Source organism: Corvus hawaiiensis, chromosome 2, assembly GCF_020740725.1.
Source record: "Corvus hawaiiensis isolate bCorHaw1 chromosome 2, bCorHaw1.pri.cur, whole genome shotgun sequence".
In the NCBI taxonomy this organism is placed as follows: Eukaryota; Metazoa; Chordata; class Aves; order Passeriformes; family Corvidae; genus Corvus; species Corvus hawaiiensis.
Window position 1 is genome coordinate 82,149,072 of NC_063214.1, and position 288,358 is coordinate 82,437,429.

General features: G+C 41.5%; 2 protein-coding genes and 1 long non-coding RNA gene across 13 annotated transcripts; 2 read left to right on the forward strand and 1 right to left on the reverse strand.

Annotated features, from left to right (window-relative positions):
* Positions 1-9,114: 9,114 nt before the first annotated feature.
* On the forward strand, positions 9,115-116,246 carry MBNL2 (muscleblind like splicing regulator 2). 11 transcript variants are annotated; one of them, XM_048295804.1, is made up of 10 exons: positions 25,672-25,896; positions 46,932-47,764; positions 82,161-82,325; positions 85,345-85,545; positions 86,727-86,990; positions 92,623-92,676; positions 93,355-93,508; positions 96,727-96,762; positions 98,168-98,262; positions 113,296-113,409. In XM_048295804.1, exons 2-10 carry the CDS (start codon positions 47,591-47,593, stop codon positions 113,308-113,310), a joined length of 1,158 nt encoding a protein of 385 aa, XP_048151761.1. In that variant the 5' UTR covers positions 25,672-25,896; positions 46,932-47,590; the 3' UTR covers positions 113,311-113,409. The 11 variants fall into 11 exon arrangements, with proteins under 11 accessions (XP_048151770.1, XP_048151760.1, XP_048151761.1 ...); XM_048295803.1 differs by lacking the exons at positions 25,672-25,896; positions 98,168-98,262 and adding an exon at positions 9,168-9,248 and having other exon boundaries at positions 113,296-116,246; XM_048295802.1 differs by lacking the exon at positions 98,168-98,262 and having other exon boundaries at positions 113,296-116,246.
* A 5,793-nt stretch (positions 116,247-122,039) lies between these two features.
* On the reverse strand, positions 122,040-124,410 carry LOC125322182. The gene is made up of 2 exons (XR_007201879.1): positions 123,838-124,410; positions 122,040-123,743 (listed from the first exon to the last, which is right to left on the reverse strand). It is a non-coding gene; the product is annotated as an uncharacterized LOC125322182 (long non-coding RNA).
* Positions 124,411-133,005: 8,595 nt separating this feature from the next.
* On the forward strand, positions 133,006-164,057 carry RAP2A (RAP2A, member of RAS oncogene family). The gene is made up of 2 exons (XM_048295814.1): positions 133,006-133,348; positions 160,015-164,057. Exons 1-2 carry the CDS (start codon positions 133,035-133,037, stop codon positions 160,250-160,252), a joined length of 552 nt encoding a protein of 183 aa, XP_048151771.1. The 5' UTR covers positions 133,006-133,034; the 3' UTR covers positions 160,253-164,057.
* Positions 164,058-288,358: the final 124,301 nt, after the last annotated feature.

Here is a 288,358-nt window from a genome sequence, read left to right on the forward strand (position 1 = left end):
TGAAAGCATGTATCACTTTCCTGTCTGCTGCTTCACTTTGTATTGCTCTATTGATTTGGAAATAAAAACTCTTCTGGTATTGCTCAAATAGGTTGCTTAGTTCCAGTTCCATGTTCTGCCAGGGTCACCCAACATGATTGTCTCATCTGCAGCTCCTAACTGTTTGCTACAAGCCTTTTCTCTCTGATTGCAGATAGATTTCTAATACCCAATTCAGATGGTAATTGGAACTGGGGCACTCAGAATCACCTGGCTGTGAGTCTGCTTCATTGCAGTTGAGAAAACTCTGCTTTATTTTATTTTATTTTATTTTAGTAGATTAAAACATTTAAATGGGTTAGCTGCCTCTTGTTTTCAACAGTCATTTTTCATGTCAGAATTTACATTACTTACTTCATTAAGTCAGGTCATGAGGTTATGCAGGGCAGAAAATTAGAAGACCTAGAGCCCAACTGGAACTTAATCTGGTTACTGCCATAAAAGATAATAAAAAATGTTTCTATAAATGCATTAGCAACAAAAGGAGGGCTAAGGAGAATCTCCATTCTTTTTTGGATGCGAAGGGAAACACAGTGACTAAGGATGAGGAAAAGCCTGAGGTATTTAATGCCTTCTTTGCCTCAGTCTTTAGTAGTAAAACCAGTTGTTCTCTGGGCACCTAGCCCTCTGAGCTGGAAGATGTGGAACATAATGAAGCCCCCATAATCCAAGGGAAAATGGTCAGTTTCTCCTTGACCAACCTGATCTCATTTCTATGACAATGTGATCAATCTAGTGGATGAGGGAAAGGCTGTGGATGTTGTTTGCTGTACTCTAGTAAAGATTTGACACTGCTTCCCACAGCATTCTCCTGGAAAAAGCAGCTGCTCATGGCTTGGACAGGTGCAGTGATTGTCTCTCTGTACTCGGCACTGGTGAGGCCACACCTCCAATTCTGTGTTTAGTTCTGGGCCTCTCACTACAAGAAAGACACTGAGGAGCTGGAGTTTGTCCAGAGAAGGGCGATGAAGCTGCAGAAGGGTCTGGAGCACAAGTCCTATGAGGAGCAGCTGAGGGAGCTGGGGTTGTTTAGGTGGAGAAAAGGAGGTTCAGGGAGACCTTATCACTCTCTACAACCGCCTGAAAGGAGGGTGTAGCCAGGTCGGGATCAGTCTCTTCTCCCAGGCAGCCAGAGACAGGACAAGACAAAATGGCCTCATGGCATGCCAGGCGAGGTTTAGATTGAATATTAAGAAAAATCTCTTCATGGAAAGTGTTGTCAAGCATTGGAACTGTCTGCCCATGGGAATGGTTGAGTCACCATCCCTGAAGGTATTTAAAAGACTGTGGATGTGACGCTTAGGTACATGTTTAGTGGTGGACTCGGAAGTGTTGGGTTAACAGGTGGACTTGAGGATCTTAAAGGTCTCTTTGAAACCTAAATGATTCTATGATTATGTTGGTTTTGTACCTTTTTGCTTCCAGAAACTCTCACCTGTTTTTTCACATCATAACTGAGGCTCAGGTAGCTAGGAGGCCACCTATGCTTGTCAATGCATTGCATGTAGAAGGAAATTAATTATTTAAACTTTATTCATCTGCAGCAGTAATGTATAGGTATAAAATTCTGACATAACTCCTGTGAAGTTGTGCCAGTAGCTCTAGGGATCTGTTAAGTATTCATGAGCATATCCCTTTAAGAGTCATTTGCACATTTTTAAAAATTTCTATAGTTTATAAGGCACTGGATATCTGGATTCTTCTCTAGTTCAAATGATAAACTATAACAATATTTGCGTATTTTTCCTGGATAATTTTAAAATCAAAGTTCTTAGACAGCTATCACTCTTAGACATTTAATAGGAGAAATGCTGAAAATGTATACTAAATTGCAGAATAAATGTCTATTCCAGAAAAAAAGAAACCAAACCTACAAAAAAACCCAGAAAACAAATGTGTGTTCTTAAATTAATCTCTATGGAGCAAATCATTTAAACATACCAAGGCTCCACTGGAACTTCAAGACATACTTAAGTGGTCTGAGAAACAGCGATAAACTTAAACAAATCCTTAAAGTTAAGTGCTTTGTTGAAATAGAATTCAGTGTTACAATTCCCACCCTGTAAATTATTAAATAGATGTAGGTGAAACAGTAAAGTATGAACTTTAGCAACCTTTCTAATGTGTCTAAGAAAACTTCTCTGGCAAGGACTAACAATATTTAAAAATATGTGAGCTGTCATTTTACAGTTACATGGTTTGGTTACATTTAGGTATAAAAATGGTATTTTAAAAAGGCTTGTATTGAAATAGATACAATGAAGTTTTGTATAAAAATAAAAAGAATGTTATTTTAAAAATACAACTTCTTCAGCAGAGAACCTGCAGCATTAACTTCTGACCTGTTTTATATAATGTCATGGCCGTAGGACTAAGTCTGATCTCTTGATGCTATGAGTTTAGGTGAATGTGGCCTGGGTGTAAGTCCTATTTTAATGCACACCTGGTTGGATTATTGCTGTTTTCTCTGCTGGCCTTAAAAAGCTATAGGGTAAAACACACCTGAATATGTTCTCCTGTATATGAGTTGTCAAAACATTTGAATCTTACCAAATGACAATGTTTTATGCCAAAGCTCATGATCTACCTATAAAGCATCAAGATGGAAAATAAATACCATTGGCTAATTCAAACCAGGAAATATTTGCTGGATAGTTGACATGAGGAAAAAAAAAAAAGTGATGAACTTCAAGGAGAAGGATTCTTTTCTTTTTAAAGCTTCTTAATGCAGTATGCCTCCTCCCAAAGGGAATGACTCATTATAAGACCTTCTCTTGACAAAGAATAGTTAATTGTCACTCTAAAAATTACCCTGTTGTTTATGTATTTCTCATTAGAATCTGATTACACTCCATTTGCCTAAACAGGCAATGGTAGCGCCAATATTCATCTGTGAAACTCCAAAAGAGCTAATTACCCAAAGCTTAGACTAATTGTCAGCATAAAGGACAGAGAACACAGCTTTGAAGTAGAAAGCATTAAGAGAAACTGCTAGTCGTTCAAAGATAGCCAGTTGGATATGTAGATCGACATGATTTCATTATCATGTAAAGCTTTTACTGGGCAGAAAGCCACCCTGGTTAAAAAAATTAAATGAGGAAATGAGAAAGTACGAAATCAATTTGTAAAGACTCAGGTGGGGAAACAAAGTAATTAATGACAGGGATTAAAAGTAGCAAGAAAAGAAAAAGTTACTTGCTGGAGTAGTAGCAGGCAACCGGATTATATGCAGTAAAAGGGCACTTTGCATAAATATTAGGAGAAAAGCAAGGAAGAATCTTACCCCAAGTATACATGAAGTATGGTAGGTAAACAGTATAACAGATTTCTGGTATTTGGAACAAAGGAATTATGCATCCATGTGAGAAAGATGGAGAAAAAAATCACCTGCAAGAAAGCAAGCAGGCCAGGTTCTGCTCAAATCAGACTTCAGGGCTAACAGAGTTAGACAAGTACCTGTCTTCAGCTGCTAATAAGGCATTTTCCTAGGTTATGGGTAATTCCAGAAGACTATTGTTAAAGTTGCATCAGTTTTGAAAAGCTTGAAAGGACCTGTTGAATAACTAATGATGTTATTCTTAACCATAGCAAAGAGATTGCTAATTTTGGATTTTATTAGCAAAATTAGAGGTTAAAATGTAATTAAGATCTGTCAACACAGCATCCAAGAAGGTAGTTACTATAGCTCTTTTGCTGGGGAGTGTGTGTCTGGGTTTCCTCCTTTACTTTGAAAACTGCGTGACTCCAAGTGCAACGGACAACTGTGTTCACAAGACAGCCATTGATTCTTTCAAAGCTTCCCAGCCAATGCAGCAATAACGCTTTGATTTAAAAGAGCTTCCATTATATGAAATTAATATTACATGGATTAAAAACTGACTCACTGTTTGATCTCTAGATGTTATTGTTAATGAAAAGACATAAACAAAAGAAGTTATTTTAATGATTTTTTTTTCCCCAGAAACTTATTTTTGTGCTTAATACTTTTATCAATGATCTAAACATAAAATATTATGGCAAAGTTTGCAGATGGTATTGATACTGTACTGCTTTTGCCAGTGGGTCTGAATCATCTCATTGAGAGCCACAATCCAACAAAAAACTCGAATTAAAAAGGCCAAATACAATGAATTACGCATGGCACCTGGCAACATTAGCTGCATGTATAGAGTAGGAAACTCGGGATCAGAAAATTCCACGACATTATGTATATAGAAGTAAGCTGCACAGGGCAAGAGTACAGGCTCAGCTCTGGCAGTTTGCTTTGGTCCATACTGTTTAAGGACCACCTGCCACATGGGATCATTGCATGACACACTCTCAGACAATACTGAGCATGCAAACCTCACAGCACCATGTTCAAAGATCAGGGAATAACTGTGTGCACTAGACAGAACAAATGTGGCCAGCTTTAAGGGGTGTAGAAGAAAGCCATGTATATGCAACACAAAGTGTCACTTGACCACAGGGTCAAGTGAGAAGAGTCAGGGTCAGAGAAGAGTCATATGTAGTATGGAGATGTCCCTCTATGGTCCTGCTGGAGGACATGAGCACTGTATTGCCCTGAGCATGTTCATTACATTTACAGCTCTTCATTAAGACAATGAATGTATTAAAATCTTTTATGTCTGGGCTTCAGCTGGTTGGCTATCACAGTATGGAAAGACTTCTTTCTGATGCACAATAGCCCAATTGTACTTTGTGGGTAGAGGGTTACTCTGACACACTAGAAATGAGCTGGAATATTGGTGGGAAGCACTCATTTTCTGAAATCATATGGAGAATCTTTCTTCTCAGATGCTTGTCTGCTACAGCTTTTTCACACAGTGAATGAATTCAGAGAGAGAATTCAACAAATCTATAAATGGGAAATAATTTGTTTCCAAGTCAGGGGTATCCTGTCTTCCTTTGAAGCACAGGGCATCAGTTTTCTCTTAGGATCATCTGGCAATAAGGCACCACTACAGACTAAAGAAGAAGTCAGCCCCTACCAGGCCTTTGGTCAACTTCAGTTTCTCCGTTTCTTTGAGCATAGCATGCACAGCTCAGTCTGCTGTGGGATAAGACAGCTTCTGCTGTGATTGCTGAAGATGAGAACAATGTCATTGGGCTGGCTCTCTGTGGCTGGGCCTTGAGAAAATTTAATAGCACATGGCACATGGTATCTGTAATCTATTGATTCAATATGGCCTTGAGTACTGAAATAATGGAAGTCTGCAAAGCTTCCTAATAAATGTATTGTGAATGTATTTGAAGTGTTATTTCCCAAGAGCATTCTGAACAGATGGGGCAAATGCTGCAATTGTCATATGAACAAATTTAATGTTGCATACATGAAAAAAAGACATTGCAAAACTTGTGCAGAAGCAGCAGCTTGCAGACTTTGTTTCCTTGGATGATGGCATTGCACAAACTTTGGGTGAATTGTTTATGGAAATCTTATGCTCCAGCATTTAATAATAAAATATTTGTGCAATTAACTTGCATGACTTCATGATTTCTCCTTACTATGAAAAAAAAATTAGAGAAAAGAAAGAGTTATGGCCCTGGCTATGAATCCTAATGGCCTCTGTATGTACATGTATAGGTGCCCACACACAGGAAAACTTGATACACAGGTGAATTTTTCTATTCTTTAAAAAAATGAGATAAGCTTGAACTGGCTTGACGGCCTTTGAAACAGCAAATTAATCTTAACTTGTGAAGACAGGCATAATGTCAGTGAGACTGTGCCAGCTTTCCCTCCCCGCAGTACATGAATATATAGATACAAAAAAGGGTAATTTGTAAAGTTTCTTTTTAGTTGTAGCCTTGAAAATAAAGGGGCAAAGAGAATTCATATCTGAATTTAGGAGTTTGCGGTGATCTGAAACAGAATGTTGGATTTTCTTGGTAGCCATTATTATCCAAATATAAGCACAGTTTATGCCGGTATGGGCTCAAGTTATTTTGCTCCATGCATCCTTCCCTTGCAGGAAATTCCCTAAACCGATTTTAGGCGAGAGAGAAAGGCGCTGCACGGCATAGAGATTGGGTATGCCGGGTTTCTAGTGCCACATAAAAGTCTAACGAATTCCTGGAATCCCAGTGTTTGAAATTCACGTGCGGAGACACATGAGGGCACCACTGGGCGGGGATGGCTGCTGGTGGAAAATGGACGTGTGCTGGCCCTTTCTGCGGACTAGCTCGTAAGACTCCAGGCAGGGGACATGGCTAGTGGGTGGCTTCAGGGCAAGCGCCTGACATACAGGTGGTGCAGCAGGGAAGGCGAAAATGGAGACTAGAAACATAGAGCTCGTGTTCTGTTAAAGGATTTGACAGATCAGCTGTTGAGTTTCAGCAAAATTGAGCAACATTTCTGAATATAATTTTATAAAATACAAATAGTTCTATTCAAACATCGTGTTTAAATAGTAAAACCCCCTTTAGTCCTTGTGGTACTTTTGTAGTAAAAACTAATAATACAAATAAGACAAAAAAAAATCCCTGCAAATATTAAAGAGTTAATGGTATTTAACTTTGTCTTGCCTTCTCACAAGTTTTCTAGGCTGCACCTTCCCAAGTAGGATAATATTGACTAAGCCTCATTAAACTGATTGAGAAATTATTTTTAAAGAAAAATGCAAAATTAATGATCCATGCTCTAAGATCAATAAGCCACTTCAGAATGTACATTGATAAACTATTGCTACTAAAAAATACTCTCAATTTGGTATGCAAAATGACCACGATGAGGGCAAGTGCTGGCTAGGCACTTAGGAAGGCATGAAATTCATACAGAGAATAGCTGGTGAAGAAAGGGTGCTCTTGGCACTGACCCACTACTCAGTGAGTCAGCAGGAAATTGCCATTGCAACAAAAACAAATCACAATGAGGGATTTATTGGCAAAAATTCTATATGTAAGTCACCATTAATTATTCTACTTTCTTCATTACTGCTGAGGCTTGGCTGGTCTACAGTGTGCTGTTGTGGATGTTATATTCAAATGACTGGAGGAGAGCAACAAGAATGATACAAGTTTGAGAAAATGTGGCAATTTGAATCAAAAAGTACAGTCTGAAGGGAAAATATAACTCATTACAGCTTTAGATGTATATGTAAAAGATTGTCATAAATAGGATAACATCAGTCATCCTCCATAGTCAAAAGAGGAAGACAAAATTTAATCAGGTTACTTTGCAGAAAGACTGCTCAAAGCCAGTCAAAGGGCACAGCAAATTGCCTGAATAGGTACCTCATGGGTGGTTTTTAAAAGCAAGGTAAAAACCCACGTTGGATTTGGCCCGGAATATATTTAATCCTGCTTCTGGGAGTAGATGCTTAATAGAAGGCCTCAGGAGATCCTGCATTTTATGGTATCAGCTGTGCACTAAACTCTTATTGATGGAACACCCTGTTGAGGCTTTTTGCATATTTAACAACTTCTTTAGTTCTGCTTTCTCTCATTTAATGAAGATTTTTTAAAAAGTGCCAGAGAAAAAGAAATGTTACAATCTCATTTATTTTTTCTTCACAAAACTGCCATTCACCAAGATCAAAATCATACAAAAAGAGGGAAGGAATGGACAGAGATGTTGCTGTTGCTGCTTCTGGTCACCTAGGGGCTACCATAATCAGCATAGGTTTATGCTGGAGCAGCAGATTTTTATATTTTATTTTCCACCCTTTTCAAAGCCATTGTCTCTTACAAACTGGGTGAGGGTGCTTACCGTACCTGGTGGCATCCTCAGCTAGGCTCTGGCTGGGCTTTGTGTTTACTCCATTTATTCTATTTCCCTTTCAAGTAGAACAATATTACCATAGTTTTGTTCATTGGGTATACTCAAACACATTTAAACAAGAGGTCGCCTTGAATGCACTAGTTAGAACTGGTTTCCAATTAGCCTTAAAACATTAATTTGTCACTCTGCTCATTACTAAAAAAAGGATTTTTCTTCTTGTCTCTTTTTTCAGGAAGTGGCTAAGTGGAAGGGGTCACTTTCTTTCTCAAAATGTAACACATTTCTCAGTAGCAGTTCAGTTACTGATCCTTGTGAAAGACCTCAGGGACAGTCTAAAGGAATGTAGTTGAAATTGAAGTGAAGTTGAAATTGAAATTGAAGTAGCTGAAATTGAAATCAGAAACTGCGTTCTGATTTATTTCCTGCTCCGCCACTTTTACATGGGGATGCTGCAGCGGTTAAGATCCATTGAGGATGGGGCAGTTGTGGCCTCACCCCTGGATGTTGCCTGGCTTTCTGGAGAGCCTGTTCAGGGACCTGAGCTGCTTGGAAATGAATTGTGGGGTTTGTCAGATGAGGCTTCAGCTCTCTCAGCCCACAGAGCAGGGGTTCGCTGGGATCGTGGGGGGCCAGGGGTCGCTGGGGACGCACGGCTGGAGTCGGCAGTGCTCCAACAGCTCCGCCGAATCGCACTTTCAGCTTCACCTGGCAAAAGAGCATAAGCACAGTTTGATGGGCTGGAGGCAAAACCGGAAACATGGCAGCTGCCCCTCTTTCTGGATGGGGAACATTCCATGTTTTTTAGGGAAACGTGCCAAGCCTTGTTCCAGGGACAGCGACCTGTGGGAGAACGGGGGCAGAGGGGTACCGGGGGCCTGCGCTGGCAGCTGCTGGCGAGGGGAAGAGAGCCCATTTTGCCTGTGAACGACACTTCAAACGAACAGAAACTGCTCACGAATTCGGGTCAAAATGAGGGAAGAATGAACCCTGAGAGCCAAGCCACGCGTTTGTTTCCTCCAGAAAATCGTCCACGGTACCGGTAACACGCCATAGCTCCAGCAGCCAAAAGGAAGCCGAGCAACACGACGCAAACCCAGGATTTTGGCCGCTCTGCAGCACCGCCCGCCCGCCGCTGCCCCCGTTGTTTCGCGGAGGAAACGCTCGGGCCCGTCCCCGAGGCGGGCCGGGCTCGGGGCAAAACACTGCGGGCCGGCCCGCACCCCGCGGGAGCCCCGGCCCCCGCGCTGCCGCTGCCCCTTCCCCGGCCCCGGCGGCGGCCGGACGGCGCGGGCTGCGGCGGGCGGGCCCGGCCCCGGGGCGGTGCGAGCGGCGCTCGGCCCCGGTAGGGAGGGGCCGGACCGCCCCTACGCGAGGAGCCGCCGCCGTCGCGGTCGCGGCGGGAGAGGTGACAAGCCGCTGCTGCGCGGAGCCACCTCCGCCCGGCTGGGAGAAGCGGGTGTCCCCCCGCTCCGCGCTCCGCTCCGAGGTAAGGCAGCCGCCCGCGCCGCCGCCAGTTCCCCCCGCGCCGCCGCCAGCCCACCCCCGCTCCGGAGTGGTTGCGGGGCCACAGCGCGGGGACAGCCCGTGTCCTCTCGCCGCGGGGCCGGGCCGCGCGGGGACGCGGCCGGTGCGCGGCGGCGGCGGGACTTCGGCTTGCCCGGCGCCCCGGGGAGGAGTCGCGGCAGCGGTGCCGCCGGCCCCGGGGGAGCCTGGCGGCCGCGGCGGCCCGCGGCGCCTCCCTGCGCGGGGAGCTGCCGCTGCTGCCCGTCCCGCCGCACCTGGACCCCCGGTCCCTCTTGCTGCCGCCGCCAAGGGCGCGGGAAGGCGCCCCGAGCCCCGCGCCGGTTCGGGTGCCCGCTGCCCCCGCTGCTCGCCTCCCCTTCTCTTCCCTGGGGGAGCCGCCGCGGCGTGGGACGGGGCGGGAGGCGGCGGGCGCTGCTGCCGGGCCGTCGCGTCTGGTTCAGCGGTGATTTATGGTTTTGTTAACTCAGCATTTGGCACGGCGTGCGAGCGGGGAGAGCGGCGAGCGGGAGTCATAACTTTGTGTTACTTCTGGAAGGGAAAGGGCCCCGTGGGGCCGTGGCCGCCCCAGCGGCTTCCTCCAAATCCTCCCTCCCCGCTCCATGCCCGCCTGCTTCATCCCTGCGCCGGGGGCTCGCTGCAGCCAGCGGGGAATAGCGCTGGGCAGGTTCGTGGGGGGGACACGATACGGGACTGCCACCCGTGAAGGTGAGCGTGACAGAGGGGGAAAAACTGTCTGAAATTAAATGTTTTTCTTACTGCTGGTTTTGCGTGGAAACCCTATATATTTATTCCATGTACGTACATATGTATTTGTCTACACATACACAGAATATGCACGCGTATTTTTTGAACTATGAGAACATTGCCTATAGGCTTCTGTTTCCAGATGTTTTGTTTTCTGTTTCTTTTGGGCATATTTACATTTCTGCTGGGAGCGAAACAGACAGCAGTAATGTGGCTGAATATGTATTTGAACAGTAGCAGGGAACAACTTGTGTGCCTTTAATTCAGCTGCAGAGGATATCCATGTGGGATTAATGTACTTAAGTGATCGTGTCACACTGACGTATCTTGTTCAGACTTGTAGATTTTTAAAGCAGTGTGGACTTGTAGGTAGTAGCGGAAGTGTAATTAATTTTAAACATGTGACTTGGCCTAGTGCTTTTGATTTTAACGTGGTATTCGTACCTTGGTAAGTATACATAGATTTAGCCATCTGTCCTCTATTTTCCCTTCGTGTGTGTACATACCACACTGTGCAAATGAAAAAGGTACCTGCGGTAAGCTTTAGGGCTAAATACATGTTTCAACTCTTCTGGGAAATGCTCTAAAGTTACTTTCAAGGACTAGTGGAAAGCGTCTTTCATACAGTTTCTGAGTATGTTTAAAGTAAAAAAAAAAATAGTTGCTCCAGCATCAATTATGTCAATTTGTAGCTTGTATTTGGCACTAATACTATTTGCATTCATCGAGTACAGTTGATACTGCTGCTGGAAGGGATGTAATTTTTCCCACTGTGGACAAGGCCCTTTTGTGCAGTGTCAACCTCATGCTTTTAGAGGATCCGTGAACCCCTGGATAGAGCCAGCTCTGTGGTTTCTCTCTCCAGTGGTAAGGTGGTGGTGGGGTGCCAGCTCCAGTGTTGCTCATTTGAGATCATAGGCACAGAAGTTCTGCCACAGGCTGGAGCTCCCAGTTGGGGCACACCAGTCTTTGGCGCTTGCCATAGTTGCAGGCACATGCTATGGCTCATCTACATGTCAGTGAAATTCGGAACAGCAGTGGGCCACCCTGGTGATTTGTACAGCGTAAGGGTCTGTCTGTCTGTCCGTGCAAGGTAGCCTGCAGGATGGTGCCTGTTTTCCTGCAGCTGAAGAAATGGGCTGTTTTGTTGTGGTATCCCTGCTGTCACCACAGGAGTGGTACCTATCTGCATTGTGCAGATAGGTGGGTGGATGACACAGCATGTGTCACTTCAACATACTTTCCCCTCTGAAACTTATCTCCTCTATTATTTATGGCCCTCTGAAGAAATGGCCTGGGTTTAGTCAACAGCAAACCTGCGAAAATCTCTCGTCTTTGGAATTCGTATGTTTGGGATTGTGGTGCTGAAATCTTCATCTGAGCATCATTTTCTTAAATTTGGCTTTTATAGAATAACAGTTGTCATAAGAAGATTAAAAATAAAGTCTACTTGCTGCTAACACTTGGTGGGTGAAATTTTCATCTCTGATACTCCAGATGCTCTGCAGTTTCTCTGCTGGTTGCAGAGTCTCTAGAATTGTACTGTGCAGTACTAAACAGACTGCTTTTTCTCCTAACCTAGGGATTCTTAAACTGTGGTATACCGACCATAGCAAAAGTAGTACATGAATTCTGCCACCAGTGGCATGTGACTGCCGTTTGGGAAACCTTCTTAGTCTTGCTTTTCCTTGGGTTAAAAGCTTGGTTACAGGACACTGGAAAAAGTTCTGTTAACTTTTTGTCCTGATTTATAGCAGGAAGAAAGAAAAAGTGTATTAAATTGGTATTCCCATTGCTGCCTCATGGTGTTAGATTTTTTGCATCCTCTGGGTAGCTCTTGGAATCTCAGCAACACTACATGATTATTTTACTCCTTATGCTGCCAAGTAGAATTATATAGCCTAATTTATTTAGATTTGGCATGTTCTCGCTGAAACTCATCCCATGCTAGGTGAATGAACAGTTTGTTTGTTTATATTGCCTTCACTCCTCCCTCCCCTTTTAATAGGCCCTCACAGGTCTTACTGTAGTTCTACTCAAAGGTTTCTGAATTTGGTTGAATTTGGCAATAAAAATAGAAATAAAGAACTATGAACCACATTAAACTTGTTATCAAAGAAGGTATTTTCATGCTGTCAGTTACCAGGGTAGAAATCTCGCCTCTCATGGCTCCAGCCAGTCCTACAATCACATTTACTGCTCTTCTATAAATTTTTTTCTGACAGTTTATTGTTAGCTGTCTGTGGCTGAAGTACTCAGGACAGATGGGAACACGCTCCCTTCATCTTTGAAGAATTACAAAGTCACCTAATTGGCTTCCCAATCACACTGTATCTTTCTTCATAGCCCTCTATCATAACTCAGACTCTTCCAGTCTACTTATTATTCCTTTCCAGATGTCTTTTAACAGTCGAATCTTTGCTGGATCACTTTTCCCCTGATGAATTATTATTTATTTTCTCAGAGGCATCTAAGAAATAAAATGACTGATGGATTATTTTTTTCCCCTCCCATTACCTTTCTTCAATATTCTCCCACGTTCATTTGCAAGTAGAGCTACTTAGAAAGTGTTCATTAAAATGTCATTGAAGTGAAAGTCAAGACAGAGTGTTAATAAAAAATGCTTTTCAGTTTCAAGTTGCTTGTTTCTCGTGAATAAACCTTTAAAAACAAAAACAATCTCTTTCTTTTCTACTGCTGATACTTTCTTTCCCTGTGCATTTTGCTGTCTTGATCACCGTGGTTGGATTATTTGTGGTAAATGTGTTTGACACAATCTACTGGCTTAAGGCTTTAGAGAAACACAGTATCAAAACACTCAACTAACTTCGGAATAAAAATATATGGTTCAATCAACTACAGGTATGAAGAAAGAGTAGACCTCTTCAAAAATCTTAAAGTGCTGAAGAACTCAACAGTTTATCTTGCCTTGCAGCTGCATGCCAACATGTTGAGCTCACATTGGGTGACTGATGGCAGTGATGACTGTCAGGGGCTGTTCCTCTGCGGAGGCCAAAGTAGCCCTGTTGCTGCCCAGGGCCGGGGCCGTAAGATACAGGGAGCTGTAAGATAGTGGGTAGATGTTTGAGCACTGTGAGGATGCAGCCTGGAAGATGGGAGGATGATGGTATGACACTGTGTTACCAGGGAAGGACATAACACATTCTGGAGTAATCAAATTTCGTAGATTGGAAGGCTTCATGGGCTGTCCAGAGTGCACTGGGGACACAGATGACTCTTTGCCTAGAGAGAGCTGAGGCAGCAATGCTGTTATTGAGTAGCATTTCAGTATGAAAGTATAATGTCAGTGTAAAGGCCAGAAATACTTCTGACCTATGATGAGCTGGGATCATGTATCTTAAAGCAACAAACCTAGGGTCTGTCTGTGGCTGCAAACTCTTGACAGTGCTTTTCTCTGCTCTCCACTGAATTCCAGGTTTACTTTTAATTTCAGCTATTCCTCCTTCTTTGGATGGTGCTGCAGTTGTTTTTGCTGAAGATTAAACAGGTCTGTTGTGTCTTCACAATGGGAAAATTTGAGACTGTTGCTGGCTAATTGACCTAGTGGTTTGACACTGAAGTTAGAAAGTAGTGTATAGGCAATTGAGTTTTGTAGGTCTCTGTAGGGGAAGGAACAAGTAATGTGGAAGCAGCTTTCCACTGCTGCCTTTCTCCATTGCCCCTAGTTTATCCTGGAAGGACCCAGACTATTCATAATATTTTTGTGGGCCCTTTTGAGGTATCCTCCCTGGTGAGACAAATATTTCATTCCTGATGGTATCAAAAAGGAGGTCTGTGAGGTTGGGTATATATCAGCCCATACTTCCTCTAAAAAGAGAAAATTTGAAGTATGGGAAGATCTGTGTCCTTTCTTTAGGATGTCCTTTCATTTGATGTCTCTGGTCTGTAGCGTTAGGGTTATTGAAGTGAGCCAATAATTGGCTTTGTTGCTTATCTTTTTCTGGAATGGAAGGTTTGGTACTAACCAGTGGTTGCTCAGGACAATATATCCACAATGAGTTTCTTCAGCAATGGTAGGACTGCTACTTTTTCAAGGAGGAAGAAGACTTCCAAGTATTTTGTTAATGATTTCAGGCTGGAAGGAGTATGGTTGAATTCACAGGTCTCAGACTCTGTTTTAAGATTAAGTAATGTCTAAATGGGCTTGGCTTGAGCTGTGTAAGCTGGCTGTTGGTGGATATGTGCGAGGTGCAGTTTTGTTTACTGAGAGCGCTTTCCAAGTGTGTGCAAGGTTTTCACAAAGTGGAGTATTTCCTTGCTGTGCAGCATGTCTGTATGGTTGTCATAGGCCTTGAGAATGGAAAGCCTTAGCATAGGCTTTGATGCATTAGTTATTTCAGCATTTATTTGCTATTCTCCATTTGGGAATTTCTGTCCTGTGTGTATGGTGAGATACTGATAATGTCAGGGTGATTTTTGGGTATGTTACTGGAGCAGTGTTTGTCAGGAGTTGACTGTGGTTTTGATCATTGTTGATGTGTGGGTCCCTGAGCCCTCAGGCCCTTGCCCTGCTGCTGTTGATGAGCTCTGCAAGATTTTGGAGTTTCTCAGTCCTTACTCTGCTGAGGCTTTCTCTGGTTCCTGGGAAGCTGGCCATGCTTTTACTTGCCTGAATGAGGCGAGTGGTAACTGCAGTAGTGTTGTGATATCCATAATGTTCAACTTCTCTGTCAAGTGTTAGGTCAAAAATATGGTCAGCTTTGCAGGCTGGACCAGGCGTGATCTGTGAAGGTGCCAAGAGGACTATGAGGAAACTGGCTTTTCTTAAAAAACACAAGGTGATAAGGTTTGGGGATTTTATCACGTTCAACCTTGTCAAAGTGTCTGCTGAAATTCTCAAGATTCATAATTCTAGGGCATTTTGCTACCTTCCATTGCAAGATATTAATGGTAGCCTTCCTAAAGCTGTTTGTTTATTGTAGTCTTTGAGTAAATAAATGTTAGCTTTGGCTTTTCAGGTTAATGAAATCTAATAAAGGTGCGTTAATATAAGCACCTTAGATTTCACATTTGCAGAACAGGTGAGCACAGTGCTTCTGTCTGCTTGTCTTGGATCATGAGGAGCAGGGAAAAAAGATGTGGGTTTTATATCTCATCTAGAGAGCTTTGGGTGATGCAATGTATATCATGTATTTCACTCTCGGGATTGTGTATTGCCTGTTGGCAGTTAGAGGTAGGTCTTACATTACTCAGTTCATTCACTTAATTTCATAATGCTTTGTGCTCTTTGCTTCCTGTTTGTGGTGGAGTGTATGTCTCCTGCTACTTGCAGCTACCAGAAAGTATCTGATTTGTCTGGTTCTTTCCCTCTAATTCCGTGGAAAACCTGGTCCAGTTTATACTATGGCAGATGAAGTGTGCCACGTCATTCGGACTGCTGGGTCCCACAGGAGAGGCACGTGATTCGTCTTGGAGGCACAAGCTGTTGAATCCGGGAATGGTTAGACCTGGATATGCCTCCTGTGGGAGCCGTGGTGAGTGTGGACAGGAAGGATGAGGGCAGGGTAATGTTGAGGCACATTCCATCAGAAGATGGTGTTGGTGGTTTCAGGCAGTCTTTTTTTATTTTTTTTTAAATAACCTGTCCTTGCTGTTGTGAATTAGAGGAAGGGAGAAAAAAATCTGTCCACTTCCTGAGCTGTAAAGAGGCCACTTGAGTAATGGTGTGGCAATAACTGGAGGCCAGAGCTGGGTGGATCTCAATACTCCTCCCTCACGAAGCTGCAGAGGAGTTTGGTCATCTGAATTGTGGCAATGGCCCTGGGGCTGACAGGAGGATTACTACAGCACTGTTCTTGCTTTCTAGAAAGCTTACCTCATTCTTCTTTACAAATTTCAGAGATAGTTGACGTGTTTTTTCTTACGTGGTATGAGCACTTCCAAACCTGCTAGAGCTCATCCCTGCTGCTGCTGAGTCCCTGGTGGAGTCTGCTGCTGGAAACAAACTGGGATGGGGGAATGTGTCATTAGTACAGAACTGTGCAGAGGCTTCTAGGATTGAGATAATGAATTTTCTAAACAGGAGGAATAATTGAAACTGCTGTAGTTCCACTTTGCTTACTCCAGCAAGATTTTGTCAGTGGGTTCTTAGTTATTTGTTGATTTCTGCATAATAGACTGAAAAAAGGAGCAGAATGAATGGGATATCCATAAAGGTTAGATTTTTTGGCTTGCTTTTTTTTTTTTTTTTTTTTTTTAGCTGCCAGCACTCTTGAAGTTACATTGTCTCAAAAAGAAGTCTTTGGAGATGGCCGTAATTGGAAAAAGCTGTATAAAATTTGGGGGTTTTTAAAGGACCTATAAGGAACTCCTATAGAAAATAAGCACTGGTAACTTCATTTTTTATTGTTAGGTGGCTTGATCATAGATACCTTTATAAAATAGAAGTGCATTCAATACGCAAAATATCTGAGAGTGCTGAAGTAGAAAGGTCTGAAATTCCGTGGACATTTCTGTGCAGGATGCAGAGCTTTTAACATATCCCTTCTGTCAGCAGTACAAAGAGGAATCAAAAAAAGCAAATGCAAAACATCTGAGTGATAGTCCCTTGTATATGCTGCCAGTAGTAAAGGGAAGCGAAAACTAGAAGCCTCTCTAGTTCATCCAGTGTGAATTGAGCATGTGGTCATGGCTTTTGTCAAGGTGGTACTTCTAGCTCAGATGAAGTCCTACTGCCATGTCTAGTTCCAGTGAAAAGTTACTTTTATGAGTAGGGGTCTAGGTTGAGGGAGCTGGGCTTATTTGCTTGGATGAAAAGTAGGCAAGGGACAGTCCAGTAGCTGTTACGGCTACGGGAGGATGATTATGAAAATAATAGGACCAAACTCTACTTGGTAGTGCCAGGTGACTCAAGGGACAGTGACAACCAATTGTTTCTTTGGAGATTCAGGTTGGATGTTGGGAAAATCTTGTTACTAGGAGAGTAGTGCAGCACACTGGCAGGTCATTCAGAGGAGCAAGTATCTGCCCTCTGAGCTTCGCAGGACTCACCAAGGCAAAGCCATGCTGACCCAGTCTGCTTTTGATGATAGTTTTCTTTTGAGTCAGAAGCTGCACTAGGTAAGAAACCCCCTGAGGTTTCTTACAATCAAGTTTTCTAGGAGAATTCCTCCCCTGCTTCTCAAGTGAAGGAATTTTTAGACAACTTTGGACTGAGCTGACCAGCTACTGAGGGATGCGTGGTGGTAAACTTACTTTAATGACCTCAGTACAGCTTTTGTAGTTCATACAGTAATGTTTCAGTACTATACTGAGATTAGTTTTGTTAACCTAAGTATTTATGACCTGAGGATCAGAAGAGTATTTTTATCAACAGGTTTCTTTTGCTCTCACCTGTCCCTGAAGGAAGGGACAGAACTCTTTGATGGTGAATACAATCCTGCCCAAACAGGCAAACCTCTCCTCATGGGTCTGCTGAAGATAGCTTCGGGGAATGAAGCGGCATTGTAGTTGCCAAAAGGACAGGTGGTCTGCAGTGAAATTTAGCTTAAAATCTTAAGTTCATAAGACTATACACCCCACAGCAAAAGATCTGTGTAATCTTCATCTTGTACTTTTTCTCTACAGACCCCTTTGCTTAGTAGTACTACCTTTAAGTAAGCCAAAGGTAGCAGACAGGATATCTTCTAATCTTATTTTGGCTCCACTAATATGTATTAGTGGTCGTATTTTATCCTTTTTAGAGCTGATATGAGGGGGAACAGCCAAATGAATGGTTTTGTCAATTTATAACAGGTTTTTTTTGAGAGAGAGAGAGGAAGAGGACAGTTGTACAAAAATACAGAATAGGTGAAGTATCTGTGTTAGAAAGCTGGATGCTATCCCCTTACAGACATTTCCCTACAAATAAACTCTCCATTCCATCTTTGGATCTCTGGTGAATGAAGTCCTGTATGCATTTTGATTTTTGAGGCATTCTTTCTGTAATTTACTTCATTTTTCTGGTGGTGGGATTAAATATTGACATGTGCTACTTGAAACATGCTGTTTTCAGAGGTCGTGCTTTTGGATGCCATTTTATCCCACACAGTGCTTCTGCTAGAGGACCTTGTTTCTTGCCCTGCATTACTCATACTTGTTTGCTTACTTTTTTCTGTGTGAAAACAATTCTTGTTTCTCTTTGTGTTTACAGCTACTTATTTCTTGGTTTCTGTTGCATGGCATTTGGGAAAAATGAAGGTTCATGTTCATGTATATAGTATTATGTGGCAGAGTAATTAGGCAAAGATCCACATGTAAAGTTTAAAAGCATTATACAACAAAGTGTTCCTGACACTTCACAGTAATCAGAAAACAAGCTGAAACAAAGCAACCTCTTTTGAGGTGCAAATGGAAATTTGGTGCAAAACTCATGTCTGAATGCATCTAAATCTGATGTTTAAAGAAAAGCTTGCCTAAGTGAACACAAACTCATAGACTTCACAAAACAGAGCTGCCTGTTAACCAAAAGACTAGTTGCTTGCCAACAGTTCACTTGGCATAGCTTTCTCCTACCTGTCATCCATACTTCACAGAAAGAAATAAAACCCTGTACTTACATACTCTAGGCCCTCTCTTCTTGCCAAAGTAATGCTTTTTTAATTATATAGAGTCTTCTGCTCTTACATGTGTGGGTTATTAATTGCTGTAAAAGGCTGAGGGATTGAATGCTGCTCTTACTGATTTTAAAAAACAAAAATTATCCAATTGGCTTTCATTTTCTGTGAAGTTTCCTGGAGCCTAGTTTCTCTGCTTACAGTGGAGATTGCTTGCTGATTTTGCTGCATGCCCCTGAGCATCTACCCTACATTCTCAGGCTGTTAAGAGGCAGCTTGTAGGGAAATGGGAGGTAGCATCACCTGTTAAATAGCGATGGGTTGTTTTACACCTGTATTGCAGTAGTGTGCAAAAACAGTATTAATTTTAATGAATTAGAAAGAGCAAGTTATTTTGAATTATTTTTGTGCTAATTGAAGATGGGAAAATTCATAATGTAGCTTAGTTTCAGTGGCATTTTTTCCCTTTGGATTTATAATGGAGTAATAAAATAGAGCTTTTGATTTAAAGGATAATTAGAGAGTTCTCATTACATCACTTGTTCGAAGATATATTCTTTTGAGCCATTGCTTGAATATATGCAGGATTTCAAATATATTTGAGGCTGATAACTGAGTCTTAGTAGATTTCAAAAATACTAGGTTTACATGCAGAAAACTTACTTGGAATACATCTCTCGTATAGTCACATGAAGTATTAGTTTTGGTCATTTAGGAACTTCTTGGAGGACAAATCTTGCTCCTGTCTTCCCAGCAGCTTGGAAATCCCCAAGATAAGGGGCAGAAGTTTAGTATGTGCATCCTCCACTATGCTCCTTGAAACACGAGGGTTTTCCTATGCCCACATGACTTTGTGGCTGAGGTTAGTAGGTTTTATGAAAAGGTGATTTATCAAATGGTTTCCTCCTGTTGTGGGTTTGAATAGGAACTACTCCAAATCTGAGGCCAGAACAATGGGTATGGAGGAAATTAGTCATGGAGGGGTCTGAGGAGGAAGGAGCATGTTTTTATCAGCAATGGAAGAACTTCCCAGTACATGGGGGTCTCATTAAAGATGATTTATGCACCAGTGGGTAGTGCTGGATTACGCCTTCACATTGTTTCCAATTGAGTATTAAAGACATAAAGGTACAGCACTTGCTTTCTTCTTAATTTGACACATTTGGGAAGTATTCTTCCTAACCACATGGATTCAAAATACATTTCTATGAAGGCTTAAGCATTTGGTGTTTATTTCAGCCGAAGTCAGAGACTTGTGAGGCTTCCATTAAGTAAGTCCCTGGCTGTGGTAGAGATTGTACAAACTAGAGGGACATGAAGTCAGTAAGCAGAGAGAGATTTATCTTGAATTTATGATATATGTGGCTGGCTTAAATAGTGCTTGTACTTTCACCCTGTGATTCCTTGTGATTCATAAAACATATTTTGGTAGGGTTCAGCAGCTGATGGTAAAGGGTTTCTGTTTTGTATGTAACCTTTTTACATTCTGCTGGAAGATTTGGGAAGACTTATTCTGATAGGAATATTTTGAAGGAAATGGTTGCATTTTTGGATGACTACAGGTATCTAAATATATGGCATATAAACGGCACTAGATAATTTTATAGCTGGGATGTCTGTATGGGGCTGGCAAATATAAGACATACCAGTAACCCAGTCCTTCCACCAATGGCTACTGAAGGCCAACAGAAATTCCCTAGGGCATCTAGAAGAAAGTAGATATCTGGGTTTGGATGATTAAAATTTAAATTTTAATGTTATAATACTTCTGTGATTTGGTATTTCAGATGAGAAAACTGGAAACAGCTTTTTTTTCAGCTGTCATGAAGAAAAACACAATCACTTCCCTGAAAAAACTTTTGCATAAGTCAGTGTTCTAAGAGTAAGGCAATGTAGGTGGTTTGCCAATTTATTTTACTGAGCTTATTATTTTGCCAGTTTATAGTATCTGCCTTATAGAGTCAGCAAGATAATGGTTGTTTTACCAACCTTCCCTCTCCCCAAAAATGCCACCCTCCAAAGAAGAAAATCAAGAGGAGAATCCCAGTTCAACTCTTCTTAGGTTAACTTGGTGTCAATCAGTTGTTCAGAGGAGGAAAGCGTGAGTGAGTGCAAAGATTGCTGTTCAGTCGGGGGAAAAAAAAAACCTGGAACATATTCAGCATAGCTTAGAGAACAAGCTTATGTAGCTTATATAGCAACATAGCTGGAACATGCTTATGGCAAGCTGAGGATTTACACCAAAGCTGTAACTGTACATTGTCAAAATACAGGTGTCCTTTAGCTCTATGCTAATGTCTTTAGTTATTTGAATGAATTTGAAAATCAAAGGTGCTTTCCAGTGTATGTAACTAAAATATCTAAATATTTATGTTCATAATAAGGCTTCTTCTGTAGTAAGAGTTCATCTCCTACATGTTTAATGAAGGACATGATAGAAGAAGCCTAAGGGTGACCATCTCAGGTAACCAATACAGAAGCACAGATGCTTTTAGGATATGATGAAATCTCTTAGAATAGCTACTTTGGGATAGGATGAATCATAGCCCACAAATGCCTATTTCTCTTCAGCGACTATAAAGAGAGAGGGGGAGTAGAGTGACTCAGTGAAATGTGGTTGTTTATATTTGGTGAAATATATTTCAAGCTAAGTGCATAAGGCTACAATCCAGAGGCAGCTCAGCTCTCCATGGCACCTGGTGCATGTGTCTCAAACATTCAGCTACAAAAGCCTGGTTGGAGTGAACTGCAGTTCTCTTCTGGCTGATGCCTTCATCATCCTTCCCAACTGGAACCACCCTCTAGAGGAATGGTGCACATGTACTTAGTTTTCATCCCGATGGGGAATTGGTGTCATCCTAAAATAAAGTCAGGATGCAGGCTGGATGTGTGCCTGAACCCATGTGTTTGGATCTCACAATTTAGACATGGCTTAAACTCCTTGTGCAAGCAGTGGAAGGAGAAGGAGCATTTGGAAGGCCTCCAGAAGCCACCTTAATTTTGGTAAGATTGATTCCTAACATGTAACTTAAATATGTGCTTGCTTCTGTGGAGTGTTTTCATTTTATATTTTTCTCAGCATATATGATGAAAATAGAATAATCTGTTTTCCTGTCTGTCCGCAGACAATCTCCAGTTTTCCTAGGTTAGGGAGATGTTGGGATGTCTGGGCGGTGGGAAGCTAAAACAGTTGAAAAGCCAGACTTAAAGTTCTTGCAATAAGCCTATTTTTAAAACAAAAACCAGACCTGTCCTTTCAGAACCTGTTCCCAGTTAGTAACTTGGAATTTTGATATTACTCTTTAAATTTTTAACTTAATAAAGATTTCCACCATCACTTCAGCCCCAATATAGAGATTGAGGTATTTTGCAAAAGCTGGCATCAGTGGTATTATGCATGAGTGCCTAGTTTTAAAATCTTGGCAGCTGCTTTGACTTTTCTTTATGCTGTCATTCAGACCATAGCTACCAAAGCTGAATTTTGCTCGTAGTAACAGTTGTGGGAAGTTACTAAGGGAAGAGTCTATTACTGACACAGGAAATAGTTTTGCAGTTCTTTTTGTCATTGCCAAACTTATCAAAATGTCAGTGTTGCCATAGGTCATCTAGGCATAGCTCAAAATCGTCTCTCTGCTGCAGAGTGTCACAAATTGCTTGGTGACTTCAGTGCTGGTGTTACATATGTTCCACCCTTCTTGCAAAACTCCCTTTAAATTGCGAAGTTTTGTTGTTTCTGGAAATAGACCTAATTGCTGTGATTTGAGAGTAAGGAAGGGAAAACAACTGTGTGGGTTTTGCATTTTTCAGTTCTTCTCCCTTTATTACTTCCAAAGTAGTCCACTTTTCTCCAAAAGTTATATCAGGACCATTCAGAAAATTGTGTGTAATAGTCACTGTTAGAAGCATTTTTCCCTTGATTCATTAATAACAGGAGCATATCAATCAGAGCAGATGGCATTTTCTGAGTTGGAATTTACCTTTGTTATTCTTTGTTGAGTTTGACACCTGAATTTCTCAGCTTCTCTAAGATTATGTTGTTTTACAGTTAAATATATAATATGGTTGTATAAATCAGACTGAAAATTGACATTCTGGCCTTTTTCTTAACTGATGTGAAAAATCAATGGGTATATGGGCACATTTCTATTTGAGAACTACTTACTCCTCAATGTACAGAGCAATTAATTTTAAAAATCTCTTTTTTTGCAGTCCATGAAGTCATGCCTTACTATATGTACTACTCAGGTGCCATTTTTGAGAAAGAGTGTATATTTTGTCTTGAACTTTTTGATGGGTCTTAGCTAAAGGGTTCACAAATGGGATGTGATATATTTTCAGCACACCCCATTGAGTTGGGGGTGTTCTGATCCTTTGGCAGGGGAGGACCTATAACATAATAACCCACATGAGGATCTGGGTGGGTGTGTGGCTACTAGTTTTGTGTTTGTGATTCAAGAGTCCTAGGAATGCCATCTGGAAGCCCCCCAGCCCCGTTTGACTGCTGTTAAAGCTCTGCAGTGGTTCAAGGCCGGTGTGTGCACTGTGGAGCAATGGCACTTGAAATCGGGTTGTGCAGGCAGTGCTGAGCCGGTGCCTTTTCAGGGGTTGTGTTAGTGACTTGTCTTGGGTTTGTGGCAGGGAAGGGTTGAGGTAACTTGCAAGTTTCCTCCCTGTTGTGGAGCAGACTAATGGGCCACAGAAGCTCTCGGCAGGTGTTGTGGTATGAATGTGCATGTGCTTTGTGGAGAGGGGCTGGCTCTTGGTGACTGGTGCTGCCTGTGCTGCTTATTCTCCCTTGTCTGGCAGGGGCACCATCTTCTTCTGTGTTGTAACCTGCTCGACTAGACCAGCCAGGCTCTGGCTCTTGCATCTCTTCCTCCCTTTCCCTCTCATCGCTCTCCCTCTTCTGCCCAGCCTCATGCCATGTGTTGGCCCACCTGACCTTTCTGACAGCCCCTCTGCAGTGCACTCTCGAGGGCTTGTCTCACGCACGTCCGTGGGACACCAGCCCAAGGGTCATGAGAGCAACAGGCGAGGTTGTCTTCCTGCTGTCAGCTCCAATGTCTGGTCTCTGGCAGATGGGAGCAGCAGTTACAGGGGAAATCCTGCTAATCTCCTGTAACCTGAGCCCATTACATGCTGAGTCGCACTGTGGGGCTGGTGCATTTCCAGCCGCATAAGGACTGATGGCTGAAGGAATTGGATGCTCACTGCAGAACAGTTTCTGAGATTTGCACTGTAGGGATCAGAAATAAAAATTAAAAAGATGCTGTGAGTCAGCTGAATATTAGCAGGTTTTAAATCTTTGTCAAATAGGAAAATATTTTCATATGCATAGCAAAAAAGCCTAGCCTTGATCTATTAAAGAAACTCTCAAAAACAGTATCAAAAGAGCAAGGGATCAGCACTTTACCAAATTTCAAGGCTACCCCAACATGGGCAGAGGAGCCAGAGTTCCCCCGTGAGTTACAAGGATGGCAAAGCAACATGTTTTTGTCTAGGCTATCTCAGAACTAGGCAGACTGTTTTGGCAGAAAAGTCAATAAATCTTGCAGCAGATGTCCAGCATGGAAAATTTTTAACAAGGGCAGCTCAAGTTTGGCAAAGTCAAAAGAATGTGGAAAATCCTGGTGAGATGCACCAAGCCATCTTAATAACGGGTGGAGTTACCACCCCTGTCCTCGGGGTCTCTCGAACCCACCAGAATCAACTGTTTGTGTTTTTTGAGGAGGGTTGTTTTGGGTTTGGTTTTTTTTTTATATAGGGCAGAATAGAGAAGAATGACTGAACAGAAAGTAAGGGTTGGCTGGCCTTCTGGAGCCTTCTTTGGCAGGAACACATTACAGCCATGCCTGGAAGGGAAGGGTTTTCACAAATTGTGTGGGAGATGGTGGAGCCCAAAGGAGAGTTGCTGCTTGCTGGATAGAGGAATAATGGATTTTTGGGAAGCTGTGTTTATAATATGCAAAATAGTCCACAGGAAACAATGGGGCCTTGGGACAGAGCTGCCAGTGAATGAGAGCTTTGTTTTCCTCTTGTCTATTCATATTTCTAAACTTTTAGTGGCATTTTAAACACATTTTACACATTTTTTGTGTAATGGCTTGAATTGCCTAAACTGCTGCCGAAAGTATTGTTGCACTGCAGTCTTTATCCCTTTTTGGATAAAGATTGACTTTCAGTTTAAGCTCCTTTTTGTATTTTTCTTAATTGCAACTCTTGTTTAATAATCCTCGGCTGCTTTGTTCTCATGTTTTAAAACTTTAGAAAAATTAATAGGAAAACTGGTTGACAGCAGACCTTATGTACCAAGCATGTTGAGCTGGCCACAGCCTGACTTGAAAATGGCAACTGGTATCGTACGTAGTCCTTATGCCAGAACCTTGATACAAATGAACATCAGTTGCAAGCTAATTGCATGAACTTCCAGTTTAGGTGCTGCTGATGGGATTTGTCTGCCATGGATATGAATTAAAACACCATTGTGTTTTCTTTGAGAGGCATCCCATACCTGCAGTCTCTAACAACCAGTCTGAAATAATCAAAAAGATGTTATGGTTGTATTGCTGTTAAATGCAGACACTGCTCATAAGATTATGCAGTGTTAAAATGAGAGTATTACTGCCTGAATCGGAGTGTGTTTTGGCTGCATGTTAAAATAAAAGATAGATGGTTTGATTTAATATGGTGCATGTCTCACCTTTACAAACAAATGGCATCACTGCAGTTTTGCAGTTTCAGAAATGTTGTTTGTGCACGCGTTTACAATTAGCAAAAGCTTTGAAAATCCTTGTGCAAGAAATGGTGTAGCTGCTGTTGCAGTGGTGGGAAAAGGAGTTGTTTGCTTTTGCTGCGTATGTTATTTCATGGAGCTATCACTTTACCTCAGCAGTAAAACTCCTCATCCCTGTGCGAGGGAAATTCCTGGTTCATCGGTATGGATGCATTGTTTTTACACATTAGAAGTGCTGTGTTGCTGTGTCAATCATCCCGTTAGGATCAGTTTAAGAGCAGTAGGGTTGACGAAGCTGGGTGTGATTGGCTGCCTTATGCTGGGAGGGCTCTGTGAGAAGGAAGGGCTGCAGTCTTTCAGCAACAGAGTTTAGGCTGTGTCTTTGCTTCATCATCTGAGGAAAAATCCCCAGATAAGTCACGAGGCTTTCTGAGAAAAAAAGCCAAAACATTACAGGCTGCTCATCATTTCGTGTGAGAATTAGTTACCATGATGCGATGGGAAAGATATGGCTGTTTGTTTATATCAGATGTTCCTGTTCACGTTGGGAATGTGTCGAATAGACAGGGCTAAACAAGGTAGGAGGATTGTTGTCTTTTATCGAATGTTTCAAGAGTTTGCTGCAGTATACTGCATACTGTATGTGTTGCTTGGGGGAGTCAGGGAAACACTGTTTCCCCCGTGAATAGATGCTGTTTGGGCAAAATAGGTGGATTTTACGGTAACTTGTTTTCAAAGGGTATTAATTTCCAGTGTAAATAGCTCTCTTCAGAAATAGAACATGAGTATATGCATATTAAAACAAGTAAAAAAAGAAATAGGTCAGTGTGTTTCAGAAGTGCTGCTACCCTAATTGGATTTTTAGCTGGGTTGTTGTCTGGAAGTGCAGCCTAGCTTTAAGAAGGAGAAGGAGTCACCCTGGAAATCTGTGAAGTTTATAGCAGCTATGTTTGAAGATTTAGGTGAATTAGACTGGCTGATCTAAATAATTCCCTATCGGAAGCTTTAATTAAAGCCAAGACTGCCTGTTTTAGATTTGTAGGAGTATATGAGATTACAGTATTTTACCCTGTTATAAAAGTATGGGTGTTTTTGGCTGCGCTGTGATTCCTTGTCCTCTTCAATGAAAGCCAGGGGAATTTTTCATATTGTAGTTTATTGTAGAAAGCTGCCCTTTCCAGGTCTTTGTCTTGGCAGCAAAACAGAACCTGTACATGAAAACAAGGAAAACAAGGTTGATATTATGTGCTGCAATTATCTGATCTTTATGCATTTTTAATGAGAGAACACACAGCTAGCAGAATAATTTAATGAGCAGGCTGGCTTTTAGAGCAATGATTTCACTGTACTAAGGCACATCAACTTTCTTCCAGAGGAGGAGCCTCAGGAAGGAATGGAGAATATTTATGTTAAATGCTCTAGAGAGAAGGAAGAGATATTTAGGCAGAAGTCTGTAAAACTCTGGAAGAATAGAGTAGTTTTTAGTTGTTACTATTATTTGTTAGATAGGAAGCAAACTTTACCATCATGTTGCAGGAGGGCTCTGAGAACATTTCCTCATCCTGTGATATGCTGAAGCCTCTTCAGCTTTCTCAGACTGCCATATGCATTGATGATGCTCAGTACTTTTCAGGATGTCACTCATGGATGACCTGATTTAACATGCTGACTTCATTTGTGTTATAGCAGCATCATTTATATGTACAGTATATAATATAGTTGGGTTTTTTAAATTTTTTCCCCTAAGATTAGCATTTAGTGAGACAGCAAGAATATGTTGTCTTCTTATCTATCCTGTAGTAGCTATGTTCACTGCATATAGATACTTATATTCAGATAGGATGTTGATAGAAAAAATAAGTGTATGTACTGAGGAAGATCAATTTCTTAAAGAGAAATCAGGTAGAAGAACCTTTTGCTGCCTAAGAAAACCTTTTTAGTGATGTAATTTTTGGGGGAAAGTTTCAAGATTTCCTTATCCTAGGAATGAGCTACACTAGTTTTAGTAGTATTGCAGCAAGTAGGCCCTGCTAGACCAACTGTCCATCGCCCCTCCCATTTTTCAAGGAGAAGTACAGGACATGTACTCAGAACTCTTGATGTCACCTCCCAGTTCCTCACAGCTGACTGCTCAGAGGAGGTTGATATGACTTCCCTGCTCCCTGGCCAAGTACTTGCTGGAGACCTGTGGCTGGGTTGTTGACACATACTCAGGTCATGAGCAGGTTATTTTTGAATGCTACAGTCTTCTACATAAAATCAACCTTGTCTCTTCTGAGAATTTCAAGCTCTGCTAACAAATGAAACACATGTAGAGTGTTATTATTACAAATCCATAGGGTATGGATATGTATGTTTAACTCTGTATCACTACTGATGCTTAAATATGTTGTTTGTGTGGAGACTGTGTTAAGCATGTGAGGCAAAGACTGACAATTAGAAGCAAGTAAAGTAAGCTTTTTCAAGCTATAAAATATGAGACGAGTATTTAGTTTTTGCAAGTAAAGCTATTTTCCTGCACGGCTTTCAGAAAAAACTTTTCAGTCTCCTGTTTAGAGACAGTCTCTTACTTTCAGGTAATTTCAGTGTCTGGCTTCCATACCTTGAAGATCACAATATATAGAGTTATCCTTGTTATGCCTGACTACCAAAGTGAAAATTTGCATTCATCCCTTAGTCAAGTAGTTTGTGTCAAACTACTGACAGACAATCAAATGACAAAAGGATTTAAAAAAATTATTTCCTGGTCAAGGTGCATATATGCTACTACTTTATATGCTTAGGTAAATGAACCTTCATCTTGGAGAGTAGAGGTGATACTAAATATTCTGTATTTACATTTATTATGTAAACAGTTGGTACTAAAAGTATTTTGGACCAGATTCTGGTGCCGCTTTTCATTTAGTAGTATCTTTTCTGCTTAATTGCTCTGTGTATTTCATCAGAGCTATTAGTGTGGTAACCTTACAGTGTGCAGTCCGTCTGTTTTCAAGGAATAATTACTTTGTTTAGAATTACTCTCTTTATTTTCTGAAGGTAGAATTTTCTAATGAGTTAGAGGTCCTGAAGTACAGTGCTTGACAATAGAGCATTTTTAAAGGCGAATCAACTTCTTCATTTGTAAGTGTACATTTTACAGAAATGTGAGATAATTATGTGCTATCATTTTTAATTTTTTTTTTTTTTTCTGAGCAAGAAAAATGCCTCTTAATGTTGCGTGGGATTTCAGGCACTTGGGTATCACCACTGCTGTGAATGAATCTTCTTCTCTGTTGCTCAGAAGTATGTCAGAAATAATCCGTACTAGGTTTATTTGTAAAAGCTCTGTGAAATATTCAGTTTTTATAATATTAAGAGATGAGAAAAAGACTTAGTGTTTAATTGAAATTACTTATTAATTATTTTACATAAAGTTTTAACACATTGCTAATACTTAAATTTTACATGATAGCTATTAGTGATACCGTGCTTCCTAATGTTACTAGAAATTTCTGACTTCAAGGATTGTTTTTTCTCTTCTGGGGAAGAAACACTTTTTTTTAAGTCAGATTATTTTTTCCCTCTTTTTATGAATATGGCCATTACAAAAGTTTAGCAAAAGCGAGCTAAATCACTTGTTTTAAAATTTGATAGTCTGTATTTTCTTTTTAAAACCTTTGATGGTGAAGCTAATTTGAAATGTGTAATACAATGTATTATGGTTAACTAATGTGCACCAGTGCTATGTAACTGGTCTGTAAACAGGCTGAAATTATAGCCTGAGGAAAATAAAACTCATTTCAAGAGTGTCAGTGCTGAAAACTAGTTCAAATAATAGCAGTATTAACTGTTTGACTAATTAAACTAATCTCCTTATACATTATTAGCAAATGCAGTGACAGTTGTTGATTATTGATATACAGAGTCTTCTTTTTAAAAAGCCTTATTTTAAAACCAAACTTTCTGGCTCTGTTTGGAGTAGAGGGTGCATGAGGAGAGAGAAGTTATGCAGCCCCTTTCTAGAATCTGCCAACTTCCTAATCGCCACAATTTTTTATTATTCTTTTGTAACAGGGCCGTTAAAACGCCGAGCTCTCTCTCCGATAATGCTGGCGATGTCAAGTTCTTAGTTCAGTATTTCGGGCATGCTAAAAAAGGAAAAGTCTGGGGCTGTGAAGATTGAAGAGCATACCTAACAGGGGATTGTATGCAAAATCCTTATAACTAACACAAAGAAATACTAATTATGTAGGGGACTCTTTGTGCTACTGATGAATACTAAAGCTGTTGAGAACTGCCAGTGTGCAGTTTGCTGCTTCTGCAGAAGACTTGTCGGATTCCTGGTGTCGTAAGTCTGGCAAAGGACCCGGTGGGCTTGTGATACCTGAACCTTTGCCAGTTAGAAGAGCTCAGCTGTAAACAAATTGATAAACACAGAGGTTCACACTCTTCTTAGTATTTTCTTTTATTTCTTTCTTTTTTTCTCCCTCCTTTTTCGTCCCTAGATATATGTCCACAAATACATACAGACATACATAATATACACACACACTCATAAAAATATAATTTTCCATCTTCGTGATTTTTGTACTACAAAAACAATAGCTAATAAAGACAGTGGGAGGGATTAAGTGATACAGTTGTTGCATAAAGAAGTGGATTAAGAAATAGGAGCAGATGGTTCATATCAGACTCTATTAATTTTTTCATTTTAGATCAATGATTTTTTTCATCAGTTTCTGAGTGGATGATAAACATTTTGGGACAATCTGGGTATCATGCATTGCTGAACTCATAAATAGAGACAAGGTCAGTCTGGAGGTTCATGAGCTGTAAAATCTTCTCTCCTGCAGGGAGTATAGCACCTCTGACAGTCGGCAGAATCAGAGAGTACAAGTAAGGAAAAATGCAGAAATGTTTTCCCATGGCAGTTTTATGGAAGGAGAAAGCTAGGATTTGGTTAGAAATGCCTTTTTCTTTTTTTTTTGGTGGGAATTCTGAAGGCAACTTCTCAGTATGTTTTTTGTGTATGATCACTTCACAGAGGCCTGGTTTATTAACCCTCTAGTGGTTTTGGTTTATTTACCCTCTAGTGTTCTCTCCTGTCCAGACTGAATACTTTTTAACTTGAGTTTCTGAGGAATTTTGTGCTCGTTTTGTTTTTTTCTTCCCCTAATGCTCTGTTATATATGCTTCAGGTACGCTGAATGGCTCAGTCCCCCAGCCCCTAGTTTTCAGAATCTGTCATGATTTTTGCACTTTATGGGTATCATGGGCAGTGTTTTGAACTTAGTCTAAAACTAACCTACAATTTCCAAGTGACAAGATTTCCATTATTTTCCATTGCTCAGAAGGATGATCTTTCAATGCTGGGTTTCAGCATGTCAGGCTTGTGCCTTCACAGTCTCCTTTGGCAGCTCTCTGTGGGACACTCCTGCTAATGTTGAGGTGGGGAAAGTGGCTGTCTTGTAGGACAGCAAAGCCATGTTTTAATCCATTTGTATCTTTTTTGCCTATTTCCTTCCACTTTTCAGACTGTCTGCAGTGCTGTTATCAGCAGCTAAATGCATATTTCAAGCCTAGAGCTGCACTGGTTTGTCAGCAGACCCCTCTGGCTGTGCCCCTGGCCGGACAGGCAGGCTTGCTGCTGGCAGGACCATACCTCTGCACCCAGTTAATGATTCAGGACTTCAGCACTGCCTCGCTCTTATTTACTTAAAAGGCTGTGATAACACATAAGGGATTTCTCTGATGGCTGTATTCACCTGTGGCACAGCATCCCCTCTGCAGCCTCTCTCTGCCATGAGAAGAACAACGCCAGCTTTCCCACCTTCGTCTCCTCACTCTGTAGCCAAAAAGTGGTGTGGCCTGGGGCACCTTCTCCAGCTGGCAGGAGGCTTTTGCAGAGGAGGACGTCGGTGCGTGGGCTGCTGGTGCTGGGGATTGCAGTGCTGCAGTCCTTATTGGCATGCTGAACATGCTCTGGCAGCACGGCGCGCCGCTGTCCTGGAGTCTAGTGCTTGTCTTTAAAAACTTTCTTGCTTCGTGTGTATTTTTTTTACAATTCCCTTGTGTATTTTAGTTGCCCTCTGCTAATGCTCGGAAGCACTTTGGGGATGGATTGCTTTATTGCCATAATTTTAAGGGAGTTTGGGTGGTGGCTAAAAACTCATAAGATATTCTCTGTCACATTGGAGAAGGCATGAAAGGCTTGAAAAGTGGTCCCACTGACGTGTTTATAAAGCCAGTGCACTTTCCACTTCCCCCCCCCCCCTTTTTTTTTTTTTAAAGAGCTCATTTAATGCTCAGGACTGTGCAGTGAGGCCACTTTCAAAGGCTTTAGTATCCACAGTAGCAGCTCTTTGAAGTGGAAACGCCAGCGGGGAACAAGCCTTCAGCTTAATCCTTGGTGCAAAAGGTCCTAAGTTGTAAGAAGCCACGACTTCCCTCTTGGTGGGAGGAGCTGGAGAGCAATACCTGGAACTGAATCTGTATCCTGGACCTGGACCTCATCTGCAGAGCTGGAAGTGGTTGGACACTTCTGTGGGGCACGAGGGATGCAGTCCCTCTCTCATCTCTCTTGGTTCTTCACTCTGGTTCTGTCCCAGGTTCTTTCCACGGTTTCTTGAGGAGGAGGACACAACTGAAAGGGGAGAGAGTAGGGCTGGAGAGCAAATGTGTTTGTGCTTGGGTTTGTTTGCTCTCTCAAGGTGGTAAATCTTTCCTCTGGAGTGCAGAGCCAGTGGCACAGTCCATCTGCCAGTCCTTGTAGGCGTGTGTCTGTCCAGTTAGGTTGGTGGCTTCATGGTGACCCCAGGTGCCTGTCTCCCTTTTGGCACAAGGAGGGTAAAGGAGATAGTGCTTTTTGATCACCAGTGACTCATTTAAGTGCTCAAAAGCTAGGTGGGATGAGTCTGTCATCTCTGAAATCCATTTGTTTGAAATAGGAGATGAAAGTGTTGAGTTTCTTGCGGTAGGGCTTGAGGATCACTGTGTCCCTGTGGATTTATAGCCAGTCTTGGTTGCAGAGCTAGGCCTCTTGTAAGGAGCTGTCATCCAAAAATGAAAAAGGCAGAAGGATAAGCTGAAGACACCAGTGCCTTGGACTGGCACATGGCTTGAGCTACCAGGGGTGAGAAGCTTTTTGAGGAGGGCTTTCCTTCCCAACTGTAGTAGCCATTGTTGATTCTGAGGACTATTTAAATAATCTGATTTTTAAGTGAAAAGCTATTTTTAAACTTGTTGGTATTTTTGACCTTCAGCGCATCACCTGCCATTTAACTTCACCCTTGTGCTGTTTGCTGTGTGCAAAAATAGTTGTCTTTTCCATGGCACTGGTAAATGACTGAGCATTCTCTGCCTCCTAGTCAAAATCTGGTGGTCCTCATCATCAGTCTATATGAATTTCGTATTCTTTCTGTTGTCAAAAGCCTTGCTGTTGCCTCTTTGTACATGTAAGCCTTTCCACAGTGCTGATGGTGCTGTTACTGTTCTTTTACTCTTTCATCATTCCAGAGTTACATGCTCTATGACTATACACAGTAGTTTAATTCTTTTTTGTTTTCCTTTGATAGTGCAAAATGTTCTGCTTGTTTTATACTCCCATCAGCTGCTGAATATTTTGCAGAAGTCTTTGTTGAATTGCCTGTAATGTCCACATGATCTTTCCTCTGTAGCAGTGTCTTGTTGGAACCTAGTGCTGTGTGTTTACTATTCATTATTTGTCTGGTTTTTTCCTCATCTGCATTATTTTGCCTATCTTTATGTTAAACTGATGTCATCTTATCACCCAGTGAACTCGTTATCATGAGATCCTTTTGTAACTCTTCACAGTTGGCTTCAGGTATGACTTTGCAAAAATTTTACGTTAACTGCAAACTCTCTTATTGTTTATGGGTATTGTTGCAAAGCAGAGAAGGAAACTCTTTTCGCAGACCTAATTATGAAAATTACAGTATATTATTAGAAGTAAAACATGATATTTAATCTTGTAGGTTTGTTGCGAACTTCTGCTCTGACTTTAGTCTTCATACTGTCTGCAAATGCTTAGCACTTTAACTGCTCTTTTAAATTAAATTTCTTTTAACGTCCATAAGGCCTAAGTCATCATGATAACTGGGTTCCACAAAAATCATCAGGTTACAAAGATGAGATGATTCATTTGTTTTCATTTTTCTTAGTTTTGAGCTTTTAGGATTTGTATTTCCTAGCTCTTCCCTACCATTGTCAGAATTGTACTCCTTAATAAAAACTGACAGTTGCTTGTAAACATACTTGTAGGTGATAAGGTTTTATGAAATGCACTTGATGTTTTCAGACGTCCAGTGAAATGGGAAAGAGAGCTGTGCTGCAGTAGGGTTCTGTAGTGGGTCCCTAAAATTGAAGATTCTTCTAATAGGAATCAGGATGAGGTGGTGGTGGTTTGGGGTTTTTTTGTTGTTGGGTTTTTTTTTTTCTTCAAGAGAAATGAAATTAAAACAGACTGATAGTAATATTCTGCTTTGGTGAAGTTAACCACCTGTATCTCACCCATCTGTGTCTCCAGTCACCAAAACATCAGCATACTTTTGACTTAGGGGAAAGGTAAATGTGATGATTATAATCTTTGAAGTGCTTCACTGGAAGATAAAAATGATTTTCCTGAAATAGGACTTTAAAATTGGTGGAGGGGTTTCTACTTTTCTGATTTCAAAATAGTATTTTGTTTTATTAGTGTGGCTATATTGACTCCAGTTTTGCAGTTAGGAAATTTAGGTTACATCATGCAGGATTATTCTTTAATTGTTTTCCTGATGGACTTTGTTCAACTGGTGCAAAAACATGGGACCTTAAATTGTGGATTTCCATTCAACTTTAGAGAACCATAATTAAATTTACAGCCCCCATTATGTAAATTGAGTGATCTTTTTCTGTAAGAAAGCATAGAGCTAGAAAACCACTGCATCTTTGTTGTCTCTCTTTTCTGTCTTTTCAGGGTATAATTTTTTGGGGGTTTGGAGGCTTTTTCAATGTTTTTTGGGGGTTTTTTTGGGGGGGATGGGTTTGGTTTGGTTTGGGGTTTTTTTTTTGGTTTTGTGGGGATTTTTTGTTTGTGTGATGTGGGGTTTTTTTGATGGTTTTTTTTTTTTGTTGTTGTTGTTTTGTTTTTGTTGTTTGTTTGTTGTGGTTTGGTTTTGGTTTTGTTTGTTTGGTTGGTTTTTTGTAGTGGACAGTCCTGTTCAGTTGCTATAACGTGGTACCATGGTTGCTACTGTTGATGAGCAGAAGAATAAATGTGGAGAAGAGCCATTCAAGTAGGTTTTCAGGATTTCTAGAATCTATGCATTGTAATAAAGTGGATATCTCTGTCAAAGCCAAATATTGGTAGTGTAAACTTTGCAGCCCGTAAAGTTGGAGAGGATTACTGGAGGGCATAACTTTGACTGAGAGCAAGGTGGTTCATTAATTTATTTTTTTATTTTGGTTTGGGTTTTATTTTCTGGTCTGGTTTGATTTTATGTCTCACCTGTTTTATCCTGGAAATGTTGTATGAAATGGAAGGAATTCCTACCAGGTGTCAGGGGCCAGAGTGTGGATAGGCGGAAGGTTAGAAGTTATAAAATCTCTTATCATTTATAAATCTTTAGTGAAATATTGCACTAAAATGAGGCACATTCAAAACACACATTTAAGTCATTTTTTAAAAGTTGTTTTTGGAATAGAAATGTGTGTAAGCGTAACAGCAGCAGTCCACTTCTTATGTTTATATAGCTTTTTTTATCTCTGAATGTTGTTAATGATGTTACTTACTTGACTGCATCCAATTTATTTTTTTCTTTTTTTGCAATTTATTCACTTTGTAACACAGAAATTTTGACATTGTATTTCAAATATAGCGTTGTATATTGAGGTGATATTCGTGCATGGTTAAAGGAAGCTCTTGAATTATGATTTAACACAGAAGTTATGCAAGGCAATACATACTGTAAAGTGTGTCTTTAAATATCCTTCTGGCACTAAACTTGAACTACAACAAATGAATTAAGCTTCTGAAAAGGACAAAAATGTCAAGACTTACTTTAACCAGTCCAAATTTTCCACTGCAATGTGAGCAGGAAACGGTCACTTGCCAAAAGCCAGTTGCTTGTGCTCAGTTGTCAGAAGAGTCTCCACTGCTTTGGAAGTGCTGGTGAATGCCAGGCTGTGCTTACCTGTTCTGCCATTCCCAGGAGGACGAAGAAATCTCTGCAGTTACAGGCAAGCAGAGATAGTAGAAAAAGGTCTGGAAAAGGGCTGTGTCAAACCATTTAGAGGAAATGTGTTCGGTTTTCACTGTAAGACATTGTAATTTGTTGTGTCAAAGGATGAAAGCTCTTGATTTTTCAACGTTTTAAAGTCTTTTTATTCCTACTGCTCTCTTTTCACAATAAATAGCTGAGTTAAAATAGAGACTGTAATTTGAATATTGAGAAAAATTTTTTATTTAAGGTAGGGACGTGCCTGGCTCTGGGACATAGACTAACATTTCCTAACCTGTCAGTATGGCTGCCTGAATCCATTCCCTTTTCAACTTTTAAGCTAAGAGAAATTAAAACAAAGACTATATATTTTAGTTGCTTTTCAAAGATACTGGCTGGAGTTTTTTGTTGTGGTTTGAGGTTTTTTTCTTTACAGAAATCTGAATGTAGTTTATATCCCCTTTTTATTGTTATAGACAAATTAACTATACACATGGCAGAAAAATGAGTATAAACTCATCCAATGTCCTTACTGTGGTCCAATAAACTTTCCATGTTTATTTCTGTGTAGCTTGTGTTTAAGTACTTTATCTCCTGTTAGTTATAAAGTAAAAAAAAAAAAAAAAAGTTATTTTCTAAAATGAAACTGAGTTGAAAAGTAACTTTCTTCAAGTGGCAATGGGTGGTGAGTTTTTGGACTGAGGGAGACATTACACAAATCAAAACAACAGATCAATATGACCCATTTTTATTGGGTCAGTGCTTCTTAATTGGTGCTCAAGCAAAAAGGAAGGTCAGTGGCAGTACTGCACACCAAACCCAAAATTCGTCATCCTGGAGCTCAGGAAAAAAAAAAGTGTTTACTTGGTAGGCAATGTCTGCAGACAGTTATTGTGCACTCCTTGTAGTTCTAACTCCATTATTTGCCTCAGGATTACATAGAAGTATTCAAGATTTCCACAAAAACAGACATTCACCAGAAGTTGCCAGTCATATGAGAAAAGCTCTTCTTTGCTTCTCTGCCACCACTTGCAAAAACAGTTTTAGAGGAAAAGCATTCTCTTTCTTGAACTTGTGATAACTATTTGACAACTGAATAGTGGTTCACTAAATGCAAATTAATTTTATTCCAGAAAGAATGAGCTTTCATTGTGTATTGTCAAATGCAACACAGGTAGCCTTTAAAGTTTTAAATGTTGGGTTTGTGTAGGGTTTTTTGTTGTTTGTTTTTTCTTGTGGACAAATGCATGAATTTTGAAAATAAGTTTTCTTACTGCCATCTCCACATGGAAAGTGATTAAATATTTTCTTTATTCACCTTGGAGGACCAAAGATAATCAGGCAGGAAGCCATCTCTGTTTACAACACAAAAAGGCAACCTACCTTCAAAAGAGACCAATAACCTGTTAAATGCTGCCTTTTTTTCTTCAAGACCATGCCAAACCCCCCATTTCTGGTTTCTCTTAGCTGGGAAGGATTTTTGAAAAAATAGCTTTTTAGTGGGAGATTTCAGCTGCTCTCTGAATGCTAATATAAAAACACAATTTAAAAAAATACGAAAATAAATAATCTTTGAAGGTACTTGTTAACTATCTGCTATTCTATAGGTGACTTTAAAGTTAGGTTGCTGTTCCGTCTTTTTAACTGCTGTAAGATATGAAGTATTCTGGCATAGATGCCTGATCAGGCTTTGCAGTATGTCCTGTGAGATATTTAAGCAGTAAAGCACTTGCATATGTTCTGCTTCATGAGGACTTCTGTAGTTTTGGAAGTAAATAAAACTGGTGTTGTGTGTTACATGTGCGTTGCTAATGGAGTGAAAGGGGATTGCATCCTTGTGGTAAAACGGACTCTGATGAAGGCTTGCTTGGGCAGCCGCTGAGTACTAAAGACACTATTGAGGTTTTTCCTTTTCCCTGCAGAAAGCACTTTGCCATTGTGATAAGTCACTTCTTCCAAAATACGTTTGAGATGCTTGTGAAATGCTTTGGGTCTGGCCTTGCTTAGGCTCCTCTAGGCAGACTCTCAGGTTTTCTTCCTTCTCCTTTGGATTGCTAAGAAAGATTCCTGCTTCTGGGAGTGTTCCTAGGGGATGCAGCTTGGGGTGCAGAGGAAGAGGTCTTGGTGTTTCTTACTCTTGTGGTAGGTTTTAAAAGTCTTTTTCTCCAAGCTCCACTTTTGCTGGAGCTTTTAGTTTAACACATTCAGGGGTACTGAGAGAACAACACAGATGCTCTTGAAGGGTTTTGTAATCAGTCATCTTACTCCCAGCTGCAAATGTGGTTTTCACATTTTTGTGAATCTCCAAAGAAGTCCTGAAGTGCTTCTTTCTATAGCCATGTTCCTCTCCTGAGAGCCTATGCTTTTGTCAACAATTGTGAGAACCAGTCAGGCTTCCTTTTGGTATCCTACTTTTCATGCACATTATAAAGGACATTTCTGACAGAGCAGCATTTAAAAAGGGATTGAGGAAATCCATGGAAGAAAAATACAGCGAGACCTATTAAATACAAAGACATCAGTTACAGATTGTTGGGAGAAAATTCATGGAAATTATCACGCTCTGCGTGCCCTGGTTCTGCACTCTTCTGAAGACATCTAGTATTAGCCATCGTTGTAGGCTCCATTTTGGGCAAGATGGACTCTTCAGCTCATCTGCTAAGGTCATCCTTGTGTGTGTTGTTATCCTGCACTCAGGTAAAAGGTGGAGAAAATGGCACAGGAATGCAGGTATTTTATCTCAGAACAGTGATGCTCCTTGAATTTTGTGTAGGAAGTCTGTTCAGCAGAATGGGTTTAGCACTTAAGAGGCAGTTGGAGTTAATAGCATTAGACAGTGCTCTTGCTGCCCTCAGGAGCTTGCTTTGGATGTGCCATGCAGCTTCCTAGAGCTGGGTAATTTGCTGGAGTGTGTAATTAATAATGCTATTGGCAGTCTTAAAACATGCGCAGCTTGTGAATTCAACATGTCATTAATTTACATAGAGTCCTTGGTTTATTCAGACTTACCCTTGTCTTTCATTGCAAAGGGGTCCTGTTTGTCACATAAACAAATACCCCGGCAAGAGTTCTGCCTTCTTAGTGCAAAACTGGACTAGAGAAAATAGAAAATTGTCAACAGCCTGAGCTCTTTTAGATTGTGCTCCTGTGTAACAGCATGTTATCGGTCCTTTGGCAGGTGAGAACAGTCATTTGATCATGTCAGTCTATAAAAATTTCTCAGTACGTAAGCACACTTTTCTATAAATATTTTACAGTCCTAAAAAACCATAAATACAATGCATGTCTGCAGCTGGGTGTGAGTGGAAGCTCCTGATGCACTGGGGTACCTTTTCTGGGGAATTGGGTTTGATTAATAGCTATTACGTGCTGCACTCTGCCAAAATCAAAACATTTGTGTCCACAAGAGGCCAAGTGGTAACGTCATTGCTGCTGGGGATGATTAACTCTGCTTGCCGAGGCACAGAAACAGAAATTGCTTTTGCCCTCTTGTCAAGGTGGGAACAGAATTCTGTGTATGAAATTCATACACCTAGAGGATAAAATCAGGTTAATTTGGACTTAGAAACAGAAAGTGTTCAAGTTAGAGACTGTGAGTAGGTACAAACCAAGAGAGGAGGAGTAGAATAAAAACAAAAGCAGTTTGCTAGAAGAAGAAAACTCTTTTCTACAATTTCATTATAACTGAAGCATCATAAGCATTAGTTTTCCAGCATGACTTCGAAGCACTTTGATATTAGAAAAGAGTCTTGTGGGCTGTAGTCATCCACAGACCTGAAGTTCAGCAGAAATATTTCATGGTCCATTAACAAAGTAGTACAGTGTGTTGCTGAAAAGGTCCCAGGCTGTGTCGGTTGTTTCACAGTCAGTGGTACACCTTCCTCCTCACCTACTTCCCCAGGGACAGAGGACATTAGTGTTATTAAATTGTAAAGCCAGCTTCAAAGGGAACCGGCAGGTTTTAACAAGAAGCTCATTGCCATACTGTAAATAGTGTGGGACATACTAAAAAGCCTGAACCTGGCACATTAGTGATCGTGACACGGCAAATATGGCTCATTTAGCAAAACTGATCTGAAGGTCATGCTCAGTCTAAATAAAGCAGACTGGTGTTTTCTAGTCTGTCCCTGGACTTCAGTCAGCTTAACTAAAATGGTTAGGATCGTCTCTGTGTAAAGTGTTCATCTGAATTACAGTTCACGAGTGTTCATTGCTGGTTGTATAACAGGCAAAGAGATGTTGCAATAGTTAATCTCCAAGTTGAGCAAATAAAATAAATAATGGTGCTTTTGTAAGTCCTGACACTTTTGACTTCAGCTCGGTTCATGTTGAATTAATACAAGACCCAGGATTAGAATTTTAGTATTTTTGGCCACCAGCCATCTGATCAAACAAGTGGGCTGCTTCCCCGATATGGCAGTTGTGGCTTCTTTCTCATTTGAGCAATACTGGTTTCCTCAATGCCAAGTGGGAGCTGCTTAACATCTAAAGTGGAAAAAAAGCCCTGAAAGTGATTAAAGAAATGTTCATAACTTTCATTTGAAATTTGTAGAAGAAAATGCATTCATTGTGCTCCACTATAATTAAATGGCTTTTCTTAAAAATGTTATGGTGACAGAAGGATTTCCCATTCATATTTGCCATCAAAGAATGGATGATGTTTCATGGAAACCTGTCCTGTTTTTTCTTGTTCCTTGAATTTAGGGAATTTTATTTTTTGTGACTTCACAATAGTTTGGAGAAGAGCTAAAAGCTTGATTCTGGTTTTAATGCTTTTTACATAACTATGCAGACACTACTAACCTCTACTGTGCATTGTCCAGTCTTACTAGATACCTAGTATAAGAGTACGTATAAAAATGATGAATATTAGAAATTGATTTAAGGAGAAGAATACAAATCTGGCATAGCACTTAGTCATGAATGATACCTCTGTAGTGTTGCATCACTTCTGGTCCTGTTTCTCAGTTTGGAAAGCTGATGGGATGAGAAAAGCCTATCCACCCCAGGAAAATCTCGTGCATGTTCTTTCTTTAAGATGTAGTTTATTCAAATGTGATTAACAAGCATGCTGACCGTCGCATCATTTGTCTGTAAAATTACTTTGTTTTTTATTTAATTCATGTTAGCATCTTTTGAAGTAGGATCCTTTTTGTATTGGCTAGTGGGGGATCTTGTACAATGAGGCTTAAATTAGCGTATGATGCCTGAGAGCCAGCCTTGCTTTCCAGGGACAGGGAACATGTCCTGGGGCATACAGCACTGTAGCTAAAGGAGCTTGCAAAGAGGAGCCAGACCTGCTGCAGGGGGTGCCCTGTCCTACCTGCTCTCCTCCTTACTCCATCGGGAGTGGGACATGAGCAGGTGGCCATGTCTCTGTTGAGTTGGCTGGCACGTGTGAGGCAGGGGGCTTTATGCTGCTGTGTTATTCTGCGTCCGATGAGGCAGATCAGAACGGATCTAGCTGTAGCCTGGGATTAAGCTGCAGCCTTGCTTTCCTCAGCAGGGAGTTTCAGGGAGCTCAAGAGAGAACTTCACAGGGGAGTCAAGGAAGTGGCAAGTAGCTGGAATTTAAAGCAACAGTGGAGTGCGCTCGTGGGGTTGCGGCTGTCCTTTGGTGTGCAGCTTCTCTTCTTTTTGGAGGCCTTGAATGCTATTTAAAGCACAAACAATGGGGGGAAAAAAGGACATTTAAGAGTGTTAGAATGAGGTTTAGTTGAAAAACAGAAGTCAAGTTCCACCATCTTTTGGACTAAGACACCTGCCAGTGTCTCCTAAACATACGTCTGTGTCCTAAATGATTTGAAAGTGGAGTCCACTGTGGAGCTGCAAACAAGAGGTATGACTTTTTGGGATTTGAATGCCTTTTCCTGGAATAAGGGTTGATAGGAGCCAGAGAGTGACGAAAGCTGATAGTTGTTCAGACCTTCTAGCCTTGGTGCCACGAAAGCCATGGGACAGATAAAAACTCAAGGCAAGAACAAGAAGCAGAGACGAAACAAAGGGTTTGAGCCTATGGATTTGCCCAGAAGTACCAAACTATAAAATGCTGGTAACTTGTACAATAAACTGGCTTTGCTTGCCCAGCAGAGTCCGTGCCTCTTCAATCTCTGCAAAGGGTGAGGGTTCAGTCATTGTCAGTCTTCAAATATCTGTATTTCCATTGTGAATGTTCAAGACACGTAACTTAATCTGGTTACAGAAGCAAACCTATGTGTCAAACTTAGGCAGGGAATCTTTCCACTGGGTTTTGTCTGTGAACATAGTGAAATGCAAAGCAAGTTTCCTTTGCAAATAGGTCAACTGCTGAAGAAGCAGCAGCTTTTTGAAGGAACAAAATTCTTGTCAGTAGTCTGAAGATGCATCTGTAGAGTGGGGCACATTGATTAATCTGTGTTTTCAGATGTCCTGAGGTATCTGGAGATGGTTATGTTTCGTCCCACATCACCAGAACCAGGTAAAATCACTAGTAAGTCCAGGCTGAAAGAAGTGGCTAAACATTATTTCTTAACATCAGTTAATTTTCTGAACAAACAGGAACACCATGAGAATATGAGTTAAAGTAGTACTGATCAAGACATTGCTGGTTGGTGAACTTGTGCTGTGAAGTGTGAAGCTAGTGATGCTTATGGTTAACCCTGTCTAAGGGTAGAGAGCCTGTTTTCTGCTGCTTCCAATTTCCAGCCAAACCTTAGAATTTCAATATGAAATTCTTTGTGCCTGCTGTCTCCTGAAGGGTTATTGTTATTGTTTCTTTGTTAAAAAGTATCTGAAATTTAAGACCGTGAACATGATTTTCTGGGAGAAAGCAACATTAGTTCTTGTTTATGTGTAAGTGGATAAAAGTTGTAGCAGCAACCTGGTTTGGGTCAAGGGCTTAAAATTATACAGTACCAGTTCCCTGGGGTTAGAGAGTTGACCTTGGTTTTCCTGAAAAAGATCTCACATTTGGCTAAGAAAAGAGTTTGTCTCTGAAGAGTGGCAGTATATGCATGGTGGGTTTGAAAACTGAGTTCTCAATACTCTTGGCAACTCTAATGCCAATTCTCTTGGCATTAGAATATCCAGCAGGTCAGTTTTGGTGGCTGTAGGTAGGTCCTGAAGGTGAGTTTTATCCTGCTTGAATTCATGTGTTTAACTGAATTTGGGCAGCAGTCTGTAAGTCAACATGTTTCTCCCTGCTGGTGACCTAGAGAAGGCTCACCTTGTTTTCACAGCATAGTGAGTCTTTGGGGTTTTGAGGGGGTTTTTTGAGGTTTTTTTTGTTTCCTTGTTTTTAAAACAGAGCATTGTAAATTATCAAACTTGTAAGGCTAAGTATATTTAGTACATCTCTTCTGTCTGGGAAAGAAAAGTTTATATACTTCAAACTGTACAGTCCCCTTTAAGTACAACTGAGGGTTTTCTAACTTTCTAATTCTTGAGTTCCTGGTATATTTATAGAAAAAATATATGGATCATGTGGACAAATTTTGACCCCCAGTTTTGACATCTCTTACTGAAGATTTAAATGTGATGAATAATACAGAGTGCTTAAACCTTGAAAAGTGTAAAACTGTTTTAACACCTTTCGAGTGGACTTAGTGGTTGCACTAGAGATCTGTGGTGAGACCATGTGGAGGACTCTGCTCCTTTACAGGAAGTCATCACCTGCAGAGATGACTTTTGAAGATGATGTCTTTGCTCATTACTACTTGTTATCTACTGAAGCATGAATACATCATGTCCAGGAAGTCTCAGCTTCACCATTAGACAGATACTGCATAATAAAACTACTGTACCAAAGCACCTCATATTTTGTAGATAGCAAGAGCTCTTATTTTCCAGCTGAGAGATCCAACTGGTTTGTAATAGGGCAGGGCTTTGCATTCACTTGCAATTTCCAAAAATGCTGGCTGCCCCATAATTCTCTGAGAACTTTTTCTAGTGTCTGTGTGCTTTGTCTTGTTTAATAATTAGAAGGACTTTTTTTCTTAACCATGACAAAGACCTCCTACTCTTCCAGGCCTTGCTAGCTTTCTGCAAAAGGGAAGTGATGCTTATCCTAAAAGGGATCCAAAGCTAAATAGCTTTTACAAATACATGTCCATGAATTTCATACACTTAGCATACGAAAAACTGCATTTGTAAGTGTGCATTCTTGATTAATTCCATTGATTCAACTGTGTGAGAGACTGAAAATAAACAATAATAGTTGTAAAAAGACAAAAAGAATTTGTTCTTATGTTGAGTACTGCCTTCATCTTCAGTAAGTATATTTAGCAGCTCAGTTGTCAGTTTGTAAGTTTTGATAGTTTGTTTAGCTACAGTGGGGAGTGTTGTCTTGAGTTGGGATCATTAATGATAATAACAACAAAACAGCTAAAAAAACCCACGAACCAAACAAACCCTTCTGCCTGGATAAGGGACAGTGCTGAGGGCTTTATGCCGGTGAGGTGCCGTTGGTTTCGGGAGGACAGCTTACTTTGGCTGGTATGTTGGGTCACAGTTTGAAGTAGTGGAAAGAAGAGCAGAGTTTGCATTTGCTGGAGCCACTGGTTTTCTCCAGATGGATGGGTTTTGCAACACACAAGGTCAGGGTAAACTATGACGTTAATAATGCCCTGTGACCTTGCAGGCATTTTATTGAGGATTATTGTTGTTGTTGTTATATTTTCTTATGTAAATTCCGTTCTTTTCCCTTATTTACTTCCCTGTTTACTCAAACTACTGGATTTTCCCAGTAACCACAGTCTCGTCTGCTTTCCTTCTAAAATTTCTTCTTGTTCCTCTCTCCTCCAGTGTTCACATCCTTTCTCCATCTTTCTTCCATTTCCTATGAAGTCTCTCCCTTCCTTTCTGTTTCACAACCAGCCATTTAGTTTTCCTACCTTCCTCTCCCATTTTTTCCTTCTCATGAGTGCTTTCCTTGTATGTTGAATTCCACTTTTCTTGGCTTGTCCCATAATTTTATTCCCTGTTTTGTATTTTCTCTTCCCTTCTCCTTGTTTGCTTCCCTCATGTTCAGGCTTTCAAGGTTGCATCTCTTCCTTCATCCTCCTGGTGCAGGTGACGGGCAGAAGAGGTATGACAGCTGCCTAGGATGTGGTTGTGAACACGTAGGTCATGTAAGTGGTAGGAATGAAGCACTCCAGATTATTCTATCCTCACCATGTGCACACTTGCCTCCTGCTGAAGGTATGGCCTCCTTCAGAAAGGACTCAGTTCTGTCTCCTGGGTTTGCACCAGTAGAAACTCCCAAGGCACTTGATGACTCTTGAGAAACCAGATGGCATTGTTATGTTTGACAAGATGTGGATTTCTGAGACAAACTTCTCATGCTTCCCTTTCTTTAGAAAATCTTCATGTAGCATGAGGGTAAGAAATAGGATGATACTGTATTTTACTCTTCTACCCTCCACCCCACAAATGCGTTTTGATATTAATTCTTTCTGTAGTCTCACAAATCTTGTGTGTGATTCTGCTGTGCACTTCTTTTTTTAAAAACCATGGCTACTGCCATTTCTATACTGTGTGCAGTTTGCTTTGCTGCCGCGTGCTGTGTCTGGTTTTTTTCAGTCTTAACACCTACTACTTGAGAAACAGCTTTGTCAATTTTATGGTGTGCAGCCCTGCAGAGTATTACTACTTGTGACTTTCAGCAGTGTGCGGTATAACATTTACCCTTTTCCCAAAATTTCCGTCTGTCTCCTACATCTTTTGCTGAAAACCATTACTGACATTTCTGAATTGGAATGTGTGGCTCTAGGGAGACTATTTCCTCTTTTACATTTAGCCAGCTAAATCATCAGCCCAACAAGCTATCAGCTCAACAAGCCCTTGTGGAGAGGCTCTTCTTGTCTTTCCTCCTCTCTTTCCTTTTCATCAATTATGAGTATTTTCTCACCTCTTTGTATGTTTTCAGCTTAATCCCATTCTTCTTTGATGCTGTCAGACAACATTGACGGAATATTGAATTTGAGGCATCTGTAATTTATGTACTATACTATAACTGCATAGAATTATTTCAAAATGTACTATTTCTCTTGCACCTCGTTATTCTTTATGACTGGGTAAAGCTATCTAAGTGTCATCCAGACCCATCTTTTTGCACATTGGACTTGAAACCGAATTTTTGAGCCATTACCATTGCATTGCCTTTATTCATGCTAGAAGTAGGAAGTTCTGGTGTAAGAATCAGTCACATAGTAAAACCCCTTCTGGTAGCATCACGAAGTAGTAGAAAAGCCTTTTGATGTGAAGACCTAGAAGTCAGAACTGGGATCTGGTCCCGAAACTGGGTGTGAGTAATTCTTACTCACATTACTAACAATACTGACTTCAATTAAGATGGATGAATCCAAGCACAGAATGGTAATTGTTCTGACATGGAAAAGCTGACAGTGTTTTCAGAACTATTTTTATTGATGCATTTTAAAATCTCACTTATTCCAGTCCTTCCCCTTTTCTTTTTTCTTGCACAAAAATAATCCATCAACTGTTTCTGGCTGGTATTTGCGAAGTAAAAGTTGTGTTCCTTTGAAGCTGGGTAGAAGAAAACATCATGTTCATGGTTTCACTGTCTATGTATAAAATATAGTTATAGTGGTTAAAATTTTTTAAAATATCTAACCCTTTGATTTTCAGATCTGTTTTTCTGTAAAATATCCTAGATATTTTATAGTCCCCAAATAGTTTAAGTGCCGTATTGAAATCTGAGGTTTTGATGCTGAACAATGTATTTGCAGAGGTCCACAAAAGCTAATTAAATCAAAGGAATATTTAGATAAGGACTTCTTCATATCAGAAAGGACTCATTAGAGCTTGGTGGCTTGGCGGTGAGCCTTTTCATGAAGCCTTTATGAAACAGCCTCTAGGTTAACGGGAAAACTAACTCTGTTGTCTCCATATGGAAAGTTTTATTCCCTGTAACTTTGGAATGACATTTTTTTTGTTTGTGGGGCTTTTTTCCCTTGAGAAAATAGAAGGAGACAAAAAATCTGAGCAGAACATTACCATCCTCATTTCTAAGGAAGAACAAATAATGAGTAACAACTTATAATGTAGTAACACAATCTAAAGGGCCAAGTGATAAATTAATGGAAACAGATTCTTACATGTTGTTTTGGAGACTGAGCACATTAGATTGAATTGTTTCACAACCAGCGTGCGTAATTATTGTGTCTGCCACATTCATCTATTTAAATCATTCCCAACTTTTGGGTTGCTGCCTGGAATATTACTGCAGTACATGTTTCAACTGGTTATTCCCTTGTCACGTGTAACTTCACAAAGGAGGATGACTTTTTTTTTTTTTGGAAAAAAAAAGAGTGAACTTTGGCTGTATGTTTATAATATCTGATAAAAAGGGACTGTAGGTTTCATAATGTTGATTTGAATGAGTTGCATGTGAACTGATGCTGTATTTGTTTTGTCAGGTCAGTGACTTAAAAAGTGCCTTTGCCAAGTCACTTTTACGAGCGAGGACTGCTACGCCCGTGTTCTCAAAATCCCATCTTTGCCAGCCAGACATTGCCTTCACCTTACACCTGGCAGAAGATACCTCAGCTGTCTCCATTTGCCAATTAGTTGATGGGAAACTGAAAGCAGAAAAAGGATTATTATTATTATTATTCCTGGGACATGAACAAATGACTGCATTGCTTTTCTTGTATAATCAATACCGGCAAGCAACCATCAGAGGACTGCTATTCTATCAACGAGTGCCATTGCATTGATGGACCTTGGGTTAAAACCTGTGCATCCGTGATTACAATCAACAAACCCACGTGTTTTACAGACAGAAATGCGTCTGAGCATGTGTTTTCCCAGCCAAAAGTCTACAAGCGGGACTTAATGATTGATGAGTGACTGCTTGCTGATAAACTTTCTCTGCTTGTTCTGCTTTGTGTGTGTTAGACATCGTTAATCGTCCCCCACTGTTTGTTTTTTTTTAACTTTCTTTTCAATTAGATTTGAAGTTATTTTTTTCTGATTTTTTTTGCCTCCTCTCCCTTTCCTTTGTCATTAGTTTGGGCAATTTCTTCAGCATAATTCACCTGACAGCAACTTACAAGTTCAAAATCAGCTTCTCATCATGGCTTTGAATGTTGCTCCCGTAAGAGATACAAAATGGCTGACATTAGAAGTGTGCAGGCAGTTTCAGAGGGGAACTTGTTCACGCTCTGATGAAGAATGCAAATTTGCACACCCCCCTAAAAGTTGCCAGGTTGAAAATGGAAGAGTTATTGCCTGCTTTGATTCCTTAAAGGTAAGAAAACAAACCTGCATGTGTAGTGAAAATGCTACTACATTGTAGTGAAAGTAAAATATGAAATGATGAGTTACAACTAAACCAGGTTGATCAGAAAGATGTATATTGAAACAAATGTTGTTTATCATAACGTTTGTTTATTGAAGCTTTTAATATTTCTTTCTAAGGATTTTTTTTTTCAAATGTCACTATGTTGTTTACAAAAATTGCATGTGACTGTGGGATACAGAATTGCTTGCATCTGGTAGGACAATTGTATTCTCCCGAGTACATTTTATGAATTATAGTTGTTTTGTGGTAAATGAAAATACACAGTGGCACAATGCTAGGCCATTCCCAGGGTCTTAAACAAACAAATCGTATGGAAAGAGTGCAGATTTTTTATTTAGATCAACAGAAGTAAGAAAAGTCTATCCAGTACTTCAGTTTTGACACAAGGGGTTGTTTACTCTTGATATTGGATATCAGGTAAATTAATAGGATTGGTAATTACATGTATGGATAGTGCAGATATGAGCATAAGTTTAGGATGAGCAAAGGGATTCTCTCCTTTGGAGGATATTTAGCAATTATGTTGTTAGGCCATCAGCTTCTTCTGACTTCCTAAAGACATCTAAAGGCATGCTTTAGAAAACTATTTTAAAAAGTTCTGTGAAAATAGTTCATGTACTGCATAAAAGAAGATTAATGACCCCCTGGGATTTGAGGAGTACACTGTGTTTTCCATGATGATAAATTTGTGTTCTTGTGTCAACAGAAGGAGAAAGCTTATTTCATATCAATAATTAAAGGGTAGAACTGGGCATTTGAGATTTTATTTTGAAAGTTTTTACTTATAGCTTTATCTTCTGGGCATGGGAGAATGTCTTGGCTTGTTTTTTAAATTTAGCTCTGAGGATCAAAATTTTACTTACCAAGAACTCTTTTACTGTGAAAACATCAGTCTGAAAGAGAAGAAAACTCAGGGTGGTTTAGTTCCATTATAACTTTTTTTTTTAGTGCAATGCAAGATATTGTGCTAGGCATCTGCCTTCTGTTTTTTCTCATTTCTTCTTTTCTTTTGAAGATTTAGAAGACAGTATCTCAGGGAGAATGTTTATGAGGGGGTTATGTTCTGTATGTCCTGTAAGCCAGAAGAGCACCTTTGGAGTCATGGCAGTATGTCATCGAGGGCTATTAATGACCTTAATCCATGGATTACTGCACGATAAACTGTAATAGCTTCTTTGTAGATGTTCTTGTATATTGGTTGTCTGCCAGTGGGAGACAACTGTGGGAGACAATTTTTCTTTAAACAAGCAGACTAGTGTCTGCAGCAAGTGGGCAATACTCTGATTTTACAAAAAATAAGCAGGTCAGTAGAAGGGGGATTTTGTGTACTATTTTTATGTGTTGTAAAGTCTCAGGTCTGTGGCTGGGAGGCTGGAGATAAGCAGCAGGACTCGGTCACCCCTGGGCTGGCAGGGCAGTGGATCTGCAGTAAAAGAGGTGCTGCTGCTGCATCTTCCTGGCCAAAGCAGTGATGCACCTGTCCTTGATGCCTGAGGACAGCATTGCTCTCCCTGGTTGTGCTGGGCACTCACAGTGGAGTTGCCAGCTATTCAAGCTGGAGACTTTTGTTCAGGGTTGGTTATTGTCTGCAAATAAAAACTGGAGTCACAGACTAAGCTAATAATACCATGAAGAGAAATCCTGAGGGGTCACAGTGGATAATTTACTGACAACCAGCATCATTGCTCAGTGGAGAGAAGTCGTAAATCGTGTAAAAAAATGTAGTTAAAGCAAGCAGCCATGTTTTGACCTTGTGTGGGAGGACATTTATCCGGAAGGGCCAGCCCACTCCAGCCCAGCTCTGGTGGCTGAAGTGGTACTGCTCTGTCCTACTGTCCATCATCACTCTCTCATGCAGAAGAGAGCATGCACCTGTGCCTTCCATCTTGCATCTTCTGTTGAGTCCAATGGGTTAAATTGCTGGGAAAGATGGGATTATACCAAGAATTCAGATTGTGGCCTGAAGCAGCAGAGGTGGAGGCACAGATTTCTTCCCACCAACCCTGCTACCGGTGGAGGGAAATCCAGTAGTGGGACGACAGTGCCTTCAACTGCAGCTCCTTGGCTCTGAGCATGAGTTGGAGCTGTGCACTTCCATGTGTTAACCTCATCCTGCTCTGCACAGGAAACTGTTTGGGACCACTGCAAGTGCACAGCTCTGGGCTGTGCTGACTGGTGTCCTCACAATCATTATCTCAGTTATTTGGAAAAGAGTTTGTAAATTGACGTATCCACAGCAAAATGTATGTGCCTGGTTAGCTCAGTTTGCTTATATTGCCAGCTGAGGGACGTAGGTTAGTCACATTAATCTATTTGATACATAGCTTTTGGAAGTACTGGTGTTAGTCATACAGTTTCAGAATAAGGCTTTGGCACTCAACAAGTGGGATGACTTTTCATGTAAATAAACAAGCAGAATAGTCTAGAATTATAGATAAAATCAGAATTTAATTAAAAAAAACAAGAGTTACTTTCCTTGCTGAACATTGAACCACAGTTTAATGCAGGCAATTATTTAGCATTTATTTACATAGCATATAGAGCTCTGGAGACTTAGCCTTTTAACTGTCTTGGTTTGGTGTACCTGCTGTAAAAATAAATTGTGTTTAGTCTCTGGATAAACATCTTTCTACCCAGAAAAGACAGAATTTTTTTTTTAGTCTATGAATGAGTTATGTTACATTAAGGTGGTGCCTGGTAGTTACAGCTGCTCCCTTAGAACTGAGTCAAACACAAGATACAGCACTCTGAGGCAGACTCTCCTTTACACACTGATTGATCAAAAGAGGCCCTGTTTTGGGTAGGGACATACGCTCCCCTGCATGCCATCTTCTTTCCAGATTTCCAGCGCAGACAAGGGAGCACGGTATCAGTATCTGCCAGCTGGTTCAGACTACCAGAGCACCAGTATGAAGCTGCAGGAGAGAGTCCAGTGAAAGGTCACAAAGATGATGAAGAGACTGAAGCACCCCTCCCCATGAGGAAAGTCTCAGAGAGCGGGGACTGTTCAGCCTGGAGAAGGCTCAGGGGAATCCCGTCAATGCATATAAATACCTGCAGGGGAGTGCAGAGAGGGCAGAGCCAGGCTCTGCTCGGGGCTGCCCAGTGGCAGGACTGGAGGCAATGGGCACAACCTGAAACACAGGAGGATCCCTCTGAACATCAGGGAACTGTTTGCCCCTGTGAGGGTGTCCAAGCACTGGCACAGGCTGCCCAGAGGTTGTGGAGTCTCCATCCTTGGAGATACTCAAAAACTGTCTAAGATAAAGTCCTTGGGCAGTTGTCTCTAGGTGACCCTGCTTGAGCAGGGGATTAGACCAGATGACGTCCAGAAGACCCTTTCACCTTCTATTATCCTATGACTGTGTGACCAAAAGCACCTTCACACCAACTTTCCTGTAGCCTTAGGATTTTTCTAATCTAGCAAAAGCTGGCTTTTGGACCAAATGATGTAATCCCAGCCAGGGACACTTGCCTCTATGTCATACCATGCCCTCCTTTGTGCTCCCACTGCTATCTTAGTGATTGTGCAGTGCACCAGCTTGGAAACATGAGTTGTTGCTGTAGTTGCTGCAGAAGAGAGGAGGGCCATGTGGCACCAGCAGAGCACTGGATCACTTCTGCCAGTGACAGTGCTGTGGCCTTAGACTGGGCTTCTGGAGTAACATAATTGCATCATAATCCAAATTTTCCTGTATTAAAGAAGTATATTTGTAGTTCTGGTGGTTCCAAGTAAAAGGCCAGCAGAATTTGATGGAACCTGTTTGTTTTAACTCAGAAGGCATTTTTGGCTCCCAGTACCTGTCCTTGCAGTACTTGACCTTAAATCCAGCAGAAGTTGTAATAGCAACTCGTTGGACTGATTACAGCTTTGAGGTGCCAAAATGCTCACTTTGGAAGACTGACTGGGCTCTGAATATCCTTCATCTGTGAGATGCTCCAGGCTAGACAGAAATAGCTAAAGACTAATGAGTCTGGGTCAGATTCAGGCCAGAAATCTGCTGGTTTCAAGCCAGGTTCTGCTGCATGGGCTTCTGAGAGGCAACTCAGCATTTGTTTCTCCCTCTTTGGTGAAGGACAGAGTCTGCTTTGTTCTGAACAGGGCATTTGTGGGGTTTTAGGAGGATGCAAGTGGATCACCTCTGTGCACCCCTTGGGTGGTGAGTGTAGCAGTTGGACAGATGTGTGCCCATTAGCTGGCCACAACATCGCTGCCAGCAATTAGGCTTCCTCCAGCAGAAGCCCCATGTGACTGGGTCAGCCAGTGTGGCCACACAAACACACCCAAAAGTGTACTGGGCAAGTGACCTTGGTGAGCTTAATGTGAGGATGAAAGTGTCTCCAGGCTAATCCAGTTCACTGTGCTTGAGGTGAATGAAGGGGAACTTTCCTGGCAGGACCCTGATGGAGGGTGGGAAGATAAAGGGTGCTGAGGAAGCACTGCCAGAGCCAGAGCCTTGTCTCCTGCCATAACCATCCTGAAACCTTTTTGGAGCCCTTACAGGCTCCCCTTTGGATGCTTTCAGAAGGGTCTGTGAAGTGACCTGTCTAGCACAAAAGTTTGAATTTCAGAAACTGCTTCGTTTAGGATTTTATACTTCTCCCTAGATTGAAGTAGCTTAATTTAAAAGTGAATAATGTGGATATATAACACTTCATATATCACATTTAGATCCCTCCCAAGTTGGACACTATAAGCAAGTCTGTTTTCAAGGCTTTCTTGTCCTGTTAGTACTAAAGAACAAAATCCTTTCAAAGGAATACTAATATATAATATAATATGTGAGATGCATGAGGACAAGAACATGCAGCACTTCGCTGTATTTGAATTGGAATAATAAAAAAAGAAAACCCCACATTAAAATGAGTGGTGATATTTAGGAGGGGGAAAAGGGGAAAGCTTGGCAGATTAGAAAATACGATCATGTGTGTTTGGCTTAGAGTTAACTCTTATGTTTGCAGGCAAGTCTGAATTTTCAGTCCTGGTGTCATTTCTTGACTCAGATTTATGCTCTTTCTGCAGGTCAGCTACTAGAAGGATATGTTGTCTAAGCTAATACAGGTAACAGAGAAGGTATCTTGAAGATACTGTTGTTGCAAGTTTTATGGTGGTAACAAGGAAGCAAAAGCTTCTTTAGGGCTCCAGATAACTTTTTCTGGTTTTCATTAGTGTCTAAACACTTCGAACTCTTCTATTTATTGAGCCAGCAGACTACTGTGAACTGGTCATTTGCATTTTCATGAAAGCCTTTTAAGAATATGTCTATCTGGTCTCATTTGGCACCACAGAATAGAAAGTAATTGAAAGCTGGGCACAGGCTTGCTTACCAAGTTAAAAAGGTTACTGGGAAAAAAAATAAAAAGAAATTGTAGGAACATCCACTATGTTGAAGGATCTGGAAATGAAAATAGTCTCTTTAAGAAGGCCTCAGTTTTATTTAGAAAAAGGAGGGGAAAAGGCTTTTTAAAGTGAGCAGGGTGTTTGTACAAGAGTGAGCTCAGAGTTGGGAGGCAGTAGGCAGTCATTTGTCTTCCTGTGATTCTTTTTGTGGGTCTCTAAATGTTTTACAAATGTCAGGGACTCAGGATCATTTCCCAATTTGAAGTAAGTAATACCTGCTCACATTTGGCAGGTGAAGCACTCTGATCAGACTATAGATGAGCATGGAAAGGGGATTGGCTAGTTTTGTCTAAACTAGAAAGCATTTAAATGGGTGTTTATCGTGTCCTAGCTGGCTGAATTTCTGCCCATCACTCGATTATGTGGTGTGACACTGTTCAAAGACAAGGTGAGTTCAAGGACTGTGCCCACAGCTGGTGGGAAAGAATGACTGAAATGGGAAAAGTAATTTCTCTTGGGTGACAGAGTGGCTTGTACCTCCTGGGCCCATGAATTTTGCCTGCTTTAGTGCACAGTGACCCAGTTTCAGCAGGATGTTGAGGGATAGGCTGCCCTTTTCAGTAGTTGTGGGCTCTGGAGATGTGGAACTTGCAGGGTGAACCTTTTCAGATGGAGGATACAGAATCCAGATCTCACTCTTCCTCCAGAACAACAACTTTGGTGCATACTTTCTTTTTCATCCACCTCTGTTTTTCTTGTAAAACGTCCAGTAATCTCAGGTAGTCTGAGAACACTCCCTGGCAGAAGCTTTCATGTGTCTGAGTTGCTGCAAAGTGTGGGCGTGAAGTGAAAGTGCCAATCAAGGCCAGTTTTAGAAAACTCTATTAACCCTCTAGAGCTAATTCTGACCGAATTACCTCTGTGGGCTCCCTGTGTGTTCAGAATATCAATGGCCACCCTGGGGCATACCAAAGCCCCATATGGCCCAGTGACCCAGTAATGGTGAGTAATGCATGTCTTGGAGGTGGTGTGTAAACATGCAGTGGCTTCCTGGAGTCCTCTGCTGGCTCCTAGTGATGTGCTGCCCGGGGACATTGAGAGCCAGACATGATATGCTTGTACCTAATAGCTCTCAGTGACCATCTTTCCACTGGATTTGTCCTGCTCTTTAACCATCTCACATTCAACACGCACAGCAACGACCTCCACAACCTCATTACATACAGTGTGGAAACCAACTTCTGTTGCTCTTTTGAAACCTTCCCATCCCATGGATGCCCCCAGTTCTTGTACTAAAAAACAGAATAGATTCTGCTCTGAATTGTCCTAAGGATGAATTTGGGTGGGCTTTTTTCCACTGACTTCACTCTGAAAGGGGCATGTTTCTCCCTAGTGAGTTCAAAGGAAGCCTTGTGAGAGAAGGTTTTAAATTTGCTTTGTGGAAATGCTGTTCCCAGGACAGGTACGATTCCCAAAGGCCCTGCTTTTTCAGGCTATGGCAATTTTTGCACTCAGAATAAAGTGCTGCATGGAATTACGCCATTCTGTTTCCTGAGACTATATTTTACCTTATACCCGATCCATGCAACTGAGAGCAGCTGCTAAAAAGAAGTGGGTACATCCAGGCCTATCACAGCTAGCTCCCCATTATCTCTGTTCAGGTGATCATGCAGCCATGCAACTTGAGTTGATCCAAAGGAGAGGGAAGAACTGCATTAAATATAAGTTGAAACAACAAATTTAGGCATCTTGCATAAAATGAGGTAAAGGGGGTTTAAGAAGGGATAAGTTTTTTTTGAAGACCCCCTCCTTTATCTCTGAGCTTAGGGACTCTTAGTATTCCTTGTGTGTGCAATCACCTGTTCTTGTTTATTTTCTAAAAAAAGCTCTTTATGTTCTCCTGTAGTCCTCAGCAAGTACAAGTTCCTTAAATACTTCCTTTTTCCTGTTTGTCTCCTGAGTATCTATTCATGCAGCTGTCTCCATGCCAGCTCTTCTGGTTTGGAAGGGTTAAAAGGAAGGTAAGATTAAAAAACAAGTAACTGAACTGCTGGGCTGACACACTTAAAGATCCATGAACTTGGCTTATATTGGTATAGAGAGAAACCGTAATAAGCCTCTAGCTGTTGTAGTACATGGTGTTTAGGTTTTTTTTTTTTTTTTTAATTTTTATTTTTAAAAAAGGCTATTGATGTTTGATCACTGCAGAGGGCACCATGCTCCTCACTAGGTTTGTCTCTCTCCTGAGAGGAACATTTCTGATTTATCTCAGAACAAAGTCTGGAGGCACAGCTCATCCCAGTCACCTGTGGTGCTTAACCTGCAGGAGCACTGGTGGACTGCCAGCATTGAGCCAAGGGCTGGCCGCTGTGGTAGAGGGCCACTAGCCATCAAGTCAGCTTGGAGGAGCAAGTCCTAACCTGCTGCCCATGTCTCTGCTGTCAGACCGAGGCTGTGAAGAGCAGAGAAGTTGAACCAGTTGAAGTTCATTACATAGCCTGCTACAAAGCTGGGTGTCTCCTTCAAGGCTCTGTTTTGTTTCCTCATTTGTCTTGCAGCAGCACCAAGAGCACGAAGATGTCCTGGCTGTCACTGGTATCACCTGTCACCACCTGACCTGCCAGATTTTAAAACTGCACACCTTGTTATAACTTCAGTTCCATTTTCAAAGGAGAGTGAGGTTGGCTGCTGAGTTACCCGGGCCTTCCCTCCCTCTGAACTCATGGGAAGCCTGTCTTCCCAGAGGTGCAGTTCAGTGGCAAATCCTCTCAGAGGTCAGAGCAGGCGCTTTTCACGAGCAGACGTGTCGCAACAGCCTGGGCCTCCTCTGGCCTGTTAGGGCCGCCTGATGAGAGCAAGGGGGTGTTACCAGTGCAGTTTCCAGATGTGAATGGGAGGGTGTTACCAATGCAGTTTCCACTGCTGGTTTTGGTGTGTTAGAGCTGGCTGAGCAGGTCACCTGGCCCCTGGCCTTGGGAGGAGGATGAGCACTAGGAGCAGAAATGGTTGAAAGCAGAAGCAGTTAAAGAACAGTCACTGAGGGAGGTAATACAAATCTGTCGTCTTGTTCACTGAACTGTGTTGTCCTGAAGGACTAAAGGAGTATGTAGTGGTTTCTGGGCAGTGGTCTTGCAGGGTTGAATTATTGGAGCTTCCTGCTTCCAGAAGAGACTTGCAAAGAGCATTTCCAGGTACTGTGTTGTACCCCTTCTCATCAGATGCAGCTGCCACTCGGTTATTAGTCTAAATCTTATTACTTGAAGAAGAGCAGCAAGGCAGATTAGTTATGGCCACAGGAAACCTTGTATGAAAGGCCATGTTTGGCAGATGGTCTTCAGATTTTCAGGCACTCTGGGGTGCTTCATATACCCATCAATTCACTGTGTAGTTTTTGTTGCTGCACCAATCCATGCTCCCCTAAGCCTTATAATAACCAGTTTGTGGGTGTAGTGAAGGCAAAATTCAATCAGAGTCTCTGACTCATCCCATCACTAGGATTTTGAACACAAGAGCAATTGCTCACTGCCCACTCCTCCCCCACGCTCCCTATTAACTCAGGTCACTCACTGTTCCCACAGGCTTGCGCTCTCCAGGTCTCCCCACCTACTCCTTTATTTTTCTGGCAGGTGGTTCCTCTTTTATTCCAGGTGCTTTTTTTTCCCTTGGCCTTGTGTATGTCGCTTTTGCTCAGCTCAGGCATCAGCTGTTCTTCCCAAGCTGTTATACTTTGACTGTATCATAAAATTCAAAAGACAAGGTTGTGCTCAGGGAGCTTCCTGATGGAAAAGCCTAGCAGAGACAAGACCTGTATTCCTATTAGTCCAGTTCATACCCAGCATTGGAAAGATATTTTAAATGTAAAAATCAACACAACAAGAATTGTGGAGTTTATTTGCAAGTCTGTGTGACAATTGTGCCCTCTCCCAGTTACTCATTATCTCCTTATATGATACTGGCATCTTTTTTTGAGGAGATGGACTTCATTGGAAATCTATTGCAATAAAAGGAAAACTGTTGTGGTTTTAGAGATCTTGGAACATCATTGAAAGCCTGCTGTGAGGTATAAATCCCACAACTGAAATGCAAAAGGAAATTAGAAGTATCCCTTTTCTTTGACCTTGATGTTTGTCTCATGGCTGTGGGCGTGGTGTACCACCCTGTATTAGATTCCTACAGGGTCTTGACCACAACGAAGAAGAAATTAATAATGGTGAAAATAAACTGTCTTCTCATCTGCTTTGTTAATGGGTTGTGTGACAAGGTGGTATGAGCAGTGCCTCAAGAGTCAGATAGCCCTAACGCTTGGAAAGATCAAGTCATCGAGCAGTAAAAAAAAAGAAGTAGAGAATCGGTGGAATACCGCATATGAAAAACATACGAGGGATGTAGCAGCTGTGGTGAAAACCCTTGTGTGCACTTGGTGGCTCAAGGGGCCAAGGGAGCCATCCTGCTCCCTGTGGGCAGCTGTTACCCTACAGGCTCACACACTGCTCCACAGTATGGCACTGATGCCGTGCTCCTGACTGACAAGTGACCTAGTGCAGTCACTGCACTGTAGATCTTCCCTTTCTCATGAGGTATTACAAGTTCTCAGCCCTTGCTTCCTCACAGGACTGCTTGGCTTGAGTGAGAGGAAATCTACAGTGTGCAGTGTCATGGCAGCTGCAGGGATGGCCTGGCCTAGCAGCCCATCAGGTGTGCTGCTGCCACCTCACCTGCATGTCCCATAGGCCAGGCAACTTTTAAACTTTGTAAAAACACAGTTTATTTACTCTAGCTTGACATTCTCTTTGAGCCCTGAGCACTCCACAGTGAAGCTGTGCCTCTGACTGAATGGATTTGTTTACCACCTTACATGTTGTCAGGAGAGGAGCTTACCCAGTGCAGGCTGATGGTGCCTGTACAAATGCTCAGTAGCCATAAGAACTGCCCAGCTGTGATTCAAAGCTAACTGAGGTGCTGGGACCTTCTCTGTTGGTTCACAGTGAGCCAAAAACTAAAATCCAGCATGTCAGACACTGGACCAACCCCCACTGGCTCCTAGCCTTCAGCCCCAACTGAGTGAAACACTGAACAAAACCCAACTTTTTAAGCTAGATAGAGCGTGTGAAGGTCAAGAGATGTATCATGATTGATTGAGGTTTTTTCCAAAGATCAATTGCTAGATTAGGCCATCACTTTAAAATTAATATGTATTTATTTGCTGGGGATAGGATGTGAGTCTTGGCTTGATTCAGCTGGCCAATCAGAGGCATCTGATTCTATTTGAGATGCCCTCGATACTCTTAATGGCTTTTCAGTGGTATGTCAGAGGTGTGTGTTGCATCTGCTGGCACCATGCAACAGTCCGGGATACCCCAGGGTGCTCCAAGTGGTCTTGTTGGCTTCTCTGTGGTAACAGAGTGAAGCCTTTCTGAGAGGCTTTTACTAACTGGAAACTCTGGGGTCAACTGCTTTGAGTAAAAAGGTGGACAGTGCATTTGCCACAGTGATGACCTGGCTAAAAAAAAGCTGGGGTATAGGCCAGACTCGGAAAAAACTCTTCTGTAGCAAATGAATGCCCTTGTGGAGACCGGGAAGGGGATGAACATTTTCAGCATGTGATTTAGAGTTCACCCTTGGGAACATGAATGGCTAATGCAAATTCATTAATTTGAAATAGTTGTAACCGATGTAACTGGGCTCATTTTTTGCTACCTATGAGAAAGAAAATCTCTCTAGGCACAGGAATGTTATGGCAGTGAACTCAGCCTCTTTAAAAATAAAAATATGGACAACCTTTTGCAAATTTACATTAAAATACCAACCATTACACTACTGCTTTATGAAGATTTTAAAGCTAGAAATTAACCAGAATATGCATTTGAAAAAACAAGAAAGTTAAAAAAAGGAAGTCTTGTTCCTCTGAAGTATAATTCTGCCTTACTTCATTTGCAGATGTGAACATATGAACATCTGTCAAGTGCTATCAAATATGCATCTAGTTAGTTGATTTCTGATACAAAAGGGAGAAGAATATTTGCTTTTCCAACAGTATCTTAATGGTAATTTTCCTAACTAGTGTATAATAATGGATGCCATGAAAATGCAGGCTGTTCCCCACATGCATTTTGCCTTACACTGTGCTTCAAAGCACTGGTCATACCATACATCTCAGCATTACTAAAAATGTAGGCATGGGATTTGCATGTGCAGAGTTGGAGATGTGTGGATATTGCTGTGGAGATGCTGTGAGCATCTTATCATGTGAGTAAATTAGTGTTAGTATGAAGGAATATGAGGGTGATTGTATGCTTCATGCTGAACATGTTGATGCTGTTGAAATTCCAGCCTGCCACAGTTCTCAGTTTAAATCAATATAAATATTAATTTGCTGCAAAACTCTCATTCCTTCGGTGAGAGCTGTGTTAACTGATTAGTATGCATGAACCAGTTTGTGTTTGAAGTGCAGCAAACGTCTATGAGTCTCCTTCTTTAATTGAACCTTCTGGCTATAATTGTTTTTAGCCTGAATTCTTGAGGAAATGAGGCTTACACAGTCAGTCTGCTTCTCTTTCCCTCCTCCCCTGCTAACTTGTAAACCCACTGACCAGTTTCAGCCAAATTTGATGAAGAGATCATAGTCTCAAGGATAATTAAGTTCCTACAAGTTTTTTAAAAACAGGTAGTCTAATACTAGAGTGGAAAAACAGAGTGAGAGACCCATAAGCCTTCCCAAATGGAAGAGGTTCTTGGAGCATGCAGGCAAGAGGAGATCCTTAAAACTTGGTTAAGCACTAAGAAGCTGGGGTTTGGGATTTGCAATCAAATCTGTAACTCTCCTGCCTTCATTTGAGATGTTTGCAGCAGTACCCATTTAATGATAGTCACAGTTCTGGTGTTGGGTAGAGATGTGGCAAAGGACTGCCTACAGCCATTCCCCCCTTACCTTTAGCCTCTGGTTGCTTGTTGAGCCTGGTTTTCATTATATTTTTCCATATTGAATCTTTCCAAATAGCAAATTTATCTTATTGAGTCACTGGTACTTACCATGACTTCTTTTTCTTCAGGCAGAAGGAAATTTCCACTAGGAATGCAGATTTAGGTCTTATTTTAGATGGGTGTGCAAGGCAGGGAAAGGCTGGTGGATGATACGGGGGGAAGGTGACACCCCTCACTGAAGCTGGCTGTTGTATAGAAAGCACCACAGAAATTTTGCAGGCAGTAGGAGAGAGCAAGAGAAGACGCAACACTCTAGAGTCTGTGGTGAGTGCTCATCTGGAAGGAGGAGGTTTGCAGTTACCATCCCTGCTGCTAGGTTTCTTGAGGCATTTTTTCTTTAGACATCCACTTGAAGGAAAAAAAAAAAAAAGAATACTGTCCTGGAAATAAAGGCGACTGTGTTTTATGTAAGAACCATATGCCGTTTGTCCTAAGCTCATAGCATCTCATTTTGTTTTCGGGGCAGCAGCCCTCTAGGGTTGTTCCTGTATCTTGCAGGAGTAAGCTGGTCTTCTGCATTACTCAGAGCTGGCCTAAGAGATGGTTAGTCCTACTTTCTTCACCCAACCTTGACATTGTTGCAGTATATTGAGTCTTCCATCATCCAACATGTAGATGGTATTTTAAATGAGTACTACTATAAAAAAATCCCATTTATCTGGCTTTCCCTAAAGTACCAACAGTACTATAAGCAGGTTTTCCTTTATCAGATACTTCAGTATGCCAGCTGTTACAATATATGTAATGTGTTTAACGAGCAAGGGAGTTTATTATTAGGTAATTAAATAAGGCTGTTCTTTCTAATTAGTTATTTGCCTTTCAGTCTTGGGTGTTGCGAAAAGATCCACTGTGATCTGTGTCAGCTGTATCTTGGAGTGCTTTGATTTGCTGTAAAGCAGCTGCACATCTCAGCAATGCACGTGAGAATCAGGGGTGTGAAAGTAGCCAGCAAGTTTTTAATGTGAAATGAGAAATGTTATCACTGGCTAATTAAGTAGCAAGTGAAGGTTAATTAATTCATAATATATCTGTATACATGACCAAATTCTATTTAGTGGGCTAACTTATTGATATAGATGTGGAAATACCAAATGAAAAAGTAGTGCAATAAGTTCATAAATGTGTAGCATCTTTAGATGCCATAAAGAAATGGTGGTAAATTGATTTTTGGTTCAGTTCAACAGAAGTTAATTAACTGCTATACCTAACTGGTTTTGTTGTTCCCAGCATCCTTGGGATCTCAAGCGGCTTTATGTCTTGAAATGAGATGTGATTAGAGCAGCCCAAAGGAAGAGAGGTTGACACTGGTGAGATAGCAGGGCCTAGCAGTAGATGCTGGTGCCCTGCATCTCCGTGCATACCAGCAGAAGGCCACAGAGAGGACAGCACAGTTTGGAAAACTGTGCTGGTTTTTCAGTGAAATTCCATAGAATACAGCAGGCACGTAGAAAGGGGAAAGCTGCGGAGAGATGTGCTGCTGTTGTGTGTAACATGAAGCAGTCTTCTCTCTAAACTCATTATTTCCTCATATGATAAAAAACCCAGCAGGTACAGAGAGGATGGGAATACCAGTGTTGTTATGATGGTGTTTAGATGGTGTTATATGTTCTCAGGTTTGGCTGTTTCATTCAGACTGGCTTGAAGAACAGCCTTGTCATATGGAAAAAAATTACTGTGCAACTATAGACAAAGAAAAATGAAAAAAAAGCCCTCAAGTGATCTGAACGGAAGGCTGAAACTTTCTGATATGGTATCTGCAGGATCGTTATTAAAATTTAGTTTGATTTTTTTTTTGATTTTGCATTTCTTATGTGCACACTGTGTCTAATTAAAACCCTAGTTTAAATAGATAACTGTAATTTGTCAGTATAAATACAGCAACTTTAGCATGCTTTCCCTTCCCCAAAGAATGTGGAGAGGATGTGCTTAAATTTTATGTAATTACAATTTCCTAAAGGTGATATTTTTTTCTGTTCTATCTATAAGTCTCCATTTGTCTGAGGATGCAGTGCAAACCTCTTAAAAATTTATGTAACATTTACAGTATTTGTAAATCTTAGCTATAATCAGCAGTGGCTTTCTCTCATACTAATCTTAAAATTTGTGAGTAGTAAATCAGAAGATATCCATCTTATATTTCAGCACACCTCTCTTGCAAAACACCTGAATCTGCCTGTTTTGAGCTGAAATAGTAAGTCTTCAGTCTACAAGTCATAATAAGCACTTGCGTCACAGATAACCTTGGATATTGGAAGATTTTTTTTTTAATTGTGGCTTTTGACATGATGTTCTCTGTTATTTAAAGCAAATTGTTTAACAACTCTGCCCCTCTGTTTTCCCCTTTGTGAAAGGGATGCAGCTGGGGGTTTTTGGTTTTTTTTTACTTATTCTCTTTCTTTCAGAAGTAGGAGAAATTACTAAGCTGTTCAAGGTTAGTGAGGAGAGACAGTATTTTCTATTAGACCTGCTAACATAGCTGGGGAAAAAACAGAGCAAGTTTTGTACTTACAAGCCTTTCTTTGGGTAATATGTATTGATCATCTTGGAAATACAGAGCATGCCTGACAGTACTCACTTGTTTAAAAATGAGAGTATTTTAAAATATCTGGAAGAGGCTGAATCTCTGACACATCTTATTGTGCACCTAGGAGTCCATGAATGCATAGATCACATACATACATACATATAGATATACAGATGAAATGTTTAGTACATGCCTCTCCTCAGCCTGTTTTACTCAGTCAAAAATCCCCTCCACACTGTTTCTCTGTAAGACAGGCTTTCCTTTCCTTGAGTCACCTTGGCAGCCCTCGCCCATGCCTGCTTCAGGTCTAATCCAGCTGATTTGGACATTGGTGACCAGAGGCATGTGTGGCATTTCAAGTGGAGTCTCTGCAGGAGAGGAAGAGGCCTGGCTGCCTTTCCTCAGCAGTCACTGTTTGATACTTCCTTGGGGCTGTGACTGCCTTTTCCACAGTTGGTCACACCCATGGTGTCTCTACTGTCAGTCAGTAGTTGATGAAAGCATCCATGATGTTCTCTTCTTCCATGACCAGCTCCCTCTCCAGGTTATAGCTGCACACCTTCCAGTCTGTGTCTGCACTAATGGGTGGGGCTTTTGTCACTGGTTAAAAATGCTCTGCTCTTTCATGCTGGTTCTTGATCTCCAAACTTCAAGTTCATAATCTTCTGTCATAACCTGATGCTTCTCTCTTCCCATTCCCAGATAAGCACGAGTCATCATCACATTTCATTAGCTTAACTGGAGCTTCTGAAAAACACAGATCTAAAAATCAAGATCTGATGTCCTGGAGATATGAGGCTTAACAGTGTAATCAAAGCAGTTGATTTCTGCATCTGTGACTTCATAGTCCCTCCAGCCTATGTCCCTATGGATGACTTCTTCTGCAACTGATCCCATATTCAACTAAACCAACTGTAAACCTCCAGCTGATTTCATGGGGCACTTCACTGTCCCCACACTTCATGTTCTTTTCTAAGTGCAGCCTGGTTAGCCTGTTTCCACTATAGTGCCTCAATGGTTCTTGTCTGACCCAGGGCATTAAGTGGAACAGGCTTTCCCTCTAACTGAGGTATATACTTTTGGAAGCTGTATTTATAAATCCATTAATTTTAATTGTTTCAGAGCTCTCATCTGGGATATCATGATGTGAATCCCTACCAGTAGGTTTCCATGAGGGCCCTTTCACAAGAGAAAAGCCATTGACACTGATAGTCGAGGGTTCTTCAAAATTAACTGGCCAGTGATGTGCATCAGTATGTACTTACACTGTTTCTTTGAATAGCAAGTAAGTTGCTGGTTTTTCCTTGCTCCCGAGGGCTTCTTTAAAAAACAAAAAGAAAAAAGAAGGAAATCAGTAAGATTTATCTTCCTCTCAATTCTTTTTATTTCAAAAGGAATGTTTCATGCTTTTGGAAAGGGTGTGTGTGTTGGACTCTTTGTTTTCTTTTGCTTTTTTCCCCTCTTCTGTCAAAATTCCATCTCTGTTTTCCATCAAGGATATGTGAAAAATATTTTCAATATATATCACTAAATAGTTTCCTTGTTCTTATACTAGTCCCTAGGCATCTGCTGCTGGCTGCTTTTGGAAACAGGATACCAGGCTAGATGGACCTTGGTCTAACACAGTACAGCTGTTTTATTTTCTTAAACGCGGAATCATTTGTCAAAAAAAAAAAAGATTTTTATTTATTTACTTGTATGCAGCTGCAGTGGCTCTTGAGAAGCGGAGTCTGCGGTTTGCTCTTGAGAGTATGAAGACAAATTCAGAGGTGTACAACAGCTCATCTAAGTAATTACAGAAGTGTTCCTAATTGTAACCTTCTGTCAAGTGCAGAGGCAATGTGCGTGTGTTGTAACGAAGTGAGTGACTTGCAAAAAATCTGGATGTTTGAGAAGAGCTGGAGACCACAGCAGCAGAAAAAGAGGGCAGCTACTCCAGCTTGCACTCCAGAGGGAAATACAGGGTGCCAGAGGGGAACAAATCTACTCCAGTCTTGGGAGCTGTTGTTGACATTGCTCAGGAAGGGGAATAGGAGAAAACTGGGGGAGAGGAGGTGTCCAAATTCCATAGTACCATATCACAAGTGTAGATGGTAAATATTTTATCAAATAGTCAGTTTAGCAAAACTATAAGGGCCCACAACGAGAACTTTTCACACTTCTTTTTGAAACTTTTGTTTTAACATTAATTTTGATCCTTAAATGTAATAAAAAGTTAGTGGGGTTGTGGTTGTTTGGTTGGGTTGTTCTAAGAAGCAGACAGAGAAATGTGAACTCAATTGCCCTATGATGTTCATTTTTTTTTTTGCTGTTCCAGATTTATATACCACTGAACTCATCAACACATTTGTGGTATGCTGCAGTGAACACGAAAGTGACTGTTGTTAACGATACTGGACTAAGGAAATTGGTCTTACAATGAGATCTTGAGAGACAAATCTTAAAAGATTCCTGGGCATTAATTTTACCTGCTAGTTTGGCCATATGTAAATATGAAAGTTTTATTAGGATTAGGATATGTGTTCCCAAAATTTTCAACCAATTTCTAATTTAGACACCAAAGTAAGACTTCTACTTTACTTTCACTGTACTTTTACCCATTTTATCATCATAACTGATTTTTTAATGAAGTGCATTATCATCTGATTTAATTATTTTCAAGAAGGTTAGTGTTTTTTACTTAAGTGAAGTTTTATTGCATGATGCATTCACCCTCTACCTTTATGTTCTTTTTCGTATTTTTAAAAGGAGCTAGAAATCTTGTAAACCTTCAGCCTTTCTTTATGTTACAAATTCTCAGAGCATTTACAGATACTGGCTTTGTTGAGTTGTTTCTCAGGAGATAGTTAAAGTTGGCTGAACATCTGTCCTAAATACTTCCCGGCTGTAGTTGGAATAGCAGTTTTCACTTCTCTGGTGATGGTGCACTAGCCAACAGGCAATATATTTTTATCTGACTCCACTGTCCTTGAAGCACTTTCATTTTAAGGAACGCCTACGTGTATTTTTATTTTAGGTTTAGACAAAGAAAAAATCAAACTTCTGGATTATGAATTTAATTTTTTTCCTAATTATAAGGCAGCTAACAAGATGTAGGAATATCAGTGTTAGGCCCTGATCTGTTCGTGAACATGATCAAAAGACAGAAGTGGATGCAGTTTGTTTCGTATATAAATTACCTTTCCAAACGGAAGATGATGTTTATCTGAAGTCCATTAAATAGTTGCTTATGTGGAGCTAATTACTTGAACACACAAGTCCAGGCTGGCTCACCCCATGTTTTTGTGGGAACTGCTAAGGTAAGGGAGGTTGGGTTGGGTTGGATAGGGTTGCTGCTTTACTGCTGGTTCCTCAGAGGTGGGCATAGGTTTGTAGACAGCACCAGCAATCTCATATCTCTCAGTGCAGCTACTCAGGGCCATCCTGGATAATCCCTCTGTCTTGTGGGAAGAGGCAGTGGGAGCTGGGGACATTGAGTATTTGTGTGGCATCAAACAGCTGAGGGCCTTCATCATCTTGCTGCTCGGATCCATGAGCCACAGTGCCTGCTTGGACCATGCCCAGGCATGGAGAAATGTTGTAAAGTGACTCTCATTTCCAGACTGGCAAATCTCAATTACCTGTACTCTCCTACAGCCTTAGGGGGTCTGTGGGGGTTTTAAGGGTGTTGGAGAGCAGTGGCAACTACCATGTTTCCATCATAGCAGGGTTGTCATCATCCTCTTCGCTTCAGTCAGAGATCTGAAAAATACTTCATTGTACATCTAGGGTCTAGTGTGTATGGGTGACTTTGTTTTTAACAACACACATAAAAATAAAGTGTTAGAATCATGTTTTTGAGATCTTTATAGGTTAGCAGCTCTTCGTGTGTCCACAAGAAGCAGATGATAAATTGGCAGACAGCTGTTTGATGATGCATAAATTGTTGTCTGGTACCCAGATAGCTTAACATTTTCCAACTGTGATCAGATGTGTCTGAAATTGTTCAGCTTTACTCCAAGAGAGCTGCAGTTCCTCATTAATTCTAGTACTCCATGAGTAGTTAACCAAGTCTGTATAAGGCTTTGCATTTCCAAAGAGCCATGTTTAATTGCCCAGCAATTGGCCTTTATGTTGGTGTTTTTATTAAATGCTGAGAAAAGTTCTTTGTATCAGACTTGCTGGTGTTTTTGCCTTGTTTCCCTGTAGTCTCCAAACTGGTAATTCCACTTGTTAAACGGGGTTGGCTTTTGCAATCTCCTTTGTTGTGGGATTCTCCCTTGCTTCCCCCAGTACATTCCAGAAATTGTTTGCTTGCAGGCAACTCTATTTTTAAGCTTGTTTCATTTCTGTTTGATGTTTGAAAAGGTTTTTCATAGCTCTTACCTTTTCTTTGGTTTCTATGATATGCTAATCAAATGTTCTTTAGTTAAAACTGAACACTTTGTTAAATACGGCCAGCCAAGGGAGTCCTTTAGGCATGCATCTCCATTCTTTGCTGTCTCTCCTTCATTGTTCTCAGGATTATAGCATGGGAAAGCGAATAAAGCATGGTCTACAGTATGATAGGTGTCTGTAGATATGATGAACCTTCTACTGAGGCCTTCATACCTTTAAAATTCACTATGTTTTTTCTTAAAGCACAGTTGAATTTTAAAGCTAATTTGGTATTTTCTATTCATTACAACTTTAAGATTGACACTACCATTGATGAAGAAGAATTCAGACAAGTACTCACTGATGAAACACTGAGTTTTCAGTGTGGGATGGTAAAGTAAAATAAATAAAAATCCTGTTGATATCTACTGAAGGACACAATTTCCTTTAAAAATGTTAGCAGCATTTCTGTAATCTTAATGTTGACTTTAAATTAATTGAAAGACTTTTTCCCCATTGGCAGTTTATTCCTTTGTACTGAAGTTACTTGTCAAGGAAGACTGAGATTATTTGCTGTATTCCACATCTTTCGTAGGAAGGCAAGATACTTGAAATCAATCCACTTTAAAGGTTTCTAAAAATCTAAAAACAAATGAAACTACAATTATAAAGCTAATAATGATGTGCTTGGGGTGCCTTCATGTTTAACTCATTTCCAAAGCAATCTCTGTGTCAGAAGCCATAGTTTTAGAGATACAGAGGTACTCTTATAAAGATATCACTGTTTGTATGTGATTGGTCTGCCTACATGTATATAATCCATTGATTCTGTAGCGTTTGGCTTGCTTACCAATGAAGGGAAATGAGTGCAGCCCTTCCAACCTCCTCCATCTTTTACCTGTGTGCTTGCGATTGATTCAGCAGTGGCTTAGGTCAGAGCTTTGCCCTCATAGGGAGATGCTCCATCTGGCTTACAGGTCATCTGGAAGATCCCTAATGAGTTTTACGTTCCCATACTGTGTTTTTTGATACCCTGGTACTTGCCCTACAGAGCAGCTTATGTGCTCCCGAGACTGGCCTAAAGATGTGAAAACATCTTCGAAAGTAGGTCTTCCTTTGGCTTTCACTGTTTTACTTATTTACTAAGTAGCAAAGCATAAGCTTCAATTGCCTGAAGAGTAATATTTTGTAAGCTTCCCTGTGAATGAGTGGTAGGAGGTAAATGATAGCTTGTATCAGGAACTGTATCTTTTGGGCATGATTTTAGATTGCACTTGACAAAGAAGACCTGACTCTAGTCTTTGTCTTGCTAACATGCCAAAATGGCTTTTATTGCTACATATGCCAGCTTTCATGCAGTCACTGTTCTTTGAGAGAGTCCCTCTCTCTGCTGTGCTGGAAACCCATGATGAATAGTGCTAGCTGTTTCAGCCTGGTTTAAATGACTATAATGTTTTAAAATATTTTTAATATATTACTGTTAAATTGTAGAATCCTCTAAACTCCCTCCCGCCCTCCCTCCATCCAGACACTGAATCCCCAGTGATTAAACAAGGGAGTTGACTAAACCCTGTCTAGCTGCTGGTTAGTGATCTCATATTTTGACTATTTCTCGTGATGAATGGTACTCATCCATCACAATTTTTCCTCGCTGAAAAGCAGCAGGATGGGAAAAAAACACTGAATTGGCCATTTAAATACTTATTTTCCAGACTGTCTGCAATTACAAAGGCTTTTTGAAAAATCTGAATCAAGATGGCTTCAATTATGAGTAACATTTCTGACCATACTACATTCTAACCTGTACGTCCTTTAGGTTGAATCTGAAATGCCGTGGTTGTTGTGATCACTTCATGATGTGTGTATCAGACAGATAGAAAATAGAAACAAATACTGAATGGTTTCTGGCTGTGAAAGAGCCACTCTTGTGGAAAGCATGAGATCATTATGCTTTTTTTCTTCCATAAAACTTTGTTTTGGTTTGTAGAGTTTTAGTTTAATGTATTCTTCAGCCTTGTGACATTTATAAAGAATATTTAAACCAAAGTCCTCTAAAGTAGCTGCAACAAATGAGTCTCTTGGGAGTAATGAAAACATGGTTCAGCCACACTGCCAGGCCACTTTATGAGCTGAGTACCTTCTCAAAGTCTGCGTGAAATTTTGAGGTCTTGGTGGTTGTGGTCTTTTCCTTCCTGCTCCAGAGAGGAAAGTTCTCAGCAATTCTGGTCTCTCTGTTCCTGCTTGGGAGCAGAGAGGGAGAAGGTGGTATAATCTTCACTTAGAGCTTCTCACTTGGTTGTTGTTGTCACTTAGGCATAAAAAGCAGTGACAGAAGTCTTGGCTGTGCTGTTGGCTCCTGACCGCATCCTGCCTCTTCCCTCCCAGCAGCCAAACAACAGGAAACATTTGACAAAAAGATGTTTGATGGGAACCTCCGTCTTGTGACTCCTGCTCAGATAAGGTGCAGGCAGTGAAAACACTTTACCCACAAAAGAAAGTCGTAAATTGTGTTGTACTTTGGTTCCCGTTTGCAGAACAGTATTTCAGACCCTCAGTTAGTTTCTCCTGAGAAACAGATGAGCAGGGTGCCAAACCTGTGAAGGCTTCCAGGAGATAGAACACTGAAAGTTGTCAGTTTATCACTGTTGCAGCGGAGCCTGATTGTCTCCTGTAGAAACTTTAGGGGGAAGCAAGAACAAGTTAACAAAAGTGGTTCCTTTCTCCAAGTGAGTTTGCACATGTTATACTAGATGTTGTAATGGCCTGTCAATACTTGATTAATTTCTTTTCCCTACTAAGAGTTAAAGGTGGGAAGGTATCATCTTCAAAATGCTGAAGAAAACAAATTGAAGTAGTCTTTGCTCAAATCAAATGGCTCAATTCATGACTTTTTTTTCTTTCTGTATAGATCATTGGGGCTTTGCTGTGACACTGGAAAGACTTAGTACACTAGTACACAATCCCTTTCAATGCAATTTGAAGTGGAGCAAAGTGTTCGCCTTGAAATGATGTTTATGTGCATGTAGGCATTATATTCTCCAAAATGCTGTTTAGTAACTCTTTATTCTGTCAGTGGAGTGCATCAGCTTTGAACATGTAACAACTGCTTGTATTAAAGTATTTCTGGGTTAATGGTCCAGCAGATTTCATTTTTAACGTGGATGTTTTGCTTTCTGCCATTGTGTTTAAATACTTTTATTGCTCCATAAATGCTTGGAGTTGCTGTAATCATTAGCCTTTGGTTGGGCATGTTGATGAGACACACATGAGTGTTTTATTACCAACAAACAGTGTGCCGTCATCATCACCTGGATTTAATCTTCCCCACCACTTTCCAAATAATATCCTCTCTTTCTGCGGTTTGTACGTCTCTCAAAATGCAATTATCTGGGCTGAAACATTTCAATTACTGACTCAGAGTGTTTATTTAAAGTTTTGGGGAAACACTTCAACCGTCTTTGAAAAACAGTTGAGACGTAAATACCTTGGTTTTCCCTACATTTTTTTAAACTGGCTCAATAATAAACTTGATTTCTCGTTGTTTATAGCTGCACCTTGAGATCCAGCACCAGAAGGGTTGCTCTGATACCAGTAATTCTCCTTCTGCTATTTTTGTGAAATTTCACCCAAATTTGGTCATTTTTTAAGTATGAAAACTCACCATCTATGCACGCCTAGCAGAGGCTTTGTGCAGGCAGACTGCACCACATACACTCAGCTGGCTTCAGACTAAGGGTACAGCTCCTTCTGGCATCAGGTGCTGGAGCAGGGAGCAGGGAAGAGGTAAGGCTGAATGTGAGGAAATGGAGATGAAGAAATCTGGGACACAGTGGGAGTTTGGTCAGGTGAACTGGGTAGGAGCCAAGAGTTAAGGAAAATGTATTGGAGATGTGCTGTCCAGACAACATTAGTGTCTGCTCTCTTCCAGCCCTATGCCTCAGTGTGTGCATGTCACAGACAGCATTCTGGAGAGGGGTGGCATGTGGAGGGGTCAGATCTCCACCCAAATGGTGCTAGTGCAGCAAGAGAGGCAGGCAGTGGCAGAGTTGGAAGGAAATGGCCTCTTGGTCAGGTGTTCACCTCTTCTCTGGAAACCACTGAGTGGGTCCCTGAAACTGGCATCTTTGCTGCCAGCCATGAGGTGGGTGGACTCCCAAATTCCAAGAGCAGTAGGTGTCTAGTGAGGCATTTGCATGTGCCACATGGATGCAAGAGCAAAGTGAAAGGAGGACAGACGCCTGCAGCCAAAAACTGCAGGCACTTCTCAACTCTTCAACCATATTTGGTCTCAGTTTATTCTGTGCAGAGTGGGAGGAATGCTGTCTAGTATCACAAGAAGACCGAGAAATCCATTAATAATTTTAACCGCACCATTGCTAATGTGATCCTTTAGAGCCAGCCCTATGCACAGGCCCAAAAGGGAGTGAGTAGCTTGCATTCAGGCCAGGAGGTAGATGAATATGTGTTGGAGCATTGACAACTGACTGTCAGGGTTAAAAGAAATACCATTCGCTGTCTGGGAAAGGCTGTGCAAAATAGTAGATGTGGTCATGTAATTGAGGTTGGTATCACTGCATGTGCTCATGACGCTGATGAAGACAGGTACTGTGGAGATCATCAGGGTACTCCAATGTCATTGCCGTATAATAAATGGTAGGGAGTCTAGTGTGTGCGTTCCCCCCAAAGTCATGGATATATGCCTTAGAAAACCTAGAGGCAGTATTTTAATTTGAAATTAACCTAGAATTTTATTTAGTCAGTGCCGAATCTGTCTAAGGAAGAGAATAATTATCTGCTCCTTCAACACAGTATTGAGAAGTTATAAGCACTCTCGAGACCACAATCCCATATTCTAGTACTGGAATGAATATAGTATTCAGGGAAAGTAATAAGACATCCTAATGTGTCTTATCTTTTCTCATAACCGTGATTTAGCTGCCTAATTCCGTAAGCTACCATTTGAGATAAATGTAGCTGCATTATATTTCTTGCTATTTTTGCTAGATCTTCTGGAAGCTTCCTAATACCTGGTGGAAGGGGATAGATAGGCATTCAGCAAAAAGAAAAGGGATTTTTTTTTTTTAGCTTACTGGAATTCCAGGTCTTCATTCTTTCCTCTTGCTTGTATTTATAGACCTTTTACCACTCTTCTTTCTCCCCCCCTTTTTTAAGCTGATTTAGTTTGTTGATTTTATGGGTATTTCTCACTGCTAACTCTTATGTCCTGCTGCCTCAGAGCAGGGGTCTCACTGCCCCTCTTCCTAGTAGTGCTGTTTTCCCCACTCCCTGAAGAGGGAAATTCAAGGTGTGTCAGACTGCAAGAAAAGATAGAAACTAAAATGTTTCACTGATATTAAGAAATCAATTCCCAGAAGAGGAGGAGCATGGACTGGGTATAGAAAAGGCAAGGAAAGGTGCCCTGTTTCCCCTTAGCTTTTCAGGTCAGGTACACTTGGTTGCTCTCTGTAGGCAGCCCCACAGTGATATGGTGTCTTTTAATCTCAATAATTTGTTTGCTTCTTCTCAGCAGTTATAAAAATTAAGAAGGATTTTACGTGTGATTCTTCCTTGAAAATGTGTTTATGTTCATTTTTAGAGTTTGTTTCTTTAATTTCTGTTTGTTTTCAGGAACTTTCCAATCAGTTGAGAGCTGGTGTCAGACTCCAGCCCTTGCTGGCTGGTCCGAGGAGCAAAGCTGATGATTTATTAATAATGCAGCTGCGGTGCCAGCGCTGCCGCTGAGAGTGGGTAAACATTTCTCCTCTGCAGAGGGACAAGACTCTGTACTTTTCACCTCTGCAGTTATGTAAGGTGTCCTTGGCGATCTGTGTATTTGACTTGGCCCTTGCTTTTTCCATTTATTTACCAATTGATTGGCCAAGAAAGTGTGAAATCCCCAACAAGGAAGAGTCCCAGGAAGCCCCAGCTGGACTGGGAACCCCACCAAATAGACAAGTGCAGGGTGGCCTGGCCAAAGTGAAAAAAGCATATTTTCAAGGAGCAGCACAGGGACTTGCCAATGATACATCAGGTCACCTGGTGGCAGTTCAGGACTGCTGGGCATCCCGCTTGAGCGCTGGGGGCTATGGCATGCTGATGTCCAAGGTCGTCACTTGCTTCTGGTGTACATTAGGTCTGCCCTTCTCTGTAGTACCCCAGTCGATTCCTTTTGTATGTCAGGGACTTGCTACATCATACTGATGACCTTTTCCATATGGTGAGACTCTTCCAAATAACAGGCCTTTTCCAAATCACACTTAATTCACTACAACTCTCAAATGAAGCATCTTCTCAAGGCTCCTTTGGCCAGGTGAATTGCTGTAGGAAGCTAATATAGTCAGTTTTGCAGCGCTCTCCTCCCATTTCTTTCTGATCCAGTCAACCAGGCTTCTCACTACCAAGGCATATCTCCTGCTCCTTTTTGATGCTGCGTAACTGATTTTATGGCTTTTCCTGAGGTGCACTAAGATTTCCCACGTGTCATTGAGGGAACTGCTGTGAGCCCATTGCCTGGTCCTTGCTGGGCTGTTCATTGTTTGGGCTCGTGGGCATCCCATCAGCAAAGACCTGTCCCTGTTACTCACTATTTCTTCTCTAACCTGGATATGGTGGAGGATATGTGGTATGGACATTGGAGGGTGAAGTCTGTGCGCTGAGCCACAGTGGCTTTCCTTTACAGGCTGCTGAGAGAGAAATAAGGTGTCTCAGGGCTTGACTGTCAGTTCTGCAGTTACCCTTGCCTACCTTTTCACTGAAAAGTGGTGTTTCCAAACCAAGGGAATTTAATCTCAGTCCTGTTCATACAAGCGAGCTTGCATTAAAGTCAGCCTATGTCTGCTTGAGGGCTTTTATGGGAATTGGAAAGGAGGTGGGGAAAGGGGTATGACAGGAGGTGGTGCTGTGCTGTACCCATCTCCGTGTTCGGTGTTCTGCTGTTCTGCTACAGCACTGTTGCCTTTTCTCTTGTCAGTTTCTTGCAGCCAAACAACTTACCTCTCTTTGCTGGGATTAATTCTGGAATGGCTACTTTTGTCTGCTCTTGAGATACTGAGAAAATTTGAAGAAAATTGCCTCTTCTCAAGCTCTTTTCTTCTTCTTCTACAGTTCAGTCAAGTTAAATGTAATGGTGGAGAATGTTGTTTACCAGCAAAAATCTGTGTCACCTTGACTTACTGTGTGGTCCCACCCGCAATTTACACGGCTCTGTTCTGTCTTCCATGAAAACATTCAATCCTTGAGATGAGCAGGTTTAAAGCTGCCCAGCCATCAGTTAACTGTGTGTAATGCTGTATCCTGAGGCTCGATAAAGGTTTTAGACATTTTTTTCTATAATGCAGGAATCAGAGAGTATGTTGACTTCTCTGGCTGAGCAGAGTTGGAGGGCTTAAAAATCACTGCTCTGCTATTAAAACCCATCTTGAGTCCCATGTCAGGCTGCATCCAGTCCTCCCACGGGTGGAGCTGTGTTTGTTGGAGGCCTGCACAAGGCAGCTTTGCGCCATGCGAAGACTCTCACCACCCATGTAATAGAAATCAGACATTTGAGGAATTTTATCTAAATAAGGTTATGCTTCCTTCTGCTTTCTTTATGTTCATTCTGTTGGGTTTTCCCTTATACTACCTGTTGGCTGCCTCTCATTCCATGGAAGCAGTCTGTGTGCATTAGAGTGAAGATTTATTTCAAGGATTGTCCACAGTTGCTTGTGATGTACTGCTATCAATGCTGGTAGCCAAACTTGAAGCTAAGATAAAAATAACTGGTTGATTTTGAGTGCCAGTGGGGGGGGTGTGGGGGGGAGGGAGTGGGAAAAGAAAATCAAAAGCAGCTATATAATTGGGGAAGAGATAATCTCTATTGCCCTATTATTCTCAAATTATATTTAAGGCAGTAAACACAGAAATAAAATAAATTGATATAAACTGTTATCTCTTTGTCTGAATTTTCTTCTTATTTGTTAGAGTAATCTTGAGGATGTTTGTCAAACAACTTAGAATTTCATAAATGTCTTTTTTTTGGCATCTGCAATATCTGCCTGAGTTCTTTGTCTTCTGAGCAATTTGATATTGGGTACACTTCCCTTGATATTGCAAGGCAAATTATTAAACCATTCTCTATAGCTATGCTCAACATTTGTTTGAAAGAGCATCTTGAGAGACTCAGAGCTCTTTGTGCATTGCAAATGTGCTCTTCGGTAGAACATTTTGTCTTTTTCCATTTAAATAAATATCTCCTATTAAGTCTTTAGTGGTAAGACTCTTACATCATTTAGACATTCCATCTTTTTGTAAGACTTCCATTTTTGTTCAATATTTTTCTATTTTTTCTGTCAGTTACAGGCAGTTCTTGTTCTCTACTTTTATGAATAAAATGATCATTTTTATTTTACCAGCTTTTAGTTTCTTACAAAAAATTGAAGTCATTGAAAGAGTAGCTAATGGGTTTCTTAGCTTGTTGGAAACTGAATCAGGCTGAAGTCACCTGAGAGTTTTTTTCCTTCTCTTTCTTTTCTACCTTAAAGTAGAAAAGTGAATTTGCTTTCTACTTTTTCTTGAAACGGAAGTGTGTAGGTACATATAAATATGTATGCACACTCACTAACTTTGGTGGGTGGACTTGCAAGGTGGCTTTAGAAATACATAACCAAGTTCACAGCAATGTTTTTAAGTTGTTTTTAAGTTGTTTTTGTTGGTAGCTTTTGTCTGTTTTTTTTCCAGGAAAACCGATCCAACAGCTGAACCATTTCAAGTGTAATATAAGAGATGCTTGTATTGTTTGGAAATACATTTTTTCCTTTAGGTCTTTGTGTTTGTAAGATGTATGGAAAATAGTAAAGTCTGAGGTATTTGAACTCTCCATCAAAAGCTTAATATTTCTATTAGTAGTACAGTTTGGTCCTTTTGAATTATTTTTCTGTTTCACAAATTCAATTGTGTCCCATTTTCAAGATAAGGGATCTTATTCTGACCTCCATTTCTTTCTATAAAATTATATAAAATTCTGCTTAGGCTAAACAAATTGTGTTTTCATAAGCATATATATTTGCAAGTCAATGTACTCTAGATGTGAAATTATGCAAAATTAAAAAAAACCCTGAAATTCCTTTGTATGCCTTAAGGAAGAAATAAAATGCTGTGTTACATTTTTAAAAATCTCTGGCTAGTCATTCTTAAGGCTTAACTAAATCCCCCAAGTCCTTCAACATATGCATGTGTAGTCCTACAGATTGTGTGAGATGGTGCATATTCACAGCAAGTGCAAAGGGAATACTTTAATGGAGCTGTGATGTCTGGTTTTTTACTTCCTGAGTGAAGTTAGGAAGCAGATTGACCTGCATAGGAAAATTGAATTCATGGATTGTGATGTTAGATGGAAATACTTTTTAATTCAGTCCAAAATGAAGTCTGAGGGTTTTCCATGAGTGTTGGAAGTGCTGTTGGTGATTGAACTCTCATGTACTAAAATATGTAGGGAAATGCATGCATTCAAATCCTGTACAGCAAGAGGAATCATCCCTCTCTGTGTATGAATACACAGTGTTTTCTTTAGTGTCTTGGGGGTTTTTTTTTCCCTTTTTCATGTTTCTGCATTTAAAAAATAACTTTTGAACTGGATGGTTTAGGCTATTAGTGTGGCTGTCTATGCATAGGAGCAGAAGCTTAAGTATCTCAAAATATCTGCCCTCCTATTGACTGGGTCTATTTTTAGCCTCAGGGAGCACAGGATTATTGCAATTGAAAAGTTCCTGGTTTATGCAATACCAAAATTTGTTAATTGATTGGGTGAGGCCACACATGTTCCCAGCCAGAATTTGCTGAGGAGGAATCCCAAAGGGGAAAAAACAGTTTTTGCTCTTGACAGAAACTCTTCCAGAGAAATACTTATGCCTTAGGTACCACCCCAGCTGCTGACACTGCTGTCTCTGTGGCTATTCTTGCCATGTGCTGCCACCACCCTGGACAGTGGCCTGTGCTAGCTCCCACTCTGCTGGGGTTTGAAGAGTGTGTAGTGTCGTCAGTAGGTGATGTTTAGCTAAGCATCATGCTCACAGCTGCAAATGCATTACTGTTTTAAAACGTGTTCTGATCTTTACAGGCGTGTGCAAGGCATGCAGAAAACTGCAAGGTTTTTTTCGAGTGGGAGGGGTAGTTGTGGCATCAGGTGATTATTACATTTTAAAAATTTGTGTGTGTCTTTTCTGACTCCAGCAAATGTTTGGCTCTCATAGTGTCTATCTGGAAACCAGAAAATCTTTTTTTGCCTTGTAGAACTAGCTGCTCAGATGCCTTCTAAATTCTTTCATGTCTTGGAAGTCATATACTTTTCTTCTTTTCCCTTTAGACTGCATATTTAATCTTGAGAGTTCATACAATTTCATCTGCATTTTAGGTTTAGCTTGTTTTCTTAGGGAAACAGGTTTTGCATAATTGCACTGTCCGTATTTTTGCCAGCATCATCCTCTCACCCTAATAACTTCTGAATAATGTAGCCAATTTCAAGCAAAGTTTCTGGAAGCAGACATCTCAAAGACATATCTCAAAGTTCTTACTGCTTATGCAAAAATCGGTGTCTGGGTAGAAGAGAGATCCAGAGTTTTACCCTATTAAGGAAAAGGCAGGAGCGGGCACTAAGCCGCTCCTGAGTGTGGTCTGCCAGCAGCGTGCACGTCTTGGCTGGATCTCCAGGACACGCACGGCTCGAGCGAGTTATAATTATCATGTGAGTTGTTTCCTGGGCTATAGTTAGGAGAGGTGGGAGGGTGCTGCGGGGGAGACGGAAGGAGGGAAGTGGGGTACAGTAGGAAGCTGGGAGTTTATGGAGAACAGAGGTGGGTAGGGGGAGCTGGTGGAAGCAGCCTGGGGAGCGAGGTTTGGAACAAGGGACAGACGCCTGCAGGGCAACAGGCCTCCCACTTTCTGCTTCTCGTCGGATAACCCGTCTTTTTGGTGTGTCACATGTGAGGCTACACTGTTAGGTGGGGGAGTCATGCTGTTATTTCCCACTAATAGCATCAATAAATTGCCTGAAATTCCGTACTCAAGTGAAATAATTCCAGAAGCTTTAGTTGATTCTTGCCTGAAGAGATAGAAGAAACATTGTTTTGCCTTTTTTTTTCCCTGTTCAAACATCTTACTTTTATGAAAGATAAAGGTAATTTTAATAAGTAAAAGCTAACTCATTATTATACATAAGCAATTCCCAAGCTTGAATTAATTACTATTATTGTTACTATTACAGCAAGAGTAAAATACTGAAAGAAGTTGTGAATTTATGAAATGTTTAAGATGGAGAGGTGGCTGCACAACTTGTAGACAGCAAATGGATTCTTAGTGTGTTAACATGCAAAGTTATGGGGTGTTACTTTGACATTCACCTCATTTTGCTTATTTGAAATTTAAAATTCTAAGCACATATCTAGCTTTTTAATATACTCTAGTCCGTGGGCTGTCTTGTGGCATTGATCTTAAGACAAACTACCCATTGTTCTTAATGGGAAAATCTATTGATAAAAAAAAAGCCAATGGTGTGACATGGCATGTTAAGAGATGTGGTTTTGAAATTAAGCCAGTCAGGCAGCAGCTCCCAAGACCATTGCCCCTGCAGAAGTGGAGCCTCTCTTTGCTGTGCCCTGGTATTGGGCACTGAAGTCCTTTGAGTTCCCAGCTCCTCAGTGCACCTTTTCCCTCTCCCACTGCTTTACTGGAATGAAACCTGTGGCACAGCCTGACAGGAGCCACGACATGTTCCAGTCTGGATAATTAGCAGTAGAAAAGTAGTTTTTCTGTTAAAACTTTCCATTACGTGCCTGAAATGTGGTGCTGGGCAGTAGGCTGGGCAGCTGTAGAGGACAAAGGCAAAGAAATAAAAGGTCAGAGTTAGGTACCATCCTTCCAGGATGAGGGGAGTAACAGACTGCTGGGAATGTAATCTGATGTCTGTTCATTGTTCCTATCCATTGCAGATAAGGAGACAGCTCACTGAAAGTGATTTTTTCGCATGAACTCCCATGGGAAGTGCACAGCCGCTTATGATGTGCTTGTTGATAACCTTCACTTCATGGGTGACAGGAGTTTCTAGGCACCCAGTTTCAAACCAGTCTGTCTGTGCCCTTAGTTTCAGGACTCTGACTCATATCTGGGAACAGGTTAAAAGTTGTAAGAAGCAATTATTTTTCCCTGCCGCCTGCCTTGTTCTGCTGAGTTTGTTCCTTCGTGTGCCAGAGGGACTGAATGTCTGTGGAGCAGCTCCTAAACTGCTGTGGTTTTAAGATGAACCAAGCCTCACTCCAGAGGCTTGATATTGATGCACCTGAGAGTTAAAGTACTTGATTTTGTCTCTGTATTTGTGATAATGTGGCCTTCTAGCATAGTAGTTTTTTGCAAGAATCCAAAGTGGACTCTTTATTGATGGTGACCCAACCAATATGTTGAATATGCATGTTGTGTACAGTTGCCTGTTCTGCTTCTTGGTTGGTATGTGCTGTCATGTCAGTTGGGCTTCATATTTCACTTTTTAATAAGCAAAAAATTTCAGGGTCCCATTTGACTGAAATGATACTACTAGTTTGAATTTTTTTTTGTGCATTGATTAATAGTTGGGACATGGAGCATTTGGGAAAAAAGCAATGCAAAATTCCTTATAGGTGTTTCCCTGCTACCATTGTAGGTCCAAAAAGGAAAAAAGCTGGTCTCAGAATTTATGCCATTTTGGTAGTGAGGGCTGGATTAATTTACTCACTATTTTCAGTGCTCATTCCACTGCAGTTTATTTTGGGTCATTTAATTTCAACAAGGCTTGATCTGTTTAGAGGGCTTTCTATAGTGGCGTGGCAGGACCACACAGCTCTTTTATAGTACGTACGTTTGCTGCTAACCGGGAGCTCAAAAAGCTAGTTAACGAGGCACAGACATGAATAACTTTAGAGAGGACAGTACAGTTTTGTATGGTTGGATTATTTTGAAAGTTTTCAGAAATAACCAATCTTTTGTGCACTGTGGGTTGCTTTGCGGAGCTTGAAGTGATGGTACACAGTAGCTGTATGCTGTCAGAGGTAAGACTGGAGGTCTGGCTGAAGGCACTCTTCAGGTTTAAGGTACTTCAGAAGCCACTGTGGTGGAGAGTTGCTCTCAGTCCTTATTTAAGGAACAGTTTTGATTCCATAGGTCGATATTTCCATCGGATTCAGTAGTTTGATATGTTTTTGCTGTTTTAATTTTTAGATTTGCTGTACAAGCCATTCATACACAAAATAGGCTAAGGTAAAATAGATCTCAGTTGAAAATGTCTAAAACAGTTGGCCTCATCAGCCAACAAAAAAGCTTATGCTCATTGTCTGCACTGAGTCTGCTCCAGTTTAGCATTATGATGGCAAAGGCCACGTTACCCCCAAAATGAAACAGCCAGCCTTCTTTTGTGTCCATCAAATCGTGACTGTTTCTGGTTCTGCTCATGCCAGCTGACAAAGTAACGTTCCTTTTGTGTAATTGGTTAAACCAACGCAGCATGGGTGATTCTCTCGACAGAAGGCATGATGTCCTGAAAGTGACTGCATCTGTACTAGGAGGTTAAAACAGCACTGAGACCATTGTTACTGAGTGTTGAGACCATTGCTTTTTCTTAAATTTTTCGCTTTCTTGAGTTTTCTGGTCTCTACTGTTTAGCATACTCCAAGCAGCAGCCAGGGGCAGTTCAGGAAAGTTCTTAATAGTTTAATAGTGTGGAAATAGCTGATTACATTCCCATCAGCCTCGACGCAGCAGAACCTTCCTGAACATGTTTCATTCACTCCTGTACAGCTAGTTATGACATCCTTGTAGCAGATTAGAGGCAGAATCAGCATTGTTTTAGTGTCTAAGTCAAAAGTATAACAATAACACTAGTTTTGGGACATTTGAAGCCTACTGAAAGTTTTGCAGGAGTGTGTGTGTATGTGTGTGTGTGTGGGCATACACAGAGTCAGTTTATGTCTGTACTGTGTGATATTCCAGCACAGGGATCTGGATGCTTTCTTGGCTATAGGAGGATATTCCTGCTTGACTACCAATAGTAAAGCCCTAATATCAGTGAATGGAAAGTTTAAAAAGCACTTCTTAAAAACATCTCAGTTTGGAAACTTAACTTACACAAGTTGAATGTATCAAATGTGGTTTGACTAATGCTATAGGCCCTCTAGTCACAGCCCCTAAAATTCTGTGGTTGGTTGTGAGCTGTGTCATCAAGGAGCTTCTGATCTCAGTAGGTCCTGCCCTGCAGCTGCACAACTTCCTGGTGCACCCTATGATTTCCCTTTCTGGGGGAAAATATATCAGTGCGTCTTACACCGCTCTACCTATGTTTGGAGTCAGCTTGTAGATCCATCTCCTCTAATCCAAGCCACCTCAGAAATGACAGCCCACCTATATTTTTATTCTCTTATTATCTCATAACTGTCTAAAAACTCCTTTCATGTTGATCGGGAGCTTTTCTTTTGCTGTGTACCTTCAGATTTAGATCTATGCACTGCTTCTAAATTTAGGCTGTAAAAAGTACCACCTTTACTTCTGTTCTTTTATACTTGAATGGAAATAGTTCAAAGTTGTGCTGATGTAATAAAAACAGGAGGCTGGAAGGCAGTGAACTGGAATAAGGGTGAGTGTATGAGAGAACACAAGCAGAGAGTGGCAACTTTAGATCCTCACTGCCATGATCACACAATTATTTTTAAAATTATGTACTTAAAAGCTGCATTTCAATTGAAGAAGGTTTCAATTTGTTATTCATAATGTAATGTCATTTATAAAAAACCATTTAGGTTATGGTAACACCAGATACTTTAGCCAAGATGTCATGAGAGGCAGTTCAGGCAGTCTGGATTGTTCTGAGATTATTAGTTGTATGACACTGATCTGTACTTAACAATGAAAATGCTGATTCAAAGCCTTTCTCTTTCTTTTTTCCATGGCTATTAGCTTTAATGATCAATCAGAGGTGGTGGGCTGAGGCAGAGCTCAATGCTATCAGCTCCTCCCAGCCCTCTACACAGTTCCCAGGAAACACCCTGTGTTTCATTAGTTCTTACTTAGTTTATGGTGTAATACTTTGCTCGAAGGCATTAAACTATCATCAAAAGCAGCCGACCGATTAGTGTGACTTCTTGTTCCAGGGTCGCTGTACAAGGGAGAACTGCAAGTACCTTCATCCACCAACACATTTGAAAACTCAACTGGAAATCAACGGCAGGAACAACTTAATCCAACAAAAAACTGCAGCAGCAATGCTCGCCCAGCAAATGCAGTTCATGTTTCCAGGGACACCAATACAGCCAGTGGTAAGTATATTTCTCTGATGGTGTTAATGGTAAGTAAAGTTGAAGACTGTATTGACCTGCAGAAGTTCTCTAAATAGTATCAATAAAAATAGTCCCTGTCTGTTTACTTAAGGAATGGTCAAGATGCTAGAGATACGCTCATTTATATTTCCATTTGAAGATGTAATGGAGTGTTGCTGTAGATTTGATTTATTTTTCTTTTATCCCAAAATAACTTGCAATTTTTTCCTCTTCCCCCCCCCCCACCCCCCTTCATGTATTTCATGTCATTTTTGCAAGATTTTTACCTACAATCCTTCTGGAGGTGAAAATTTATATAATAACAATAATTTGCTAGTAAGTTACTTGAGTAGGAACACAAAGTTTCTCAGGAGTCTGTGGGTTTGAATGGCTTTAAATATTATTTAATCCAAATACCAGGAACAAAGGTTAATGGGTAGCATTTTCCTGCTCTGTTGAAGTCTGAAGTGTCCAAGGATAAGACAGAGAATTGGTGGTGCATGCACTTCACAAACTCAGTGTTTTTTCTCAATGTGATTCGTACAGTGCCTGAGACACTTCATATCCAGGCAGTGACATAGAACTAAAGTCTGGCATGCATGAGCAGCATCTTTGGATATGCACTAAAGTGATCAGTTACTCCAGGCAGCCCTTGCACTTGGGCTCCTCACTGTAACAAACTTCCAAATCATGGTTTGGCAAGTAATCTGAATTAAACTTTTCACACATGGCTGCTAATGATGTTTTTTCAATTTAAATTCCTAGTGTAAGGCATCCCACAGGAGGGGGATTTTTTTTCTCTAACTTGAGGCATCTGGAGTGTTGGCATCAACTTCTCCAGTGAGTTTCCAAGGTCCATTTATAATTTATCAAAAGACATTGGCACTCCTAATTACTATTTGCTTGGTTTGTTTCAGACATCTGCATTTGGATTAGATAATTTGGTTTTCTAAGTGCCTTTGCCTTTCCATGGGCTACAGCAGAAGTCAAGTGTAGACATCTCAGAAGAAGACACATGCATTTGGTGAGAAGAAGCTCACCCCAGATGCCTTTTTCAATAATGCCTTTTTATACTTGAAACATCTACTGTCATGTGGGATTGGGAATTGGGTGTCAGGACTCCCTGAATTTCTGGTACATGTTCATCAAATTGTATCTGGTGATGTTGACCTGAGTTGTCTTGATATTTCCTGGGGTTTTACTGCTTGAGTTTTCACCAGAAAAAGTTTTAATGAAGTGATAGATTCCACTGCTTAATACTATGAGAAAAATTGAAGTGGCAAAATGATACTTTTTTCTTCTCACCCGTTTCATCATTTGAACTTTACAATTTCATTGACATAATGTCTTCTGTACTGATTGCTGTGATAAAAATGCCAGGTTTTATTTCTCTGTCTCACATAAATTGCCAGATTAAGATGACTCAGCCTTGACCAAATGGATAAAAAGTGAAAGAAAATTTCGTAGAAGCCATTTCACATGTGGATTTATTCTTAAAATTATATCTGATACAAAGCTGTTATTTATATGTCACATAACACACATTGTCCTCAACATAGTTGAACCATTGTTTCATATATATGTTCATTATTATGCTCTTCAGAATTTAGCTCATGTTTGACATATAAATTGGGTTGTTTGATATCGAGCAGATTTGATCACTGATTAAAACACAGCATAATACACTTTTAATGTATTTTTTACCTCTTAAGGGCTGGTAGATGCCATTTCCATATAGTTGGTTATCCTGGTTAATCTGCCTGCTCAGAGCATCTTATTGGTACTAAGTCACATCCATTTGAAATTTAGTAATTGCTTCCAAAGACAAAAAAAATCCAAAGAAAACCAAACCCAAACAAAAAATAAAAAATAAAAAACCCCACCTTCTAGCTCCTGTGTTTTCTCTTGCATATTTTCTGTGTACTTTATGTCAGGCACGCCACCTTAATGAGAAAGACACTTCTCCTTCGTTAAAATGTTTTGAAGTCTTAGTGTTGTGCTGTTGTGTTTCTAGCTGCTGTCTTATTTGGGAACTTAATTTCTGACAAAGCTAATCTGAGATGTGTCCTGTTTTTCTTCTCAGTTTTTCCTCATTTATAATTATAGCTTCACTCTCTGGGGTAAACCTCAGCTCTGCAGAACTAAAGCACTTTCCAGGTCTAAGCGTGGTCTGATCATGGTGATGTTCTGCCTCCACCCCCTGTGGAGCTGTTGGTGACAAACCCACTATTCTGCCTCATCATGGCTGTTTTAGCATCAGAAGTACTCTTTCTTCTGGTCATGCTTTCACTGACTCACTGTAGAAAGGAACAAAACAAGATTTTTAGACCCGTATCGTTCCTTCCAATCAAAGTTTTCATATGATTAATTAATCTAAGCCTGAATAATCCCTTTCTAAATATTGTGTCCAGCTGAGATTATAATATTTATTCTGCTTGCCACTGGTGACAGCTGGGCACACAAACATTTGCAAAGGTGAGTTTTTTCAGTGTGCGAGACACAGTAACATATAATTGCAGGAGGTGGCAAAATACAGTATGCAAACATACTGGAAGTTACATGCCAAAGAGCTCATTATATGTACTCTTATTAGAAATATGGCTTTAATATCGTTAATAATGCTTCACCTATGAAATCTGAATACTTCGAAAAATAGCCTGTTTTCCCAAGGAAAACAGGTATTGAGAAAAAGCAATAAAGTCTATGTTATTTCTACATTTAGATGTGTAAATAAGCCTGCAATGTAAGCTGGACCTTCACAGAGATTCAGGTTCAAAGTATGACTTCCTTTGCATCACCAGACTCTTTTCCAATAATAAAGTTACAAAGGTGGTTCTTGGTATGCTGCTGGAACGTGTTACGTGATTAAAAGAAGAGAGGATCCTGTGTGTTTTGCCAGCTGTTTGAAATTTTTTCATTAAGAAAATGAATTGGTGCCAGAAAGAACAAGCAAAAGACAACAGTAATGTATTGATTCAGGGACTTTTTTTTCATCTTGGTCTGTGTTTTCCTTTTTCAGCCCACATTTCCAGTGGGTCCCACAATAGGAACGAACACGGCTATTAGCTTTGCTCCTTACCTAACGCCAGTAACACCAGGAGTTGGCTTAGTCCCGACTGAGATCCTACCCACGCCGCCAGTCATTGTTCCTGGAAGCCCACCGGTTTCAGTCCCCAGTTCAACTGCTACCCAGAAACTCCTCAGGACTGATAAACTGGAGGTACTGTAGACGCCACTGTGACTAGAAGTACATCCTCTGTTAGGCTATGTGAAAGATCCTGGAGAGTGTAACTGTTGTTTTAGAAACGAAGCTTTAATTTGGTTGCTACAGATCAAAAACTTGTAACCAGGCAGGATTTCTGCACTTGCAGCCAGTGGCAATTAAATACTGCTATTTTTAAGGTAGTGTGTTTGCTTATATTTAATACACAGAGATCAACATGAATTTTCATCTTCTGTAAAGTTCATAGTCTCAAAAAAACCTCAGGTATACATACATGCCTGTAAAGGTATGCCTTGATGAAATATCTAACAAGCACATTTTTTATTTCAGTATTAATTGTCTTGGTTTTTCTGCACTGATAATAAGGGAATTTTAATAGCCTTATGGATCAATATTAGGGGAATGGTGTAGCCCTTCAGCCCTGAGCTGGCAATGGAGATGTTGAATATTGCCAACCCTGCAGCAGGCTGAAGGGACAAGCTATGTGGAGAGCCTCCCAGCTGTTGCTGGATCACTGCGTGGCTGGACTCAGTGGAATTTGTGATCCAAGTACACAAGGAGGCCAAATGGCTCTTGCAGAAATTAATGTTCTTGCCCAAAAGCCTAAGCACTAGTGTCTAGAGCACGTTTCTTCTTGGGAAAATCAGTATGTTCATTCTGCCCATTTTTGAAAATTCTTTTTAAGTAGGCTCTCAATTTTGTTTGTAGACTCCATAAAAAATACAGTGCATCTGATGTGTATTTTCCCTGGGTTTCAGCAAGAGGAACTCCTTCCCTACCAGTCAACCTGCAAGAATACAAAGTGTAGTCAGAAAGAGACAAAATATTTTGTGATTCCCAGCTAGTTTTGCAGGAGCAGTTACGTGAGTAAGTAAGTATCCTTCCCATCTGCTTTCTAAAGAGGAAAAAGGAAAGGCATTTGGGAATGCTTCTGTTGCATGTTAAGTTCATTTAGCCACAGTACCACAGAGCTACCTGAGGAGCCAAGAACAAAAGGGTGAAATAGGTGCACTCCCCTCACACACCAAGCGATGAAGGGTTTATTGAATTGAATTTGCTGTAAAACTTGAACTAACTGGGGAAGGGGGCAGGTCTGTGTTTTGGGGGTGTGGGACTCTCCTTGCCCTTTCACGTTGCACCGAGCTCTGCCCCTGCAACGTGTGTTGTTTTGCACGTAGGTGTGCAGGGAGTTCCAGCGGGGGAACTGTGCGCGTGGAGAGACTGATTGCCGCTTTGCGCATCCGGCAGACAGCACAATGATTGACACAAACGACAACACCGTAACCGTGTGTATGGATTACATAAAAGGTCGTTGCATGAGGGAGAAATGCAAGTATTTTCACCCTCCTGCACATTTGCAGGCCAAAATCAAAGCGGCACAACACCAAGCCAACCAGGCTGCAGTGGCAGCCCAGGCAGCTGCGGCAGCTGCGACTGTGATGGTAAGTGCTGGCATGTATGGCTGCCTTTTTTTCATGCCTATTTTGCTTCAATTTAATGCTGATTGCTTATACTTTATTTTCTCTTTTGCCTCTTTTTTTTTATTTTTATTTTTTAAATTTTTATTTTGGTGAAAGATAAGAGTTTATAAAATTATTACTATTGCTTGATGGGAGGAAGCACTTTCTTTTCTTTATGCCCTTATTTTAATGCTGTATTTCTATTCAAGACAGTGAAGCAAATGACACTCTATACCACTTCTGTTCTCTGCCTCAATTATATGTAAATTTGCCTATAATATTTCCAAACAGAAACAAAACTGATAAACTTCAGTGTTCCCAGGAAAACAGGGACACTTATGCTGTTTTAGCTCTTTGACGGCAGATACACATGTGGAAATTTGGAAGAAAAGCAGATAGAGCATTTGCTTCAGAGATCAGTAGTAGAACAGAAACCTGCATTGAGATTCAGCACAGTCCACCTTAGAAAAGAGACAGCCAGCCAGCCACCTTGGTCTCACTGTGTTGGTAGCGTAGAAAAACCAGGACGCTCATCTGATCTACCATTAGTGCCTGTCTGAGGATGAGACAGAACTGCCCTCTGTAGATCTACAGCTATCCCCAACGACTAAAAAGCATTGCCTGTATCTTTTTGAACTTTGGTTAGATGCATTTCAGGCCTGGAGACTTCTTGCCTCTCCTACTATTATGGGCAGCTGCTTGAATCATGGGGTTTAAAAGTAGTAAACTATAACAGGAATCATTAGGAAAGAAACGTGGCTACAGTCAGAAGGAAAGAGAGTGGGGGCTTTTATTTTCAGATATTTTAACCTCTTACTTAAAACTGTTCAGACAAGACAGCCCACCCCTTCACCAGGACTGGATCCCTCTTACAGTTGCTACCAAGACAGATGATAAATTTAAAGTGGTATTGATAAAGTTAAATAAATCGAACCTGGAGGATCTGACTTGAGCGACAAAACGGCTGGCAGCAAATCAAAGAATCATTGTCCTCTTTGCTGGCAGTGGACGAATAATTAAGCAGATGTGGTTTGTGGACTTGTGGGCAGTGCATACAATAGTTATAGACAATACAGTTATTCTCTGGTTAAAAAGCCTGCCAGAAACACAATACAGTACAGCACATAACTACCCCAAGCTATTGTATTTAACAAATTAGAAAAGACCAGACTTTTTTGAGGGACAAGGGGTAAGTTATGCAAGAAAGTAAACAACCAAACAGAAGAATATTTCTTAAGTTTTAATATTCTTTCTCTAATAGTATCCTCAGCCTTTGTTTCAAATTGGATGATTTTTAGTTAAAGTTTCCTGTGCTTGCAGAAATTGAATACCATCTGGAAATTAAAGCAGAGAAGATTGGGTTTTTATTCTGATTAGCTTCTGTTGTGCAATATTTATTGTTCATTTAGAGAATGTAATATTTCTAGGCACTACACTAAATAAGAAAGAGAGAGATGAGGGGATTAATTTTTTTTGCACTTCAGTAATGGTTGCAGATATATATCCTGTGGTTTTAAATAAGGCTTAATTACAGTTGCATTAGCCTCAAAGCAAGATGAAGCATCTTTGGAAACACAGAATTGGAATGTTAGCAGTCTAGTGTCACAGGAGAAGGCAACAGGGACCTGTAATTCAGGGTAACATTTTGCAGAGAAATATGTACAAAATATTCCAGCCTATTTCCCCTGCTTAAACAGGGTGAGCTAGAGGAGATTGCCCAGGATGTGCCTGTTGGCTTACTAAAGCCTCGAAGGATAGAAACTCCATAATTTGACAACCTTCTCCATACTTCCAGTAAAAATAAATGCTTTTCTTTTCCTTTTTTTTTTTAATCTTACATTTAATTTAAATTACATTACATTTAAATGGAATTTCTTTTATTTAAATTTGTTCCCCTTGCCTCTTCTCCTGTCCCTGGGCACCACTGGCTTGATGTTTACCCTGAAATCAGGTATTTGTATATACTGATGAGATTCCCCTGTATCTTCTCCAGGGTGAATTCAGTCCCTTGATCATCTTTTAGGTCCTTTATGGAAGTGTTTTCTAGTACACCTGTATCTTTCTTGTACTGGGATGCCCAGACCTGGACATAGTGCACCATGTGTGGCCTCACCACGGCTGAATAGAGGGGAAGAATCACCTCCCTCCATCTGTTGGTGATGGTCTTCCCAGTGCAGCCCAGCATGTTGTCAGCTGCCTATGCTTATGAGGGCACATTGCTGGCTTGGTGTCCACCAGGATCTTGAGGCTCTTTTCTTCCAAGCCTTTGTGGCCCCCGGTGTGTACTGGTGCCTCATGTTGTTCCTCCCCAGGTCCCTTGATACTTCTCTTTGTTGAATTTAGTGAAGTTTCTCCGTGCCCATTTCTCCAGACTTTCTAGGCTCTTTGAGCAGTGGCACATCTGTCTTGTGTTATCAACCACTCCTTCAAGCTTTACACCTCTGGTGACTCCAGCTTGGCTCTGTGTTGCTGATCACATCCCTTTGAGCCTGGCATGTGAGACAATTGTCAGTCCGCCTCACTGTTTCTCATTTAGCCCATAATAAACAAATTTGTCTGTGAGGATGAAATTGTGTTGAAACCCTTTCTGAAATCAAGGGAAACAACATCCATTGCTCTCCCTTCACCACCCTGCCAGTCTCATCATAGAAAAATGTCAGGCTGGTTAAACACAATTTCCCTGTCATAAATCTATGCTGACTACTTCCCATCATTGTCTTGGCTTTCATGTGTTTGCAGATGGTTTTCAGGAGGATTTGCTCAATTGCTTTCCCGGGGACTGAGGTGAGGCTGACCAACCTGTCAGTCCTCAGACCTTCCTTCCTGCCCTTTTTGAAGATAGGAGTGTCATTTACTTTCTTGCAGTCTTTGGGAATTTCCCCCTGTCAGGGATCTTTCAAAGATAGTTAAGATTAACCTTGCAGTGATGTTGGCCAGCTCCCTCAGCACCCAGGGTGCATTCTGTTAGTTCCTATGGGTTTGTGTATGTACAGCTTGTTTAAATGTTCCCTAGCCTGATCATCCTCCTCCAAGGGAAAATCTTTTCCACTTCAGACTTACCCCACTGGTCTCCCACTGGCCTGAAGGCCAGTCTTGCCAGTAAAGACTGAGATGGAAAGGATTTTCAGAGCCTCAGCCTTTTCCATGTCCTGTGTCACCAGGTTGCCTGACCCATTCAGCAGTGGAAACACATATTCTCTGGTCTTCTTTTTGTTGCTGAGAAGCCCTTCTGGTTGTCTTTCACATCCCTTGCCAGATTCAACTCCAGGTGATCTTTGACTCTCCTAACATATCCCTGCATGTTCAGGCTGTGTCCCTGTTCCTCCTGAGCCATCTGTCCCTGCTCCCACCTCTTGTGTGCTTTCCTTCTTTCATTTGAGTTTAGTCAGGAGCTCCTTGCACATCCGTGGAGGCCACTGCTGTGTAGATCTTGTTTGTATTCTAGGGCACATTATAGCACACCAATGTGTCGTATGGCAGGCAAATACCATGCCTTGGATGTTTGATCATTTTTGATATTACCGTTATTTCCTTCTCGTATCCTCTTCCTCTCCAGACTGTAGCTATTGGTTCTTTGGCTGTCAGTTATGTAGATCAAATGTTGAGAAGGAGATAACCTGATGGAACAGAAAGAGGTAAAGGAGGTTTTACTATCAGGATGAAATAAAAGAAAATATGAATGTAGGAGAGCAAGATGAACAGTTTGAAAGCCTGAAAAAAGGGGGAGACTACATGGAAGCAAGTTTGATGAGTAGATTCAGGAATAGTCTTGGGAAGACTGTGAGACTGAACTTTCTGGGGAAGATGAGGGGAAAGCCAGAAGAAAGCTTCAAAGGAGGGAGGTGACATTAAGAAGAGCATGGAGAAAAATTGGAGAAAGGCGATAATAAGCAGAGAGATAGTAAGTTAACAAGTGAGATTAGGTAAGATCTGTATTTGGATAATAAAGGTAATTAACTGAAACACTTTACTCTTAGCAGTGTTGATTTGAACTTGTGGGCTTCATCATCACATAATGCTGAATACAGGTGTATTTCTACACTTCTGTGTAGACTTCCCTCTGTGGTGGAGGCAGAGTGGCTCTGAGGCTGTGCCCCGGGCAGTGGAGTGATGTCCTCTGCAGTGGTACCTGTGGAGGGTACCACACCTGGGCTGCACAGTGCCCTGCTTAGACAGAAGTCTGTCCAGATCCCCACTTCAGACCAGTTGTTTCTTGTGTTTGGGTCATGGGCCCAGAGAGGTGAGCAGATCCTGTAGATCAGGGTATGTAACCCAGACATGTGCCAAAGAAGAGATGAGAAGACTCATCCAACAGAGACAGGAACAAGGAATAAGCAGAATGAGGTCTGTCCTGCAGAATACCCTGTTGGCACCTGATAAATTTATGACCACAAGCTATTTGCAGGCATTTTGTGCCTTGTCCTCTTCCCGCCGCTCAACTTTTGTTCCCGATTTCCACATACTGATTTCAAGGTAGACATAATCTGCATATTCTAAAAAGAGCTAAATATCAGCCTGTGTTTAAAAAACAAAAGTAAACATTTTTATTTCTAAGTCAATTTTTCTTTCTAAAGGTTTGTAAGAATTATTTACACTATAAAACTTGGAAGTAATATTTTATATGAGAAACTTTTTTACAGAATGCTGTCCTATCAGCCATAAGTTTGAATTCATTATGAAAGTATACATAAATGTATATGCCTATGTACTATGCCTAAATACTTTCTTTTGAAAAATTAATAATGCTGGACTAGTACCATAACTCATATATTAATGTTGGCTTGTGAATTGGGAGCCCAATTTTACTCCCTGCTCGTGAAGCTGGTTCTGAAGGTTACAGCAAAGTTTAGAAAGTATGTTTTCAATTCTGAAAGACTTTTTTCCCCTCTCAATGTAATGTGGTAAGTTACAAGGAAAAAAAATCTACAAAAATGACCCAGCTGTAGGAGAAAAGGAAAGGAATTAATGATAAGTTGGTGTAACTAGACATACTGTGTACTCTGTTTTGTGTTGGCAAAGGAGAATGTCTCCTTTTGACCCCCAAATCCATTGAATGATTCACTTCTCTAAATTAAAAGACACTCACCTTGTAAGCACTGTTATTAATAGCATTTATAATGCATTACAACTTGCACTAGTGCTTTGTATTTGAAAATGGAGCCTCCCAAATCAATTTTCCCACTTGAAAATGTGACTGAACTAACTTATCAGAAATTCCGATAGGTGTGTCCTTAAAACTTCCTGCATCTCTGTGAAGTGTTTATATGATGCTTAATAGTGTCTGCAAGCTGCTGTTTTACTCAACTTTCCTGAATTTCAAACATCTATATTTTACTCTCTTATATGCTTTTAACTAAGGTATAGTAGATGCATTTTTGCTTCGGTACTAATTCAAAATGTAATATTCATTTCTTTAGAAGACATTTTTGTTGTTGTGCATGCCTAGTGTTTTGTATGTTGTATATTGCATTCAGAATATTTTTTTCCTTCTCACCTATCCACAAATGCAATGCCGTTCCCATGACGCACCTCTGCTTGCTGTTTACCTGTATGTTAATTCGCTTGACTCCCATTGGCCCACTGCCATCATGTGCTCGCTGCCTGTTATTAAAAGACTCAGTCGACTGCCAAAGCAATGAAGCGACCTCTCGAAGCAACTGTAGACCTGGTACTTTGACCTTTCACCTTTTGCTTTGCATGTAGCTTTTTTTTTTTTTTTAATTATAATTTTTTTTTTTTTCCTTCAGAGAAGCAACTAATGAAATTTGTATCGCTTTACTTTTCAAACATCAAACGGAAATGATTTCACATACTCATTAATTTACCGGAAGCTCTATTTATCCATCTCATTCTCATACGTAATAGACCGCAGACGATTTAGTTTGGTTCCTAACACAGTTTCATCTTTTTTAAATCTTTCATGAAGAGTCGAATTGAGATAAAACTGCTTTTGTAATTGAAAACGTGTAATGTAATCCATTAATCTGTATAATAATAGGAAACTATATTTAAATTTAAACATAAGACAAAATACTTGGCAATGAAACACAAGTGGTTTTTTCTCCCCGTAATAGTCGAAAACCTACTTAAAGGCAATGCCATTTTCGTTGCTTTAAAGCAAACGTTTCTTTTCAGTAGTTGTGCTGCTACAGTTCTAGGTTAATAGTACCATGCTTTTGCTACCAATAACAAAATTTCACTCATTTTACATTGCTGTGCTTTGAGTTAAAATGCATGGCGAGGCATCTTTAGCCGCTTTTAAAAATACTAAGTTTTTGTATTTATGTATATATTACGGACAAGGTCTTAAAAATGGCACCATTTTAACTAACTTTCTTATTTACAGGCCTTTCCTCCTGGTGTTCTTCACCCTTTACCAAAGAGACAAGCACTTGAAAAAAGCAATGGTGCCAGTGCCGTTTTCAATCCCAGTGTCTTGCACTATCAACAGGCTCTTGCCAATGCTCAGTTGCAGCAACATGCAGCATTTATCCCAACAGGTATGTTGCATCCACATTGAACCAGTTTTGTGTCCCTGAGGTAGCCTATGTGTCAGGCAGTTGCACTTAACAGAAGGTTTTGTTATGCTTCCTGCCCCACTTGAGGTGAAGTCTGCACAGATGATTACACGTTATTTTAATGCCTCTTGAAAGGACAAGAATTCAAGCAGAAATTTCAACATGCCATTAAGCTTCTTTTTTCAGACATTTGTAGCCTTGCTCATCATTCTCCAGAGTCTGCCCCTTTTTGCCTACCTTAAATTGGCGGATTTTGACTCGTATCTGTTTCCACTAACAAAAATGCTGGAAAAGCATCACTCTTCAGAGATGCCACAGCATCCTCCTGCTCCCTCGGCTGCTGTCTTGCAGCCATGGGGATTTCCCCAGCTGTACACAAGCGCCTTGAGAAGGGGCCATAAACTTCCAGTCAATACCTGCGTGGAAGCACTGGCAAAACACATCGCTCCCCGCAGCTGCACTAAAGGGCTTTCAGGCATCAGATGCATTTTCGTGGTTTTGGAGCACCACCAGGACATTTCCTAGCATTTGTGGCTCATAGCTGGGGTTATAATTCTTCATGGGGATGATCTGAAGATGAGTGAATGTAATTTACATTTCAGTGCTCGGATCTCTGTGATAATCAGAGCGTTCAGAGATGGCTTGACCTGCACCCTGGCTGGTAGCAGGGCTTCTCTTTAGCACTGTGAGAGAAGGGATGTGCTGGGTGCTCATGTAAACAGTAGCAACACAGCCCTCTAAATCGTGTCAGTCACCCCCACTCCAAACTTCCCAAAGGAGAATATCCTGCCTAAGGAATTCTGTGATGTCATTCGTAATTAACAAATTACGTATTTTAGTGTCAGGGTATTGTAGAGTGTGAACTTCAGAATCGTTTAAAACTACGTGTTTGCAAATGCGCTTGACATTTCAGCAGTGTTAGTTTATAGAAATAATGTTGGTTGAACAAGGAGTGAAAGGCAACACATGATGATTTTCCAATCTATCAGCATTCCCATATGTTTTTAAAGATAAAAAACAAACACAGATGGCTTTGACTTCATGGAATTTTTCTATAAGGCCTCAGTAACAACCTTGGAGCCTGCCCCCGTATTTGTAATAGTAAGTAATAGCATAGCCTTATTTTTAGCACATTGGTGCACAAGAATATCTGTGGCAGAAAACACACTGACATTTATGGGAGTGTTTGAAAAAAATAAATAAATGCTGAGACCGCCTGTTTGGACATGAATGGAAGACTGCCTTGTGCTTACAGAACATACAGAAATTTCCACAAATTTATTTTACGTTGAAACTATGAGAATTTGTAGCATGATAGGCATTTTTCCTTCTTAAGCACTCCCTTTCAGGGCTTATTGCTCGTATTTGCAATTGACAAGGGCTTCAAATTAACTATGGAAAATACGGTAGTTTAAACCTTTTTCCATGAAAAAGCATTTGGATGTTTTTTAGACTTCTGGAATGTTCATGCTTCCTTAAGTAGCTCACTTTTTGTACTTTTTATTGTCCGTTCCTCTTTCCAACTAATTGTTGTAATTGTAGTTTTATCTGACAAATTTCTGGTGGTAGGAAGGGTGGATCTTGGAACCAAACCTTAAGGGCCAGGTTGTTGGCAAGCCCCAAAACAAGTGCATGAAAAAAAAAGAAGAAACAGAGGTATTAAATAGCAGATGGAGCCCAAGCCCCAGAGTAGAAAACCTTTCTCAAAGTGATGAACCTCCTGCTCTTTTCACACACCATCAGTGCCAAGAAAGGACATTAAAGAGAGGAGTGGGTATGGGAGGAACTCAGGAAAGGGGAACACCCTCTGTAAGGATGGGTGTCATGAGCTTTCCATTAAAGATGCTACATATGATATTCCCACATTTCCTGGGAAGGTTGGATTTGGTGGGTGTAAGGACTGTCATGCAACCCACATCTAAGAAGCAATGCATGACATTTTCTGTTGGATTTTAAATGATTATGTGATATTTTCTAAACTGGTATAATTTTCAAATGTGTTCCTTGTGTGTGTGTGCGTGTGTGTTAAATTTTAAGACAAGTTTTGCTGCTGGAATATATATAAAACTTAATTGTTTTATATAACTTCTCTGCTTTCTTAACCACTGGCTCCCCTAATAAAAAGTGTGGGGCTTGACTTAGCATGGCTTACCTCTGAAGTTCTGCACTTTGTTTGTTTTACATCAGTTTGATGGCTTTGTCACCTTCTCCTTATTGTTTGGTGAATGATCTTAAAAACAGCAGATCTTTTCTCTCTTCCCATTGCTGTTTGTTAGTGTTTCTATAACCTCTAGAGGAGGAACTTTGTGTATTCTCTGGGGACTGTTCTTGGGTAAGGTCATTCATAGTCACACAAGTCCTGCGACCGTCTGATAAGGGGCTGCAGTAGTAATTCAGCAGGAATGGAGGAAGCATATTCGACTCTGTCTCAAATATGCACATACCTGGCACTAGTCTCCTTGCTTGCCTTCACCAGCTTGCTGTATGCAGTATATACTGGAAATAGGCTGATCTCTTTCATTTGGCCTTTCCAGAAAGGTTAAAGGTGGACTAGGCACCAAAATTAAACTGGTGAGCATGGCAGGTGAGTAGTCATCCCACAGCGTCTCTGAGGTGCGCTGGGAGCCTTCTGCTGGAATATTACATGCTTTGAGGTGTTTAGCTTGGGACTTGTCAAAGTACTGTTTTCTTTCTGTTAAGAATGGGTACATTAACATCAAACACAAATTTGGCAAAGCCCCTGAAGAGGAATAGCCTTAATTCCACTTTAACTTCTTTTCCTGCCACATGTCAAAAAATTGGTGAATGTTGATCTGTGCAACATTTAACTGTCTGAATTATGCAGTGAGTTCTAAAAGTCCCAAATACTGTGATCTTTAACCAAGGATGTTTCTATAAACAAAAACCTGTTGCTGCAAAACTACTGAGTGAAAGGATAAAATTAGTAAGTAAAAAAGTTTATGAAGTATCTTGATTATGTACAGAAACATGCCAAAACCCACACTGTATATGCAGGAGTTTAGTAAGAACACAGTCACCTTTTTGTGTTAAAGCAAAACTGTGAATGACCTTACAGTTTCATTTAACTAACTTACTTCTCTGTGGTTATGCTTGAATCTCACTTTGAATGTTAACTCTAAACAGCTAACCTGTTTCTTCCCTTTATCCACTTTTTTCACCTATCATTGCATGACACGCAGGGTCAGTTTTGTGCATGACACCCGCTACCAGTATTGGTAGGTTCCAAATTTCTTTATTGATCTCTTTTTTTATACTGTATATGATGTATATTCACTTGTTTCAAAAATCCTAGGCGAGATTTAGCCACTGGCTAGAATTAAAGGTTCGCTTGTCCTTCTGGTTGACTTTGCAGAGTGTTTAGATTTGTAGATGAAAGCTGCAGTTTAGACATGATATCACCTGCTATAACAACTACACTGCAAAAGCATAATACCATGAATTCCAGTCTGCTTTTCAGTTTTCAAAGTTTTATTTCTCTTTATATTTTATATTGTCTAGTACTATAAAATCATAAAATACTGGAAAAAACCAGCAAATTTCATCAGTGTTTTAAAGTTTCATAGTGGTGTGCCTATTCTCCTTTGCTGTGTGTTAGAAAGTTTTATCAGCGTTTCCCAGAAATGCCTGCTTTGATCCACAGAGGTCTGTTGAAACTCATGATCTGCATCTCACTCCTTCTTTAAATATATTTTCAGTTTGAAGTTAACATTTTGGGCTTTCAAAGTGGAAGCCCAATGCAACAGCCTCTGAGACAGAAAAGTAATATTTCTTCTATTGCCCTATCCCAGTGATTTTATTTTTGGGTTTTTGGCCTACTCAGATAAACAGTTAAAATATCAAGCCTTTAAAACATCAAATTAATAATTCCCCCATGAAGATGCTGATTAAAATTAATTCTTAAAATGAGCAAAAGCAGTGTCTTTCACAAAATCGATCTTGCTTTTTTAGATCAAACAAAGTAGTATATATATCAGGATAATTATCATCCCTCTCCTGATTTTTGCCTCAAGCAGATGGTAATTTAACTCTGATAAAGTCGAACAGTTACGCAGTGCTAGTAGGAAAACACAAATAAATTGGATTACAAAGAAAGACAGCGAGTATCTGGCTTACTTCAAAATGAAGATAGATGAAAAAATTAATTTTTAATTGTGTCTAAAAATTAAGATAAACATTTAACAGTCTTCTTTCCAGTGTAAACCACTGGGCTTTTTTCGTAGGATTTTATTTTGAAGTGCTTTATAGCTGTACTGGGGGAAAACAAATTATGCATGTAACAATCTGCAGGTAACAGGCTATTTTGGTAAAGGCCTCATTTGCACAAGTAATCTTCTTCTTAGAGATAACACTTGCCTTTTCAGTGGTCCTTACTCTTGTTTTCTGGGAATCGCCGATTGTGTTGACAACCTTCCTTTAATTGTACTTGTAATAAGCTATTTTCCCTTTTTTTTATTTCTCCGCCACGCTTTCTCGCTTTGCACTGTGATTGCATGCCATCTGCCGGTTTAACCCATGACGATGGCTTGCCGCTCTTGATATTCACCATGCCAAAAATACCACTTCTCTTACCATAATGCTGCACCCTCCTGTTCATTGCTTCCATGGTTCCCCTCCTGAAAGTACCCATGATGCACAACGCTACGGCCGCCACTGTCTCTGCAGCAACAACTCCTGCAACAAGTGTTCCCTTCGCCGCAACAGCCACAGCAAATCAGGTTTGCTCCTTTTAAAGCTTTCTTTCACAAGATCCTGAACTCTAAATGAGTGCTGAGATTTTTATTTTAATTTTTTTTAACAAAAAAAATTCTCACAGAGAATTTTTTTTTTTTTATTTCTGTGTTTACCCCATCAAATTTTACTTTTATTTTTAAGTCGTTTATAGCAAGTGTTTGTGGGACAGGTTGCACTTATTTAGAGTTAACATTTGTTGCAAATAATGATGTAGCTGTGTTTTGTGTTGCGATGTTTGTACCTAATTATCGTGTAATTAACCCAGCTGGAGTTAGAATCACCGTAGTACTGGACTACTTACAAAAGTCTATTATTAACGCCTAAGTTCAAAAGGAAGATCATCACAGGTTTCAAACATTCAGGTGTGTTAATGTAGCCTTCTCCATGAGATGTGGAAGTGACTAATTTGTAAGCACGGAAGCTGTCACAAATCACAAGCAGAACAAGGCAACTGGAAAAAGAAAAGAAGAAAAAAAAATTACATGTTTTCTGTACGTACTAGTGATCAAAACAGCACTCAAGATATTTATGACTATGCCTGCTTTATATTTGAAAGTGTATCTTTAACCTGGGAGTTGCATTTCTCTGAGGAAGGACATTGATAGAAAGAATCCCAAGGGCTGTTGTCTGAGGTAGGCTAGGAAAGATGATACTTTCTCCTGTTCTTCTACAGTTTATGTTAATGGCAGTTTTCATTTTGGTTGGGTTTCCCCTCCTCCTGTAGGACTTAGTTCCCAGGGAAGACATATCTGTTGCAGCCCAGAGCGTGTAGCTTTGACTCCTCTGTTGGGGTGATTCCCACAGTGGTGTGCCTGGCATCTGCCAGGAGAGGAGTTTGCACAGCTGTTGGGTCACTCTGGCTTTCCTGGTGCTCTGGGACCATGCTCAGGCACTTCCACCTGAGATGTGTTTGCCCTCAGGTTCTGAGAGGTCAGACAGAAAAGAAAACAAGCAGATTTGCTCACCAAAAGAAAGCAAAGGGCTGTGTCCCCATCATCTTTTCCTTGTGTTTCTCCTGGGCAGGCTGACAAGCTGTTGCAGACCCAGTAGAAACGCTCTCCTGTTGGTTCCTTCCCTCCACTTGCCCAGGACTTAGAAAGAAATCAGTGAAAATGTTTTGCTTAATAATGTTCTACTAACAGGTTTATTTATTTTTTTACTGTCATTCCCAAAACTATTAAAGTATCCCATGGAAAAATAGAAGTTGCTGCAAGAGTTTATTTTTAATAATTTGGAAAAAATATACTACCTCTGAAATACATCCTACTTTCTTAAAGAAACACAAACCAGTCCATTTTTTTTTTAAGGTTTGTTTGCCCACGTTGTGACATTTTTGCTTCTAGCATTTTCACCAAAAGAGGGTTGTTGTTTTGTGCTTACTTTTCTGAGAGTTAGCTTGTAAAAAATGCTTGGGATAAGGATGAAAGTGCAGCAGGCAAATGGTGCATTTCATGGTCTTTCCCAGAACAGTGTCTGCAGCAGAAAATTGTTTGGTGGTATCCAGTGTAGTTTTGTGATCTCGGAGTGGTGACAGAGAGAGTTGAAGATGCCAAGGGACTAAGAGAAAATGGGATGGTTTGGGGAGGGGTTCAGCTAGGGACCCTCTCCAGCACAGGAATGCAGCTGGGGCAGCTCCACCATCTGCATTCCTGAGTGCCAGAGGGGCCAACTGCGGCTGAAGGTAGAATAAATACAGGTATGCCTACAAAAGGACCAATAAGCAGTATTTTTTTTTTTTTTTAGTTAATGGGAGTAGTTTCACACAATTAACTGATGCCACTAAGAAGACAAAGGTGTGCCTTAATGCTCTTTCTCGTCTAGCAGGATGGCAGGCAGAGACCCTACTTTCCCAGTGCAGATTTTGTTTGCATTGGAGGATTATAGCCTTTTAAATTTAACAGGAGTTGTAGAAAGTGTCTGTATTTATCTAGATGCATATATTTGAGTGTGTGTATACATACAATTCCATGCTGAAATTAATGGATGATTTAACAGGGGGGATGGGTTTTCACGTGTTTAACTTCAGCCATTTGGAAGTTTGGCATCTAATTCATCTGCTTTTTTAGAAGTCTATGTTAGGGCAGGGTAAATTGCCCTGGAGGACCTTGCCTCAGTCCCTTGCCTGTGGAATGAGTGTAGATGTGTTACCAAAGCTCTGCACCACTGCACGTGGAGGAGATGAGTCCCAGCTCAGGTGCTCGTTGGCTTCTGTAGCATGTGCCATCACTGTCTGGTTTTTTCTCACTCCTGTCTTTGTTTTAGTCATTGTAAGTCTTTAAAAGCTACTGTAAAAAAAAATGTATTTCAAGGTAGGGAAAGTAGTAGTAGTTCCTTCTTCTCTGTAAGAGATAAAACTCCAAGTTCTCTATTTATTTACAGCCTCTTAAGATTGGAAACAAAGCTACAATGATAAGAAAGCCCCACAGTAACTCTGTGGCCCAAATTCTCAGTATTTCTTTAGTCCAAGAAACACAGCAGGAGCAGGTTATTAACTTGGTCATTAACATGACTTTGTTCATGGTCATAGCATTCTTTGTGTCCTCTTGTATGGGTTTAAACTCTCCTGAGTATTTCAGAAAAGGACGTTTTTATTCCCAACTAGATAAAATTTCCTTTCCTAGTCTGTGCCACACTGCTTTACATATCTGTGAGGTACAGTTTCCTCTTTCCATGGTCTCTACCATACTTTTTTTTTTTTACAACCTGCAGCCTTAAGCTTGTCCCATTTCAGCTCCCACAGCTTCACCTCACAATTCTGGGCATGAAAAGAAAGTTGTAGCAGGGCTTAATCATTTCTCATAATATCATTTGGTGTAGTATTCTGATGTGGGGAATGATTGCTGGTCTTCCTGGGACTGAGTGTGATGATCCCGGTGTCTTTGAAGCACAAGTAGAAGGGAAAAGTCAACATCCCAAAAGTTATGGAGTCTCAGCTGATGGCTAATGAAACATAGTAACTCCATTGGGTCCAGTAATATATTTAGTGTGTGCTGTCAGCTTGTATTTTGAAAAAAAACATTCACTGTGTCTCATGTCTTCTGTATGTCCTTTCTTCCAGAAAATAACATGAGGAAGACCTCAAAATATACCTGCATTGACACACACACACTGTCAGTCATGCTTGGGCAGCAACTCTGGGCGTTGTGTGTTCAATGTGTGGCACAAGGCACCTGAGAGCATTGTGTGGCGTTAAAGGCTGTACTGTGTACATCTGTGCAGGGTGACACCAGTTAAGAATATATGGAAAATTTGGCATCTCTTCCTTTTCCTGACTTAAAAAGGTTAGGTTTTAAAAATAATTTTGTAGCAGTGTGTTCAGGGGGCAAGAGAATTGCTTTGGCTCAATGCAATGTAAACATGCAGCAAAAGTGCTTTAGCAAACCCTGTTTTACAAACTCTAATTAAAAACTTACTCTGATGATACAAGAGCTGGTGGTGTTGCTGTTCCCTCGAGGGAGTGCCCCATTCACTGTAGCTGCCAGGCTGTGGTGAGAGGGAATGGAGGGTAGGGGACTTCAGCTTTCCAGTGAAAGGCAGCTGGAAAGGTACGTGTCCAGGAGCGTGACTGGTCAGAGGCCAGGAAAGGCCCTTGCCCTTTTCCTTCTTCCCCCCTTCACAATTGCTCCAGCCATTCCCCTCAGGATGGAGCTTGAAGCTTCCGCTGCTTAACCTGACTTCAGCAGTAGATGCTTGATAAACTTTCAGTTCAGTTGTTTGGGGATGCTGACAACGTTTCCTTGGAGCAAAGTTCGAAGTCGTGTGAATGATGGTGAGAAGCAGCATTAGGGCATGAATACAGAGGGTGTGGTCCTAGCTCCCTCTAGTGCATGCATGTGGACAGAGGTATGTAAAACGTCCTGGTTAAATATTAATACAGTCTCTGTAGATACATACTTCAGGGATCTTTAACAAAGATTTTGTTCCTCCTTTAGCTAGTGGACTAGCAGTACTCAAGCAAGCAAGGAAACTGTTACCTCTTAGCTTCACTCACAGGTAGAATCACAGAATCATTTAGGTTGGAAAAACCTCTAAGATCATCGAGTCCAAGTGTTAACCCAGCACTGCCAACTTCACCACTAAACCATGCCCCTAAGTGCAGCAGCTACACATCTTTTAAATACCTCCAGGGATGGTGATTGCTTTGGGCAGTCTGTTCCAGTGCTTTACAACCCTTTCCATGAAGAATTATTTCCTAATATCCAATCTAAACCTCCCCTGGTGCAACTTGAGGCCATTTTCTCTCATCCTATCACTTGTTACTTGGAGGAAGAGACCAATCCTCTTTCAGGTAGTTGTAGAGGGAAAGAGCAATATTTACTGACTGGTTTTTTAGGCTAAGAATGTACAGTGCTGTAATTTCAGGATGATATAAAAGTCATAGATCTTAAGGAAAATTATTTTGGGAGTTTGTTTCTCTTCTTATTTTGCTGTGTGCTTTATGAGAAAATACAGGATTAGAAACTTGGGGAAAGATTAGATGAAGCCTACTTGGAGGTGATGATGTTCATGTTGATGGAAATGCAGAAAAATGTGACTTCCTCCACCCTGCATGCCAAAGATAATTTAACAGAGGATAGTGTATCCTGACATTATTTGCGAGAGATGTTATTTTGACTTTTGGGGCTGAAGTTCAATTTTAAATAATGGCAAACACCTGCTTGTGGGGGCTTTAAATTTCTTAATTAAAAAGCTTCACTGCTGTTCCATTTATGTATATATGTCTTGGTGAGTCCTACAAGGATTAGAAGGTGAGAACTCAGCCCAAAATTAAGACACTTAAGTGGTGTTGTCTAAGTATGGGTGTCTACATGCAAGATACAAGTTTAAGTACCCATTGTAGACTCTGAAGTTTATCAGCCCAGTCAGATGAAATCTGGAGAGTAGCCTGACTTGTCCTTCAAAGTCTCATAGGGCTTGGTTCAGTTGCCTAAACATGTGTCTAGTGACGTTTGAGATTGTCCTGAGATAACCTTGGATGTCTAGGTTACCCAAGACATTTCCACGAGCTTGGCAGATGCAATAGAGGACCTACAGACAAATCTGCACACCTGATTCTGAACTGGCAGCTGGATGACAGGCAAGAGACCTTAGCCCAAGTGGTACTGAAACCCTGGTGAGCAAATGACCCAAGCATGCAGCTACTGATCACATACATGAAGGGATCTGCAGGCTTTGTTGGCTTACTGACTAGGTTGTTTCACCTCAGTGAGTGTGGTGGGGGGGTTAAGACACCAGCATTTCTGTGCCCTCAAGCTCAGTGAGTATTACCATAGTTCCTGGTTATTAGAGGACAATTACCAAATTCCAAACAATTCCAAGCAATGTGAGTCTTGCTCACATCACATCACTTCAGAACAGTTCATGGCTTTATTTTTTGTACCAATGAAAATGGGCAGAGACTGACAGTATAAGAATAGCATTACAGAGAATGCTGCTTGAAGATGTTATTTAGTGACAACATTATTCTACTGATTATATGACCTTTTATCAAGAAGAAAATATTAAAGAACATATCCAAAAGAAAAATTAAATACTTGGAGGCTGTGTCTAAAAAGAAATATAAGATCAACAGGCTGTCTCATGCTAAGGCTTGTGATTATCTGGCACAGCTGCTTTAAATTATGCATCAGCGTTCGCACTGAATTAGGTGGCAATTATGCAGATATTAATTATGAAATCATTCAGTAGCCTTCAGTTCTGTCAAAATCTGTTAGAATACAATGAAGCAAAAATAAAAATAGTTATGTTCGACTGTCACAAACAAAAGGACAACTAAAATATTTGCCCCAGAAATCAAAAACTAGTTAACATGTAAAATACAAACATGCCAAACTTTTGGGATTTGGGACGCCATGTGTGGTGGCTCCTTCAGGAGGGAGCAGAGCTGGGACGTGCAGCAACAGAGCACCTCTCCTTGCCAAGGTGCCCCCAAAGGCAGCACCACTCCCAAGGGAGTCAGATTCTCCTCGGACCGGAACATCCTGGGACAGCGACTCAAGCTGATCTCTCCTTCTGCCCAAAGCAGAAGTGCCAGTTGCTCCCTCGTGCAAATATTCCTTGGTGTCTCCCAACAGGGCTTCCTCTCCAGTCCTCTCTAACCCCAGGAGGCCTTCTGGCAGGGCAGAGAGCTGTCCCTAGCACTGCTGACATGGCTTTCGCTGTCTCACATTCCCTTTCTTCCCCATCGAAACATGCTGTACTTGTAAATGGGGAAAGAGTAGCAATATACTGAGAAAATGAATTGAGAAATCTGATAAATAGTAGGAAGTGGACTTTTTTGTTGTTGTTTAAAAGCGAGCTTTTGAGAAGGGAGGTGGGCAGTGGAAACAAATGTTATTTACATCCTTAGTGCCAGCATACAAGAACATTACAAATAAGAGCCTATGCAAAATTCATGTTAGTGGTTTGAAAATCTTTAATTTCAGTTTCTGGGGGAATGAGGGAACAGGTAGGAAAGCAATTCTGCTGGGAATAATGAGTATCTAAACAATTTTAGTATTTCTTTTTCTGACTGAAAGTTTTGGTCTAAAAAATCCATAAAGTTCCAAGTTAAATTCTCCTATAGAAAATTCTGTTCTAACAACAGAAAGAGTGATTTGAATCTGACTTGAAACAGTCCAGAAAAGGAGACAGAGGAACAGGTTCCATCCTCAGGCACATTATCAGAGGGAGTACTTGCAGGGAACCAGCCCGGGGCAGAACAGTATTGGGCACCTATGGAGCCCATCTATGGGGCCCTGGCAGCTGGGATGCAGGACTGGCCACCTTGCCTTGTACCTGCACCAGGCTGGAAAAACAAACCTAAGTGACTCTTGATCATGAAGAGTCATTTCTCTAGAGAAGGTATTGAAATAGCAATAGCTTGTCACAGTGGGAAAGGCAAACTGCTTGCTGCCTCTTTCATGCTAGGCACACAAGAGTCACAAGCCTCACCTCACTCGAGTTATCTTGTCTGACACCGAGTTACAGGTAAGCAGCTGTGACTCGCAAACTCACGAAGTGAGAGTTTCCAATCTTAAAGCCCACAGCAAATCTTGAGCAGTGTCAGGAAAAGATCCTTTGAATTGCCTTGAAGCAACTGATGTTACAGAATATGTGGCAAAAGTGTTTTCTAAGGCACCGAAGAATCAAAGCCAAAAGATTACCCTGGAAAATGTAAAGGAACTTTATTTTAATCTCATGCGAACTTTAACCAAGTCTTTGTTTTAATAATATTTTTGGCCTTTTAAGATAGCATGTTGTTTCTTTGTAGATGATAAAAACTTCCAGCAGGCTTGTATTCGGAATTTTAGATTGCATGCTCGTATACAAGAAGCCAGTGGGAAAGAAAAGAAAAATCTGTTCTGTTTGGGGTTTTTTTGAGAAATTCTCCCATCATACCCCTTTCCCCTGTATAGGACTAAAACCTGACTTCCTCTGGTATCCTGCTAGATGGCAGTGTCGCACAACATCAGCAGTAAGCGAAGGCTTCATTCTTTTATATAACAACAATCAAAACAGATTTCCCTTTCCTGTTATAGAAATTTAAAGAAAAAGTGTTGATGTTTGATATGATGACTTCTTTTTGTGTTCTTACTTGCAATTATTCAACAACTGATACTTTGACAAGTGGAGTAAAAGTCTTTTGGGGCATATTTGTTATTTAAACATAGGAAATTTTTTCTGGCATCTAATAATTTTGTAGGCGTTTGGGGAAAAATGAGTTTGTTTCATGGTGTATACACACAGATCCTGTGAGTCTGGGTTTTTCCATCATAAAATTTTAACAACACAGAGCAGTGCAGAGCTCCAGATGTACTTGTCTGGGATTCTGTCCTTTAAAATAATTGCCTCTGGACATCTCTAGGTGCTCTAACTACTTTCCCTTGAATTAAACAAAGATCATATATTTATCTTGGTGTATGATTTATTGCCTACAAGAAATGCCAGTCTGGCTTTGAGTGTGCAGGAGGCTGCCCATGTAACTGCACTGGAAACATATTTATTTATATATTTATTTTTGTTGATTGTATCTGTCATGACTTTCAGCTGGTCGCAGAAATTTGCTAACTTGCCTGACTTCATTTTTGGCGCAATATTACCTGCCATGACACACACTAGTATGTGTGTCTGTTTATGTGAGAGTAACGAGATAAGAAGAAAAGTAAGGAAGTGATAAGTAGTCGAAGTCAGGTTAAGGTTAAGATTTCCTCAGAGAAGTTATAAGTATAGTGAATTTTATAAAACTAACACAAGGTCTTACGAGTAACCTTGATGAACGTAAATTTGGTACTTTCCTGTGTTTGAGTTTAGTTCTGGATGCTGTCTCTTGCTTTGAAGAGAGTCTGAACTGGAGTGACAGGTTTTGGGAGAAGAGGGGTTTCAGAGTGGTGATAACTGCTGAGGAGCCTGCAGAAGTGCCGACTGTGCTCTGTGTGCAGTGGTGCCTTTGCCTGAAAGGGATGCTGCATGTGCAGTGGCAGCCTCATCTTGCATGATGTGGGCATGCTTGGTGTCTAAAAGGAAAATGCAAAGCAGGTTTTGTTAAACAAAAAACGTCTAAGGGTTGGAGAAGTAACACCCCTGCAAAAGGAATATGGGCACTTCCACAGATAATGCACAACTTGTGCTTGGCTTTCACTCATTTGTGCTCTCAGTTTCTCTGTGCAGGCCTATTCTGGCAGTTTCTAAAATTCAAGAAGAGAAGGAAAATGACCTAAAAGTAGGAGGAGGAAAACAGATGATTGCAGTAGCTTAGACCTGCTGGAAGGTAAAATTGAGAGGCTATCCAAAATAGTCACTGTATGGGTGCTCCTAAAATACTACAGCAGTGGTTTTCTCACTTCTATATAGTCTGTGTGCTGCCTCTGCATGAGTTAAAAATAGATTTTGGTAGAATATGTTAGAGTGTGTTATGATCAGTTTTTAGCACTGCATTATTTATTACTTTAAAGAAGAATAAATAAAGCCATATTGCTTTCATTTCTAAACCAACTAATCCTCTGTCTCTCCGGAGTGAGTAAATACTTCTTAAGTTGAATTTAAATACTGTACATTATTACTTGAGTAAATACCTATTGAAGCTCATAAGCAAGCTAAGGAGTTGGCAGCACAAGTGGCTTTGGTCTCTTCTTTCAGGACCTTGTGACAATTAAATGAGAAAAATGATGCTGCTGAGCCCTTGAACCCTTTGGGATCCCATAATTTCCTTGAAGTTTTTTTTTAGATCATCGTGAAGAGCTGGATTCAGATAAGGTCTTTGTCAGCTTTATGACACCCTGATGGCCAACAGCTTGTGCCTGATGGAATGAAAATGTGCTAGCAGATGTGTCCACTTCAGTGTGGACATCTGACCCTCAGCCATTTCCAGAGGCATATTGTCAACATGTGGGACCAGGCAAAAATGGGCATACTCAGATTTAGGGAAGAACAGAGAGGATGGAGCAGGGCACTAGAATTACCGTATGAGGGAATGGGCTATGAGAAAGCCAAGAAAATAGGACCTCCAGCCCTCAGGAAACACCTGATGCCCCCGTATTAGGCACTGCATGGGCAGGCAGCCGTCTGTGACCCAGACATCTCACCCATTATGTACAATCAGAGGTCACCTTATTGATGAGCAAAGCAGACAAATATATTGGGGTTGCACTGGATTAATAGAGAAGCAATAAGATAAAATCCTCCTTCAGCCCTGGGTTGAGGAGAGGACCATGGTTAGTGAGTAAAACAAAGCATGTATCCATTAAATGATAATATGCTGGAAATGAGAATGAGGTTTCAAGGGAGAAGTACTAGCAAAGGAAAAAGTCCAGGCTGTATTTAATGCAAGCAAGGGTTGGAGCTGGCTCAGCTGTCAGCAGTCAAGACAGGGGCAAAACCTATCCCATGGGACAGTGTTGGTGGGAGCCCTGGGGTGGGGGAGTGGAATGTTTGGGATGGTGCTCCATGGAGATGCTTCTGTGGAATCTGTGGGGAACAGGAGGTGAAAAAGTCCATCTGTTAGGCTATGTAAAAATTAAATAAGACCAGGCATAACTGATACAATAGAGATTGCTTTCAGTAAGTGTCTGAACATTTACTCATCTTTTCCCACTTCTAATTAAAAAAAAAAAAAAAAAAAGTGGTTTATTTTGAAGAAAAGGAACAAGGCACATACCACAAGAGAACATTCTAAGAGAAAGTGAAAAATAAAGGCATGGAGGCATTTCCCAAAGGCATGGGGAAATATAAATAGTCTTGGGTTCCTTGTCATAGGGAAGAAATACTTGGTGTTACTTTTATTTTTAGAAAGAGGGAGAAGTTATGAGACAGCCTGATATGAGCCGGCTGTCTGAAAATATCTGTCATTTTTAATGTATACCCCAGATATATCTGACCAGTCTGCTACTCGTGTGAAAAACATGAAAACAGAAAATGTCACTGTGGAAGGATTCATCTATCCTGACGCAGGTGTCCAAAAGTTAAATACCATGGTGCAAACTGTTCACCACTGATCCTTTCATTTGGTGGAGGGGAAAAAAGCAGCATGAGTTGATAATGCTAAAATAAGTTGCCTGAGGTAGCCTAGGAAGATGTAAAATGGGTGACCGGCTGAGGCATTCGTGTCTGAAATCCTCGGAGATAAATCTTGTTTATAAGAAACTCCTATTACTACATTGCATTCAAAATGGAAGGCTGAGCAGACCAGAATGTTTGCTATGCATGAGTTAATTTTTGGAGGGTAAGTGCTTTGCAATGCAGAGATCAAATACGGTCTTAACACCTTCTTAAAATATATTAGGGCTTATAAAGCACACTGTATTTTGGATTAATGATTTCAAAACTTCTGAAAAAGAAACATGTCAGAGGTGGATGCAAAGTCATGTTTTCCAGCTGATCCACTGTGACAGGTCTTTAGTTGAACAAGAGTTCACGTACACTGAATTCATGCACAATGGCAAATTTTCCCTATTCATCATTGTATAATAAATCTGGAACTGGAAAATGAATTTAAGTCAGAAACTATAAAGAAGCTTTGTGAATTGTAGCTTCAAAACAGAAAATCTCAAGCCAAACAGTGTTCTTGTAATTCTTAGAACCTAGTCATGATTCTCTGTAATTTGGTCAGTTCAATGAACTGTATCAGGTAAAGCAGTAACCTGGGTGTCAGAAGAGAGTTCACAAAAATGGAGTTTCCACTTTAATTTAAAAGACTTTCAATTTTGCTTTTTAAGTCTTGAGACAATGACTGATCACTGCCGCCTTTGCTGGGTCTGAGGAACTCCCAGATTGATTTATCCACACTGGTAGTTGGTGAGAAGCTGAAACCATTGGCACTGACATCATTCCCCTGGATGACACTGCAGAACTGTATCACCCTTATGAGCAACCCTGTCTGAATTTCAGGATGTTCTGTGTTGCACAAGGGGCTTAATGACCATTATGATCACTCAGAAGTCCAGAAGGTAAAGGTGTAAAAGAGCCATGCTCTGGTAGGAAAGAAAGTCTTGACATTTAGGAGCTGAAAATGTCACCTCTAAAGAGCTGGAAAATTTTGAGGAGCAAATTTAGAAAGTAGTTTGTGGAAATTTAGGTTCACTCTTTGTGTTACTAGTTTCAGTGAGGTCTGCTAACTATCACTGGCACAGTGTGAGTGATTTTAGTCTAAAGGGTAGCCAGCTTTCTGCCACTTCAAACAGGTACCAAGCAAGAAGGCAATGGAGAAGGTACCTTTATCTGTGATTACCTTCAAAAAATGCCCTTTTCTGTTATTAAATCTTCTACCTGAGTTACTACTCAAGACTCTAAGTGCCAGGCCATTCTGCTTATGATGGAAATAGTCTTCTTATTAGATCTCTTACTGCAGCAGCAGAAGGTATGTTTCCAGGCATGTCTGTATCTACATCTGTGGATCTTATCCATACAGAGCATGAGAAAATGCTTTTCCGTGCTTGACCTGTAGACCTTTGGACATGGGACAATGCACACTCACTGTATAGTCTTCTTCTTCAGGGTTTTTTCTTACATATACTATGGTAAAAGCGTCATGACATTACATCCTGTTGCTGTGAAGTGTAATGTTATAATAGTATCAGAGCAAACACAAGTCATATATATGTGCATTTGAGATGTAATTGTTCAAAGAGTAGTGAACATGAAGGTGACTGGACCTATTTACAAGTAATGAGGGAGTGCAGACTCTGTAGCAAGTGTTTGCAGGGATGTTCCTTCTCCAGTACAGCTTCTCCTTTTTCAGCATGCAAGTGATGGAGCAATTAGCAGCAATGCAGACTTAGATAACCTCCATCTTCCATCACAGTTTATTACTTCATTTGTAGATTAAACAGGAGAGGTTCACAGTGTGTTTTCCATGTAAAGTAGTTTAGCATTTTATGTTTCTCTGTCAAACACAGTGAAAAAAACCAGTGGCAGAAGCTGATGCCTGTGTATATAGCTGTGGCAGAGTTGTGATATCTTTTGAGAAATAGGGTGTGAACATGTAATTAAAGACTACGGGAGACGTTTTACACTTTGTGGCTAAGGTTAAAAAAGAAATGTAGCTCCTCAGTTCTGCAACTCTGCACTGGAGAAGCTTGTTCTGAAGGAGAGACTTCAGGGTTTTTTCCTAGGAGGACTCCTACGTGTACTAGAAATAGCTGGGTGCAACATGCCCTAGTTACGGCCGCTGTACAAGGGGCGGCACATTGAGGATGATGTGCTGGGAGCAAGCCAGCTCCGTAGCCACTGGCAGGGAGAAGCATGGCAGTGAGAGCTCCAGCTGCTCCTCTGACACCTGCAACCCATAAACAGGACATGCTTGCACAGAAAAGGAAAGTGTTTACATTGTCTTTGCTGTTTTCCTGAGTTTTGACAGGAGGAGAGAAAAGGCAGGAATAGGGACGCGGCAGTGAAGTCCTTACCTTGGGCTGTGCCATTCACCAGGGCAGGGAAGACAAGGGGTCCCTGCTCTTTCACATTGCCCAGGACCTCTCTGTCCTGCCTGGCACACAGCAGGATGAGTGGCACTTGGGTTAATCACAATGCCAGGAATAGTCCTACCATTTTCCCAAGAAACAGCCTGAGATTAGGCCCTCTGCCGTCTCTGACACACATTTTGAGGGAATTGTGAACACCAGCACAAGGGGCAGTTATCTGTCTCCCTGTACTGTGAGGAAAGAAAGCTATAGGAAAATGCAACTTTAGCCCCTCAAAAGTTGGCAGACAATGCAGTCAGCTGCAGTGTCTGAAATTCTGGGTTTTTTACCGAGTAGAAAACTTACTGAGTAAGTTTCAGGTTATGTCCCATTAAGTGAGACCTTAAATACACTTGTGTGATTATGGCTAACCCAGTATAGCTAAAGCTGCTTTATTAATTACATTGACATGTTGGGTTCTAACATGCTAAAAATACCAGTGCTGAAAATCTTGGTCTTTTCTTATTTTCAGCATGGCTGCGTTCTCTATACATATTGTCAAATCACCGTGCTGGAGCTGAACCAGGGTTATCACAGACAGGGCTTTATTATTTGAGCAAAGCTATTTCTTTGTTATTCCAAAAGGAAACAGAAGATAGGCGATAAGCTAACAAACTCACAATGGGTGGAAGTTCATTAAAAATATATGTCCTTGTTGTGTGCATGATGTATTTAGATGTTAAGCCCTTTGGAGCAGCAGGTGTTTGTACGGTGTCATTACAGTGGGGCCTCCTGTGTCACCAGATTTCCAGAGCTGATGGCAATCAAAGATGGCTCTTTGGCTTGCTGGCAAGGTCGTTGGGGTCAGGGAGACAGTGCTGGTGTACAGAGAGCGAGGCAGTGCACTTGTGAGGGGCAGTGGGGTGACGGGCAGGGGACTGGGACGAGCACCTGCCACACAGAGCCGAGCGTGTTTCTTTTTGGCGGTCTGTATGTCAGAGGTAGTATGTTGCTGAAGTTACTTGACAAACACCGTTTTTTCCCCCCCTTTTAATATAAATACTGCATTAAGCAGTGGTCTAGCTTCATGATACACAAGTAGGTCAAAGTGCTTTCATGACTGCATTGCATACCACCTGCAAATACAGCTTAAAAATATGCCGAGTGCCAAATTAAACAGGAAGAGCAGGCAATGCACTCGTAATTCCTTGACTCGTGCTTAAGTCTGGAGCACATGTTAGCAATGGCATGATAAAACATCACACCCCTGCCTTTTGATATCACTTTCACCAACAGCCATTTCAGGCAGGTGATAGAAATCTGGATGATTTTCCAATACTGTGACCAGGTGGAGCTGGTTGCTGGGCGCACTGTGCATTTAGCCTTCACAGTATTGGAAGCTCGAGAGTTTGCACCTGTAAAATGATTGCTTCACCCTCCACTTGAGACACCATGGAGGTAGAGCAGCAAGGTTAGTGGCTAGTTAGGTGCACAGAGGTACACTATGATAATCCCCCTAGATTCCTTGGCATAAGGAAGCGTGAGAAAACCTCTCAAGTTCGCTGATCTGCAGTTAATTTTTTTAGGGAATAAGCAGCTGCTAAAAGTGCATTGAAAAGGCGCTTTTGTTTCATGAAAACACCCAGCCCAGTACATCTTTTTGCTGGTTAGTGGCAAGGTGCCCTAACCACTTTGCTGGTTAGCGGCAAGGTGCCCTGCCTCCACTTTTTCCTCTGGTCATTCTGACTTTCTGGGAGCATGGTGGGAGCTGGAGAGTCACCCCAGGCACGGATGCACTTTGAGCTCCTCCAGGAGATGCAGGGCTTCCACCTCTACTGATAGGCAGGGCGCTGAGAGTGCACACCCTGCCTATGGCCAGGCCATGGATTCAGCACTGCCCTCCAGTATTTTGACACATAAAGTACCCCCTCTGTGCGTTCTCATGCACATGAGGGCCTCTGTGCAGGGGAAGACGACCAGGTGTGTGAGACACAAACCCCCCAGGCAGCCTGAGGACACAGGACACTGTCCCCCATGGGACACTGTCCTGTGTGAGCTGTGCCTGAGCTCAGTTAGGCCATCCTGGCACACTGCTCTCCCTGGGTCACCTAAAAGCGCGATCACGCTTTCCCTTTCTCTTGACAGATAATCCTGAAATAGCCGGCAGGAGCGGAACGGAATGTCACGAAGCCTCCCTGCGGACGGCCAAGCACGGCTACTGTACATACTACCCCGTCTCCTCCTCTCTAGAGTTGCCACAAACTGCATGCTAAGTCAAGAATTTGTTCTTATGGACAAATCAAAAACTCAAAAAAGCTAGTGCTGCTATGTCATATAATGAATATTAAATATGGTATGCTTACTATACTCCAACCTAAAATAGTTAACTACCTGATACCAGCTGTGATGTTTCAAGACATAAAGGGTAACATTTAGTTTTAAAGATTTTCTAAGCATAGTTTAATTATTGCAAATATTGTCGTTTCTCCATAACTACACCTAACAGAAATGGTCCAGATCAGTTAGTCTCGTGAGATTCAATGTTTATGAATCTTTCGAGCTCAGCAATAATTGAGTTGCATTGGCTAAAACCTTTCCCCAGTTGCAGGTTTAATTTTCACCCAAACTATGATTCGGGGTTTTCTTCTCAGTTAAAAAACAATCTTGGTTTTGCTCCCTTGGTGAGTTGATTCCAAGACAGAGGAAGTGAAACGCAGCCCGGTGTCCTGCACATCATCCTGCCAATCTGATATTTTTAGCCAGAAGTCCAAAGTAAAGCACAAAGTCTTTAGATGCACATGGTTGGTGTTTGACTTGTATGGAGAAGTTGCATTTGAATCATAGCAGAATAGCAGAAGAAAATTTTAAAAATTTTGCACAGTATGAACTTCATACCCCTTTCAATCCCCAAAAGAACAAAGTCTTGAGAATATTATTTTACAAGTATATTTATAATGTTTTTAAAATAGACTTTGCAGAAGTGCCTAAATTTTGTCACATCAGACTTGATGAAAGTGAGCCTGATGCCAACAGTCAAATCTCACCGGACGCAAATAATCTTTGAAACTCATAGTCAGGTTACCAAAAAGATCCAAGCTGTTAAGAAGTAACTTCTAGAAGTGTAAAATCAAACAAAACAAAACAAGATCAAACTAACAAAAGGAAAGGCGAAAAAGAAGGCTGTAGATGAAGAGATTGTATGATATTCTAATTTAATTAAAATTCAGTTGAGTCACTGAAACTTCATAGGTGACTTTAATCTAGGCTATTAACTGAACACTAAGAATGTAGAATGAGATTCAGTTTAATAAATCATTACTGTATTTGCATTTTTTAAATTGGATTATAAGATTGTAACCAGATTAGAGTGGAGAAAAAATAGTTCTTTTAATTGTTTTTCTTTAAAAACATATTTTATGTCACAAAAGTATGAAGATATCTTTAATACAATTATATACATGTTATATATACATACATACATATATATGGATGAAGCAGATTTTAATGTTGTTTACTTTTTTAAATACTTTGTTGATTTACAAGGTAATTATATATGTAAAATTAAAATTTCATTTGTTTGATTTGAGATTTGTTTCAAGCACTATTGTACCAAATATTTCATATTTCACATTTTATATGTTGCACATGTATCACATAAATGACATAGTTTTTAAATTATTGTTTAAAAAAACAAGACAGCTGTTATAAGTGGATATTATGTATAATTGTTTGCAGCATAAGTTTTCTATGTGGACATTACTAGTGATTGCAGTATTTTAACTTAACCTCTTCAGATTGATTGTAAACTATTTTAAACTTTGGCAGCACTGCCTGTTCTGAACGACTGAAGGCACTAACCATATTATTATTTGTCTAGGAAATTATTTTCCAGGCTAAATCTTGTTTGTCTGATGTCTAATTACTATCTATTTATATATAAAGCTGGAGATTTGATCATCCGAAAGAAAAAAAAATAATCACAATTCGGTTGTAAAATTAACATAGTGCTTGTAACGTTGCATTAGTTTAATTTGTGGAAAAATAATGTATCTTAACTTGTTACTTTAGCAGTTAAGGTATCACCATTATATACTATTAAAACACTAATATTTGTAGACTTTCTCAGTCATTATAACTAGGTAGTTGACACTGCAACTTGCCTATATCTGTCAAAGTTGTTTTTATTTTTTTATAATAGTTAATTTAGGCATTTGGGTAGCTTATTGTATAATACTAAATGGTAAATTATCCATGTTTAAATATTTTATGTAGATAACTCTTCAAGACATCGTTTTGTGTGAACTTCTTATGTTTCAAAATTACCGTTATTCTATGTTTTTTACAATTAATCCAATATTACTATTTTTTGCCCATGGATGACGAAGCTTCAGATACATCAGGTCTTTCATCCAGATAAACTGACAGACAAAAAGAGAAAATGTATTTTTAATAAGAGATCCACTTTCCGACTTTATGACTTTGTAATATTCCTGAAAACTGTACAAGTACAAACCTATGCTAACAGTAAGGAGGCAATTACAGAGATGTGCAAATACGTGTACAACAGATTCTGCATTTTATTTATTTATAAAGTAATTTTATAGACTATTTCAAAATTTGGGAAGATCTAAAACTATTTTTCTGTATAAATATTATTTGCCAAAACTTTGTTTATATTTAAAAAAAAAAAAAAGTCTAATGAAAATGATTAAATTTTAAATGCTTTGTTTAATTAAAAAAAAATACAACAAGAAATATAACCCCCTAAAAGAACCATGAGATGGGCCAACACGGAGACAGTGAATACTGTAGCTGGGACATGGTTTCAAGCGACTTGAGATGTCTCAGTGCTTATTTTCTTCAAAGGATACAGCACCTCACCAAAATACCTTTTTGTTTGCCTCTCTCATCCAGCATAATTGACGACACGTACAATGAATATTTCAGTAACAGTTAAAAGAAATCCCTCCATTCACTCTTTTCCAGCATATATAATTACTAGTGGTCTGTTAAATAGCCATTCTATTTCTGTTGTGACGTTTAATTCATTCACCCAATGTACAACCACTGAAATAAAAAGAAGCATTTTAAAATGAGAGCGGAGTCGGGGAGATCCTTTCTCGTGGCGTGGCTCTGGGAAGAGGGGCCCAGGGTAACAAAAAATAGCCAAAAGAAAGTGGAGGAGTCTTTTAAGAAGTATAAGTTTTTTAAATTTTTTTTTTTTCTTTAATTGCTTGTTCAAGTAACAAATCCTTAAGTGCAGTCCCCAGGTGCAGGACATGCAGATGCTACATGGGGAAGCCCATGCCCTTCTCCTGCCGAGGATGCTGCGCCACACGGCTCCAGCTTCCAACAGCATCCCGAGCCCTTCCTGCTTGCCCGTGCGTGCCAGGGTGCAGGCAGGCACTGGTTATCCCGGGGCTGTGTCTCACAGTTGCCTGACCATTGCAGGGTTTTTTTGCTGGCACATCCTTTGCATCTTCTTTTCTTAACCTACATCTTGAAGAGTATTACACCAGTAAATAATCCCTGCTATCTGCTAGTTCCTCTGGGGAGAGCAGCAACACAGGAGAGTTGTGTACCCATGGGCAGAGACTGCATGGCAAGCTAGTGACAGGAGGGATTAAAACCTCTGGCTGGCAGCTCCGTGGTTTCTTCACACTGCCTTTTCTGATTTATTTTTTTAAATGCTTTAAAGAAAGGAAATACAATTCCTGCAGAATCAAAAAGAGTTTGTGTCATAAAGTTGTCTACGCTTCATCAGCACAGGGCTGGTTTGAAAAGAGCCCAAGGTCACAAGTAATGTGGAAAACCAGCAGGTCAACCAGTCTATTTGGATGTATCACAGACGTACTGAGCCAGAAGCCTGCTGAGAACGAGTATGTGGGATGGAGAGGAGAAAGAGGATGACTTGCAGGGACAGGGAAGGACTGCAGCATTAGAGGGCTGCAAGGGCATTGTAGAGCAGAAGCAGCAAATTATTAAAATTCAACTCCTAATGACTCAGGAGTGGGAAGCGTGTCTGTTGATAGTTTCTCATGTTGAACCCCACCCTGGACAGTTGTCAGCTGCCAAGAAGGGTCAGGACATGTCACTTTTCTTGTCTAAAAGCTGCTTTGTTTCTTGTCAACTTTGACACTTTCTTGGCAGTGGAGAAGTGCTCGTGGAAGCTGTGAGGCTTTCAGGGCCCACAGCAAACCCGCAGTATCTGTACGTGTACACGTGCAGCACATACCCCCTTTGGACAACATCAGGGCTTCCAAAATGAAGCAAGTTACTTCTAGAGAAGAGCCTTTAGAAACCTTTGAGTTTCCCACCCTGCCATACACGTCCTTGTGGCCAGTCTGTGGCCACTGCTGTGGCCCTCACCTCAGGCCAAGGGCTGCAGCAGTGTCCTGGTGCTCAACATTGGCCCTCAGCAGACTGCCCAGGTACACACGCACTGTGTTTGGCCATGCACCTCCCCTGGCACCACATGGTGTAGCCATGGCCATAAGACTTACTCTCTATGTTTTGCATGGTTGTCAGTTCAAGAGTCTGAAGTAATCTGAGGACTGGGATGTTTTTGCAGTCCACTGGAATTAAAAGCATGAAACAAAAGGGGATGTGACATTTGAGGGATCAGAGCCTGCTGGGATAGTTTTGCATGTTTGTATACAGCAAAGGAAGCCAAAACTGGTTGAGCCCTGTTCATGCTGCACTTCGGGAGTGACTCTTGAAGTTACTGAAAGAGCAACTGGGTTTTCTTTCAAAAAGAGTTGTTTTGCTCCAGAAGAGAGCCCAGGAACAACCCAACGCTTCCGTACTGTGGGTGACAAGAGATAAAAGGACTTGTGGGCAAGGCTGCTCGACAGTGCAGCAGTGCAGGCATTCAATCTCCTGCCACTGACATTTATTGCATGAATTCATGGGACCAAAAAAAAAAAAAAAAACCCAACCTTGCCTGGAATTACTGAAAACCTTCCTTGGCATCTGATCCTACGGTCACCTGAGCATACCATGTTCTTCATGCCTGCAATCAGTTCTCAGCCAAGCATTTTTTCCAGTAGCCTGCATTTTTAATGTCATATAATTGACAGTTCTGGAGGCTTTTTTACATGGGTCAAGATGATTTTTATTGCTGGAGTGGGTGTGTGTGAGAGCAAAATCACCTCAGCTGTTGCATTATTGCTGGTATGTAATGTATTTGAGCACATAGGTATAGAACATACAGTTTGATTATTTGTGAATGGATAAATTATGGAAATGTGTTCTAAATTGTTATTTTTCTAATTCTGTAATTATAGAAACCATAGAAATTGTAGAAAATAAATTACATGTTTCATTACATGAAAATACCTTCTGCTGTAACAGGGGGAAAAAAAATGCAACACTAAGAAACGTAAAAGGAAGGTACTGGTGTGAGCTGCTTATTCAATGCTGGGTTGCAGTTGCATTATTTCCATCAAAGCTTCTTGCAATGTGAGGAAAAGACACTTGGCTTTATGATTTAGGAAAATCACTACAGGAAAGACGCCCTGCTCCTCTCATCTTCAAAGGGCTGGATTTGGATACTACTTTTAAGGAAAACAAATTCTGGTGATTGTCTTCCTTAGTCTTAATTGTCACAAAACAGTCAAGGTGTGGCCTGTGTGGTTCCTCAGAGGGCCACCAGACCAAAGAGATGCCAGGATGTGGAGGTGGCAAGGGTGACCACAGTGATGTGAGGTTCACCTTGTAGGAACAGCCCCCAGGGATGGTCATGCAGGTTCTGCCTATGCTAAGCCTGAGCTGTGCTTGCATTTGCCATGACTGCCTCTCCTTTCCACGCAGGGCTAGAACGAGGAAGTGCTTTTACTTCCTTGTTTTATGGTTGTAGCCACTGCACTGAATGCCAGGGGAGCACATCCAGAGATCCTAAGGTTGGTCGCTGACAGCACAGCTCAGGACTGCCAGTGGGCAAGTTTTTCACACTCGGAAAGCTGCTAGAGTGGGATCCAGCTTTCTCTCTGTAGCTGTGGAGTCTCAGATGACACACTGCAGAGTACCCACTTGGCCTAAAGCTGCTGCTATGGAGGAGCACGGGCCTGGGTGAGTTATGTTAAGTCTGCCAGCCCTATGCAGGTATCTCAGATACTCTGCAACACCTTAGATGAGTTTAGTCAATGAATCCCACCTGTTTTACAAAGGACAATGGTTTTGATAGATTTTAAAACAGCTATCATGCACAAGGAATCACAAAATCATAAGATTGACTTAAATGGTCTGATAGTTAAAAATCCTGATCTTCTCTTTAGGTATTTGGAGGATGTTCAGCTTGCATATTTAAGCTTTTTCTCTCCTACTATGGTACCTAGAATTTTTTTTCATGTCACCTAACGTGTTCCTGTGCTCATGGATGTAAAACTGCTAAAGAGCAGTTCATAAAATTCTTGAGAAACTCAAAAAAATTGACAACAGAAATTCAAGCACTTCTTATGTGTTACCATGTTGTAGGGAGGAATGAAGAAATATAGTAACCCCTGAGGATGTGATATAATTTCTTCAGGCTTAACTTCCACATGGACTTTATTCAATTATTATGCCAATGAAGGTGTGATGTTGTCAGTACAACACAGGCTGAGTGCAGTTGCAATGGGATGGACTGTCCCTGTATGCAAATAAATTGTTCTGTTTAACATGTGAAATGACTGTACCCTACTCTATCCAAATTAGTTACGTTGCTTTAATTTCTCTAAGTCTTGATAACAAGCTTTCCTTGGACAGGCGATGGTAGAGCCTACACGTTCATTTCTAAGATAAACTATGATGAAAGGCAAGAGTCCCGTTTTGTGTCCTTCCTCAAGCCAGATGGCCTCAAAAGAAAAGCTACATAAGCAAGTACAAGTGAAAGAGAACTCACATGGAAAAAAGTGAAAATGAGCCTTAAGCAGATTTCAGTGGACTTTCTAACTACGGGATGGGAAAGGAAGTGTTTCCCATTTCTATTGACCCTGAAAGTGGCTACTTTATACCCATTCCAGAGGAAATAAATGAGGTTGAACTCTTCTAATAGAAAATCAATGCACTCCTCCACGAGTGTGAACTTTGCAAGACCAATCACTGGAGTAAGTCCCTGGGCTGATGGTACTGCCCGTTCCTCAGCTGTTATCTCAGAATCCATGGTAAATGCTTATGGGCAGCAGTAGAAGCACGCACGCAACTCCTGCTGTGGCAAGGGACTTCTCATTTTATTTCCTTTTAGTTAGATAATGAGAGAGGCTGGACTTCTTCATGTCCAACTTTATCTGGAGTTGCAGGTATGTATGGGAACTTTTGTTCGGTGTTTTTCTCACCAACTTACTTGTAAGGTTGATTGCTCTGGGGTCCCCCACTTAAGGAGGATGTGGACCTGTTGGAGTGAGTCCAGGGAAGAGCCGTGAAGATGATCAGAGGCTGTGACACCTCTCCTGTGAAGACCAGCTGAGAGAGTTGGGGTGATTAATTAGAGAAGGCTCCAGGGAGACCTTAGAGCACCTTCCAGTGCCTAAAGGAAACCCGTAAGAAAGATGAGGACAGACTTTTTAGCAGGGCCTGTTGTGATAGGAAAAGAGATAATGGTTTTAAACTAGAAGAGGATAGATTTAAATTAGATATAAGATGGAATTCTGGTTTTTACAATGAGGGTGATGAAAAACTCAAACAGGTTGCCCAGAGAAGTTGTGGATGCCCTATCCCTAGAAACACTGAAGGCCAGGTTGGACAGGGCTCTGAGCAACCTGGTTGAGTTGAAGATGTCTCTGCCCATGGCAGGGGCTTGGACTAGATGACATTGAAAGGTCCCTTCCAGCCCAAACCATTCTATGATTCTATACAGAGAGCCTATAAAGCAAATGAAACCAAATTAAATCCAATTGTCAGCCAGCTCGGCACTTTCTTACTTGCAGCCACTCCATTTGCCAGATGTAGCACAGTATGGATTGCCTGAACAGTAGCAATAGTTTCTTTCTGGGCATCCTTTTCTATGTGCAGGCAGAACAGAAACATGCTTTTACCACACAAAATTCAGGCCTTTTGCATTCAACCCCAGGCTTCCTGTATAAGCAAATGGAGAGTGACTGAGGCTTTGCCAGAGGGCAACAACACTTAACTTCTAGGCAGGATTGCCTCTTCTGAAGCCTTTCCAGCCCTGCTGCCTACAAAGATGCCTAGTGTGACCCCTCCTCCATCAAGCTGGAGCACACAGCAGGGTGCTGGGCATTCCCAATCCTGCCTCCAGCTCCTTCTTGCTCAGGCTTTCACCTGAACTTCTCTTCTAAGCATACATGCACCATGGGAACCCCATGCCACCTGCCAGCTTCTGTGCCTTTATTTTTGTCTGAGGGTGGTTGTTTTTTCAGAGCATCTTGTTCCCCTTTTCTTCCTTTGATTCTAGAGATGACATAGGCTTTTACAGCATCTCGTGTTCGGGGAGCACGCTGTGGCCCTTGCACCGCTGCAGCACCATTGTAACGGGTGCAATGAACTAATTTATCTTGCCCCCACAGACTGAGCACACTGCCCAAAAGATGAGGAGATGATTTAAGTGATCTGTTCTACAGTAATCAAACACCTTTCCCCAGCACTACACATGCACATTAATGTGCACCCTTTAGTGTTTAGAGAATCTTCAGGGGGGAAATGTCCTTTTGCTACTTAAGGAAAAACATTAGCCAATCCTGTCTTAATTCATGCACAGAGGCTTTTATCTTCACGCACTTGATTCTGCTGGCCTTCCTTAGGAGACCCTTGGATCCAAATTAAGAGCCATGCTGTTCCTGACCATACAGAGAAGTTCCTTGCAAGGTTATGGAAGCCTTTGTGAGTCAGTTCCTGTGGAATTGACCAAATGAACTTCATTTTCATAACTAAAGCAGGAAACCAAAACAGCCTGAGCATTTAAAGCATCATTTAATTACAGATTTGTTTTGCATGGAAGGTAAAGTCGTGTAAGCCTTCCTAGAGAGGATCTGACTTCCATGCAGGCAATGTCTCATCTGCTCTGTCCAACATTTTATGGTCAGGGAGAAGAGAGATGGGGCAGGCTGACTGAAAACGAACCCCCACCTCAGCAGCAGAAGCAGCTTTCTGCTTCCTATAATTTGGCCAGAGAAATTTGCCAGTCTTTCCTAGTGAATGCTGTCCACAGGAAAAATTTTGATGAGAGGTCTTTGGGTATGATGGAAACCCCATGGTAAGCAGAAGGTGTAAAGCAGCCAGGGGACATCATGTGGTGAGGAGCCAGTTGGTGGAAACCAAGTGCAGCATAATTATTCTCTTATTTGTGTTTCACCTCCAACTACATCAGATGTTCACTCTAAAAGGCGTTCCACCTTTCATCTTGGTGGAAAGGACTTTCTTTTAGACCTGACATTTGAGAGTTTTACATCCTTTCTTATTTGTTTCCTCTCCCTTTGTTTTAATTTTAGCCATAGTGCAGATGATCCAGTGCGATACAAGATCAGCCTTTGAGCTTTGGTAAATGCAGCAGGTAATTACTCCTGAAGAGGAATGTATCAGAGGAACTGCTTTCAAATCCAGGTTTCCTGTGCAATATAATTAATCCCATTAAAATAAAGGACTCCAGCACTTCTACCCAGCAGCACCTCTCTATACAAAGTGAAGGTTGTTCCCTCTTGACACAGCTTTTTCTGCTCTTCTCAGAAAATTACTCCACTAAAACCAAACATTAGTCCATCAAAGTGCCTAAAATCAATGATAATTTTATATTCAATGGAATCTTTACTTTCTAAAAAATATCACAATGAAACTGCTCTATTTTCCTTCCCCTTATTGTTACTATTATTACCTCATGAATGCTCCAGAGAGAAACAGCTGCCATCTCCTTTAGTTTACAGCTTCTAAGACTTAGCTGGATGTGGCTTCATGCTCTAGGAGTCTATAGACTCAAGCCAATTTGCAATCAAACTGATAAAGAAAATGGCCCTGATAAGATGTGGCATTTGTAGAACTCGGATTTAGTTTGCTCAGCAAGGGAAACATGTCCCAAGGTGAATTTTATGTAGAAATGCATGTTGCAGCATTGTGGTGTCAGAAGCTCCCATTCACAGGGGGTGATACCCATTGAAACATCCAGAGTTTGTGGTGGGGTCCCTCAGAAGCAAGACCTGCAGCAGGTGGGCTTCAGTGGGATTAAACACTTATTACTGGAGCTGGATGCACAGCTGAAAGGAATAGACTTGGGCTGGGTTACTTGAGCAGGGTATTAGGAGAAGCTAGTGTGTGGGTTTATGGACACTGCCAGTGCTGTGCAGCAGCTGTGGGTAGCTGCTCTGCAGTGAAAAGTGCCCTATCTGTCAGAAATGGAAGTATCTCATCTTTTTAAATATAATGTTTTTCTTTTGGGATCCCAAGGGGTGTGTCTGTCTGTGGCACTTACCACTGGGATAACCAGGCTGGCTGTCAACAAGCCATAGGTCTTCTCAGGTGCCTGGTGCTTTGTCCAGCAGACAGATTACGAGATTTACCACAGGAACATCCTTCAGCCTTCTGGCAGAGCTGAAGGTAATGGGAAAGCCCAGGAGAGGATTCAGAGGCACAGCATGGGGAATGTGTCTTCATTCCTCCAACAGATCCTGTGGCAGAATCCAAACAGCCTCACCAGCTATCCTGTTCCTGCACATGCAAAATGATACCACTGTAAATAAATAAAACCCAAAGTCCCCTAACCTGTGGCATGAGAAGTAGCAGGATCCCTCTGAGACGTTAGTAACTCTGAAGAAGGAAAGTCTGTGGCCTCTACAGTAAGTCCTGTTGGCTTGTCCTTGTTGATTTCTTCTGCCAAATCTCTGCTCTATGCCAGCACTGGCATCCCCCTGTAGCCATCTCCTTGTGCCATGTGTCCTTCTGTCAAAACATGGAGGAATCTGCATGCATGCAAAGACAGAAATGTAAAAATGTCTATTTCTACCACGCTTGGAAAACATCCTTGTGGGGGACCTGAGGGAGCAGGTGAGTTTAACAGGGCCCGTTCAGCCAGCTGAGTTACAAGGGAGTCTCCTCAGCTGCAGCCCCTTAAGGAGCCTGAGGCTATTTTTAAATCAGTAAAATTAAGAAGTCTGGGGGCTTGGGAGGCTGATTAGCTCCCACAGGGCACCTACAGATCTTGGAGGCAGCTGAGGTGAGACGAAGCTTGCCTGCAATACACCTGCCTGTTTCTGCCCTGAGCATCCCTTGGCCATTGATGGTCCCTGCTCTGCCGCCATCCCTGGCAGCCAAGGTGCTGCCAAAGCTCCTTCTCCAGAAGGAGATCTGGCTGGATTTGTGGGCCTTAGGCCCTCGACCCTCATTAACTTAATGCTGGTGACACAGGCTCACATCCAGCTGTTCACTCAGCTTCAACCCAGCCTCCCAGAAGCTGCTCCTCAGCCTTTCCTGATGCCTCTCCACACACCTTTACCCACACAGGCACAGGACACAGGGCTTGGCTCGCTGCATCTTTCCCTTATTTGAAAAAACCCAAGACTCTTTTAGAGAATTTTTTATCTGTTTAGAGGCAAACTTTGCACTTCTTTTGATGAAATGAAAATAGCTGGAGGTTTATGCTGATAGCAGCCTGCAGCTATGCCTGCTAGTACAGCAAACTGGCTGCAGGGAGGAATGGCTCTGTGCTCTGCTACTCCTGCCAGAAGCACCCCTGGAACCTCCCAGACTGCTGCATTTTTCCTCTGGATAAAGCTTGGATTGGCACCTTTTGCCAATCCTCAGCTCCCAACATTTTTCATCGCTGCCTTTTCTATCTCAGGAGGAAAAGAAAACAATTTTAAAAGCCTGTTCTTCAGGCATTTACATTCCTAACAATTTCGCTGAGGAACTGGAGAAAAAAATTGTGTGAGGAAAAATTGTCTTGGAAGATGACAAGACAACCAGAATAAAGAAAGAAATTCACAGGCACTAACCACCTTGAGAAGACTGTCATGGAGTAGTTCTAGCATTTTCATCAAACATGCCCCGTATGTTCATCCCAAACCCACAAGGAAATCTTGTTGCAATCTGTCCCAGAAAAGCTATCCTGATAAAGTTCATCTCTGTGCAGTGGGACCAGATCTATTTCAAAGTCCCAAAATAATTCTGGAAAAATCTAATATTATGGATTTGTTTGGTGTGGTGTGGGTTGCTCCCAAATTATTTTGCAAGCATCTATCTGCAGTTGTATCACCCCCCACTGAAGGCCCAAGAGGAAATGCCAAGAGGGGCTGGAGCTAAATCTTTGTGTTATTTTCCTCAAGTAAATGAGCTGTGGTTCTTAAAGTAGGATATGCAGATCTCCTGCTTGCATACACCTCCCACTGTAAGACACCTCTGAAAGGTTGCTTGAAAACAGTAGTCACAGTGTTGCATTCATGTACAGCACTGAAGACCTAAAGAAGAGTATGAGAGCTTTGTACACCTCACAAACTCAGCTCCTTTTGGTTTTGCCTTGCACAAATCTTTTCTTCAGCTTCGGAATGATTTTATCATACATTTATTATATTGGGTTGTCTTAAAGCATCAGCTACTGGAATCAAAAACATGAGATTCCTGGTTTCTGTTAAAAAAATCCAAACAATCTATGAGGAAGCAGCAAAAAGAAGAAACAATAACTAACGACCAAAAGGGAAACCAATAGTCAGTGTTGGGAGGCAATGATTTTCAGGCCTTTAACGTTTATCTCTGAAGGGCAGCAGTTATTAACTCCTGTGTTGATAAAAATCATATATAAACCTCATGATTCTGAAGCATTTAGTTAAAACTTCCTGTTCCACTAATTAGGGGTTGGGCTCAACAAGCTCCTCGAAGTGGAAACTCCAGACCTTCATGTAGAAAGAGACAAATTACTGTACAGGTGAGAGCTGCCTCCCCACCCCGCTAGAGCCCCTGAATTAGCTCCAATCTGTGCATTCACTGAGGGAGGGAAGGGCCCTTGCTTGAGCTGGGCACACTTGTCCACCTCTCTGTGTAGAGAGACAGGGTCAGCACTTGCTGGCAAATTGGCAGCTGAGTCTTTTTCAGGGGCTGTCACATCTCGCAGGCAGTGACTAACCCCTTTTAAACCTACCTCTCCATGTCCACCCTTAAAACCTGCCTCTCCTCAGGGACCCTTTCGGGGTCTTTCCCACTGTGATTGGGATACTTGGCAGAGAACCAACTCCCCTACAACAGATGATACAAATACAAACATTCAGAACAAATCCATCCCTTTGGCTATGCAGCAAAATTACCTACTTGGTTTTAGTACATGTATCAAATTGAACTTACCTAAGTTATGATTGGATTACATGAAATCAACATTAAATGCTTCCCCTTTTTATGTGAAAAGCATATTGGAAATCTTATTTTAATTTACAGTATAACTCAGAGCAATTAAGGCATCTTACAATTTCAGTTCTGAGTATTTTGCTAAAAATAACCACATAAAAAGAAAATATTATTGTAACTGTAATATTCTTTATTGACACCTACAAATCTAATGCTTATGAAATACATGTCCCTGATGCTTATACACTGATTATTATAAAGAAGGACTTCTTTCAAGTCTGACTCAGAAAAAAAAGGCTGACTTGTGACAGATATTGCAAAACTTTTGTATCTTAATAAAAACAGACTATCATTGTCTTCACTTTCTCTTAAGTCTCGTGATTGATTTATTTTTGAACATCATAAGGAGAAAGAATGAAAGAGTCAAATAGAATAATAAATCACCTAGTTTTAGTTTATTTTGCTGTGGTTTTTTTACATCTTGAAACTGACTTCCCTGTTTTGAACCTACAACTGAACAACAGCTATCTAACTTTATTAGTAGAAGAGTATTTCTTACAAAACTTAAACACGCAGTGGAAGTTTTCATTAAAATTAATAGCACCATCAAGGTTTCTTGTTTGCTTTATGGGAAGCAAGGAAAATTTTGTTGTGAAATGCCATAATAGATCAGCAGAAGTCCACCAAAACCAGTAAAAATCAGGTCACAAGCTAATTCATACTATTTTCACTTAGATTTCCTGGCACTTTGGGGAATGGTTTGATCAAATTTTTACTACTAATAAAAAGAGGGGGCAAGAGCAATTACTCTTTTTTAATTTAGCCACCATCTTCAATTAAACACAACGACCTTAATACATGAGAGGGATGGCTATCTGACTGCATAAAATACTTAAAATATCATCAGTCTTACCACTCAAAAAGTGATCCCCTTCCTTTGACAGTTAACCAGCAATGTTAGGAAAGATCAATAATGAGAAAGCTGTGGGGATCTGCAGACCTATCAAATTTTGAAATAAACCCATGGGACTGAAGCCACCTTAATGCTCCTTTCTGGTTAGAAAATTAAATTATGACTGAGAGAAGACTTTGGTATGTCTACTCCTATTGTCTCCATTTCTTTCAAACTGTAAAAAAACAGAAGAGCCCAAACCCTGGGGACTGGATCACACAATTGAAAGTGGCAGGTACAGCAATTTAATGAGTATCTACTGGTGGAGCCACAGTAATTGTGTTCACACTTGTTGTCCTCTCTAGTTGTAAGGTAAAATACATTAATTGAATCTCGTTCTGCTGGAATGTAATCTCGTTTGTTTTCCTTCACAACACAAACCAGTCTCTTGGGAATCAATAGATGGGGGGTTAAACTGTTTTAAGTTGAGGATGGTGTTAACTCTGTTCCTCTTTCATGGCTGAGCCCCTGGCAGCTAGCAATTATAAAACAATTTGTATTTATAGTCTGGATTCACTTTCTACAAATTCAGTGAGCTGAAATGGGCCAGGACAGGTGTCAGAGGGAGAAAGGCAGTGTGGGTCTGGGCAGAATCAGGGAGCTAACAGAGCTGGCTCTGCTTTCACCCCTATGGATCACAGGAAGTGCAAGAGATCACTTCAGATTTTGGTGCTCTGACTCTAAATATGCTTAAGTGAAGGCTATAAGCAATTAAAACTGAGGAGAAAAGAGTTGACCAAAGAACATTCCCAATCATCTGGTTTAAAATCTCCCCACTCAGCATGCTTGGCTGCTGGGAATCCAAGTGCTAAAGCCTCACTTTTGCCAAGAATTTCCTAGTGCTTACCTCAGCTTTGTGAATTGTCTTCCCAAAACCAGGTACCAGAACTAAAGCATAGCAATACTGATGATCATCACACTTGCTACACTGGACAGATCAGCCTAATTTACCAGCCTAGGGTGCTGAGCCCAGGACAGCACACAGGAATGAATCCCTGCATGTAGGGAGCTGTTGGCCCCAGCCAATGCAGACATGTAATGATGACTGTAATTCATCACCGTAGATTTCGACTCTACCTTACAGTGAGGTCTGTAGAGAGCTGCTATCTCATCTTGGCACAGAGCACCCCTGACTTCAGTGAGGCTTGACACAGACACAAAAGTCACCTCACTCAGAGCTCACATGAGGCTTCACCCCTGCAAAACTAAAGCACACTCACCATACCTTCCAAAAGAAGGGCTTAGATGTGCTTAAGAACAAAACAAAAAACCCCTGCTAAACCCAAACTGGCCTGCAAGCAGTGAAGTTAATGAAACCTTGCTTCTGTAAGATGCTCTTCCAGTGTGGTAAGTTAAATCCCAAATCCTACTCCCTCCATCAGGCTGGAAATGGTGCTGGCTGTCACTGATGGGCTCTTGGGCAATCCGAGCTGCCACCCGACTGCTGCCAGACATGACGGAGGAAGTCCAACCTCCTTTGCCTTCACAAGTACACTCAGATCGTTTCTGCTCTCACCTAGAAAGCATGAACAAAGGTGTCAAACATCTACAATTTTGCACTTGGTAAAAAAAAAAGGACAACTTTACTGCCAGTATGAAAGGGAAATTACTAGTGTGATCACCTGAAAATGCTAACGATAGGGTAAGCCAAGTCAGTCACTTTTCACTACAGCTAGTTGCATCCTCAATTTGATACCAACTTTATAGACAGTACTAAGATAATTAATCTAGCGAGAAATATTAAAGACTAAGCAAAATCTCAATCCTTAATGCTTCCTGAATATTGTAATGACATATGGCTAGGAGAAATCCATGACAGAACTGCATTGACAGCCTGAATGTAAAGACATGATGGTAAGCAAGGACAGGAAATCATGTTCTTCTACTAATACGCACTTGAAAGAACACTTGACCATGGAAAACAAATGTACACCAGAAGAGTTTGTAGCACAGACAGGCTTTGTCTCACACATTTTCTTGTGCTTCAGGGTCAGAAGACCATCATCAGCTCTCAGAGGGAGGGAACTACAGATTCCCCCTTTTTTCATACTGCTACACTTCACATCTTGCAACTGATACTGTTAGTAGCAAAGAATTGGCAAACCCTGGCTTTGGAATGGAAACAGGTATTAGAGGCTATTTTCCTCTTTTAAATACGTACCCTAACGCATAGTCAGAGGCTACAATAGCTAGCAAAAAAATTACAAACCAGTGTGTTGGTTTCTGCACAAGATAAAAATTCAATATTTATTGAGAAACTCCAGGCTTCCATAAAATAGTGCAGTAAGCCGCAGGCCACTGAAGCTTGAAATAAGACAGCTTGATACAAGATATAAAAAGACTTGAGAAGTGAGCAATAAAACTGAAGTTTCTAAATCCTAGGAAGCCGGCAAAAGCCCAGCTGTACAGCACAGGGGCACTAGATGACTCTGGAGTCTCCTGTGAGAAGCTACAAAGGAAGTCATGCTGGGAAGGCATGCTATGGGCTGAGATATCTGCCTGGCAAGCCTTGCTCAATTCAATCTCTTGTGGCAGGAAGTTTCTCTTTCCCTGCAATTTACTATCTTTTTTTTTTCTCCCGTTCTTCAGTAAAGAATAGCAGAAGTATAAGTAGCATGCATTAAAAAAAGACTGGCAGCACCTAAATGACCCCATGTTCTCCGCCTCACTATAAATAACTCCATATAACTGATACTGCATTTGTTTTTAGGGCTGAGCCTCCAGCACTTATTAGGTGAATTTTCAATGTTGTTGTTGTTCTCATCCAGATGAATCACAATCAAAAATGAAGGCAAGAAAAACAGGGCAATGACAAGATGTTCAGCCTCACAACAGCAATGCCGAGATCCTTGGGAACAGTCACCCATTCACAGCATCCAGCACCTCCTCCAGTTGACCATCCTACATTTTCTTTTGCATCCTCCATACTGTATATACACCATTCCTCTGTATTTCCAGTTTCTACATTCCTCAGGTCTCTGCATACACTATTAAGTAAAATAACATTTTGCTGCCCATCAAATCTAAGAGACTGAACACCTGGTGTAAATCTCCTCAGTGGGAGCACTCCTGTCACCGCTTTCTGAATGGTTGCCTTCCCACCCTCCTCATCATGAACCAGCAGCTGACAGCTTTCTTTCTGAGAACAGCTTTTTTCTGCCGAACATCAGGAGGTTGCTCTGGTCTCAGGATGAGTCAGGGAGGCCCAAAACTCCTCCCTCCAACATTGATCACTTAAATCTATTTTGTATAATTACACATAATCTTCCTATTCTGAGGCACAACACATTTTAAAGCCTGTTAGATAAGTCCATTTTCACTGTTCTTCATGGAAGATGAAACCCTCACTGCACTGAGACAGGGCTTAGTTTTCTATCTAGGTTATAATCAGTTTAGATCTGTGCTCTTCCATCAGTGTTGCTCATTAGCTCAAAGGCCTACTCGCTTGAGCTTGACTCCACCCTGCCTTACTGGTTACTCATAACCCTCCCCTGTATTTGCTTTTCCCATGTTAATCAAACAAATATTCCCAGTGTACTCTTGTAGATAAGCTTTGTTCATCTCCAGTAACCCTCCTGGAAGTATTTCTGTACAAATTCCTCTTTCCTGGACATGATTTATCAGAACTGGACACAGTAATGTCTCACCAGTCACCCAGAAGCTTGACTGTGTGCACACCACTGTCACACTGAGTTTTTTCACAACCACATTAAATTGGCAGCTTCCTTTCATCATTGACTAATAAACCCAGGTATTTTCCCATTACTCTGCTGGGTTCCTGGATTCACACTACAAATAGTTATTAATCTGTACATGCAGTATCTTGCATTTTGTGATATTACATGTTCTTACAGGCTCATTTCTAATACTTGAAGGTCTCAAGTCACCAACAGAAATTAGATTATTTGTTGAAACTATTACTCAGTTCTGAGTAGACTGACCAGCCTCTGCAACATTTACAAATGAATTCTGACAGTCCCGTAAAAAATTGTCTACCTCTTTGGTACTGATCTATTTAAATCACTCAAACGTGTGGTTTCCGGTTTGCTTCGGCAGCTTTGGACATGGGAATTGCAAGAAGCCAGCAAATATTTCTTCTCAACATACCAAAGCTATCGCCATCCCACTAAGATAAATTTGTTTTGAAGCTTTGCAATTAAAAAAAAAAAAACAACAAAACAAACAAACAAATCAAAAACACACAGAAAAGCCAAATAGAATGCCCAAGCAAAACACTGGAAAGCTTAAAATATTGCACATGGCAACCATTTAACCAAAAGACTTGGACAGGAGAAATGTGCTCCAAAAAGCCCTTAATGCCTCTGCCACTGTTAGGTTTGGAAACATGGAAACAAGCCAACAAGGAAGCAGAACTGGACTTAAAGCAGGCCTTGGGCCTTACTTCAGACGAAGACATGACAATGCAGTGGGAAGAACAGCACAAGAAATGCAGCTCCAGGAGTGGGCTCCTTTTCCGACAGCTTTCGGAAAGCATCTGAACAGCAGACGAAGGGCTCTGGCTGACCTTTAACCCTCTAATGGAAACAAAGTCTTTACTCCCTGTATCAAATAATTCCAACCAATTATGTTTGAGAAAAAAAAGAAAAAAGAAGTGTTAAGGAGTCTGTCTCATAGCACAAAGAGAAGCATACAGGTGTGAGCATCTTTCCGGAGTGATACCGATTCCTATGAGGAACTGTGAATTCCATCTCATCAATCATCTTCATTTTCCTTACTGTTTTGATGGACCACTTTTTCCAAACTGTACCACCACCTTTTCTGGCCCTCTCTCTGTCCGAAGGGGCCGAGAAGGCAGGCACCCACTGGCAACAAACACCTCCGGCCGCCCCCTTGCAGGCACAGCCCAGACCGCAGTGCGTCCACAAGCATCCAACGCGCGCCGAATCACTGCCATGGATGTGATGGATCGCACTGACTTGTACACCCAGGAGCGCGACTCACTCGGGGCCGCGGGCAGCTCCGGCCTGCGGAGAGCCGGCGGGTTCGCAGCGGCACGAACTTACCGCGCCGGAGCCGCCGCCCCGCAGCCCGGGAAGCGGAACCGCGGGAGCCCCGGGCCCCGCTCCCATTGGCTCGTCCCGCCCCCGCGCGTGACCGCCGGCTGGCCCTTCCCGCTTGGAGCGGCGCGCGCGGCGGCCGAGCCGGCCCGGGGAGCGGGGCTGGGGAACGCTGTGTCTCCCGGGCGACGGCGCCAGGAGAGCGACGGCACGGGAGGGGACACGGGCGACAGCAGCAGCAGCAGCGCCGCCACCGCCCGCCGGCATCACGTGCGGCCGCCGCGCCCGGGGCAGGAAGGGGGGGGTGCACCACGTGACGGGGCAGTGCCCGCCCTCCTCCTCCTCCTCCTCCTCCTCCTCCTCCTCCTCCTCCCGCTCTTTCTTCCCCCGTCCCGCCCCGTTGGCTGTTGCCGTGGCGACACGGGAAGGAGGAGGCGGGGCCGCTGCCCCACCCCGGCCGCGCCGCAGCCCGTGAGCGCGGCCCCGCCGCCGGCAGCGCCGCCCAGGAGCTGCCGCGGCGGCCGGGAGCATCCGCCGGGCGGGGAGCGGAGCGGAGGCGGCTGCGGCGGCGGGCTCAGGGCGGGGCGGCCGATGGCGGGGGGGTGAGGAGGGGCCGTCGGCAGGTGCGGGTCGGGCGGGCGGTCCGCGCTGGCGGGAGGATGCGCGAGTACAAGGTGGTGGTGCTGGGCTCGGGCGGGGTGGGGAAGTCGGCGCTCACGGTGCAGTTCGTGACCGGCACCTTCATCGAGAAGTACGACCCCACCATCGAGGACTTCTACCGCAAGGAGATCGAGGTGGACGCCTCCCCTTCCGTCCTGGAGATCCTGGACACGGCGGGCACTGAGCAGTTCGCCTCCATGCGGGACCTCTACATCAAGAACGGGCAGGGCTTCATCCTCGTCTACAGCCTGGTCAACCAGCAGAGCTTCCAGGACATCCGACCCATGCGCGACCAGATCATCCGCGTCAAGAGGTGACTTGCCCGGCGGCCGCTCCTCCGGCGGCCGCGCCCGACGCCCACCTGCGGCCCGGCCCGCCCCGCCGGGGCCTGCGGGCCTCCCGCCCCCCCCCTTCGTGCCCTCCTCCCCCGCCCCGGTGCCCGGATCTCCGGCCTGGGGGCTGCCCACGCCCGCTCAGGTGCCTGCCCCGCGGCTCCCTTCCCTCGCCCGCCTCCCTCCCCCGGGCGGCAGGACATTCACCCCCCCCCCCCCCTATCCCGCCGCCCCCTCCGGTGCCGCGCCCGCAGCCCCGGGCTCCCTGTGGGCGGGCGCCGGCCGGGGGTGGAGGAGCGGGGGTAGGGGCCCGGGGCTCCGGTGGTTTCCGCCGCTCGCCCTCCCCCCAGTCGCGTGTGCGGGGACTTTGGGGTGCTCCCTTATGGAATACGGTGGAGAATCGGGCCAGAGGCTGGAACCGTGGGGGCAGAAAAGCAGTTCCCCCAGTGTTGCATCGGGTCAGCCAGCCCTCGAGTGCACTTTCTTGGTGGACGTGCTGTGGCCGATGTGCAGGGGAAGCACCTGGATGCTTTCGTGCGGCAGACGAGAGATCTGCCTGTTCAGATACCTGCATAGGTATTTCCATTAACTTCCCACTCTTAAAAGTGCAGGACGCCACACTCTTTCTCGGTGGAAGTGACGGCTGTGAGTGTTAGGCCTCATGTATGCTGGTGTTTCTCTTAAATTTCCCACGGTCTCGTTGCCAGCCACTCTATTAGGAACTAGCCCACGGTGGTGAAGCACCGGTGCCTACTGCCAGTTTGTTTTTATAATCGCTGCGTTGTTTAGATGTGCATCAATCAGTCAGATGTCGGCGGCTGAAATGCAGCCAGTCGCGCTAAAATAAGGGTAGATGCACCATTTGAAATCATAGCAACCGTTTGAACCAGAGCGTAGATGAGAAAATGCCGCTGGCCAGATCATCACAGACAGAGGTCTGTTACTGCCCGTGGAGAGAGGCTGTAATTATATGGCAGAACTGGTTGTAGCTTTGGCTTGGACATCTGAAAGGGAAGCCCTTGTAAATAACTTAGTTGGACCACATCTGTTGGATTTGCATCTTAATGTAGAGTAGAGCATAAAAGGTGATGATAATAATAATGGCTAATCATATGGTCGGGTATGGTCTGTTCACAGAAACTGCCATTCCAGACCAAGGCCTGGGGAAGATGTATTTTGAAATTGGGGAGGAGGGTGAGTAGGGGAAAGGGGAGGGAGGAGGCGAAGCGCTGCTATTTTTAAAGACTTGCAAGTTTTTCGTAGTGGGTGTTTCTTAATGTGTGTCCTGACTTTTTCAGGGGAGATTTCTAGAGACCAATGTAATGGAGTTATTTTGAACTTATTATGAAAAACGCATTTTCGGTATCCTTCCATCCTTATCATTCACACATACCTTACAGAAAAACATTTTTTTCTTTAAGTAATTTGGGTAGACTTTATTCATTAATAAATGCTTTTGGTTTTCTCGTATTTAATCATCACTATAAATTAATTTAGCCTCTGAATTTATATCTGTGGCTTTTGCAGCTTGCTTTGTACCTTGCGCTGGAGCATCTGCATTCAAACGCCAGCTGACGAGCTGTAGATAGGTGAAGCAGAATAGAAAGCAACTTGTACTTCCATAGTTACATTGACTCAGCATTGCTGAGAGTGGGTCTAAATGCTGCTCTTACTTTTCATCTGCCAGCTCTTTTACTGCAAGACTTCAGCTTTGGGCTTTTGGTCAGATAGTTTGTGCATACATTTATGCAAAGTAATCTAAATGCAGCTGAAATCCTGAAAATTTTAATAAGCCCAGATAATTTTAATTGAGTTGAAAGGAATATGGTGCATTAAAAGGATGTAGCTTCAGCAAGGGTACCAGATTTTTATTTGTTAACTTCCCCGATCTTATGTTTGTGGGTTGTGGTGGGGGTGTTATGTTTTGGAACTTAAGTTCACAGGCAGTGTAAGACCTAATGTGCTGTAGACTTAAGCTTGCATCCTTTTTACCAGTTGAACCTGAAAAATGCATATTTACAGATACAATATGCATCTGTACAAGGACTTCTCAATTATAATTTACAGTTGCAGAAAGGCAAGTCGATTAATCATAGTACTATTTACTCAGGGATTTTGGATAACATGTACCTGAAAATGACAACACTATGTTTATATTGATACAAAACCATGTTATAAAAACCCCTGAACTTTAGTTGCACCTGAAAACCTATTGGCCGAGTCTCTAACTGGTAGTTATCTCTGCATTTTACATATTGTCCTTGCTATTTTATTTTATTTTTGGATTAATGAATCCCTGTGTTATACCATAATTAGAGAGTAGTTTTAATTACTCTCCCAAGAAGCAGAAAAGCCAGTTGAAATTCCCTCTTTGGGTTAAGAGATGCACACTTGAGTCTTCTGCTTCCCTGATCTAAGCACCACATACCAGGCCAGTGAAGCTGAGCGACTCTTTCGCACCACCTGATGAAGCTGAGTGACCTTAGAGGAATGAATGACATGTTCATGAATGAAGGAGAGGAAACAAGTGGACCCTCACTTTACTCTGAAGCTTAGTGGTTAGAAGACATTGCGATCACTCTTGCCACTCTAGTTTCTGTTCTCATTAAATGGCTATTTAATATTAGTGCATAAATAGGCTTAGTCTTAAATCCAGCTCTGCCAGCTTGCAGAGAACTCCCCTAATGGCAAAACGATGAAGTTTAGCTTCCTTGACGAGTGTGTGTAGGCCTTGCATCCCTTTCAGTCGTGGTGCACAGCTTTGTCAAGAATGGGGGACGTCTCCACGGCTTTTAAACAGGTAATTAAAATTCTTTCCTGGGAAATGTTGTAAATGTAAACAGTACTCCTCTTTTCAAAGTAAAAAAAAAAAAAAAATTGTTTAGATCTTTCTAAGAGAGAGTCCAGGTGCTTTACCTCCAGAAGGGAGCCTGCCAGTTCTGAGTGGATAGGTGCACCCCCAGCAGCTCTGCCTAGACAGAGGAGGAGGAGGAAAAGCTTTCAGAAGTGCTCGCTGTACTCTGGGCTGGAGTTGTCTGCAGCACAGAGTGCTGCCAGAATTAGATGAAGGATCATGGTGGTACAAAATCACAGCTGCCATTCTTCTTTCTCCACGTGCTTCATCTGAAATGCTTTGATCCAACCCCTGTTTGGGCACCTAGTACTAGTTTCTGGACCTTGCTTGTGCCAAGTATATCCATTAAGCCTTGTTTCTTGATTCTTGCATATGCTGAGGGTTTGTACTGTTGGGAAGATGGAGTGTACATAAGGTAGCTTTGAAGACTACTTACTTGCTGTCTTCAAGAAGGATAAAGAGAATCAACTGCTGCTTTACTGCCTCCTGGTGAGGTCATACACAAAGGATGTTACCTGTGCATTGGTAGGTGCTGCAGCTCTGGGGCCTTCTTACTTGGATTTACAGGCTTGGCAGCAAAGAACTTTCTTTTTTATGCTGCAGACAGAACTCACCATAATTTCAGAATGAGCTGTTTTCTGGAGAAACCTTTTATTTGTGAGAGCAGGGCTAAATTGGATGAGTGGGCCCATGCCAGCGAAGGTCTGCACTGAAGGCAGAAGAGAAGCAGTCAAAAGAACAGATTGGAAGTGGTACCCCCCCAGCTGGATGTCGAGGTGTAGAAGTAATTAGTGAGTATGCAGATTAAGTAGTGTAAATTTTATTTTTGTGGAAAAAGGAGTTGGGTGACTTCTAACGTTTTTGTGTTTATTTGTTGTGTGATTAGACAGCTCTCTAAAGAGAATCTGCTGGTATTTGTCAAATACTGAATTTTAATTTTTAATGTGACTGCCAGTGTTTTTCTATTATGAAGGTATGTTTAAAACTCACTGGATATCAGTTCTAGGTGCTTGCTTAGCCCTTCAGTAATTTAATTTCTCAATCTGTACTACAGGCATTTTTATAGGGTTTTTTTTCAGTTGGACCCCATGAAATAGGAAAGTATCATTATTTCTATTCAAGCAGAAAACTAGAGCCTAGAAATAAGAATAAACTCAGAGTTAATCCAGAGTTCTTCACTTGCAGTAATTTCTCTAGATGTCTGACCTATACTTTAAGTACAGGAGTGTTGTGTTCATGTTTTAGAGACTAACAGAGCCTACTTAAAGTATTTTTCAAAAGTGCTATTTTATTCCAAGTAGTGAAAAAAACGCTTTTTCATTAATATAATGCTTTTTCTCTGGAAGAAAAAGACCAGAAAATTTATTTTATTTAGATTGGCTGAAAATGCAGACTAAATTATATATTTCTATGAAATATCACGGAAATATGTCTTTGAGTTGAGAATGTTCTTTGTGGCTGTGGTTTATGATCAGGATGAAAATCTGCCTCCCAGTCTAGGGATTCTGTGTAGTAATTTAAAACATATAAGAGATGTAATTATTGAAATTTATTAATTGTGAAATCAGCATCTTCAGTCAATAATAATTGATGTATTTAGCGACTTAATGGTGATTAAGTCTGGAAAACTATATTTGAAATTACAAATTGCTCAAAAGTCTAGTTGAAAATATTGCTTTCCAAGTACTATGAAATCAAAGTATGGGTTTTATTTACTCTTTAAACAAGGTTGAATTTTTCAGTTGTCTGAAATTCCATGTATGTTGCATTCTTATTTTAAGAAAGTATTTTTTCTACTTTTGAAAGGTAATTAGAGAATTCTTCATGAACACTGGTGTAACACCTTCAATGAAAAACACGGCTTCAGCCTTTCAGGAAGAAACACTGAAGTGTTTAGTAGAAGTGAAATATGGAAAATCCTGTTTCTTCTGACGTGTACTGTATGCAAAGCTTGACAAAATGTCTAGGGATTTTCATAGGTGCTAGCTGTGTAGAGATGGCAGAAATAAGCACAGACTGAAATCCTTATGTCTTTTTTAGCAAGAGTTCTTTTTCTTGCAATAATCTTAATGTAGTGGATTGTTTTGAGTTCTCATTTTTAGGTAAAAAAAGGCAGAGTAAGGTAAAAAGCTGCAAGCCATTCTTGTGCACTCATCAGGTGGAATTTAGGACTTCATTGGAAGAACAGATTAACAGACTCTGAATCTCAACAAACATTTCTGCATGTTGAGGTACAATAGAAGAACTCTACTGGTCTCCCTTTTTCCTTTCTTTTTTTCTTGGTTAAGGGACACCTGTGGATAGCTGTTTATCAGGGGGCAACCTCATCAATTTATAAGAACAAAATGCAAATACTTTAACATCTGTAGAGATATAAAGGAGTGGTAGACACAAGTAGTCAGTCATACCTAATTCTCTGTATATAATATCAGAACCTTCAGCTGTCTGGCCATCTCTTGTGTTTTATTGGGGAACTGATACATAGACTGTCCTATGGAAAGTGTCTGTAATAGAGTAAAACTCAGATTTGTGCTCTCATGTTTTTAAAGTAACTTTAGAGACCAAAAGAAGCATTGTATAGAGTTGAATTTTTTTTGTGTGTGTGTGTGTGTGAATCTACCTTCGTTTTAATTTGAAATTAATGAACTAATTATAGGTCCCTACAAGTCATACACAGACAATCCTCTAAAAAATGTCTCTGTCAGTGTGCAATCTTAAGCTATAGAAGATTATTTTAAAGTTGTTTGGCTTAAACTCAGATATTTCAAGGTGCTCATGCATCTTCAGAACATATAACCTTTAATGTTTTCCCGTAGTAACTTTTGAATTTAATTACATACTTGCAGATTTCTCTTGACTCTTCCCCCCTACACTCTCCCACTCTCACATTCTTGATAATCTGAAATACTCATATTACTTTGAATTTCTTTGAGTGGAAAATGTGAAAGCTGGAGACAATGCTTATAACCAGAATGTTCCAATGTGTTGGGGGTTTTTTTGGCTGTTTCCCTGCTCCCTACCACCCCCACAGCTCAGTCCAGATATACAATAGGTATTCCTTCCCAAGTCTTACTTGTTTTTCTCTGTAAGGTAAACTGACATGATAGTTTTCATATACAAACACTGAATATAAATATTTTTATCCCCTCCTGCTTTTTAGGTGTTCTTTGGAGTTTTATTGAAAAAGCCAGGTAGGCAAGCTCCTTTTGTATGCGTGTTTAGTTTAGATTGTGCTAGTCTAGAGTATGGTGCTTTTTTTTTTTTTTTTTTTTTTTAGATGCCTGTATCCCTTAGCATCATCTTCTGGGTTTGGGTCTTAATTGCTGCTGTAGCTTATGTTGTTGTAGAGATGTGTGGATAATTTTTGGATAGCTGCAAGTGTCAAATAGTAGAACAGTATGTGGCAAGACTTCTTAAATTTGTTTTTGGTTGTGCAATATTGCTTGATTGTGTCTGTGTTGTAAAAATGCTATTTAATGTGTTAAAGACCAAATATAACAGTGACTTTAATTGCTTTCATAACTTCATTCAGTAATATAGCATTAATGCTTGGGGTTGAATGTTTTCTATCTTACTCTTCATTAGGCTGTTTCGACACAGAATTGTGAATATTTGGAAAATTTTATTTTAAAAAGTCATTGCTCGTTAGAATTTCTTTTGATATTTTTGCCTTTGAATTTCTGTTTTGCTGAGAGGACAGTAATTCTTTAAATACTGTTTTTTATAGCCAGCACAGTTGGCAGTAACTTTAATATTTTCTTTCAAAATAGTTCTTCAGTTGGATAGTGTGTGGATAGAAACAAGTCTTGTTCTTTGGTCAAACATGAAACATTCTGGGTAACATTATGTTTAGTTAAAGCTCTTATGTTATCAGGCATGCTTTTTAGACTGAAATTTCAAAAATAGGCATTCTTTGGCTACTGAAAGTTTTTAGATGAAAATGTGAAATGTCTGAGTGGATAGATCTCTCAAAAAAAATCATTAAATCCTTCCATTAAATTTCTTTTCTAGTTTTCTTCTTACTAATTGAATGTCAGATTTTTATTTCTTGTACCTAAGAAAAAACCTGGGGTTACTGGTTATTTAATTTCTGGAGCATTGCAAGTGTTGCTCAAACAATTTTTTTTCCTCCTTGTAAATTGTGTAGGTGGTATGTGATGATAACATTTTGAGAGAGAATAGGGAAGCAATTGGGACTGCAGTGCTAAATTATCCTGGCACGTAGTGACTTGTATCAAGATTTTAAGGTAACAAGAACTGTAGCAATCTGCTTCTATGGGCTCTCGTATTCATTAGCTTGCTTCTGCTCTTTTTTTTGGGTTTGGGTTTGTTTTGTTCTGTTCTGGTTTTGTTTTCCAGAGGTTTCCAACACAGGACTAGTATTCAGTTTTTGCTACACTAAGGCAAACACTATAGTCTAGGTACAGTTTACAGTGATGAGTGCAACTTGAACACTTTCTTTGTCAATGGGTTGGGTGCATTTTGGCAGCTGTGTTGTCTTAAATCCTAGTCTAGACAAGAGAATTAAAGGTGTGTTATGAGCACGTTATCCTTTCTCAACATTAATGTCATGGGACTTGCTCAGTTAGTTGGGTGCTGTACTCTTCAAAAATGCAATGGTGACAATATTTTAATTCTTGTCTTGATTAGCCCTAGACTAGGTGAAAGATCAGGTGAAGGACAAAAAAAAAAGGAGTGTTTTTAGAGTTGATTAGCTTGTTTTCAAATATCACTTTTGTCTTGTAGGTAGAGCTTTAAAAACATTAAAAATATTATCTTCTGCAAAAGTCAGGGTAATGAGGAAGACATTAAAGCGTTTTTGAAATATTAGGATGTAATAGTGTAGGGTAGTGGTCTGTGGTAAAATAAAGTACAGTTCTTACTTTATAGAATGGTTTGGAGACTTCCCATTATTGTTCTGGTTAACAGGTAGCCTTAACTAAAAGATTAATAGTGTTTGAGATTCCCACGTGAGTTTCAACTCAACTACAATTTAATTTTAACTGGAAATAAATTGGATAAGGCACTGAACTTAAGTGCTCTGAATGTTGTGAAGAAGAGCTTTGCTCCTGGATTTCTGATTAATCGCAAGAAAGGATGCTTTCAAGAAATAGCCAAATAGGTCACTCCTAGCCTATATTCATGTTTGCTGAATTCTTAGCAAGTTTTCGTAGCAGAATGTTTGAATTGTTTGCCCTCTTACTCCTAATACAGTACTAGTACTCCTAATTTTACAGTAAAGGGTATAAGCCAGGACTGATCAACCTACTTTATCTGATTAGATCTGGTTGCAGTTTCCAGCACTGCTATAACATCTTTTTAACTGCTGTACGAAATCTTACTTGGAACATTTTATAAAATAATTGGAATAATAAAATAATTTGTCTTATGTAAAAGCTGTGAACTGTATAAGACCTATCTAGAAATGCATAAATTCTCTCCTCAAGAATTCCTTTTCTTTTGAAATGTCTTTACCATGTTTTAATTTCATTTATAAGTTTCAGAAACTCCTTGGTTTTGTTAGAACTAAACAATGAATACAAAATGCCTGGGGTTTATACCATTTTCCCCAGAATTTATAAATGAGTGGGGAATAGAATCTGGTGGGGGTTTTTTTCACCCACCTCTGTATTTAATGATGCAGAATGCTGAACAAGTGTATATTTTTGAACTGTGACACCAGTCGTAATCTGTATACCGCTTCTTGTAAATACATGTTTTTAGGAATGTATGTTTTCAGTCTGTGGATTACTTTCTATTGCCAAAAGAGCTTGATGTATTAATAGGTTTTCCTAGTAGCAGTCTTAAATCTCCAGGTTCAGAATTTGCCCCTCTTCTGCTGAAATAAGTCTGCTGAAGACCAGTCACACAGTGGTGTTTTGTGGTTTAGTTGTGGGGGTTTTCTTAGCTTTAGGAGTTCAGGTTTTTTGGTTTTGTTTTTTTGGTTTTGGTTTTTTTTTCCATAATTTGGAGGGCAGAAGAGGATCATGTTGAACTATTTCTTCTGGTGGATTTTATCAGATGCCTTTCATACCCCTCTACCCCCACAAAGCAAAAAAATCTAACTAGTGTGAGTGTTTTTCATTCTCCAGTTGAAGCCAGGCCTTCCATCTCACTGCTTAAGGAAGGCATCTGCTCTGTTAGTCTCAGATGCAGTTAGATTCTTGGTAGCTGACATGCAGGTTACTCCCTTCAGTGCCTGGAAGAGAGAAGAATGAGTCAACCTTCTGCTGGGTTAAGGCTGCTGCAGTCCACTATCAAAGTCCAAGTGATAATGCGGAATGAATTCTCCCATTGCTTTCTTCCGTTTGGGTGTGGTGTTAGGTTTGGGGGGAGGGGAGTGGGGGTTTGTCAGTGTGGTACCACTTAAATCTGTTTGATCTGCTTGGATTCTTTAACAGATGAGCTCCTCAGGATGCATGGAGGCTTTGAAGGTAGAAAAGATTAGTTTTGTTACTGTACCAAATGTGCAGGATGCAGGCAGGCAATCCTGGCATCAGTCTTCTGAACATGCAGTGCTCTGGAACAGATGCCTTTTTAAAATACGTTTTTCCCCAATGCCAACCTTCTCTTTTTTTGCGTTTTGTTTAGAAATAAATGAGAACTGGGCCTTACAGGAAAAAAAACCGCTAAGCTATTTTAGGTCATTGCTTTAGGAATCTGCTTTGCTCCAAGGTGTGTAGTACTGTTGCAACAAACCACTCAAACTATCAAGTCATGTATGCAGAATCTTTTCTCATGAGAAACAGGCTTGGACATGGGTCAAAACACATAGAATGGGAGAGAAATGGAAGTCAGTATGTTAACATGATGCAACAGCTGACCTTTCTTGAAATACTATGATCACCTGGACCAGGGGAGTCTTCTGGTCATCATTAACTATATGGGATATCAATTTTGCATTTTTGCAGTGGCTTCCTAATCTAAAGAGAATAAGCAGTCCTGAGAAATCACTGGATTTCAGTCCTGGTACTTTTCTTTATCTTGTACATCTGTTCTTTTTCTGTTGTTTCCTTGGGATTTGTGAATCTGCCTTAATGTGTTTGTACTTATCTTCATAGTGGTACATCTTCAACAAAAAGATTGAAGAGTATTTTCTAAACCTCTCTTGCAGTTTAGTGGTTAGAACAGCCTTCTGGGAAAAGCAGATGTGAAACTCCTGTGACTAAAGGCGGTGTATGGTGCAGGTCTGTCACCCCATTGATCAGGGTTGTAACCGCTGTACTATGTTAAATGTGAGAAACGGCATTGACACCACTTGCTTTTATTCCCAGGGCTTTCTGTGGAAGTGATATCTCTTGCAGATTTGTTGAATACCTTACTATTGTTGTGTTAGTAGACTCAGTAAGCGATGTTGAGTGAATTAGGCTTCTCCAGGGACTTGGCTGCTTGCATGCCTCCTCCATAAATCTGCAGAGAGGTTAGGTGTGTGACCCTGGTTTGGTTCCAGTATATGGCTTAGATGGGCTTGCACAGCTGTAGGCCTTCCGACAGATACCTTGTTTTCACAAAAACTTTGGGTGGGTGAAGCTTTTCAAGAAATTAAGTGGTAGGGAGAAATTTTCTGGAGCAGTCTCTTGGTCATGGGTCTCTAAATGCTTCTGGAGTCCCAGTATATTTGCCTCCCTCAGTTTTGCTTTCAGACTCAGAAATATTTGCCATCAGAATGAGTTCATCTCTCTACCTTCTCCTTTTTCACATCAGTTTCATTCTGTATGTTTTGAGCAGTGAGTTTCTAAATGCCTTTGTATGACTTTTAGTATAGAATAAGGAGTAGGCCACAGACTTGATGATCAAATCATCCACAGCATAAGCTTAACAAGTCTTGTACTTCAGATGTCTTCCTTCTCTAAAAGGAGTTCTATGCATAGGTTATATTATATAGCTGATTGTAACATTTTATTTGGAGTAGAATCTGCTTAGGTGTCTATCCTTACATAAATAGTTGTCTGAGGGATGATAGACTCTTTCCTAGAAAGAAACTGGAGAAGAAGATGGTATCAGGATCACTTGTCAAGAGTCCATAGAGTTTAATGTTAAGTATCAAATGGGAAGATATGTGATTAGTTTGCCTTCATAGGCATCTCTTCTGTCTATCCCTTAGTTTGTTTGTCTGCAGCCTCACGTAACATTAGAAGCTGCAGATGCTCAGCAATCTATTTTCATGCCATCTGTTTCTCCAATAGTTGGTATAGGTTGGCCGTGTGAGAGAATCAATAGCTTTGTGCTCCTTGGTCCTCGATGTTCCAGAAAATTTAGGCATGATGGCGCATTCCAGAAGTTCATTCAATCCAAATATTCCCAAAATTCATTCAAACTGTGGAGAAGTCAGCTGCCTACTGATGTGGTGCATGTGTGGCTATGTTTAGATGGGCGTAGGGGTGAAGAGTTCTCTGCTGCCTTAGAAGATAACATAATGGATCAGCTCATAATTTTGCCTGGACTGTATGAATGGATATCTAATAGTCTTGCCTTTAGTCTGGCACCATACACAATGTACTTGTTCCATCTGGGATTTTATAACCTCTGCTTCTTACCAAAGTATCACTGTCTTATTATGTCGTTGCTGCAAATTTCTGATGAGCCTGTTTACTATCTAGCAGTTCTTAGTCAAACTTCTTGTAACTCTTTTATTTCTAATGCTCTCTGTAGCCAGATTTCATAGCAACCAAAGTCAGATGCTTGCTACCCATCAGTTGAGTCTGTTAACAACTGTTGGCAAGAAATGTTGTTCCTATTATCACTCTGAGTACCAGTTTTTACATTGTGGGAGCGGTCCTGCTGCCACCAGGCCTTTTGTCCCAGATTCTGCACTTACCGTGTAATTGGAGGATTCCTGGACTCCTCATCTGTGCAAAGGTGATTTTTCAGGAACTATGATGAGCAAATGCAGTCCTTGGACAGCCTTCTGGTGGATTGGAGCTACTATTCTTTTCATCTTTTTGATTTACAGTGTTGGTTACACCTGTAATTGCCAGGAGCTCAACTACTGGGCTGCAGTGATGGTTTGTAGACAGGACATGTGAACTTTAACTGAAAGCAGGGCCCTTTCTCAAGGGAAGGAAGTGACGGGCAAGATGAACCCTTAGTCACAAGACTAAACTGTAGCAGACATGTTCAAAGGGCCATTATCTCTAAAAATTATATCACAAGAAGCTGAAGATAAACATCATGGTAGCTTGATGATGGAAAGGTGGTTTATCCGGACTGCTTTGTCTTAGGTACTTTAGTATCTCTTTGAAAAAATCCGTGCAATTCAGGTTTTACCGACCGAAGTTTACAGTGTAACTCTGTTATGAAGAGTAAAACAAAATACATAGAAAGCTACCATGAGTATTTGAACTTAAAAGGTCCGAATTGCTCTGGAATGAAGGAAGAGGGAAGGAAGGTGCTATGTATTGCAGGGTTTACTAATGTGTTCCTAGGCTTGATAGGGACACATTGAGGAAAAAGAAACAACCCCGTGTTTACAAAGTTTTCACCTCTGGAAAGAATTGCTGCATTGTAGACTTTACAGAGGAAAGAAGTATGATTTTTGGAAAAAGAAAAGGTTTTCTTTCCGTGGCTTCTCAAGAACTTGGTCATTCAATGTAATTGCTGCAATTTATTGCAGGATATTGCCTTCTCTATTTTTTTCTCACTAACTATATTTGGTAAAAAATACACAAAAAAAAGGAGAAAAGCATCCTTGTTTTTAAATGAGATGAGTATATTCAAGAAAGAAAACAAATAACCTAAAGGTGTGAAATCACATAACTTGGTGAATGTTGAGTTCTCCTCCGGATGGTTTTTAGTTAGAAAAAGTGACTGCCATTGTGGTAGTTTCATGTGTCAGAGATGGACAATGGTAAACTCAGCCTTGGATGAAAGCTGAGAAGGCACACCTTGAATGTCCATCATTACTCTAAAATTAAGCAATTGTATTGCCTTCCTAGCTGGGATAATTAGACTGGTAATTGAAGTCTACATTCTTCTCCAGGAGATGATCAAAATGCTTGCTTTGAAAGACTTTCTGTCTGTCAGCAAGAAATGCGGTTAGATTAAAAGGACTGGGAACAGTCTGGGCTTCACACCTCCACACACACCTTCAGATTAATTGGAATGGCCTTTCTGAATAGGACAACTTAATGTGGAAAAAATAATTAGTGAACTATTTTCAGGAAATTCTAGTTACCAATTAGTGATTCCATGAAGAAGGTGTAATGGACACGGGGGGGTGTGTACAGTACCTTTAAACATAATCTCTTTCTTAAGAGAAAACGGACTTTTTCACATATTTCGGTATTTTTCAAATATTTTATACTGTTACTTTTGAGGGTTAAGTATACAAATTATCATCCTTTCTGTACCTAAAATGTGACAAATAGACATGTAAACATTGGGGTAATACTTTCTTTCTTCGAGTAAAATAAAGTACATGTTTTTTAAAAATTAAGTTTGCACAGAAAGAGAGACAGTTAAAATGTATGTGTATATACACAAATTACGCACATATGTACACAAGGGTTTTTCAGTTTTTTAGCCATCTGGGATCAGGACTCAGGATAAAAGGAAAAGAAATGGATTCTATCAGGATCTGCAGTCATCTTCTATTTAAAATAATTTAAAATAGGCTTTGTCTACATGTGAAAATTTTTTCACCAAATTACTTCTGAACAAGTTTGTTTAAACCAATGTAAAGCCACATTGTTTGTCTCATACCTAATTTGAGCAATATTAAAATTAGTATCCATGTGGGAATTTGCAGCATTTTAAAGAAGTTTCTTGGGTTAGCCTGGCTTGTTTGTGTTTTCTCCCTCTGAAAAAAAAAATTATGTCAGTAAGAAACATAGACTCTTTTTTTGTTCTGTTTGCCTCTCTCATACACTCATGCATGGGTTGCTTTCTCTGTCAGCAAGCAGGGCCTGTCGTCCCTGTGAGCTGGGCTGAGGAGCCATCTCACTGGGTGACACCAGCCATCAGCCGGCACACAGCCACCGGCAAAACGCCAGCATGGAGCTGCTCCAGTGCCCCGGGGATGCTGACAGCCGGAGCCTTGGGCTCTGACCCTGGGCTGCTGACACAGCTTTGGCGCAGCCAACGCAGCCAGGTGCCCAAACCCCCAGAGATGCAGCGGTCTGGTGGTGGTAGAGGAGTCCCAGGGGCCAACCTTGCTGATAGGGTTAACAGGTACAAGATAAAACAGTCTGCAGGGTTGACTGGCTGCCACAGAGTGTCTTTCGTGGACAATAAAATGGCTGTCAGGCAGGTTAGTAAAACTCTTCTGGGAAAAAGGAGCTTTTTATAGCCTAGACTAGACCCAAGGAAATTAACATTTGTACAGTAGTTAAAATATAAATAGCTCGACATCTGAGATGATGAGTATATCTGAGCTCCTCGTTATAGCTGGCTTCATTTTGATAGTTAATCAAATATTAGATTTGAGATTGTACGTACACACATGTATGTATGTGAGGAAAAGTAAAATGTTTAGATTTCACTGTTTTACTAGATACCCTGTATTTCATGTCATCTTATAAACAAGTTCTTACTAAGAAATTTTGGGATATTAGAATGGATTATATTCACAACACTGATTCAGAATGAAGTAGTCTGTTGTTTTTCTTTAATTGGTACCTGTCTTATGGTAGAAAGAGTGAAAAAATCTCCTAAGAAAATTATTTCTGAAGTTTATGCTCAAGATAGAAAGGAGGTTATCAGTAAATTGTTCTCTAATACCACATAGAGGTAGTATGCTGGGAGGCAGTATTTTGTATTTGAAGATGAACCAAAATTTTTTTAATAAGAACAAACAAGTAACAAACAATCAAAAAATCCTGACAATTCTGAAGCTCTTATTTTGGTCTGTTCACCTTTAGATATGGAAACAGTTTCACTTAGCAACATGATAGCCACTTTTTGAATAAAATTTATGGAGTTAGAAAGTTGAGTTGTTGAAGATGGAGGTGACTTCTTAAACCTGTGGAGAATAAAACCATCTTAGTGTTCTGTTTATTCTAACATTGCAATTATTTATATCAGGCATATGCTAATTAGATAAATTGTTCTGTAAGATAAGGGCCACTGACTTTCTAAAGTCATGGCAGAATGCTTTTGCTTACCAAGTTGAAAACCAAATGTTCTGGTAGAAACTTGGCAGGAGTGAAGAGGCTTTCAGAGCATCTGCTCGTGATACTAGTCAAGGCCTTGGATTTGTTCTTTGTTGGTAGAGGAGGGTCTGACTATGGTCAAAAGGATATTAAATCAGAATACTACTTCTGCAGTAAAAGAGAAAATGATAGCATTTATCCTATTTTGTCCTGAATTGGTTCACTGTATCAGCGTGATGGTCACTTGCTTAGAGTTTCTGTAAAATAGTCCATCTTCTGAAAAATATCCAGAGTTGTACCCTAATTATACCATTGCAAGGAAGATCTGTCTCAACAGGGCATTTTTTGCAAAGTTTTTTTATATGCACTGTAGGATGTTTTTATTAGTTTGAAGGACATTAAGCTGTGTTCTTCTTTAGTTTCTAGGGCAACGAAAGTCTATTCTTTGAACTAGATGCACAAAGTCTTTTCAGGCTATGCAGTATCATAAAAACTCTGGTATCTACCTGCCTTAGCTTCTACATGGAGACTGATGAGAGGGCGGAAATTCAGGCCAGGTTATTTGCCAATTAGCCCTATTATTTTTGTTTTACTTTTTCTTAAGTTTTAGTGACGTGCAGCTAGGTTCATTGCAAAAGGTCAAATTCTTTAAAAAGCAAGTAAATAAAAGCCTCTGTGGAACTGCAGTTTGTATCAGTATGTAATGCTCGATTCTGCATACTAGATCATGGCAGTCAGATTATCAGAGGTGAATTCTGTGACCTAGGCTTGCATTTATTTTCAGAGGCCATACGTGGGTAGTGCTGAAAGTCAGGAGCACAGATTTTTTTGGAGTAAAAGTATCTTACCTCAGCATGGAAGAACAACTGTTTCTTTCCCTGGGTTTCTCACTGGACAGGACAACACAGTCATTCCTGGACTCTAATCCTTTGGAAGCAAGTGATGCTACTAAGAAGATTTTGAATTAATTGTTAGGCCTATTCTTGAAGACTGTAAAAGTGTAATTTTAATGAGCTAGAGAAAATCCTATTAGCATAGTTTAAACAAGTTTTGCAGTGGAATTTTTATCAGTGATTATAATTTGGTTAAAGTAATATAAGAGTGTGTTGGCTTTGAAGAGTGAACTAATACTTAGAGGACTATAGTCTTCTGGCCCTTTTAAAATGCATATGCATTTGACTATTTTTGCTATTTTTACTTTATGTATCCACTAAAAAGTTTTGCTTTTTATAGTTTAAATAAACAAGGATAAAGTGTTTGAAGTTGTCATTAACTTATGCTTGAGCTTTAGGTAATTCTGCAAAATCTGGTTAGTTCATTTTGCTTTCAGAATTCTAAGATATATGTCTATCTTGAGACCTGTAAGTATGATTATCACTTCCTCTACATAAATTAATAGCTATAAATATTTATATAACTTTGTCATTTGTTTCTCAGCCCATTTTCCATGTAAGAAAGCCTTATGCAACTCAGTTGTCCGTGTGTCTCATCTTCCTCCATTACCTGTCAGTAAGTTTTGAATTCTGCAGCGAAGTTAAACTAAATTAAACATTATTAGGACAAATTCCCAAAGAGATTGTGCAAGGCCTGTCCTTGGAAGTGTTCAAGACTGAGCTGTGCATGGCCCTGAGCAAGCTGGTTCAGATTTCCTGGCTAACCTTGCTCTGAGCAGGGGGTTGGACTGGAGACTTCCCAAGGTCCCTTCCTGCCCAGATCAACATCTGGAACAAATGAGAAATCTAAATAATGATTAAGTTCTGTCAGAATTGTTGGTGGGGAAAGACACACTGTCACTGCTGTAGTTATGGAGGAAACGGGCACATGCTTAATCCTAATTGTGGACTGGAGAACGGTGAGTGGAAAAGTTGTAGGCAGAAGGAAGAACTAGAGCTTTAGACAGCAGCATTGATACTGTATAAGAAACTAGACCTACCACTGTACTCATAAATTACTTTACAGACTCTGTGCTTTATACAAAGTCTGGATGCTGTCTCAGCTTTTCCAAAAGGATTATTAAGAGTATTTTATTGCAAGGATTTTTCTTTAGGCCAGCTACAGGCGTAAACTTTGATATATCTGAGTTGGTACAAATCTGTTTAGTCACTTTCTTCTTCCTCCCTCACCTTTGTCAGTGCTTGCTTGTACAGGAAGTTGTACAGTATATTTTAAAATATTACAGTGGCTTAGATAAACATTTGCATATCAAGATATGCTTCTGACAGAAATTTCTGGTGACAAAGCATGTATTGATGGGTAACTGGTAATGCATTTTAGGGTCGCTGTTGAGTTCTTTTGAACACAGCAATGTAATAACTTTAAGCTATAAAACAATTATAATCCATAGATTGTATGATGTGCAAGAGGCTCGCATGGCTTTTAATAGGTATCTGCATTTTTTATTGCCTTTGCAAAGGGACCTGTTTCAGTCCCACATCATCAGAATAGGCAGGCTTTATGACCTTGTAGAGTTTTGTACAGAGGTGCAAGGAGGAGGAGAAATCCCTCAATGTCAGCATATGTTTTAAGATACTGTGGGCCTTCGCAGTTTCTGCTCAGGCCGGTGGTGTTGAAGCGAGGTAACAGCCTTGACTTTGTCCTGAAAGCTGGTGTTCTTGCTTCAAGGCACACCTAATCCACTAGCTTTATTCTTTCTGCTGACAGATTTGATGTTGTCACGGAATCTGCCCTAACGTTCTAAATAATTGTAAAGAAATCCCAAAATGTTGTGGTGTTACATAACCTACTGCTGAGAATAGCTGGGATGCAGGGTGCTTTTTCACTTGAAGAGCAGGCAAAACTGCTACTGCATCCTTCAAGATGTTCAGATTGCCTCCATCACTAAGGATGGAAGGCCTCAGAAGTGTTTATGTGCCATAGGTAATAGTGATTAAAGCTGACAACTCTTTTCTTCAGATGGAGAGCAGAGGTACAGAGTTCATGGGACTTGCTAGAAATGGCACCGGAGGTCTGTAACAGGGTGTGAAACTGAACCCACATCTCTTAAATCATATGTCAGCATTCCTCTTGCTTGATGCTTCATGTCTTTGCTGTAAGATATCAGTGGATAAAGTTCAATTATAAGTGGCCATGTCTGAAAAAAATTGGTCATTTAGAAGCAATGGGGTTTTTTTGAGACTTCAGAATATAAAAAAAAGATAGGTGGTAGTCTCTTTAATTTTAGAATCTTCTATATGTTGCACATTTGGTAGGTACTGAAAGCCTTGACATATCCAGTCATGCTCATTGTATTGGAATAAATGTTAGTATATTAGCATGGATATGGCTTAAAAATACTCAAGGTAAGAAAACTAATGTGGTTATTAAGAATAATTTTCAATTATGGATGCAAAGCTTAAATATTGAAATGTGAGGCCTAATTTTCAAAATGTTGAGCCATTCCTACAGCTAGTAGCAGTAAATTAAAAAAAATTAGATGATCAGCTTTAATGTCTGGAAATTTTTTGAGCAAGAACTTTTTTGTATTTAAGGAACCATAACATGCCTCATAATCTGTTAGTATCTTGACAAGTAGACTTCTTTCAGTGTGAACTGAGTAGAGAGACAGGAGCTAGATGAAATTGGTGAGGCTGTGGGAATCTCAGATTTGTAGGACAAATCTGTAGAAACAAGAAAATTAGTCACAATGGAAAAAGTCAGGTAAAACATTTGCATTGTATTTACTTGTGGTTATTGCTTCTTTTTTTTATTAAGCTATACCAAGGAACAGAAAATTCCCATTCGAAAATTCCAGTGTTTCTGAGTTGCTAAGTGTGGCAAGCATTTTAGGATTTCAACAAGATGATGTTGATGCTCGTTTGTGTAAAATGAGAATTTTGATTGGCATAGAGAGGGAACTCAAGGATTAAAATCTTGTTTGGATATGCTCCCAGCAAACCTGCTGCTAAGCAGGTAGATTTTATATATCCCTTAGAGTCTTTCCAGTCTTGATAATAGACTTCAGTGTTAGCTATGAATTTTAATGATAGATACTAGGGAGAAGTGTCCTTTTTAAGGTGAAAAATAACCTCTTGTCTGTGAAGGCTTTTGAGCATCTGAAACGGCAGTAGATGAGAACTGAAGCTACTTGTGTCTTTGGCTCCTTGTTATCATCCCCAGCGGTCAGAGTGCTGTTTTCCTTCACCTGTGCCAGAGCCTTACTTCGAGGGGAACAGACAGTGTCATGGGATGTAGTTTAAACATTCATGGAGTTCTGCAAGCTTAATGAGAAAATGTCTCCCTAACATCTTAATGATCAGGGACCTTTTTTTTCAGGACTTACTTTAGTGACTAGCAAACCCTTAAGACATGTTGATAAGACATTTGAATTTTCAGATGTTCTTGACATTTTACCTTAAAAGCTGAAGGCAGAGCTGATGGAAGCTGTATCTGCAGTGACTTGCAGAAGCAGGCTGAAAACATGGAAGGAGTTTATTGTTATTCTGGTTCCCCTATGAAATCTTAGATGCGGAAAATCCTCTGTAGATGAGAATTTTTCGCTGAAGTGATCGGAAATGACCTGTAAAGATCTTTGGTGTCCTTCATACAGGGATGATGTGCATCATTCTGTTGCAGCAAGGGAATGTAGGTTTACCAGATGGCCTTTAAGTGTGTATTGGGTTGTACCATCCGTGGTTCTTGTCCCTTAGAAGGTCTCAGCTGTAAGCTGCTTAGGAATAATGTGTGTAATAAGTGCTTTGGTTGAAAAGTGCTTATTGTACCTGTTGGGAAGCAGATATTTATAGTGCTTCTGTATATTGTGGTTGGTTGTTCTTTCTTGGGCTTTTGGTTGGAAGGGAACTATTTCCTCTTATTTCTTACAAGCACAGCACCAATGGTGAGCCAAACTGGCACTGGTTGAGACTTTTTCTAGACCTTGAAACCAAACTGGAAAGTGAAGCCAGCTAGAACACCCACAGAACTGAACCGGCTTTAAAGTATTTTATTTAAGCTGAGGTGGTTATTTCCAGAAAGTTTCATGTACAAGAACAGAGTTTCTGAAGGCTTTTCAAAAGTGATATGGCACAGTATTTATTATTCTAATATTATCTTCCCAAGCTGTTTTACAATTATTATTTAATTTGCTGTCCTATGAGTAAGTAGAATTATCATGACTTTATATACCTCAATCTATCCACCTGAAGAGTGTGTTTTCCCAAAGGCTATGTAAGGAGTTCATGTCAAAGCCTAGAATAAAGTGTTAGATCCCAGTCCTGCAATTAGGCCATACACTGTTCTTTATAGCAAACTAATTCATGACTCAGCCACCTAATTGCAGTGGGACTTCCAATAAATTCTTTAACATCTACTCATTTATAAAAATGATTTTAAGACCATTTTTTTAGTTGGGAGTTGTTGCTTAAGAAATTAAATCATTACACAATATAGCTTACAAAACTGAATATTAAATGCAATTAATTAGTAAACTGGAATGACTTGTTTGCATCAGAATCGTGGGAGTTTTACAGCTGTTCTGTATGCTTTTGCCTGAGAAGTTGTAATAATTTCCATTAGAGGGAAAAGTGCTCAAACTTTGCAGAAAACTGGCTTTGTTTAGGTTTGAGTATCTCTCTGACACATTTACAGGTATTGACACATCTTCATTGGTATATATTTGCAGAAGTCCATGGAAACATAACTCTGTACAATGAGCCCCTAATGGTTACAGTTTTTAAAGCTACCAAAATACAAAGAATAAGGGTTTGGAAAAAGTGAAATATCTCCTCTGAGTGTCTTAAGGTAGTAATAGCTTCAGAGATAGATAGATAGATAGATAGATAGATTTCCTGCTGCTTTGGTTCAAGAATTGGTAGCTTCAACAAAGGGCTAAGATGGTTTTCTCCTTGAAAATTCTGTGGTATTGCTTCCTTTCATCCTGATGTTTGAGAGGCTCAGAATCAGTCTGGGGAACAACACTCTGTGCCTTTTCTTATCCTCCATAGCTGATGTGAGTTTTAACTATCGAGGATTCTGCATTAAATATCCAAGTAATTATGTGAAAGCGATTAGAAAAAGTCTTGATAGTTACACTTGGAATATGTTCTTCCTCTAGATGAGGAAACTGCACGTTCAAGTTATGACAGATTTTACTGCAGGCAATCAAAGTTTGCAAGTTAGGTTATGAAAGGGTATTTAGTTACATTTAGTGTGAATTTGTAAATAACCTAATCGATTTAACTGTCATTTCTGGTGCTTTATTTCATATGACCCAGAATTCTTTTGCTGTGTATTTTGGCAGGATTCATACCAGAAATTTTTTGTAAGTCTAAAATGAAGAATAATTATTGTTTACTGACTTTTTGATGTAATTTCCATCACTAATATCTTTATCCCTTAAATTAATTTCCTTTTTGAAATCTATCAAAAGTGCCAGAAATGCATTAAAAAAAAAAAGAGAGAAAGATGTGTAGAAGGTGATGAAGGTAATTTAGTACTGGAGAGTCCTTTTGATTATTAGTAATACTTACCATGTATAGATATCTTTTGTATTTCAGTGGTCCCAGTATTTATCATATAAAGCTGTAATCATGCATCTTTCCAGAAACTTCAACAGACTTAAACTTGTTATAAGAAATAGTCTTTAAGAATACACAGTAATCTCTTGATTTGCTTTTATTACACAGAATTATTTGGTTTAAAATATTTGTGTCTGATATGAAGCTCAGGAAAAAATCCTGGAAAAGATACAACACTTCCAGAATGTGAAATTAGAAAACAGGAACCTGTTTGGACTTGTTAAGATCTTCTCTACTGACTAGTACAACTCACACACACGGAGTTTAGGGGTACTAGGCAATCTCTACCACTCTTTAAGGGAATCAAATCAGTTTATTAGCCTTGGTGTATGTTTGGTTTGTTCGTTTGGTTTTTTTTAATTCTTGCTCTTTTAGTCTTCATTTTTATTATCTTTTCACTGCACATTGTCTTTGTTTTTATCTTTATCCAATGACAGCTCTAACCAGAAATCTGAGAAGTACCTTTTAAAAGACATTCAGATGTGAAGTCAGGTACTGCCCATGTTTTTCTCCTTCTGGGTATGATTGGAGGTGGAAAAACTGTGAGGTAAAAGTCTCTGAAGATTATTTTCATACCATTCATCTTGAAGCTTTCTAAATGTTTTAAGCTGTTATTCAAAGTTTACACAGTAATCTAAACAGATGCGTGTGCCATAAGATAAAATTTAGAAACTATTTATTGCCATGTGACGTGTAAGGCTGTGTGGTCAGTGGTGTATAACTGGTCTACATAAAACATTTGAAGTCTGTGTATTTATTGATTACATGTGGCTGTGGTGTCCATCTTCAGGAAAACTGAGGGACTTACTGTGGGCTATTGGTTCCAGGTGCTCATTAAAGATGGGTAACAGTGGGTTTTAGCACTGAATAGTTATCTAGGACTGGGAAATACATTCTGATTGTCTTTTATGGAGCAATGACTGTACCTTGTCAGAAGTGATATCCTGGATATGATGGCATTTAACTCTGCACCAGTGCCTTTCATAGGGCTGTAAATGACTGCAGTCATGTTATCTCTTCAAGAGTCGCTGCTGCTCAGTGTCTGTCATATTGGAGCTAAAGATAGTGAGATCATTAAAACAGGGTGAAGTGCCTTGTTCTTTAAACGTGTTCTGCAAACATGTGTAATTGGTCTTGCAAAAATTTGTTCCTGAAGAGGTCTTGAAAAGCCAAGCCTTCCCCTGCTATATTTGAGAGTTTTTCTTACAGGCTCTGCTATGATATTTGCCCTAGAATACATACTGTGCTGCACTGATACTGACAAAAGTGGCAGCAATTCTTATTTTCAGGTGGCCCTTGTGCTTTTCATTAGAAATGATCAGTGCTGCTCAAAGCTTTTCAGCTATATTGAGAAAATTGGATTTTTCTGCTCCTGAAATGAGGAGAAGAACTGTGCCACTTTCCCATTGCTAAGGGGACAGGCACGGGCAGATGGACTGCAGCAAAAGGCAGAACTTATGCCCAGCTCCCACTGTGGACTGAGCTGCTCTCCCCGTGATGGGAGGAGCAGCCTGGATTCAGGACTTCAGTATAGGTGATGGGGTTTTAGCCTCTCTTGCTCTGCTAAAAGTATTTGTGAGTAGGTTAGATCCTACCAGAATCTTTTGGTAGGATTTGTGTATTCCTATGTTTGATATTTGTGGTTGTATGGAAGGGTTCTGCGTTGCTGCTTGGACGTTGCAAGGTGGCTCTTTTTGTTTGTTTGTTCATTTTTTTCCTTTGTAAAGCACCTGTTTTTCTCTTGGGCCACTGAAATTCAACAGGGTGAAAAGCCCATGAGGAAGAAATGTTCTTCTTCCCTTCGTATTTCATTACAATCATGTAATTCCCCCACATCTGAGAAATCTCCCTTCCCTTGGTGGGCCTGTGCTGCTGCACACCACCTCAGTAATGGGTGTGCAACATCTGGCTGGTCAAAGCTCTGAATATCAAGTGGGGTCTCCAAATCCAAGCAGAAGTTGCCTCCAGTGAGATCAGCAGCTGTAGTAAGGAGAGTATTGAGCCAGGGGTCTCCCCCATACTCATCATAAAAAAATTTGCCCAGGATACTAAGTGAGGCAGGAAATTCTGGCAGTGTTGGGGGGTAAAGGGTGCAGAGCTAGCTTGAACTTCAGAGCTTGTAGAGCTCGATTTAGTCAAGGGCTAGATTTTCCACACCAGAGCTCAAAAACTGGGAAGTGCAGTGCAGAGACCCTTAGGACTCTGAATGAAGACACACAGTTCATCATCCTCTTGGTACTTGGGGAATGTGATACACAGAAGTCTGGTCTAACTCCCCCTGCCCAGCTTGGGTCTGGCAAGACTGATAATGAGCTGGAGCTCATAAGCCCATACCAGAGCCAGTCTTCTGCTTGGTATCCATGGACTGTTTTTCCATTATTTGCTGTATTCTAGGTAGTAGACACTGAATTTTCTATGTAGAAAGACATAATTGTTTGTATATATTATAAATGAGCATAAGTATATATAAAAATCTAAAGTATATGTCACACAGAATATATATGTATTATATATATATAATGTATTTTCTCTGTAAACTTAACTACTCAAAATCTAGGTAGTACAGGTATGTAGTCTGCAAGACCAACTTTATTTTTTATAAGAAGACATAATGAGAGCTTTGCAGAAACACTTTCTTACACATTTCAGTATTGTAAAGTTATTGGTTATTGGATGAATCTGAATTGTAAGGAAGACTATTGACTGTAGGATCTCATTTTAGGTGGTGAAGGTAGCTAGTGAATTGGGTAAATGCAACAGGGAAAGCAATACAGAAGTTTGCTTCTATCTGTTCCACCTAATAGTTGCTAGATGGCCCTGTGCAAATAAATTAAATTAGGCTTTTCACATCTTTTCTGTCAGCTCATCAGTTTTTTCTGTTCTTCAGTATGAAACGTCAGTGTTTCCACTGCTCAATTTCCAGGTGCTGAGTACTCATAGCATACAGGCTCTCAGATACTTAGCTGCCCAGCTTTTCTAAGGTTCCTAAATCTTTTAAGCACTTGAATGTTTCAGTGGAACTGACTATAGCTGCAACAAGTGTGTATGTGTTTCCTCATGTGTTTCTCAACAAATTGGAGTGATCTCACAAAACTGAAAGGGGTGGTCTTGTGTTTTAATTCTGGCTCATATATTTCTTCACTGGGCATTTCTCAAGCACCTGCTTTGAATTTCTCAATTTTACCAGAGGGCAAGCCAGTGGGGAGTGAGAGGAAATTCAGGGCCCTCAGATATCAAGAAATGCAGTGAAGGTGTACATGATTCCATTTCCACTGAAGGGTTTTTTTAATGCTGTATAGCAAACAGAACAGGACACATGCTTCTGAACAATAAAGATAAGACAGTAATTCAATATTTCTTTTTATCTGTTGAATGCCATCCATCTTATGTAATTAAAGACTATGCTGTCTTGTGTTTAAACTCAGGAGGACAGATTTCAAGATGCTTCTGTGTATTTTGGTACTTAATTAATGACAGCTTGCTCTTGCAGGAGTTCCAAGGGTATCATTGTGCTAAACACTGCATATCTACGGAGTAAGAAATGGATTGTATCTCTTCAGATGGTAAATGAAGGCAGGATAAATGGTAAAAGTGAGGGGAATTGTCTACAATTATCGATGACAGCCCTAGACTATGGGCTAGTTAGCAAAGTTAGTTAGCTTCCCTTAGTTAGCAAAGAGGCATAACAAAGTTTAGAATTTCAGCTACATCTTACGTCATAGTTGGACAAATTTTTGATACTAGTCTGGTGATGTAAGAGTTGCTTATGTGGTTTGAGACATTATTGGCCTTTTATCCTTTCTGACTCTGGAGGAGCCTGCTGTCCCTGCTGCAGAGCCAGCAGGAGCACACAGGTTACCTTTTCCAGTGCAGAGTGGTGACAGACAGGGAAACAGGCTGTTTCCCTCAACCAGCTGAGGCAGGTGCACCAGCACTGCTCTGCTGCCTTGCTTGGCAGGAAGGGGAGACGGGTGGAAGGGATGAAGAAGGTGTAATAGGTGGCTTAAGGATGGTGTCATCTTCAGCTGCTGCAGGTGTCAGCTGCGTCTTTTGTCCACAGTCCAGCCTTACTCCAGTGATTTGACTCAAAGCAATGCTACTAAGATAATATGAAGGAGAAAATCAGGTTTAAGTTAAGAAGGTACCATCTTGCTTCTCTTAGGTCTGGTTTAAGTGCTAAAAGTCATAACTGGTTTTTCTCTCAGTCCTAGTTGCTTTCATGAGAAAACCTGAGTAAGAGTATTTTGGAAGTCGGCCCAGTGTTTTCGTCTCTCTTTTCTTTTCTATGGCAAATATGTAAATTTAAAACCTGATGGAACTTAGTTTCATGTCTGAAGAACGGTATGAATGTGAGGATGGGGGGAAAAAAAAAAAAGGCAGACATTTCAATTTTGTAAAAAATTTTGGCAAGGATCCCTTCACAGGGAGGTGCAAAGTAATAAATTCCTTCATAGTTATATGATCTGTTGTGCTGTCCAAGTTGATTATGAAGCAGAACTGTGATAGTGTTGCCTGGAACTTAATTTTGATTTTTTATTTGTCTCTTCAACTTGTTTAAGTGGCATAATGATGTGAATGCTGCATGAGAGAGATACACATTTTGTATTACCTAGTACTTGTTTTTATATAGCAATACTTCTGTGTGTATGCAGTACTTGAAGTGGATTACATTTCCTAAAATAAGGAATTAATTTACTGGTCCTTTGGTTTTGTCTCATTTATTGCTATTCAGAGAGTTCTGTGTTTATTGACCAAAGGTAAATGTAGCCTGAAAGGGAGAGTGTTGCATCGTTATCCCAAGCAGGAGATACAAAATACCTTCAGGGAGAAGGAGGATGTAAAATGTTGAAGGGAGGGTTTGATGTCCATCCTGTTCTCACACATGGAGATTGCAAACAGAGAAAATAGTAATATATGCCTCATTTTTGTAGTGTGGAAGTTTTCCTGGAGGAAGGGAAATTCAGAGGAGGAAGATTTTTGTAGAACTTTTAAAGCTCTGAGGGGAACAAGATGTGCAACAAATAGCTAGAATGTGAAATATGCATTTTTTCAATTGCAAAATTTTAAGATTATCCAAATGTCTCTTTCCTGTTGGGTCTGTACTGTTTGCAAATAGATTTTTTTTTTTCTTTAAGAATGTTGCCATTTTTTAAAATATAATTATTGTTGTTGTTTTTGTTTTTAAACTGTAGGTATGAGAAGGTGCCAGTAATTCTGGTTGGTAATAAAGTGGACCTGGAAAGTGAGAGAGAAGTATCATTGAGTGAAGGCAGAGCCTTAGCTGAAGAATGGGGCTGCCCCTTTATGGAGACCTCTGCTAAAAGTAAAACAATGGTGGATGAGCTCTTTGCGGAAATTGTTAGACAAATGAACTATGCAGCACAGCCAGACAAAGATGACCCATGCTGTTCTGCATGTAATATACAATAGCATTAAAAATGACCTAACCTGGACTTAATTTGCAGAAATTTTGTAAGGTGGTAAAACTGTCTACTTCACTTCCTGGTTTGTGGGTCACTTGAAATACATCTGTAGTGAAGTAGCAACATTAACTCAGAGCTGAGCACTGAAAGTCAATCACTGACTCTGAATATAATTGGGTTAAATGACCACATCTCACCCGTTTTTTCCCTTTGAGCACCTGCAATTTTATGGCACAGTCAGTTGATCTACAGGGTCGTTCCAGTCGAACGTACGTGTGTTGTCATGTCAGACAGCAACAACAGCAACTATTTCCGAAGAGGACAGAATCCTTTTGGGAACGGGAGACGAAAGCAGTGGAGAGGGTGTCTCTGAAGACCATTCACAACGACCATAAGCATAAAAAGGAGAGCCAAGTCTTTTGGTGTCTGATTACCATGCTTCAGAATGGGCACTATCACATGTGGCTGAGTTTGTTCAGTCAATTATGTTGATTTCACCAGAACTTCTGACAGTGTTGGAGGAAAAGGCTACCAGAGACCCATATAGTTTGGATTCTTTTCAAAATCAATGCTATTATTTCTACACTATCCCACATCTTGAAATAGAAAACATTGAATCAGTGTGTGTGAAATGAGAGGCAAGATCTGGAAACAAGTGACGGGTGAAGAAACAGTCTGGCATTGGAATGTTTTAAATCTTTCATTTTGCTGCTCAGAAATGGAGGATCACTTCAGGTTTTGGTCTACAAAAAGCCAAACAAACCCTCTGTTTACAAAGCAGGAAGCATCTTTATTTTCACTTTACTGAACCAGGAGGAAGCAACTGTGATGAAAAAAAAATTGCTGAGCCTTACTAACAAGGAACACTTTAATAGATTAACTAGTACCATCTTGTAAGGAAAATTAAGCCATGTTTCATCCATATGTTCCCTTCTGCAGAAACCTCGTGGGACAGTATGAACATCCTGCATTTTTAAGTTTGTTAAAGACAACAGTTTTTCTTGCCTTTAAGGGCTACATTCTCTGGTGTGATCCCGAACTAACCTTTGAAAATCCAGTTTGCTATTTGATAGCTTTAATGTTGAAAACTTAAATTGAATAACCACGTGAAATCATTTGGTTCAGAGGTGAAATAGTTATGGTTGTAAATCCTTAGGTGAGTGTGGAAATGGCTCTTTAATTGCCTGACACACTATTCAAAGGTTGCCCCAATTATTGGAGTGCTTAATGGTGGGAGCAAATATTTTATTTTGAAAGGATGCTCGAGCTCTGACTTGCTAGTTTCATAGCAGTGAAGTATTTATCATTTGCATGACTAATGGCACAGAAATACCTATCTCAAAGTCTTACAATCAAAGTATAGAAAAGTTTTCAATCGCAATGTTTAGATTTTAAATGCTGGAGAGATTGTCTTGAGCTGGATCTTTTATAGGTAAAATTGGCCATAAAAATACAGTCACTGAGCCTGTGGTCTAAATAACACCATGCGTTTATTAGTTTTTCAATCTTGTGCAGTAACAGTGTAGTTCCTTGTGTTTAAATGAGTGAAAATAGGGGTGCTGGGCTGTGTGTGTGTGTGTGTTGAGTGTGTATGTGTGTGTGTATATGGCCCTTAGAAATGCTGTAATTGGAGTTAGGTTCGAGAGTTTTGCCTCCATCTGCAGAACTTCCTAAAAGCGCTCTCATCTGCCACAGAGGACACTGGAGTAGAAAACACTTTGCAGATTTCCATACATAAATATCCTTAACATTTTGAATTATAGTTCACTGGATGATAACTAAAGAAAATAATATTCACAGAAGAGAACTGGCCAACTCTGCCCTTAATCTTTCAAGACCTTTCCACAGCCAGTGTGACAAAGGGCATTAGATGTCACGGAACATTAAGCCTTACTAGAACGTAAATGTAGCCCATTTCCCATCTACCTTGCAGAGCTTTCCTTACTGTACTTTGTTCTCTTAGGGAGATAGGCACACCGTTTATTTCTGGCATCTGAATGCCCATTTTGGGTGCTCTGAATCGCCCCCCTAGAGGCACCTACCTCTTTCCATTGACTATATAGCAAACTTAGGCTTTTAACTTTAGTCCTCCAAGTCACACAACTCACATGCCTAAACTAGATGGTATGAATGTTCTCTTACCACCCCCTGCCTGCCCATTGTATCAGCTGCCACGCTTAAGCAAGATGTGAGATGTTGGATTAATGATATTTCAGGGTTTCAGATATCTAGATTGGGAAATGGTTTATCAAGCAGCACAATCCATCCGTAAAACAGCTTGTCAGTGTGAGATCCACTGCACAAGCTCTCGAAAAAAACCACAAACAAAAAACAAAGCCCAGAAAACAAACCAAAGCCAAATTTCAAACTGAGTTGGAAGTACATGTTATGCGAGGTTATTTACAGAGATGTTAAAAATCTTACCTCACAGATTGTTCATCAACCAAGAAAATGGCTTGAAGTAGAGTATGAACAGCCTAACATGAAATTCATAATGTAAAGCAGATGGGCTTTAAATATAGGAAAAATTGCACAGTAAATTTTTAACAGAAAATATTGAAGAAAGTATCTCCCAGTTTGGTTTCTTCATTACACTCTTACATTTTCAAAAGCATAGGCCATATGAAAGCTACCATGCAACTTGGCTGGGGGGGCAAAGCGTAAGTGTTGTTTTTCATTGTATAGTTCTGAGGAAGTAGTTATGCACTATTTGTATTTCCACTAATATGAAGATAGTGGAGCTTGAATCAATGACAGTTGCACTCGACAGATTTTTCAAGTTACAGGGGTAGCCAAAAGGGAGGTAGGTGAGCCACACGGCGGCTGCATGGCCACCCTGCAGGAGTCACTGCTCTTGGGTCACTGTTTCATTTTTACCCTGATAGGATTACCAATTATAGTATTTGAAAGTTTCTTATAACATGCCTTAAAAAATTATTATTTGTTCCAAAGACCCACTTTTCCTTTGGCTGTTCTTGTAGAGCTTTGTACTTTTCTACAAAGACAGCATTTCTCCAGTTTTGTTAGTTTTTTTAAAAAAAAAGTTGCAACTTTTATTCTTTTAAGCTGTGATAGTGAGAGCAACTGTTTCCTCTTTCCCTTAAAAATACACACAAAAACCATTAAAGTAAACAGAATCAGATCAAGAGTATTAAATATAACTTGCATTGAATTTTGTTTGGGTTTTTTCTGTTGTGTCTGTCCCCCTGCTCACTCCTTCAGAGTGTCAAAAAAATAAAATTGATGACATTTTCTGTTCTGATTCTAGCCTCTCCCTAACCCCAGTGCTACAGTTGCCATTACTTTTCTGTGGGAAAACTACTGGTATTTGCTTTCCTGTATAGAATGTTGCCTAAAGATGTCAGCCATTTGGTTGGGGGGTTTTGTGCATGTTTGTTTTTAATTTTTTATTTTTTTTTCCAGTGTTGTGTCAAAGCACTGGTTAGGCTTTAATTGTGAAACTCCGCAACAAAAGCAAATGTTTGACAACTGCAGGAGGCTTTTATCTGCATTGTTGTGCATCTGTTAATTCTTGATCAGGGTTTGAAGAAAGACTGAAGTGGGTTCTGGAGTCAGACTTAACGCTGTTGATTTGGAGTTTCCTATGGGTGAATTAATGTATTTCACAGTTAATTGTTGAGCTCTAATACAACTGGCAACTTAAAATGGGGCAACAGTTTGTTTTGTAACAATGTCAGTTGTTTAAACCTTGATGTTTCAAATAAAACAAGAATTGTACATAGAACTCAATGCAAACTCAGCAGTTGTATTTGGAGTTAAATTATTTTAACAAATAAATTTATTTAATGAAATCTTCTTGCATTTTCTTTATTGTCCATTTTGATTTGATCAAAAAGTTCATCCAGAGCTGATGAGGGTGCCCAGTAATTTGAAACAACACTGTCAACTATATTCAGTTCAACTAAGTATTTCCTGCCAAAATGCTCTTCTGGTCCAAATTAAATAGCAATAAGTAAAAATCAAATCTAATTGATTTTGTATGGATGAATGGATGTTGTGATTTAAGTTATGAGCTTGATAAAGAACATTAGCAATGCAGGGGCTTCTTTTGTTCACTTTTCTTAGTGGGATATATACTGAAAACAATCAGCAATACTCAGTATTTGATAAGATACAGCTCTTCCTATGGCAAGAGTATAATGCTTATTGTAAATATATAATAAAATGTTCCATATATAAAAAAATAAAATTACCAAATAAAAACTTGGTCAATATATGATATAGTTAATATGCAGAACTATAGCACTGCAAAGGGTTAAAGAAGGATTGTTTGTTATATCAGCTGTTCAATTGATGAGTGTTTTGAAGGCTTTCAGCGCCACACAAAAGGAGTTAGTGTTAGAAAGAACTTCAAATACAATTAGTGTTGCAGAGATTTATAAATGAACAGTTGAGCTAATGCTAACAGGATTATTCTAGTTAATTGGCACTGATCAGCAGTTACATTTTAGTCATGCCAGTATCGCTAAAATACCCTATTTTCACTAATGATGGGTGCTTGGTAGTCTCTTGTTTTCATGTCATGCATGCCTTAAGGAGCAAGAAGCCTGAGGCTGGCACATCTTAAAAGCTTTTAGTTCTGTGGATCATATAGAAGGCTGATACATGCTGCTAATTTCATGTTTTTGATTTGCCCATTCATTCTGTAAATCAGTCCCAGGGAAACTTTTGCTAATGGGTTCTTCCAGTCCCATTAGCTTAGTAATATCCTTTTGTTTTGCCCAAGAAGATACCTATAGAGGGACAAAGGAATTCATTGGGCTGTTCTGAACAGTTAAAAAATGCCAATGTGTGACATGCTCTTTTCAAATAACTGAACAGCTAGAAAACTTAGAGTTTTTCACTCCTAGCAAATGCTTTCTCTGTCTCTCTGCACCCTTCCCTCCCCTCGTTTATTTTCTTTCTAGCTACCACTGAAAGTTTTTTGCTCGGTAAAATATTTTGGTTAGATGTAATACCTTGTTATCAATCTTCCACAGGTATCAGTCTAACTGGATCACCAACCTTTGCTCATTACTTTTGTTGCTTGACCAAGGAATCACTGGACTACATCTTCTATCCCAAGTTACCTTCAGCAGTATCGTGTCCTTGCTGTTTACCTTGTGCTTTTTTCTCTATCAAACGACACCTATTTTTCTGAGTACAGGAGGAATGTTTCTGAAATTGCTGACAAATGTGTTTATTGCTCCGTCTGGCCCATAGCAGTGTACTCAATCTGTAGTCATGTCTCCCTTTGGCAGGCACCATCTTGGTCATTCTCATTTAAGAAAGAAATTTCCAGCTTCCAATGACTCTGTTTGAATGCACTAGTGCCCTACTCATTTATCTTAAACATAATTCCTGTTTTGCCATAAAACCTGCAGAAAGAACTTTTCTTGTGTTTTTGGGCTAATTGCAGTCAACGGAATTTGCAGACATTTGGAACTGCAGGTTTCTTTCCTTCATAGGGAGGTCAGTTAATACATCTGAATTTTGACTTCAGTTGTTTAGGGCTTTGTCTGATGGTCAACACATGTTTTTATTCTCACGTTGGAAGTAAAAAGTTCTGAGTTAAGAGTCATAGGCTCATAGAATGATTCAGATAGAAAGGGATGTTTAAAGTTCATCTAGTTCCAACCCCTGTGCCATGGGCAGGGATGCCTTCCACTAGACCAGATTGCTCAAAGCCTGGCCTTGAACACTTCCAGGGCTGGGGCATTAAGAGTTTCCCTGGGCAACCCGTTCCAGTGCCTCACCACCCTCACAGTGAAAAAATTTCTTCCTTAGAATCTAAACCTGCCCTGTTTCAGTTTGAAGCGGTTCCCCCTTGTCCTGTCAGTACAGGCTCTTGTCAAAGGTCCCTCTCCAGCTCTCTTGCAAGCCCCTTTTTGGTGCTGGAAGACTGCCAGAAGGCTCCCTGGAGCCTTCTCCAGGCTGTGGTTTGCATTTACAGGCTGGATTGCAAGTGGGTGGAAGAAAAAGCCGTGTTGATGTGAGCCAGGCACTGCGCGATACTGGAACTGCTAATGGCACATCTTCATCCCACTCTGCTGTAACAGTTCTTCTGTGTACTTCCAAGTGCACGCTTTTTGGTCTGACTGGAATATGAAATAGTCTGTGGGGCACTGAGAATTTATTTCAAATTCTTCACAGTGCAGTGACCACATATGTAGACAACTGGATAACAGACCTGGCTGCTCTTAGGAGTGTTTGCAAGGCCAGACAGCCACATAGGAGTCTCACTGAAAAATGGAAAAGTGAGCTGGTTAGCTGGCAGAAGTGGAGGAGAATGGGGGTGGATCTAGGTTAAAGCGGTGAAAATATAAACCTGAAAGACTGCTGAAGAAAAATATGTAGGTAGACTGAGTGTTACGTTGAATGGTAGAATTACGAGTATTAAGAGTATGCCTGCACAAAAGTGCTTATTAGGTAGATCAGAGAACTAGATTTGAAGTGTAGCCTTCTACAAGATATTTTCACTGAAATAAGTATAAAGCTGCTTCTTGAGATGTTGTATGAAAGATTCTGGTTTTTTTTCTTGCTTTAGAATCATTGTACAATTTAATAAGCAAAAGACATTAGCCTTAAACATCATCCCCAAATACTTGAGACGTGGCACCTTAGCTTTCTAGTTGTACAACACAGCTTAGGAAAACAAAACATGTTTTCATCCTACAGCCAAGAATATACTCTGGATCACAGCTTTTTTGGTTATTACATAGGCTTCTTTTTGCTATTCACCCTTTGTTCTTGCAGATGGAACAATCAAACTGAATAGAGGTTGCCTGGCACTTTCTAGTATGAGACAAGGTGATCTTTTTTTTTTGCTGCTTTCCAAACTAATTAGTAAAGCTCCATTTTTTCAGGATGATTTCTCTGTCCCAGATTTGGGGGTGGTTGGTTGTTCTCTATTTTTTAATGGTTCAGCTGTTTCTAAGGATAAAACAATGGGAAATGCACCATTCCCCATGTGCTAAATTCTTGAAAACATTCTGTCAAAACCTGGCACCATTCTGGTTTGAACCACTTGGAAATTGCCCAAAACCCCACAGTATTGGTACATGGGTCTAAATTTGGCCAAATTATAAGCCTCTGAAAAAATAGTTTGCCCACTATGAGGAGGGATAAAAGTCTGCATCCAGACTCTTCAGTTGGATTGGATATGCCTTCTGCTCTTTGTATTTCATGTATAGTAACTGCTGGGTGCAAGTTACAGTCCTTGTCTGTACACACTGGCTGAGAGCTGAGAAATAGAGTGGGAAAGAGTAGGATCAGACTTCAGCAGGGAGGATTTCCAACTGTAGATCTTAGTGTTTCTTGTTTAAGGAATAGAAATCAGCTTTGCTGGCAGTGATGTCATCTAGGAGCAGATTCAGAGGCAGACTTCATTAACACCAGCAGTGGAGGACTGGTCTGAACACAGGAACCTCATAACCTGCCCAATGGCATGTGACCAACACAGGGACACAAGAAAAACTTAACAAAAGTGCTAGTGTGATTTTGCCTAAAAGCCCTTACCTAAGTAACGCAATAGTAAGTTAACCTTTATAGTATTTGCTGTGTGAGATTTTAAATACAGGAACACAAATAATTGATTAACGCAAAGAAGGTGAGATTCTGCAAAGCAAAATACGTGATATGTAAGTGTCCTGTTGATAGAGAGTAAATGGATGAGGACACTCAATGCTATGTGAATTCAGGTGCTTCTCAAATTCTCCATGAAGCCTCAATACTTGTAACAGGTGCTGCTCTAACAGGGCAGGATTCCTTCTAGGCCTGTGTATTTCTCTAACTGGTTTTTAGGTAAAGTTTTTTTTCCTGTGTGGTTCTATTGAAAAATGTTTTGGGAGAAGACAACACTTAAAGTCAGATGCAGTATTGATATAACATTTATCTTTGTGTTTTAAGATGGAAGGAGAACACCAAAGACTTCTAGTTCAGCCTAATATTTTGGGTAGAGATACACTGTGAAGATTTGAGAAGTATTCATAAGAGTTGGCACCTCTTTATTAGGGGAACTCAATCAATCCTTCTTGATAAAGGTGCTATTTGTGGTTATTTCTAGAAATGTACTTATTCAAGCAGTCAGAGATCACGAAGAGTGGGTGGGCACTTAGAGCATGTTGTCTACTTGTTCCCCTTTTCAACCAGGGGATGCTGTGCGTGACATGCATGATAGTTTACTGAGATAATTCCTAATCCCTGCATTTAAAGTTAACACATCAGGTTGATATCCTTAACCCAGCAGGACAACATCCACCTGCAAACAAGCTCTCTGTGATGACTGTGAGGAGAGGCTCTCATCTCTGCATCAGATCTAAAGTAAAATGCTCATTTTCCTTGCCATTTTTCATGGCTAGAGGAAATCTGAAGAGCCATAAACATTGCTTTCTCCCCATTAGGTGAGGTATCCCCAGTTTCAGAGCTCTTTGGTTTGTCCAGAAACATACACTGGTAAAAAACTTTGTCAGTATGGAGGAAGGATAGTGACAGGGAAGATACACTGCTCATAAAGGTACATGGCTCTTCACTCCAGGCAAGTCACCTCTGCCATTGGGTGAACATCATGTTTTCATGTTCATCTTTTTTCTATGAGCAAAAAAATTTGTTTCATGTAAGACAAGAGAGATTCTTCTTCCTTTATTCCCTTTTTTTGTATGTTTGTTTGTGTTTTTTTAAATCTTGTATAGGTTTTGCACAAAGCAACCGCTCTGTGCTCCTGAATCAATAGTTCATGGCAGAAGCTGCGACTCCCCTGCTCTCAGGAGACATTCTGACTCAGAAATGTTCACAGCCTATTCATCACTGAAGCTATAAACCTAGTTTGCTTGTTTATAAGTGGTAGAGTTTTCCGATAAATTATGAAAACCACACTTTCAAAAAGATCACAATGCTGCTCCTTATGAAACTTTTTCATTTGTTCCAGATTTTGGCATGTTTGTCAAAAGTTTAAAACACACCAATGAACAAAAAATGCCAAACAGTAAAAACCAAGCAAACAAGATAAAAAACAATATTAACCAAATTCAGGTTTCCTCATCTTGCTATCTCCAACAAAAAAAAAGTTTCAGCTACTATTTGTCACCTTTACGTGTCCAGAAACCTATAAATGCAAATTAAAAGGAGGGAAAAGGGAAGGCTTAGGTAAGGGAAGAATTCTTACAGCTCACTGAGCTTGGATGGCAATATCAAAATAATCCATAAAGTTCTCTGATCAGTTATAAAAGGGAGATGGTGGAAGCTGGTGGTCACTTGGGGCTCGGTGGCAACAATGATACAAAAAGTTCAAGAAAAAAGAGAGTTCCCTGTTCTCTACCCGTGCAAATCTCCCTGTAAGGAAGTGCTTGAATGAACAGTATCTGCCACAGCGTGTGGGCGCTGGGTGACGAGCAGCCTGCTCCTGCGATGGTGCTGTGAGCGCCGAGAAAGCTGGATTAGCATTGCAGCAGCTGCTACATTCACCTTCTTTAGCAAAGCTTCCCTGCAGACCACAGCTGGGACTTAGTATGTTTAGAGACATGCAGCTTCTTTAACTGACCATGCAATTGCTGCTAAACCTGCATTTCCCCTGAAAAACCACCTTCAGGTGCTGTCCATCACAGAGGAGGGGTGGGGGGAGCATCTTTCTCTTCCGTGTGTTAGTCAGGAACTGCACAACCAGATCATGCTGAGCACTTGTTCTGCCTTGAGGAGCCACCACGGAGGATGTTTCCAGATAAGCTGGGCTAATCAGGCCACCATGATTTCAGAGATTGCTGCTCTGCCACCCTGTGGGAGGGGTATGGCCTATGCTTCCCCCTGACCAGCTGTGTGTCAGTATGGTCCCACCTATCCCTGCTACCGGATTTCTGGATCAAAAGTCTTAACCAGTTTTCTGCCACATCACCCAATATGGGCAGTAATTGACTGACCCAAAGATCATTTGGTAGCTCTTTCTTCTCTGTGTGAGAAATAATCTCTGCGATCAGCCCTCTTAGACTAATTAAGCAGAGATCCCCTCTAATCCCCTTAGAGCAGGCTTCCCATTGCCTTGGCTTTGTGTGGACAGACTCCAGAAAAGCTCTGGCCACTGCCTGATTGCTGAAGCAAACACGAGCTGTCTGAGATAAGCATTCTGCCAAAGGTGTATTGGGGCGGGGGGGGGTGGGGGTGGGGGTGGGGGGTGGTAATTCAGCATCCATGCTGTCAGCACGTTTGGATGCATAAATTTCTCTGAGTGGCACCAAGAGCAAAGCAGCTCAATGCCCCAGGTGCAATGTCCTGCTTGTGTGGGTTTCCAGTGCTGTGAAATGCCTGCTGTGCTGCCCTGTGGATGTATTGCTATCCCAGTTTCTCCAGGATGTGCCTCCTGCACATCCCCCGACAACATCCTTAACAAAACCCATGTGCTGCTGCCTGCGGTCGAGCTGCAGACACCACGCACAGGGTGGCTCGCCCTGGCCCTTGGCGTGCCTGCCCTGCCTCCGAGCCAGAGCTGAAATGCTTGGAGCTGGAAATGTTATGTCACAGTCCCAGGGGACCCCATGCAGAGGGACTCACCTAGTGAGATGCAGAACTCGGTTCTCTGCGCAGAGATTTTCAGGGTGTGCAGAGATGATTTGGCCACCCACAAGTCACTGAAGGTGCAGGAGGTGGTAGGACACCTTGTGTCAGGGCATGCAGGGTGTTTTCCCTTTCACTACCAACACACCTGAATATCTTCAAAGGATGGGGTATTTCTCACCTGTCCATTTACCTGTCTGCTTCTCAGTAAGCACAACTTACTGCTGTCACTAGCAAAACACTCACTAGTGGCTCTTCTAATACTGACCAAAGCAACAACTTGAGAGCACGGGGCAGGAGTTTTTCCTGTAGTTAACTAAATAGTCATGGAAACTGGAAAGTTTGAGGCTCCTAAAGAAAAGCTAAATTAAAATCAAATTAAACTTGGCAAGGCTTCTCATCTGGGGATTACAGTACAATAGCATTTGAAACGTTCTGCCAGAACTAGTCCAACACTGATGGTAAAGCAGTCTCTTGAAAGCCTATCTTAAAAGTCAGTAAAAACTAAAATACCCTGGTAATGACTGTTGAATGCTTTGGAGGAGGTAACCATTGAAATTCAGTTAAAGAAAAGTTTCCAGCTAGGACTTAATTTTCCAACTTCTGTTTTCTGCACAACTATTTAAAAATACTTTGGAAAAGATGAGCAGTCGCGTTTTTCTCAGCTGAGTGCTTCAAGGATGAGTTAAACTCAGGAACCTAGAGTCAGAGGGTCTCAAATGACCTGGCCTTCCCAGCTTTTTCCTATTGAAGCAAGCGCTTCACCTTTGCACATGTGCCATGTTAAAGTCTGGGAATAAGGAATCCTTTCCTCTGCTGATACTTAACAGACCCTTTACTGGTAATTTATCCAAATGTGCATGTAAGCTTTATCAGCAATCTTTTGTTTTAACGGTCTAACAATCTCTTGAGGTGAAATAACAGATTTTTTGCCTTCTCTTTGTTGAGGTTATAGTCTATATTTATATCATGCTCTCAGGCAATGAGCTTTAAACTCTTGTGTGAAATGTATGCATTATATCCTCATTTCATGCCTGTGGAAAGAAAGCTGTAGAGACATATATTCATCCAAAGGAGTGTTCCGTGGCACAACAGATCCCCGAACTCCCCTCACTGAGAGTTATTCTGTTAGTAAAAGTAACTGACAAAAATATTAAACCCTGAAACTAAATAAACTTGAAAGACCATTGGTTTTGAAACCACCCTGCTTCTAAGTGCATCAGCATATAGCGAATGTAAAGCAACAAGGGAGGAAATTAAGTTTGCACTATTTCTGTTTCTTAAAAAAACTTGGAGCTTCAATCTTTCTTGTCCCTGTGTTTAAAAATTCTGATGAAGTAAGAAGTGGCTCTGTAGATCTTGATGTACTTACAAAAGTAGTCTGGGTAAACATAAATTCTAGTCCTTTTAGTGCTGTATGTGGCCAAAGAGACAAAAAGCATTTCAAGCGCTCGAATGGGGAATCTCCTGGAAAGGGACAGCCTGAATAGAGCCGGCCTTTGTGATGTCGGGGAAACATGAGGTCAGGCTCAGTAAATTGGCAGGAATTGTTTAAAAGAGCTGTTACAAATGGAGAAGGGTACATTTTTGTGTATTAGCATGTTTCTGCTCACAATTTTAATGGTCAGAGGGAATAAAAGATGGTTTTGGGGGTGTATCTGTGCTTTCTGGCTTGGTGGACAGACAAGAGGGAAGCAAGGAGGGAACTACTCTCCTGCACATATCTTGGTTCTAGATGCTGAATTCTTTTCCTGATCTTTAAGTGGTGGGGGAGAAAAAAAATCCAGAGCAATGCTTTGTGAACCTGATCTCAGAGACTGCCTGTGTAAAAGCAAGCTCTGACCAGTCTGTTTGGCAGAGTGTGGTGAGTAACAAGCCCCTCTGGGGACTCTCCAGCCCCCACCAAGGGAGGCAGATCTTCCCACAGCCAGTATTTAAGCAACCAGTGTGGTGCCCTCCAGCTTATGAGTGCATGGGATACCCTGAATGAAAAAAGAATGATTCCACAGACAGACTCCTGTAGTCATGCAAAACCCAGGAGAAATGAGGAAAAAAGTTTGTACTAATAGCAACTGCTTTTACTGATAGAGAAATTTGCAGGGGGAGAGGGAGCAATATAAAAAGAGCTACAGGAGACAAGTCAGTATGTGGAATTCCCCCACATAAACAATGCCAATCCAATGAAATCCATTTAAAAAAACCAAACCAAAATTAAATGGTCATTCTTTCCTAAAGAGAAAAGCAAATGAACAGCAGAAATGCCTGTTCTCACTATCAAAATTGTCTGTGTCTGAGTGCTGCTCTGAAGGGTCCTTGTGAGGTGATTTGAACTGGCAGTCTCTGCTGGCACATACTTACTGGGAAATGCTTTCTTAGAGCTGCTAAAAACAATTTTTAAACCCTCCCCATATTTTTAGGCTGAGGCCAGCTGATATCTCCCAGTAAATTAGTTTGCCTGAAATGTCCTCCAAGGGAGGAAGACAAAAGGAAATTCAATCTTGTTTCAGACTCTCACACCTTAGAGCTGGGCAAGGAGGAGGAATGCAGACACCAAAGCATCTTTCCAGATGAAGCTGTCAGAGAGTTCAGCACTATCGAGTCAGGGTTGGTGTGAGGTGGCTGACACTCCTGAGGAAGAGTTTGGCCCTGGCCTGAGCAGACCATGATGGTGAGATAAAGGGAAGGAAACACCCAAGGGATTGCAAGGTCCCAGCTGGGGGTTTGGGCCAGCACCACAGCAGAGCCAGTGCCCTGTGGGGGATGCTGGCCACCTCTGCTGGCGACAGATCAGTCATGGACCAGAGCCCTGGGACCAGGGCCTGCTCCTTAGGACTGGGTGTTTGCTGAGCTGCAACAACTGGGCACTTGTCCCTGCTAATGGAAAAAGGCTGATAAGCAGCCCTCTGCCCCTCCGTCTGCACCAGCGCTCGGTCCCTTGTGGAACACACGCTGGAACACTTCCTTGGGATGAGAGCCTTGGCTGCCAAGGGTAGTTTTGTTTGTAACCTGTCAAATGAAGTCTGCGGTCAGGGAGGCTCTTGGACCTGCATCACAAGCCACACATTCATTTTGCAAAGCGTGCCTGTGTGTCCTTGCTTTCTTCTTCTTCATCAGTGAAGAGAGATCTTTGCTTTTCAAGGGACAGAGTGGGTACAAGCTCCTCCGAGGCCACATGCAAAACCTACGCTTACCACCTGTCATGCAGGCAATAATTATTAGGAACTGGAAGCAGCAAAGCGTGCCCCCACGCCTGACCTCCCTCAAACGCAGTCAGTGAGGGCAGCCTTATGTGGGTGACAGTGGCTGGGCTTTGTACTTCCGTGCACTCTTTTTCGCCTCATATTTCTGGGCTAAAAGCAGTTTTTGTTGAAGCCCTAACAGACTCTGTCACCATCCCCTTTAGACAGGTGGTAAGTTTTAGTGACAACATGCTCTCCTTTCTCCACCCAGTAGCTTTTGAACGAGCTCTTCCAGCCCAGGAGATGTTCATTTAATGTTTGCTGTAAGCGTTGCCAGTGCTAATTGAGATTCTCAGCACTGAGACGGTGTTGATGGGATGCAAGGTCACGGGGTGTATCTATTCCCTGATGGAGTGTGCCTTTTGGAAGAAACTTCCTTTTGCCAGTTCTTGACATGAATTTGAAATTCACTTCCAGTGCCTGTTCTGCAGGCATTTGAAATTCACTGTTTTGTAAACCCTCCTGCAAAGGTTGGTTTCTGGGTAGCAAACGTGATATAAGCCTTTGCAGGCTGCCCTCCTCTCTGCGACCCTCTTTTATGGCCATGGGAAGGGTAGTATCAAGCAACTTCCTCCTGGAGCTACCCTGGACATTCTTGAACTCAGATCAAGTGATTGCCACATCTTCAAGGCTGGCTGTTGACTGTTTGCCCAGCTGCAAACACAGGAAATAGCACTGTTAGAGCCAAAAAAGGGTACACTCAAGTGCTTCCATGAAATGCCACTCTACTTACACCACAGAAACCTGCTAAGTTTATCTTCCCACAACTCCCTACTCTGCTCAGAGCTGGGTGCTGTGCCCTGTTGGGGTCCTCTTCAGTCCTAACAATTCTGGGACTTGGTCAGCAAAAACCACCTGGCAGAAGAGCTCGCTGGCTCTGTCAAACTTGTCATTCCTACTCGCTTAGTAAAGTTACTTAAGGCACTGAAATGGCAAGATGTTTCTGAATATTAACTAAAACAGGCAGGAGACAAAGGAGGAAGGAAAAAGGATTCATTTTAATGCAACAAGAGGTGAGGAAATGAGTATGCTCTCCTTCCAAAGTGGCAGCAATGATTAACAGAGCTGTTAATGACCTAGAACGGCAGTGTGGGGGTAGAACAGGCTGGTAGCAAAATATACAGCTACTTTCATAAATACCAGGGAAGACTGGGAGGCTATGATCCTGACTGGGAAAACTAGATGCATAGCACAGCAGTGGGTGGAAATCCTTTTCAAGGCACGTGAAAGGAAAGGGATGATTTGAAAGTTTTCATAATATACAGACCGTATGTCCTAGACTAACTCAAGTTACCTTGATCCAAGCATCATTGCACTTCATTGTGTTCAATAACCTGGACTCAAAACAGACACCAAATCTGAAAAGTGACAAACTGTGGAGTTTCTTTATAAAATTATTGTACTCCCACTTGAAATATTGTAGAGCATTATTAGCATGCCATTTCACATCATAAATCAGCAACAGCAAAGAGAGCCAGAGACAAGAATGAAAAGGATTAGTGATACGCAAAACTTCTGCAGTCAGCAGTGGAAAAAAGAGAACTGTTCAAGACAGAGATGAGTCTAATATGATGAGACTAAGAGGTGAAGATGTGACAACTGGTGAGTAGCACAGCACATGCAGATCCAGCAGAGTCTGTGCACCTTCTCCTACAGCTCCAAAAGGGAAAACATCTGAAGACAGCACAAATACAAGGCAGTGGAGTTTATTGCATTTGATAAGCACAGTCAAGGAATTGACAGTGCTGAAACTGATACAACACTTAAATGCATAGTGATGGGAAGGAGTAAAAGCACAGCAGCAGCCATAATACTCCAGAGCTACCCAAACCCGTATCTTGAAATTTCAGTAGCCACTGCTGGACACAGGGGAAAAGACAAAGTGCATCAAATGCTCTGCCTTGGGAGGGATGATCCAGTGGAGTCAGTGAAATGTTCCTTATATGTTGGTGCCAGGAATAGCATCTTCTCTTTCTGGTGATGTCCTCACTCAGTGGCACTGACAGTGCAAGTATGGTACAAATGTGATGAACAGAACCTGAAGGAGAGCAAAGGCCTTTCCAGGAGCACTTTCCATGCTGGATCTGGATCCTTTAAGAAAAAGCAAGAAGCAGTAAGGCTGAAAACCCTAGCTTATTCTGGAAACACTGCTGATGCTTTGCATTTAATCCTGCCATTATTAATGATTGAAATACTCTGGCAGCTGGTGGGTATCTGGCAACCTGCACATCTGAGTCAGATCTCCATGTAGCACCAGCTCCAAGCTGGCTCCAGCACCGAAACCTTCTCCTTGTTGGAAACCTCCACGGAAGAGCCATCCAGAGGACAGACTGCAGGTCCACTGGCTAAGAGAGAAGTTTCTTGCAAGCAGGTTGGCGCAGTGCTGGCCATGTGCGCTGTGCCTGTCCTCACACAGCCCTCACGGCCCAGCAGCACCCTCAGGAATGCTCAGGTGGGGGTCCACAGGCAGTGGCAGCTGAGACAGAGGTTAGAGTTTTCCTGGAGCCCTGACACAAATGCCTCAGTAGTGTGGAAGTCCTGTATGATAGTGCAATGTGAAGTGCCTGAGATCCTTATGCTGAGATCCAGCAGCTTCATCACTGAGTGTCTCTCCTGCCATGTTTCCCTGGTTTCAGAGTCAGAGAATGGGGCAGCAAAGCACACACCTGTGCAAAGAAAGGCACAGAAAAATAATGTCAGACCCTTAAATTACAGAGATCTTCAGAGTCTGAGGATCTGTGGGTCTGGCTTGCTCAGAAAAAGGCATATTTTACATATAAGAAACCACCAGCTTCATAACGTTAACTTCATAAGGATAGAAGAGAGAGGGAATGGGATCTTTTCCTGATGAAAATCAGGATTTTTTGGAGTGCATATCCTGCATCTTATCCTATTAAAGATGATAGGACATTGGTGGCCATCTCCTGTGTGCAGCAACAAGTCTTAGAGCAAGAAAAAGTATAATAATGTATTCTTAAAACTCATCTAAAAGAATTCAAGTATTTGCACATATGGACCTTCAAACCTCTCTGCCAGCCAATTCTGTAAACTGGTTTCTGACAACAGCAACAAAATGCATCTAATTCTGAAGCACAGCTTCTTGGTTAAGAGATGGTATGTGGGGCTGGGACTTATCCTAATGTATGCCATATGCAAAAGGCAACGCTGACCTTGCATGCCAGAAGAGGCTCATTTGAGCCTCACATTACAGTGCTGTGCTTACAGGCAAATAAAGATAATTTCTCTGGATTGATACTATTTGCTTTACCAGCTGTCTCTCAAAGCGCTGGAGCAGATAATCTGAATGGCCTGGCAGCCATTCTATTGCAAAATCATTGCTACCCAGTTGGCTGCGATTAACAGCAAGCAAAGACCAGCCTTGCTGGATGAAGGTGAGCCCACCGTCATCTCAAATGTCCCCCCTCATGATTGTCTGTGGCTGCACAAGGGGGAAGTGGAGTGCAAACTGGTGTAAGGAGCACGTGTCTCTTCAGGGAAGGGGTTGGGTTGGCAGCAGCTGGCCTGTTCCCAGTGGTCCCACCAGTGCCAAATGGTGGGCAAATACAGGCAGGCACAGCCCTCTGCAGGCTGGGGGGCTCAGTAATCAGTAATTTAAGCACTACTACCCTAAAAAGTGCTGCAGGAGGACCCTGGCTAGGATGGCAGCTGATAGCAGCTGATGGCAGCTGATGCAGCTGTCTGCTCAGGGTAAGAACGCCCCAGAGAAGCCCTTCAGCCCAAATGGTGGATCAGAGGCTGACGCTTCCTCAGTTCTCCCTGCACGGCTGCCTGAGTCCTTCAGAGTGCTGTGCTGGCAGAGGATGAGCAGGCCAAGGAAGCACCCTGACCCAGCTCCAACACAGCACTGAGAGAACCTGTGGATGTGCTGCCTGTGAGCTGTGCTTCCCCTGCAGCACTCAGTGGCATTTGGAGCTGCAGGGAGGGGACTGGACGTACCCAGCACCATATGGCCTCATACCAGGCAGAACTGAGAGGGCGGCCTGGTGGGGCCTTCACGAAGCAGCAGCGCTTTTTTGACTTGAGTTCCCGCCACGCTCCACTCAATGCTGTATGAGCTGCTGCATTAAAAATAGCACCGTGTGCAGAACCAGGCGGAACAGCAGGGTTGGCTACACACACTGCTTTTGCTGCTGTAAGAACAGGAGTGTCGTGTTCGATGCACTGGTAGAAAAGGTGGGTTTAGCACTACCTCTTCCCCTTGGACCTATTCTGTCTCCTTCCATTCCCATCCCCAAAATACTTTAAAAATATGATAAGAAGTAAATTTTCAAGAAGAGACAGTTAATACAGAATGAAGAAAAGCACACTATTGCTTCTGCTATTCAAGCACAACAGGGTGACCCAACTACTGTTCCAGAAGCTTGTGTAACTAAAGCAAAACCTAATTATTTCCTTCTACCTCTAGCTCCAGCTTCATCTCTTAGAGTTAACGTAGGCAAAATGAGCTGTTTGTCAGGAGAGGACTTCGTACCACTGGAAAAATGTACCTGGCAGTCTCCCCAAAATCTTCATAATTTTTAATACAGCTTTCATGTTTGTTTTCACTTTCCCCTTTGTTAAACGTTTTAGGCAACTCAAATGAAGCCCTTGCCATCAAACCAGCCTTTTAGCAGTAATGACATAAATTACATTGTTCTCCTGAGCTTGCAGCACCCAGCTATTAAATCTAACCATGGGAGTTTGGCAAATCTTTTCATGCATGAGGCAGATGTTTCCTTTCTCCCCTGCTTCCACCCTCCACCCCCTTTTTTTGCCTTGCATGAGCACGATGTGCACTCTGAGGGACACACTGTACCCAAACCCCTTTGCCTAATCTGCACAGAGCCACAGGTCTCCCTGAAATGTCCCCCTGAAGTACTCCATGCCCATGTGGGGATGCAGACTCGCTCGTGGTCCCAACCTGTCACAACCCTCCAGAATAACAATCTCAGGTGCCCAGAGTGGTTTCATGGTACAGAGCTGGCAGAAGCACCATGACTTAGAAAGTCACCTCCATCACCCAGGGTCAAATCCTGGCTGCTGCTGTTGTGACACTCCAACTCAGTGCAGCACGACTCCACTATTTATCATACTGGTGCTTGGAATGTGCTGCCATGTGCTGTCTGTGCTCAGTTAAACAGTCCTGCGCATTTCTTTCTTTTCCTTGGGGTCTTCTGGAAGCATTTTGACTTTCTCAGACTGTGTTTTCTCAGTGTAGTTATCTCCCCAGGCTGGACTACCTTGGGAAAGCCATCACCTTGCAGAAGCTGTAGCTGTGCATATCCTGCTTCAAAGGGAATTTATTTTTATCTTCAAATTGCCCTGCCATCAATGGCCGTTTTCATGCTGTGCACAGTTATTCAATGACAATACTCTAATGCAGGCTAAAAGATTGTTAATCTGCAATCAGTGCTGTTTAACGTACACATGCAAATGGTAACATGCCAGTCATGCACTTCTGCTTGGGGTGGTTTTCTCTCAAGGGGATGCATGACATGTGGCCCTGGTTGGCACCCAGTGTGGCAGCATGAGCTGGCTGGTGCACAGGCCACTCCTGGTTATCCTTGTCCCCATGTGGTCTCAGGACAACCTGACAGATGGATCAGTATGCCTGGGGACACCAACCTGCTTCCCACTGCCATCCTTTCCCAGTTCTGCTGCCGCATCGCTGCCAGGTGGTCAAGAAATGGATGGGAAGCCCTGTGCTCCTAGACAGCATCACCCAGAAGGCATCAGCTGCAGACTCAGTGTAGGAATTGAGGAGCCCTGTGACTGGTTTGGGCCTCTCTGCAAGGGAAAAAATGAAACACAAACCCAAGCCTATTTTTGTTCAATAAGCTCTGGCATGAGCACAGAGGTTTTTCACCTGATGAACTTTCTTTTTCTGTGCAACAGCAACCAAAATGAAAAGAACAGCACTTAAATGGGATTTGTTAGTAGACAAACAAGGTTAAACAGGTTAAGCTGTGGAAATAAAAGTCTCGGTGTTCCTATCTTGGAGCAAATAGATGCCTGAATGTTCCTGTGAGACGTATTTGCTGGTGCTGCAGTGCAGAAAGACAGGCACTGCAACCCTTCGCCTCAACAAGCAAAACATATCTGCGCTGGGAAGGGAGGGAAATGTTTTTCCTCCTGAGTTTCAGTAAGCTGGTTTTAAAACAAAGATTAGAGGTGTCAGTAATGGCAAAGAAAATGCACCCCCCTTGCAGTTCAGCTGGACAAAAGGAGCAGCAGCGCCCAGCCATTCTGCCCTGACTAACAGAGGGGGGACGGGACCACACACTGACATGGTGCCATCCCCAGTCCAACACAGGCTCTCTCCGCAGCCACTCGTGAATGGCATGAGTAACAGAAAGGAAGCAGTGAATATTTCCCATCCCTGTGTCTGCCACCCAGCAGCTGTGCTGACCCACCCCAGCTGTGGCACAACATAGGGGCAGGAGAGCAGCAATTGCTGCTCTCCCTCCAGCTCTAGCACAAGAGGCATGAGGTGGGGATTGGAGCAGCTTCTCCAGCCCAAGGATGGATGGGGAAAGCATGTGATGGGGAGATAACCGTTAGCTTTGGCTGGGTCTGTGACTGACCTTGCAGAAAGGCCTCCCACTCTTTACCATGGTTTTGGGTTTACAGTGATGGGGATTTAGAAAACCTTTGGAGAAGATTACGGTTTTATCAGTCATCAAAGACAGGATTCATCTTCATTTGGTGGACTCCTGAATTTATTCCTCTCACCTTCCAGTGTATACCTAAATCTGTGTGTCTGAGTCACTCTTGAGGCTCCATTAACCACAGTGGGGTGTAGGTATCTGGTTTGCCTTTAGTTTTAGATGTCCATATTTGGGTGACCCCTTTGAGATGAAATCCCACCCCAGGTGTTCATTGTTTCCCCTTGATGGGCAGCCACACAGGCAGCCCTGTAAGGGATTGCATGAGTGCTCCAACTCCCTTTCAGTGCAATGTTCCCAGGGATTGTAGCAGAATGAAGGGCTGCCACAGTGGCATGGAGAGCATTGACATGGCTCGTGATGGGGTCCTAGCCCCATCTAGCAGGGGGTACAGTCAGCTACCAGGGGGTATGAGGACTATCAAAAAGCTCAATCTATGTCTGCAAAAGCCTTTTGGCCTGAAGGCTTGTTTTCATATCATCACACCAATGGGTTTGCTACTGCTCTCCTTGGATCACTTCTTTCCTGCCAGGGTTATGTCTGGCCAACCCAAGAGGTGCAACCCTCCACGTGATCCCAACAAGAGCCAATGGCACTACTATCTCAACGCTTCCAGACAGAGCCGGGGGCCAGGGCAGATGGGTCAAGATGCTGTGTCCTGTACTTCTACACCTGCCTTGGTAACCTTGAAAGAGAAAAGCCACGGGCACCTACAGAGGCAGGTAGACACAAAGGTTTGTTTACAAGATGAAGTAAGCAATCTCCCAGTTCAACAAATAACTGCTGAAGAAGTAAACTCCAGTAAAAGCTAAATGGAAGTGAATTAATGCAGTTAATCTACTTTTCAGCTTGATTAACTTGCACCAAATAATCAGCAAATTATTATGTTTTTGATAATAATGTTGAAAAGTACTCAGGGGTCCAGGACAAAGAAAACTCATGTGACATCCCTCATGGCATCACAGCATGAATATAACATTCATCACATTCTTGCTGCAGTAATAGACATTTCCAGAATCGGGGTTTCTCTTGGCAAAGGGAGTTCACCTGATTTCTAAGCTACCTGTCTGGTGGGATAAATGCTGACAAGCCTAGAAATAGAAGAATTTTTAAAAAAACTTAAGAGGAGGAGGTTATGGGAGACTCAGTAAAAGCATTTGCTTGATTTTACTACAGAGAGAGAGAAAAGTAATTTAAAAGCAGAGATGTCAATGGACATGAGGAAAGGAAGGACAGAGGGAAAATCCTGCTGTTGAAAAAAGCTTTCATATAGCCTGAAGTGCAGAGGGTGAGTGACTGGGCCTGATACAGGTAACAATGTGCACAGGATCAGAAACACACAACTGCAGTGCTTGCACACTTGCTAGGGAGCTGGTCAGAGTGAACAAAGGGAAGAAAATGTGGATATTGTACAGACAATGGTGGAGCAAAAAGAAGGACCATGACAGGTGGGTAGAAGATAACAGGTGGATAGATAGACAAACAGATAAGCAGAAAGAACAGTGACCAATCTATGAGCTGTTAAGGAAACAGAGAAACCAATGTAAACAGAAACATGGGATGTTATCAGTTAATTTTGGAAGAGATGATTGGGGAACTAGGGATGGTGAAACAGACTCGGTGTGCTCTGCCACACACTCCTAGCAGCAGCTTTAGAAATGGGAGAATGCTTTGCAGTTTCAGCAGAAATAGGCGCTCTTGAGAACCACATCATTGAAAAGACCTGAAGTTCGGACTTGCTATCTGGAAGACAGTTCTGCTAATAGTTACAAGCCCCGGGTATTCTTGGATGCAGCAGTTCACTTGTCATTGAGCCAAGCAAGGGTGACATTACCTCAACCTATTTTGTTATCCATAGAACTGGTTATCGAAAATCTCACTGCAGAAGATGACCTTGGACCAAGTGGGCATGAAAAGATTTGGTTTAAGTTAACAGAAAGATAATGAAAGTAAGTTATAACAAGATAGTATGGAAGAGGGGGCTTTGACTTTCTGTGTCATAGCTGTTGAATCCTTCCATGTCTTTCACTCCCGTTGTGTGCCACTCTCTCATCACATCAATGCAGGGGTTTGCATGGTCACATCACTTCCCTGGACCAGGGAGACAGCACAGTGAAGAGTGCTCAGCAGAGAGAGAGAGGCTGCTGAGGCTGGCTTGGCTGTGGCAGGCAGAATTGGCTGAGGTATGGCACGTGAAGGCTGGAGAAGGCATCACCACCACTGCTGCTGTCCCTCTCCACTCCATCCTGCCCAGACTATCAGAGACCACCAGAAAATGGTAGCCCAGACTGGAAGGGAAAGGGGCAAGGAAAGGCTCCAAGCTTAACAGGGCACATAATATCTATCTCATAAATATTCTTGTGAGTGGAGACCAAGAAAGAAAAAAATGGAAGGGAAAAGAAAGAAAGCATACATTTGGGATCAGACTGTCTGTTGTAAATGTGAGAAGTAACCCCAGTTCGGTCTGGTTAGATTTGAAAGAACCAAAAAGAAGTAGCAGAGACCTCTGTAGCTATTGCATCCTCCCAGGAGTGTTTAGCAATGTGAAAATACTGTGTACAACTGGGGCAAGAAGTGTCCTACTCTTATAGTGAGGGAGGGATCAGACAACAACTGGGTATCGGACTGCTTAACCCATGTGGAAGTCAGCAGCTTAACCTTTTGTGCTGGTTTGGACAAATTTGGAGGGAAAAATATCCTCTGATAGAAGGCAGGTTACAGCCATCCCTCCCCCACCAGATTCGGGGGGAAAAAAAAGGAATTTTCCTCGGAGGAAAGTGAAAGAGATAAAAACTATTTATGTAACAAACACACAGGAAAAGGATACTAATGCTAAATAATGAAACCTCTCGCTGTAGAGAAAAACCTGGGACAATTTCAGAGTCCTTTTGTAGGTGTGGTCTCTCTCCTCCTCCTTGGAGCTGGGTCAGTGTGGGCCCACCTCCAGGGCCTTGGTGGAAAATTCTCCCAATGTGTTCTGATGTTGAAACAGTCCAGAAGAGAAGAAGGGAAAACCCTAAGTTTCAGGAAAACAAAGTTCAACTCTCCGTCCAAAAGGAGCCGAAAGCTGGCTGAAAAGCAAGAAGGGTGCTCCCTCTGCTCTTGCTACCACAGCAGCAGAATGCAGAGGAGTGTGTGTCTGTGTCCTTGAACAACTGTTCTGAAAAGTTTGCTCGGTTTTTTCCTCTCCCCCCTCTCAGGCTCAGTTTAAAGGCACAGAGAGGCACAAAATTAATTTCTGGGCATACAACAGCGACAGGGGATACACATCATAAAGTCACCCCAAGACACCTTTCAAATAAGAGGCTTGAACGAAGATGCCAACGAGAATATTTCCTCAAAGATGAACAAAATGTTGCATACTTGGGACAGGAGGCATTGCAGTTGACTGCTGGCCAGGTAGGGTGGCCACAGTGACAGGAGCCCCAGCTCTGTGGGAATCCCTGACTGGGCTTGGCTGCTCCAGCACCATCCATATGGGTTTGTCACAAGCAGCTGGGAACCCATTAGAGCATTTTGTTCTGGACTTTGCACCTCCTTGCAAGCAAACCAACAAAACTTCTTCAGAACCACTCAATTCCTCCTGTTGATTTACCTTCCCAAATGAAATTATCTGTGAGATCTAACATTCAGCTTCCTGCTCAGGTTAAAAGGAGTAACAATTTATTTAGGTCTCAAAAATAAGAGACTAGCTTGGCACTGCAATTCAATAAGAATAATTATCTAGACTGCAGGGTCAGAGCCAGGATGACTAATGGAAATGTTCAGAGAAATGGAAATTACCCCGCTACAGATGGAAGCTAAACTCCGAGTTTAATATATTCCAGCTAAAAAGACTAGATAATCTCCATCCCTAGTGCTGAGGGAAGTGGCCCATGAAATTGGCAGTCTAATAGTAAGGATTTCTGATCTATCAAATCAGAGAGAGATACCATAACACAGGAATCCAGTTAGTGTGAGAAATGGGAAGGAGGGTATGATCCAAGCTGTTTACACACTCATTAATCCAACCTCATCGGTTTACAACCCTATAAAACAAATTTTGAGTGAACAAATAATTGAAGACATGGCAGAAGGTGAAGCTAAAATGTAGCATAGGCCAACCAAAGGTCAGTGGGATGGCAAGCTTACTGGCTCAGGATGCACAGACCTGTGGGATAGCTGCAGATTACTTGTTGCAAATCCGGGAGTGAACTTGTTGCCTGTTCTTGGACTCCTAAGCCTTGGTGTCAAGGCAGGAGAGTGGTGGTAGCACACACCTTGGTGCAGGAAGGCAGCCTGGCATTGCTGGACACTGGTAACTGAGAAGTATGAGACACTGAGTAACTGAGGCCACTTTGACCACCTTCACTGTGTTGCAGGTGTGTCGCCTTGTGAAAATGAGCAGCACTCTTACTCCTGTAACTCTGGAAAATCCGTATCCAAAAAACCAAAGGAATTTGATCAGAAAGCCCATTGGTGTCTTGAGCTAGTGGGTGAATGCCTAGTCATTGCTTCAAACCCTGTAAAAACACCCATCTAAAAGAAATTTCTGTTTTCAAAGAGCAAAGGCACTTGGAACCTGGACTTGCATTTGTAGCAAGCAGGCAACTGTTGAGTCTCAAGCTCACGGAGGAAGGGCTGGGCCCTGCTCTATGGTCAGGAACCTTTCTTTTTTTTTGGTGCTCAGCAACTCAATTTCTAACAGCTTTGTTGATATACCCAGTCCTCATGTTTGCCAGCATGAAAATTCGATGGGTTTTGTATGCAAGCCTAGCATAAATTTTTGCAGCTCTTTCCTTCTTTTCAATCTAAAGAGGGATTTTTCCTTTTTGTTTGAGAGGCTGCTGGCAGACAGCCTATGAGACTTACAGCTTTAACATGGAAATTTTGCTTAACTTAGATTTGTAGTTGTGGTGGGTTGACCTTGGCTGGATGCCAGGGCCCCACCAAGTTGCTCTATCACTCCTTTTCCCAGCTGGACAGGGGAGAGAAAATAAGATGGAAAATGACTCACAGGTTGAGATAAGGCAGTTTGCTAAAGCAAAAGAGAAAGTTTGCAAGCACACAAACAAAGAAAAGAAACAGAGGCTTACTCTCTACTTCCCATCAGTGAGCAATGCCCATCCACTTCCCGGGAAGCACGGCTTCAGCACCTTTAGCGGCTGCTCCAGAAGGCAAACATTCCAAATAAAGAATGCCTACTTTCCTCCTCCTCTCCTTAGCTTTTATATCTGAGTTGACATCATATGGTGTGGAATATCCCTTTGGATAATTTGGGTCAGTTTTGTCCCCTCCAAGGATCCACCCCCAGTTGACTGATGGAGTTAGCACCACTGCTGATGGGCTCGGCCTTGGCCAGGGGCAACGTCTGTCCTGGAGCTGGCTGGCATTGGCTCTGCTGGACATGGCAGAAGCTTCTGGCAGCTTCTCACAGAGGACACCCCTGTAGCATCCCTGCTACCAAAACCTGGCCATGCAAACACAATACAGGAGTTTTATAAAATCTTTCCCTGGTTGGTCTCCCATGAGACCAATGTCACTGCAAGGCCATACAGACATCAATGTTGGGACATGGCAGACAGGAGGGACAGGATGGAGGCAGGAGGTGAAATATTGACAAACTGCACTGTTCCTCCAAGGTGTCCACTGCCTGGACCCTCAGATCCCAAATCCCACCAGCGCTGCACAGAGTGCCAGAATGCCAGGAGGCATTTTCAGGGCTTTTTCTTGCCATCGCCCAAATCAGTCCCAGTCTGAACAAAAGATTTACCAAGTCTTATAACTATTTACAAGAAAGCCTTGGCTGAAAATGGTATTTACAGACTGACATAGAGGTACAGAGACTATAGGTACATCCCAGCACTGCTGTGGGGCTGATCCTCCCAATTGCCTCACATCAAATTGCACATTAGTGCTGGAACTTCGGCCCTTGTTCAACGAAGTGCAGATGAAAATGAGCTGTGCAATCTTCTGCTGCTACATTAGTCAATTATCCCTGAGCTCCATGACTCAGTCCTAGCCCTGCCATAATGCCCCCATGGACAGCAGTACTGAGGCCAGTAGGTATGTAGAGGATTAAGGGTTTAGTCCTGCATTAATTCTACTAATAAAGACAAGTTAGAATAAGATCAAGGAAAAAGAAGTAGGAAAAAGCTAGAAAATGTTGCTGTGTTGGTTTAACCAAACCCCCTTTTTTCTGCATTGACCCGCGAACTCAGAACTCAGAAGAAAACCAACATGATGCAGACATTTGCAGCTCCATAAACACAAGATCTGGACAGCAGTACTCAGAAGGAGGCGCTCAGAGGAATTGCTCTCCTGTATCTCCTCACTTCCTTCCCTTGCTCCAGACACGGCTTTTCTCAGACTTGCTGCCCCAATTCTTCAATGCTTTTGTGCTTTTGCTACTTTAATTTAACAGCAGAGCCCCTGTTACACCAAAGCTCAAGGAGCTCGAAGGAGTACACATGAGCTTTCCTGAACTGTTTGTAAAAGCTGATTGTCAAGGTGCCTGTGTTATAAGAACAGTTCTATTAACTTTTGACCTGTAAAAATTGACTCCCCACTCCATGCCTGGCCAGCTCCAGCATCCTAGAGAGCAGCAAGGCCAGCATTTACTTCCCTTGCAGCTACAGGAGCAGCCATGGCTTGAGCTGGGACTTGGATGCTCCAACAGCTGCCTGCTCTGCCTGGAGCTGCAGTAGGTAGCTCTGGCTGCCACAGGAATGACCAGGGTGTCCCATGGGAGAAAGGAGCAAACTCCTAGGGAGGACTCAAGGAACTGAAATCAAGCGCAGGTTGTTCTGGTTGGGTATTTTATGCCCAGAAGCATTTTGCTAAATCCAGAACATCCTGTTAGGACATATTGGAGGGAGTTGTTTTGTTGTTTGTTTGCTTGTTTTTAAATATGGGAAGAAAAGAAAACCCGAAACATTTGGAGCAGCTTGAGATCTTTCCACCTAACATATTTTCTTTTAGTATGCAGATGTGTAGAGAAACAGATATTTTCTGATATGTGATTCTAGATATATGTTCCAAAATCTTTTTCTGATGAAAAATATCCCAGCTCTGAATTAAAATTAGTCTTTTTCTGACCCAGAAGAGATTATTTTTTCCACTAGGAACATGGTCTATGGGGAAACTTCAATCTTGCTTCAATCTGGAACACAAACAATGTCAAAAATCTTGAATCTGTAACAATCTGGAAATTTGGAATCCCACCAGACAAGTTTGGAGACTTCTATCCCTTGCAAGCAGGCTGGGAAAGGAGGGCTGCTCTGCCCTACACAGATTCCCACAGCGTATGAGGTGGAAAACCAGGCCCAGTGTAGGTTTTGGGGGAGCTGTGCCCACCATCAACTCCTCATACCAGGACCCAGGACATCATATTTCCTTTGGGATAAGTATCACAAATTAGTCACAGCTAAGAGCTTTCCCTAATGTGCTGGGTGCTCTCACCAAGATTTCTGAATCGATTGAGGAGTGAATGTGGCTGAGGCAGGTGCTCAGTACCAGGTCTCCTGTGCAAGCCATTAGAGCATCCTCCATTATGCATTTTTTACTTAGGCTTTTACACAGGGAAATCAGCAATTTTCTTAATTCAGCAGATATGTGCACACGAAAACAGACCTAACCCAACAGTTAAACTACTCACAGTAACAGCAGAGAGCAACTGTACATGTGAAGGTGAATTAGAATCCATTTGGCTGTAGTGCTATCAAAATCTAACTACATACATATTTATTTTAGCTTCATGAGTATTTTTTAATGTAAATACAGATTTATAGACTTTTTATACATGTGTGTACACACACACACACACACACACGTATTTATCCATACATAGGTACAATGCATGGTACCTGCAGTTTTAAGCATAGTCACACCCTTAGCAAGGGCTGTATCAGGAATGGTCAGGGTGAGTCACAGACATCTAAGCACGTGAATACGCTTGTGTTTTGCCTGACCTCATTAGATACCTATTCTGGATATGATTTTACAAAGGACAGTGCTAGGCTAAAGAAAGCATCTCCCTCACAGTGTTAAACAGAAGTGCAGGCCTTTGAATGAAACCAGAGTGAGAAGAACAGCACAGAAAACCAGATAAAACTCAGTGAGTGTCTCAGGCCACTGGAAAATAGCCCAAAATTTGGCATTTCACACAGGTATGGTGTCTGCTTGGCAGACTCTGACTGCCTTAGAGTGATGACCAGCCCCCTCCAAAGAGTGTCCTCAGCACTCAACTGACCAAGGGGGCAATATCATCCCTTGAACATGCAGTCCAGATGGAAACCACCTATGAACCACCTTTACGTTCCCCTCCCTGGCTGCCACGCATCCCTCAGGTGATGATTTGGCAGCAGTGCCATGCAGTGAGCTGACTCGCAGGTGCCCAAAGGTGCCCAGGGGGGAACCGGGCTCTCAGCCTTGATGGTGATGTTGAAATATTTGTCTGTCATCTAAAAGTGCCCCTTCTCCTGTGAAGGGGCAGCAGCACATGCTGCCCATTCAGAGACGAGTGCACAGTCTTTGGGCACTTCTGTTCCATTCCTGGATGACGTCCGAGCAGCAGGAAAACAATTTAGACACTAGGCGAGTGGCACACAGGAGGAGGAGGAGGTCATTAAAATCCTATGATTTTTTTAAGCCCTTATGAATCTGGTGTGAGATTCACCCACATATTTGCTGCCTCTTTGACCTTAAAGCAGTATGTTTATAATGTACGTCGTGCTGGAAGCACTGAGAGTGCACCAGTGTATGGCATCTTTTTGCACACTGCCATGTTTCCTGAAGAAGCCTGCAGGATGGGTTTTTCAGATAAATTAAAATAAAGGCATTTCTTGGCTTTTAACCCCTTATTCTCTTCGCATTTGCTAAACAGCTCAGGGAGCTCTCTTGGCCATAAGCATGCTGCGTTTTGAGGCGCCTTTGCTGCTTTAGGTCCGCCAGACAGATGACAGCAAAAAATGCCGAGCAGTTTGGAGTGAGGCAGCATAGGGCTATTTTAGGTTGCATGATCCCATTTCAGACCAGTGGCAATTCGTTTCACCCTCCACAGGGATTCCATTAGTAAGGTGGAAGTCTCCATCCATAAATTATCAAAAGTTTTCAGATACTGTAATTTCTTTTTTGTTCTCAAGCCTGCAAACACACACAATCACATTTAGCTGAATGCAGAGAAATCCCTCTGGCTTCAGTGAAACTAATGACAATGCCAGATAGTTGACAGTCATGATAGGCAGTGTATCAGAGCGGGTTTAGCCTCTCTTTGTGAGGAAAGGTAGAAAGAAACAACATAAATAAAGCCCAAACAATGACAATGCTGATAATCAACAGAGGGATTTTTGTTCTCAGAAACTCAGGTTTAGGTCTCTATGAAGAGAAATGACCTCATCTATTAAAAGCAGAGCTGGAAAACAGTTGGTTTCCAAGATGATGAACTAGGAGTAAATAATTGCAGGAGGGAAGGGTCTTCTGTAACTGATTGGAGACCCATATTCCAGAAGAAAATATGGACACAATGAGCAAAGAGAGGAGCAGAATGAAACAGGGAAGATGCTCTGGAAAAACCATTAAATACCACAAGGGGGATTTTAAAGCTCTTTAAAATTGTCAGCTGACCTCATGCAGCAGAAAGGAAAAAATGTGAGCTCTAAAGGAAAACAGAAACTCAAGTGGAGAGGCAGAGGAGTGTTTCTGTAAGGGCAGCAGAGACAGCTTTGCTGAGTTAGGGCAGAAAATGGATCTGCTTTTCTTCATTGTCTCTCCCAAAAGCAATTTCAAGATTGATCAGCCCTTCCAGAAATTTCTGTGCACATGGGCTGTTGGACATCCTCCTCAGGAGCCAGGCCCTGGGGGAAAAGGCAGCCAAAGCCCCACAGCCCCTTCGCCATGACCTGGGACCTGCAGACAGACCCACCATCTTCTCACTCTTCCCACAGCTCTGAGGAGAAAGAGAATGAGTGGAAGATCACGTTCCTCCAAGAGCTGGTGGCACTGGCAAGGGTCTGGCACGGGTCTGGCACAAGAAACACGGTCATGCTCCTCGAGCCCTCACTCCAACTTCCCCATCATCCTCACTCAGCTCGTGAGTCCCTCCACTGCAAGTTCAGCAGTGTGGCTCGTGTGGAACACACCCCTCTGTTCCTTCAAACCTGAGCTGGTAAGACATGAGAGGAGGAGGCTGGACAGGGTAACTATGGAAAAACAAAGTTCAAAAAGACCATCAGTAGCGTTAATGAGATTGGTTTCTTTGCTGTGGTTGCTGTGAGTAGTGAGGACAGGGGATGGGATGAACCTTGTCTGTTCATCAAAGCCTGAGGGCCAGAGAAGGAAGAAACATCAAATGAGTCTTTGGAGAGCCTCTCCAGACTCACAGCTTCTTGGGTCACAAGAAGCACTTGGGTGAGTGCTGGTCCAGCCATGGGTCTTGTGCCTGAGACCTAGATCCATCCACCAACAAAGCACAGCATTGTTCCCTTACCCAAATACAAGCTCCAAGCCTGAGGGCCATGTTTTGTGAAGAAAAGCAGGAGAATAATGTCCTGGCTTGTATGCATGTAGGTGCAAATTTGGGATGGGATCTCAGGCCAGCTCTATTCAGGTAGTGCTTTACTCTTCTCACCGGTAAGGGTGGTTTTTTTATTAAAATGCTGGCATTAGCAACAGGTAAAATAAGGAGTTCAGCTGGTGAGCCCGCTGGGTTGGTTAGCCACTGCACTAGCATTCAGAGCAATGCTGAGCCCCAGGGCGTCTCCTGGACTGAAAGAGCTGCCAATTATCTGTTTTTGTTGGAGGGGGACTGGGCACCCATTGCAAGCATGTTGAAAGCATATGCCTCTGCTGCAGGCTGGGAAACACCCACTGAGCTTCCCAGCCTCCACACACAGGCCTTGGAGGGCAGAGCTTTCCTTGCCCCAGACCCACCAGGCTTTAACCATGGAACCATCAGAATTACCCTGCTGGCTGTCACTGCTGGAGCCAAGGAAACAGGTTCACAAGGAAGCATTGTCAAAGCCACCAACCTTTCTGCTCTTAGAACAGCTACAGGAGGACAGCAACATTATAGGTGTATTATATGTATGTATATATACGTATGTATATTGTTATCAGCAGGGTGCTGATGAAATCAAGGACAGGGAGTTTTGCTGCATGGACAGGAGCCAGGCAGTCCCTGAGGACAGGAGTTTCTCCTGTCCTTCCTTTATCTAGCTACTGTGTTTACAAAAACAGACAAGGATCAGTCTTGTAGGCTAAAATAGGAGCACGAGGACCAGCAAATGTAGGGACTTGCCAAATATGGAGAGTTTGGGAAAGAGCTGGTCATCTTCCACAAACTCACAGAGAGTACTCATTTCTTTGCTTCAGTCTCGTTTCTCTGAGTGAGCTTCAGAAGCATCCACATTACCATTTTGCCCTGTGTTCACTGGGGCTGGCCAACAGCTGTTTTGGTAGCAAGGAACAGAACAAGCTGCGTGTTCTCCTCCACACCCTTGTACAGGCGTGCTGGGATCTGCGTGGCTGAAGCATTTCCTTCAAGGGCTCGGTGGGGAGGTTACCAAGTCATTTGTGCTGAGAGGCACAAGGGCAGGGCAGGACAAACCTGGCCAGACTTGCCCTCTTCCTTTTGCACTCCTCTCTCACAGAGGACTGTAAGAGAAAGGAAGATGTTTTTGTAATCAAAATTGAAAGAAAGCACCTCGCTGAACCTACCAACACTATTTTTTATTATCTGTAGCATTGCTGTAGCCTTCTGCACCTCTAAATTAACACTTGCAAATCATGTGGAGATGCTTGTAGGTGAATTGTTTGTTTTTTTGGTTTCCATTAATTTAATTTTATTGTTAAATATGTGGCATACCACTTTATTTTTGACCAAAATATATAGCTGCAAAGGAGACAATTTTTCACCAGGAGGGATGAAGTGCCTTGTACCAGATGGAAATAGGACTTCACTCATTCCCTACCATCCTGCAGGGGACAGGTGACTGAGCAGGCGTGGGATCGGGGCCCCACACCTCCCATCAGCCTCTTTGGGGAGGGAGGATTTTCTCCCTTGCTTGGATTCATGCTAAAGAAAGAAAAGAGTTTTCCCAACAGAGCCCAGGAGCTACAGAGGCTTCAAGGACAGGCTGTTCTGCCTCACTGAGGACCAGTGGTCTCTTTTATGGCACTTGATTTTAATGCCATTTTTTAAATGTTTGCAATTTTTTTGTCATTTGGCTGTCTTTCATTAACCAAAATGAAAAAGTGTGTAAAAAGGAAAGGGGAGGCAGAGAGGGTCCATTCAGGGCCTTGTACAATTCATGCCAAAGCAGCAGATATGTGGGGTAACATGAACTGGTGCATGGGGAGGTTCTTTGTTTTTATCATGTTTGGTTTTTTGTTGGTTTGGGTTTTTTGGTGTTTTGTTGGTTTGGGGTTTTTTTATGGCTAATACATCTGTTGCTGAAGGTTTATTTTTAGCTAAAACAGAAATCATTGTTATGCCATGGCAACCAGAATTGGGAGCTAAGCTAGAGCAAAGTGGTCTGACTAAAATATACCTGAAAGCATCCAAATTGATTAAATATCCTAAAAATAAAGATGATAGCTGTTAGGATAACACAATGCTGATGTTTGTGATTTAGAAACACAAACAATTTCTGTTATGGCATATTTTTTTTCTCCTAGTTACTGGCTATGAAGGGAGACCTGGAAAAGCATTACTGATAGTCATGAATGACTAATACTGCTAAAGGATTTGCAAAATGGGTGGGATGTTCTGCTGGAGATATGAGGAAATTAGGCTTTCTCTTTTGAGATGCAATAAAAGCCTCCTGCAACCCGTGCTTGAGGATCCAGCTGCAGTGCTGAGCCGATCAGCTGGTGGGAGGCAGAGGACATTCTGGGTAGGTGTTTTCCCTTCCTCACAGGGGCTTGTTTAATGTGTGCTGAGCCAAGTCCTGGCTGCAGAGATCCTGGTGCTTCTTGGGATGCTGGGGGTCATCCCTCACACGTACCAGGTAGCACAACCCCTCTGTGTCCAGATGCCTAGCATGCCTTGTGGTTTACCTACAGTGTCAAAGAGCAGATGAGTTGCATGGAGCCTGACCAGACTTCCAAATAGCCCCATCCCTGGCAGCCACCTTGGCATGCTGAGAACCTGGGAGTGGGCGGTGGTCCCCATATACCCTCCTGGTGACTGGCTATTTCAGGCACCTCTGGGCCATGGATGTGTCATTGAGTTCACATGCCAGCATGTGAAGACATTGTCCTTTTGAGCTGAGAAAGATGAAGGGCCTAAAAGACCTGGGCATCAGAGGTGATCCCCAGCTGGTGTCTGCTGTGTAGACCCCTCCATGCCAATAAATCTTAGGGGGGACCCCAGCAGTGCAGGTGCTGGACCATGAAAGCAAACCAAGGCAAAATGGGGCAGAGTCAGAACCAGAATGAGGGGCCCTGAGCCCAGTGGCTGGGTCCTCCACCCAAGGGCCCCCAGAGAGGTGGAGATGCCAACACAGTCCTGTCAGCCTCTCTGCTTCTGTGTCTCCCCTGGAAGCTCCTCCCCATCACTGGTGGGAGGGAAGTGGTTTCCATGAGCATCCCTTTAGGTTATGTGTCTGACTTTAGGCAGGGGAACAGGAGCAATGGAGCACACAGGTCCTACAGCTGGGCAGATCATGCTCCTATTGCCATGCACAGATCCTGACCTGTTGGGGGATGAAGTTCCCTCACCCTGGTCATGAGCTCTGGGTTGTTCTGAGGCAGTCAAGCTTGGCATATTCCAAACAGGCATTGTCAGGTGTTTGGGACTGGTGGTTTTGCTATGAGGCCACTTCATTTTAGGCTGTGGTAGACCCATTCACTCTGAAGTGCCGAAGTCACTCAGGCAGGAAGGGACATCAGATCTCAGATCCAACCTATGGCTCAGAACTAGGTCAGCATTGGCCTCAGACCACGTTACTTTGTCCTGTTGGATGCTGGAAGCCTCCATGGACAGACACTGCACAACTTGTCAGGGTGACATGACCCATTGTTCAATCATCCTTGCATTATGTTTTTGTTTCCTACACCCAGTCAATCCCAGCTCCAGGTTCTTTCATCCAAAACATTCCCCAATGTATTTAAACTCTTCCTCTTTATACCCTCTTTCATTCTATTAATCAAGCTCTGAAGGTCCTCCCTTCTTGCTGGCCCTGATCCTAGAAAAAGAATTCAACCAAAATTACAGTAGAGGCTCTGGAATTAAGCCTTCTTTCCCAGTACCTCATAATTTAGTACTGCATAATTTTTGCCACTAAGATGCTACTTGTTTAAAGCAAAAACACTTGGAGAATATTGCCATGGTCCAGAAAACTCTTTAGACCACATTGGTTTTTTTCTGCTTGTGGCGAACTGTCTAGTCAAGTATGAAATTTTGACAAAAAATGTCAATATTTGTGAATTACTTACTATTTTCAAAGAGCATTTGATGTGCTCTACTATGTTTTAAATGATGTGTGCAACAGAATCCTTATATTTTGATCTGTGAAAATAATTTTTCCTTAGTTCTAGTTAATACAGAATCAGTAAGGTCTGTAGGTTTTTTAATTTTAAAATACATCCCCAAAATTATATATGAATCTTTTTCAAAAGCTGCACCATAATTAGACTCCTCTTGACCTGTTCTTTACAGATACTTTTTTTTTTCACTTTTTATGCACAGTGCTTGGATTGACCCTCTGTTCTGGTATCTATTTAGAGTTGCTTGACACCATGGGAAATACTCTTAATGAAATACATTAATAATTATGCACACATTTAGAAAATCAAGCCTAAGCACAAAGGTGAACACCAAGTCTGAGCCAACAAACTTTTCATATGAATGTTTCAGCCGGCTGGTATCATTTCTTCCATTTGCAAAGGCTGCAGGGATGTGAAGCATTTTAGAAAAAGAGACCATCTTTGGTCCAAAGAGGCTACAAAGAAAGGCCTTGATCTTGCAAGTGGCTTTGAGCAGATTTCTGAACCAGTGTGCATCTGATCATGGCAGCATGAACAAAGGGCCCAATCATGGCTCTGTGCCTCAAAATTTTCCTTTTCTGAGGGCTGCAAATCTAGATGTGAATCTTCACATATGTTTGAGGGCAGTCATACTCTTCCTTGTTCCAGGTGGGTGTCCTTCCCCCTCTGATCCCTCTGGACACCCTGATGTTCACGCATTGCTCATTGCAGTCGATGAAATACTAGCAGCCACTGTAAGGGACGATGGTGGTTCTCTCTGGTCCCGACTTCCTCTTCTTGCCCTGGCCCAGGCTCATCTACATCCCTGCCCCAATCCCCAACCAGCAGAAGGGGACTTCTCTGCCAGTCTAGCTCCCTGAAGGAGTACAAGGGCTTTAGTGGGAGGTGGAGGGAAGAGTGGGAATGGCTTTTTGTGGCTGGTAGGTTTTAGCAGGGAGTTGATGTGCGTTACCCCACACTTCTGTCACACCCAGGATATGAACCATTGCATGCACTGGACCCAGGCTGGATGTCTGTGTGCTGAGGGCATAGGTGTGATTTCAAAAGGCAAATGTGGACGTAGATGAACATGGCCTGAGCTTAGTCTTGAGGGTTTTGCTGCCTGAAGTCTCTAAGATGGTTTCCCTGGGGCTGTGAAAAAACAGGATGCTTTTTCAGAGTGGTAAAACCAGGAAGGGAAGCATCTGTGGGGTCTCCTTCCCCCAGAGCTGCTGGCAGGTGGGCCCAGGTCAGCACCCACACCAGGGCAGACATCAAAACCCAGGGTTTTCAGCATCCCCATCCTACTAGGCACCTTGCATCTCCTTCTACTACACATCACCTCCTTGCCTTGGGATGAGAGTCTGGTAGGGCCATGGGGGCACAACCCCTCCCTCACCCAGGGCCTGTTGAGGTGGCTGTCTTTGGTCTCTGTTTGTAAAGCTCTCACCAACACCCGGATTCTCAGACACTGTGAAAATGAAAATAAGATGAAATAGCACTTAGTTCATTTGGTGAAACTAAAATTGATTTTTAATTTTTAATAGGTTGACTCACCACTCGTGGGCATTGCAGACAGTAGTTAAAAACTACTTTGCACTGGAGTCAGAAAGTCAGAACTAATTAAAGAATATGTCCAGAAAAGCACTGCTAATAGACTGAAGGGAAGACCTTAATTAGAAATCTGTGAGGTAGTAACCCTCCTGTTAATAATGCTTAAATGACATTTGGGAGCCATGCAAAATAAGTAAACAGCTTCTCTCTGCATAACTACAGTTGAAGACAGAAGACCAGAAGAACAATGTAAATATGGTCTGGATGCTGCCACTCCAGAGCTGAAACAACCTCCTCCTCAAAGCAGTCTTCAGTCTTGCTCTCCACCTAGTAACATACAGCACTGCAGCACTTAAAAAAGTCTGTAGAGTAAGGCAGCAAGGTGACTCCAAGGACTGCAAGGCATGAGCAATAGTATGCAGAAGCTAGAACACCTCAGCCTACACAATATGACTTACCTCTGCTCCTAAAGCAAAGCTCCAGGCACATCCTCAGGGCAGACACAGCCAGCCAGGGCTTGGGAGAAGTGTAACTGAAGCAAGCTAAATATTTCAGGCATGTCGACGGCAATGCAGTGATTTGGTAATGACCCATGCCGAAAAACTAAACAGGCTAGGAAAATAAAATGTTTTACAACATTTCATTTCTTTTCAGAAGAAAAATAAAATAAGAATCTGATTATAATGTGCCCCTCAATGCAAGCCTGAAACTCTCTATATTAGCAAACCTGGACAGTACTGTAAATCAAAAGGCATGCTTTCGTTTAACCTGCTGTGACAGACCCCAGTGTCATCTGCTCTGGTAAACCATCCCGAACTCCATTCATCCCCCTACTCCAGCCAGTTCCTGTGGCAGCAGCACTGGGGCTGGCACAGCTGCGGGGGCAGCCACAAGGATCCACAGGTGACCTGAGACCAGCTGCCACAGCATCCTCACCTCCATTGGCACCACCTTCCCTGGCACCTGGAGCCAGGGCAGGGAGCATGGGTGCTGAGCACGCTGCAGGAGTTGTCTTTCGATGAGAGCTGTCTCGGAGCTGAGACATTAAAAATAACCATCAACGTGTTCAGGCACGACAGCTCTCATACGAAAGAAGTTCTGTGAATTTCACCATACCTTCTGTGTTGTGGCTGCCAGTACAAAAATCTATCGAAATTATCACATTGTTTGGGGGAAAAAATCACACAGATTTAAAGTGTAATAAAATAATACAAAGGAAAGGTTTTCTATAACTTTTGGCACATTACTGGAGGACTGAGAGCTGTTCCCCTTTCTCTTCTAATCCGCGAAGCAAGAGTACTCTGAAGTTTGAGGTGTTTCATGATTTCTGGATGTTGTGAGCTACATAAGCCAAAAATATCAAAATGTTGAGTTATCCGTTTGCTGATGCCTGGCAGTTTCGTAGCACCCTTTCCTAGGCACTCCTTGTAAAAAAGCATAAATACACTGTACCAGAAATATTTAAAAATGGAAAATTTTATCAAGGTCACAGTTCTCGCATGTTTCTGATTTTCATTAGCAAGCCAATTTCATTTAAATTTTGGGAAACTTTCAACTAGTCATTTAAAAAATACCAAATATGGGTAATTACATGGGAGAACACACTAACAGCAGGCTTATCAGAAGTCTCAGCCAGGAGCATCCTTCAGTGCTCTGCATGTTCAGCAACTATTTCTGCCGCCCCCACAAAGCAGCCACCAAGGCAGGGGGAAGATGAGAGCCTAGTTATAGTCTGGAAGCTGCATCTGAAGCATTTACGGTGTTCAATCTCTCTCACTCACAGTCCTTATTTGTGGAGCCTTGTCTTCGGGGTTGACAGGAAACTGGGTTGTGTTCATGCCATTTTTCTCATGAAACCCTTTGTTACACATTTCGATGTCTCTATCTTTAAAGTTAAAAAAAAAAAAAGTAACTCTTAGCACAAGTTATTACTGGCCCTGAACAGCTGTCAAAAACCTGCAAGCTGTGATATTAAAATAACTTTGTATCATCTTCCATCTTCTTTTTGTAGTGGAGGGCCTCTTGTCACCCTACATTTTCCTACATCTTCTAAAGAATGGGAAACCTCAGAGTAGAACAGTACCTGCTGCATCCCTGTTCTTGAAGAGTGAATGGTCAAAATTTTCCTTAAATCACAGATAGGAGAGATCATTTTAATCTGCTTCTTGTTACAACTGTTTTCAATCTGCATTGTTGTAAAATAGAAGGTTGTTAATTTCTGCTAAAACAAGGTTGTTGTGCCCTAACATCCTGCAGCAAAAATACGATAGACATCAATGGGGAAGCTGGCATCTCACCACCAAGAAAAGCTGAGGGTAATTGTGCGTGTGCCCTTGCTTCGCTTCACAAAGGCCTTCAAGAGAAGAAATGAAAGGCAACGTAGCAGGCTGGTATTAAGCAGCCTCAGCCATTCAGATGCTTAGCTGAATTATCAACTTCGTCGGAAAAGAATGCAAAACCAGACCATTGATGGTAATTATCAACCGCACTTTGTGGGCTTTCAGTCTAATGAATACACAAATGAAAAATCAATGGAGGAGGCTTCCAAAAATGAACATGGCAACAATCTTGATCTTAGAGTTGGCTCAGAGACAGCTTCTCCCAAACCAGCTCTAAGGCCGTGTTCTTACTGTACATTTCTCTTATTTCATTGCAGGGCTTTCCTTCTGAGGAACTCATTAGTCCTTTTATTCATAAAATAAATGCAAGTTTAATTTCCAAATTAAAAAGCATTAAAATAATTACATCTCCAAATCCCCAGTTAAAAATGATAAGAGATCAAATCCGTCAAAGGCTGTAAATGACTCCCCATCTTCTCAGGGTCAGTTGGAAAATTTGCTCAAAATGAAGCAGCCACACTGAATAAAACTTTAAATAAAGAGAATTAAGCTCTGCAAACCACCAAACTCGGCTGAACCTGCAATTCAACATTATAAATTGCCAACTTCATCTCTTTTTAGCTGGAGAAATACAATATACATTTGTCTTTGTTACAAAGAGGTTCTGCAGCTCTGAGATGAATACACTATAGGACTAACAATGGCTAATCATGTCCAAAGGCTGGGGAAGGCACGAATCCCATCCCTCTGGGGTCATTTTGCAGGCTCTATTGCCTCTGTATGGCACAGTCAGGCAGACTTCTGCTACATACCTGATATTGATTCTGAATTATGTCTTGCCTGGAAAAAGATCTTGGCAGGGAAAAATTCTGTTTTAGCCAGACTTAATTGTCTGTGGATTCCGAGGAATACTCACTGCTTGAGAGAAAACTTGAGAAAATTTGTGCAACCGCCAGTCAGAAAACCACGCAGGATGTGGAGGCAGTCAGGACATGTTTCTGAGGTGTGATGTGACTCAGATTTCCTTCTTTCATTTATCTTTTACCCCAGGTCAGAACCTTGGTCTATCTACATCCTCCTCCTATTTCCACCACACTGCTGAACAGAACATTCCATCACCCCATTTGCTGGTGTGAGCAAGCCCAACCCATTGCCCAGATGAAAAGAAAGCATTTTAAAACATTTGAGGGTTGAATATAATATTTAAATTGGTTCAAGAAGTCCTTTATATTTGTCCAGAATTCAGAAATAGTTTGCTTTGGGATGGATCCAAAATGAAGTTTTGCATTTGGTGTAATCACAATATTGTAAAAGCAGTGATTCCCACAGCCTCTTCTTCCTGACAGCAATTGAAGCTGATCTCACATGGCACATTTTGTGCTGCTGCTGCCTTCATTGATTAAATTTTTCTGCAACCAAGTAGCTGCATCCATATGCAAGTAAGAAAAAAACTTGGGGTGATTTTTTAAGGAATTTCAGGTCAAATCATAATTCGGCTGCCAATAGCTCAGAAGCAAACACATCTGCTATTATCCACTCAGCAGCAGTTCGACTGTATCAGCTTTCCAGCCACAGAAAAAAAAATTGGTATTTAGGAGGCCTTGGAACAGAGAGAAGTGGTTGGATACAGACTCAGGCATTCTTAAAAATACTTGCTGTTTATTCCCAGTATGCAATACCTGCTTTCACCACACTCAAAAGTGAGTGAAGAGCAGAAGCAGCAAACTTCTTACAGCTCCCCACAGGTACAGAGCAGCTCTGTTTGGACAATTACAGTTCCTCCCTTATAATTTTAAACCTACCTCAAGCTCCTCCTTCTAATTTTGTGTAATGTTATCGTAACAGATACATCTTTTATTGTTGGTTACAGCCAACAGAGGGCTTCTTACTCATTTCCTTGCGTTCTGTCTCTTCTGGTGCTCTCTCAGTTTGTTTCTCAAACTTGGCTTGATCAGGACCAAGACAAGTTGAGGAAGCTAAGCTCACTATTTCCCTGACTGATGGCCACAAGAGCCTGGGAATGCTTCACCCACATGGGGTATGATGTCCAGATGACTGTGGTAAGACCAAAGGAGTGGTTTTTTGCCACTCTGCCAGTGAGGAGTGATAATTGGCACTGCTGACTTTCATCTCTGAGGGCTGGACCACTTTTTCAAGAGGTCATTAAAAACTGGAAAATCTAGGCACATTGAAGAGCAAAGGTGAAGGAAAGCAAACTTTCAACAGTGCCTATTTCATTTTGTCTTCATTGCTCTGAGCAGTTTGCACCTTTGAAGAAGCAAGCCTGTTGAAAGAGATGCAGCCTCTCCATGTGGAAAGTAGATTGTCAGATGCTTGCCTTACTCTTGGCCCTCACCTGGAGCAGGTAGCTCAGACCAGCCAAATGAGAAGCACATGAAAGCTGGTGAGCCCATATTGATGCCTCCCCAACTGGGAGAGCTTCTCAGTTCCCAGTTCTATGAAGTGGAGCAGTTAAGTATAGCTTATCCAGATAAAAGGACTTTCCTTCTGAGAACATGAATTAACAAGCAAGTTATAACTGATGCCTGATTTTAAGCCTATGCTTCTAGCATATCATTAGCTGGGTTTCTCCTTCTCTTGGGTTTTTAAAGCCATGAAACCCACCACCCTGGTGAGATCTACGTACCAAACCCTGCTGGAAAGTGTTGTGCCCCCACAGCACCCACCTGTGCCCCAGCATTCAAGCCTCTTCTCAAGCAAAATGTAGAAACAAAACCCACAGAAATGCAACCCTCATCTGTGGGAAAAGATGGGCGGGGAGATATTACAAAAATATAAAAGTTCTGCATTATAATAAACACTTGGGCTTGGAGACACATATAAAAGAAGTTTCATGGTTTCTTGCTCTGAGAAGTAAAGTTGCAGCAGTTAAAGCTTGTTAGACTCGGGAAGTTTCAAAGCAGTTGAAGGATGAGATCACTGTTCTTCAAACAGCTGTGTTTGGGCACGATAAGGTGGGCAAGTGCAAATGACACAAGTCTCTGGTCAGCTGCCCCGAGCCCACTGACCCCTCCATGGTGGTACATGCACCAGAGCCAGAGCAGCCTGTTGACAATGAAGGAAATGTGTTTTTCTCTGTAACCAGCTGCACGTAAAGTATAGTCAAAAGTCTTATGGAAAGAAGTAGTTAAGATAATTTCAGACCTAATATTTCACCTGCAGTTGTACAGCACACTTTGAAACTGAGTTTGATCCTTGCTGCTGCCATAAAGATGCACAGAGTAGCTCTAGAGGTGCAGAACTCTGCCTGTTCTACCTTTGTAGCCTTTGTCTACCTCCCATATATCACTGCCAAGAATGCACAATTCAAAAAAATAAAGCAAACAAGTCTCTGGACAAAAGAAAAATACCAGTTAAATGGACCTCTTACCATGACAGGGCAATTTGTCCTCTCACATCTGGTCACCTGAGCAAGATGAGGCCATCACCCTCCCTGGTATCTTAGGAGGAACCAACACAACTGACTTTGAGGAGAAGACAACTAAGTCGAGAGGTAACATGAATGTGCAACAAGAGTGACATGGGCAAAGTCCATTGTAAAGCCTGGAGCTGATCCCAGGTGTTCCCAGACTGCCTTTAGTGGCTTTACTGTGGAATCATCGCAGATGAATGAGGTCTTAGCTTAGCTTTATTTGAAATAGTATTTGAGTCTCTCAAAGCAGAATGGTGCACAGGTTATTGCAGCAGCACTAGTATGTAATGACTTGGAAGTGATCTATTCAACTGTATACAAATTTCACTTGAAAGAATTCACTCTTTGGCAGATTGGTTTTTGACAAAATGTAGCTGTGGCGTGAGTGTTTATGGTTGCTATCTACCTCTCCAAAAATAAGTTGATAAATTAACATCTCACCCCAAATTCTGTGTAGCTGAATGATAGCCTAGGAAGGTTATGTTGAACACCAAGGTGGGCAGTGCTGAGCATCCAGATCAGTCCCAGCCAAGGTGAGCAGCAGGAAGGGATGCAGCCATCTGCCACACAGTTGGTTGACCCGCCTGGGATTAATCTGTTCTCGAGAGGACATACAAGGGAAAGGTGTCAGTGTCCTCCAGCCTACCACCACTAATTAACTGGCATCGTTGCTGATATTAATTGATACACTTGCTGCTGCAGGAGAGAAGCCAGAAACCAAGCAGGGATGTCTGTCTCCTCCTTCTGAAAGTGAGCTTCTTGCAACATGGGCTGAGATGTGTTAACCAAAAGGTGAGAAGAAGCTGTGCCCAGCCACTGCTCAGATGGCACCTGCTGTATGGAGGATGCCAGTCCCACAGGGGATGCCAGTCTCATGGAGCATGCGAGTCACACAGAGGTGGTTTGGGAAAGCCTTGCCCTCTGGCCACCAAAGCAAGGTAACCATGCCACAATGCCACAGCAGATGTGCAACAGATGCATGGAAGAGTCAGAAGGTTTTTGATGATATTAGAGCCCATCATAGACAAGCCAACTGTTGTTATTTCAAAGACATGTAAAATGAAGACGTTTGATCCATCTGACTTTACAGCCATTGTTAAACATCGCTGCTGTAGCTGCCTGTCCATCCAAGTACCCCATTTTGTACAAATCAGAGGTTGGCTTTGGGACATGCTGACTCTGGCACAACTTGTCCAATTTTTCAAGGATATCTGAGTAAAAAGAATAATTGCCTTATCACTTATTAACTCCAAAAGTGATGATGATACTAAGGAAGCCTGGGACAAAAACCAGGACGCTGCTCTCTTGGGACGCTATGATGGCTGATGCTACACTCCCCAAAACAATCAAGCTACTTTCTGTGTGAGAGATATTAGAGAATGGTGACATTGACCAATATTGTTCTGCAGATGTGAGCACCTCTTCTGTGCACGGTCCTGCCCCTTCCTTGGCTGAGGTGAGCTGGGTTGGTGCAACCAGCTGGAGCCAAGCAACCACAGAGCTCTCCTGAAGTTCCTGAAGACGTGCTTGTGCCACCCCCTTTGCTGACAGAAGCATGAGGGGGAGGTGGTAGCTTCCGTTGGAGAAGTCATGGCATCTAGCTGGAGTCAGCATGGTTTTCCACCAGCCGATCAGTTTGCGAAGCGAATGCTTGGCTACAAGCAAGTCTCACAGAGAGGCCAAAACAAAGCAGGGAAATGAGAGACAGAGCTTGGTGGGGTGAGCCTTGCCTGTTGAGCTGCCCTCCCGGTGCCTGCTTCCCTGCAGACATTCCTTCACTGCAGCCTCCTTCTGTTCCCTGGCTCCAAGAGCCCGCAGAAGTCCAGCCTGCATTCGCCACATGCCATGGAAAAGTGAGTCAGTCATTAAGGCTTTTAACAGTGACGCAAGCACTGTTATACGTGTATCTAGTGCGTGGGATAGGAGCAGCAGAAAAACGTTGTACAAGTGACTGATGTGCCAAATTTCTTTTTACTTGCTGCAAAGAAAAATTGTGTCCATTATCGGTGAGCAATAGGCAATTTTTGATAATTTTTTTGTTAGCTGCAATTTTATAGTAATATGTTCCACAAGTGAGCCAGTCTGTGTTCTTACAGGGGAAAAAAAATATTTTTTAGAAAGACCAAGATAAATGAGGCATGTTTAGCTGTTCTGGTTCATGGATTTGATTTCTCTGCCTTTCCTGAAAGATGGACACTTGATAGGAAACTTCTGTCATTGTGTCCCTCAGATTTGTAGGGGATGAGTTTGCCTCTTACGTAATTATTCTGTTGTGCCAAGGTTAGTGGCTGCTGGTCTTACAACTCCAGAATTAAGATAGATGATCTTAAGTGTGATTTGGGTGAGGAAGGAAAGACCTGCTCATCTTTCAACCAGCTAGGTCTAGGTGCTGAATTTTGCATGCTATGAGGTTTGCCTGTATTTTGTTTACTTGTTTTCAAGAAGTTTACAGTGCCTCTGTATCCTCCTTACAGTATCTGTGTTCTCAGTGAAAATCTGGGGCTTTTCTGGTATGTAAGCGCTCATGGATTATTATGCTTCAAGGTATGAATAATTCTCATAAATGATAGCTAGACTATCTCAGCCTAAGAGAGACATCTTCTTCCACTCAGTTTGGAGTCACTCTGTTAAGTGCAGGACCCACAGGCTGGGTTTGCAGGCCTACCTGCTGCTTCCACCTATTTGTGTCATCTCCCACCAGAAAAAATTGCTCATTTTAGCAGATAGAGACCCAGTCACAATATATACGGACTGAAAAGTGTGAAAACCAGAAGGATTTTTTTCATGCCAAGCATCTTTGCCCTTGTCCCTGGCTGTGGTTGTGGCTAACGCAGTGATGCATTGAAGGATCTCAACTGACAGCACTAAAAACAACCACTATAGAGCTGGCTTCTCACTGTGCTGAAAAAGGAAGACCTGGGGGTACCTAGGGCATCACCTGCTGCCCTGGCCAGAGCTCTGCTTAGAAACTTCTCCCCTTGCCCCTCCCTTACTGCCCATTTTCATAGAAGGAGGTGGCACTGTGAGCTGTTCATGCGTTACCTCAAACCCAAGGGAGGTTTTGGAAGTACATAGCATATAATTCCTTGTAATAGTTCTCTGCCATCCAGGAAAAGATGGTTTCTGGAGTGCATCCTGGTTGCTTACAAAGAGTGGAGAATTTGTAGCTGGAATGGCTCAGGGCGTACAGAGGATCTGGCAGACTGAAAGTAAAACCTCTCTGCAGAAAACATTTGGCATCTCTTCTCCGCAGAAGCCCACGTACCAGTGCACAAACTGGGCTCTGCAAATATCCCCAGCATATTTACCAGGAGCAGTCTATAGCTGTTTGCGTTACATCTAACTAAGGCATTTCTTTGTCATCCTTCTTTGTCTTGTATCACAGGAAAGCACACAAAGAGTTAAGATATAATAATAGATTCCACAGCGCTTTTTTTTTTTTTTTTTTTTTTTTTTTTTTTGCAAAAGCTAATTTAGATTTATAACACCGAGCTGGGAACATTTTATGGGACCTCTGACTTAAAACATTGGCAACATATCACTGCAGAGGTCTGCCTTTCCTTTTCAAAAAAACACAGAAATATCAAGCTGGAACAGCCTGAGATGGTCAGCCAGCTGTCTGCTATTTGAATCCCATGAAAACTCAAATACAGCTGCAGGTTCTACTTTGTTCTGGTCAAGTATTGCAGTCCTGGAATGTGCTCCTTTACATTGGGGCATGAATAGTGTCAAAATTAATGCTATTCTCTTAGCAGTATGGATTAAAAGCTGTTTGACAGTTCCCTAAAGGCATGAGTAAATGGGGAATTATTCGGGAGTAGATTTCTTTCTAAGGAGGTCCCACAAAGATCAATTATTGTCTCTTTTTTTTCTACTGAATGTTTTAATCAGTGATTTTGGGAGAGAAACAAAAAGATAATTCACAACTGAGACACTTGAAGGTGGCAAAAAAGCCGTGCACTAGTTTGAACAGAAGAAACTCAAGGGCATTTTAACACAGCCAAATATGAAACTGAAAACCTGTAACTGCAGAACACAGGTTGCATTTAGAGAACTCTATCTTGCAGGTATATTGAGATATCCTGGTAATGCTGTCCACATCATTAATTGTTGTCTTCCCTGATGGGGGGGACGTTCAGATTTTTGCCAGGAGAAAAAGGAGGCAAATGGGACTTCATGCTTCTCAGTCTCCAGATAGGTGTTTATTAATTCTTATCTAAGGAGTACAAGCCACTGGTATGGCTTAGACATAGCACGGAGCTGAGAATGCAGCAAGAAGACAACTTATCAAGATCTCACAGCCTTTTTAAAGGTAAATTACCCAATGAAAGCTTAAAACACAAGATATTTTCACTTTTTTACCAATGTCCAACAAGTTCCTAAATCACGTAGACAGGAACTGCGGAATTCTTTATCCAATCATCCCAAACCACCATTGCTGCAAAATATGGAGTTAGTGAAGAAGGAGAAAGAAGCTTTTAACTACAACTTATCCTCCATTTTGAGGTTTCCTACTTCTATCTTATTTACTATGCAAATAGACCTAAAAACTCTAAATTTTTCACCCTGTAATAATCTTACATAGTATTCTATCACCTAATTCACACCATTGTAGATTCAAATTCTTCCCAGAGGCTAGGCAAATTTTCCCATGGGCAAATGTCAAAAACAGTACTGTCCAGGGGGGTAAAACCTTTCAAAACAGGCAGAGAAATATTCTCTGCATTCTAGGTTCTCACACCTGGAAAAGACCTGAGCATCATAAAATATGCCCACTACTATTCAATAGCCCACTCTGCACCAGCAGGTCTGAACAAACCTTCATCAGAGGTTCATCAGGAGGGGGAGCAGGAAAAGGCGGAGGAGGAGGATGCATCCATCATCCCTGCATCAAACATGATTATTGCCACAGTGAACTATCCATTACCTGTACCTTGGTCAAGCAGGACATTGAGAATATGAGGAGTGTTCAGGGAAAAAAGCCAAAAGACAAGGAACGTGATAGAGAAAATATGCTAAATAATTAAATAATCCAGGAACTCCATCAGTTTTACTTAAGCAGAAGGAAGAAATATGAACACAGTCTAAAACTACTAATGTAAGGAACAGAACTTTGAAGGTTCTTTATTCTGCAAAGAATAGTGCAACAGCAGGCAGTGCCCAGGTGTTGAAAACAGAAAACTTCAGATGAGAAACATGGCACAAATCATTAAGTATGTGAGTTCTCTGAGTCTGCTTAGCTTGTTGTTTTCTACAGTACTGGAAATTTTAAAATTAATTGTATCTTTTCTAGAACAGATGCCCTTGCTCCAATTAATTTGAAGAAAGCTCATCATCTGCCATATGCAGACAGTTAGAGAGATGGTCACTAGCAGTTCCCCCTGGACTTCTAATTTATGAGAATAAACCCCAAATTATTACACATGCTTGATACATATTTGATGCAGTACAGAGCTCTGTCACCTATACGAGAGAGCTGATATAATCATGCCCTGGTCCAAGAAGGGCTGGCTTGCTTGTTTACTTGAACCGAGACACGTAAATTGTGCTTAGAGCCCATTTTGGGCACCAGTTACATGAGGGCAGCATCCTTAGCGAGGGGACACAGGCCTCTTGTGCTCCCACTCCAGCTGCCTGGGAGCTAGGGCAGGGCAGGCTGGCTGTGGCTGCTCGTGTCTGCCTGCCAGGGACCAGGGAGACATCCCACGCCCCATGTGATCCTACCAGGATTTGCGAATAATAAAGGCTCACTTTGTAGCGAACTGCCTCGGTGTTCTCCCAAAGGCGGGAATTAATTCTAGCACCATCCATGCGGATTTTAGCAAAGAGAACAAAAGGTCTTGGAAATGCTCCTGAGCTAGTTCAGTGCGAAAAACAACACATAAATGTACAGGAAAGGATGAGGCAGGAAGATTTTTGTGGTTAAATCAGTTGGTAACACTGACATCCTGGAAGCACAGCATTGTTGGGGGATTTTTTGTGCTCCCTTTCTTTTTTAAGAGTCCTGTGTCCTTGGTCAGAAGGAAATACCATCCTGGGGTGAGAATATGGGAAGCAGAAAATGGGTTTTATTCATACTGAGAATCCCAAACCATGCCAGTACTAACAAACTGAAAAAAAAAAAAAAAGATATGAGGAAGCTGGTATATGTGTAAGGCACCCTGTGAATGACACACTGCTAATAAAACTAATTCCCTCTCTGAACAACAGCGGATCTCACAAAAGCCTCTCGCCTTTGAACAGGAAAGCCTGAATGAACTAAAAAATTGTGCCTCTCATATAACCTTTGTGTGTGAATGAATCATAGTTCTGGTACAGAAAGTAAAAAGAGGTCCTTTAAAAAACTTACAGCGAGTTAACCATAAAATTTCCATGTAAATCATGCAATAAGTTCTTTTTATTAATCTTTATCTTGCAAATTGACCAGTACTATTCCCTCCTGTTTTGCTCTCAATTTATTTCCTGTGTCAAGCCAAAAACCTGCAATTTGAGGGCTGCTTTAATGTATGCTCCGAGTGTCTTGGCATTTGCATAACAGTAGCTTTCAGGGAGGCTCTTGTTTTCCACAAACTGCACAGCTTCCTTACATGGTATGGAAATCTTGATTGGACTTATGTCCCATTAAAAGTCCTGTCCCTTAGGCACCCGACCCTGCAGATAGCTCAGCAAACTTTCATTTTCATTAACAGCCCCATTGAGGTAAACACAGCAACCAAAGGGTGTTTGGTGTAAGCACACACAAACCCAGGCTCTCGTGTCTGATTATCCATTCATAGCTCAGACAGACGAAGGATGGGGGATAGAACGAGGGGGATGCCCCATCACAGCTCTCTGCCACAGTTCTCAGCTGTGAACCTAGTCTCTGTTTGAGAAATGAGGGGAACTCAATGCAGATGGTGACCTGCTCCATGATTTGACCCTGTGAATGGTCCAGCAATGTTCAAAATGATCTCTAATGTCATATTTGACTTGCATGGCATGCAAAACTTGGGTGTATTCATTGTGGACAAAATGGGTTTTTCCCCACTATTTTCTATATTCTTCACTAGTTAGTTTTGACAGTAAGTGGTAACTAATGGATAGTGCTAATCTATTACTGAGAAATTCTTCTGCATTTCATACTGATTAAATTATAGTACTTGCAGTTAATATAACGTATCTATAATATATCAGTTATTAATATATCCAACTGAGAAAAATCATTAAATCATGACAGTCTTATCACAGGTCCAAAATAAAGACTTCACTGAAATCTAAAGAGAAATTATTTATCTACATAGGGAAAATTACCAAGGAAATCTGAGCATGGTTCATTGCTTCTGTTAACTGAAGAGTTTAAGGCAGATAATTTGTTTCACAATTGGCGTATTAGGTTATTCAAGCTAAGCCAGTGTTCAGTGCTGTACCATTTTTGTTCATGGACATCTGTAGAAGAAATGTTTAATCTCCTGAAGTTAACAGCAAAACTCTCACTGAAATACCTGCAAATGAAGTACTGACTTTCTAAATCCATTTGCATTTTGGAACTGGAAAATCGTCGTTTACATCAAACCCTCTCCCAGTGCAGAAGCATAAACAGCTGCACTCCAGGGTCACTTCTTGCTTTTCCGTGAACAAGACAACTTGCTTTTGTCCCACCAGCAGCTTCTGACACTCATCATCATCATCTTCTCAAGCATGGTGCACCAAGACCCATTTCCCTTCCCCATACCACAGGTCAAGTGAGCTGGCCATGCTCTGCTGAAGCCACAGATGCAAGCTCTCTGGGAAGAAGGATACCCTGTCACCCTGCTAGCTCCAACGTGCCTCTCTGTGACGCACTGAACATGTACCACAAGCTGTTTGAAGCCTGCCTGCATGACGATTTTGGCCATCTTCCCTCAGTCTTTTGGTTTATAATAAACGGTGCAATGTCTTTAATCTTCCTTTGTGCCCGTTCCTCATTAGGCAAACCACATATTATCATAGCAAGCAACCCTCCCAGCCATCGTTATTCCAGCCATTAGGTCTTTTTCAGCCTCTTCATTACTCAGTCACACAGATTGGCCTTATGACTGCATTTATTACTCTTATTTTGACACATAAAGACATGCAGTATGTGATGATGACTCAGTCGTCATTATCCCCAAAATTATTGTCTTTAAATATATGGAGTCTTTCAGCATCCATATACAGTCCTCACTTTGCAATTCACTTCCTGTAATAATTTTCACATGCTTGTCTTTCCATTTCATATATATAAATTTCTTGTATTAAATCTGAGCAAAGTTAATAATCCTGAAAATGTTCAAAATCAAAAAGCATTATAGTTTTAAAGCAGTAAAAATGTTAAATAACGCTTTTGAAACTGTGTATTAATCTCTATTTGCATAGTCTCTGAACTTCAACACTTTCCTTTATTTTCATTAGAGCAAAATTGGCTCCTGACCATAAACCCAACAATAAGTTGAATATATAATGTACCTAAAGACTCCTGGCATTTAAACAAGTTGGGCTACCATAATTTTTTTCTCACAATTTTTGCAACTCTGCTTCTGCGCCCATGCCCCTCTTGTCTCACGTTAGCGCAGCAGCACCCAGAGGGAAGGAGGAGTTGGGATGGAAATGCAGGTGCCTGTCAGGTCCCTCACCCTGCTCAAACACAGAGTCCAGGGGGACCTGCCCCAAAACTTTTCAGGCCAAAAGGGCAGGAGAAGCAGAGTGAAGGAGCAGAGGCTCAGAGGAGCTGCAGCAGCTCCTCTGACATGCTGAGCAGCCCAGTGGCATGGTCCAGTTTAAGATGCCTTGTTCCCTGTGGAAGGTATCTTTTCAGCTTTATACCGGCTAGCGCTTGTATTTCAATGCCTTAGAAAGCCTCGAGCAGCCTTGAGAGGTAGCACGGGCAATCTAGCACTTTAGTAGCTCTAAAATCGGTACCTGTATCAGCTGCAAAGCAAATACCATCAGCAGAAGCAAAGAGGGAGAAATAGAGCTCCCTGCTCGCTCAATTCCCTGCAGTTAGAAGCTTTCAAATGAGACAGACGACAAGAGACGTTCACAGGAAGACAGCTGAGCTGAGAGAGAGGACAGAGCCTCCTCTCGACCATCTTTTATTGGGAGAAGGGGAAAGGGGCGGACTGCGGGCGGACCCGGGGTGAGCGGCCAATCAGACACTGCTGAAGAGTCTGAGTTACATTTGGCTTTGCCCGCGCTTAGAACAAAGGAGCTCGGAGCACATGGGCAGGAGCACGTGTCTTTGGGAGGGGGAGGGGAAGCTCAGAACAGGCAGCAACAGTTCCCTTCCTTCTACTCCAGTGCAAACCAGGCTCGGTTTCACAAAGATTCATCCTATGAAGCTCCTAGTTCAGGGTACAGTGGAAATTATAGTATCTTTGGCTTAGGCTACTGGGGGTTTTGCTTCTTCATGGTCTTGTCATTCTTGGTCTTCTTTTTCTGTTCCAATAAGAGCGAGTGTTCTCCCCTTTCCTTTCTCCTTGTTTGCTGTGTACTTCTTTCCCTCTCATTTAACACTGCAAAAGAAAGGAATCTTTCCTATTTAAATTGCAAGAAAGGCTTCTGAGCAATTCTTTATACAAGGAAATCAGTTCTCGTTTTCATCTTCCTGTGAGCTTCACCATGTTCCTGGACACCTGATGATGTCCTTTTTTTCATGGTGTTCATTGGCATCCCTCATGAGGCAACATGCTGCCAGTCTGATCATGTCCCAGATCTGTGCCTGCCTTTACAACCATGAGCTTCTCCTATCAGGCTTGTTGTCACCCTGTGCTGCCCCAGGACCCAGCAGTCCTTTTCACCTCTGTTTTTAACAGTTCTGACTTCAGTGAGCTACGCTTGGAAAGAGATGGCCTGGTGCCCAGGAGCAGCGTAACAAAGCATTTAAGCAGGAGCTTAGCAAAGGTCCTACTGAGTGAGGTTACTCTCATGCTCTGTCTCAGATAGATGGAGACCAGAAGGCTGAACATCTCCTGGGCAGATGCCTTCCTGACTACTCTCCTTACTTAGGGCAGAATTGCTACGAGGAGCTTCTCAGTTTTCCAAAACCTTTTCGCTCTGCCTCTGTGTGTGTCCACCTTTCGGAGATCTGCAGTCTGCTTTTAAGAATCACAAAACTAATGTTTACATCTGTGTTAATCATGTCTTTTATTATGCTCTCAGTGCTAATCCTTCATACTTTACCCTCCCTTACCATCTTCATTACCCACTGTCCCATACTGAGTAGGCACTCTTGTGATTTTTGGGAGAGCAAACTTTTAAAGTATGTGGAGCGCTTTGTCTTTCCTTAATGACATTGCAAAGTGCCATGGTTACAGATATTTAGATATTAAAAGAGTCAATTTATATTAAGGAAATGACACCACTGGGCTGTCCTTGCTTTTACTCCTACTAATTTTAGTTCAAAGTCTCTTCCAATACAGTACAGATACACCTCTGCCAAATAAAAGGGTTCCACTTGGTGACTGGCACTTAGGAGAGGAAAGAGAAAAATGGCAGCCAACCTTGTCCTTCAGACAGCTTTAAAAGCTGACACAATGATTTCCATGTCTTCATACTCCTGAAAATAACTATTTTAAACTAAAGCTTAGCAGTTTGAAGAGACAAATGAAGTATTTGCCTTGGGGTCCATTCTGGAAGTGGAGAAGAGGCATTTCACAGATATGTTTCTCAGCCCATAGTGCAATAGCACAGCCCAGGGAATGAGAGTTAAGTTTTGCACAGAGAAAGCTATTCCCAGATGAAAGTGCCCCTTTAGATGTGTCCAGCTCATCTGGGATGGTGTGCTGGCCAGCTGGCACAGGTACTTTAAATGCTGGTACCTCCAAAACCACTTCTCCTGAAGGAAGGGACTCTTTAGGTACGTACATTGCCACCACTGCTGCAATCAAATCTCCTTTAATAATGTATGTAAACAGCCTTCCAGAGCATGATCCATTCTTTGCATTTGATTTAGCCAATGCTCTTTCTCTATGACTTTGTGCTTAAAGGAAAACTTTGATGAAAAAAAAAAAAAGAAAAAATCCATAATACTTCAAGAAACTCACAGCCCTTAAAATTAGATTTGCCTGAATAGGCAGCAGTCAGAAAAAACCTCTCTTTCCTCCTCTTTTGTCCTTGCATGGCCTCTTCCATCTTCTCCGCTCTTTTTGTCTGGGCCCTTCCTGAAGCTTTCTGAATCATGTGTTATTGCATTTGACATTTTGGGTCTTGGGCTGCGTCACTGATCACACAGAGAGGGATTCAACGGCCTGGCTTCCAGGCTAGGCTGCAGTTACCTGAGGTGACTGCTGTACCCTGAATCAAGCACTTCTCTATTTTTTCCTGTGTTTGAACTCCAATCCCAAACAAGAACCTTGAACACATCATTTATCATCATACAACCAGCAATACTCTTCAGCATCTCCTCTGAATTTGTATTTTGGCCCTGTAGTTCACTTCTAGGTGCTTTTAAGAAGTTATTGTGTATTTCTGTGGTGTGCAGGAGTGTTTGAAGATTTATGGTTTCTCAGTGGCATTTTCATAAAATTATTGCTAAATATTAGGTGTTGGCATTTCTACAGCAGTAAAAACTTGGGCGAGTTTTTCTTGCACATGGAATGATTTATTTCCCTTTCTCTTTTGAAACCCTGACTTACAGCTAAACTGGGGATCGCATCAGAATCTGGTCAGCCAGAAGCAAGCCTCTTTTTTTCCTTATTTCTAGCTCTGTTACAGCCACTATGGTCTTTATGAACAACCTGGGTACAGACAGCTTTAATATTCTGACAGCACAGTGTATATCTCAAGCAACAAGGACAATGCCATTTGTGGTTTTGGTTTTCATATTTATTTCGGGGTATATCGATTGGAAAATCTATGGTTAAAGTCTGTAGGGATTTCCTGTGGTTTGACATTGGAATGTCACCTTAGATTTCCTGAGAAATCTATACTATTTATTTAGTGGCTTGATGTTTTTTATCTTGAAAAGAATTTAGTAAAAAGTGGCCTAAGAGGGAAGACAGTTGCCATGCTATTTGGCTTCAAGTTTGTAGTGTTACAGTCTAGGAATTGTGTATTTTCTATAACTTTCTTGAGAGTCTTTTGAACTCAGCATGGATTTTTTTTCTGACATAAAATCTTGAAACTGAGCTGTCAAAAAATGCATCAGTCTAATGCTATTCTTCAACATATAATGAGTGCTGCAATCACCACTGACATCAGAAAAATTGCTGCACTTATTTCAACATGCTAAGAGCTGGGATTTTGCTAACTGCCAGAATTAGACCTTTGTTAGTGTTGTGCATCTACAGGTGCGAAGGATTCACAAAGAATGGGGAATTGTCAGACCAGTGAATCAATCTGAGTCATACAGAAGAACAATCTTTCAGTGTCATCAACAAATTCAGCTGCTCACTCCATGAAGCTGAAATCCATGACATAGTTCATTTTTCAGCTGTTGAGCACATTCACATAATGTAGCTCATTCACTGTGTGTTGCCTACTTCACGTATGAATGTGCATTCACTTGAAAAGCCCATGAATACCCTTAGGTTTACAACACAGATACTGTAGTGTGGTACATTCAGCTTGTCTTCATAGCTCTAGGACTTGTGTGGCAGTATGAATTAATCAGAAAGAGAATGGTTTCCAACTTGAAAAGATACCAAAATGCTTTTAAGAAGATTTAGTCAGTTTTAGTCACACAAAAAGAAAAAAAAAGAAATCAGAATTATTGTATGGGATCTCTGCAGCAAATTTCCTCCAAACCAAAGCTGGAGAAAAACCTTATTTTTCCCCATCTAGAAAATAAACAGAAAAGAAATCCTTAAAAACTGTGTTAACAAATGTATTACTATATTAGAGATATTCTGGTAGTAGCAATTGTCTGAGGATATGGGTAAGGCAAGGCTGGCAGGTAGAATGAATACTTACTAAATATTATTTATTAAGTATACACTGGTATAAAGTATGACATCTACCTACAAAAGGTTACCTTGATACTATTTTCTGGTTTTCTTCATCAGTAATTTTAACACATATTTATGTCTAAAGTGAAAATGTGCATGTCATCTGAAAGGAAATCTTGCCATTTTCTGGTTAAAATGCAAGAACACTGTAATACTATCCCTGTTTTGCAACTAGATAGGCCTACTGTATTTCCTCAGATTTGTCTTCATGCCAAAATAATCCTTACTCAACATATTATGTGCTGCGAGGGCAGAGCTAGCACTTGGCTGTCTTCAGAGTTGGTAGAGAGAAGAAGCCCTTGCATTTTCAGTTACTGAATCCTCTGCATTTATGGCGGTGGTCCAGAACAGATCAGCTTCAGGTATGCAGAAACCACTCTGGTCTGGCCTCTGGCCAACTCAAGGCCTGCTCTAAAGCCAAAAAAACCCAAAACCACTCGGTATGGCATAATAGGTCTATAGACTTTACTATTTTCTCCACATCCCACTATTTCTTCTGTAGTCACAAAACCCCTCCTGACTGGCTCTTCTGCATCCAGCCCCAAAAGAGAACGGCCAATGCAAATACACATCAACACCCCTGCCAGAAGGCTGAGAGAGACCCGGCGTTCCTTGTGAAGGGAGTAGGATGTGCTATCACAGCTTAACACAACAGTTCTGGTAGAGCAGATCCTCGTTCTTTGGAGCAGAATACATATTTGTCAAAACTTGACAGCTTTTTAGTCAGTAGTACATAATTTTACTTCTACAAACATTGATATTGTTCTGATGTGGCCAAAAGGAGCAATGCACAGACCTGTGTAGAAATCCAAGACAAAAACAAATTGCAAAAACAAAGGCAACAACAACAAAAAAAGAAATTAATTTAAAAATGTGGATGACATAGAAGCACAGTTAGGTACATTTCAGGACTTCTATTTTGTCATTCCCTTATGCTGTGTGGGTATGAGATAAAGTATGTGCAACTCTGAGCATTCCAGTGGTAAAATGCACAGGGCTCTGGACAGTTGCTTCTCAGTAAGGGAGCACATAAACCTATTGCAGTACAACTGCGTGGAAGCTTTACAAACCATCCCTATTCCCTGCAACATCCTCAAAGATCCTGAGGGATCTATTAACTGACAGGAATAGTCACTTCAGGGCTTACAAAGAAACACCCACATTATCTGAAGAACAAAGGTAAAAGCTCGTTTTACTTGTTAGTAGAAAAATATTTTGCAAATTCTAATATTTGGATACTTACTCCCTGGTTACTCTTCTCTCCCGCTTCTTTTCCTTTGAACTGTGCAGCATCTGTCATAGCTCAGTATTGTTTACTGCTGGACTGGTAGTTGGAGACCATGTGAGACACTTTGGGCATCTCAAATGTCACTAGAGACCTGTGTCAAGGCAACTCAGTTGTGCCCTAAGCATTACCATTAAAAGGATCTGAAGACACTGCATTGTCTGTGTTGTCAGATCTCCACTGCTCTCAGTGGGGTGCAGGCACTAACACTTTGCTACCTAAATTAAGGTGTTCAAAGATGCCAATGCCTAGCTGGAATCAGGATGGCAGGGCTTTGCAGGTCAGTTTCTCTCGAGGTGAAAAGAGGTATGGGGGCTTCTGAACAGAGGTATAAACATGGGGATAAGAACATAGCTTATCTGAGAAGAGAAGAGGCATGTTAAGGATCATGCCTAGTGCAATCTGACTGACTCTGTGGAGAAATTTAGCTCTTTATCTGTGGGCTGGGGTATTTCAATCAGAACAGCAAACACATCTGACTCAGTGCAATATTATAAAGCTATCCAAAGTATGGAAAAGCACCCTCAAGAATCAGTGACCTCTCCAGGAAAGTGGTGTGGGGGGCCAGGAACCCAAATCCCGCAAAGGGAATTGACGGGGGGGATTCTGATGGTATCTGTTCAGCTGGAGGGGGAGGCAATGAGCAAGAGTCAACAACACTGTGGATACCGTGCACAAAGTCAGTGACCATTCTTAGTGTACCTTCCATAGGAAGGTCGATAAAAAACAAGGAGGTAGAGGCAGCACCATCAGTTAAAGAGAGTGCCGCAACAAGGACAAGGAAAGCAAAATTCTGTGCTCAGGTCAAAAACGACAGAGCACCTTGGCTAAAGCCCATCGTCCAGAGAGAATATGGATGTACAACTGCAGGGCCAGTAGCAAGGATCTTTAGTACTTTTTCATATCTCAGAAATGATGTTATTGGAATAGAGAGTAGCAAGTGGGGCCTTTCATGACATATTTTCTAAAAAAATGGGAATATAGTCTGTGCTATGGTGGATCATCATTCTGGTCTCTGTAACTCTGGTGGATCTGTTGTGATGTCTGACAGATAAGGGCCTTAGAATAGACTTTAAAGGTAAAAAAAATCAAAAATATGGAGGAGAATGAAAAATACAATTAAAAATACCACAAGTTTATTAAAGATATATTTTATGTGGTACCTTTTTTTTGATGGGATTGATTTTTCAGACAAAGGAGATATATCTATTGATTCTATAAAGCTTATGGTACTTCGTTGCATTGGAAACCATTAGTACAAATTAGCATTGGGACAGGAAATGTAAGGGAGAAGAGAGCAGATGAACAGAAGACCAGGTTAGGGTGAAAAGAGAGCTGTTGCCTGGAGGGAGGTTATGACCAGAGGTTTTCAAGTCTTCATCTTGGGGCTGACCTTATTTAATGCTTGCACAAATAAATTTGATGCAAAGTGAGAGTGTGCTATTGAAATGTGCTAAAGACATTTAGCTACAAGGGTTTAAATATCATGAGTGAAAAAATAAATGAATTTGCAGGCTCCCATAATAGAAATGAAATTACATGCAAAAGCTTGAAAGGCAGGAATCATGTAAAACCAGAGAAACAACAAGATTTTCTGCTATAAACCAGGGAGACTATGCAAAAGGACAAAGGAAGAAAGGTATTAGTTATCATCTTGATTATGATAGGTTACCAGTCTGATAAGGCTGTGAAAAGTGCAAATGCAATCCTTAAGCATTAGTTTGTTTAGCAGAAATGGAGAAGTATTAATACCACTGTATTAGGCAGCAATGAGATATCATCTGTACTACTGTGTACAGTAGGAGATATCAGTTCAAGAAAAATGTATGTGAGCTGAAAGAGTGAAAGGCTGTTGGGAATGTTATGTATAAAGAATATATTAAGAATATACATATAAAGAATGTAAGTGGAGTAGTTAGCACCATGTTTTTCTCTGTCTGAAGAAGACAAAGCTGGGGCACATACTGTCTGTGCAGTAGCAAAGAACTGAGTCAGAGAGAGTAGAAAAAAATGTTTCTGCAATAACCGCAACAAATAAAATGGCAATAAACTGCCACAATAAAGTGGCAAGGAAAAACATGAGACCTATGATGATTTTGGAATTCCCTTTGACCAATGCACTGCAGGTTGCACTTACTTTGGTCTATTGTTCTAGTGAATTGCCTACGTTCTGTGCCATTGTGCTACTTCTTCTGGTTCATAAGCAATCAAATCTGTTCTTTCACACTAGAAAAAGAAAAAAAAAATAGAAAAAAATAGAAAAAATAGAAAAAAAAAATCACAAAACCAAGTAAGAACAGCATTAGTGCATGTAGTTCACTAAAAGGTCAATTCTAGGGGATATATGGACAAATGGATGTGACTGCTCTCTGCTGAGGAGCCGAACAAGTGACCCCTGTAGGTGAGATGGGGTGAGCTGACATGGGGTACCAGCCAAGAGATCCTGAGCAGACCTCAAAGGATCTTGAGTTTTGTTATCACCAGTGACCCAGTACAGCAAAAAACAGACCTTCCCCCTTACAGAGCTGTGGAGAACAAATTTAGCAGCTGATGTTGCCACAGAGCTTATAGGACTGGTCTCTGCTGACTGATGAAAGGCCAGGACAGGCATGGCAAGGCAGGACAAGGCAGGCAAATCCAGCTCTCTCATGTTCTCCCATCCATGAGAGATGATGCTTTCTGTATATGTGTTGTCTACAGTCTGATATATTTAAGGCTAAGAATATATGTATGGTTCTTACTTTAAAGCATCAGAAGAAGTACTCTTTTATCTTAGTACATCTGTTGGGTAATAATGATCATCACAGATAAGAGTAATATTATTCCTCTTAATAGGTAAATGACTAGATATAGGAAGAATTATTGAATGAATTAAACTGAAGCGGAGGCTGTGGAGGTTTTGTGCAATCACCCTGAAAAGGAGGCTGCCTCTCAACCCTCCTTCTTCCTCATATCAGCATTCATCTGCATACCCTCATGAGTATTTTGATATATTGCTGTTTTCCTCCATCCTGCATGTGTAAAGCATATCCCAAAAACTTCCCAGAGGTTTTAGCTTCCAGGGCTAAAAGGGGCTGAGAGATACCCAAACTTGCTTGTGATCTCACCGGCACTGACAGCTGCCAGGGAAGGAAACCAAAACTCTGTAACTCACGGTAGCACAGTTTGTTCTGCATCCAAGGCTGTTCTTGACTACTGCTCCTCTTTGGGTCATATCCCAGGTGTGTTTGCATCTTCCTTTCATATTTACATGCTACACACAGAACTGGTGCCTAGAGAGCAGTATTTATGAGTTCTCCTCTAATAGAACAAGACCATACTGCTTCCTCCTCTGGGGAGAAGGGAAGGCGTGAGTTGCAGTACAAAGGCAGACAGGAAAAAATGATGGGGACATTTCTGCGTGTTTGTAGTCTTTGCCTATCACTATAAGGTATGTGCAGCAGATGACCTGGGACAAAAGCCCAGGTTTCATGTTTTAGGAAACACACAAAAAGAAATACATGAAAAGAAGTCAGGATCATTGCAGAAGGAATGATTCCCAGTTGTTTGATAGATTGCATTTGTCAGCGCTTCCCAATACCGGCCTGATTCTGGACTTCTAGAATTGTTGGGAAAACTCCTGCTGACTTCACAAAACCCAGAGTTTGTCTGGTGCTGAGTACAGCTGAACACTCACACTCTGATTGCTCATCCCATTCTGATACACTGCAGCCTCTCAGCATATGATATTGCATTTCCCCAGGCTTACTGGGCAGCTTTTGCAGAAAACAATCTGGCAAATTAGCAAAATACTGAACCCCTGAACATAAAGTATGAGAATCAATCAGCTAGGGAAAAGTCAAGCTGAGTGGGAGGAAAGGGCAGGAAAAAGCATCTGGAGTGTATTTAAAACTCTAAACACTTTAATGTATATAATCATGGCATGTAATACACATGGGACAAATCTTGCAGTGATCTTTCAGGGGAAGTTCCCACTTATATCGCATGCCCTGTGCCTGTAAGGTCATGGAGGCTGTTGCCTTCCCAGAGTTCCCAAGTTTTATATGTCTATATTATATACACATAAATGTGTAGGATGAAACTTCCCAGGGGAGGGCATCTACAGATGATGGGAAAGCTTATGTATTTTGGAGACCACAGGAGTTATGCCAGTGGGGGAGGTTGACTCTTGACAGGGCTACTCAAGCCTCACACAGGGAGCTAAATTACAGAGAGACAAGAAAGCAGGCTCTCCTTGAAACCAGCTGATAAGTAGGGAGGGTAGAAAACTCACTCACAGAGCAAGACTCAGGCAATTGTACAGGCAAGAACTTCTGTTAGAATTAAAAACACAGAAAAAGAGATAATACGCCACTTTTCTAGACAATGAACATAAGCACCTTCACCAAACCTGGACCAAATCCTACTTTTTTCTCCACCCATAATGCCAAATAAAGACTCTGGAACACCACATGGCTTCTTTTTTCTTTCCTTCTGGCAATGCCCAATTTTTTTCTAAATACACTGGGTTTAAAACCTCCACACACATCCATTTATATTGGCTTTGGGTCAATTCTTCAGTTGTTAATTACAACCAGAGACATACTGTTATTTGATACACCATTGCATAGCTCTGGGTTTGCAACTTTTCTGTTTTCAAACTCACTGCATCATGAGCATGTGCAAAAATACGGAAGATGGATGGATGTGGGAAGTCGCTAGGAAAGCTTGATTGATGTCCCTTGAGGATTTTCATATTCACAAGTGAACAGATGAGTGCATCCTGCTGTCATGTCGGAGTCATTCAGGATGAATTTGCACCCTAAATTAAACTGCAAACTGTTAAGACAAGAAAGCAATTTTGGGGTAAAAAGTGTTCTCACTGTATTTTAGAATCATTACATGAGTTCTGTATACCCTGACTGTATAAATACACAAACATATGCACAAAAGAGTATATATCTATATATAAAAAATATGTGTGTATATATATTTGTGTGTATATATGTACATATGCATATATACAGTGTGAGGTTGTGAGCAGCCCAGCAGCAGAGAGGGGTTATCAGACATTCTGTGAACCCTCAGAGCCGACTGCGAAGCCCCTCAGTGTGGCACCTGAGGCCAGGGACGTGGTGCTGCATAAGTGACTGCCCAGCATGTGCCTTTGAGACCAGCGGGTGGGAAGCCAGTTAAATAAATTGCGTGGGAGTTTTCTGCATTCTTGCTGGGGAGCCCCAGGGAGAAGCCCTGACAAAAAGAGCAAAATTGAAAAGTCAGCTAGTGGGGAGAAAAGGTCCCCAGTGTTTTGTATATTTCTGTAGAAAGGCAAGGATGTTGAAACCCAGGAAATCAGGGACAAAATGTGAGCAGGCTGCCAGGCTGAGCCTTTGAAAGGGCTGACCACGGCAGTCCCACAGACAGCTTCAGCCAAGTGTGGGATCTGCCATGCCCCACACGGGATGTCCCTCAGGAAGGGCTTCAGGAGCAGGAGATGCCTTCTACCAACGGTTACCCTGTCAGCCCAGGGAAACGGGCATCCAGGACAGCTCTTGCAGCCAGTAACAGCCACATCTTTTGGGTCACAGTCCAAGCCCCTGTTCTCTTCCACCCACAGAAGCAATTTGATACAAATGTGGGTAAACAAAGCATTTTTGGATTTGTTTTGGGGATGTGCCAACTTACTACCGATTCAGATACTAGAACTGTCATTATCTCTCTTGCAGATGTCCTCTGGCGGGATGTGGCCAGTAGGGATGTGGGACAGATTGTCTCAGTAGGGTCTGCAGGATGTGGCTCCCTGTCATCATGCCCGTATCAGTATAAATTACTGTCATATCCTCAGGACAACGTGACAAATCCTTTACACAGGCTGAGTCATCCTGAAGCTCTCCAAGGATTCCAGATTCATTTTCTGTCTTCAATATACAATCCATATTGTAATAGTATTGTTAAAAAAACTGTATGGAAGAACTCTGCATGTTTGTATAATTAATGACCCATGGGAATTCAACATTTGGGGGTGCATAACTTCTAATATCATTGTGTTTCTGCATTTAGTGAGGTGGCTGTCACACTGAAGACAATTAAACTGAAGTGTCTGTTCAGTTAAGACTGGTAGCCAGCCAGCTGGGCAGATAATCTCCTGGTGGTCCACACTTTCAGGGGAAATCCTGTAGTGCAAAGGGTCTGTCTGAAAAGCCCAGCACTGTCTCAAAATACTTGTACAACCTCAGCTACTTCAATCAGTCTGGCCCCATTAAAGTATATTTCTACTGCCCAGGCTAATTTACCTCTCTGTGCACTTCACAGTTATCTCCCATTGCAAGGACTTAATCAAACTTGGGAAATCTGGCCTTGCAGCAAAATGGAAGAAAATTTTGTATCTGAATTTTACAGGTGGAAAAATAAAGGTCGTCTGTATCAAAAGTCAAGATTGCTGCAGAGTCTCCTTACCAAACCACAGGCTATAATTCCTCTTTGCTTTTAAAAACAGAAATGAAATCCTGTAGGCACATGAAACGTGAGGGGGGACAGTTTGGACAGAGGATAAACAAATATATTTCAGAAGGCAGACTTCTAGGTAAATAGTATGAGAACGCTAGTGCCACAATACCAAGAGAAAAATAGATGGAAAAACCAGCTTGCCAAACTTCAAGAAGAGCAACCAAAGCAAATTTCCTACTAAAAAGCACAAGATACAATAGTACTTTGGACTAAGATGTGCAACACTTAAGCTTGGGCATGTGACCATGTGTTGATGTGTTTGTATATGTAAAGGTACATGTGGTGTCTTCTCCATTCATAAAACATAAGCCATCTGCTTTATGTCTTGGAAACCAAGAGCAGATTCTCCTCTCCCAATGTCATACGGCTGATGGAAGTGGCTTGGGAGATCTTTTGAATAACAAATAATGTTGATTATGAGCTTGCTGTTTCTAATGTGTGTTAAACACAGCCAAAGACAAGCTCTGTGAATTCCTGTATGACTTTGCTTGCTTAGCTTCTGCACTCCCTCCATTGTGTCTGATTATACTACAGTACAAAACAAGCTCCTGTGGCATATAATAAATGTAGAAAGATGACATCCACTAACAGTCCCCACTCAGACAATGAGATAAAGAAATAATTGAACCCTGTTTGCAAAAAAGAAAGGCACTATTAATAGAAACAGGGTGTATATCAGGACATGCTTACTTGATTGCTGATAATCTGTGGGTCTCTTGACGGTGGGAAGCCCCTGCTGGGGCCAAGCATGCAGCATTCCCAAACCCATGCACAGTGGTGTGCTACCTTCAAAAACAAGTCATGGATTAAATGCAGTTCTCCATTCCTACAAAGCCTAAATCTCCAATCAACCTGCCTCTTCCAGACAAGTCTGGGGCTTCACCATGCTCCTCATACAGACTCCATGGAGACTGTCCTACTTCCTTTTCTATTCCTGTGGCAGACATCCACCCGTGCAGTTCCTTGGCCATGAGCATACAGCCACTCATACACTTGTCCTGTTTACACACCTCTTTTTTTTGCCATTCCTTCCTGTTTTATGTTTTCAGCTGCCAGACATTCCTGGTTTTTGGCTACTCAACTGCTTTCCAGGACTACTGCCCATCCTGCCATAACTCAGTGCTGTGGCATCATATCCTGAAGGAAGACTGGTGCAGGACTGTTTCCCATCTGAGTAGTCCTTTTGTTCAAGCAGGAAGGATGATTCCCTTCTGACATCCTTAAAGGCTCTTCTCTGGTGACAAACCTAGAGTTTTATAGTATTTGTTACAATGATGAATTTTTCAAGCAGAGACCATCAAGTAATGTAAATCAATATGGCTTTGCTGGCTTCAGAAGAGCAATGCTGATTTTCTTCAACCAATGATGCATCCTTGTCTGTCTGCCATAACAGAACACTTCTCTCGGAAGCAAATTAAATATAGTAGGATTTCAGATGGTTGGGTGGCTCCTTGGATTCCACCTTTTATTTCTCTTCCTGTTATTTCTGTCATTATCCTTGCATCCCCCATAAGGTTTTCTGCCTGACAATGCAGTTATGATTTAGACTTGGTGAAAACTGATTTAGCTTTGACACATAACACATACCATATCTTTGGCTTCTGCACTTCTATTAGTCAGGCAGAAAAATTAGCTTTGGAGCCGGTGTTTTCCAGCTGCCTATCGCTGAGGAGTCTGGAGATAAGACTTCCTCTCCAGTTCCACCCACTGGGAAGTCATTAGCACAGCTCCCTTGCAGACATGAAGTCCCTATAACATGCTGTTCCCAGGCACACTCTCTTTCCCTGGCTTGCCTTAGTATCATGGAACTGTGATTTATTTTTTTCCATTGGTACTTCATTCTCAAACAAGCTTACAGTTTGCTGTGGTATGCTAGAATAACATCCTAGTCCTGAGCGTAACTGGATCCTCATCAAGCCAGTGATTCTTTAAGCCTTTCTCAACATTTTACATCACACATCTTTTTACATCACTTCTCCCATCTGGTGACATGACTCTGAGAAATATCAAAGAGATGAGAGACCTATTTGTTCTTAAGCTGCTGTTTCCTTTTTTGAACACTGGCAAAAAAAGTCCAGTCAAGTGCCAGAGTTAGTCTATTGTTAATTTTCAATTCAATTACGGACATAAGAAAAAAGGTTTGTACTTGGCAGTTGTGGCCTGAAAGTCCTAGTTAAAATAACCACCCACAGGAGCCATTCAGGTAAGCAAAGGGCAGAAATTTGACTGTTTAAAACTTCTCTTGTTTTCCTTCCTCCCCTGTGTCTGCTCTTTATTACTCCAGGTGCCCCCTGGCTCCTTCTGGTAAACATGTTCCCATATTTCCTATCCCTGGTGACGGTTTCAGCAGTGCCTCGCAGGAAAGTCATCCTCACCTTCTCTGATCTCCTCACTGCAAGGGCCAGCTCAGTCTGAATATTTCATCTTGGGTTAAGTGTTCAAAAAGAAGCTGGATTGAAAAACTCCTCAAGCCTTCATAAGAGCCTGAGTCGTGTTTGCAGCCAGGGTGCAGACAGTGACCTGCTCCCTGACCCTGAGGGAGGAGTGAGGGTGAAGATTTTGGGGGCGTGCCAGGCAGGGGTTTGTGCAGACCATCTTAAAATTAGAGCCCATACAAATTTCAGTGCTTAAATATGTTATTCACACATACTTACTGCTCTAGACAGATTAATAATTAATAGGCATTAGACAGGCAATGATGATCCACAGAAATCTTTGCAGAGATTTTTGTCCTAAAAAAATGAACAATTTTCCTCATCCCACGGAAGTTGCCCAGACTGTAGAAGCAGTTGGGAAGAGACTGTCTTTAAGAACAGCGAAGGTCAAGAAAGACCAGGAGGCACTGGAGGAGTGATTCCCACAGGCAGCCTCTACATCTCCTGCAACATCTGACATACATAACTGTCAGCTCAAACCTGTATCTACAGTTCAAGGGTTCCTGCTGCATAGCTCATGCTTGCTGCAGTGCACTCTCCCAGTCTCTTCTTTACAGCAAGACAGGAATCACTGTGTCCTCTCAACAAACGCCACTTTTGTGGGAGTTCTGCAGGAATCTCACATCACCATGTGGGAATCCAAGAGGAAAATTTACTTTGGTAACACTTAAACAGCAAAAAACCCCAAAACAAGCAAACAAACACACCCACAAAAAACCCAAGAGATCAAGAACAGGAAGGACAAAGGGACTTTTACAGGGAATAAACAATTAGGACACCTCTTGCTTTAGACAAAGGGGTATAAACTATTTGGAGGCCTCTTGTCCCTTCCCTCTGCTGCCAGATGTAAGGCTCAGTCATCTACTTTTGTATTAAACAAGACTTCCCTATCTGGTATGCAGCTGTGGAAGTACAGACAATGAACATGAGGAGAGCTCCTAGCAGCAGCTTCCACGCTTCTCTGGCAGATTTGTACAAACTGGATATGACACTACCAGCAGCCAGCCACATCCTGCTCCAATAAACACTGTTATTTATTATTGAACTAAAGGCGACCATCTCAGGAAGGGCTAGGGGCCTGAGCATTGCTGGCTAGTATGTGAAGTCAAATGTGCAGGTTTTACCCAGATCTGGGCAGTGACAGTGATAAATTTAAGGCAGAAAGAGACAAAAAAAAAAAGTGTTCCACCTTCACTGCAGAAAGCTGGAATTTGGGAAATCCTTTGCAAAAGCTCAGTCAGTCTTACCATCCACTTTACACTTGAATTAACCCTGGAGTTCACTTACGCTCTACGAGCTTTTCCATATTTTTCCCCGCATTTCCTCACAGAGAAACCACCATGCCTATGCCTGAAGCGGGAGTTCAGGCATTGGAGATGGCTGGGAGAAAGGTTTTTTCTCATGAGAAAACAGCCTTAAGTTGTGCCAGGCTAGGTTTAGATTAGATATTAGGAAAAACCTTTTCAGGGAAAGGGTTATAAAGCGTTGGAACTGACTGCCCATGGAAGTGGTGGAGTCATCATCCCTGGAAGTGTTCAAAAAGCGCTTGTATGTTGGCTATGGCATTTAAAGCCATGGTTTAATGATGAACATAGTGGTGGGGTGAGGTTGATGGTTGGACATGATGATCTTAAAGGTCTTTTCCAACCTTAATGATTCTATGATTGCCTGGAAGCTGCTAAGGCAGGACAGTCCCCATGCCCTTGCCAATTGGTGTATGGTGTGAATTTCCTGGAGCAGCCTTTGTCTAGCTGCATGTTATTTACAAGGTTCTTCTTTTGTCAAGGGAAGGTTTTGATAATATGCAGCAGTACCATTATTTCCAGTCCTTACCTTCCCTTAGAAATAGCATAACCCCTTCTACACTCTCACACTTGGCTCAATGAGGCCATGTGATAAGATATTTTTAACTACATCCCTATGAAATCTCAAGACTATTGTCCAAAGATTTAGCTCACATCTGCTTTTCTGTGCAGTGGATATTGATGTGCCTGACAGGCAGTGGTTTCATCACACAAGCAAGCTCTCTGTAAATATTATTTTCAACAGGGGCAGGAGAGAGCATTCAGAGGGGAAGGTGTTAGCAAACGAGGAAGCTGTGACACATGGCTCTAAATCTTGTTCTGAATTTCAGTTTTCTGTGAACGCTGGGAGGGCGGACTTCAATTCCAAGGCAGGAAAGCAAGTTAAAAATGTAAACTGGCAAAGATGGCTTGAGCAACTCACATGAACCTCAGGGCTCCTCAGACCATGTTTTCAGCTGAGACTCCACTCTCCTTTCACATTCATTCCCCATAGAGCCACATTCCAGAATACTTATTTGATAGAAGCCCTCCTTTGTGACATACCTTTTTTTTTTGCCTATCAGAAATATTGCCTTATTATCTCCTGCTCTTTTTCCAAGAAAAAGTCCAGGTAACTTAGCATATATATATATGCAGGGACATGTATATATGGAATCTGAGATGTTCATTTGGACAGGGAAAGAAAGTCTGCAGTGGGGAGGAGGTTCTGAGGTAGTGCTGTTTTTGTAGAGGAGGTAGTTCAGATGGCCATAAGTACCCATAGTTACAGCAAACTATTTATATCTATTCTTAAAGCAATTCATTTTTGTACATTTCTTTGCTACATTTTTCCCAGAACCGAGTTTTCTAGCTTCTATATGAGGATGTCAAGTGTAATAGTTCCACAAAAGTCAAGAAATGACAGGTACAGATTCTCTCCTATCAGCCAAACATGTCAGAAGACATTAGATTGTTTTCACATGAATTGTTCTTGACAATTTTGCCTTCATTGTAACTTCCAGGTGCCCAACAATAGCTTTAGTAATTCTTCCAGTCAATTTTAGGAATTGAGGCTAAGCTGACTGGTTCCATCTTTTTCTTTTGGAAATTAAGTACAAAATTTTCCCATTCCTGTTTTTCCAGGGCCTCAGTCTTTTTCCAGAAGCTCTTAACTATGCCACCAACAACTCCTGAACTGCTGGTGGTCTCAAAATACATTATGATGCATTTTATCAGATTCCAGGAAATTGGAACTATCTATCTTACGTACACATTCTCTGTCCCCTTGTTGTTATCCCTCTTGTCTTCACAAAAGGCAAAAGGAGAACCCAGGAAACTACAGGCCAACAAGCATCATCTCAGTCCCTGGTAAGGTGATGGAACAAGTCATGCTGGAAATCATTTCTAGGCACATGAAGGACAAGGGGGGAAATTGGCAGTAGTTAGCATGAATTCATAAGGCAAGGCATACTTGCAACTAGACAACCATCTATGATGAAATGACCATCTTGTAGGTGAGGGGAGAACAGTGAATATTTTCGTCCTTGATTTCAGTAAGGCTCTAGGAACTGTGTCTGATAACCTCCTCACAGACAATATGTTGAAGTATGGGCTGGGTAATCAACTCTAGGTGGCCCTGCTTGAGCCGTGGGCTGGACCAGATGACCTCAGCCATTCTGTGGTTATCTTAATATGTTTTTATATTAATTCACAGCAAAGAACTCAAGATTTAGCAATGAGCACCTTGGACTTGGGCTCCTGACAAACAGCACACTTCACAGGACACTCAATTGGGTCATAAGATTCTCAAAGTGAGGAGTGCCAACCATTTTCACCATTCATACTCTCCTAAGAGTGCTCGTAGTGCTTGACTGCAAGGGAACAGAACGCCCCGCATTGGATGTAGTGGAGCCCATCAGGCAGGTGGCTCTTGTGGGGTAGAGGTTTCTCCTCCACTGCAGAAGGTGCTGCAACGCCTAGAAATTGTTCTTTCAATTTGTCCTTGGATATCTCTACTGACAAAATCTGGTGAACCTGAAATTTTCTCAGCCTAATCTACAGCTGGAGGGATGCATCCAGTGCCTTTACTCTTGTGCTTTTTTCCCACACATTCCATTATCTCAGGAAGGGAAACTAGCAGTAGTTATGTGCCACTAGCATTATAGGCCTCTTTGCTGCCCTTCTAATAGTTTTTTCCCAAAGTATTTCCTGCACAGAGTCTGATAAATGATAAACCATTTATTGCTCATCTCCCAGGAGATTCTCTTAAAATACTCCAACAGTGTTAAGCAGAGTGTCAGATTCTGTTATTATAACAGTTGTCTCATGACTTGAAAACATTTGCATTATTTAGGAAAGAATCCAGAAATATCGACAAACAAAGCTCATGTAGCATATTTTACAAGCTCGTTAATTGTACAGGCATCAAGCATTCCATTGTGCTTTGGAAGGCTAGAGTGTTTTCCTGGGACTTCTTTCATGCATGCATCAGGACAAGAGTGGGGCGTGAACCTGAGGCCAGGCATAAAAATAACCATAACCTAATTCAACTCTGAAAACCCTACAGATTTAATGTTTAAACACAGAAATGCAGGAAGACAGTAATAGTCTAGTCCCATCCAGTTTGTGTCTTTTAGCTTCAGGGACACCCAGCAGGTGGAACTGGTGGGTACAGCTCCAGGCTGTTGAAATGCGCAGTCTCGTGCTCTCAATTACCCTCATTTGCAGCTGCACACAGTAACAACGTGGTAATGTCCAGCTGTATGCAACAATGGACCATGATGTAAATACACACAGAAGAGTTTAACACAAACCTCTCATTTCAAATGATGCCTGCTTGGCAATATGGCCATCCTTGCACGAAGGCAAGGAGAGGATCCATGCACTGGAAGCGGTGCTCAAATTCCCAGCACCAGCTTGTCTCCTTCATTAGTTTTATTTCAGTAGCCAAGGGCTTCAACAGACAGCAGATAACCAAGTTTTCACTGAGACATGTCTTTAAAAGTGATTCTTCAAAAATGTGAGGGCGAGAAACATTAAGTGGAGCACTCTTGTAAAATTGCAGTCAGCTTCTACCCCTCTAGAAACATTCAAAACTTGCAAGTGCCCTAGTCAGATTTTTACTGCAAGAGCTTTTCTCTCTTACTTCTCCTTTCCTGCCTAAATATCCTTAGGCTCTTGAGTGACTGAAACCCACAAAGAAAGACAGATGGCCTTTTGATAATATCTAATGGAATGTGTAATCTGGAATTCCCTCCCATGCTGAACTCTGTGACCCAGATTGAATATGTGCAAATTTCAGAATTCTAGTTGAATAATTAAATGGAAATATAATACAGTAATTGAGCCGTTCTGTTGCAAACTTACACAGAAAGCGACTAGTATTGGAGTAAAATTGAGGATTTTACACGGGCAATGAGTTCAGTACAGAATCATGCATAGAATATATGAAAATATATTCTGATTTATAAGACAAAACTACATGTAAGGTAGTCTCCTTTCCAAAATAGTTAACTAATTGCATAGATTAGCAGGGTCATTGCGATACTCAAATGCATTATGGTCTATTCTTTCAAATGCAATTAGGAGCATTCAATTTAAGAACCAGTCTAAATGGGCTCATTTTACTCCATTATTTCAATCTAGCTAAGAGTAAATCAGTGAATAAATCAACATTTCACCATTATCTGATTGTTATGGGATTAACAGGAAGCTGATATTACCAAGCAGTTCTTTATAGACTGGCACTCCAATGTAATGAGCCATGTTCTGATTAAGCTGCTAGAGTGCTTCTGCACTATTTTATATTTCTGCATGTTGTTACGTGCTTCTAAAAAGTGACAGTGACCGAAGAGGTTATTGCACATGGCCCAGATAAAGTCTATAATGCTCTGGCTGTTCCACATAGCATATTTGTTGTTTTCTTCAAGCTCCTCTTCACAGTGTTTCTCTTCTGCATGACAAATGAGGCTTACTGGCTGTGTTTGCAAGCCTTACAAGCCTTTCAGTCCTCAAAATATGACTAGGAAGAATTAATGACCACAAAAGCTTATAGCCCCAAACACTGACTTCCTGAGCTATAAAAATGATTGTTCTGTCTGCTAGGAACAAAAACGCTTTTCCCTTTAGGTAGATCAGCTCATGGAGGAGACAAGAAACAATTACCCAGCGCATTCCATGGGTGTAAGCATCTGACAGTGTGCTGTAGGCAGGCTCCAACCCATCGCATACATTACTGTAAGGATTGGAGTACAGTCCCCAGAATTTTTATGGAGGTCTTAATGCCTCCTTAATAATGTCAAAGTGTTTGTCACTTCAGCAAAGAGGCCTCTTGCACAGAAGTCAATGAAGTTAACAAGAATTAGAGGAGCAGAGGCCATTATTTGGGTTTCCATAGCACATTTTGCCCCAACTTCCTCACAAAAGTTACTGCCCCCTTATCAGGTGTTTCTATCATAGAAAATGATAGAAAAGGTTATGTAAAAAGGCAAAGGAAAGCCTCTAGTGAAACTACAAGATGAGCTGCTTAAAATTATTTCAGTCCACAGCTGATGGACAACGAGACATAACAAAAAGATTACTAGCTGTTAACAGCTGCCTCAAGCTTCAGTCAGATGTCGCCATATTTACCCCTTAAACAGACCATGAGACAGCCAAAACTTTTTTACAAGATTATTCTATGTCTGCAGTATTAGCAAGGCAAAGGATAAATGGACTCTAAATTTTCTGGATGGAGTCATACCAGGCCAGTGCAGTAAACGTAAACCCCTCCAACATGATGTCAAAACCACCAGTGAATAAAGATCCTTTCACATGTGTATCTCAGAACAAAAACTTTTGTCACCTAATGTCCCTGAGAACCATGCCAGTGAAAACAACCAATCCCTGCAACCGAGGCTGAAGTCACATACACAAGAACAGCACTGTCTGGTTGCCAATAGCAGTGTTTCACAAAATAGCCATCCCATCCTCAACCCCTCCATCTTTACCAGTAAGGAGTATCTTCAAAACCATATCAAAAACCAGGTCCAGAAACTACTATTTCTGACTGAATATTAAAAGTCATAAATTCAAGTAGAATACTTGTTTTGCAACACATCAAACTCTATATAATCCTTCCATAGAAGTTTACTGACAGGATTATTTCTAATTTACCCTAAAGTATTGTTGGATGCAGAAGGGCATCACACCACAGCTGCTGATCTGAACAGAGACCAGCCACCTGAACGGCATTTTCTGCAGACCTGGATTCCTGAGTGAGCAGTTGGGCTGGGACCGGGCCGTCTGTGGACTGACAAGGAAAGCCAAATTACGGATCTCTTTCAGGCTCAGAAGTTAGATAGGTATGGAGCAGATGAGCTCTTTCTAATGGTGGGCAGGTATGGACACAGAGGCACCGCTTAGGAGGCCTCGGGAACTTCAGAAGAAAAAACCCCAAAGTTCTCATGGGGTTTAGGCATCTTCAAGGCTTACTGATGTCCAGCTCCAACAGTGAAGGCCAAGTCACACACCCAAGGCATGGAGACAGTTATTGGACTGTGTCCAGAACTGCCCAGCCTTGCAGATACACTATGTGAAAGCTGATCAGAACAGTACCACAAAAGTCCTGACAAATGATGGAGACAGATCCTAGAGGAAGATGTTATCCACATGGGCTGGTCCAAGCTTCAGACAATGTCTGAAAATCCTTCACCTCTATCTTCTTCAACAAGGTGACTATTTCATGTATTTCTTCACCTCCTGCATTACACTGTATTGTATAACTTTAGGATGCAAGGACACTGAGTTGTCAGGTCTTTATCCAAGTTTCTATGTTGTACAATGGGGAGAAAATGGAGAGAGTTCTTTCAACAACATAAAGTATTCTAAAAGTGGATGCTTTCAGAAGAGAAACTATTTTGAGGAAAGGTTTTCAAATTCTAGTTTAGAAAGCACTTAGAATATTTGTGTTGACAGTGGAAAGATCAATAAATAGCACAGTAATATAAAACAGAAATGAAATAATAAAAAATAATATAAAGTACTGAAATAATAGAAACAAGAATATGCTGATAGGTAAGTATTGCTTTTACAGATAGAGTACTAGTTCTCCCAGATCATAATCTAATTCTTGCCTTTTTGAAACAATATAAAGAAATAGATCGTAACAGCCTAGAAACAGCTACTATCTTTAAAGATACAGGAAGGAGAGTACTACTTCAGAGGTCAAACCTTTGGGGCTTATATTAACAAAAATTAGAAAAAGTAAATGATGCCATGACTGAAACATACTGGGAAGATTTTTATTGTAGCCAAACTGACCAAGTACACTGCCTTGCCTGCTCAGTTCTGCATAATTAACTATCTTAGCAACTAGACAATTGATTCACTGCTTTATTGATTGATTGTTGCATTCATTCTCTCTTTCTGCTTTTTGTTTTGCTGCCAACTTTATCAGTTTAATTGCACAACTTTCTCCCTAAGTGATTCATTCCCTAATCAACTCTCTCATTCACTGCTGAGCCTGTTTCTCACCCAGTTCACTGCTCAGCTGAATCCCAAGCCTTCACCTGCCTGATCTTCTTGGCATTTGTGACAAGTTGTGGGGCCCCTTGGGGTTCAGACGACAGGTTCTCTTTGATGCTTTGGACATTGGGAGATTTGATATTTATTCTACATGTGCTTGAAGAAAAAGTGCTTTGTACATCAACAGTGATCGGGTTTTGGTGTTCTGGTAGAGAACTGGAGCTATGAAAAGTCACAGTAAAGGGTCTATGAAAAGTCAATATTTCTTTGTTTATGTGGATGCCTCTTTTAGACAGCACACTTGTCTACGTGACAACTGACTGCTATCATACTGCCTGAGGTAAAACTGCTTTTCAAATTCTAATTACAGAAGACAGGCAAATCTGCTTATTGCAAATCTCAGGGAGGATTTGCAACTTTGACCTCCTGACTAGCCTGGCCAGCTGACCAGCTGAAAAGGGCAGCAAAAGCCACTTAAAAGTTGATCAGGTTCCTTAGGACCTTGTCCCTTTCAAGTATTGAATACCTCCATGTGGAGAGGATCCACCACTGCTCTGTGCAGCCTGTTTCCATGCTTGACTATCCTTTTCAGAAGATTTTTTCCTTTGTCTCCAGCCAGCATTTCCTCTGGTGCAGCTCATTACTGTTTCCTGTTCATGCTTCGCTGTGCACCTCTCAGAGAAGGTGGTTCCATCTTCTCCATAGTTCCCCTTCCAGCTGCAGATTGCAGCAGTTAGATCCCACTCCTGTACGCCACAGGCTCCAGCAATAAGACAATGTGACAGCAAAATGAGAACCTGCCAGCTGCAGAGAGCAATGGAAGGAAAAAATGGCTGGACAGCCCCAGCCTGGGGCTAAACTAATAAAACAACCCAAGGTACTGACAGATATCACACATGGGGAAAGGGATGTACTAGGAACTCTTCTTGGATGAAGAATGTCAGAGGACAGTGGGAATAGAGAAGATTCCCAGACTCAAGTTACTGACAAAGACCAGAATTACTAGAATCACCAAACCCAGGGATGGTGGGGAAAGAGTAAACAGGAGTGGGTTGTTTATTTTGGATGGGAGGAGGGGGAAGGGTAAACCAAATGGTATGATTGGGAAGCTCACAGGCATCCACAAAGCAGCCTTGCCCAGAGGATGACAACCACCCTGTTTCTCTGTCCATATCACATCCACAACTTGCCTCTGTGTTCAGGAAGACCTGGAAGGTTTCTTTGAACTTCAGCAAGGGGAAGCCCCAAAAGGAAAGGAGGATCAACCAAGCCTCTCCAACATACCCCTCTGGAGATGCAGGACTTTTTCCTTTCCCCTTTACAGTGTGTTATTACCAACACTGAATCCTTGCAGCTGCCCCTACTCCACTCCATTCCACCTTATCTTCAGTCCTTCAATTTTGCTCGATTTTCCACCTATCACCCCATATTTCTCCTCCTCTTGCTAGGTAAATTCCATGACAGCACAAGCTATAATGTGTGATCCTTTTCAATCCTCTTGTCTACAATAGTTAATACTCCCTGTTAGCTTCCTTTCTCAAGAAAGTGAGTTTTAGACAGTCACATCACATGTCTGCCAATTTTCCATAACACTTCTTGAACCAATTTGGCTTTTCAACTGAATGTGCAGCAGCTGAAGACAGCTGAGTTCGTGCAGGTTCTGAGAATGCTCATGGCCAGGCAAAAGAGGGACCCAACTTAGTGCTCCCACTGGCAGAACAGCAGACCAAATTCACACATTATTTATCACCTCGCAGCAGCTGGAAGCCCAAGCCACAAGAACACCAATCCTGGCTGGTGGCAGTGTTTGCTTGTGCTTACCAAGCAGAAGCACCACAGGAGACATGAGGGACAGCTGGAATACTGCAGAAGGATAGCTTAAAGGAGACAGAACACAAATCTGTAGGAAATTCTGCTCAGGGAAATACATGCCTTTTAAATCCATGAGGGGCTGCCCAAAATAAAAATCACATGAAAGATTTCCACTCAGGGTTTGGCAAATGACCAGCTGGAACCATTTACTTAAAATCAGATTTCTGATTAAAATCAAACTTATGCTGTTTCAAATTTTTAATAGAGATTTTTTTATTTAATTAAAAATTAAATCTAAAATAATTTAAAACAGCTCTATTGCTAATTAGTTTTTTTTCCTCTTAATATGAGAAAATAGCTACAGGCAATAGCACATTTTGTAAAATATGCATCCCTTTACCTGGAGAACATGGTCTCTGAGTTTAGTGAAATTGCATTTGGAATGAAACATGTGAATTTATTTATAAAACAGAGACTGTTTTATTTTGAAACAACTTCTAGTGGCAAAAGCTTAAAAAGAATACAGTTTCATTGTAAAGTGCCAGGAAACAAAACCTGATTACATTGATTTCAATGTACCTATGATGCCTTGAAGTGGCTACCTGAAAACAAAGGCTAGACAAGATTAAGAGAATAAAAGCAGGTATTTATTTGAAGGGCCTCCAAATGTAAACCCTGGGTAGTCAAAAGCCTCCAAGGGGCTCCACCCAAGATGGACCCTGGGTCACGGGTTTTTCACACTTTTATAAGTTTCGTCTATTTGCATATCAGGGTTAATTCTCCAATCACAATTTCAGGTAGTGATGTAATTACCCCAAGTTTGCTCCCCCTGTCAGAGACTTTAGTTTACATTTTTTGGCACCTGGGACAACAAGGTGTCCTTGAGTTCGGGCCCAGAGAGGGTTTGTTGTGTCTAACCAGCATGAGAGGACAGTAGCTAACAGGCTGTATGAAGTTTCAGAGTTATATACTAAGCAATACAGGATTTGAAAAATATAAAAGTCAAAACCTAAGGCATCACCTAATGAACGCAGATACTTTTATTTCAAAAAGGCAGCCAAGATCCAAAACAAGCAGGTCCTACACTCATATCTAAGCATTCTAAGGAAGGAGTTTCAAAGGTATCACAGAGATTTCAGTGCTCAAGCCCCAGCCACAGATACCAGAGTAGCCCCAGCAGTGTTGGCCTTAATTCCTCAGCTTTCTGAAGTGAAGGAGAGGCAGCACACTTACAACTCACCCTTTTTGCAAGTACTTGCCTTCCAGCATTTTGCACAAATGCATGGCTTTCTCATGGCAAGAATGTCAGTGAAACGCTGACAGAAACCCATGCTCTCTCTTTCCACAGCAGAAGTAAATGTTTCAAATGGGAGATTTCTGAGAGAAAGGTAAATTCTCTGAGATATGTGAAATTTTAGGAGGTGTTAGGAAATAAACTGAAAAGGCAGCCACAGGTCTGACACATTTGAAAGTTTAAGATGATACAGTGTGAACATTTATAAACATTTCAACTTACAAATGGCTTAATCAGTAAATCAAATTTAAGCCTTCTACTTATCTTTCTTCATCTGTTTCACTATATTCACACCTTAACCTTCCAGGCTCTTCTGAGTTCTCGGCCACCATCTCCCTGCCTACCCTCAGCAAAACACTCCACACCATCTCCCCCCACCTCTCTCTGAGCATGCTGCTTCATTTTAAGCAACTTCAAGTTTGGAAATTCAGTAAAATAAGTATTTTGGAAGTAAAATATAGAAGACCACATATCTGCAACAGCATTTCTGTAGTGTCTGTGACGCTTGCTGTTCACTGCCACCTCTGTTCTCCAGGTACACATGGGTTTGCCTCTGGATATGTGCTGTGTCTAAAAATATTAACATAAATACAATTTTCACAAATTGCAAGGCTAAGGAAGTTCAGCATAGAAATCAATCAGCAAACACCATGAAACCCGTGAACAAAGCCTGAGAAACAACACAATCGATCTTGTCTTCTGCACAGCAATGACTAAGCCTCAGTCTTCCTTTTAGTAGTCCTCACTGTCATATGAGGAACATTTTCAAATCCTCGAAAAGGACCTAAGGTCCAGCCACCACTGCATGATTTCTTCCCAGTGGGGATTTGCCAACATTCCGCCTGTGCAGGAGAAGAACATCCACCCACAGACCTGGCACAGGAGGACCTTCCCAGCCTAGCAGGTTGCAGCACTCTTGCATGCATGGCCCTCAGCCAGTGGGTATATGGAAAATAAAAGTGGCTCCCAGGTTTTGGTTGTTAGTAGCAAAAGAAGTGAGTATCCAGTCATTTTAAAGACCTTTCTCTCTTGCTTATCTATGTGTTTTGTGAAAACAGATCAGCCAGTGGACAAGATGTTTACTAGCAATCCTTGCTCAGTGGAAAAACTGAGCAAATACATATGCAACTAATCTTTTGTCTTCCATGGGATTGGCTGATTACTGAACAAGTGGGGGGGAAAAAAAAGAAAATATAATTTCAGGGCCAAGCAGTTTTATTTGGTATAAGTTGTTTTCCAAACAGAAAAGGTATTGTTTCTCTAAAATTAAGGACAGATTGAATGTTGTGTGAGGTCTAAACTGGGATGCATGTTAAATCATTTAAGGTTAGGGGAAAAGAGCAATGGGCCTTCTCTGATTAAGGTGCGCCAGGCTTTTTCTTTTTTTCTTCTTTTTTTTTTAATCTCCAGCTCTTCACAAAGAACGCTTGTGTTCAAAACAAGATGTTTTCATAAGCAGGCTTTTGTGTACAGCAGAGTTTCAGCTGTATTTCAGAAATTAAGAGTCATCCATCTGAGATTCACTTTAATGACTAATTTCCCTACCATAGAGTTTAAAGTACAAAGAACAGCCACTGACTGGCAGAGCCAAGCTTTCAGTTGCCATGCAACACCCCTGTCGCAGGTTTCCCTTCATCTTCTAGTGCTTTTACTCCGGCTCTTTTCTTCATGGATGAAAGTTACGCAGTGCTTTGTAGATACTTAACAGGAGATGTATTAAATTTCTAATCTGATATAAACCAGACTGCAATTTTCTACTGAAAAAGTCACATCAACGAATTTAATAATGTTTTAAATTATAGTATTTGATAGCAGAGTATCTAGTTTTCAAATTTACATTATGCGGATTTTCCTACCCTGTGAATCAGCAACAACTCCCTTTTGTCTGTGTCTTCTTTTAAGTGCCTGTGGGATTTAGACAATGTTTTGTGGGGAGAAAGAACCCATCCAAAGCTTTGCAAAGTCGCCTGTCCACACGCTAGCTGGTGGCAAACACAGAGCACTTGGGGAGGCAGAGACAGACACTGTGGCTCCTGTGATGATAACTAGCTGCTAGTCACCTCATCCCCTTCATGCTGACCCAACTGGAGACACAGGCTGAAACCTCTCCATCTGTGTTTCCATGGTAATCAGGATCAAGGGGTTTTGTTATCAACTTCAATCAGATTTGAAGCAAAGTAGACATAAATGACTTGGTATTTTCCAATGAGACTCTGAGTCAGAGTTGTCTATGCTGCTGCCTGCTCAGGGAATATCTTCCTATTTTGCAAAAGAGTAATTTAGTATTATCAGTGGACTGTAACCAAAATTTAGAGCAATCTAGACATACTAATGGAACTACGCATGCATGCAGGGCTCCAGAGTAGCTCTGAACTGGCATAGGCTGCCATTTCTAAGCACAACAGGCACCAGGCATCCAGAAAATAGTGCTGTCACATACATAAAGATGATTTTCCTTTCTCTTTCCTACATGGATGAATGCACAAGTTCTCTTGTGGTGTTTCTGAAATCTGTTTTGAAAATGTAAGAGCCTAATTCTGTAAATTAGTGGAACAGTTTAAATTTCACATAGGCTAAAACTGGTTGTAAATTTTGTCTTTTTGCCATGACGATGAATATTTATAACTTTTGTTCTGCTGATGCCTTAGGTTTTAACTTTTATATTTTTCAAATCTTGTACTGCCTAGTGGGTAACTCTGAAGTTTCGTGTGGCCTGTTAACTTCTGCTCTCTCATGCTAGGTAGGCATAACAAACCCTCTCTAGGTTTGCTCTTCAAGGACACTTTGGTTGTCCCAGGCCTAAAAATGTGTAAACTAAAAACCTTTGAAGAGGAGGGGCAAACTTGGGGTAATTACATCATTAACTGAAGTTATAATTGGAGAATTAACCCTGGAATGCAAATGGACCAAACTTACAAAAGTGTGAAGAACTTGTGACCCAGAGTCCATCTTGCATGTGTAGCCTTTTGACTGCCCAGGGTGTACCTTTGAAGGCCCTTCAAATAAATAGCTACTTTTATTCTCTTATTTTTGTCTAGCCTCTGTTTTCAGGTAGCTACATCAAAGCATCACTGCTATTTGAGTAATAGAATTATATACTAGTGGTTTTTACAATAAAATGCATCTTTAAAAATAGACTACTTACAGTATCTAAATTATGTTCAAAAATAGTCTGGAAAGATGCTGCCTGTCTACTTATTTTCTTCAGTTTTTGACCTGAGATTTATAACAAGTATTACCATGTGATGCATTTGTATGGATTCAATGACTCTTTCAGTACAATCATTAGGCTTTGTAAGGCATAAAGCTTAATAGGTGAAAGCCTTTTCTAAAGGCAGTAGTGCTTTAATATGGTTGTCATTTTGTAAAGTGGTTTTGCTTTTTCTCACTGAAAGCTTCACTCTGCTGCAGAGAAAAGTGCAGATGAGTCAAGAAAACAGGATAATTTTCCTTGCATTCAGAGTCTTTGAGTGAAAGATAATGTGTTCCCTGGTTCTGAGAAACCTCGTGTAAATCTTCTGTGTAGACTTTCATGAGTTGTTCTGGTTTTTAACAAGCAGCTTCTCCTCCTTCACCTCCTTCCCAAAGGTTTTGAGGACAACTTCTTATGACCATCAGTCTCACAAATTTTCCCTGCTTATCCTTAGGTTCCTGTGGAGAAGAAATGCATGGGGATCAGAAAAGAGCCCTGCTCATCCTTGGCATCCCAGTACATTTAGCCCTGACTTCAGACCTGGCCTTTGCTGATTAAAAGCCAAGCGGACTACTTTCAAAGCAATTCAAATCAAGCTGGTTTTCTTAGCATTTTGTGTCCTTTATTTTTTTCCTCACAGCTATTACTGGGGTTTTTGGCGTCCTTTTTGCCATAGCAAGGATTCTTGTCTTTATCCAGGATGAAGGAGAGTTTTTCTCTTTGTTGGTATGCCACCGATGTCCTGCCTGATTGTTCAGCAGCTCCATGAATTATATAACCTTTACATAAGTTCGAGGAATCCTAGAATCAATTAATGCCTTGGGTTGGAAGGCACCTTAAAGATCATCTATTTCCAACCCTCCTGCCATGGACAGGGACACCATTCACTAGACTAGATTGCCCAAAGCCCCATCCAGCCTGGCCTTGAACACTTCCAGGGATGGGGCATCCACACCTTCTCTGGGCAATCAGTTCCAGTGCCTTACCACCCTCACAGTAAAGAACTTCTTCTTGATTCCTAACTTAAACCTACTGTCATTCAGTTGAAAGCCAGTCCCTCTTGTCCTGTCACAACATGCCTTTATAAAAAGTCCCTCTCCAGTCTTCTTTCAGGTCCCCTTTAGTTATTGAAAGGCTGCTTTAAGGTCTTCACATAGCCTCCTCTTCTCCAGGCTGAACAATCCCAACTCCATCAGCCTGTCTGCATAAGAGAAGTGCTCCAGCCCCCTGATAGTCTTTGTGACCTTCCTCTTCACTTGTTCCAACAGGTCCATGTCCTTCTTGTGTTGGGGACCCCAGAGCTGGATGCAGCACTCCAGGTGGGGTCTCATGAGAGAGAAGGGCAGAATTGCATCCTTCGACCTGCTGGTCACACACCACTTTTCATGCAGCCCAAGATATGTTTGGCTTTCTGGACTGCAAGCTCACATTGCCAAGACATGTTGAGCTTCTCATTAGCCAACAGTCCCAGAACTCTCTCTCTTCAAGGCTGCCCTTGGTCTAGATTCCCCACCCTGTGTTTGTGCTTGGGATTGCCGCAACCCAGGTGCAGGACCTTGCACTTGGCCTTGTGGAACTTCATGAAGTTCCCACAGATCTACGTCCCAAGCCTGTCAAGGTCCCTCTGGATGGCATTCCTTACCTCCAGTGTATCAACTGCACCACACAGCTTGGTGCTGTCAAAAAACCTGCACTTGTACGATCAGTGTTCAGCCAATAGAGTCAGTAAGTCTGAATATAAAATTTTCAGAAAACCTGCCTCCAGTTTGGGCTGACAAAACTGAACGGTTAAGTGCATTTGATAAGACAGACTGATTATTTTACACAGGAGAGAGCGTAATACATAGACTTTTCTTAAGGATCATTTAATTTCACAAGGGTCACTTATCTGCAGATATTTTTTCTTGCTCTGAATACAACCACTACCTAAAATCTTTGCTTTATGCAGTTTTCCAAACTTAGGATGCACTTTTACAACAGACAGCCTACTGGGTAGCTCTTACAACCCTCCATCACTCTGAGGGTCTTACTGGGGATATTAATCCATCACCTCACAAAACAGAGCTTTTCACTTCTGCCATTTCCACCATTTGTTTAGCCTGTGGCCTCCCAGACTTGGGAAAGAGAGGGATACCTCTGCACAAACGAGGTCTGCATCCCTCCTGCACTAAAAGAATCAGGGCAGATGTTTCCATCACAGTATTCAGCCCTATCACAGACCTGGTGCATGATCCCCTTCAGGAATGGGGAGGGGATGCACATACTGCACTCATGTCCTGTTGCAGATGGGCCCTGGTCTGCCTTGCTCTGTGGTGTCAGCAGAGCCTGAGAGCATACTGCCAGCTTTGCACAGAGCTACTGGATTCAGAAGTACGCAGCTGCCAATGTTTGCTGTTTCCAGGATGCTAATCTTGACTTGAGAGCTGGCTGCATTCCAGCAATGCACAACATCTTTCCTTTCTGTGTATCAATGGGATGAACCATTCAGCTTTACTGTGCAGAATGTGCTACTGCACATAGTTATGTCTGTGTGAGTCACCCCACAACACCATGCCCCCCTCAAAATCGGCAGCAAAATAAAGCAAACCACAGAAGATCGATATGCCAAAGATACGTGCCCCAACCTGGCAGTCGTAGTGTGCTTCCCATTTGTTTCTGATGCAGAAGCTGTATTGCAGCAGGCTGCGTGAGGGAGATTTGGGCATCAGCATCTGTGTGCATAGAAACATCCACCTGTGTACATGCCCATGTGCTCAAGGACAGACAATTTTGGTGGGCACTGTTGCTCATAGTCTTACAACTCCTTCCTCTGTAGTACAAATAACACACCATTTTGAAATCCTATGGTTTAGCCTTCTTTATGCCCCTTCTTTCTAGGGGAACCTTAGCAAGAAATAAAACTTCTTGCTCTCTGCTTAACCTCTACCTAAGACTGGTAAACAATCATTAACGTTTATACTGAAAATCCTGGAAAGGAGAATCCCCTAAGTGTAATTTTAAATAATTATGTCAATTCAAACAATTATAGTAAGAAATCAGTTCACAGATGTCTCCTACAATGGTGAAACAAACATTTAACATTGGTTAATCTCCTATCAGTCAGGGGAGAATTGATTCAGAATGGACAAGAAAGTCCATATTTACAGTGAATGAGAAACCAATTACATGAAGAGAATTAAATATGTAGCTTGTGAGACACTCTAGTGTACATGATGAAGGATAAAACAGGAAAGATATGAGGGTATAATGAAGAAAAATATACAATACTTGACAGTACAGAGACATGTGGAAATTACATGGTTTTGTAAATGAAAATGTGTAAATTAGGAAATTATTTCCTTAGTTTGCAGTTACAAGATCAGATGCATAGGTAAAAATTATTGTGGATAACTTGTTGGAACACTATCAGAAGTATCCCCAAACCATAGGAGGTTGAAAAATGTATTTCCTTGAAATCTTGTTCAAAACACCAGTTTTCAAATTTGTTCCAATTAATAGTAAAAGTTGAGAAGAAACCAAGACTGAAGCAGCTAGAATTCTATTTTTCTAAATTCAGAGCAGCGAGATTTAATTTTCTACCTTGGGCACCAAGTTAACACTTCAATTAAGCTGCGGTAATGGTGGTAATCCTTTTACACAGACATTTTAAATTTTTGCAGGTGATGCTTTTATATGGACTACCTTAATGGTGGCACTGTAACTGAGACACCATAAATATTTTAATACCAAATTTAATACAGGCAGTTATAAGGGACAGAATAAAGTTTTACTGCTCTAGAAGGGCTAATGGTTAAAGAAGCCCAGGTCTAAACAGACTTTGATTTTATTTAAGGATAAGCACTTCTCTTTTTCAGTGGCTGCTCTTAACTTGTTCATTTTCAGCTGTAAACATCAAGTTCCAAAATACCCCACATGTCAGTCAAACTATTGTTTTCATAAGTTGCATAAATAAATGTAGCAATTTATTGTTAAAATTATACATACATACAGCTTAGTGTAAGGGTAACATTTAGAATGATGGCAGCAACACAACCCATATCAAAGACAGAAGTGAAACTGGACATGGGACTGTAGAACTGCAACAGAGGGGGTTGATTGGCATGTGCAATGACATGTCCCTTTTAGCAGAGATGCTACTGTCCCAGCAATGCTGCACTGTACTGGGGAAAACACAGTACCAGGAGTTTCATGACAAACTGCAGAAATCTCATAAATCTACAAATAAGATTGGATTTTTTTTTTACCTGGTATGTATTTTCTTCTAAGACATTAAGCTCCAGATGGAGTATTGCCTTTTAATATTAGGCTAAACTTTCAAAACTTGCTGTATGGAAGATCTTGACAGCAGAGAGCTTTTACCTTGCTAAATTCAGTCCCTTAAGGTCCTGCTTGCCAGAGACACCTATAGTAGTGATTTGCCTGTCAAGTTGACCTTATTTCTAGGGGTCCAAATAGGAGTTGTGCATAGGTGGATGGACATTCTCTCTTTACGAATGTTATTTTGGAGTAGGAAGTCACGAAAACCATTATGATTGATTTCTTATTTAAAATGCATCAAAAGCAAAGTCTTGGCTATCTCATGTTGTAGACTGAGAAAGTCTTTTCCAAAAATAGGATCAGATCCTTCACTGCATTTAATCACAGTGACAGCCAGGCTGCCCTGGTTTGGGTCACAGATACTGTGTTGGTTTTTTTGACTTTTCTGGTGTCCAAATTGAAAAATTAAACTGCTGCCTGGGGTGGTCAAAGTGGTGAAGCAGCAAGTGTCTCTGAAGCATCAGCAAGATCCATTCAAGATTTGCATTGTGAACTTAATGTGAGAACAGTTCCTTCCACTTCAGGAAAATGTGCATAGAATCCGAGAATTTTTTAGGTTGAAAAAGACCTTTAAGATCATAAACCATAAACCCAGCACTGCCAAGTCTACCAATAAACCATGTCCCTAAGTGACACATCTGCACATCATTTAAACACCTTTAGGGATCGGGTCTCAACAACTTACTTCCATGGGCAGCCTATCCCAATGCTTAACCACCCTTTCCATGAAGGAATTTTTCCTAATATCCAACCTAAACCTCCCCTGGCACAACTTGAAGCCATTTCTTCTCATCCTATCCTGTTGTTGCTTGTGAGCAGAAGCTGACCCCCACCTTGCCACAACCTCCTGTCAGGCAGTTGCGTGAAGGTCTCGGACCCTGCAGGAGTTGGCTGCTTGTGATGCTCACTCTTTTCCCATAAATGCATGGGAAATTCCCATAAATTCCCTGTTTCAGGCCCAGCAGCGGGGACAGCCTTTGGAGGAGTTGAGGCACAGGAGCTGAGCTCAGCCCTCCAGTGCAATGTGGCCATCTAGCAAAAGTGCTGCGTTAGCACATTCTGATACAGCAGCTGATACTGCTTATCAGCACAATGTGGGCTTGACTGTTTCTGCCACAGGAGTAGCCAAGGACCCTAATTTCCTGGATATCAAGGCCAGTTTCAGACAAAGACAATTTGAACCCAACCATTCATCCTGGGACAGTAATGTGTTCTCCACAGGGGTTGTATTCATGCTGACTGTTCCAGAAATGCACAAAAAGCCAGTGTCTCCTCAGTAAATAGCACAGTGGACAGAAACCGCATCAGCCTTTTGTTAGTGCTGTGTGGTCTAAATGCCAGTAAATTCTTGGATTGTTTTATAGGTGTCAATCACCTATAAAAGAGAATCACTCTAAGAGTTTTTAAATGTGCTCAACTTTCTGTAACACCACTTGCAAGAAAAAAAACTCGAGCTGGGTCTCCTTAGGAGGTTAGCTGGTCTAGCCCTTCGCACAGAGCTTGCTCAGAGGCTTTGCCATACTCTATCACATTTTGCCTATCTTTGCACCCCTCTGGCCCTCGGTACATTTGGACCTCCTGGGATTTTTGAGAATTACATTTGTTTTTATTTAAAAAGCATTTCACGATGGTGGGGTGGACATTGGCTGCATAAGAACTGCTGGTTGGATAATTCTGTGTGCTTATGTCACATCTGCACCAGTGTTTATCGCTCCCTGAATAGAGGAGGTGAGAAATTGGACAGGGGAGATGGAGCTGTTGGAGTTGTGAGGCCACCTGGACGATCTGATGGGCACGGACATTAAAGTGTGGGTGGTGTTATTTTGCTTGGCAAATAGCTTTTAGGACTGTAGCAAAGCACCCATGAACAGAACAAGTTTCAAGCCCCTCTGTCCTCTGAGGCCTAGTATATTTTAAAACCCACTTGCTTAGGGGCTCACAGTGGAAAAAATGTTGAGAACTGCCAGCGTAAACCTGGGGCCAAGAATGCCCCTCTCTGCCACTTTGTTTTTTCAGGTGTTTTTCCTGTCTGACCAAAAGTAAATTTTTTTCACCTTACTTAGAGCCTAAAAATAGCAGACTAAGACATTTAAAAGAAGATGCTCTGATTAGCACTCAGTGGCATGGTCTGATGAGAAGCAGCCTCAAGGGTTTTTTGCAGTGCAATCCAGGCTTATCTTTGCTCCCCAAATATGTGTGAAGAATAATAAATTTCCAGCAGCTGCAGGTCTTGTCCACCATGGCCTTACCAGCATGCAAGGAGGCAACCAACCCAGGGCTGCTGCTTCTTTGTGGCCTCCCTGTGAGTCACCCTGAGCAGCTCCTGCATGGTCTTCATTAGCTTTGAGTTGATGCAACAGGAAGGCAGTCACAAGCTCTTTGGGCTGCAGCTGGGCTCCAAACACTGCCCAGCAGTGATTTTTGTCTAGTCTTCCAGAAGTTTTTGCTGCCAACAAATGGGCCAAAATGCCCTCATCTGCAAGCACATCACTTCCAAAAAACATATGGGGGCAAAGCAAGAGATGAAGAAACAGATGAGTGCACACCCTTCGAGAATCCCAGTCCTCCTTGTCTGCACTGCATCTCTGCTAGTCCAGGTCAGCTCAGGAATATATCTGCCAGGTTTCCCAGATGTTTAAGCATGTCTGCTCAGGCAAGTTGCTTGATGAAGCGCAAAAACTGTCCCCGTTGCCCTACATCTCCTCTCTGGAAGCAGTTATCCTTGGGCTTTCGGCTTTTGTCACCAGCTGGTTGCATTGGAAAAGATGTAGATATTGGCAACAGCTCAAGGGGGGCATGGGTTGAGGTGCTGGTGTGATTTATTAGCACCAATAGCTGGGGTGAGGTCTCAAAGGCATTGAAATCAGAACATTAAAGCTGTTGCTGATCCGTTCTTGGACTTTGCTCCCCCAAGGCAGAGGCATCTGATCTGCTGATGCACAGCTGCTGAGCTGCCATAATTTAGGTCCACAGATAAGTTTAGATGCTTTATTTTTTTCTGATCATCTCTCCAGAGTAGTGGTGCTCCCCTACAGGAATTTTCCTTCTTCCTCATACTTCACAATTGGTAGTTTCTAAGTTAAAAAGTTTTCTTGACAAAATTATTTGGGAGAATCAACGAAGACTGTTGGTTGTCTATCCTCCTATACCTAATCTTTTACTGGTTCTTGAGTTATCTAAGTGTAAATTAGCTTTAGTACCTCTGCACTCTATGACTAGACCAGCCATGTACCCTGATCAACTAGTTCAGGAGCACTTGATCTGAGTAAGAAGCTCAAGACTGAATTGATTTTTGGAAATGGTGGTTCTCAGAACAAGCTTCTTCTCTTCCTTCTGCAATGAAGTCAAGTAGTATTTTGCTCCAAATGGCTGAGCAGCCCTCTCTCAGATTAGGTGCTGCAGTTCATAGGTTGAGTACTTCTCTCGTTCCTGTTTGAACTTATTTATAACAAATTTAAGAGGCTGCATCACTTTATTTCTAAATTCCCCACAAAATCTGCAGTACTAATTAGAGGATAGTTATCCCAGCTGGTAACCTTTTATCTTTGCTGGATACTTCCATTTACCAGCAAGGCAAAAAACCAGATTACTGCCGTCACTACCATTACAGCAATCAAATGTTGCAGACTGCCAAACACAATTCCTCCCCCCTGCCCCCAATAAAAATCTTTTCTTTTAATGGGACTAAATCTTTCCAAAGCACATTTTCCTTCTGATGTGAATAAGTGGTTTGAAACAGAGGCATACACATGCCTATGTGATGTCTTTTTTAACATCAGATTTCTGGGCTCCAAGGAAACCAAGCATGCACACAATATACAGAATGACAGAGGGCAAGGTGGGGTGTTTTACTGTACTACAGCAACACTCTTATCTATTCTGGGCTGTTGGATACCATTTTGAGATGCCTACTGGTGGCAATATCTTCACATTGGTCTAATGTTAGGAAAACCATCACACTGCTTTCTGAGGTGCCTCGCAGGAGGCATCTCCTCCTGTTTGCCACAGGCCATCATAGGAGGAGGTTCAGAGAGGAAAAGCAGTGTGGACCTTCGGACTTTAGGAAGAATGGTGGGCACTGCAGCAGTTAATATCCCCACCTTAAACAAAGAAAATTGTGCTGCTTAAACACTCAGAAAAAAATGAAATCATAAATCTTGTTTCCAAAATGCTTCCTGGACAGGCCTGCTGCCATGTCACAGTCCCAGGACCACCTGGCAGAGGGGATCCCAGGGCACAGGGCTCACAGCACAGATGGTCGGGGGGTCCTCTCCTCCCCAGGACCCAGTGGAAGGCTCCCCCTCTCCAGAGTCACATCAGTTGCATTCAGTAAGTGCACTGTGAGTGCATTTTATTTAGCAAGAACAATATGAAGGCTGTGTCTGGGCACAGAGTAGTACAGTATTCACATCTGAGAAAGCTTTTCTGTTGTCGTTGCTGTTGTTGTTTTGCTCTATTTTCTGACCAGGGTGAAGAACAATTCTGAACTCCTTGAGGATGCTTTCAGAGCCAAAGTTGTTTTCCCTCTGGTTCCACCCATATGAAAATGGAGTAGTTTTTTAACCAAGCAATGAGCACAGGCAGGTCAGCTGCTTGAAACTCCTCCTGCCAGGAGGCAGCTGCCCAGGCTCAAACAAAAGCCTCCTTGCAACTAACACTCTGAGTGATAGAGAAGAACAGAATGAGAATGTAAAACAGGGGTTTTAAAATGAGGAGCCACACTTGAGCTTGGCCCTACAGTACCCCTGCTAAAGGACAGAAATTCGTTAATGTGCTGTGGAGATAGCTACCCAGAGGTTACCTTTAACCACGATCTTAAAGGAAAAAGCTGTAGTGGAAATGGAGAGAGGGAAAAAGCAACACATCTAGAATGTGCAGCCTCAGTTCTAAGTATGCTAGGGTAAAGAGACACAAAAAAGGCCTGGTTAGCTCTGTCCAAAAGAGTGAAGGGAAATAAAAAAGGACATTTACAAGTATCAAGCAAAAACAGACTGCATGAAGATTCTGAAATGTAAAATATTAATTTATATATTGGGTTTGCTGTCATCAAAAAGAAGAGGTAGTTTTAATGTCTTGGCTTAAATTATTTATGATGAGTAAATGGATATACAAATCATGTACAATCATTCATTCTTTCACTCAAAATAATAAAAAGAATGATGAAGAGAAGAACAGTCTGATTTAGTCTGATTTCCCGTATAACACTGTCTGTTTATCCAGGCCATTAGCTTGTGGACTGAGGTGTCCTATTCCTAGATGTCTCCCAGAGCACATCTGGAAAAAGCCCTTTCCTTTTCTTGGGACCTAGTAGCTGGAAACAGACTAGACAAAGCTTTTTCTACATTTTCCCAAGAAATCCAGTCCAGAGAGTGCTTGCTTTGTGAATCACATTGTTTTCTGAATCCAATGACTGCTGGTACCACCCCTGTAATTCAGTACTGGTTCAAAAGTTTGATTCAAAAGCAGGATGGGGTCCTCTAGTCTCAAAAAACTTTCAGAAGCTCCCTGGGACTCTTCCCCATGTTCAAAGGAAAATGGCAGGAGCTGGGCCAGAGAACGTCTCCCTCTACCACACACTCCTATTTCAGAAATAAACAAACTTGTGTAATCCCAAAGAACAACAAATCTCCACAAGCTCCAGTCCTTTGACACCAATCAATACCAGAATGAACATGGCACTCAGACACTGCTGGTTTGTTTTGCTGTGTTTGGCACCTGCATTTCCAACTGCCTTTCTCCTTGATTTTAGGTACTTTCACATTAACAGAGTTTTCAGGGGCTACAATTCTGAAAAGAGGTGCGTGCAGATTTACTTTCATAACACAGCGAGGTACAAAGGACGAACAGTAATTTATTTAACACGGACAGTAATGCCTGTCTGAGGTTTACTTGGTGAATCGCTTATTGTAGGCAAAGTGTTAATTATTTGGATATTTCAAGGAAATAGGCAGGCCTTGAGGAAGCCCTCCTATTTGTCTGACACTAGAAGCCAACATTTGTCATCAGCAACAATCGTGAATACAACTTTATAGTGGAGTTTCTTGTGTGTATTAAGTGGATTGTGTTTAATCCCTTGATGACATGCAAAATGACATTAGTCACTATCACTTACATAATGAATCACAAACATATCACTATAGAGTCAGCCTCCATGAACACAGACTCTGGCTGTGAAGAACATGTCCTTTCAAATAAAGGGACACAGACTGCTCTGATGGGTGTAATGGGGAAGATAGAAGAGTTTTGCCCTCTGTTTTACTATCCTGCCTGCAGAAGAGTTTTACCAAGACAGTTGGCAGTCCCCAAGAGCTTCTGCCCTTAAAACCTACTGGAAAAAGTTTTGTTTAAAAGCAGATTGTGCCTGTAATCTGTTACATGTGTCCCCTCCACCTCACAACTGTTCTGCTGGTGGCAGATGGCACATAGGAACAAGAGGTGCCAAGTACTGCCTCAGAAATAATAGCCATTAAATCATAAAATGGCTTGCTTTGGAAGGGACCTTAAACATCCTCTAGCTTCAGATCCCCTGCCTGGGCAGGAACATCTTCCACTAGACCAGGTTGCTCATAGTCCCAACCAACCTGCCCTTGAACACTTCCAGGGACAGGGCATCCACAGCTTCTCTAGGCAAACTCTTTCAATGTCTCACCAAAACCAACACAAGCAAACTCTGTTGGCATTGGCATGGGATTTAAGATGCTGCTTTGGAGGAGCTCATGAGGGGTCTTTCATATCTCTTAGTGGCCCACCTGTGTCAGCAACCCTTCATTTCACATGTACCAGTCTTCCTGGAGTCCTGCAGGAGTGCAGCTGTAAGTAGCTTCCTCATGGCTCCTCAAAAGTTTGGAGTTTAAGAGCTTCAGCTTGTCATCTTAAAGAGTTCCTGCCCCAGTGTCCCTCACTGACTTTATCCTTGTCTATGAGAAAATGAAAGAAAGTAAACTTCAAAGAAATAGGTACATCCACTGTCTGACTACCAGCAGCACAACAGCCTCAATCTCACAAATATATATGAACATAGACAACTCCCACATTCTTGCCCAGTGCTCATTACCTCCTGACTCACCAGAACAACTCAGAAATAATTTAGGGATTCAATAAACTCATTAAGTACTTCCATTTACAATTTAGGATGCTATAATCTGGTCCTGATTATTTGCATAAATTAAATTCTTCTGACTCATATCTTACCTGTTTCTTTCAACCCTTTACTTAGGGGATTTACATTATTTTCTAATTGTACGTACTCAAATTTTCTTATTCAAGATGGGTTAAAGTACCACAATAATTTTAAAGATATGATTAATGGTTTGCCCTTTCTCATTATTTGGTCAATCTCTCATTCTTTTCTAGTTCTATGACAATGTTAAATCAGGATAAAAAGGGCTTTCATTGCCTTTAGTTAAAGCTACTGCTGCTGTTGTATTTGTACTGTTGTGCACCTTTAGTAGCTCTGTGCAAGGCACCTTCAAGCGAACATGATCTCTACTCTGAAAGGTTCAAACCTAAGGGCAGACAAAGAAATAAACTGAAGTTTAAATGAGGGAGACAAAAATACAGTCAAACCACAAAGCAATTTGTTGCTCTGCAGCTGGAGGCTGTTTCTGAAAAAGTGTCAGTTTCCAAAGTTCTCCGTATTCAACAAAACTCTCAAACACAGCATGTAGTTTAGTGTAGAAGTGGACTTTTATTGAATAAGAATGAACTTGGACTCACGAGTGTCCTATTTGCTGAGTTGAGGGTTCACACCATTCAGATTGAAGTCAGTGGGAGAACTTAAATGTGCAGGATACAGTACCCGGGGACTTTAGATAAAGAATATTCAAGTCATGAAACTTGAGATTTGAGGTCCTCACGAGACAGGTGAACACTCATTACCTTTAAAAAAAAAGGACCAATGAACTGTCTTGTGATGACGGATAAAAGTAGAACACTTGGTATCTAAGTCAAGCAGGAACATGACTGCAGCAGGCTTATGTGCCCTGAGCTAACAGTATAGACAATGTCTATAACACTTGAAAACCAAAGAAGTAAGCAACCTAAATGCATTTTTTCAAGGTTCTTGTGATTTTTAAGTTGCTGTCAAGATTTGGAAGGTTTGAATCAAGAAGAGAGTTTATCTGTGATGGATTTTGCAGGAGGATGAAGTGGGCATAGGCATGCCAGATGCACCTTGGAAGACCGAGCTCTTCTGTCAGTCCTGGGGACAGGCACTGCCAGGCCACAGCACGATGGGCCTTGTCACGCTTCTTTCTCAGCCACATTCCAGGTTATAAATGCCCAGCAGTCTATATGACAGAAAGCAAAGAAATTCCCCCAGGCAAAGCAGGCTGAAGGCCACAGAGGCTTTTCCTTGTCTCTTTCAGCTCTTGGGAGAGGCTATGCTCCAAACCTGCCCTGAGTCAGGGACTCCTTCTTTTTTGTGCTGTACCCTTTGGGACAGCTCACAGGTCCATCACATGGCCCCAAAACCTTTCCAGCTCTTGGCTGAATGAGACCATTTCATGGTTTCTGAAATACTGGCCACACCTCTTCGTCTCCTCTGCTCTACCTACCCTGGGTCCTTGTGAGACCTAGATATGTGGTTCCAAGAGATCCCATATATCGCACATATCTCTGTGGACTTTCCAGTCCTGAGGATGGGATTATTTTACACATCTTGCAGACTATGCTCCTGTTTAGATACTTGGGTAGGACAGTCACTGTTTAGCAGTAGTATATCGTCACCTGATGTCCAGCTGTTATCTCCAGCAGACCCAAAGCTTTTCCTCTTGGGCTGTTAACCTCTATTACCTGCTCACTTGAACCTTCACTGCTGAAATCCTGATGATAAGTCATACATGGAGTATCCTGTCTTATCTGATTTTATTTCCTCATTCTATTAAAATATAAGCTTGTATAATATTTGAGGCTTCAAGAAATAATTTCTTGTTTTCTTGCATAATCTTTCTTTTTATGTTCTTTTTTATCCTTCTGAATTTGAATTCAGAAGTATAAATTTGGTCTATAAAAAGCCATTCCTGTCATAAAGAACAAACATAGTCCACATAAAGGAAATAGAAAAGAGGTACTGGATTTATTATTTACTTTTCAATTCGAATTATTTTTCATATGTCAAAGAAACAGCAAATTAGCATACGGGTGGGCTTACTGGTACAATGAACCCAGAAAGCAAAACCATGTTTTGCTACCAGAACTACATTATGTGTTTTGTCTTCTCTCACTATTTTTCATGCTGAATTTCTTCACTTGCACTCAGGGTGGAACCAAGTTATTAAATGGAGCCTTACTTACATAAGAAGCATATGACAGAGCATTTTAGCAGCTCCTGTAAGGTCGTTAAAAGGGGTGAGTCTCTATATGAGCAAAACAATCTGACTGGGAGACCAAATAGAAAGACAAAGATGAGATTTCAGATGCTTCCTCCTGTGTGTGCTGATAATGTGTTTGTTTTTTGAAATGGGGGTTACCAGCAGTGTCAGCCACACACAAAGACTGAGGGCAGATCAGTTCCAGTGAAAGAGATTAGCATAGTTCTTCTGAGGTTGGTGTGTTCAACCAAAAATAAAAAGAAAAAAGCAACAAGAATTTGAAGTGTGTCATGAATATCTTTTGTACTCTCTAGCCCTTAAGCAAATAATTGAAAAGCAACTCTAGTTATGAGTCATGATATTTCTTTAACAATGAGAATTTATTCTTGATGCCTGAAATGGCATTATTTAGTTAGATATGGCACACTCCTTATCTATATCTTTTTTGTGAAGTTATAGAGATGCACCAAAGGATGTTTAAATTCCTTTGCGATCCATCCATAAGCCCACTTAAGGTACACTGCATTAGCTATTCTAACAAAAGGAGTTTCCAGGTGCAGTATCAAGTCATCAGTGCAGTGCTGCTTTCTATACAGATTTTTCAGCTAAGCTGAGAGAGTGAAGCTCAGTAAAGCTGAGTGACTTACTCTTGATTAGATTGCACCTTGAAATCCATGGCTCAGCTGGTTTTAATTTTTTTTTTCCAGCACCAGTCGCAATAACATGAAGGTGCTTTAAGGCAGAACATGGAAACTTTTGAAGGATCTGCACAATATGACTGAAGAAGGATGAAAAAGTACCTATACATCTGACCCTTGGACAACCCTTGGCAGTTCTGGGTGAGCTGGTTCACAGCAGAAGAATAGTAAGGACTCCAAATGGGTCTTCATTGTAAAGATGTAGATAGTCGAAGAGCTGAAATGTGGTGTTTGAAAAAAATAAGGAACAGTTTTGTTGCTGGTGAAGGACACTTTAGTATTTGTGACATCTCTTATGGATCTATGGTGGATGCCTCTTGCCTACACTGCCCAGCATTTGGTAGCCAGATAACTAGCCACGCAGTTCACGTTGTTTATCACAGACAAACTCTTTGGCAGAAAGAAGTCCATGCTGGAACGGAATATTTCAGTTGGAAGGGACCTACAATGAGCATTTGGTCCAATTGCCTGACCAGGTAAGGGCTGAAAAAGATTAAAGCATGTTGTCAAGGGCATTGTCCAGATGTTTGTTATGGCAGTGCCATAACAATCCCAAATCAGCTGATTGTTTATCACAGTACCTGTGAGTCGCCCAGTAACAGGGACTTCAAAACACCAGCACTTGGTGAGAGCATATCTGTTGGGAGTTCACGTCATTGGAGCTTTTAGGATATTATGACTTTGCTGCTGACAATAGTATGGCTTCGTGTACTCTACTATACAGTAATCTCCTCAGAAATATCCCCAGGATTACATTTGCCCACAGCTTTACTAGTTTTTCTGTGACTGGGAAAGAAAAAATTGTATGGTGGTGTTTTTGATCAAGCTAGGTTATAGGCACAAAGGCCTGAAGCTCTTGCAACGTTGTGCAGTAGTTAATGTACAGACAGTCCTCATGTGCTCTGCCAGGGCAGGATAAGGTTTCTTTTTTTGGCTTGTAGGTACAAGTGTCACCTGTAAGGATGGTGACTGCCTGCAAGACCAGCTGGCCCTGAACTGAGGTACACAGTCACTTAAGACAGAAGAGTGCCATGTGTGTAAAATCAGATCGATTTTACACACAGTGTAAGAAAACTTCCATAGTGTCCTGGAAAGCTAGTCTCTCTTGCAACCTCTTGCAGGGAGACTGGGATGGGATGAGGACACCCTCATCCAAATCTACAGTGTCTATCACCTCCATCTCCCCTATGCCATTTCCAGGAGCAACCATGGCAAGTCAGTCTGTCTGTTACAGCTCACCTCATTCCCTCTGTTTTCTAGGAAAAATAAAACTACAGACTGATGTCAGCTCCTTAGTTCAGGGGAAATAAGACTCACATACTGCTATGCAGCCAATAAACTCTGAGTTGACAGCACTACAGGTTTAGAATCAGGGAGCCACTCACAGCAGGGTGGTGATCTTTTGATGTAAAGCACCATGCACATTCATGTATGGTCTTCAAAAGAAGGCTTCTTGGTGTGTCTTATAACTTCTGTAGATGGTAGGTCCTTTTATGAACATGCAGCAAACTGGCTGTAAAAGGCCCTACCCATATGTGGCTTGGGCCACCTTTATTTCAGCTTTTATCACCCAGGAGAATATGCTGGTCTATGCCTGTTTTGTGATCCTCAGCTCCTCCTGTCAACTCCTCTTATCACTTAACTGTAGTGTAATCAGTTGTCATGTAGTTATGTGTTTATGGCATATACATTATACTTCCTTGGAGATAAGAAATGGTTACTGACATGCACACCTTCATTAACTCACTGACAGAGGAGGAATAGTGAATACAACTGTCAAGGTAAAATGACAGAATGTATCAGCATTAGAGTGATCAAACAATGCAGGCAAATACTGTCTATAAACATAAACCTGTTACAACAGCAGTACTTTATGACTTTTGGCAGCCACAAAGTCATCAATAAGATTCTAAAAGCTCCAGTGACATGTGAACTCACTTTCAATAGATACACTGTCAGAGCAATTTAATTTGCTTTGTGGTGGTGTCACTCTTTGTTGGAGAAGGACCTTTCTCACCCTCAGAGTTCATTAATGGCAGTGTCAAAAACATTCTTATTGCCATGACAACATGGAAGAAAGTTGAATGGAGACCACTGGATAGCAGAAAGTAGATATTGCACGTGGCTGTACTTGGCAGGCAGGTTCATACCAAGCAAAATGCTGCTCTTTCCATAATGTATTAAGGTGAGTTCAATGTGCACAAGCAGCTTCTGAAGTTTGGAATGTGTCTTTCTGGGCATATATTTTTTTAACAGACACTAATTTCTTAATCATTTTTGCACCAGAAAATTAAGAAAAACTACTCAATGGTTTATGTCTAAAAATCTGCTCAGTTTTATCACTTACAGATGGAAGTACCTTTTGGACCATTTTCGTCCATGTCATGTTTTCTTTCACAGCAACTATGACCTTATTTGTACCGTTGGGCAGTGGTTATGGCTGCTCTTTTACTCTGCAGTATAGTCACACAACCAACATTTGATAGAGTATTAATGGTAAACACAACTCTGGGTTAATGATTTTTACGGTCTAATTATTTTTTCTGTGGCAATGAGATTCCCTTTTATCACTTTGTAATTTTCTCTCTGCAAGACTCAATGACTGAAAAAGTGGGTAAGCCCAGATGTTTGGTGTCCCAGGCTGGAGCAGCAAAACCCAGATACATACTGAATTATCCAAATAAGAATTGAACTAATTCCAATTAACTGCATATCCTTTGTCTTAGCCATTGATTTTCCCTTATTCTTGAATACCCAACTTCACTTCTCCAGATCATCTGCTGCTTTATATGTTGCTATCGTACTCTCACTTTTCCTTGTTTCAAAAGCAGACGATCTCAATCTTTTAAAACATGGTTTCTGCTGAATATTTTAACACACTCCCAGTCATTCCCATCACTCTGTGCTGAAGCTGACATAGATCTGCTTCATAGATTGTCTCTTGAGACTGTGAGCACCCAGTCCTGCACTTCATCTTCCCCACAGAGTCACACTGCTGACCACATAAAAGCATTCCTTCTTTTTCCATGCCTTCACTGCCTGTGAACTCATTTCATTCTTTGGACTGTGACTATACACATCTGTCCACCACCACATCCAAGTCCCCTTCCTAACCTGACATGGGCAGAATGGTGAAAGGTTAATGAGCAAATCGTGTTTCCCTCTCCAATTAATAGTATTTTGCATTTGTTGACACTGAGCTCCACCTGTCATTTTGCTCCCTATTGTTCAGTTCTCTGGAGCTCCAAACAACCTTCCCCCCTCATGAAAGGCTCCAAGAATATTATTCAAGAGATCAGTACTTGAGTACTCTACTCGAAATCTTTTTCTTTGTTGGAATTGGATTCATCTGATTCTTTATTTTCTATTTCTTGGCTTTTGCTCCCAGACAACACCAAGCAATCCCAATTGCTTCTCCAAACAGAAACAAGACATGTTTTTACACCTTCTAAGGAATCTTTTAACCCACTTTTTGAAAACTAAAATTCATTGATTTTTAATTGTTTACACTGCTTTGCAGTTTTACATTGCATTACTTACAGATTCAAAAATTCTAATTGATTAGTGAGACACAATTTACCATTGCAGAAATTGGTGAATTGCCTTTTTCCATTAAAATCTCCCTTTTAATAACTTTTTCTTAATGTTGCCTCTTTTAGAGGTATGAGACATGATTTAAAAAGCTATTATTACACTTTTCAGCAGCAGAAGCCTGAGAGTATTAGGAAAAGAAGAAGCAGTTCCAGGCCAGCCTTTGATATGTCAGTGAGATACTATTCCAGTGCTCTTTGCTGGGTTCATCTACTGACTGCATGTTGATTAATCAAATTCTTAGAATATTAAATTCTGCTAATTTATCATGTACTCAAAACACAGATTTTAATTCCTCACACAGGTGCAACATTTTTTCAACGTAAAATGCAACATGAGAAGCAAGAGGAGAAGTTGGGAACTGAAGAGAAGCATCACCATTGAAAGCAGGGTCATGAGAAGGCTCCCAGAACCCAAAGATTAGATTGAACATTGCAGATACATTCACATCCACCATCTTCCTTCTCAGGTGTAAATTCTCTTCTCATGTTTCATCATTCTTACTTCATCATCCTATTTACCAAAGAAAAGGGAAATAGGTATGTAAGATACAGCACCTTGTCTTGTTGGAGATAGACATCCCATTCATCCCACCTTTGCTGTGCACATGTCCTGCAGCACACCTTGGGTCTTGGTGTCTCAGACTGGAGACCCACCGAGGTGTGCTACAGGGGTCTGAACTTAAGGGCTTGTCTTAATACCTCCCACAAGTAACTTCTCATCCATGCAAGTCCCAAGAATGATCAGCCTCTTCCTGCTGACCTGTTTAAGTACCTGTAAGAGACATGTGGTCCTTGCTGGCCACAGGCATTCATTCCATGCCAATATTCTGCCTTTCAAACTCAGGAATATGATTTTTACTAAATATTAATTGGCCTGGCTAGTGAGGTCCTGACAACACAACTAATTATTTACCAAGCTTTTCCTCCACATTTACTTACCAAGGAGACGATGCCAAGTGACCTGTGTGTCAAGGGCTTTGGCTCAAACGCCTGAGGAATCAAGGACTTGCTCAGTGCGTCTGCAGAGCAGAGCAGGTGAGGGGGGCTGTGGCCAAGGGATGTTTCTACCCAATGCAAAAACCATATCCTGGGCTGCATCCAAAGCAGCATGGCCTGCAGATTGAAGGAGGCATTTCTCTCCTCTACTCTCGTCTCATGAGACCTGCTCTGGAGTGCTGCATCCAGCTGTGGGGCCCCCAACATGAGAAGGATGTGGATCAGTTGGAATGAGTCCACAGGAGGGTCACAAAGATCATCAGATGCCTGGAGAACGTCTCCTATGAAGGCTGGCTGAGAGACTTGGGGTTGTTCAACCTGGGGAAGAGAAGGCTTCAGGGAGACCTTATAGCACCTTTCAGTGCCTAAAGGAGGCTGACAAGAGAGCTGGAGAGGGACGTTTGAAAGAGCATGTAGTGATAGGGCAAGGGGTGTTGGCTCCAAATTGAAAGAAGGCAGATTTAGATTAGATATTAGGAAGGAATTCCTTACTGTGAGGGTGGTGAGTCACTGGAACAGGCTGTGCAGAGAAGTTGAAAATGCCCCTGAATGCGTCCAATGCCAGGCTGGAGGGGCTGTGCAACTTTTACCATACAACCTTTTATTTTCCTGAAAAATAACCATCTTATTTGATAAAGGTAGTGTAGTAGATTTATTTTATTTATATTTAATGTATGTCAGATGGAGATTGTAGGAGTGAATAGAGGAATTGCAAGGGCTCTAAAACAAGACCAAATGGATATTTTTTGACAGAGAAAATTTGAATGATTTTTACAATGTTTCTAATTAAATCCTTGTTTCAGGGTTTCTACTAGTTGCTTGCAGTGGTCAGAAAGGCGATTTTTTTCTCTTGTTAATGTATGACTTGACTTATTATTGTTTTTCCTCCTCCCTTGAAAGCAGAAGGCATGGTCTAGCTTCAGAAATAGGATGGCAGGCAGAGTATATTTATGCTACTGAAAACCTCTAGCAAGCTGGTTTTAATGTCATGATGACTGGTTCAGGCTTGGACAGATACACTGGGTTTGCATGGCTAAGCTTTGGTACTGGGGGTGCGGGGGGGCGACAGGAGTGGCTTCTGTGAGCAGCTGCCAGAAGCTTCCCCCCCATGTCCAGCAGAGCCAGTCCCTGGCAGCTCCAAAGATGAACATGCCACTGGTCAAGGCTGGGTCAATTAGAAATGGTGGTAATGCCTCTGTGATAACATATTTAAGAAGGGGGGAAAAAAGTTACTGTGCAGATGTAATTGGGCCAGAGAAGAGTGGAGTGAGAACATGTGAGAGGAACAGCTCTGCAGACACCAAGGTCAGTGCAGAAGAAGGGGCAGGAGGTGCTCCAGGTGCCAGAGCTGAGATTCCCCTGCAGCCCGTGGTACAGACCATGGTGAAGAAGCTGTGTCCCTGCGTGGAAAAGACCCACACCAGAGCAGGTGGATGCCTGAGAAGAGGCTGTGACCCCGGGGGGAGCCTGTGCTGGAGCAGGGTCCTGGCAGGGACCCGTGGAGAGAGGAGCCCATGCTGGAGCAGGTTTGCTGGTGGAACTTGTGACCCTGTGGGGGACCCATGTTGGAGCAGGCTGTGCTTGAAGGATTGCACCCTGTGGAAGAGTGACTCACATTGCAGTGGAGAACTGTTGCGCATGAGATGGACTCACATTGGAGAAGTTCACGGAGAACTGTTTCCTGTGAGAGTGACTCCACGCTGAAGCAGGGGAAGGACTCCTCTTCCTGAGCAGTGGGAGAAACAGTGTGTGATGAACTGACCATAACCCCATTCCCTGTCTCCCTGCATTGTTGGGGGAGTAGACCTGAGAAGGAGGGAGGGGTAGGGGTGAATGTATTTTTAAGGTTGGGGGTTTTTTTCTCATTATCCTGCTCTGACTTTGTTAGCAAGCAATTCAATTAATATCTCTAATTTGAGTCTGTTTTGTCTCAATAGGTTTTGGTGAGTGATCTCTCCCAGTTCTTATCTCCACACATGGACCCTTTGTTATATTTTCTCTCTCCTGTCCATCTGCAGAGGTGAGTGATAGAGAGGCTTTGGTGGGTTCCTGGCATTCAGCCAGCTTCAACCCACTATGACAGGTCACCAAATCCAGGGATAGAAAGGAATTTCCTTCCAAGTTAAAGTGACAGCACCACTGGGAGAGAGGGTTATTGTTTTTCTCTGTAACACTGACTTAGCCCAGTCGCCAGCATCCTCTGGGCTTTTATTCCTTACAAATCAGCTCCTGCTCTAACAGGACAAATAATTGGCTCTAGCCCTGGATCTTTCCTTGCTCTTTTCTCAGACCTTTCATTGAATGTCTCATACTTCCACTTTTGTATTAAAGGTAAGGTTTACTTGCAATGGGCAAAGAAGTTGTTTTATGGCTTTGTGGTACCTGCTCTGTGGGGAACAAGGATTCTGCAAATCTTTGTGGATTAAACATTGATCAGATGAGGGTTTTTGATGTCAGGGCACTAGACTGATGATTTAGGCAGTCCTAGTGGTCTGTGCCAGACACATCTTGCAGAACAGCACAGTCATAATCCCCCCTGCTTGTGGATGATGAGAATGAGGGGTTGCACCATGATAAACACAGAGCAGAAATTGCACAATTAGCTCATGGCAGATTTTCCCCAAACTATTCAGTAGAATTCTTTCTAAAAGGTATATGCCTGTAGAAACCTGTTAAGGAGAACAGTCAGAGATTTCTCACCCCTGAATTATGAAAAAATAGCTTTGTCATGGACTAAATTTTCTTTCTACAATTGCAGTGTTGCAAGTATGTTCATTCATGTCACTGGTAAATGCACTGCTGATCACTGGCTAGTTCCTCATGATCTCTTGCTGGAATCCTCAGCCTATACATAGAACCCATTCCTTCTAGGAGCAGTGGCTGGACTTTATGTGGGATCCCTTATGGCACCCTGAATGACACCAGACATCTCATGAGACAGTTACAGACTCACATGTCCATACACTCCACATTCACACTGGGATAGGTTATACCCTTTTGGCCTGAGTCCCACCCCTAGCTGCTATCAAGTCCAGCTTTCCTGAAAACCCTTTCCTTAAAATGCATAATGAAAACAGCCTGCTCTTTAACTGAATTGGGTGTTTCATTGCCCACTAGCTACAGCACAGAGATTATATAAAAAGAAGAAACAAGGTAGTTAATAGGTACTCTGTCCCCGGCATTTTTCTGGATATGGAGCACCAGGATATTTCTGTCTCCTTTGTCAGCAAGGATCCATATGGATGCACCAGTTGCTTCAAAAATAATTGTCAGCTTTCACCAGCATTCAGATGGGCCCTATTTGTGGCCCCATGCACGTAGCAAACAGAAGGTGCCATCTAGTGTCTCCCAGCAGTATTCAAAACTAAAAGGAGAAATTGCTCACATGTACATTTAATGTCTATTTCCTCATTCTTTGACACAAAACTGGTCTTCAAAATGCACAAACGTTTCATTTCAGGGAGGTTTAAGCTAGAGGGCACTCGTGTTTTCTCTATCCCTTTATCTCTCTACACTGTTTTCATCCAAGGTCTGAGCCTGAACTCAGTTCAAGACTAGGGTTTTAAGGACTTGGATCCATTGGTTCCATTTCATTAAACAATTTGAAGTCATTCTAAGCAATAATGATTCATTTTTTCAACAAGTCAGGGCTTGAACTACAGTTTTGCATATTACTAATAAACTTTTGTCCCACAGGGCTTAGTCCCATTTAAAGTGGAAAGCAATTTAGTCATTTGATATCCCACAAAGAGAAAAGAAACAGTCCCAAAACTAGTAAAATAGAGCTGTATCTATAAATGGACTTAAATCCAGCTTAAGTGCTTCTGCAGGTGCCTTTGACAAAAAATCAGAGCTCTGAAAATCCACTCTGCACCTGATTGCACCTTGTAGGCATATTTGCGGGAATATATCTGCCAACACCTCAAAGGCCAAGTGACACAGAGGGGCGTTGTGTATCCTTCTCAGCCCTCACACCTCAAAAAGCTGATGCCCTACACCCATCCTGTGCCACTCTTCGCTCCAGGATTCCCCAGAGGGGCAGAGCGGTGCTTCTGTCATGCCACAAGTAGGAATGGGCTGAGACTGCGTTGCTTTTGTGTCCAAGTATGTCGGATAACAGGAGGACAGAGTGACACCCTCCAGACATTTTCATAGCATGAAATTGAGGAGTGCTGCAAACCCTGGGGCATGTGGGAGAGCTGGGCGCTGGTAGCCAAAACTTGAGGATGGTGCTGGAGGATGCCATCCAGCAGAGGTGCCCAGACCCGGCATGGGCAGGTCCGTGCTGCCAAAAGGTCAGCCTCTGAAGCAATCCTTCTCAGCTCTTGTTTTGGAGAGGACTGGTTTCTTAGGAGTGACCTAGAAAGCTGGTATTTGAGAAAGTAGAACTTTCTGTCTGCATCAATAGGTGCCTCTGCTACATCCAGCTATAAAGGACCAACTGGAAGCACCTGGAAATTCACTCACAAAAAATAAAGAAAAATCTGGCAGCTGTTACCAGCTTTACCTCTGGTTCCACTACAAGGGATCCTTGCATTTTTCAGCAAAACCAGTTGAAAACATTTCATCACATCTGTGAAACTCTTTGAAAGAGAGCCACACGTATTAGCTGTCCCTAATAACTCTATTGTAAAATGCCTGCCTGTTTTATAATGGTTTTTTGCATAGGCTATCTTCTTAAAGTAATCAAGAATTTTTCTGCGAGAAAAAATGCTGTAAATTATTCTGCTTTTTTTTTCCCCACAATTGTTAATCTTCTACTTAAAAGAAAACCTCAAATACTGAACGAGGTTAAATAATAGTTACAACTCTTTTTCCAAAAGTAAATTGTATATAGGGTATTTTGCAACACTTTTTACTCTGCAAATCTTTTCCTTGATTACTGGGATATCTGTGTATATAAATAGATCCTGCTTGTTTTGCATGCCTGATTCATTCTACAATGCCACCATCCAGTGTTCATGATGCTTCACTATCACTGAAAGGATTATAAACTCCTAGATATTGAACTGGAACATCAGAAAAAGGGTACGTTAAAATAAAGCTTTGGAAAATAACGTACCAAGAAGCACATTAAAAGGAAAGATGAGTTTGCACACTACCATGAGTCAAGTTCACTTGCCTTATTCATAAGCGATAGCAGGACCCCTGTGGGCTTAAAGCATTCAGTTGCCTTCTTTTGGGAAGCAAAGATCATGCATATGTAAGATTACCAGAAGGGTCTTTCTATATCTTTGAGCCAAATCCCCTGGAATCAGAAGAAAACACGCACCATACCTTCCAAAACGGATCGTATTCCTGCTTGGAGCCACTTAGATTTACATTTTGTATGGAAAACTATCCCTGAATGGTTATAAGCTTTTTCCCAAATAATTGATGTACAGCCAGAAATCACAGGCTTTTTTTTATCAATAATGTTCCTTATTGTAAATAGTTCTTCTCCTTTCCTTTGCATTTACGGAGATCAAACACAGAGTCTTAGAACACTGAAGCTGGGAAAAAATCAAGAAATCACATAAGCCATTTCCATGCCCCGAGGTGGGATCATCACTATACATCCATATCATCCCTGAAAGTTACCAGCAGCTGAAGGTCTCCAGCACTGGTGAATAAAATACATATTTAGGCAACCTGCTCTAAACATTATTGGAGATATTTTTAGTTAATGTCTAATCTGCATCTTCCTTTCCTGAAAAATTAGGTTTGTTTCTTTTTGTCCCATCCACTACTGACATGGAAATCTGCATGGAAAACTTCCTTTTACATGCAGCCTTTGAAGACTCCTTTTTTATAGAGTAAATCATACAAATTAGTTTATTCTATTCTCCTAAATCACACTTTTGAGACATTTAATTGGACAGCCATTATGGGCTGTTTCCAGCAGACCCACATAAATATGAGCTGTGGTGCCCAAGAACAGACCCAATACCAGAACCACGACCTTGCCATGCTGAGGAGTTTGAAATATTTCGGTCTTTTTCATATATGTACTCATATAAAGTTTAAATTTTTGAATCGTCATTCTGTTAGCTCCTGTATCATTTTCTAAAGAGCTTCTATATGGCAATTATTCCCTATCTCACTTGGAAAGCTACTGCAAATTGAACTGCATCCTCTTTTCCACCTGATTTCTGAGAAAACAAAACATATGCATTTAGGCAACTGCTTTATCGGTTTACCTGACACTTTTTCTTATTTCCTTCAATTTTCTTGGAACTCATTTGCCTATGTATCTGATTTAGTTGAAGAGCTGCAAAGAAATTAATTTCTTTCAAGTTGTGTGAAAATCAGTGACCAGATAAAGAGAAAAGATGGAAATTACAACTCCTGGAGAGGTTCAGGCTGCACTGTGTCAGCTCACTGGTCTTCCAGCTGGCCCCTCAGCCTTGGCTTGTTCAGGTCTGGCCTCATGTCCTGCTGCCCCTTGCCCAGCTCAGAGAACACGGGGAAGAACCAGCATCAGTGCAAAGCAGAGATGAGAAATAATACATGATGATGGGAAATGGCACCTTACAGGTAGGGCAGAAGGGATGAGGGGAAGGTTATGTTCACATAATCTGCAGGGTAGATATAGGTATGGTAAATAAACACAGTTCCATGGATTGCCTGTTTTTCAAATTGTTTCTCCAATCACCAGTATGGCAGTTTCTCTCAGGTTTCAGTAACTGGCAAATTTAATAAGCATATCCCATCTTTTCATGTAAGACTTCAGTAAATGACAGAGTCAAAACTCACCAAGGACAGATGGTGCTGAACCCTCAGCTCTGCCCCTTCCTGCAGGCAGTGCAACAAGAATAACCCTCTCCCAATACCTATTCTCTCTCAGGCTGTTCAAGAGGATTAAACAAGCAAAGCTTTCTCAATTTCTTATTATGAAAGATGAGATACTGGTCCAAATAACAGTTTCCACTCATCTTTTGTAGGGTGTGAGCCAGTCAACTCCCAAAGCCTGGGATGATGATTCTGTGCCATTCCCTTTCACATGAAAAAATAGCAAGAACGTGATTTTTTAAGGACTTCAAGACATAAGTTATCACTTTAACAATCTCTCACAATTGATACCACAAGGACAACTGGCAAAACAAACCATTTAATTTGATTATCCAGACATTAAAACATTTTTTCTTCTAAGAAGTGCTGATAGACCTCGCAAGCTGTTTTTAAAGCAAGACACATTCCTCTACTGCATTCACAGAACCTATTTCGCACCTGTTTTTCATAACTTAATATTCTTTCTGCTCCTCATAACAGAATTCACTCAATGCATTCACTTACACTCTTTAAAAGCAGATACATGAAACCAGGCAGCGCATGTGCTGCTGCTGGCTTCCACTCTAGGACAAACTTTAATACCTCTTCACTTGCAGATAAATTCTTGCCCTTCTGTTAAAATAGAAGTTCCTCTTCCCAAGACTCCAGGAGAAGGTTTGGAGGTTTCCACGTGATCCTATGACCAAATTCAAGGTGTTCTGTTATCAGAGTATGGAGGGACAGTATGTACTATGGAGCTCAGATCCAAGAAGCAGAGAAGAAGAGCTGAAGACCTCCCAAGATCCACCAGTGAACCTAATGAAGGCAGGTCTTGAATTTGGAAAATACGTTACGGCTCTGAAGCATGATAACCCATGGCATGGAATATTTTTCACATAAAATCTGTGTGGTAAGTCAGATACTCAAGTCTAGGAAAGGATGCAGAGAACAAGTTTGCTCCCAAGATTCTGCTGCATGAAGTGTATTTCTAGAGGAGTACTGGTAGCTTCTGGCATCTCAATTTTCTGTAGTGGATTGTTTTCTCTTTTCGTCTTACTAACAATTTCACTCAATGGACAAGAAAAGGCAGTCCTACAGACATGACATAGTCGATCTTTTGAAGAAAGTTTTTCTGGTTTTCTTTCTTGTCTTGTTTCTTATTTCTCATGTTCTTTAGATAATTGGAGAAAATGGTATATTTGGACTCAGAAGTTTACCTGCTTTTTTTTTCCTCAGTGAAATACACAGTGCTTCATTATCCATGATGCATCATTATTCACTGTAGATAAACACAAAGTCAAGTGCAATAAAACTTCACAGGAGAAATACTCTCTGGGAAGCAAAGGCATTTTAAGCATCAAGTATCTGGCTTTCATATTTTCAACAATTTAAAAAGCAAGAACATCACGACTCATCTGTATGATGAGAAGTATTTGTAAACACCAAAGACTTCTTGAGGAATTATAGAGCTCCCTCCTGTTTACTGAACAGCTTGCCTACTAATATACTAGGCAGCCGATGCCTTCAAGCCAAAACTTAGATGTTCTCCTCTATTGCACTGATGCTACATCTATCTGCATACTCAAATGAGGATTTAGAAATTCTTTGCATTACCTTTTTGAAGAGCCTATATCTGATTTGAACTTAATATTCAAAAATTCAGAATAATACAAAGAAACACATGAGAAAAGAAAATATTTTTATTTCTGGTAAGCTATTGATTACTATCCATCCATCTTACTATCCGTCCATCTAACAGTATGTTTCTCTCTCATCTCGTCAACCAAACACTTCAAATTAAATATTCAGCATAAGATTTTGGAAAAGGAGTGGAACATAACTTTAAAAAGTGAGTATCTTATCTTCAAGGATGTTGATCCTTTAAATGGTTCTATCTGTATTTAGTGCCTTGATGAAGTATACACTGGGAACATAAGCTGCATAAAATAGATTACGATCAATGCCTGTGTACTCTGTGACAAAACCACTGTGAGCTGTACATCAAAGAACCTGGACTCTTCTGAGTTCAGTGAAGAGAAGAACAGAGGTTTTTACCGAATACAATACATCAATCAACAATATCACTACAGCCCTCTTCATCTAATTTAATTTATCCTTGATACTATTTTCAATTAATGAGAGGGCATCTTTAAAATTTCAATCACTGTGTTGCAGAATCCTGGATACAAAACTAAATTGTAGCGTGTGGGAATTGGTTAAGTTGTACTTTTAATGCTTTGAAGACATGTAAAGGAAGCATAGGCCTTATAGACACACCAACTTTCCATACCTTCTGTCACAATCACAAACTTGGAGCAGTTCAGACTCAATAGCATGGAACAACCACACCACTACAAAATGCTTTCCATGAGGAGAGGAAAATAAATCCCATCAGTTAAAGGAATGTTTATATCACTGAAAATATCCCTTATTATGGCTCATGCAAATATCCCTTATTATGGGTTAGGCAAATACTATCCATTATTAGATTTATGAAAATAAGTGATTTGTTAATATAAGTTGTGTCGTTTCTTCAGGAAAGAAGAGATAAAGCATTGCTATGTGTATCAGTGTGACTCAGAGATCCAAAATGCTGAAGGAGAAAAACTTCTTAAATAAACTGTGGTGGAAACAGATGAGATGAAGCATGTGTTTGTTAGCATGGGGAGTTAGGTGGCTCTTGGTCACCAGCACAGGTGAGACCAACGCAAGACAGAAGTGCTTGCAAGTATTCAAGAGCCAGCCCTAGCGAAAAACAGGGATTTCAGGGAGATAGACCTCAATAAGCATAGAGAAGTCACAGGTAAAATCTCACAGGTCTCACATATAAAGAGAAAAATGTCTCACATATAAAGAGAAAAAGGGGTCTTGGAAACTTTGTCTGGACAGAGAAGCTAGTCTGCGAGTGACACTTTTCCCAGTGCAGAGGCAGGGGCAGGAGCTGCAATGAGAAATCAGTTTAGCTATTTTATGGTCTTTCCAATTATATCAAATGAGGGAAATAAGCACATATCCATAGAAACAAGGTCAGACTGACTGGGGAGTATACAAAATAATAGCATAAGCAATTAAGGGAAAAGTCAGAATTTTACTCCCAGACGAATAAAAAAAAAAGAGGAGATGCAGGAAGATAAATCCATAAATCCATCTGTAGAGATGTAAAGTACCAAGAAGATGACCAAGAAAAATGTGGATTTGTAGCTTTATTGAAAAGACAACCTATTGGCAGATGACACCAGGGAAGACCAAATACCTTTCTATGTTTATCTTCACACAATACAAGAAATCAATTAGCTAGTGAGCCAGAGAGAGTGACAAATCACTGTTCAGAATATAGAAAAGATGGATTGGAAAACATTTAAGTAAGAAAAGTGTTTTTTCAAATCAGCCAGGCCTCATTAATATTATCCTAGTGGATTAAACAACTCGATGTGAGCTATCTTGGAGCACACTTGGAGAACAGACAATTACTGCAAAACTTGAAAGGGAGACTCAGCTTTAAAAGGAGACAAAAGCAAGAGTAAACACAGAAGAATAGCTAGCTGTCTTCAGTTCCCTCAAGCCACTGAAACAAACAACCCAGTATCTTTAAGCATCCATAAAACAAGGAAATAAGTAACAGTCAATGTGGATTTGTCAAGGACAGACATTGGGCTAAAATAGTTTCCTCTGGTGAGTAGAGGAGAAATAGCAGATGTCACAAGCTGAACTTGGAAAACAGAATTCTCAGAGATGAACTACAGATTAAGTTACTGCAGCAGAAGAGCACAAGTAATGTTTCTGCAGGGTTATCTTAGAAATAGAACTATCTATTACCAAGTGATGGAAAAAAGCATAATCCTATCAAATCTGCAAATTTAAAAATAAATAAATAAAAGAAGAAAACAAGCTTTTGAACAGGACTAGAATTCAAAGTAATTGATAAACTGAAGAAACCTTTTCTAAAATAGCCTATGATTCAGCAAAGAAAAGTACAGAAGTCTACCCTTAAGCAGGAATAATGAGTCATAAGACTGGACGAGACAGTAGGTCTGCAAAGATCTGCAAAGGCATTTCAGTGGATCATAAGCAGAACAGAAGTCAATGATGTCATGCTGTTGACAAAACTTATTTATTCTACTGGGTCATAACACTGGAAGTATAACCCGTAAAAAAGTAAAAAATTATTCATCTGGCCTATCCACACTGGTTAGTTCTGAGAAAGTACAGAGGACAACAATCAGAATGACCAAAGATCTAGAAAACATGACCTACGAGGTAAGAGGTTGTTCAGTCTGGAAAGAAGACAACCTCAACTCAAGAAAACCCCAAACTGGAGACAGGGCTGCCTAAAGGGAATACAGGAATGAATGGGCTGCATCTGTAACAAAGAAGATACAGATTAGATATTAGAAAAAACCTTCTATCTCTGAGGATACAGAAGGATGGAAGAAGCTGTAGCAGGAATGTGAGAGATCCAGCTTTTGAGATACTGAAGACTAGGTTGTATTACTGCTTGTAAAGGAACATTGCTGATAGGGGAGTTTCTGCTTTTTGGCATGGAAAAAGATTGTATGACTTCTTGGAGCCTCCCCCAACCATATAATTTTATGATTCTATGCTTCCAAGATGATGAAGCTAATCAAACAAGCTAATTAGCATGTCTTTACACATCTCAGTTCTAGTCTCAGAGTTGCATCAGACTACCTAGGAAAACAGCTCCAGCAGATTTACTTTGCAGCCACTGTGTTAGGAACGGTGTTTAATGAAAGCTGACTGTGCAGAACTAGTCTATGTCAACTCTATAGGCAAATGGCAAGATTATAGACTCCTGTGTTGAGGCAGCAAGCTGGAGCTAAATCCCATCCATCTTCAGGGCTGTGCAAGTCCTGATGGCTGACTACTTTGGTCCCATGGTATTTGGTCACCAGACCTGCTCTCTGAGCTGGACTTCACTACTCAGTAAGGATCCAGGAACCTACTGGCCGCTCCAGCAGCCTGGAGTTCCACTCAGGGACACTCTCTATCTGGGCTATTTTAAAGCCAAAGAAACTGCTACTCACTTTCTTTTTATAATGTGCATGACCTGACAACTTAGAGTCTCATCCTATTATTGACTGCACACATTAATCATGAAAAATAAAGCTAAGTGATAAAACCACGGCCTAAATACATCTTAATTTCCTTTGGGCAAAAGCTGCCAAGTTACAGGTACAGAAGCATGTTTTTGTTTTTAATTTTTACTTACTCGAGTAGGTGTGCTTTAATTTAGAAGTTGTTTGTGTGCAATTTTTAAGTAAGTCAGAGCTGATTTCTTGGAAAGGCAACACGAATTCCCTTTGCCATAAAAAAAATAATTATACTGTGCATGTTTTATTTGCCACTAGGTGGGAGTGGAACATAATCTTCTAGTTAATCTTTAAGTAGTATCAATAGAGAAAGTGAAAGGCAAGGTATATTTTCTTGGCTGGTCACTAAAGAAAGATCATTCTGTCGATAGAGAATGGCTTCAGTGATTCATAGGTGTCTACAGCTACAGCAACATTACATTTTTATTTAAGCCTTCAATAAAGTACTGAAAATTCATTAGAAAACACTTTGACTCTGACTCAGAATACAAGTTTTTAACTTTTTTTTTCAGTCAACATTAAAAAGTAGAAGATTTACTTCTTTTTCTGAAACTTACACACCTATATGATGCATTTTCAAGGAAATGCCTTGAATACTATACTGTTGCTCAGCCCTATCACCTATTGCTCCTGCTGCATCTCTTGTTAGTATTGAGAACACTGCGTATCTATATAGTCTTCAGATACATTTCAAAATTTGTAATACACCTAGAAATAGTGCTCTTTTTTATCACATAAGGCCCACTTGTTTTTCATTACCTTTATTTGCAATTATTTTTGAAAGCCTGTGCTGTAAACAAAAAGAGTGTTTCTTACAATAAAATATCCTGCCCAATAATCCCTCTGCATGTGTCTGTACCTCACTTGAAACAGGTACCCTTTTCTTAAAGCACAGTATCTTACTCTCTTATTAGTAATCAGAAATTACCATGTCAAAGTACAACTGGATCATCAAAGAAAGAATGAACGACAATCACAGGTTGCAGTCTTTTCTTCTTTCTTTAGAAAGCTTAACACAAAAAAAATAATAAATTGAAAGATATCTTAACTATTTCTTGGAAAAGTACAAAGTTAAAGCATATGTTAGGAGGAATACACTGGAGGTTTCCAACATCATGGTGGTGAAGATAAAAACATTTTGCATCACCTCTCTTGGTGCAAGAGTTTTCAGTGAAATTAGTAAGAAGCTGATTTGAACAAACAAGAAAAGCAACTTTTCATACAACGCGCATTGAAACCATAGAACACCGCGCTAATGATTGCAATGAAGTAAAAATAAACTTAATTAATTGATTGATAACTACTCAAATTATGGAAGGACAAATCAGTCATGTTTTTGAATCTTCTTTTTTTTAATGTTCATCAGTATTAAAAGCAATGGCTAAGATGCAAAAACAAAGATCTGTATACGGATGTATATGTATCTGTAGCACCTATATATGGAACTAGTACAAGATGAAGGACTGTATTTTCCCCTCAGCTTTAAGAGCATCTCAGTTCTTGCTTGAGCCTTGAAAGTCCAGCCCTGCTTTGGGAGCAGCTCTGCAACGGCATGAAGAAGGCATGGTGCCACTTTAGAAAATGTCACCAATGCTTCCCTTCCAGACTGACCAAGTCTGATGGCTGCTGGGCAGGACAGACTGGTATCTCACTATGCTTCAACCTTTAGGGACAGCTTCAGGCAGGCAAAAGCATATCTGGTAAAAAAGGCAAAAGCGTATTTGTGGACTCCCTCTGCCATTCTTCAGGGTACAGCTGGCGCTCTCTGGGTCACCGTGCCCAGCTCCTGCCATGTGCCCAGTGACTCTGCCAACAACGTACACACAGCTAAGTTGGGTTTCCACCAGGCAGCTTTTCTTGCTGAATACACACAAAGAGACAACTGTGGTTTAAGGAGTTACCAGGCATTAGTATGCTCCCCACACTGATAAGACCTGTACAGGAGCCTTTGCTAGCCCAACAGGCATCAGGCAGGTGGGGAAAGGTCAGTCCTGCTGCTCCATGCTGTGACCTAGAACCTCCTCACTACAGTTCTTTAGGATTTTATACTGTCTGTGTTGCTCAGTTTTGCCTCCTAAATTGCTCTCAACAGCCCTACCTTGGCCTGCAATTCTGCCTTCCTTATGTCCCATGATTTTACTCACAGCTTGGCCATAGCAGTGGGTGCCTGAGCCGGGGCTGTGCAGCTGGGACGAACCCGAGCTGGATTCTGGGCATCGGAGCCCCTGGGGAGGGGCTCAGCACAAGGTAAAACAATGCAATGATTGCACCATGTGCCATCTCCAGGCGGTCCTAACATAAATTTAGCCTCCTTGGGACACTAGTGGGTACTTCTGCAGTCAAAAATAGTAGGGATGACGCACACCCTGCTGCTCGTCCCCTCCCTGACTGCACACCCATGACAGTCGACCTGAGACAAGGGAATATAAAGCTGCTCTCCCAGCTCCAAGTAAAAAGTGGAGTTTCTTTGTGAGACAAAAATTTTTGTTTGTGATAAGAGAAAATCCTCTTTATGAGAAGGGAATGCTTCTGTGACCTTTTCCTCATGTTTTTGCTTCCATGTGTCTGTACAGTTGCACAAAATTTGGTACCACAGAATTGCCTGCAGCACAAATCAGTTTCTTTTGTGACCAGAAATCACTAGCAGGATGTCATGGAAACAGCTTGAGCTCTTAAAATGAGGATTTTATTTACATTATAAAGTTGTTTACATTGAGTCCAGGATAGAGTGAAGTGAAGCTGCTAAAATACCTTCTCAGAGCTCTGAGGACATCCGGTTCCCTATGTAATGTCCTAATTAATAATTTGAGAAAAAAAAATGCATCTAATTTAAATGAAATCAGAAGAAAAGTTTCAAAGCATGCCCTCAAGACATACATTGGGTACACTTGAGAGCCTGTGCCTCAGCAGTCAGTCCACATGACCTTGGACCCTTGACCCACAGGCACACTGGGACCTGGGACCTTCCACACCATTTCTCCCCATCTCCTCAAGTGATGCAGGATTCCCTGCTCTCTTTTCTTCCCCTCTCCCCTCACATTATTTTTCCAAGGAAGGATCCAGCTTCCCTTCCCCTGCTTGACATTTTAGCCTAATTTTTGTACTTTCTGCTTGCAGCAGTGAGCTAATGGGGAAAGGGACACTTCCATAATTAGCAATTTTTAAGAGTGGGAGTGGATGCTTCTGGGACATTGTGACTTCTGAGCAGCGGAGTTCAAAATTATAATCAGGGTGACTGACAGAGACATGGTGCGCTTGGGGACTGTGGAGGACAGTTAGTAGGACAGAGAATGCAGCGTATGCTGGCACCATCCCAGAGGAAGCTTCTAAACCAAGGATGTGTTTCATTAGGGTGGTATCAAAAAGACAGGGCTTGTCAGCATGGAACAGGAATACACACAATCATGAAGAAAAGGCAATTTTTTCCAGAAATGCTTTAAATGCTCATGCTAGTTTATAATTTTTTTTCTTTTCCTAGTCCAGACCTGTTTCAACACACATAAGGCTAATTCTCCCCTGACCTATATTTATACACCTTTACCCATATATCAGCTCCCTGGTCTAACCTGGAAATCAGTCTTGGTTTGAGCATGCTGTTGGTCTAGATGGTCCTTCAGAGACTCTTTTCCAGCTGAAATTATTTTGTGATTTGATATTTTAAACAGCTGGAAAGCACTGTTGTAGCCAACCAGTTTGCTTTTAACATTCATTTTTCACTTGCAGTGACTCCATACAAATGATAAATGTAATGCCAAGCAGTCAGAAAGCACGCTTCAGGTGTTTCACCACAGGCTTTGACAGCCCAGATCACTCCCTAGCAGTTATCCCGGCTGGGTCTGTCTAATAGGGGCAAAGGGCAGGATCAGGGGCTGTCATCTCCAAAGGGATGATGGCTGCCTCTCATTTGACCTATCTTCCTTTTATAACAGCTGAGAGTAACCTGAACTGCGTTTCAGCTCAGATACTTACTCTTAGCTGCATCAAACGAACAGCAGGCAAAGAAAAAAAAGAATCTTACAAAACAGCTAGAACACTCTATTTACCAGTATGATTTTTATGCAGTGAGACATAATTAACTTTTAATACTATTTACAATTTTTGAAATTTACCCAGTTTGGTCAGTAATTCCATTTTTACACTCAGAGGAAATGCCTCTGGTGATTCAACTACTCTTAAAGGAAGAATGCAAAGTATTTTCAATATCCTAATGCCAGCCAACAAAGCACTGATACACATTAGTTTGGAAATTATGGGGTGAGGTGCACAATAATTCTCATGAAGAATAAGCAGGAATTCCAATTAAAAGGAAAATTGCAAAATATATCCAATCAAATTATGCAAATGACAGGGAAATAGAACCATATATTTTATCTGAGATAGTGACTGCTACAGATAGTGTGACAGAACAATTCTTCACATTTTGAAATAGCTCTGGAGAGAAAATCTTCACAGCTTTATTTAAAAAGTATTCAGACCAGAGGTGGTCCTGGTGATTAGCTGCTTTGAGAATTTCAGTTATGACAATAAACAGAGATACACTATAAGGAGCACCTTAAATTATAATTTTACACATTAAATAAGTGTACACAAGAACTAAATTGGAATAAGCAGAGCAAATGGATTGGCATGCACTTTGTGGACATGCACATTTCATTTTTGTGTTACTGAAGAGGATTTTACAACACAGCAAAAGAAAATGTTCTTTGCAATGAAGTAGCATAATGTAAAACTGAGGGGAAATGATTGATCTTGAAGGCTGTTAGAAGGACCTGCTAATTTCAACACAAGTTTGCATTGCCTTTTAAGCACTGATGAGGGTAATTCAACAGTATTCAATTTCAGAGTGGAAAAAAAAAGTGCAACTAATCCTACAATGAATTCACGTCTCCTGTGACCTCAATGGGACTCCTGGCCTATGGGTTTAAAAACAGCAAGGAGCACAACACACTAACTGAGTATCAATTTAACTTCAGGAAAAACACTAAACATTGTAGTTAGTTGACCTTGTCTGGACACCAGGTGCCCATGTACCACTCTACCACTCTCCTCATCACCCAGACAGAGGAGAGAACAAAAGGCTCACGGGTCAAGATAAGGACAGGGAGAGATCACTCTCCAATTACTGTCATGGGCAAAACAGAATTGGGAAAATTTATTTCATTTATTACCAGTCAAATCAGAGTGGGGTAATGAGAAATAAAACCAAATCTCAAAGTCTCTTTGCTCCATCTCACCCTTCTTTATGGGCTCAACTTCACTCCCAATTTCCTCTACCTTCACCATCCAGGAGCTCAGGGGGACAGGGAGTGGGGACTGTGGTTAGTTCATCACATGTTGCCTCTGCTGTTCCTTCCTCCTCAGAGGGAGGACTCCTCATGCTCCTCCCTTGCTCCAACATGGGGCCCCTCCTACAGGAGATGGTCCTTCATGGACTTTTCCAGCTGAGTCCTTCCCATGGGCAGCAGTTCTGTACCAATTTCTCCAGCATCGGTCCTTTCCATGGGGTGTAGTCCTTCAGGAACAGGTTGCTCCAGCTTGGGTGTTCCACAGGGTCACAAGTCCTGGCAGAAAACCTGCTCCAGAGTGGGCTCATCTTTCCATGGGGCCACAAGTCCTGCCAGGAGCCTGCTCCAGTGTGAGCTTCCCACATGGTGGTCACTGCCTCCTTTGGGTACCCACTTGCTCCAGCATGGGATCTTCCACAAGCCATAGGTAGATGTCTGTGGACCTTCATGGCTGCAGGAGCACAGCTGCCTCACCATGGTCTTCACAACAAGCTGCAGGGGAATCTCTGCTCTGGTGCCTGGAGCACCTCCTGGCCCTATTCACTCTTCCGTGGGATCTGCGTGCACAGAATAAATTGCAAAGGTAAAGACAACTCCCCCTGAACAAGCCTTACGTGCTGTCAGAGAGATCGTTGTTTTGGTGAGCTGTTGTTGATACAAGGAGCAGGTTGGTACCTCATGAAACATCCTCTTGTTCACTTCACATTTCTCACAGAATTAAAGTGTCTTTGGAGATGGCAGTGTTTTGTCCACTATACAAAAAGCCTCTTTTCCCCCTTTTCATTGCTTAGATGAAGGAAAATATCTCTGTGACTCAAAGCCTATAATTTCATGCAGATACATAGAACGGGTAAGGACAGAGTTGATTTATTAATGGTCTTTCATCCTCTCGTCCTCAGTGCAGACATGCAGTAAGCACCAAATTAATTTGCTTCCATGACATTCTTCTTTCAGGAGACTGACTTCATTGGAAGAAGGGGGAGGACACTTGCAAAAAGTTCTTAGCATGCAACCACAATCACTGCATCTCAGTCCACTGAGAATACAGAAGAGCCTGGTTAGCAGGACATCTTTCTCCCTTTCTAGGAAGTTACACCAAAAGCTATTGTCATGCAGGGACAGTTCTTTAGCATTTAATCTGGTTATTTCAATAGAGCTAACTTTACCAGACCACTTCACACACTGAATGTATGTGCTTCTCTGCAACATTTCCTACAGAGACAAGCACCTGCAATGGACTCTCTGCGCTCTGTGTGGAGTCTATGCATTGATTCCTGCAGCACTCCACTTGCAGGATCCATTGATTCCTGCAATCCCTCTGTGGGATTTCTGAAATTTCTAGCACAGACACAAAGGTATGTGACTTCAGTCAGCAACTTCTCCAAATGCCCAGACAAAGGTTCTGTCAAATCCTCACACCCAGTCCACTAACTCTTCAAGACCATTGGTAGCACCAGCAAGCAGGGAGGAAAGCAGGAGGGAAGCAGCCCTCCTTCTCCCAGCTCCCATGCAATGTGGCAGAGGATGCAGACCCATCCTACCTAAATGGCATAACTACACTGGAAATCCCATCATCCTGGGCTTTGACAACAGAAAGAAGAGAGGAACATCCTGGAATAATCCCACAGCCAAGTGAACTGAACTGCTCTTCTTTAAATAGATAGGAAGCCTGCAGTAACTAAACACCAAAGAGATGCCTTATGGGGAGATCTGCCATGGTAAGTACAGAAAGGGATTAAAGAGGAAGGAAAACAGCACAGGCACTGCGGGACACAGATATGTGAGGGTTCTCGAATACATTAAGGTAGGGCAGCAAAGCTGGTGAAAGGGCTGGAAGCCATGTCCTGTGAGGACCAGCAGAGGACTTTGGGCTTGTCTAGTTTGGAGAAAAGGAGGCTGAGGAGTGCTCTTTGCACCTTCCTTTGGAGGGGAAGTGGAGAGAGAGATGCTAATCTCTTCTCCCTGGGATCCAGCAATAGGATGTGTGGGAATGATTCAAAACTGTATCACAAAAGGTCTAGACTGGATACTAGGAAGCACTTCTCTACAGAGAGAGTGGTCAAACCCTGGAAGAGGCTTCCTAGAGAGGTGGTTGATGCCCCAAGCCTGTCAGCGTTTGCGAGGCATTTGGACATATCCTTAATAACATGATTTAACTTCGGGTCAGCCCTGAAGTGTCAGGTAGCTGGAGTAGATGATCAACACAAGTCCCTTCCAACTAAAAACAATTCTATTCTTTTTCTACCATTACAGCTGCTTGAATTGGTTTTTACTTTGATTTTTCAGATAGCATTTTGATAGTTAAGACAGCTAATTTTCTTTTTGTAAAGAATCGGCCATCTCCAGTTCATCGATATTAAATTTGTATTAGTGTAAACGTATGGGTTTAATTACTCTGTTTATCTAACCACTGCTTGTTGTCCACTTTACTGGGAAGAAATAAGAAGGGGTAATCATACTCTAAAGTTTTTTCAAGTATAATGGAGCAGCAAGCAACCCACACAAGCCAGCAAAACCATGCCAAATAAAACTATCACAGAATCACAGAATATCAAGTTTGGAAGAGACCTTCAAGGTCATCTAGTCCAACCATCAACCTAGCACCACTATTAAGGAATGCTGCCGAATAGAGAGACTTACATATTATATTTGGTAAATAAAACTGATACTTCATTTGGCAAATAAATCAACCATCAGACAATGCAAATAAAGTGACTCTGGTAGGTGATGTTCATATCCTCACCCCAGGAGTTTTAAACACTTGCCACACCATCCGTTACCCAACACTGCCACCCTCCAAGAGACCCCCCCACATATTTCATGCTGTTTAATCTCAAGCAGCACATACAATGGTAATTGCTCAATGCAGTTTTCACATGTAGCATGGATATGTCCACAGACTACAGTATTTTACTGTAGTGATTTCCACTTGTGCAAATTCATTGTTTGGGGCTCATTCTGTAGGAGAAAAAAAACCAAAACATAAAAACCAAACAAACTTCTGGCGTCAGAGATGTTTCCTTGGAAATTCTGGCTAAGCTCAAAAGCAGTCTTTCCTGTAAAGAATCTTTTTCATCAGGGAATCATTAAGAGAGAAAATTATTTACCCACATTTGTTCATAATTTAGAAGCCAAATTAAGCAACTCCATAATCTGTCTCACTTTTTAAAGACCCTTTTATTGATTCATCCCCAAACTTATTTGTGCTGTTCCTCTCTTCTGGGAGGCTCAGTTAAGTGAGAAAGTGGACCTTGCCTAAGCAGCCTGAGTATCCACTCAGCCCAGCACTCCTGGGCAATCTTTCTCTGCTCCATCAACAGTGTCTCTGCTGTGCTGCCTGACTGACACTTTCCATGACGTGTGAGTGGTCCGATTCAGATGTGGCTCCATTTGTCTGGTACAAGGCCTCCTCACTGAAGGCTCCTTTTTACAGAGTCTTGATGTTGCATTTTTCTCCTCCTAGCAGGACAGTTATTCCTTCCCATCATGAAGCCCCCCTAACCCTAACCTGTTCTTGCAGTTCTACTTGTGCAATGTACAGCATTCCCCACAGATAACATAACATGGACCCTCTGTAGGCAAAGACACCTTCAGGATGATGCAGGATTTCTCCCTGTGAGTTCCCAACCCTGAAGGAGGCCAGCTGGCATCAGAGCTGCCATGCACTACAAAAAAGTGAGTAGACTGCTGACAATCACAGGCATGTGAGGAAACTGGTGACATTGCTGGAGGGAAGAGCAAGACAGCTGTATGGACTCTGAGTGGCTTTGGCACGGAAATCAATCTTACACAGCATAAGATCTCTAAAAACAGAGATGTACCAAGCCATAGCATGAAGCTGCTCCTGCTGTAAATGCTGCATGTGTGAGAGAGACAATGCTGACAGCCCTCAGAGCCTGATAATCTGAATCCAGATGGTAGTCCCAGAGGCTGTGCACATTTCTTAGAATCAGCTAACCCTCAAGATAATCACAGCCAAGCATTTCCTTGCCTATAACATCAAAATGTGCTCTTAGTCAAAGCAACCACACCTTGCCTGCAAAATGTCTGCAAAGCTACTTCCTGCTATCACACAAATTAGACTGTGTTTTACCTGAGAAATTGGATTATTACCTGCCTTGACACTCTTCTAGTCCTTGATGCAGCAGGAAAATAAGTATCTCTTCACTGCACCCTTATACTTTTCTAGATCTAACCAGATCTTGAAACATACAATTCACAAGCAGATGTTTTCATCAGACAACTCACTTGCACTGCAGCAGGTAAGTCACTTCTGAGACATGTGGGAACACCACTCAGTATAACTAAGGCAGAACTACTGGTTGCCTGGACAATGCTACATACCATGTAGGATACTGCTGCATCAGTGTGCTGATTTCTTCCCTAACATTGAGGACAAGCAGAGGTCTATTTCACTTCACAATGTGTTTTGGAAAAGAGTGTTTCCTTCTGAGAGAGAACTTTGGGTTGCTCTCCAGTTGCTATATTCTGTAATTAACACACAACCAACTCATCATGTTAACAGTTTTCCCATTAGGATCAAAATTTGCCATACTGGGTCCAGCTTAAAATCCTTTTAACCTAGCACCCTCTGTGCAATGGAAAGCACACCCAGACATTTCATGGGAAATCAGAAGGTTGGAAGGAACTCTCAAGCCTCTATTTTTAATGGTCCTAATGCCTCCAGTTTAATATCTCAGATATTTTGTCAACTTCATTCATAGATATTCCAGATGGGAATGTGGCAGATGCTTAATATTAAACAAGGATGTGCCCAGGGATAGGACATGTGTCTTACTGCATCAGGAGAAAGCATGCGAGCAAGAAGGCAGAAGTGAGGACCTGCGTATTCCCAGACAGAACCATAATGCAAGCTTGCACCTGCCACTTCCATCATTGAATTTTCCCAGGGGTACTTCATTACTATTTTTTTATTCTGGATCTTTGTTCGTATTTTCCAAAACAGAACTATATCTTCCCAAGGAAACACATTTACTTATGACTGTGGTGCCAAATGAGACTAAATATAGCAAGAGTCGTGAAGATGGTTCTCTTCCTGTCCCTATTTCCAAACAACCTACTTTCCAAGCTAGGCATGGCCTGCCTAGGAAGACTTCTACAATTTTAACACATCCAGGACCTGGAACCTGGGCTACAGCAGACAAAAACAGTGGCTGAAATATGCCCAGCATCCAAATTACAAGCACAAAACCCACAGACATAAAACATCACACATCCACTTTTTTCACAGATTTTCTCTTTATATTGTACTATATGCCTAAGGGGAAAAATCTGGGACAGAGTTTTTTGCTGGTCCAGTGTGCCATTGATTTCCTTTGAGAATTTTTAAGAACAACAGAATGTGTCTGTCCCTGTATTTTTGAAGTATTTGTATCAGCAAGTTAAAAAAAAAAAAAAAGAAGAAGAAAATCAAAAGGTGATCTGAGGAAAATAGAAAACAAGGAAAAACCCTGAAGGAGATTTTTCTACAAATTTATCCTGCTTTCCTGCAGATCTTTTTTTATTCCATTTTTTTATATTAATCTTAAAAAAACCCAACTCATGTTCATCAATTTTTTTTTCCAACCATTTTATTAGACCATTGCCATGGTTGGACTTTGGAACAATAGAAATGCTGTGAGGGAACAAAAAATCAATTGAACCTCATTTACGAAAACTATTAGAATTTAAATACCCTGTCCCACAAAAAGCTTTCATTAGATAAATGGGATCTTCCCTGAAAGATCTTAATTTATCTATAATGAGATTCTGTCAATATCAAGCAAATATTGCTCTGTTAAGGCTAATCAGAGGTGTGGTGATCTCTAAACCTTCTGTTTAGATGGCTGTTATTGTTTGGCAGTATTTATTACCTGCAATAGAGCCCACTTGAAAGAGATAAACCATCCATCAATAGGACATGCCCCTTCAGCAGTTGTTTTATCAACTGCTTCAAGTACCATTCTTTTTCATTAAACATCATGTTTCATTTCATCAAACATCTGTCTGTCTTTCATCTTTTTACAAAAAACTGCCACAGCAAACTACCATTGACACGTCGCCCCTTGCAACGATGATAATATGTGGGTTTTTTCAGTTTGCCTTATACTTTTTGATCTCCCTCAGAGAAAGAAGGCAAGCAAAGGATAATATGTTTTACTGAATCATACAAAAAACCCCCAGTCCAGCATGCATTTTCAGGCATCCAGCCCTTCAACACACCAGTTTAAAAAGAGTAAAGTCCTTTTACTATTTACACTTATTTACATATTATATTAAAATATGTAGATGTTAGAACCATAAAACAAGAGAATACTACTAAAAGCATACTCCTGTTGCTGTAGAAATTGAGCTTGATTTTTTTCTGCTACACCAGTGAGAAGCAATTGAATGCAAATCAACGTCTTGGCACCTTGACATTTTAGGATAATTAAGGTGTAAGGCACAACAAAGAGATATTTGAAATACATTTGTTAAAAAAAATACATTAGAAAAAGTTTTCAGGTAGAGCTGGAGGGAGATAAGTTGTTATAAAGGACAGAAACAACCATTAGAATCACAGAATCAATAGAGGTTTGAAAGGACCTTCAAAGATCGAGACCAGCTTTTGACTGAATACCACCTTGTCAACTAAACCGCAGCACTAAGTGCCATGTCCAGCTGTTTCTTGAACACTTTCAGGGATGGTCACTGCACCATCTGCCTGGGCAGGCCATTCCAATGCTTGACCACCCTTTCAGTGAAGAAAACCTATCTGATGTCCAGCCTGAACCTCCCCTGGCACAGGCTGAGGCCATTTCCTCTTGTCCTGTCCCCTGCTGCCTGGGAGAAGAGGCCAACCCCACCTGGCTACAGTCTCCTTTCAGGTGGTTGTAGAGTGATCAGGTATCCCCTGAGCCTCCTTTTCTCCAGGCTAAACAGCCCCAGCCCCCTCAGCCGCTCCTCATAAGACTTCCTCTCAGGACCCTTCCACAGCTCCATTGCCCTTCTCTGGACACGCTCCAGCACCTCAGTGTCCTTCTTGTAGTGAGAGGCCCAGAACCAGACACAGAACTCAAGGTGCGGCCTCACCAGCGGTGAGTACATGGGCACAATCATTGCCCTGGTCCTGCAGGCCACACTAGTTTTGATACAAGCCAGGCTGACGCTGGCCTTCTTTGAGCACAGGCTGGCTCATGTTCAGTGGCTGTTGATCAGCGCCCCGGGTCCTTTTCCACCTGGCAGTTTTCCAGTCACTCTGTGCCACCCTGTAGCACTGTATGGGGTTGTTATGACCCAAGTACAGGACCCAGCACTTCACCGTATTGAATCTCATGCCACTGACCTCAGCCCATAGATCTAGTCTGTCCAGATCCCTCTGCAGTCTTCCCACCCTCCCGCAGATAGGCATTCCTGCCTGACTTGGTGTCATCTGCAAACTTAGTGAGGATACAGACACTACACCCCCTTATCTAGATCATAAATAAAGATATTAAGTATCTTTACTGGCCCCAATACTGAGCCCTGGAGAGCTCCACTGGTGACCACCTGCCAGCTGGATCTAACTCCTTTAACCACCACTCTCTGGGCCTGGCCATACAGACAGTTCTCAACCCAGCAAAGAGTGCACGTGTCCAAGCTGTGGGCTGACAGCTTTTCCAGGAGAATGCGGTGGGAGACAGTGCCAAAGGCTTTACTGAAGTCCAGGTAGACGATATCCATGGCCTTTCCTTCATCCACTAGGTGGATCACTGGGCCATAAAAGGAGATCAGGTTGGTCAAGCAGGACCTGCCTTTATGAATCCGTGCTGGCTGGGCCTGTTCCCCTGGTTGTCCTGTACATGCCATGTGATCACACTCCAGATGATCTGCTCCATAACCTTCCCAGGCACTGAGGTCAGCCTGTCTGGCCTATCCTATCCCCAGATCCTCCTTCCGACCCGTTTTTATCCAGGCATCACATTGGCCAACCTCCAGTCATCTGGGACCACCTCAGTTAAGCAGGACTGATGACGAATGATTGACAGTGGCTTGGTGAGCTCTTCCACCAGCTCCCTCAGTACCCTCAGATGGATCCCATTAGCCCCATGGAGCTGGGAGTGTCTCTGGCACAGCAGGTCACCAACTGCTTTCTCATGGATTGCAGGGGCTCTGTTCTGCTCCCTGCCCCTGACTGCCACCTCAAGGGCTGGCTGTCCTGAGGAAAACCAGTCCTTCTGTTAAAGGCTGAGGCAAAGAAGCTATTAAGTATCTCAGTCTTTTCCTCAGCCTTGGTTACAATGTTCCCCTTAGCATCCAATAAAGGATGGAGATTTTCCTTGGCCCAATTAGATACATTTCTTTCCAAATACCATACATGATCTAACAATATATTGTTCAAATTTTGATATGCAATCACAGAATCATAGAATGTTAAGGGGTTGAAATGGACTTTAAAGATCATCTAGTCCCAGCCTCCCCTGCCATGGGCAGGGACACGTCCCACTAGACCAGGGTGTTCAAGGCCTTATCCAGCCTGGCTTTGAATATAGGGAGGGTTGGGGCATTCAAAACCTTCCTGGGCAGCCTCCTGCAGTGTCTCACCATCCTCACAGTAAAAAAATTCTTTCTAGTAGCTAAACTGAATTTCCCCTCTTTCAATTTGCACCCATTACCCCTTGTCCTATCACTACAGTTCCTGACAAAGAGTCCCTCTTGGGCTTCCCTTCAAGGCCCCTGGAAGGCTGCTATGAGGTCTCCACACAACCTTCTCTTCTCCAGGCTGAACAGCTCCAACTTCCTCAGCCTGTCATCAGTAGAGGAGATGCTCCAGTCCTCTTATCCACTTTGTGGCCCTTCTCTGGACTTGCTCCACCAGTTCCATGTCCTTCCTGTGTTGGTGCTACTGGGGCTGGATGCAGTGCTCCAGGTGGAGTGTCAAAGAGCAGAGCAGAGGGAGAGAATCACCTCCTTAGACCCACTGGCCACTCTGCTATGGATGCAGCCCAGGATTAACTTGGCTTTCTGGGCTGTGAGCTCACACTGCCAGTTTATGGTGAGTTTTTCTTCAACTACCAACCCAAAGTCTTTCTCCACAGGACTCTCAATCTCCTCTCAATCACCTCTCCACCTTATCTGTGGCATAGAAAAGAATCACAGGCTCCAAACAAATAAATTCAGTGAGAGCACAAAGAACAGATACCTGAATTGCAGATAGCTTATGTAAGATATATTTGATGAAAGACAGTTAGAGAAATGAATGTTAGAAAGCTGGAAGAGACAAGAAGAAAAACAGAGGACTTTGTAGACTTCTAAGGTAAGTTTGGTATTCAGGGCAATTAAAACTAGATTAAACTGAAACTCTTTGGAGCTCAGTATATCTTGCAGACTGTTCTCAGTCTCCATCCCTATTTTAAAAAAATCAGATCTTCTTTTAATTAAACAATTTGACCTTCATTCTTCTTAGGGAACAACTTTCAGTTTCTACAGGATAATGGAAAACAAGTGAGTGGAAGCAATGCCACTTTATACTCTATGTCTAACAGACCCCAGGAGCTACAGTCAAGAATGCAATTTAATAGCTGGAAGATGTCACAATTATTTGAGATGACATAACTACGTAACTTATAAATAAGAGGGTAATTAAAGCATGATATAAACTCAGCTGGTACCCCAAATACTGTTTAAATTTTATTGAACTTTACAACCTGGACTAAAACTTGTCATGTTTGTATCAAACACTTTTAGCTTGATTTCATGCAGAGCCGTTACCATTTCCAAGAATGGAACTAAAGGACAGTATTTTCATTTTCCCACCTCAACAAATTTTTACAAGCTTTTCTTTGAAACATGCCTGGTTGAAAGGCTTGAAATTTGAACTAAGGAATTTTTTAATGGCATAAAATGTTCCTGGAAAAAGTAACTTTAAGTTAGCACACTCTCAAAATATTGCTCAATCTTCAAAAAAAAATTACAGTTCATACATGCTGAATAGAGAATTGTTATAACATTTTCAAGAAAATTTCAGCAGAATGTTGATTAGCGTGAGAATCCTGCAGGCCATGATTGAGCTGTATTTTTATTCTGCAGGACCACATCTGAGCAGGCTTGGCCCGGTTAACAGCTGGAACCAATCTGTAGCACCTGAGAAGTACAGAAAGACAGGTTCAAATACTTACTCACTGGAAAGCCAGGCCAAAGGGAAGACCATACATTTACAGTATTCTGTCTTAATCCTATATGATAGATTTTTTATTACCTTTTTTTTTAATTATAGTGTTGGAAAATGCTTACATTTACAAAGATAAGCATTTAGAATTTGGAAATACCTAAGTTTCCTGTGCAAAGACATTTTTTTTGAAATCTTTTTCCATTACTGCAATTACTTACATATGTGACCTCACATCCTCATATGATCTGGGAAATTCAAGAAAAATTTTCCAAAATTATAGCGAAAGGATTTTTTTCCCCTTAATTTAGCCCATTTGTAAAGATATGTAATACTTCATATAACTCTCAACAGTGTAATTTGTGTTTGTAGAATCTATCATGGTAATTGCTGATTATCACTTCTGGCTTTTCCTTTTAAATGCATCCTCCCAGACTCCTAATTCTAGGTTAGAGCCTTTCCTGTGATAAGCACATTCAGTTTTCATCAAAGAGAATGGAAATGCCACATGCACAGCTTGTAATCTGCACTTGAGCTTGCTACTTTGCTCTGATCACAAGAGGTGATGCTTGCATAGCAATGAGCATCTCCTCACTCTGGGAAGCCATGCTTCTGTTGAGCAACCCTAAAGTACATTGGTGGTTTTGCCACACTATTCATTTACCAAATCAAATCTAATTTTCTACCTGTCTTGTCTCCATATGTCCTTCCTTTTACTTACCAAAGACTATGACTGACTGAATTGAATGTCTTTTTTTTTCCATATGGATTATTTAACAGCTCCTTTACAACGAGTCACTTTTTCATGTTTTTCTTAGTCTCTTATTAACCCTGGCCCTACTAAACGTGCAAATAACCTTTTCTTTAATCTGAAGATCTGAAAGAGTTCTTTCAGAAGGTGTTTAAACAGGTTAACAGTAGGTAAGCTTTTATAAAGGTGTTACAAATGCAGTATATTATATGCAAAAAATGAGCACGTGATTTATGAGTTAATCCATAGAATAAATGAAATTTGACATTGAACTCGTGTTTGGGCATATCAACCTTTGTAATTTGGAAATGCACTTTGTTATAATTATGTGCTTCCAGACTATGCTTCCTTCCAATGGATTTGCCAATTATAAGCCAAATAATGTGCCAAATCAATTGATGCTCTGTCTAATGCACAAACAATTGCAAATTTGATTCCTGCTGAAAAGATTATTTTTCTACCAATATAGCAAAATGAATTGTTGAATTGTGACTATTTAGCCATCTCTTTCTCCCTCATATGGAACCTGGAAGAAGAAAGGAAGTTGTGCAACATTAAGGCAGAATCAGTTCTGGAGGGAGCAGGAACCTTGAATTCTGACAAGCTGACCTAGATATAGCAGTATTGCATTTCCATAGTGGTTTCCATGATTTTACATTATTTCTGAATAATACCTGATGAAATGCCAAACCAGCTGAGAGCAAAGAGACTTTTACCATCTTAATACAGCAGGCAGCTTTCAATTTTTTCAGTAGGAACAGCAAAGTTTTTTGTGGGAGCTCAGCAGGTATTCCACAGCATGTTGCTCATTGCTTCAGAAAAAATATTACTTTACTATCATTCTGTGTGCTCATAAAACATGTTATACAATGAAAAAGTTATTGAGTAACTAACAGAAAATTCTGAAAATGGTTGTGAATCTGCCTGTTTCCTCGCAGCTTGGCAACAGGATTGGAGCACAGGGGCTTGCCAAAGAAATAAATATGTAACCAGACCTGCCAACATTCACTCATTCAAAATCACATTATTTCATACTGAATTCATTTTAATGTTGTCAAGTTTTTCCCTTTAGGGGTAAAGGACATTTACCATGAATATTATTAGACATTGACAAAAATCTCACTGCTATTTATTTCCTGTGGACACTGAATTTGTGAGTGAGGAAATGGTATTTCACCTGATAGCCCACACAGTGGCAATGTACACATTCTGGAGTAATTGTGTTCA

What these genes read in the sequence shown, in the direction of transcription:
- MBNL2 (XM_048295803.1), top strand. Translation starts at nt 47,591, where the DNA reads ATGGCTTTGAATGTTGCTCCCGTAAGAGATACAAAATGGCTGACATTA. An exon ending in CCTGCTTTGATTCCTTAAAG is followed by an intron (nt 47,765 to 82,160) that starts GTAAGAAAACAA and finishes TTCTTGTTCCAG; the next exon opens with GGTCGCTGTACAAGGGAGAA. An exon ending in TCGAAGCAACTGTAGACCTG is followed by an intron (nt 92,677 to 93,354) that starts GTACTTTGACCT and finishes TCTTATTTACAG; the next exon opens with GCCTTTCCTCCTGGTGTTCT.
- RAP2A (XM_048295814.1), top strand. Translation starts at nt 133,035, where the DNA reads ATGCGCGAGTACAAGGTGGTGGTGCTGGGCTCGGGCGGGGTGGGGAAG. An exon ending in CAGATCATCCGCGTCAAGAG is followed by an intron (nt 133,349 to 160,014) that starts GTGACTTGCCCG and finishes TTTAAACTGTAG; the next exon opens with GTATGAGAAGGTGCCAGTAA.